General features: G+C 33.8%; 45 protein-coding genes and 6 long non-coding RNA genes across 75 annotated transcripts in view; 25 read left to right on the top strand and 26 right to left on the bottom strand.

The window, feature by feature from the left end:
* Positions 1-145, bottom strand: part of LOC8265226 (aspartyl protease family protein At5g10770) — a 3,079-nt gene extending 2,934 nt beyond the window's left edge. Inside the window, exon 1 of the mRNA XM_002515340.4 lies at positions 1-145. This exon is cut by the window's left edge and continues 56 nt beyond it. Coding sequence (XP_002515386.2) covers positions 1-101 — 101 coding nt within the window. The 5' untranslated portion in view covers positions 102-145.
* A 1,689-nt stretch (positions 146-1,834) lies between these two features.
* Positions 1,835-3,986, bottom strand: LOC8265227 (aspartyl protease family protein At5g10770). Its single transcript, XM_002515341.4, has 3 exons — positions 3,686-3,986; positions 2,842-3,243; positions 1,835-2,746 (listed from the first exon to the last, which is right to left on the bottom strand). Exons 1-3 carry the CDS (start codon positions 3,861-3,863, stop codon positions 1,935-1,937), a joined length of 1,392 nt encoding a protein of 463 aa, XP_002515387.1. The 5' UTR covers positions 3,864-3,986; the 3' UTR covers positions 1,835-1,934.
* A 1,873-nt stretch (positions 3,987-5,859) lies between these two features.
* Positions 5,860-8,900, bottom strand: LOC8265228 (aspartyl protease family protein At5g10770). The gene is made up of 3 exons (XM_015716991.3): positions 8,651-8,900; positions 7,022-7,459; positions 5,860-6,886 (listed from the first exon to the last, which is right to left on the bottom strand). Exons 1-3 carry the CDS (start codon positions 8,835-8,837, stop codon positions 6,066-6,068), a joined length of 1,446 nt encoding a protein of 481 aa, XP_015572477.2. The 5' UTR covers positions 8,838-8,900; the 3' UTR covers positions 5,860-6,065.
* Positions 8,901-13,336: 4,436 nt separating this feature from the next.
* Positions 13,337-18,459, bottom strand: LOC8274147 (eukaryotic translation initiation factor 3 subunit B). Its single transcript, XM_002515343.3, has 11 exons — positions 18,232-18,459; positions 17,746-17,983; positions 17,345-17,491; positions 16,411-16,539; positions 15,995-16,123; positions 15,827-15,910; positions 15,618-15,742; positions 15,303-15,501; positions 14,685-15,217; positions 14,359-14,470; positions 13,337-13,993 (listed from the first exon to the last, which is right to left on the bottom strand). The coding sequence occupies exons 1-11, from the start codon at positions 18,351-18,353 to the stop codon at positions 13,649-13,651; spliced, it is 2,163 nt and encodes a 720-aa protein (XP_002515389.2). The 5' UTR covers positions 18,354-18,459; the 3' UTR covers positions 13,337-13,648.
* Positions 18,460-20,935: 2,476 nt separating this feature from the next.
* LOC8274148 (lariat debranching enzyme) lies at positions 20,936-24,449 on the top strand. Its single transcript, XM_015716978.3, has 10 exons — positions 20,936-21,245; positions 21,324-21,481; positions 21,574-21,695; positions 21,802-21,995; positions 22,175-22,357; positions 22,457-22,575; positions 22,705-22,844; positions 23,051-23,170; positions 23,636-23,751; positions 23,906-24,449. The coding sequence occupies exons 1-9, from the start codon at positions 21,123-21,125 to the stop codon at positions 23,707-23,709; spliced, it is 1,233 nt and encodes a 410-aa protein (XP_015572464.2). The 5' UTR covers positions 20,936-21,122; the 3' UTR covers positions 23,710-23,751; positions 23,906-24,449.
* Positions 24,450-24,597: 148 nt separating this feature from the next.
* On the top strand, positions 24,598-27,453 carry LOC107260939 (peroxidase 46). The gene is made up of 4 exons (XM_015716983.3): positions 24,598-25,351; positions 25,907-26,086; positions 26,179-26,344; positions 26,703-27,453. The coding sequence occupies exons 1-4, from the start codon at positions 25,130-25,132 to the stop codon at positions 27,116-27,118; spliced, it is 984 nt and encodes a 327-aa protein (XP_015572469.1). The 5' UTR covers positions 24,598-25,129; the 3' UTR covers positions 27,119-27,453.
* Positions 27,454-28,006: 553 nt separating this feature from the next.
* LOC8274149 (protein TIC 55, chloroplastic) lies at positions 28,007-30,468 on the top strand. Its single transcript, XM_048371845.1, is given in 5 exon segments — positions 28,007-28,669; positions 29,083-29,185; positions 29,282-29,682; positions 29,804-30,370; positions 30,372-30,468. Coding segments are annotated over 5 exon segments (1,545 nt in total). The 5' UTR covers positions 28,007-28,232; the 3' UTR covers positions 30,409-30,468.
* A 771-nt stretch (positions 30,469-31,239) lies between these two features.
* Positions 31,240-40,237, bottom strand: LOC8274150 (dynamin-related protein 3A). 2 transcript variants are annotated; one of them, XR_003078428.2, is made up of 20 exons: positions 39,603-40,237; positions 39,232-39,514; positions 39,126-39,154; positions 38,906-39,007; positions 38,295-38,363; positions 38,140-38,199; positions 37,895-38,008; positions 37,240-37,288; positions 36,928-37,037; positions 36,632-36,724; positions 36,426-36,518; positions 36,186-36,323; positions 35,440-35,526; positions 35,050-35,148; positions 34,112-34,154; positions 32,439-32,581; positions 32,193-32,336; positions 32,040-32,092; positions 31,858-31,940; positions 31,240-31,306 (listed from the first exon to the last, which is right to left on the bottom strand). XR_003078428.2 is itself a non-coding variant. In XM_025156708.2 (19 exons), exons 1-19 carry the CDS (start codon positions 39,969-39,971, stop codon positions 31,849-31,851), a joined length of 2,187 nt encoding a protein of 728 aa, XP_025012476.1. In that variant the 5' UTR covers positions 39,972-40,237. The 2 variants fall into 2 exon arrangements, 1 of the variants encoding a protein (XP_025012476.1); XM_025156708.2 differs by lacking the exon at positions 31,240-31,306 and having other exon boundaries at positions 31,849-31,957.
* Positions 40,238-40,378: 141 nt separating this feature from the next.
* On the bottom strand, positions 40,379-43,541 carry LOC8274151 (zinc finger CCCH domain-containing protein 18). 2 transcript variants are annotated; one of them, XM_002515347.4, is made up of 4 exons: positions 43,319-43,541; positions 42,395-42,706; positions 42,017-42,077; positions 40,379-41,488 (listed from the first exon to the last, which is right to left on the bottom strand). In XM_002515347.4, exons 1-4 carry the CDS (start codon positions 43,445-43,447, stop codon positions 40,503-40,505), a joined length of 1,488 nt encoding a protein of 495 aa, XP_002515393.2. In that variant the 5' UTR covers positions 43,448-43,541; the 3' UTR covers positions 40,379-40,502. The 2 variants fall into 2 exon arrangements, with proteins under 2 accessions (XP_002515393.2, XP_048227625.1); XM_048371668.1 differs by lacking the exon at positions 42,017-42,077 and having other exon boundaries at positions 42,469-42,706.
* Positions 43,542-43,617: 76 nt separating this feature from the next.
* On the top strand, positions 43,618-45,225 carry LOC8274152. The gene is made up of 5 exons (XM_002515348.4): positions 43,618-43,813; positions 43,907-44,002; positions 44,110-44,235; positions 44,542-44,581; positions 44,965-45,225. The coding sequence occupies exons 1-5, from the start codon at positions 43,691-43,693 to the stop codon at positions 45,036-45,038; spliced, it is 459 nt and encodes a 152-aa protein (XP_002515394.1). The 5' UTR covers positions 43,618-43,690; the 3' UTR covers positions 45,039-45,225.
* Positions 45,226-46,186: 961 nt separating this feature from the next.
* Positions 46,187-46,815, bottom strand: LOC8274153. Its single transcript, XM_048372391.1, has 2 exons — positions 46,528-46,815; positions 46,187-46,394 (listed from the first exon to the last, which is right to left on the bottom strand). The coding sequence occupies exons 1-2, from the start codon at positions 46,813-46,815 to the stop codon at positions 46,236-46,238; spliced, it is 447 nt and encodes a 148-aa protein (XP_048228348.1). The 3' UTR covers positions 46,187-46,235.
* An 8,749-nt stretch (positions 46,816-55,564) lies between these two features.
* LOC8274155 (probable monogalactosyldiacylglycerol synthase, chloroplastic) lies at positions 55,565-59,719 on the top strand. Of its 2 annotated transcripts, none has more exons than XM_002515351.4 (8): positions 55,565-56,571; positions 56,830-57,002; positions 57,415-57,576; positions 57,656-57,797; positions 58,065-58,289; positions 58,666-58,728; positions 58,796-58,870; positions 59,220-59,719. In XM_002515351.4, exons 1-8 carry the CDS (start codon positions 56,041-56,043, stop codon positions 59,454-59,456), a joined length of 1,608 nt encoding a protein of 535 aa, XP_002515397.1. In that variant the 5' UTR covers positions 55,565-56,040; the 3' UTR covers positions 59,457-59,719. The 2 variants fall into 2 exon arrangements, with proteins under 2 accessions (XP_002515397.1, XP_048228053.1); XM_048372096.1 differs by having other exon boundaries at positions 56,396-56,571; positions 56,826-57,002.
* A 487-nt stretch (positions 59,720-60,206) lies between these two features.
* On the top strand, positions 60,207-64,614 carry LOC8274156 (thiamine-repressible mitochondrial transport protein THI74). The gene is made up of 8 exons (XM_015717075.3): positions 60,207-60,664; positions 60,882-61,268; positions 62,024-62,238; positions 62,841-62,911; positions 63,002-63,103; positions 63,660-63,777; positions 64,054-64,189; positions 64,333-64,614. The coding sequence occupies exons 1-8, from the start codon at positions 60,584-60,586 to the stop codon at positions 64,393-64,395; spliced, it is 1,173 nt and encodes a 390-aa protein (XP_015572561.2). The 5' UTR covers positions 60,207-60,583; the 3' UTR covers positions 64,396-64,614.
* Positions 64,615-65,094: 480 nt separating this feature from the next.
* LOC8274157 (ER membrane protein complex subunit 4) lies at positions 65,095-68,802 on the top strand. Its single transcript, XM_002515353.4, has 6 exons — positions 65,095-65,404; positions 65,554-65,610; positions 66,749-66,902; positions 67,672-67,769; positions 67,876-67,941; positions 68,412-68,802. The coding sequence occupies exons 1-6, from the start codon at positions 65,276-65,278 to the stop codon at positions 68,448-68,450; spliced, it is 543 nt and encodes a 180-aa protein (XP_002515399.1). The 5' UTR covers positions 65,095-65,275; the 3' UTR covers positions 68,451-68,802.
* A 543-nt stretch (positions 68,803-69,345) lies between these two features.
* Positions 69,346-69,909, top strand: LOC8274158 (probable steroid-binding protein 3). The gene has a single exon (XM_002515354.4). The coding sequence runs from the start codon at positions 69,431-69,433 to the stop codon at positions 69,734-69,736; it is 306 nt and encodes a 101-aa protein (XP_002515400.1). The 5' UTR covers positions 69,346-69,430; the 3' UTR covers positions 69,737-69,909.
* A 775-nt stretch (positions 69,910-70,684) lies between these two features.
* On the top strand, positions 70,685-71,038 carry LOC8274159 (receptor-like protein 18). Its single transcript, XM_002515355.1, has one exon. The coding sequence runs from the start codon at positions 70,685-70,687 to the stop codon at positions 71,036-71,038; it is 354 nt and encodes a 117-aa protein (XP_002515401.1).
* Positions 71,039-71,473: 435 nt separating this feature from the next.
* LOC112534121 lies at positions 71,474-72,536 on the bottom strand. Its single transcript, XR_003078433.2, has 2 exons — positions 72,252-72,536; positions 71,474-71,887 (listed from the first exon to the last, which is right to left on the bottom strand). It is a non-coding gene; the product is annotated as an uncharacterized LOC112534121 (long non-coding RNA).
* Positions 72,537-73,178: 642 nt separating this feature from the next.
* LOC125369603 lies at positions 73,179-73,815 on the top strand. The gene is made up of 2 exons (XR_007215279.1): positions 73,179-73,422; positions 73,537-73,815. It is a non-coding gene; the product is annotated as an uncharacterized LOC125369603 (long non-coding RNA).
* Positions 73,816-76,887: 3,072 nt separating this feature from the next.
* On the bottom strand, positions 76,888-77,648 carry LOC125369500. The gene is made up of 2 exons (XR_007215216.1): positions 77,360-77,648; positions 76,888-77,185 (listed from the first exon to the last, which is right to left on the bottom strand). It is a non-coding gene; the product is annotated as an uncharacterized LOC125369500 (long non-coding RNA).
* A 6,922-nt stretch (positions 77,649-84,570) lies between these two features.
* LOC8274161 (receptor-like protein 7) lies at positions 84,571-87,602 on the top strand. The gene is given in 3 exon segments (XM_025156719.2): positions 84,571-85,941; positions 85,944-86,803; positions 86,806-87,602. Coding segments are annotated over 3 exon segments (2,952 nt in total). The 5' UTR covers positions 84,571-84,578; the 3' UTR covers positions 87,535-87,602.
* A 1,042-nt stretch (positions 87,603-88,644) lies between these two features.
* On the bottom strand, positions 88,645-89,453 carry LOC112534122. Its single transcript, XR_003078434.2, has 2 exons — positions 89,332-89,453; positions 88,645-89,001 (listed from the first exon to the last, which is right to left on the bottom strand). It is a non-coding gene; the product is annotated as an uncharacterized LOC112534122 (long non-coding RNA).
* A 7,111-nt stretch (positions 89,454-96,564) lies between these two features.
* LOC112534120 lies at positions 96,565-97,479 on the bottom strand. Its single transcript, XR_003078432.2, has 2 exons — positions 97,376-97,479; positions 96,565-96,985 (listed from the first exon to the last, which is right to left on the bottom strand). It is a non-coding gene; the product is annotated as an uncharacterized LOC112534120 (long non-coding RNA).
* Positions 97,480-97,761: 282 nt separating this feature from the next.
* Positions 97,762-103,026, top strand: LOC8274164 (receptor-like protein 7). 2 transcript variants are annotated; one of them, XM_025156703.2, is made up of 2 exons: positions 97,762-101,196; positions 102,194-103,026. In XM_025156703.2, the coding sequence occupies exon 1, from the start codon at positions 98,148-98,150 to the stop codon at positions 101,079-101,081; it is 2,934 nt and encodes a 977-aa protein (XP_025012471.2). In that variant the 5' UTR covers positions 97,762-98,147; the 3' UTR covers positions 101,082-101,196; positions 102,194-103,026. The 2 variants fall into 2 exon arrangements, with proteins under 2 accessions (XP_025012471.2, XP_002515406.3); XM_002515360.4 differs by having other exon boundaries at positions 102,186-103,026.
* A 457-nt stretch (positions 103,027-103,483) lies between these two features.
* Positions 103,484-106,910, top strand: LOC8274166 (ubiquitin C-terminal hydrolase 22). 2 transcript variants are annotated; one of them, XM_015717109.3, is made up of 4 exons: positions 103,484-104,609; positions 105,080-105,198; positions 105,626-106,085; positions 106,172-106,385. In XM_015717109.3, the coding sequence occupies exons 1-4, from the start codon at positions 103,849-103,851 to the stop codon at positions 106,233-106,235; spliced, it is 1,404 nt and encodes a 467-aa protein (XP_015572595.1). In that variant the 5' UTR covers positions 103,484-103,848; the 3' UTR covers positions 106,236-106,385. The 2 variants fall into 2 exon arrangements, with proteins under 2 accessions (XP_015572595.1, XP_002515408.1); XM_002515362.4 differs by having other exon boundaries at positions 103,494-104,609; positions 105,626-106,910.
* A 689-nt stretch (positions 106,911-107,599) lies between these two features.
* Positions 107,600-111,331, top strand: LOC8274168 (probable folate-biopterin transporter 2). Its single transcript, XM_002515364.4, has 5 exons — positions 107,600-109,160; positions 109,371-109,630; positions 109,728-109,823; positions 109,906-110,076; positions 110,268-111,331. The coding sequence occupies exons 1-5, from the start codon at positions 108,791-108,793 to the stop codon at positions 110,865-110,867; spliced, it is 1,497 nt and encodes a 498-aa protein (XP_002515410.2). The 5' UTR covers positions 107,600-108,790; the 3' UTR covers positions 110,868-111,331.
* A 219-nt stretch (positions 111,332-111,550) lies between these two features.
* LOC8274169 lies at positions 111,551-117,124 on the top strand. Of its 4 annotated transcripts, none has more exons than XM_048371636.1 (9): positions 111,551-112,207; positions 112,948-113,282; positions 113,360-113,510; positions 114,019-114,359; positions 114,439-114,589; positions 114,997-115,337; positions 115,415-115,565; positions 115,904-116,223; positions 116,601-117,124. In XM_048371636.1, the coding sequence occupies exons 1-9, from the start codon at positions 112,201-112,203 to the stop codon at positions 117,009-117,011; spliced, it is 2,208 nt and encodes a 735-aa protein (XP_048227593.1). In that variant the 5' UTR covers positions 111,551-112,200; the 3' UTR covers positions 117,012-117,124. The 4 variants fall into 4 exon arrangements, with proteins under 4 accessions (XP_048227593.1, XP_048227592.1, XP_015572549.2 ...); XM_048371635.1 differs by having other exon boundaries at positions 111,613-112,207; positions 112,958-113,282; positions 116,502-117,124; XM_015717063.3 differs by having other exon boundaries at positions 111,616-112,207; positions 116,502-117,124.
* Positions 117,125-118,081: 957 nt separating this feature from the next.
* On the bottom strand, positions 118,082-126,908 carry LOC8274170 (protein RRC1). Its single transcript, XM_002515366.4, has 18 exons — positions 126,753-126,908; positions 126,397-126,485; positions 126,157-126,292; positions 125,929-125,974; positions 124,493-124,553; positions 124,240-124,392; positions 123,983-124,096; positions 123,717-123,882; positions 122,990-123,102; positions 122,682-122,753; positions 121,954-122,175; positions 121,660-121,718; positions 121,482-121,566; positions 121,263-121,400; positions 120,770-120,994; positions 119,883-120,679; positions 119,401-119,570; positions 118,082-118,771 (listed from the first exon to the last, which is right to left on the bottom strand). The coding sequence occupies exons 2-18, from the start codon at positions 126,469-126,471 to the stop codon at positions 118,470-118,472; spliced, it is 2,934 nt and encodes a 977-aa protein (XP_002515412.2). The 5' UTR covers positions 126,472-126,485; positions 126,753-126,908; the 3' UTR covers positions 118,082-118,469.
* Positions 126,909-127,722: 814 nt separating this feature from the next.
* LOC8274171 (enhancer of rudimentary homolog) lies at positions 127,723-130,671 on the bottom strand. Its single transcript, XM_015717041.3, has 4 exons — positions 130,528-130,671; positions 129,490-129,583; positions 128,479-128,599; positions 127,723-128,118 (listed from the first exon to the last, which is right to left on the bottom strand). The coding sequence occupies exons 1-4, from the start codon at positions 130,528-130,530 to the stop codon at positions 128,022-128,024; spliced, it is 315 nt and encodes a 104-aa protein (XP_015572527.1). The 5' UTR covers positions 130,531-130,671; the 3' UTR covers positions 127,723-128,021.
* A 3,183-nt stretch (positions 130,672-133,854) lies between these two features.
* LOC8274172 (phospholipid hydroperoxide glutathione peroxidase 1, chloroplastic) lies at positions 133,855-136,423 on the bottom strand. 3 transcript variants are annotated; one of them, XM_048371637.1, is made up of 6 exons: positions 136,013-136,416; positions 135,628-135,704; positions 135,444-135,505; positions 134,630-134,748; positions 134,367-134,534; positions 133,855-134,108 (listed from the first exon to the last, which is right to left on the bottom strand). In XM_048371637.1, the coding sequence occupies exons 1-6, from the start codon at positions 136,271-136,273 to the stop codon at positions 134,079-134,081; spliced, it is 717 nt and encodes a 238-aa protein (XP_048227594.1). In that variant the 5' UTR covers positions 136,274-136,416; the 3' UTR covers positions 133,855-134,078. The 3 variants fall into 3 exon arrangements, with proteins under 3 accessions (XP_048227594.1, XP_002515414.3, XP_015572526.2); XM_002515368.4 differs by having other exon boundaries at positions 134,013-134,266; positions 136,013-136,423; XM_015717040.3 differs by having other exon boundaries at positions 134,013-134,259; positions 136,013-136,423.
* A 551-nt stretch (positions 136,424-136,974) lies between these two features.
* On the top strand, positions 136,975-139,066 carry LOC8274173 (pentatricopeptide repeat-containing protein At2g45350, chloroplastic). Its single transcript, XM_002515369.4, has one exon. It carries the CDS (start codon positions 137,513-137,515, stop codon positions 139,034-139,036), a length of 1,524 nt encoding a protein of 507 aa, XP_002515415.1. The 5' UTR covers positions 136,975-137,512; the 3' UTR covers positions 139,037-139,066.
* Positions 139,067-141,700: 2,634 nt separating this feature from the next.
* On the top strand, positions 141,701-146,816 carry LOC8274174 (probable protein phosphatase 2C 11). 2 transcript variants are annotated; one of them, XM_015717057.3, is made up of 12 exons: positions 141,701-142,024; positions 142,138-142,198; positions 142,861-142,983; positions 143,140-143,203; positions 143,689-143,797; positions 144,240-144,393; positions 144,500-144,625; positions 144,858-144,981; positions 145,719-145,795; positions 146,015-146,067; positions 146,186-146,240; positions 146,416-146,816. In XM_015717057.3, the coding sequence occupies exons 3-12, from the start codon at positions 142,867-142,869 to the stop codon at positions 146,620-146,622; spliced, it is 1,086 nt and encodes a 361-aa protein (XP_015572543.1). In that variant the 5' UTR covers positions 141,701-142,024; positions 142,138-142,198; positions 142,861-142,866; the 3' UTR covers positions 146,623-146,816. The 2 variants fall into 2 exon arrangements, with proteins under 2 accessions (XP_015572543.1, XP_002515416.1); XM_002515370.4 differs by lacking the exon at positions 142,138-142,198 and having other exon boundaries at positions 141,702-142,024.
* Positions 146,817-147,917: 1,101 nt separating this feature from the next.
* Positions 147,918-149,801, bottom strand: LOC8274175. Its single transcript, XM_002515371.4, has 3 exons — positions 148,855-149,801; positions 148,470-148,540; positions 147,918-148,354 (listed from the first exon to the last, which is right to left on the bottom strand). The coding sequence occupies exons 1-3, from the start codon at positions 148,969-148,971 to the stop codon at positions 148,111-148,113; spliced, it is 432 nt and encodes a 143-aa protein (XP_002515417.1). The 5' UTR covers positions 148,972-149,801; the 3' UTR covers positions 147,918-148,110.
* Positions 149,802-152,025: 2,224 nt separating this feature from the next.
* Positions 152,026-156,324, bottom strand: LOC8274176 (pentatricopeptide repeat-containing protein At4g31850, chloroplastic). Of its 3 annotated transcripts, XM_002515372.4 has the most exons (3): positions 156,170-156,324; positions 152,579-155,877; positions 152,026-152,433 (listed from the first exon to the last, which is right to left on the bottom strand). In XM_002515372.4, the coding sequence occupies exon 2, from the start codon at positions 155,711-155,713 to the stop codon at positions 152,654-152,656; it is 3,060 nt and encodes a 1,019-aa protein (XP_002515418.3). In that variant the 5' UTR covers positions 155,714-155,877; positions 156,170-156,324; the 3' UTR covers positions 152,026-152,433; positions 152,579-152,653. The 3 variants fall into 3 exon arrangements, with proteins under 3 accessions (XP_002515418.3, XP_015572560.2, XP_015572559.2); XM_015717074.3 differs by lacking the exon at positions 156,170-156,324 and having other exon boundaries at positions 152,523-156,163; XM_015717073.3 differs by lacking the exon at positions 156,170-156,324 and having other exon boundaries at positions 152,579-156,163.
* A 566-nt stretch (positions 156,325-156,890) lies between these two features.
* On the top strand, positions 156,891-159,476 carry LOC8274177 (nuclear nucleic acid-binding protein C1D). The gene is made up of 6 exons (XM_002515373.4): positions 156,891-157,270; positions 157,380-157,435; positions 157,721-157,775; positions 157,945-158,025; positions 158,108-158,358; positions 159,060-159,476. The coding sequence occupies exons 1-5, from the start codon at positions 157,078-157,080 to the stop codon at positions 158,341-158,343; spliced, it is 621 nt and encodes a 206-aa protein (XP_002515419.1). The 5' UTR covers positions 156,891-157,077; the 3' UTR covers positions 158,344-158,358; positions 159,060-159,476.
* Positions 159,477-160,462: 986 nt separating this feature from the next.
* Positions 160,463-163,083, top strand: LOC8274178 (nucleoid-associated protein At4g30620, chloroplastic). The gene is made up of 7 exons (XM_002515374.4): positions 160,463-160,709; positions 161,473-161,621; positions 162,170-162,270; positions 162,362-162,401; positions 162,503-162,574; positions 162,688-162,744; positions 162,835-163,083. The coding sequence occupies exons 1-7, from the start codon at positions 160,613-160,615 to the stop codon at positions 162,907-162,909; spliced, it is 591 nt and encodes a 196-aa protein (XP_002515420.1). The 5' UTR covers positions 160,463-160,612; the 3' UTR covers positions 162,910-163,083.
* A 14-nt stretch (positions 163,084-163,097) lies between these two features.
* On the bottom strand, positions 163,098-164,009 carry LOC8274179 (early nodulin-like protein 1). Its single transcript, XM_002515375.4, has 2 exons — positions 163,726-164,009; positions 163,098-163,644 (listed from the first exon to the last, which is right to left on the bottom strand). Exons 1-2 carry the CDS (start codon positions 163,910-163,912, stop codon positions 163,286-163,288), a joined length of 546 nt encoding a protein of 181 aa, XP_002515421.1. The 5' UTR covers positions 163,913-164,009; the 3' UTR covers positions 163,098-163,285.
* An 874-nt stretch (positions 164,010-164,883) lies between these two features.
* On the top strand, positions 164,884-165,352 carry LOC8274180. Its single transcript, XM_015717018.3, has one exon. It carries the CDS (start codon positions 164,941-164,943, stop codon positions 165,241-165,243), a length of 303 nt encoding a protein of 100 aa, XP_015572504.1. The 5' UTR covers positions 164,884-164,940; the 3' UTR covers positions 165,244-165,352.
* Positions 165,353-166,028: 676 nt separating this feature from the next.
* LOC8274181 (transmembrane 9 superfamily member 8) lies at positions 166,029-169,680 on the bottom strand. The gene is made up of 7 exons (XM_002515377.4): positions 169,321-169,680; positions 168,631-168,795; positions 168,424-168,533; positions 168,216-168,324; positions 168,029-168,141; positions 167,767-167,920; positions 166,029-167,435 (listed from the first exon to the last, which is right to left on the bottom strand). Exons 1-7 carry the CDS (start codon positions 169,447-169,449, stop codon positions 166,278-166,280), a joined length of 1,938 nt encoding a protein of 645 aa, XP_002515423.1. The 5' UTR covers positions 169,450-169,680; the 3' UTR covers positions 166,029-166,277.
* A 5,093-nt stretch (positions 169,681-174,773) lies between these two features.
* Positions 174,774-180,199, top strand: LOC8274182 (BTB/POZ domain-containing protein NPY1). Of its 2 annotated transcripts, XM_002515378.4 has the most exons (4): positions 174,774-175,980; positions 177,020-177,089; positions 177,697-178,875; positions 179,371-180,199. In XM_002515378.4, the coding sequence occupies exons 1-4, from the start codon at positions 175,919-175,921 to the stop codon at positions 179,911-179,913; spliced, it is 1,854 nt and encodes a 617-aa protein (XP_002515424.1). In that variant the 5' UTR covers positions 174,774-175,918; the 3' UTR covers positions 179,914-180,199. The 2 variants fall into 2 exon arrangements, with proteins under 2 accessions (XP_002515424.1, XP_048228073.1); XM_048372116.1 differs by lacking the exon at positions 177,020-177,089 and having other exon boundaries at positions 174,779-175,980.
* Positions 180,200-180,343: 144 nt separating this feature from the next.
* Positions 180,344-184,102, top strand: LOC8274183 (phospholipase D Z). The gene is made up of 7 exons (XM_002515379.4): positions 180,344-180,629; positions 180,711-180,915; positions 181,001-181,202; positions 181,289-181,482; positions 182,234-182,390; positions 183,004-183,168; positions 183,445-184,102. The coding sequence occupies exons 1-7, from the start codon at positions 180,461-180,463 to the stop codon at positions 183,901-183,903; spliced, it is 1,551 nt and encodes a 516-aa protein (XP_002515425.3). The 5' UTR covers positions 180,344-180,460; the 3' UTR covers positions 183,904-184,102.
* Positions 184,103-184,848: 746 nt separating this feature from the next.
* On the top strand, positions 184,849-188,533 carry LOC8274184 (3-hydroxyisobutyryl-CoA hydrolase-like protein 2, mitochondrial). Its single transcript, XM_002515380.4, has 14 exons — positions 184,849-185,212; positions 185,412-185,492; positions 185,607-185,675; positions 185,892-185,955; positions 186,054-186,133; positions 186,318-186,401; positions 186,725-186,809; positions 186,919-187,004; positions 187,086-187,207; positions 187,430-187,490; positions 187,593-187,691; positions 187,774-187,875; positions 187,945-187,986; positions 188,078-188,533. Exons 1-14 carry the CDS (start codon positions 185,087-185,089, stop codon positions 188,195-188,197), a joined length of 1,221 nt encoding a protein of 406 aa, XP_002515426.1. The 5' UTR covers positions 184,849-185,086; the 3' UTR covers positions 188,198-188,533.
* A 245-nt stretch (positions 188,534-188,778) lies between these two features.
* On the bottom strand, positions 188,779-191,979 carry LOC8274185 (probable WRKY transcription factor 32). Its single transcript, XM_015717076.3, has 5 exons — positions 191,364-191,979; positions 190,089-190,738; positions 189,909-190,010; positions 189,668-189,820; positions 188,779-189,386 (listed from the first exon to the last, which is right to left on the bottom strand). Exons 1-5 carry the CDS (start codon positions 191,451-191,453, stop codon positions 189,026-189,028), a joined length of 1,356 nt encoding a protein of 451 aa, XP_015572562.1. The 5' UTR covers positions 191,454-191,979; the 3' UTR covers positions 188,779-189,025.
* A 543-nt stretch (positions 191,980-192,522) lies between these two features.
* On the bottom strand, positions 192,523-198,259 carry LOC8274186 (DNA-directed RNA polymerases IV and V subunit 2). Its single transcript, XM_002515382.4, has 8 exons — positions 198,132-198,259; positions 197,500-198,042; positions 197,118-197,330; positions 196,049-196,929; positions 195,027-195,318; positions 193,899-194,849; positions 193,439-193,710; positions 192,523-193,213 (listed from the first exon to the last, which is right to left on the bottom strand). Exons 2-8 carry the CDS (start codon positions 197,998-198,000, stop codon positions 192,712-192,714), a joined length of 3,612 nt encoding a protein of 1,203 aa, XP_002515428.2. The 5' UTR covers positions 198,001-198,042; positions 198,132-198,259; the 3' UTR covers positions 192,523-192,711.
* A 1,372-nt stretch (positions 198,260-199,631) lies between these two features.
* On the bottom strand, positions 199,632-202,307 carry LOC8274187 (chorismate mutase 2). 3 transcript variants are annotated; one of them, XM_015717014.3, is made up of 6 exons: positions 201,890-202,307; positions 201,315-201,531; positions 200,792-200,878; positions 200,563-200,706; positions 200,355-200,447; positions 199,632-200,038 (listed from the first exon to the last, which is right to left on the bottom strand). In XM_015717014.3, the coding sequence occupies exons 2-6, from the start codon at positions 201,519-201,521 to the stop codon at positions 199,808-199,810; spliced, it is 762 nt and encodes a 253-aa protein (XP_015572500.1). In that variant the 5' UTR covers positions 201,522-201,531; positions 201,890-202,307; the 3' UTR covers positions 199,632-199,807. The 3 variants fall into 3 exon arrangements, with proteins under 3 accessions (XP_015572500.1, XP_015572499.1, XP_015572498.1); XM_015717013.3 differs by having other exon boundaries at positions 201,315-201,528; positions 201,890-202,306; XM_015717012.3 differs by lacking the exon at positions 201,890-202,307 and having other exon boundaries at positions 201,315-201,787.
* A 1,173-nt stretch (positions 202,308-203,480) lies between these two features.
* On the bottom strand, positions 203,481-205,449 carry LOC8274188 (protein POLAR LOCALIZATION DURING ASYMMETRIC DIVISION AND REDISTRIBUTION). Of its 2 annotated transcripts, none has more exons than XM_015717015.3 (3): positions 204,903-205,449; positions 204,374-204,795; positions 203,481-203,972 (listed from the first exon to the last, which is right to left on the bottom strand). In XM_015717015.3, the coding sequence occupies exons 1-3, from the start codon at positions 205,252-205,254 to the stop codon at positions 203,604-203,606; spliced, it is 1,143 nt and encodes a 380-aa protein (XP_015572501.1). In that variant the 5' UTR covers positions 205,255-205,449; the 3' UTR covers positions 203,481-203,603. The 2 variants fall into 2 exon arrangements, with proteins under 2 accessions (XP_015572501.1, XP_002515430.1); XM_002515384.4 differs by having other exon boundaries at positions 203,481-203,963; positions 204,903-205,442.
* Positions 205,450-207,989: 2,540 nt separating this feature from the next.
* LOC8274189 (formin-like protein 18) lies at positions 207,990-218,438 on the top strand. Of its 7 annotated transcripts, none has more exons than XM_015717059.3 (17): positions 208,002-209,014; positions 209,737-210,437; positions 211,548-211,769; positions 211,865-213,504; positions 213,595-213,739; positions 213,901-213,945; positions 214,317-214,415; positions 214,629-214,670; positions 214,795-214,875; positions 214,958-215,008; positions 215,099-215,180; positions 215,778-215,872; positions 216,306-216,377; positions 216,468-216,584; positions 217,210-217,278; positions 217,397-217,463; positions 217,699-218,438. In XM_015717059.3, the coding sequence occupies exons 1-17, from the start codon at positions 208,942-208,944 to the stop codon at positions 217,884-217,886; spliced, it is 3,789 nt and encodes a 1,262-aa protein (XP_015572545.1). In that variant the 5' UTR covers positions 208,002-208,941; the 3' UTR covers positions 217,887-218,438. The 7 variants fall into 7 exon arrangements, 5 of the variants coding, with proteins under 5 accessions (XP_025012484.1, XP_015572545.1, XP_015572546.1 ...); XM_015717060.3 differs by having other exon boundaries at positions 213,901-213,972; positions 214,362-214,415; XM_015717058.3 differs by having other exon boundaries at positions 208,003-209,014; positions 213,901-213,972.
* A 376-nt stretch (positions 218,439-218,814) lies between these two features.
* On the bottom strand, positions 218,815-220,256 carry LOC8274190 (probable WRKY transcription factor 40). The gene is made up of 4 exons (XM_025156720.2): positions 220,072-220,256; positions 219,725-219,970; positions 219,516-219,632; positions 218,815-219,263 (listed from the first exon to the last, which is right to left on the bottom strand). Exons 1-4 carry the CDS (start codon positions 220,099-220,101, stop codon positions 218,898-218,900), a joined length of 759 nt encoding a protein of 252 aa, XP_025012488.2. The 5' UTR covers positions 220,102-220,256; the 3' UTR covers positions 218,815-218,897.
* A 13,349-nt stretch (positions 220,257-233,605) lies between these two features.
* Positions 233,606-235,235, bottom strand: LOC8274191 (probable WRKY transcription factor 40). The gene is made up of 4 exons (XM_048372275.1): positions 235,031-235,235; positions 234,501-234,932; positions 234,283-234,399; positions 233,606-234,121 (listed from the first exon to the last, which is right to left on the bottom strand). The coding sequence occupies exons 1-4, from the start codon at positions 235,106-235,108 to the stop codon at positions 233,756-233,758; spliced, it is 993 nt and encodes a 330-aa protein (XP_048228232.1). The 5' UTR covers positions 235,109-235,235; the 3' UTR covers positions 233,606-233,755.
* Positions 235,236-249,747: 14,512 nt separating this feature from the next.
* On the bottom strand, positions 249,748-251,658 carry LOC8274192 (CBL-interacting serine/threonine-protein kinase 25). Its single transcript, XM_002515388.4, has one exon. It carries the CDS (start codon positions 251,212-251,214, stop codon positions 249,889-249,891), a length of 1,326 nt encoding a protein of 441 aa, XP_002515434.1. The 5' UTR covers positions 251,215-251,658; the 3' UTR covers positions 249,748-249,888.
* A 3,743-nt stretch (positions 251,659-255,401) lies between these two features.
* Positions 255,402-261,942, top strand: LOC8274193 (transcription initiation factor TFIID subunit 5). 2 transcript variants are annotated; one of them, XM_002515389.4, is made up of 19 exons: positions 255,406-255,759; positions 256,318-256,399; positions 256,493-256,571; positions 256,685-256,782; positions 256,864-256,920; positions 257,161-257,248; positions 257,324-257,433; positions 258,172-258,279; positions 258,399-258,550; positions 259,040-259,150; positions 259,239-259,308; positions 259,389-259,428; positions 259,914-260,078; positions 260,210-260,286; positions 260,418-260,534; positions 260,936-261,201; positions 261,318-261,413; positions 261,513-261,588; positions 261,687-261,942. In XM_002515389.4, exons 1-19 carry the CDS (start codon positions 255,593-255,595, stop codon positions 261,738-261,740), a joined length of 2,013 nt encoding a protein of 670 aa, XP_002515435.1. In that variant the 5' UTR covers positions 255,406-255,592; the 3' UTR covers positions 261,741-261,942. The 2 variants fall into 2 exon arrangements, with proteins under 2 accessions (XP_048227970.1, XP_002515435.1); XM_048372013.1 differs by lacking the exon at positions 261,513-261,588 and having other exon boundaries at positions 255,402-255,759.
* Positions 261,943-262,200: 258 nt separating this feature from the next.
* LOC107260944 lies at positions 262,201-270,220 on the bottom strand. The gene is made up of 4 exons (XR_007215142.1): positions 267,796-270,220; positions 264,336-267,086; positions 262,726-264,220; positions 262,201-262,653 (listed from the first exon to the last, which is right to left on the bottom strand). It is a non-coding gene; the product is annotated as an uncharacterized LOC107260944 (long non-coding RNA).
* Positions 270,221-272,746: the final 2,526 nt, after the last annotated feature.

Genomic DNA, 272,746 nt, shown 5'->3' with positions numbered 1-272,746 from the left:
TGTGTTTCAAAAGTTTTTAGCGAACAACAACAAGGATGCAAAGTAAGAAGAAAAATTAAAATGGAACAAGAGAGTGAGATGGAAGACATGGAAGTGGCCATGGGAACTCTCTCTTATTGTTTGACTACATCTTTGTTAACTTGGCTAACCCTAATATATAATAAGCTAGGGATTCTAATGGCAATAATTTAATTGATTATTTGACTTTAAGAGATTAATAGCTTTATTTATTCTCAATTATGTGGGAATTAAGATATTCTTTTCTTCATTAAACGAATCTGAAGTCATGCACAATGATGATGATCATTACCAGCTTGACCAAACTTGGTATATTTGAGATTGAAAATAGATTTAATTAATCTAAACTAAATGGTATTTCATAAGAACCCATCATATACATATTATTTTTAAATTTTGAATAACTTTGAAATATATTAAAAATGGTATTCCTAGATATATATATAATTAATCTCTAGCCCCACTAATTAATTTAGTTAGTTTAACAGTAAAATCTTGAAATATAAATTTTTATTTTCGTTCTCAATTCAAATCAATTATAAATCAAATGATGTCTAAAAGGAAAAAGTATATCCACCATACTATTTTCTTAAAAGAAGAAAATCTAAGTGCTGCCGGGAGAAAAAAAGATATTTCAATTTCCAGGAAGCTTCATCAAATTCCATGGAGACCGAGTACCAAGACTCTGGTCAATCACTATGTAGTGAAGAAAGGAGATGAGGAGTCCATGTAGGAGCACATTAAATTAAGGTTATTGGAAGGGGAAACACTAATAGTGCCAACTCATTTTAAGTGGGAGAGAAAATGATTTGATTTGATTATATAAATATATCTTCACAATTGAGACATTCCATTGGCGATGCACTTGGATAGTGAGTTGGAAATGTGCAAAACGAACTAATTTCTCATGATTGTTCTTCGGTATTGGTAGTGCAATCAGATATGCAATGAAGTGGATATGGTTTAATGAACTAAAATGAACCCCAATTAAGAATTGAGTCTTCTTGCCAAAACTCATTGATGCTTGCCTCTGATGTCGAGATGCTTCAGTTTCATTACCTCAGCTGCAACCATAATAAATGAAAGTTTTTATCTAACATCATAACTAATAAAAGTATGACACATATGTATAATTATTTTACACTTTAGTATTAGATGATTAATACATATTTGATCATTTAATACTAATAAATATATGTCAATTATCTATTAATTTGATGTATAGGTGAATGCATACACCGAGTTTAGACAATAATTTTCTCCATAACAAATATCTATTTGATTTGTTCATAATTTTAGATTTTCTTTAATTACAATTGGAAATAGATGGGACTTAAAGTTATTGCTAAACTCAAATTGAAATATATATTTATTTTTAGACAAAATCTGAAATTATAATGCTCCGTAAGTCTTAGCTTAATAGTAAGAAATTATCTTAAAAAATAATGATATATAAGGTGTTTTGATAAATATAAAGGCTTATATAGTTTAAATCAGTTCAAAATTATGTAAATGTGTTAAATTTAGATTATTACGGATAGTATCAGAGTTATTATAAATGATAATTGTTTATGATGAATTTAGTTAAAATACAAGTTAAAATCAATCAATCAAACCAAACAAGTAATAGAAAGAAAACTTTAATACTTCAACAATCTTTTTTGTTTTAGTCAATTATTCTTCTTCTTTTCTTATAAAAAAGTAAATAAAAACAAATCCAAATAATAAAGATATATAAAAAGAAACACATTAAACGAACATCCAAAATATAGGAAGAGGTAAATAATTAGTAATTAGCTATAAAATGAGCATCATCTTTGGTCCTCAATTGGCTTATTTTCTTATCAATAACGGAAACACTTGAAGAAAAAGAAAAGAAACATACATAGTTAGGTTCCAAGCACACAACTCGACAATCAACTACAACTTGCAGGAGCAAACCCAACTTTTCCTCCACTAACATCGTAAACAACTTCAAAATTCCTTTGCTGTGTATTCCCAAAAATAGCCGTATCCCTCGCGCCTGTATTCCCAGCGAAAGCCAAACACACCTGCTTCAGTCCATTTGCCACAAAGATTCCCGCCTGATCAACATCCACATCAACTCCTCCACTAAAAGAAATCACTATCTTAGGCACTTTTATCGTTTTATACTTGCTAAAATCATAGCAAGTGTCCAGTATCGACAACGGTTTCCCCATTGGGTAACTTGCCATTGCCTTTCTGAACGCTGACCGCAAAGCAGAGTAAGCCGCTGGTGGCAACCGCGTGACGACAGTGCCCGAGTCAATGATCGTGCCTGCTGTTGAAAAGACTGATAATGGAATTGCCAGCTTCTGCCCTCCAACAGTGATTCCAGTAAGGTCAAGATTGTAAAAGCTGCTGGGTCCTGAAGAGAGAGGTGTGAATTTAGCGGACTTGGATTGTGAAGAGCCAAAAGAGAGGAACCCTGTTGAGCTAGAGGAAGGGAGGCAATAAGAGAAGAGTTGGTTGTATTTTGGAGCGGTTTGTGAGACGACAGAGAGTTTGTCTCTGCCGAGACCAAGTAATCCTGCGGCTTTTCCGAACAGGCCATCGACGTCTTGGCCACAACCGAAGTAGAAGTTGTTAAATATGTCTGTTGATCCTATGGTTAGTCTTTCTTTGCCTAGGAATCCGATGGAGTATGACCCGTCGCCGTATTGGATGCCGTAGACGCATGTTGAGGCAGCACATCTTGAAGGATTTCCTGCATTTGTGGCGACATAATTCACAAATTCATATTCTGTTCCGCTTGAGAACAAGAAGCAGCAAAAAGGAACAAAATGTGATTATAGTTTATACCCGTCGCGGAAATAACAGAGCTACACAGAGGAGTGGAGCAAGAAACGTTGGCATAGGAAGTGGACTTAGTTGGGTCGAATGTTTCAGCAGCGGAACATCGCGCCCAAGTGAGGTCGCTTCCAGTGTCGAAGATGAGCATAAGATCCTTTTTAGGTGAACCGAGTCCAATGCTGACAATATAATTTCCTGTGCCAAGTGACATACCGCTCTTCGTTGGAAGTTTCGCGGCATCAGTCTCCTTCACACCGCTGTGGTCGGAGAGCTTTGCGTGGATTGAATCCACTCTGGACTGATCTTCAAGTAGAATCTCCACGAGATTAGGAGCATTTCCATTTTGTTGATTCAATTGGGAGCATGGTCCATGCTTGTGGACTACTTTTAGTGATGCCTTATTTTGGGCCACTGAACAGTCGTATCAAATTATTGTAAGAGTTCAACTAAGAATATCGAATATCAATTTATTGCATGTAATAACTCATCAAGAAAACTAAATCCAAAACAAACAATTCAAGCGTGCATGAAACGAATTGTCTGAAGTAGTTGGATTGTCGTATTCATTCACAGGGGAAAAAGAAAGAAGAAAATAGTTAATCTTCCTTTTGTTACTAGAAAATAGAAACAAGACAAACATGTATTGATTGAAAAAGAAAATACCATCACATTTTGACATCCTATGTGCAAAGTTACACAATCAACTGATCATCATCAAGAACTTAGATATGAATGGTTGAAGATTTTCAAATCATTTTGATTTGGGTTTGGCAGATTAATATGCAAAGAAAACATACACATTAGGTAATTTCTCCAATGTTGAATATGATAAAGTAATTAGCATAAACAGAACCTTTGGTAGAGTGTTCGCAATCAGCTGATGGAAGGAGATTGCTGATTTCAATGGCATGGATAAGCTGAAGATGGTTTTCTTGAGCAATCTTTCTTCCTTCAAAACCAAAAGCATAAGTTGTTGACAAAGAGATGACAAGGCATAGACAAAGAAGATGGCTGAAGGAAATGAGAGCCATGGACCAATTTTCTCTATTAGCTATGCTCTTGTGTCTCTTGTTACTAATAATTCCTACCCTTTCTGTTACTATTTATAAGCCAGTGAACAAGCTCTAGAAAATTAGTCCTAATTACACTCTTTTCCTCTCCTTGATATCTCTGATCTATTCTAGTTTGCACCGTCAGACATCCTTTTCATATATTAGTATTGCATTGGTGGTCCCTCACATCTCTCCTCCTTTTTTTCCTTTCTTAAAAATGAGAAAGAAAGATATAAATTTATTATTAAAATGCATAACTCTTTAAATTTGGTGATAATTTATACTGTTTCGTATAAAGTATATACATAAATAAAAAATTATGTAAATAATCATTTTAGAATTAAAGACAAAAAGAAAATTTAAATTTTTATAGCTTATATATGCAAGAAATACAGCATGATTATCACCAAATTATTATTTAAAAATATTAAATAAAAAACAAAGACACATGTGCATACATGTTTTCTCTCGTGCTCGTAGATATACCCCTCTTACGGAGTTGTGTTCTAATATTTATGAATATACCCAATTTACGAGGTTGTTTTCTTATAATTACAGATATACCTCTCTCTTAAGGGTTTTTTGTAATATTTATAAATATGAGCCTTTTACGAAGTGTTTTCTCGCATTAAAAAATACACTCATTTTTTTGGACTGCTTTCTCATACTTACAAATATACCCCTCGTTCGGGGTTGTTTTCTCATACTCACAAATATAACACTTTTACAGGATTTTTTTCTCATATTTTCAAATATACCCTTTTTACGTGGTTATTTTCTCAAATTTAGAAATATATTCCTCTAACGGAGTTGATTTCTCATACTAATAAATATACCTTTTTTACGCATTTATTTTTTCATACTCACAAATATTCCCCACTTACAAAGTTATTTTCTTATACCATATATAACCCTTATTATTGACTTTATTATTTTTACCACGTCATTTATAATAAACACACATTACATTATTTTAGATAAATGATTTTATACTATAAAAGATGTAATAAAAGAAGAATATCTAGAATCGATTATTATGAATTGATATGATTAAATGTGTGTATGGATGTTATATGAGAAAGAGACGGATAGAATTGGATGATTGCATAAGAGGATGACATAACATAAGATGAAATTGGGGTTGTCTTGGAAATTTCCCCTCCGTGAGAGAAGCCGTGAATGGTTGCATTAAAGAAAGAGTGAAGTGGGAGCCGCCAGCGGAGTAAAGTTTTGCATTGACTTGTACTGTACTATGTTACCAACACACGACTGCTTGGTCACATGTACACATTCATTTGCGTGATTCATTCACGGAGACGTTGAATGTCTTGGTCCGCCGCATTTGTATGCTGCAACTTTCTTTCTTTAATTTATTACACTTCAATTCTGCCAAAACAAATTTTATAAGTGATAATAATATTATTTTATTATTATTTGAATTATCGTGCATTTTATTAAAAATATTTTAGTAAATAAATAGTTGAAAGAAATCAATTTTTTTTTAATTTTTATATAAATTAAAAATAGCTAATCAGAATTAAGACTTTCAAAGTCGACTAACTGTTTACTTATGAGGGGCTGAACTTCAATTCATAAAAAGGTGTCAGCATAGTTTTATAAATAAATATGTTAGTAAACGTTGAATGACGATGGAAAAAAATTAACAGACTATTGTGTGAAAACGTGAAAATATAAAGATGCCCCAATTTATGCGTAGAGAACTGAATTAAGTGGCGACTTCTTTTCACGATTTTATTATTTCAAAAAAAACTTGGTCCTCCTATTCATTAAAAATGTTTGAAAATGGCAACTGTATAAATATGAAATGCAGTCTCATTCCTTACCACCAAAATCTGTAGCTTCCACGAAAGCAATGGGGAGTGACTCCATGTAAAAGCATACAGTCTAAAGATTGAGGAGAAAGCATTAACTATCAATGTATTTCAATTTGAGTCATCACAAATGGAAAAAGAGATTAAGGAAAAACTTGCCCAACATTCAGAGGTATATATTAAGGAAAAGTTACTGCTAGTATACACAATTACTGCTATGACTTGTAATTCCATTTCTATTTCACAAATGAAACCCCAATTATTCATTAATCATAATCACAATGCATTGACACGGTCCCTTTCGTCCATGCCAATACCTTCGGATGCTACCTTATTACGTATGCCCGAATCAGCTACACCCTGCTGGTGCGAATCCAACCCTCCCAGCAGCACCATCATACACAACTTCTAGCGTCTTTTGCTGCACATTCCCGAATATGGCAACATCGCTCGCGTCACTATTCCCGGCGAAAGCCAAGCACACTTGCGTCAGGTCATTCACATAAAAGATACCCGTCTTATCAATATCTACGACGACTCCACCGCTGAAGAACAACCCAATCTTAGGCACACTGATGGTATCGTGGTTGCTAAAATCAAAGCAGGTGTCAAGTATTGACAGTGCAGGTGCTGCTGGGTACTGGGACATCAATTTCCTGAACGTTGAACTTAATGCGGAGTATGCTGCAGGGGGCAACCGTGTAATGACAGTACCCGAGTCGATTATTGTACCCGCAGTTGAAAACACTGACGGGGAAATTGCCAGTTTACGGCCTCCAACACTTATTCCAGTTAAGTCAAGCCCGTAAAACGAGGAGCCCCCTGATATTGTTGCTAGGGGAGTGAATGAAGCTGATTTGGAAGTGGAGCCGCCGAATGTGAGGAACCCGGTTGAGCTGGAAGAGGATGGAAGACAATAAGAGAAGATTTTGTTATATCTTTGGGCAGTTTGTGAGACTAGTGAGAGTTTGTCTCTTCCAAGACCGAGTAACCCTGCTGCCCCGCCGAATAAACCTTTGTTATTTTGCCCACAGCCGAAGTAAAAATCGTTGAAAACATCTGTTGCTGTCAGAGAGAGCTTTTCTTTACCGAAGAAGCCAATGGAGAATGATGAGTCGCCATATTGGATACCATAGACGCACGTTGAGGAAGCACAATTGAATATGTTACCTATAACATACATATATATATAGCACATGATTATGATTGTAATATTAGAACGTGCATTCTTTTCTGATAAATATAATAGCATAAGATAAGACTTATGCCACCTCCAGTTAGTAATTTTTTATGGAATTTAAGTACCTGTTGCAGAAGCGAGTGAATCGCAGAGGGTGGAGCCACAAGAGATGTTGGCATAGGACGTCGATTGGGAGGGATTAAAGATCGCTTCCTTTTGGTTATAGCAAGACTTGACACAGGGCTCGCATTGGGTCCAAGTGAGGTCGCTTCCAGTATCAAAGATGAGAGAGAAGTCCTTTTTTGGGGTGCCAAGTCCTACAGTGACAAAATAATTCCCAGAGCCAATGATGCTGCCGTCCTTCGCCGGAAGGGTAGTCGCAGCCGTCGCCTTGACGTCGCTAAGACCAGAGTCCTTGGACAATTTTGAGTGAATTGAATCCACTCTAGACTGGTCTTGTAAGAGGATATATTGAGCTTCTGCTTTGTGACCTTGTCTTAGATCGGAGCATGGCCCGTGCTTGTGGACCACCTTCAAGAATGCCTTGTTCTCGATTGATGGAACTGTTTACCAACATTACATTACATTACTTGTGTTAGAGATATCAAGTATTTTAAGAGTTCATCAATTTTCTTACTTTAATATTACATATAAAAGCGTGTTAGATCTATAAACTTTTTTTCCAAAACAAAATCACATTTACTGGTTTAAATTTTTTAATAAAATAATATTTTCTTTCATAAATTCAACATAATTAATTTTGTGATTATTGCTAACTAGCATAAATTAAAATTTATTAGTCTGTTCTTTCTTAGTAAAGAAACGACTTATATAATTATTACACACTTCTTTATTATCCCATATAAATATATAATTTAATTATAATTTTGTTTCCATAAAGCATAAGAGTCATAATTGCAATATTCCAAAAGGGTAAAAAGAAATACATAAATAGAAGTCATATAATTTATTTGTAATCAGAAAAAGGATTTATATAATTTGAGACAATAAAGAATGGGAAAATGAGATTAAAAAGGTGATATTAACATATATAATTTCAAAAACAAAATAATTACTAGATAGAAAAAGTTTTAGTTCCATGAGCTGTGGCTGACAATGAATCCACTACTTTACATGAATGTTACTTATAAACTCCAAACAAAACAAAACAAAACAAAACAAAAAATTATATTAAATAATAATGACAAATTCATAAACTTGACTCAAGGATTGGCCTAGGAGACCCCTCTATGTGTATTAATGTTCTTGTTAATTATAAGAAGAAACCAAACTCTATATGGTAATTAAATTATGGATAATATTATATGTATGTGAGGATGGATTTCATTATTTATTTTTATATCGAAACTTTTAACTAATTGCAAAACTTCATGCGCATGTTTTATTGGGTTTTTTCTAAATAGGATGAATAGATATCCCGTGAGATTTCGTTTGTCTGTGGCTAACATCAATGGGTGCATACAGTGCACAATTTCAGGGAGAAGGATAATACAGTTTAAGGATTATTCTTCTGGTCTTTTTTATTTAATTATAATATTTTGACAGAAACATGGCAAACAAAGGAAAGTGAGCATTGGAGGAGGAAAAGAAAGAAAGAAACTACTTGCATCACATAATGAATGGAAATTAAAGAATAAGAAAATTAACATGTGAAGAATCATATATACAGCTATGGAAATTTCAGAGTTAAAGCAATCCAGCAGGAAGGAGTAGAAAGAGAGTAATAAAAAAACCTTGAGTGGAAGGTTTGCAAGAAGCAGCAGGGAGGAGAGAGGTGAGGTGAATAGTAGTATGGGTATGTTGGCTCTCTGCGAATTTCCTTCCTTCAAAGGCATAGCAGTTGTTGAAAGAGAAGAGAAGCCATAGACTAAGAAAATGCTTGATGAAGGAGACGGCCATTGTCACTCCCTTCCTCTTCATTTCTATTTAATTCTGTTTTTGCATATACATATATAATATAGCTTTGGTATTGGAGATTCAATTGATAATCAATTCTTACACGTCACCCACTATAACAAACCTCTCTATTCACTGATATTAACATCAACTAATATTACTAATTTTTATGGTACCTCCAATCTTTCCCACATGATCAATCATTGCCTATTTTGTCTTAACAAGGGTTTCTCACTCGAATTATTCACTTTTTTTTTTTATTCTAATAATCATTCATTTTCTCATATCTTTTCTTTTAAAATATTTTGAATAACTTCTTTTTCTTGAATAATATTTTCTTTTTTCATTGTTATCTGAAATGTATTTTTTAAGAAAAAAAACCTTTTAATTAGTGATGAACGTCGCATCTTCTTTTTTATAATTATTTATACGCTTTCAAATAAATAAAACATTTCAGCATTTTGTTCATTTTAATATTTCTATTAATAATTTAATCCGATGAATTTATAATCTATTACACACTTTTAATTTATAATTTAATTTAATATATTTAAATTTTATTTTTTAATAATATTTAAATATAATACATAATATTTGTGTTAAATAAAAATAAACGTTAAAAGATATTTAATTTAAAAAAAAACAAGTTAAAATATTTATCAAAATTATATGAAACTAAGTATTGAAGTATAGGTAGAGCCTAATAAGATATAAATTAATAATGTTATTTTGTTCCATAATTTATTAGAACTGGAGAGCCGGTGACCACTTCCTTCATCGAATGATACAAAAATGATGTTTGGGTCGTCTTTATGTGTCTCTCTGTTCAGTTGCTGTTGTTGGCCAGTCAGATATATCAATCATGGAGCCAACAGTGTTTTTCAAGTGTAATTAATTAATTAATTAGAGTATTAATTCATAAACAATTATTTGATCCATAACAAACAGTTGAATTTCTGGATTATAATAGCAATTATATTTCTTTCTGTACAAAGTTTAATGAAATTAAAACTAGTTTGTTCTTTGTGTTTCTATATAGGAATTTCTCAACTCTTAACAAACCCAATTTTATTTGTACTCTTTTTTTTTTTAATCTTTAAAGAAAGCTATAATTTCCACATCTTGCACTTAATAATATTGCGTGATTAATCAAGGTCTTGGGTCCACAATCCATCAAATAATTGTTGCTAAAAGGATTGCCCAAAACCTGAATTATGTGTAAAAGCATCACCAACTATCATTTCATGGCTGAAACGGATTGGTAACAAATTGAAAGGGTTAATCCTGAAAGTATTAGATAACCTGTAATGTGTTCAGGGTTTAATGAAGGATGAGATTTCTTTTCATGCTTTAATGAGAAAGTACCTTTAATTATAGTGATTTCTAGATTAATTCATATGTATCTTTTTTTAGGAAGCAACTACATGCTTGAATAATTGCTTGCATATACAACCATGGACACCATCAGAAATGAAATTAAAAGTTGTAATTAAATGAGGCAAATTTCTTCTTTATTTTTTTATTATGAAACTTTTCTACATACACAGTTGCCCCTCTTGATAGTATAAGGTAATGGACAAAAAGAAGCAACATGTTTAAGAAGCTTCTATGAAGTTTATGTAAATGATTGTGTTTCCTGTCAGTCTAATTAATCTTTCATGCTAAGATTTGGGAATCATTAGCAACAGTGGTTACTTTATTAATTCATGTATTAAAATCTTTTGATGAAAACAATGAACCCTTTTTAAAAAAATTGTATATTTGATCCTCCCATGGGAGTTTTGATCTTTACTTAACTAAAGGCTGAAATTTAAGGTTGATGAGGTGCATAGTCTTGGTTTCATAATTAATGCATAGATTAGGAATACATCAAACAAGTTAATTAAAGAAGAATTTTAATACACATTGAATCCTAGAGGGAAGGCCATTGTCGCCACTGGACCATCTAGTTCTAAGTTGTAACATCTTACAAAATTGCTCTCTCAATGCCCACCCAGAATGCTACCACTGTACCATTCCTTTTCTTTAATGGTAGTGGAGAAAGGTCTTCAATCTTTTTTCATATACATTATACATATTGATTTTTTCACTGGGTAAAAACACACTTGTAGGAAATATTTCTTTTTCTTTCTTTCTAATGGCAAGTTAGAGGTCCACCTGGCAACACAAGCAAAATAATGAAACATCCGATGTAAATTTTTTAAATTTACTTCGATACTTAAGTCGGATGATTTGAAGAACAAGTAAATAAAATATAGAAGAATAAGTTGAATGTAAGATACCAAAGTTGTAAGCTAGACTTCCTCATATGGATATTCGACTGGTTCTATTTCTCTGAGAATAGGACTTGTCTCTTTACTTGTAAAATGTTACCCTTCTAGTTAAACTCCACTTCTTGGTGTTTGATTGGGTTTATTCTTATAATTTCAAGATATGTGATCTTTATCTAGGTTGTTCTAGGACTGAATGAGTTGTTATCTGCTTGAATTTTCTACTACTCAGGAGTCTATATTTATATTGGATTTTGTACGATGATCTGTTATATTTTCGAATTAGTTCGAAACTTCTCGTCTTATTTAAATACGTATATAATTCATTACGTAGTTATCACTTCTTTTAATATATATACATATATAAATATTGTGAGCAAAATATTTAATTTATATATATTTTAAATATTTTAAATTTTATAAGAATATAAAGCAAAAGAGAATTATCTTTTTGATTCGCTGTGATATATACAAAATTATCCAAATATAAATGAGTACTGAGTTGGTTAAGAATCAAATTATATAATTGACTAAATATCATTAACTTCTGAAAAAAGGAATAAGCAGGCTTAATATAATTAATTAGCACAGCTAGGACCTGAAGAAAACCGATTTTCTTTCTGCTTGTTCAGTATGGAAAAATAATTGTAAATTAGGAAGCAAGAATCTAGAAATAAAAAGTCCATGCATGCAACAAGCTACCTAATAATTGAGTCTAAGTGAAAGTGCGATTAACCAAACCAAACGTAATTAATCACAATTAAGTTATTATGGGAAGTGGTTTAGGCCTAACATCTCAAACACCATAGGTTTCCCAATTCAAAGAGATTTAGTTCCAGCGTCAACTGGAATGTCTGCCAATACCTACCGCATAGGCAGTGGAAGAAGGTCCACGAGTCATATTGCAGTATGGAAGGTTTCGTGTGGAAGGAATCGCCTAGTAAAACAATATTATGTCTGGCCAGCCAACCCTTCTCCTGCACAAGCAAAAGGCATGGTTTGGTGTGGGTCTTGATTATGAGTTTATGTAATTCCCATTAAGAATCTGGTTTAATTGTGGGGCAGACATATTATAGTTAGTGGGTAATAAGATAGATGGAATCTTTGAGAGAGGGCCATGAACAGAATCTTGGCCAGCAAACACCTGCAGTAAGTAGTGGAAGAAAGCTGGAATCTGTCCCCCCCATTGAAAGAGAGAGAGAGAGAGATTGACGGGCAAACAAACTATATTATACATAATATGTATCATGATGATATAATCCCCTTTTCACATTTAAGTTGGATAACTATTGAGCTATATTTTTATTTATTATATCACATCATATCTGCTAGCTAGTTTTGATAACCATGAATAAGTTGGTTAGGCAATAATTTGCGAGTCATCTGTGATTTCTTTAATTCCACTTCTCTTACCCACCATTAATCAAATCATTCACTTCTTAGCAATGACCCTATGCCTAATTTTATATAATTGTTTTGCAGATATCTTGTACTCGAATGCTTACATTATTGTTTTTGCAGATATCTTGGACTTATTGGGAATATATTAGGATATCAAACGGGTTTGATTGCTTCCCTTAGTTTTCAAACCAGACAAAGTTACGCAAGGCGGTCAAATTTTTAGATAGATTGGAATGGCAATTGAGATTAAATCCAATAAGCAATTTGAAAATTAAATTAGCAGGACTGATCCGAGTATAGATGACGAATTTACTCCTCACATCATCATTCATCATTCGATTTCTATTGTCGGCATCTGAGTCAGAAAGAAAGAAATAATTCCTAAATAAATAATATAGGACAATCATCGTGAATATGTTTAACTCATTTAGATGTGAATTGAGTCCTAGACATGGTTTGAAACAAGAAAAGCTCAACTCACATTTCTTAGACTTTTTCGAGCCAGTTTCTGTAGCTGCGTTAAGCAGTTGCGTACAAAATTAATTATGTTGGAAGCTTTCAAGTGATTAATATGGAATCGTAATGATATCATACGAAATGAGGTAAGCATGACCAAGAGATTCCCTTGTCAATTTCAGTATTTCCATCGCAGCAATGGAAGTCACATTATTATAAGAATCTGTTTCACTTGGCAAGGTTTCTACTGCCGTATGCATGAATCCACATCCAGACCCATTTGAAAGGCAAAAGTGAAACACGTCCATAGAACAAGGAGCTTCTGTCCCACAACACAACTAACAAAGGCCACCCCAAATAATTTAAAAGAGAAATTAAATCTGAGCGACCCAAGAATGAAATTCAAAAACTGAAATTTATCTGACAAAATTGAATAGGCCTCGCAGGTCAGTTCCAAAATAAGAATAAGCATCATAAAATAAATGATATCCTTATCAGGACTAACAAAATTTACGAAACTAATACAGATCCACTGGGATGTTAGATGAAAGAAAACACCAACCATTAAGTCGCTAACAGAAAAACTCAAACACTGAACTTACTTATGGTCCTAAAGCCAAGCTTTTCGTGTACCTCCACAACAACTTCAGTGCCAAGTTGATTTATAACCTGTATGAGCTCTGGGTATATCTCTAATACTGCTTAAGCTTACTCCTGTCCAAATTCAAAAGAAAGAACCTCCTCTGACACATCCAACAATTCCTCAACTTCTACTTCTTTAGCCTCGTACTCTTCTTCTTCATCACTGGCTTCTCCATCCCTTAATTTCTGCCTCTCCAATTTTTCTTCTTCATGCTGTAGTTTCCACTCATTGACCCACTTCTCCCAATCATCCTTCAACATTCTCCGTTTCTCACGATCTTGCTCACTCAATTGCAATGAAACATCCTGATCCTCTGCCTCATATTTCTTACTGTACTTCTTCAAATTGTTTGCTATCTCTTCCTCCTTTTCAGGACTCAAAAAGGATGGTGGCCTTGGGCGCCACAGGAACTGTCAAAAATTATTGAGAATCAAGATTAGAGCAATGATAGTTGTAAAATAAAGATACCCAGACCAAAAGATGGCAACAGAAGTTAATAAAAAGTAAGTAACAAGCCAATTATCCATCACAGTTTAATACGCAAGGAAACTTCATCCACTCAAAGGCCCAGTATAGCAGATGCCTTCACTTTTACTACTACACTTCCAAAATGATAAATTAACTGTTACTTGAAACTATCCAAGTTCAGGAGCAGAAGGTTACTTTACTTTTGATGGTGTAGTTAATGTATCAGCCAACAAAAGAAAAATAACAAAGCCATCACATTACACCATTACAAACAAATTGTGGCTTGCACAATAATGATAAAGCTTACCTGGAAGAAATGATCCTTGAGGATTCGATAAAGTAGCTTGCCATTGAACGACCAGATATTGAATCCATTTTCCATTTCATGGTGAACTGAAGTCACTGAAGTTGCAACATACCTGCAGACATCACAAGCATCACAGATTCACAACCATATTAGCAAACATGAACCTTTTGCTTGCGTCAAAGCTATTAGGATGATACAATTAGCAACCACTAAAATTGCGTATTCTGAAAAATAATAAAAAGACGCTGGTGATGCACTTTCACTCACTTCAAAATCATTCTAAAAATACATCCTACATTGGAACAAACTTTAATAGAATAAATTACCTTCCAGTAGGATCCCAATCAATATCTGTGGCCATAAAATGTTCAGTTGTTGCCATGGTCTCCAGCTCATCAACATTATAAAATTCTAACTGTCCATTGAAACCCTTAAGTCCAGCAAGTATTAAATAGTGGCCAGCAGGTGACCAGAAAAGAGCATTTGCTTGTTTGCCTTTGAGAGTAGTGAGCTTTGAAACTCGACCAGTATTATGGGCAGTCCTCATTGAGTAAAAACTTACATCAGGCCTTGGGCTATCCCCATGAATAACCGCAAACCTGTGACCCTTTGGCTCCCAAGCAAAGGCAATAATTTTATCATTTTTGTTATCAAGCTCCAATACCTCGATGGGTATATCTCGTTCTTTTATTCGGAAAAGCTCAAATCCTGTGTATGTGGTCCTCCTTGATTTGGTGTAGCGATCAACCTTTACAGCAAGATAGTCCCCATTGCTTTGCCAGTACATTTTGCAATCATTAACACTAAAAAGATTCTTCTGCCTCATTTCCTCTTTACTAGGAATTTGAACAAGGGAAACCTATGAATTTGATTATTGCAAGAAAAAAAAGGTTAATACACAGCAGCTAATTAATCCTCTAACCATACGAAAGACAAGTGCTCACCCTAGCAGGTTGGTTTCCTCCAGCAAGCTCAGGAACAAAGAGTGCAAGAATGGGATCAGTTGGTGACCAACTGAAATCCATAATGTTTTCAACCTTCATAGACTTCTTGTCAATAAGACTGAAGGTCTCAGTTTCATAGACAGATATCATATTTTTCCCAATTCTGGCAAAGTACTTGTCATCTTTTCCACCACCCCACCTGGACATGAAGTATTATTCCATCAGACATGATGATAACAAAGTTAACTTCAGCAGTCAGCATTTAAGGTGAACATTTCCATCAGGATAGTGTAGGTCATATCATAGAGAAATCACCTAAATATGGGCCAGGATACTCCTGCAACACCACCAGTTCCTCCAATGGCAAATTCATCAGCACTTCCCTTGAAATCTCTCATCACTTTGCCAGTTCTTACATCAAAAATATTTATTACAATCCTCTGAACAACAAGGATATGTTAGTGGTGCCACCACAACAAAAATCAAGTCTAACAAAATAAACAATGCAGAAATAGAAACCTCACATTTGCATCATGAGGATTGCTAGGTTCATGGCTGCTGTAGGTAACCAAATATTTCTCACCAGGTGAAAAGTCGATCAGTTTAACCTGTATCAAATATTATGAAAGCTTAATATCATGAAATCAAAATAAACCCAGATAGATTGTGAAAACAAAAACCAAAGGAAGAACCTGGGGATGAGCATAACGCATAAGCCTATTAAAGGCACTTGCACCACCCCAGACAGCAGCACCCTGCCTGTGAACTGTTGCCAAGTAAGTCCCAAGTGGGGACCACTGCACAAAACTCTCTGTCCAATACTGTAATACATACATAAAAGAACAGTCATCAAAACACATTTAGAAAAGGATTTAATGCAACAGAGTCCTTCATATATACAAGTAACAGTCTTGAAAAAACACAATGCAGCATTAAGATTGGATGTTGACCAATGCTGATGATAAATATACCGCAAGCTAAGCTTTAGTATCTCGCTCCACCCACCAAACTATCACAACACATCTGTGCCCTCGCACAAAGATAGATATCCAATAGCAGAGCATCTAATTATGCTCTAAGAGACAACATGAGATCTGATGATACTTACAGCACGCTTGTAAACAGGATCAGGCTTCAACTGTCTTGCGTCATTCCAGAAAACCTCGGTATCCGAGCCAGCCCGAATTACAAACTGGTCTCGTGCTTTTTCATCAGTAAGCCAATGCTGAAGATTTTCCTGTAAAAGTAAACAAGCATTAGCCCTATGAGTACATCTTACCCTTACATCTCAAACAATCATTTGCACAACAGAGAGAATACGGGGAACGCAAATGAAAATTCTCAAGCTGCATAAGCTTGTGGAAAACATTGCAACCTTGAAAATATACTTTGTTATCAAAAAAGTTTAACAATCATGACAGGGTTTTAGATAACAGTATTGGTAGCAAATTCTAATCAGTCTCTGTGTCAGAGCACATTACAACAATACTTAACTACATATGCAATAGTCTTAAAGAATTGAGAATTAAGAACAACAAGTTTTAAGTTTTCAGACGCCCCTTGTAATTGAGAATTGAGTGTTTTTAAGGTTAATTAGTTGTACATTGATGCTAAATGCAAAATCAGCAGGGCTGAAATCAAAGAGACAAGTTTTTTCAAAGAACAGTATGGGTGGAATGATGGGAAAGGAAAAGAAGTTGGTAGTTTTTTTTGTCTTTATACTGCAATATCTGGTATTTTGTTATGTAACCAGCAATACCTTATCCTTCCACACCTCCCAGATCTGTTTTACATTGGTGACTTACAATTCCACGCAAATAAAACTGTCCAATGTGTCCTTTGACAGTATAAAAACTAAAGAGTGCAACACCAACCAGAAAAGAATGTCTATTAAATATATAGGCTTTATAACATCCAACACGCCCCAGGACAACACCATGTCCAAGCACATGCACATGCATGTCAAATAAACAGATTTGAAAGAGGAAAACAGCAGATAAGACAAGCGAGAACAATATGAGAGAAAAGGTCAAACCAATTACCCCAGGAACATAAGGCCTGAATTCAGGAGGAGCCCACTCATCTGGAACTCTCATAAATCTATCAAAATCCTCGAACATATTGACAGCAAAAATATGTGCTCTGTCCAACTTGTAACCATTTGTCTTCTCCTTGGCTAACTCAGCCTCCTGTAGTTATGATCGATACCAATCAGAAAAACTGTCCTCCAATAAAAGAAAAGGAACTAAGATAAATTGTGACCAAGCCCTCGATAGCCAAAAGCATTAGTTCTTCAAGGCACAAACCAATTGGTCCTTAGTCAGCATACATTGCACATAAATAAGCAAACAAGTATGCCAAGAACATGCAGAAAATAGCAGTGGTCACTGACAGAGAGAATTCAATATAAAGTTACACACATAGAGAAAGTGTAAGTAATCACCTGAGGTGTGTTATACTCAATGAAGCAGTAACCTAATGTTTTTTGTGTTTCAGGATCAACAGGCATCCAAAGTCCATCCTCCTTAATTACACCAATCTGACTATAAATTTTTCGAATAACACCTTCAAGCTTCTCGAATTTTTCCTTGGGAACAACTGGAAGATTATCAACAACAATAATATTATTAAATCCAGCTTCAAAATCCAGCTGCTCTCGTTGGTGAACATCTTCATCATCACTGACATAGCATAAAATCAAAATTAAAAAAGCTGCAGAGCAACAAACAAATGTAATTTAAACTGTTTCTTCTATTATTTTGTTAATTCATTACGATAATAACCTATATTTTGCCATTATATTTAACACAAATGTAATGCTAAAACAGACCTAAAAAGTCAGCTACTTTACAGTATTACAGAAACAAAACAGAGACTTCAGCACAAAAATAACAATAACAAGTTAGGTTAAAATTGAAATATTCTGTACCTGATGATTCCGAAATTTTCACCAGGAGGAAGATGAATGGAGCTGAGATCGAGCTGCGAGAGATCGATTCCGGCTGCCGCAGCACGCTCATCTATGTCATTCATCATCATAACGTCCGCCATGATTTCCCTTATGTGATTTAAGGATTCTCTCTCTAGATTCTAGAGAGAGAGATGACAGTTTTTTATGGTCTGAATATAAATAGAAAAATGAGAGAGGGATGTGGATTCGAGTTGCAGAGACAGAGAGCTGAGGAGTGGGTGATTTTTAGGGTTTTGCCTATAGCTCAGCTAATTGGGTCGGTTCAGTTTGTATATTTACGAAACAACCATCAATTGATTTTTGGTTTATATTCTGTTTGGGCTCTACTTCGAGACTGAACGCGGCCCAATTCGCGTCGTTTCTTATTTAATTTAGGAACTGTTTGATTCCCGTTAAATATCACCTCTCTGGCCTACTTCGAGACAAATCAAAATGTTTCCGGTTAAAATTAAATATACAGTCAATATTGTTTACTAGAAAAATATTAATAATTAAGATAATTAATAATGTAACAATTTGTGAATATATTAAAGTATTTGACTCTTAAATATGGGATTAAAGCGGGAAAAGATTTAGCATAATATGTATAGCGTATGTAAATATTAGAATATAGTAATAATATGTATAGCATTCAAAAAAGATTTAGCATTTATAAGTTATATAAATCTGTTTATGTTTCAATTTTATTTCTTGAATCAAAAAGTTGTAAAATCTCTTGAGTCGATTACTAAAGTAATTTTATTTTTTATTAAATTTAGCATCTATTTATATATATATTTTTAATTTATATATATTAATTTCATAGATTTAGATTTTTTTGACTTGTGTGTTTAATTTTTGACACATAGAATTATTATCTTGACATATGTACTTATTTTAACACATGAGATTCGAGCTTATGTGAATTTTATAATTTTTATATTTATTTATTAATTAAAAAATTATATTTATAATTAAACACCGATTCTAATCGTAAGAAATAACATATTAATAATAAATTAATTTTCTAACTAGATAATAATTATTTTTCTAATTAGATAATGATTGTTCTAAGAAATAGCATATTAATTATATTTTAATATTATATATTAATTAATAATTTAATTAGTTAGATAATAATTCTAATTATAGAAAATAATATTTTTAAATATTATATTTACTAATAAATTAATTTTTTAATTATATTTTAGTTTTAGATAATAGTAATATTAATTATACTGATAGTATTAATTTATATAATATTAAAATTAATAAATAAATTTTTTATTATTGTATCAATAAAAAATATTTAAAATAGTTAGTTTATTATTATTTTTTAAAATATTATAAAATTTATTAAATTATATTATAATTAAAATAATAATAACGGTCAATGCAATACTAGTTTTAGTAATAAACTTTAATATACTAGTTTAATACTTGCCTAAATAAAATAGCCAAAAACATTGAGCTAGCACCCAAACTAGTGTTGAAAAAAGTCGATAAATAAAACAGTTATTGGATAATCTTACTAAGTCAGCTTATATTTTCAAAATAGATGTCTTAGCTAAAAAGAAAATTAAGTTGTCTTAGTAAATTATCAGTTAAAATCTATTAAAGTGATTATAATATTGATTATAGAAAAAAAATTAGTATTAGAGTTACTAATTCATTCCTAAATGTATTTCAAATAAATTTCTTTTGCTACTTTTATTTAAAATCTTAGAAATTTAACAATTACAACAAATGAAAGAAAAAAATGATTATAAATAAATTACAGATTAAATTATTAGAACTTATCTAATAAAGATGAATAAAATATATTTAATATTATGTCACGTATTTATTTACTTAAATAAAATCTTTAAGTTATGGATTAGTCAATAACTATAATGGACGTTTTATTTTCTATTATTGCTGAAATTATAATCCTATTAATAAGTTTGATTGATAATTTTATTAAATATAAAATTAAGATTAATTTAAAATATATTGCTAGAAGATTTATTAAATTTATTCAGTAATTGGAAGTTATTATTAAAAAGAAACATTTTGAGAGTACGACCCAATGAACAAGGTTATGAATGCTTAGTATTTTCTATTATTTTGTTTATTTTTTACTTTTATTATCAGCTTAATATTTTTTCTTTAATAGTTTAATTTGGCCAAATGTTAAATTAGAAAAACATGCCGTATTTTAATCGATAACAAATACACTGTTTAATGTTTATTTTTATAATTTAAATATATTTTTATACAATAATAAAAATTATAGTTTTAATTTAAACTAATTATAAATATTAATAAATTATAAAATTTTTAAATTTTATTTTAATTTTTTATTTATATATATATATATTATAACTTTAGAAATATATGTAATATCAAATGTTTGTCTTGTTGTAGCATTATTTTTTCTCATCAATTTTATTTATAATAGTTTTTATTATTTTATTAGTAAGACTAAGTATTAAATTTGAAAAGATTTTAATATTAAATTTTTTATTAAATTAAATTTTTTTCATAGTTATAATTCTTTTAACTTTAAATATATAACTGTAAATAGAATTGTACTGTATAAAAGTAATTTTATTTATTTTGAAAAAACAGCATAATGGAATAAAATATTTTGGAGTGCAGAAAATAGAATCAAAATGAATTTAAAGGCAAACGAAAATGAGAACACCGCAAACTACAATAATAATGGAAACAAACAATGCTTTAGTCACGTGTAGCGGGCAGCTATTTCCCTCGTTAACTGGGGATTGAAAAGGAAGAAGAAGAAGAAGAAGAAGAAGATTATTTTGGTTAAACCCTAGTCTACTATTTATTCTATCAGAAAATTTATCAAAAGATTAATTTACAAAATTATGAAGATAGCAGTAGAAGGATGTATGCATGGGGATCTAGACACAGTTTACGAAACAATCAAACACACTGAAACTTTACATAACATTAAAATCGACCTTCTTCTCTGTTGCGGCGATTTCCAGGTTACATCTCTCTCTCTCTCTCTCTCTCTCCTTTTAAATTTAATTAATTTCATTTTTCTCCCGTCACCAATACTTCAGGCCGTGAGAAATAAAAAAGACATGGATAGCTTAGCTGTACCGTCGAAATATCGGGAGATGAAGTCATTTTGGAAGTACTATTCAGGCCAAGAACTCGCTCCGGTACCTACTATTTTCATCGGCGGCAATCACGAAGCTTCTAATTATTTATGGGAGCTGTAAGCACTCTATTTTTTTCAGAAAGAAATTATTTGTAGCTTTAATTTTTACAACAAAATAATTTATTCTTTTTTTTTTTGTTTGGTTATAGATATTATGGAGGATGGGCAGCGCCTAATATTTACTTTCTAGGGTTTGCTGGAGTGGTAAAATTTGGAAATATTCGAATTGGTGGTCTTTCTGGGATTTATAACGCGCGAGATTATAATTTAGGTTTGGTTTATTACTTAATAGTTGTTATTTATACTTGGCTAGGTAATTATTTGAACTAGGTTTATTTTTATTTTTATTTTCATTTTCATGTGTACTGTGTGATCAGGACATCATGAAAGGCCTCCGTATAACCAGAACACTATAAAGTCAGTATATCATGTTCGCGAGTATGATGTACATAAACTTATGCAAGTTGAGGAACCAATTGATATCTTTCTTTCACATGATTGGCCTCTTGGTATTACTGATTGTGGGAATTGGAAGCAACTTGTTCGATATAAACCACATTTCGAGAATGAGGTGATTTTGATTCTTTATTATGAATGCTCGAGTAACTTAACTAGATTTCTTGATTTTTTTACCATTTATAAGCTTAAAAAACAAATAGTATTTCATCTGAAGCCTATTCTCAGCACCATTAAAATGTCTACTTGCTCAATCTCATTTTGCCCACTTAAGTTGTTTGGATATATTTTTAGATTCAGAAGAGAACTCTTGGGAGTAAAGCTGCTGCTCAACTGCTGGAAAAATTAAGACCTCCTTATTGGTTTTCTGCTCACCTGCACTGCAAATTTGCTGCTCTTGTTCAACATGGGGAAGATGGCCCAGTGACAAAGTTTCTTGCACTTGATAAGTGTCTTCCTGGAAAAAAATTTTTGCAGGTACGTAATGTCACATGTAAGTTAACTGTTGTCTATAGCAAACTGGTAGTCTTTGTTGGAAGCTTGTACCATTGATTCGGTTTGCCAATGATTTGACAGATCTTTGATATAGAATCAGAGCCTAGACCTTATGAAATTCAGTATGATGAAGAATGGCTGGCGATAACGAGGAAATTCAACTCTATCTTTCCATTAACGTTTAGAAGTGCAAATTTTAGGTACACTATTTATAGACATGAAAGTGTTATTTATGACTAATAACATGATTACATGTTCCTCTATTTTACTCAGAGAGCCAGACTTAGACTATTTTTATCTGCTGATGACTTTGTGTTTTGATATGATAGGGGTACACAGCTTCAAATGGAAGATTGTCGACAATGGGTTAGGAGTAGACTGCAAGAAAGAGGTGCCAAACCTTATGATTTTGCACGGACTGTTCCTCCTTTTGATCCCAGCCAACCTGACTTGAACAATTCTTTCTCTGGTAACAGCAATTTAGTGTTTTTTTTTTGGTAATTAGCATGTGTTTATTGGTATTTGTTACTGAATATATCATAATTCTGTAGGTTTAATTTTTACAATGTCCATGGTTTGTGATGCCATAGATTAGTTCAATGGACCAAGATTCAAGATGATGAATATGCTCATGATGTGGCTGTGACTAATTCCTTGGTTCTTCTTCTTTTGCAGATTGTCCTAGAAATCCTCAGACGGAGTCTTTGTTGCAGCTTTTGGAACTTCCTTATCTTCTTGATAGCACGTCAGAATCAAGAGAACCAACTCGTAGTCCCACCTCATTAGTTCTCGGAGGTAATTGTTTTGCTTTTCTGTGAGATAACTGTTGCAATGTGTTCTTCTTTTCTGTTAAAAAAAAATTGCAGCAAGTTTTGGATGGTCCAAATAATTCAATATGAATGTTTTTTCTTGAGTGATATCTATAACTCAGTCTCCGGCTTTTTCAGCCAAGTGTATATTAGATAGGTTTTGTCATGCCATATAGTGATCCAAAATGTGCCTTATTTAGATGCTTGGAAAGGAATTTAATGAGCTATAGAATTATAGGCATGGAGTTGGAATTGCTTCCAATTTGAAAACAATTGTCACCCTTCAGCCAAGAAAGTGATGTATTTTATCATGTACACGATTTTGTCAATTTTGGCACTAATGTACAAGTTTCCTGAGGTTCTTCATGTTTTACTGGAAGTTCTATTTACCAATCTGAAATTTTGGTTTCTCTAGTGATCTTGTGCAACTAAACGTTTGTGTCATATTTAGGTTCTTCTGCTGAGGATAGTGAAGACATTCCCATAGATGATGTGGATGATTCAGAAGAACTTGTAGAAAGTTGATGATGTGGAAACCTGAAATGAGCAGCTGGAAGCTCCTACAAGGTAATAATTGTATAATAGGTTTACAGATTGAATGTGACTCGCCTACCTATATCTGTGGGCATCTGCTGAAATAATGTCTCCTGAGAGCTAGTCAATTAAGAAATACTAGGGCTGGAGTACAACTAAGTTGTTTTGCATTAAATTATCATTGCAGCCAGGAGAAAGGGTGATAGCAGTGTTGTTGTATTCTATGATGGGAAAGGGACAAAGAAGAATGCAGCAGCTAGTTTCCAGATGCAAGAGGGAGACCAGAGATGGTTCACCAATTGCACCCACTGCAAGTAATGCCTGAAGGAAACTGCTCCTAGGTGAAGGCCTAATTCTTGTTGGAGGCATTGCCCTTGCTATCTGGTGCTGGATTGAGGACAATTTTGCGAATTGTGATGGACCCGAGAAGCAGAAACTGACTACAGTTTTTGTAGCCCAATAATCCGAGTAAAGTAGCTACTGGTCATGTTAGTTTTGCTCGGGTGTTTTGACTCTCAATGATCGCCTTTTCTTTTCCATTGTATAGAATATTTTTGTTTTTTGTTTTCTTGTTTTTTTGTTTTTTGTTTTTTGTTTTTTGTTTTTTGTTTTTTTTAAATTTTTGAGTTATAAATGAGGGAGGAGAACTTGAAGTTACAGATTTTGCTCTAAGTTACGATATAATATGAATCCACGGCCAGACTAAGTCTGCGGATACTATCTTTTAAGTATTGCCAAGTCTCTAAATTTATGCCGAGTCAAATGATTAATAAGGTGCGGTGGCCTCCTCTCCAGTAAATTCTAGCAGTGAAATCTGAAGTGAAAAATTAACTTTGAAAGATTAGCTGGCATTCACATGGGAATGAACGTAGAATTTATTACCATACGAGTCCATGCGCTCCATGGGTGCGGTTGTTTTGTTTCTGGACACAGTGCAATGCTTATTTGTAGGGTTTGAAGGAAAGAACCAAAATAATAGGTTGGGGAGCTGACAACACGACATTGCCATCTTAGACCTGCATTTAACTCGGTTCAACTTGATTATTTTAACAAACAGGTATGGCTCGTAGGTTGTATGGGCGTGTGGCAGGTTAAATTCCTGAACCAAAGAAGTGAATACTAAAAAAAAATATCAATGCCAAGTAACCAGTAAACTTCAAAGGAATGTGGATACATGTTGAGATAAGATGATAAACAAGTGGAGATTATCCTGAACTTCATGTTTGTCAATTACGCTGTGCCTGAAATCCATCTACCTTCTGACATTACCAAACCCATTTAAATGCAGCTTTAAATGAAGATATGTGTGGTGATCACTTTCTGTTTTGTCTCTTAAAAATGCATCACTCTGAAGTGAAGATTGAAAACAACTCTCTCTGGACTGTGTTTCAAACTACCCAAAATAATCCTCATGGATATAAAACCTATACTATTTTCTCTAAAACTAATTTTCTATTTTGTTCTCTTTAATCTTTTTGCTTCTTCTTCTGCTACCCTCTCTTTTAACTTTTATGCAGCTTCATGCCCATCTGTCGAATTCATGGTTGCAAATACAGTGAGATCAGCTTCCTCTGCTGATCCTACCATTCCAGGGAAGCTGCTTCGCTTGCTGTTCCATGACTGCTTCGTCGAGGTGAGTGCATTTCTTGTCTTTTGCAGCTTTTTTGTTCATTATGTAAAATGACCAGAACCATGGCCAAGAAAATTGCAAGATGAAATGATGGATTTCTTGAATCAAGATTTGCATCTGCTTGTTTGTAACTTGAATTCATTCTTGGTACAAAGTAGAAACAAATAGTTATGGATTTAAAGCGTATAGTTTTAAGAGAAGTATCTTTCTTGTTATCTTTCAAGAGAAAATTGGACTATTAAGTTTTAAGAATGCATGTAACCATGTAAATGCCCCCATCTTTTGTGCTAAATAAGCTCCGACTAGGGTTCAAACCCAAAACCTCACTGCCCAAGACATGAGTCTCACCATTCTCATTGCTTCTCCACATGACAGACTTTAGCCACTAGTCTGATGGATAGAGCAATTACTTGCCTACGGACATTTAGCTCTTAACTAGGATGACCATTTTCCATATCAAGCTAAAGTTGGATCCAATGAATTAACCTGTGTAGCATAACCGTAGATACCATAAGATTAGTGGCTTCTCTGCAATGCAAGTAGTTGTCTTGGTTGCAGGGTTGTGATGCATCTGTGCTGCTACGAGGAAATGGAACCGAGCGAAGTGATCCAGCAAACACGTCTCTTGGAGGATTTTCAGTTATTGATTCGGCTAAAAGACTGCTGGAAATTTTCTGTCCGGGGACTGTTTCTTGCGCTGATATTGTTGCTTTAGCTGCAAGAGATGCTGTTGCTATTGTAAGAATTACTCTGCTGTTTCTGTTTCTCTATACTTTATTTCTTGCATGCTTCTTTTAATTGATTGTCATTCATTAACAACATGAAAACAGACTGGAGGACCCTTGATCCAGATTCCAACAGGTAGGAGAGATGGGAGGGTTTCTTCATCTGCAAATGTCAGACCAAATATTGTAGATACAAGTTTTACTATGAATGAAATGATCAAAATTTTCTCCACTAAAGGGTTATCTCTGGATGACCTTGTTACTTTATCAGGTAAAATGCAACTTACATTTCTGCCCACCTTCAAATAGGTCAAATCATATTCAGTTTGAAGAACGGACAAAAGGTTTCTGGGTTTATAGTGTCCTAGCTGATAAGAACATTATCTTGCAAGGTTAATTGACATGTTTTGGTTGTTAAAACTTTAGAACAGCTTCAGACTACATATTGCAGTAATCTCTAATAGGACTTTTTGGAGAAACATTTTCAACCTCAATCCCAAAAAAGAAAAGCTTTTATGCACAGAAGACAGACCAATAAGAGTGTTTCTCGGGGCAGATAGAAGTTATCCCTACTAGAATTTGCATCCATCAATGGGTTGAAGCAATAACATGAAGATGTTCCCTTGCAGGTGCTCACACTATAGGAACAGCACACTGCAGTGCATTCAGCGACAGATTCCATGAAGACTCAAAAGGGAAGCTCAAACTCATCGACTCCACACTGGACAGTACTTATGCGAACGAGCTAATGAGAATATGTCCAGCAGAAGCAAGCTCATCGATATTAGTAAACAATGATCCTGAAACATCTTCTGCATTTGATAATCAGTATTACAGAAATCTCTTAGCCCACAAAGGGCTATTCCAATCAGATTCTGTTCTTTTAGATGATGCGAGAACAAGAAGACAAGTGCAGGATTTTGCAGATGATGAAGTCAGGTTTTTTGATAGTTGGAGTCGGTCTTTTCTGAAGCTAACTAGCATTGGAGTTAAGACAGGAGAAGAAGGCGAAATCCGACAAACTTGTTCATTGATTAATGGGTGAAAAAAATTGTATATGATACCACTCCTCTGTTCTTGTGAGAGCAACAGGAAATAAATCCCATTCCTCTTCTTTCTTTCAATTCATGAGAGGCCTTGTACAGTATACTAAGAGAGTACTAATAATGTTTTTTGGACAAACACATACAGAGATAATTACTGATATATATCTTTGGTTGTAACTTGTTTTGGTCATTTTAGAGGAGTGGAGAAAATAACTTCCACCATGAATAAAGTGGAAGTTTTATTCCAGTCAGTGATTTTGATCATGTAAGGATATAATTTACTGGAGAAATTTGTCAAAAATACATCAATGAGCATGTGTGTTTTATTGTTTTATTTATTTATTTATTTATTTTTTAAATTTCTTCATATCTGGTTGTCCCATGGCCATTGGTCACGGTAGATAACAATCTCAATTTATTGAATTTTATTACAACTAATAATTGACATCTCATTGTTGAGTACTTTCAAATATTTTTTCACAAAATATGAATATTTGATTTAAATTGAAACTGGAAATAGCAGAATATGTTTTGATATTTTCATTATTAATAGCGGAAAATTCCAAACTTTTTGCTAATTATTAACAATCCGTATTACTTTCAGCGTCGCTAAAATATTTTGGCAAAGGGTTTTTCTAGCGATGCAATATTACTCGCCGCTAAATCTTAGGTCTTCCAAGCCGAATTCGTCCCTTAAATTTCCACTACACTAGCCTCCGCTATAATCCCAGGCGACGACTTGTATCGCCCCTTTTATTCTGCGATAAAACGATATCCATCTGAAACTAGCTTTCCACGACGAAATCTGCTTACAGAAATTTAGTAGCGAGTGTAATAAGCTTTTAGTGACAAGGTCATAATGGATTACGCGAGTAAATGAGGACCAATGGTCTAGACAGTTGAACATTAAGTCAGCTACAGAACACTTCCATAATATTGTGTGGCTACAAAAACAGGAAGTTCCTCGCAAGCAATTCCCAATCATGTTCTTCAGAATTTGACACGCTTCCTTCTTTTTAACTCGACCAAACACTTCTTTCTCTGCTTAAAACCCCCATAAATCTCTGGATCAACTGCTTCTCTTCCTCTTCTTGCACCTCCAAAGAATCATTCATGGCATTACCATTTCACCTATTCCTCTCTCATACAACCGCCATAACTAAATCCTTTCCTTTATCTCCTCTCTCCTCTACTTCCAAACCAACAACACCAACAATCAAAACCCACCTCCTAAAACCGATACTGCACACCTTAAAAATACGCCACACAAAGTGTTATGCGGCTAGTAGTACTGTGCATGACGAGAGCAGATCAGGAGTAGTAGAAGCTGATGACCACATGGTGCTTGTGGGTCCATCTAGTGAGGAGGAAAGAAGAGGAGAGAGAGTAGTGGCTGATTATGATTGGACTGAAGAGTGGTACCCACTTTACCTTACTAAGGATGTACCTGATGATGCTCCTTTAGGGCTTACTGTTTTTGATAAACAGATTGTCTTGTATAAAGATGGAGAAGGCGAGCTTCGATGCTATGAAGATAGGTGCCCTCACAGGTAACTACCAACCTCACCTCTTTTTTTGAGTGTACTCGTCCTTTGGCATTTGCCTATTTCGCTCCATTGCTTTGTCCTTATGCTGCTAGCTATAGTGATCAACTGATCACCGACAACAGTTTAAAGCTTAGATAGATTTATTGTTCAGCTGCTTCACAATTAGACAATAATCTTAAATATCCTCCGGCAATTGGGTACTTGTTTCATTGATGAACAGTTAAAGTTTAAGCATTTTTTTCCTTAGTAATTTTGCCACAAGCAATTGGAATTAAGATGCTCTTTTAATAAGCATTAAATTAAGATGTTGGTACACTTTTTGTCTTGCTTAATCTTGTTGAATGATATATAGGCCATGATTTGTGAATTTGAGATAAATAAATGATAAGAGTCCAACTTTGATTTTCTTGATTTAGGTTAGCTAAACTATCAGAAGGTCAGTTGATAGATGGAAGACTTGAATGTCTGTATCATGGATGGCAATTTGAAGGAGAAGGTAAATGCGTCAAAATACCTCAGGTCAGTCTTGATTTTCCATAATATAACGTGCCTTCAGTTTTCTTGTGAATTATTCATTTCTGTGGTCCTCATTATTCATGAATTTCTTCATTACAGCTTCCTACGAATGCAAAAATTCCTCAATCAGCTTGTGTGAAAACATATGAGATTAGAGAATCACAAGGAGTTGTTTGGGTATGGATGTCTAGAAAGACTCCACCAAATCTTAATAAGCTACCATGGTTTGAGAACTTTGCTAGGCCAGGGTTTCAAGATACTTCAACAACCCATGAGCTTCCTTATGATCACTCTATCCTTCTTGAAAATCTCATGGATCCAGCACATATTCCAATCTCACATGACAGGACAGACTGGTCGGCAAAAGATGGAGCCCAAGTCACTGAGCGCACTGAGATCGGGGTAAGCAGGATGGTGGGGGAGGGATAAAGATCCTGCTTTATTACACAGGACTTCACAGGACTTTTCCTTTGTAGACCAACTGGACAAGGAAAAGCCATGTTCTTCATATTAGGTTTGGAGGAACAATGGAAAAGCCATATTGTCTCACATTGGCGAAAATCCTTTGTAGGACCAACTGGACCTTTGTAGACAAGCTCATTAGACAAGGAGGAAAGCCATGCTCATTGTTAGGTTTGGAGGAACTAAAAGATCTCACATTGCAAAATGGATACCTCAGTGGTACTTCCATCAGAATGCAAGTAAGGTCTTTGAGCAAGATATGGGATTCTTATCATCCCAAAATGAAGTTTTAATGAAAGAAAAAGTCCCCACAAAGAATCTGTATCTAAATTTAAAGTCATCTGATACTTGGGTGGCAGAATACAGGAAATGGATGGATAAGGTTGGACATGGAATGCCTTATCATTTTGGGCACAGCACAATCTCTCTACCTGAAGTACCTGCTGTTGTAGAACATGCGCCGGCTGGTCTTGTTGCCGGAGTTTCAGCTTCGTCACCAGCAAAGGGTGGGATTGGAACAATGCATGCACCAAACTTGAGTAACAGGTATTTCCGGCATGTAATTCATTGCAGGAAATGCAGTAGTGTTGTCAAAGGCTTTGAAGCTTGGAAAAATGCGCTTTCTGCTATAGCTCTTGTGTCGACTGCATTGGCTATTCTAGCATCTGGAAGGCAGTGGAAGCCCTTTCTATTGTTATCCTTTGGGTTTAGTATTGCAGCTACATTGCACAACAAATTTCATAAGAACGCACAGGAGACTGTAATTAGTAAGAGAGTTTCATAAGTTTCTAAAAGCTAATTCAAGCTGTGCGAAAATGCTAAGATCATTGCTTAGGTGAGCTTGGAGGAACTAAAAGATGCATCTACATATAGCTTATTATTCTTCTGCAGAAGTTAATTATACTGATCTAAGTTAAAGGGAAGTGTGCTATTTTCAAACAATATTTTCTCATAGGTGGGATGCACCCAGGGTGATTTTCAGGGTTAAGGTAATGGATGTGCGACTACTTTGCATTTACAGGTGTCTACGGTATCACAAAAGCTACAACATAAAAGCAATGATAACTATGTTCAAATATGGTGCACCAGGGTGCACGAGCAATGATACAACATAAAAGACGGTATCACAAAAGATGACACGATGATAACTATGAAATATGTTGCAAACATGAGTATATGTGATCATGAAGCTTAATTCCTCCCTTAGAACAACATAAAGACGAAAGCACACAGGTGACACCGAAAGAGCATTGAATTTTGCTGCAGAATTTGGAAGAAGCACTTTACAAGAGCAAAGTTTCCAACTCATTTACTACAAGGCTAGTTGAGCCTCAAGCCCCATGGAGATTGATTAAAAACTGGAATTTACCAATAGCCATCTTTAAATGCCACCATCCAAAACTTATAAGCAATGCATTGAACTCTTAGCTTCGACATGACAGCTACAACTTACAATCCATTTGAGTTCACAGGCAATGATTGCTCATCCGAGTAATATAATCTAGGGATTTTGGTGTTCACAGATGATAATATGTGAGATGACCTGTTTTACTCATCCAGATCTAGAGTGGATTTTGGTGTTCCACAGATGATAATAGAGCCGGTATCCACACTTGAATATGAACATCGAGATGATACATCAGATTCAACCTCATCAAGTGTCTGCACAGGTGGCATTGTGGTAGAGCCGGTATTCTTGAGGTATGCGGAGATGATACAAAGAACATCAGATTCTATCAGATGATATGGCCTCAACCTTTACCAGTGTCAGTGCAACATGAGATGATTCAACAAAAGGAACCCAAAAAGCGGAATAAAAAGTTTAACATCAGAGACAGAGAGAGAGAGAGAGAGAGAGAGAGAAAAGAAAGGCAATGCTAGAGATATGGCAACAAAAGGAACCCAAAAGTGGATACCAGTAACCCATAAACCAAAGAGAATATCCAGTCAAATGTATGGTGATTATAATTTTATTTGTCATCATATAATCTTCCTTGGGTTTCTGACACAAGAAGTTTTGATAATTCACTTAACAATCCCTCTATTAAAAAGAACGGAAACAAAAGATGTGGCTGGGTGCTGTGGTGTGGGGTGGAGGGCCACAGGGAAAAGCCAATGGAAGGTAAAGTGGTAGCAGGTCACCAACATGTCTCCAGCTTTCCTTCACAGATGAATTAAACTATAACAAGTAAATGGCTACAACTTCAACTAACCTGTACTGCTTGTTGCAAAACATGGAAAACTTCTCTTGCATGTTTTCTTTTTGCGATCACCTCATCCTGCTCCTGCAAAAGCTCTTCAAAAAGGCTTTCCCTGGTTTAACGGTAAATTCATGGACTTCAACATAACTTACCATGATAAAGTCAAACTATCTTGAAAAATGTAATAAGAGTACCTGTACAGTTTCTGTATGAAGGTGTTATGCAGTTCCCTCTTTGTATAATTGACCTAGAGCATGCAGAAGATTGATTACCAACGCTATAGAAAAAGTTATTAAATGACCCTCCCATAAAGCTGGATAAATTCAAAGAAAAGATGATAAAATTACCAAAAAGTGCATAATGGCTTTTGGAACTAGGTCTTGAATGTTCTTTCGGACAATATCGTAGTAAGACCGCAAAAGCAATTTGGTTACAATTATTTCCACTGCTCCTTGCTCTGTCAGTTCTGGTGGCCTCAGGATGGATGGAGGCTAAATTACCCCATCAACAAGAACAGCAGATTTCAAATGTTAAACAAAAGACAAATCACAAATGGATATAGAGACCGAGGTCTTTCCATAGCATACTATCACCTCTCTTAATTGGATTGTGGAGGATGAATGCTCTGTATCATGGAAAGTTTCATCAAGAGATCTGCTGATTGAATTCATTCCAGACGATGCCATGCTTCCAAATATCGATGAAATACCCCAGCCCCTTGTAGATGAATTACGGCCTAGATAAAAAACTGCTAAAATTAGCTTATTTGATAGGAAATCTAAGAACCCTTGCCAATCTATCGGATGGTCATGGTCATCCTATATTTCCTATTTGTATACATCTTAAGTAAATAAATATTCCACTTCCATCCAATTAAATATATTCCCTCTGTATAAATCACTACATATTGACACTAAAATTTCTATAAAGTCAGGATTTCCTAAATTGAACTCTGGTGAACCACAATGGAATAACAATCTTGGAAAGAACAGGCAAGATATTTTAAAAAATAGACAGAATGCATGATCAATACAAACAACAGTTTTAAGTCATGCAAGAACATCGCTTGTTGATCTAGGTGACACAAAATTAGCTCATGTACAACAGAAAAATTAATCCTTCTAATTAAAACTTCAATCTGTTTATATGGACAAAATACATCTCCTTAACTTGGTTGCCCCATCCATAAGTGAGCATGCGCTTCATTTGAGAAGAAAAATTATACATTGCAGTCATGCACAGGCAAACATGCATGTTACAATATAAGTTTCCTTAATTGTTTGTCTTTATGGCAAGTAGAATTTAAGGGTTAGAGGCTGGCTTACTCTCTCTTGTAACTATTTAAATATTATTCTCTTATGGAATTAAACAAGCAGAAATTTCTTCCAGGTCGTGAACTCCTAAAGTTCAAAGATCGTGGAGTTCTCTCTGAGCCCTCAAATGAAAAACAACATAGGTTAAAAAGATAGAAATTCCAGCAAACACTCTTCACCTTCTTTTGACCATGTGGTGAATCATAGACCCATAACCCGATCCCAAAAACAGGGCCATAAATACACATGCATGGAGTCTATGATCCTTGGCAAGATTTTGGTGGAATCCTAATTATGTTAGTGAAATCAGTTTAAGCTTGAATTGATGCATATGCATGGGAAGACAAACGAAGCTTCCGATGGTTGCATCTCAATAGCACATAACACCACTGTTGGAACATGTGAGCTTGTCTTGGAAACAAGCACATGGTTTCCAGCAGTTTTCCATAGCTTGTAAGTCCCCATGTAGTATTAATTTCTTGTTTGACTTTGTACAAGTTCCTATGTTAGTGGCATTGGGAACTACTAGCTTGTAAGTCCCCATGTAGTATTTAATTTCTTATTTGACTTTGTACAAGTTCCTATGTTAGTGGCATTGGGAACTACAACTTTTGTAATCTCCTTCTCTATTTAAATCAAATGTTAAAGGCTGAAAATATAAGGAAAAAAAAAAAAACATATTTTCCAACCATTTCCTCTCAATTTCTCTTCATCATTTCCATATTTCTTAAGAACTTGAGCTCAGATTTAGCTCAGTTTATAAGAACTTTAGCTCAAACCCAGCTAAGTTCTATTTCATTTCCGCATTTACAACCACCACTAACCCAACCAAGCAGCAGCCAAACAAAGAATAACACAGACAGACTGCAGAAAATCTTCAACTAATTGCTTATCTAACATACATGATGGTGCTTTAATTAGCAGGTGTAGCTGATTATCAACCAAGAAATTACCTGCTGGTGCTTTCTCGTTATTTGACTGGAGATGACTTCCCTGCTAAATATCAAGCATGAAGTTACAAAATGCAGTTGAAAACTTGAAAATCTACCTTGAAGCACTTTGATATCTGTTACAGATGTTGTATATCAAATAGGATTGTGTATAGCAATTAGAAGATTAGTTTAATTAGGAGTCCTTAAATAATTAGGATTTTATGCAGTGTATATATATATGGGCGTAACTTTATTGATTAATTAATCTTTTAAGAATCCATCAATCAAATTACATGGTATCAAAGCACAGAGCTATGGTCAAGTCTGTGTGTGAAATAATATGGATATATCAGCTTTTGTCTGAAGTAGGCCTTAAAACTTCAGTACCAGCAAAGTTGTATTGTGACAACCAAGCTGCTCTCCACATTTCGTCCAATCCTGTATTTCATAAACGAACTAAGCATATCGAGATTGATTGTCATTTCATTCGTGAAAAGATTCAGCAAGGTTTGATTTTTACGGGTTATGTGAAGACAAGAGAACAACTGAGAGATATCTTCACGAAGGCTCTTTATAGGACTCGAGTTGATTATCTCTGTAACAAGCTAGACAGCTTGAGGGGGAGTGTTATAGATGTTGTATATGATATGGAATTGTGTATAGCAATTAGAAGATTAGTTTAATTAGGAGTCCTTAAATAATTAGGATTGTATGTAGTGTGTGTGTGTGTGTGTGTGTGTGTGTGTGTATAGTGTGTGTATATATATATATATATATATATATATATATATGTATGGGTGTAACTTTATTGATTAATTAAACTTTTAAGAATCCTTCAATCAAATTACAATATCCTTCTCCTTTCAGAGTAAACATTCTCCACTTTGTTCATAAGGAACTTAATTCTCAACTGACAAATCATCTTTCTGAAAAAGCTTTAATCCCAAATAATTAATCACCTGATTATGTGTAACGCCATTAGCAACCGACCTAGCAAGAACAGCCCGGGATCCCTTTCCTTTCTCAGGGGTTGATAACTTTTCAACACCAATATTATCCTGAATCAAGAGGATGAAGAAATAAATGAGTATTAACATGGGCTCAAATAAGCCCAAATATGCAATGGTATTAACCTCTAGAATCCATAATGATCTAACATTGAAAAGAGAATCCTGGATGCACGTCCACTTATGTGTCTATTCTGTATTCTGAATATAGATGATCCTGATCTATAGTCACAATTGGATTTACAATTCAGTAACCAGACAAAGAATCCAAATGAACAGAAATCAAAGAATTCTACATCAGTTGAAATCAAAGGGATGATATCGATCCTAAATGGCTAATACCTGTATTGATTTCACTTGCTGCATGGCTAGTTCAACAGCTCTGTTCCCACCTATAAAATTTGGATGGGAAGAATTTATATAATCCATCTGAATCATGAGAAGGAAATGCAAATCAGCTCTTAATTCCAATATAATAATGCAAAGCAAATAGAAGTTCATGAATAATGAAAAAAATGCTAAGCCTACTGGATGATTAACCCAAGACATCTACCAGATGAAATAGTGGGTTAATAACTCATATCTGAGCCCACCTGTGAATTTGGTTGCATTAAAACCCATAAGAGTTCTAGGTGCATCAATACACTAACAATTATATATCCAACAGAAAGATGGCCTTCTATTATGAGAGCTACAAAAGCCATTCAGCTTTATGTACAACTAGACATACCGCACATAAAATTTGTTGTATCATATCTTAAGAGTCTTGTAAAGGGAGGTTGAAATTGAAACTAAGCATGGCTCCAGTTGAGAACTGGAACCGGACCGATCTCCTGTCCACCGGAACTTAACAATAGATAGATGGTTTGGTTCCAGTTCTGGTATCATCCAGTTCCAGATAGGATAAAGAAATTTCGATTTCATCTTCTGAATAAAATATTAAAAAAACTCATTTTGATTTCAGTAAGAAACAAGTAGAATATGGAGCTTGATAAAGAAAATTTCCCAATGATGTCTTTATGCTATTGCGCTATTCAGGATAAAGAAGTATGAAAGAGGAAAAAGTGGGGGAAGACAACAAGAAATACCTCCATCTCAATAATGTTTCTTATCATACTCTCAGCTGGTCTTTCACCACTGCGAAAAAACTTCCGCATCACTTCATCTAAGCGCCTTTTCAGATATGGATATCTCCGAAACTCAGTTGCTTGACAAGATTGGCTCATCTATGGTGAACATATTTATCTAAAATCATCCACTAACAAAAATCATAATGACAATAAAATCACGCTACAGCTTCTAAGCACCAAAGATGTCATATTTCTAACCTTCATTAGTTCATCATATACAAATATAAGACACTGGAGGCTAGGGTCTAACAATTGCGCTATTTGTCTTCTCACCAGAACTTCAAATGGAACCTAAAACATCAGTTTCAGAACTGGTCAATTCACATGCTGCATAACCAAGATATTAGGACCAGCACCAGGAAGATTCAAGATATACAGATCACCATACAACCATCAATGCTGACCTCTGGCACAAAAAGAGCATTTCTGGGACCAGTAGAATTCTGAATTGCCGTCCGAATATCATCATCAGTTAAACCTTCACAAGGATCCACTTCCTAACAAAACTCTAAACAGTTAAAAGGGAATGGAATTTTCAACAAACAAAAGAGCAAAAGATAGAATTATCCTTTCACATAAGAAGATGGCATGAAAGAAAGCAATAGGAAATGGGCATAAGGATTCCATCTGGCTCAAAATAAAAAAAAAATCAAAGATAGCAAATATAATATAGATTCTTTGCTGGAAATAAGTTTCACACCTCCAAGCTCTTTACAAAAATTGACTGAAAAATGTAGTGGATCCTGGCTCCCCCACACAGCTCTTTAGTTGACATCTCCTGACCTTTTCCATCCACCATTGCAGTAAAAGCTGTTGAATAATTAGCAAGAAACCATAAGGAGACATCATCAACATTAATAAACAAATGAAAATGGATGAAGAAACAGGTATTAGATTGAAAGAAACACCGATTGTGCACTTCAAATGAAAAAGAACATAACTTTTTTCCAGGTATAGAACATGCACCGTGTATATTAGTTAATTATCAGGGATTTACAAAATGAAATCCCACCTTCACAGTATCTTTTGAGGATGTTCAATAGAATCACTCCTTGGTCTGCCTAGATAATGACAATGTAAAAGGAAATATCATTAGAAAAATAAATTTTGAAATATATTTATGCAAATTCTCCTATATTATCCATAATGGTATAGACATGCACATCCCCGTAATCCCATGAACAATCATATTAATATGAGTGCATGACATACACATATATCAGGAGCAAGCTGTGAGTATCTATATACGTGTAGCAAGAAATGACTAAGCCTTTAGGCGATATAGAATTATATATTAGTTACTCAAGCAAGACAACCAAACTATAATTGATGAGTGAAACAATTAAATCGGTTATTTTAACTAATATTCCCCAGATATCATGAGAAAGTCAGAAAAAAGTTGCCAGCATACAGTTAAGACAATAACTGTGATTCAGACTTCCTCTTTCCACAATCCATTAAAAAGTTCAAATTATAGATATTGAGCACAGAAAGAAACTATACTTCTAATTTAAAATGATTCTTGCTGTAACACAGTTCGATGGCATTCCACCAAAATGCAAAGACACATCTGACTATCCAGGATGAATTATACCACTAAGAAATTGCTGATACTGCTGAAAAATATTAAAACTGACACAGATAATCATGCTAAATAATTCACATACTTTTGACTCCATGACTTCACCGTACGTGCTTAGCTCGTTAAACACAGTAGTCATACGTAAGTTCAGCTCAGCCTTCAAATGTGGAAGAACCATTCTAATATGCTGCTCCAGGATCTGATATATAAAAGCCAACAACCACCACATACATACATCAGATATAATATAAATAAGAAATGCAGATTTTCACTTGCATCTCAGATGTTCAAACAAAGAAGAAAATATGTACAAGATTACATGAGAACCACCTGATTCAGCTTCTTTGCTAACTGGGGTATTCCGCATCGATCAGAGAGAACATTATACACCTTCAGCAAGCGTGCCATCAAGCAAATTTAAAACTGTCAAAATCACCCGAGTATACATAACAATGTAACAAAAATTCTTTGGAGGAGAAAAGTACAGGATGGACACTGAAGAATCGCTCTTCCCGTGCAAGTGCATCTCGAATACTCCGGTTGTAGTTAATATCCTATAATGCATTGACATGCAAATAATCAAGCTACATAGCACTATGACTTGAATGCTAATTGACAGGAAGCAAGAAATCAATGGTTTTAGAGAAAATGATAAAAAAAAATGGTACATCATTTTCTTATCCAGCGATTTATTCAATTTCTAGTTCTATTTTCAAAGTTGAAAACAAAATTACAAGAATTGCACATTATCTATTGCCCAAACAAAGCATGGAAATGAAAATTAATAGACAAGAGAATTAAGTCCAAATTAGCGTGAAATGTGATCTTCCAACGAGAAAATTCTGTTTAATTATTAACCCACCTTAGCTATCTCATTCAATTAAAATCATTTGTACAAAAGATTCCAGCAAACACAATATATACTTAAAAGATCAACGGTCATGAGGCCATGTTTTCCTACTTTCCCGATTGTCAGTCGTGTATAAAGCCAATGTGAATTACTAGTTGAAATGAAAAAAAGAAAAGAAACCTTTATAACTGTAGAGATAATAGCATTTAGTAAAATTTACCAAAAAAAACTTTTTACAATTCAGACCTCTTGGCTGCGATTCACAACACCAATATAACCGAGACGTAGTGGGACAACTTTTCCAAGAAGAAAATTACATGCATCAGTTCCTCTGTCCATTATATCAAGCTACATAATAAAGAACAAACAATATATTGTTACTCATGCCAATGATCAAGATGCTGAGGGAAATAGGGTAAATAAAGCCAACTTCTTATAACCAATCAACAACAAGAACGCCAAACACCTTTGTGATTACTCCAATTGTCCGAGAACCTGCCAAAAATAAATAAAAATGAGTACCTAAAAATCAACATTCTAGTACAATGTATCATAAAGAAAAAGCCAAATACCATTAGGATCAGCTTCTCTAGCCATCTGAAGAGCATCAGAAGTAGCTAAATCTGAATTAGCCGGAGTAACTGCTAATATAATACAGTTTTCTTGACTAATATGAGCTGCTATCATCTTCCTAATTCTTGCTTCTATATCAGTAGGTTGATCTCCTACAGGAACCTTAGTAATTCCAGGTAAATCCACGAGTGTCATATTAAGTACATTTGGAGAATAAATCTTTAACCTGATTTGTTTATCCGAAACTCCTTTGTTATTTCCTGCTTCTCTTTCAGTCTCAGCCTACACTAACCCAAAAACAAAAAGTAAAATGAAATTATAATACAATCAATTTTTAGCAAAATCGATCAAATTATTTTTAATATATAACCTGAATCTCGTCACGGATTTTGGAGAAATCATAGAAACGTTTTCCAGGTAAATGACGAAACTCGCCGAACTCAGCGATGCTATCATCAGGAGTTTTTAAAGAGTTCTCAAGCATCAAAACAAGCGGTCTGCGAGTACAAATATCACAGCCACGTGGAAGGAAGTCGCGGCCGACAAGAGCTTCGAGTACACTAGACTTGCCGCTGCTTTGGCTGCCTATCACAGCCACCTTCGGCAGTGACAGTTTAGTTAATTCGTCGCTAATTGGTGATATAATGTCCTGAAGTTTGTGTATTATTGGAATTACTGATGAACCGATTGTCGAAACCGGCTTTCTATTGCCGTCTCCATTATCTGCGTCCTCTCCCATTGTTGTAGTGTAACAGAGGGAAAATAAGTTAGTGAATTGGTGATGAGAAGTAGGGTTTTAACTGTGAAAAAAATTATTAAAAAGCTAAATGCGTGAAGCAGAAGTTCAATTATTAATTTGAGAACTTATAGCCGAAGCTTGAAATAGAGAATTTAAGAGAGAATCACTCAGGTAGAAGTAAAACTTCTTGGGGAGGAAGAAAGACCAAATTAAGGTTGGACCATTGGAGAACTGTGGGACCCACTATTCCGACTTTAAGCGACAACGTAAAAGGCTTTATCCCTCACAAAAAGTTATCTTCCCGTCGCTTTTTTTTTTTTTTTTTGTTCTAATTATTCTCCTGAGATGGCGACCAAATAATGGATGTCAGATTCTTTACAAAAATTTTCTTTAAGGATACAGATATGTAATGAGGTCAATGGAGAAGTTTGTATTAGAACTCTATATTCGATTTTCCAAATGATCTCTGCAAAGATCACACGTTAAAATGCATTACATATTCATGAATAATATAATACTATAAAGGATAGCTCAAAACTTGAGCCATTTCTTCTCTTTTTCTTTGCTGACAACTGCATTTGACGCAGAAGCGTGAGCTGCCTCAGCTTCGGCTAAAGCTTTGCGAGTTTCATTCAACTTCCTCATTGCAGCTTCATAGACCACTTTCTCCTTTTTGTTTCTACTTGCCATCTCTTCGAGCTTTTCTGCCCGCAATCTTAACTCCTTCATCTCATCATCATAAGCTATGAGAACTCTTCTGTCAACTTTCTTTGAGACTTTGTTATGATGCTGCTTAGTTTTCGATCCACCATTCAGAGCTTCATTATGCTTAGCCAGTTGAATATTGATGAGACTAAAAACATCTGGATTCATTTCCTCCTCTTCTTTAGCTTCTTTAGCCAATGCAGCCAACTTCTTTTCACGTTTTCTCTTCCCACCTCTGCTTCGTTTCTTCCCATGATTTTCTCTGATTTCTTCTTCTTTTTGGGATTGTAAAGCATGATCAAGTGATTGCTTTGGTGGGAGGACCTTCACAGAAATGGGATCTACCATTCCCTGCCCAGATGCACCTAAACCCATCCCATCGCGATAACCCATGTTTGCCATCATCTTAGAAGCTATGCCCCGAGTGTGATTCTCCCACCTTGCAAATATGGCAGTTTCTGTTTGTATGCCTCTTTGTAGAGTGCTACTCTCAAGAAATCCTAAACCTTGTGCGCTCTCTTCTTCGTAATCGCTAGAATCAGATTGTTCTGAGCTTGAATGACTTTCTTCTTCATCGCTCCTTAAAGCATGCTCAGACAAATTCATTGAGTCACTCTCAAGTTCAGCAGAGCTTCCATCGTCACGAAAAACAACCTTCCCTACTCTGAGCTTATCATCCCAAGATTCAAGTTCAGCCTCCCTCCAAATGCCAGCATTACTATCCGATACTGCCCAAATACTGGATCCCACCATTGACTGATCCCACATTGTTGGAATATAAGTCCTCAGAGAAGATAATGGTACATCAACCCCTGCATGCACAAACCCATGTCAACTCTAGGATCCTGAGAATTTGAGCAAATGATGTATATACATATGAAACTGGTAGCATTACATACATTTTCAGGGAATATAACGGAAAAAAATGGGAAAGAAATGGAAGGTTTGTGCTGACACAGTGATGAACACAGAGGAAGAGGCTTAGAAGGAATAAGTATTCAGAATTAGCAGATTGATATGTTGAAAGCACATAGCAGTAGGAAACAATCTCAATTTACCTAATTTCTCCTGTCTTGTGAATACAAAATTAAAATCAAAGAGCAACTCAAGCACAAATGAAGAGATAAAATCAGTACCAAATACCCTTTTCCAGTTTGAAGAACCAAGAACTAAATAAAATGCCCTCCATTATTATTCTATAACAGTTGCTTTCCAGGATAATGCTGGCAATACCTTTATCAAACATCCCCAAATTGTGGAAAAACAGAAGTACGAAAATAAAATGTTCATGAAATATCTTGTGCTTACTGGTCCACAAAGTGGAAGTTATTGCAACATACCATGAGATAAGCGGCAATTAGTACCAAATCGACATCGTTGTTGCAGAAAAAACTTGCATGTCTGCACTTAGGTGATCTAACATTAGTACAATGACTATTATAAACCATCGGTTTGTACTTTATAAACTGGCTCAAAGAAATATCAAAACATTAACATTATTCAACCAAATAGTAACATTAAGTGGAGTATAGCAGAATTTTGCAATTAGTTTTTGCCTTTACGGCAAAGGCAAACAAACACTTGAGGTCTTCCATGCAAACGAGATATACGGGGAAGTAAAGGAAAAAAGAAACAGTAAAACCAAACAAGATCTTCCCCAAGAAAATAAGAAATCAACTTGATCTACAAATAGATAGAAAAGCAGAAAAGTGACCCACCAACATATTTTCTGATGTAGGGGTGAGGAAAGCAATCTTCGCATTAGTAGAACCTTCCAGCTCAATAATCTTACCATTATACCAACGTCCATCATTGTGGCGGAATCTACACTTTGATCCAACAGAGTGACTGTGCTCCTCCAGAGGTTCTGCTCCAACCTCATCTGAATCAAGAGGCTCTATTTTGACATCATTACCAGTATCCTTGGAATCATGTAGTGCAGAATCAACTTCTCGTAATAAACGTGCACGCTTTAGATGCAGGAGTCCATCCTCTGCATCTTTAATTGCCTGAACAAGCTCCTCTTGAACCTAAAAGAGACAAGTTCCTACCAATCAACTGATGGAACTACTGCAAAAAATCTTCACATAAACATAATACAAGACCATTTGAAATACAACTCTGACCCCAACTTATTAACTAAGGTAGATTTGGGGGCAATCAATGGAGAGAAATGCTTGTGCTCCTCTTTCCCTCAGTTTTCTCTCTGTTGTAGAATACTCATTTTGGCAAAGAACTAACTTGAGCATTAGATACCCCAGCAAGATTGCTTCCCCGCAGTTATTTTCTCTACTTTGCAGGAATCCAATACCAACCAGATAATGAGGACCCCCATTCCAACAGATAGAACTTCTTACACATCCATTGATAACAAATTTCCACATAAATTTATATATGTTCATGTTAGAAAGTTAACAATTTGATAGTAAAACCTGGTTAGCGTTTTGCAACCATGAAGCCTTTAACAGAAATATCACAGCATAATTCGTATAAAAAAGATTAACCTGAAGTTTTGAATCTTTTCAATTGGGCAACACATTCGCATATTTACCAAAATCAGATTGGATATTTTGATAACCCTAGCCTTCAATTAGGGAAGCAAACAAATCAAAAAATTAAAGAGATAAGAAGAGAAAATATACGGAGAGAAGCTCGTGATTAGAGGGGTCAGAGGCGAGAGCATCATTCAAGGCAGCAAGTGAGTCTTTCTGTTCCTCTAACTGTAGCTCTAGCTGTTTCTCTAGCGCTCTCTCTTCTTCTTCGCTCGCCATCTTCTTTGAGATCAATGTTTCTCCCACCTTCTCTCTGTCTTGTTAGTCTATTTTGCTTCGTCGTTTTGTAAACGCATTTTAAAGTAATAAATGCATGCCAATTTATATAAATTCACTAAAACGACCTGGCGTTTACTATATAACGCCCAAAAAATTCCAAAATAAAAAACAAGTATTTTTGGCGCGGCTTAAGCAAAACAAAGCATAAAAATCGAGTGCAGTGAAACCCTAGAAAGGGGGGAAATGGGGCATCACAGTCACCAAGCAGCAGATAATGTGGTGAATCTGTTAAAAAAGGCAAATCATGACCTTATTTTGGTTCAATTAAAGCTCGAGAAGGAGTTTCAACAAGTTTATCCCGATAATGTTTGCAAAATTTTCATCTCTCAATCAAAGTGCTGAATTTGATTTTAGTTTACTCGAGTGTCTTTAATTAGGGTTTGTTTTTTAAAACTGCAGGCAAATCCTATGAAGTTAGTCAATAGAATAAAGAAGATACAAGAGGATCTTTCTATATTGAAAGAACAGTGCGGCGAGCTTCTTGCTGCCAAACAGGTACTCTATTGAATTCAGACCTTTCCAAACATACTAAATAGAACAGAACTGAATTCTTGCATCTTGAGACACTATGTATTATGTGTATAGATCTTGTGTGTGTGTAGGATTTGATTGATAAAGCTCGCACAAGTCTTGTTGGGAATAGAAATCAAATACAGCGAATGCAGGCATCTGTGCGCATTCCTCTCACTACTGTTGATGAGGATCCTGCATTTGCTAATTTCAACCAGGTTTGTTGAGTTTTACACATATTTATTTTGTTGTTATACTACTGGTTGCATATTTTTCCAAATGATGCGCAAGCGTTTGCACCATTTGCCAGCAAGCAACCAAAAGAAATTGTAAGGCTTTGGATAATTAATACCCATCTTGGATGTGCTGGGTAGCTTTTCTTTAGCCATTATAAAGCCTACACAGCTAAATGTCAATACCTTCTTTGCTTCATCGCTATTCATTATTCACTAACCCGCTTAATCTTACACACAATTTTCTTGAAGTACCAATCTTACCTTTCTTTGTTTATTACTTTTTTTTAGATAATTGACGAGTGGACAGCTCAGGTCAGATCAAGAACAGGTAAGAATTAATTAGTGGTGGGAGGGCTTTTCTCTTTACTGCATATTCAAGGTGGAGGACCTGGAGGTTCATTATTAGTGCCGGAAAGCGTGTAGATGCTTCCTGCGAGATGACTTTATAAGTTTCGAATTTGATGTTATTATCTTATCAAAGGTTCTGATTATGTTGTGTAGCTGATGAAAGTAAGTATAGTGTGCGTCGGGTCTCTGTATGATTGGTGGATATGGAAATAGTTGTGGTACGGAATTGAAGCAGATGGATATTGGCAGGAAGAAGAAAAAAAAAAGAAGTTACAAACTAATAGTGTTTTCTGGAATGCTCATAGGATAAGTGTGTATGTTGCGCATATGTGAATTATAAGGAATCTTGTTTTACTGATGCAGGGGATGAAGGGCAGAATTCAGAATCAGAGGATATAAACAATTTACTCTTCTCAGCTATAGTTCACAGTAATTGAATAGCCTTGTTGACTATAAGATTCTTCAGTTATGCTCCTTTGAAACATTGTTGGAAGAGGACTCTGCATTCAGTTTAAAGTTCTAATTGTGCCTGTTTGGAGGTGTAATTTTCTGTATTGTGAGACAAAATTTGTACAGACTACTACAAATACTTCTTGATGTCATGCTAGTTTTCTGCATTTAATATGTAAAGTCGCAGAATTTTACCATTCTGTCATTCCATTGATGTCCTCCCTTTGGTATTCACATCCTGAACGTGGAAGACTTGGGCAATGATGTATTTTAACAGTAAACCAGCCCTTCATATAACTTCAAAGGCTATTCCGATGTTGTATTGAGATTGTTCCGGTGGGCCTCAAGAGTTTGAGTCAACTTACTTTATTTCAGAGGTTATAATCTGCCTTGAAGATGAACATTCTTATGCAATCCTATGACCTAAGCTCATTCACCTGTCCGTGTCTTTTGTGTCTCAAGTCGCACGTACAGGGGCTATCAGAAGCAATGACAGGGAATGAGCTTAGCCCGTGATTTCAATATTTTGAACATTACATCTTTCCCTTTTTAGCCCTCTCCATCAATCAAAATGGAGATATAGGGGTCATATGAATGTCACAAAAGCTAACCACATTTAGCTTGAAAAACACGTAAACTCATGCAATTCAAAGATTTACTGAAGAGAAATTTGAAGTTTTTGGGCAAGAAAAGAACACCCAACAACACTAAATTTGAGATTTAGGTAAAGTGGCCTGTGAGCATAGGTTTAGATTTAGGTGAAGTGCCCTGTAAGCACAGGTTTTCTTCAATGATGAAAGACTTTCAAAGTTAAAATTAATCAGTGTGGCGAAAACAGAGATCCAGAACAAATAAATTCAGTAAAAAGAATAATCTGGCTAATGATTGTGTTGACATGTATTGACTTGTTCAATAGACATTAAAGAATACACTAATAGACAGTATGATCTGTGGCTGTGCTATAAAGTAAATGACACAGTAATGTATTCCAAAAAGGATGCGAATGTCGTGACAGGAAGTAACGGTGTGGATATTATTATGAAAGCCTGTTTCTGGCAGCACGACCCCTGAAAAACAAAGACAGAGAACTATGTGTTATACTGAAATTTTAGCATGCCATTGGAGATTTGTATTATATCCAGAACTGGAAAGAACAATCAAACAATAATTAGCTCTTTCAGGTTTTAATATACCTTTCCAGCACATATGACACAGGTAGTGTTTCTGGAAGGGACTTGGCAAAGAATGTTATCACCAAGAATGAAAAAGCCAGTACCCGCACACCATTTACAGTCAACGTGCCCATTTGAGTTGCAGGAAGTGCACCCGACTGGTCTTGGTTGCTGTAAGCATCACAGAATTTGAAAAATTAATCATACCATAGACCCACATATCAGTTGCAGTTGATTTACTCTTATAATCCATCGTAAAACCAAAAACCAAGTAAATGAATGAAAAAATAAACTCAGCAATGACCTGTGATATTAGCCAAGCTTGTTCCATGCGCTTAATGAAATTAGAAGAGCTCTCGTACGAATCCACCACTGATGCCCTCACCCGACAAACCCTGGCGAAGGCGGTGGTTGTACCGCGAGGTACAACTCCCATATTGATCGGTGCTCTATTGGTTGATACATTGGCTACAATCGCAGGGCTGCCACATGTCAAGGGTTTAAGACAGTCTTCTTGTGGCGGAAACCCTTTACTGGACCGATATCCGATCCGGTGCAATTTAGAGGGCCCTCTATTTGTTTTCGGTTCCATTGGCAGTATATGGGAAGACGGGTTCCGTTGGGTTCTAAATCTAATACTAGAAAGCCGAAAGACCTAAAGCAAGTAAAACAAGTGCCGAACTACAGCTGACAATGGCTGTTATTAAGAAGCAGGAAACCATCGTCCAATCCATCGGAAGCCACCAGATACCCTTACACCATCAGACCTTAAGCTAGATTGTTCACTTGAACACATATCCACCAGTAGCTCGCGAAATCAGGAGGAAAATATACAAAACAATGTCAGAGTACATTTGGCGTTAAGTTCTGCAAGAGAACTAGATCAATTGGATCTCCCGTTTCCAGCGAACTCCATCGAGAACACCAGCAACTCTTCCTCTCTCTCGCCTACATTCATTTGGCGACAGAGGACAACGACAGGCTACACAGGTGGATGTCACCACAGCAACTGGCCAAGTAGAGACCAAAACTAAAAACTCTTGTACCAAAAAACCAAAATCAAAACAAGGCATAAACATAAAAAAAAAATATCTAAAGATATAAACACCTAAAATCTTGAGAAAGATCACAAACTAGGCCATGGAGCTGGCTGTTGGTGGCTCTTAAAACCCGCCCCTAAATGAAACCTAAACCCTAGGTATTGCAATAAAATAACTTAAAGAGAACAAGATGAAAAATGCTTTTCTAAACAGTCTCAATTAGATAATACCCTTTTTCTTTGATTTCTGTATGCCTCCTTAATCTCGATAACTATCCGGTAACATCTAATTAAAAGCTATTTCTGTAGTGTTTGATAATGCCTCGATACATCATCGATAACTATCACGGTATTGAACCAATAATCCAAGATGAGAAGAGTAACCTTTTCCCTATCAAAATAAGAATTTTTAGATGGATACGGTCCGGTTAGATGGATACCTGGCTAGTGGCTCAGATGATGAGAAGAGTAACCTTTCCCTATCAGTAAATAAAATTTTTAGATGGATACCAGTTTTTTGTACCGTCAAGTATGAAAAGGAAGGGTGCATTACTTCGTACAATTAAAGCTTCCTTTTTTCTTTTTTACATACAATAATGGAGAGTCAGTCATAGGAAATTATTGATTTGTTAACCACATTGGCAATCTAGCATCAAAGATTATGTTTGTAGTGGAAACTTGCAGGAAACAGTTGAAGGAAATTTTGTCCCAGTTCAATTAATTACAGCTCTGTAAGCATGTTATACAATAGATTTAAAAATTAAAATAAATCTTCAATTTAATTTAGTTCAGGTATAAAAAATTGATTTCTAGGTGATGTGTTATGAATTAATGATTTCAATCTCCGCAGAAACAGTTTTAGGAAATTTTGTTGAAGGAAATTTTGTCACATAAACCCTATTGTCATCATAATAGAACCCACTCCATAAACTACCATTTAAGGTTAGCAACCTGACTTCTCAATGTGCATAACCAAAACCCATATCAAGCAAGGAAAGTCTAACCCCTTTACTCTCCAAAATTGGCTTCTAAGCATAAAACAGTACCATTGCATTTTTCTCTTACAGGGCCCTTCTTCAAAATCTTTCAGAAAAAAAGAAGCAGCAAGAAAACAAAAAGAAGACTTGACACACACAGGTCAACCTTTGTTCAAGCAGATGCAAACACTTTCAGAGACCTTGTCCAGAAGCTTTTCATAACTCCACTCTCCAAGCTCTCCCAACCACAGGTCCTCGCCGGTCACTTTTCAAGCTCCAAGAACGCAGACACACCATCATCAGAAAACTTTCAGAAAAAAGAAGCAGCAAGAAAAAACAAAAAAGAAGACTTCACCATCTGAATCCCCTCTGTTTACTTCAATCTCCTTTCCCTAAAATGGAAAGAGTACACATGAACACCATGACATCTCCAACTTCATCCGTTCAAGCAGAGACTCCAGAAGCGAACCGGTAACTCTCTCGAGAAACTCCAGTCTCCTCAAAGCTCCCATCTTGAACGCAGACACACCATCAGAAAACTCGAAATCAAACTCGGGCTCACCTCCTCTCACAAACCACACCGAGTCAGCTCGACGATCCCCAGTCCAGTCACTCCACTCTCCTCTGAATCACTCTTTTTCAGAAGCCCCGGCACTGATCAGTCGTCATCGCCGTCGTCCCCAGCAGTTTCAGAGGAGGATAAAGCTATAGCAGAAAAAGGGTTCTACTTACATCCATCGCCGTTGACTACACCTAGAGGGGGTGAGCCACCGGAACTCTTGACTCTTTTTCCACTCAGCTCTCCGAGCCGGAGAAATCAAGATTAGGGTTTTCTTTCGGTTTTGTGGTTTTCTTGTTCTTTAAGTCCTGAAAAAAATGGTGCAGGAAGCACGTATGTTTATTATCTCTTGGATCGAGGCATGTATCATATCCCATCCCATATATACGTGATTCTTGCCATAATTAGACAGTCTCTTAAGACTATATTTTTCTTTAAATTTTTTTTTTCTCTTTTCAAGATTTAACAAGAAAAGTAATTAGCTATCATGCTTCAGATTTTTCATTTCAATTTTATTTTTTTTCTGGTGTGGTGCTGTTGGATCGGTGATGGGTGTAGAATAGCAGTGTGGCTGTGGGTTAATTATTTTTCAACGGGAATAACATTCATGGAGGTAATGGCAACCATTTCCCAAAACCGATAATGATTGACATTTATTATTTCTTCTTTTTCTTTCTTTTGATTATACCTTTCTTAACGTTATTCTATTTGTTTTTTTTTTATTTGTGACAGTGTATTAAAATGTTGACTTTTTAAATATGATGAATTTGTCTCTGCAACAATCATCACTCCAAATATCTTTCTTTCTTTTGTTTCGACTCCGCTGTACTTTTTAATCGTCTGATCCTATGTTTCTATGTTGTGGAGTGATCTTTTTAAATGGTTTTTTTTTTTTTTTTATTTTATAACTTTGCACTAGGTTTTCTTTTCCATTCCTTTTCTACTCAAAGCCTAATTTTACAAATCTATTGCTCTCTTCGCCTTTTCAAGTATAGAAACTAAAAAAGGCCACTTAGAACTATCCAGAGAAAAGAAATCAGAATCATTAATCTCATTGGCTTTTTCTTTTTCTTTCTTTTCTTTATCAGAATATTATTATCAAAATTATTAAATGCAGAAATGTTTATTCATATCATTTGTCTTATGAATTCCTTTTTTTCAGTGATGAGAGCATACAGATGCAACGAAATTTATACCATAAATTTCTCCTTATTATAAAAAGAAAAAATCTGCATTAATTAAAAATAATAATTTGATTAGTATTTTTATTTGAAAAGAAAAAAAATCAAAGAAATTTTAAATTTGCTGACGATTTATCTTTTTTACATGAAAAGAACTTTTAAGAAAAACCTGGATTTATGAGTTTAGAGATGAGCTCCAAACACTGCCCTAATCGAGAGAGAAGAAATGTTAGAGTACGTCAGCGTCCACATGAAATGTGTGTGGGACCATGGTTTGCACTGGACACTTCTTCAGTGGTCCCACAGACATATTTAATTGAACACTTGAAAGTAGTAATAAGTGTTTCTTGTAACATAGCGGTCGTTGGTTTGTCAAAACTCAACCATTAGATCAATAAATACAAGCGGCTGTGATTATACAAGGAAAGTTGCTTGCCAGGTGAGTAGACGGCACCAGAGACACAACAGACAAGCTCTTCGCTTATTAGGCTCATCGGCGCACAAGGGAAGTTGTGTTTGTCTAGTGGTCCCTACCTTATTGTTTTAGAATTACGTGGCTATCTCTGTCTGCATTGATTGGTCAATGAGAAATGTATTTTCTGTTTCAGCGTAACATGATAAGTCTTCTGTTCCCTAACGTATCACGAAACGCAAAGGTTTTGAGGTTTTTGACTCCTTGGTCATGCTCTGCTCACCCTCCAGCAAATCATCCTTTTTAAGTATTCTTCTTCCAACTTCAAGTGAATCTACGTTTTATTTTATTAATTAATGGATACCTGCCTAAACCCTTTATATAAGAAGCCACTTCGATGACCTAACTTGTCCATACATATAAAAATATATAGATAAACAATCCATTTTTTATCTAAATCATATTAGTAATTGTAATTCAATTTGGTTTTAAACTTGAGTTTAAAAAAATTTCTTATGGTTTTTGAACCGGGTCAAAGTTAAATTTAATTGGAGAACCATACATTTGATAGTAGCATTGTTTTAATTAATTCAAAAACAATTAAAAATGTAAAATTTCTACAAAAGAAAGAAAAATAGATGAAAAGTCAATATACCTCATTTCAACAGGTAAGTATCATTTTCTTTGATCTTTTCCGTTTTAGATGGAATAAGAATATACGTTCATGATACTTGAAGCCTAGTTCAAATAGTAAGAACGATTATTTTTTGAGAGATAGAAGCTTTAATTTTAAATCCCCACTTCTAGATTAGGTGAGATTTCACATTTTACAGCGAATGTACTCCTATTATATAAATCACAGTTTATTCAACCTCCTATAAATAAAGAAAAAAAGCATTTATGGAAAGATATATTGGAGTTAAACCAGTACTACTAAATTAGCCATCAAGGAAAAGGAATTTATTGTCAAGAAAAAAACAAAGTGTAAACCATGAGGAGGTGAAGAAGAACAAAGAGAATAGTAAAAGATAGGGCTCCATTTTTCCAATATTAAAACGCGTCTTTGAATTAAGGCTTTGTGTAGAGAGGGCTTTTCTTTTTCTTTCTTTTCTTGGCTTCAAATGGTCAATGACTCGTTATCCTATTTTTCTCTAACACAGTTAGGCCTCTATCTTAACCTTTAATTGAGTCAATGAGAAAATGATGTGCATGTCTGCCGAGATTGCTACGCTTGGTCTCATCTTTTCCACAATGACCACTATTTTCTACGTATTCCAATAATTATGAATAGAATATAATGGAGAAAATCATATTATATATATATATATATATATATATAAAGACAACATAATCATTATAATTAGTGCCAATTTAGCTAACTAAGCAATAAGCTTTCATATTAACAGAAATATGCATGTGGTGGCATGGGTCAATCACCATTGGATTATAAAAGTGCTATGAAATATAGTTCCCCCACTCAAATCACCAAAATAAGCACTATGCGTCTGGTGCATCTTTTAACCTAAACAATTATGCATATTAGTAAATCGTGTATTTGGGCCTACTATGCAATCAATTCGGCACCTTTTTTTTTTTTTTCCTTACATATATTTAGAATTAACTCAAAGTGTGTCGGATAAGACATATACGGGTGGTAAAGCACTTCCTTAATAGTTTTAACGCATGTATATATCTAATGTTCGAACTCGAGATCTTAATTATGCTAGAGTTTACTGAAACTGTCAAAATTAAAAAACTATACTAGATTTGCAAAAGTGCTATCTAAAATTTTGCTTCACAGATTTCTCATTCGTTTGATCCAGCCCTATAGCTTGAGGGTAATTACTAGTAATGGTCGTTCTGATTGCCTCTAGGACGGCATAAGCTTCAGCTATTGAAGCAAAGGGACAATTCCTAGCCAATCTGCTCGTATATTGTGGTTTCTTTCTGGTTTGTTCCTGAGGTGAATTACATTATAATTAGCTAAATCTTCATTCCTTACAATAATTACTTAATCGATCAGAAGCATATTAGCTGTCAATGAGACTATTTTTTAACAATTAAGTTCGATTTTCACTTACTTTATAATATATTTAAGCTGTGTCTGTATTAAAATATGATTAGGTATAAAGTATTTATTTAGTGAATGAAAAAGCATGTCAACTATATTAGAAGTGAGAGATGTATAATTTGCTTAGAATTAAAATCTTAGACCTAAATAATAAAATCTCTTATCAAATGAACCAACCTAGACAATATATGTCCATAAGTTGCACTAACTTCTGTGCCCAACAAAATTGATAATTGCTTCAAATTTTTCCCTAGATAAGATCAGGTGTATCCTAAAAGATAATGAGCTGTCCCCCTTAAGTCATGATCATTATTTGTAGGTAATAAGGCCTTTCTCCTCAAAATTCATAAGGTCAAGCATCTCTCAGGAATTGCACGCAGAAGGAGAAACATCTATGATTACCAACCCAACATCAATGCCTGGATATTCTTTGAAATATTTATTCAATATAGGAAAAAAGAAAGAAACAATTCCTTCTTGATATTAATTATAATTGCCTTTGAATTTTGTTAAAAGCTAATGGATTTTAGCATATATAGAGAATTAGGGTGATGGCAGCATCCTCTCCACACATGTAATTTCACTTTGGCAAAATGGAAAAAACCCTAAACACCCATGTGAAAGATTATGACCTTAAAATATATGTCATTTAGTAATGTCGGAATTACAGAATTGGACCCCATAAACATATTCATTTTAGGCCTTGTTTGCCTCACAAGGTTTGACAGTTGACACACCAAAACTATAGTGTGATTTCTTTTCTTTTTTCTTCTGGATGTTAACACTTAAGATCATGCCAATTGGGGGTAGAGATATAGAGCTGTTGTCTACCCGTAAGACATGTTTTGTGTCTAGAGTAGGCCTGGAATTCATGAAAGTGAATCAGTCGAATTTGCACAATGGCCTAACTTCTTTTTATTTTAATTGATTGAATGTATGAGAAGCTTGGAGTTTCTTACATCACTTTTGTAAAGCACAACAGTTTTCTGCCTACCTTTGCCTGTCATATTAATTCCTCAACTTACGTATTCTTGGTGCATGGAAAATTTGTTTAGAACTAGTAAGGTATTCGATCATCAAACAAATAATCCAGATAATATTGTTCCTCTTTTCTAATTAATGTTTCTTGTATTTTTCACTTGATAATTCTTGTATACCTACTCTGAGACAATTGAAGTGCAAGGAAATTTTTGCATCTTAATTGGATGCACAACTTTCTTTAAGAAATAGATAATTTGTTAAGATCTTCTAAGCTATTAGACATAGTAAAACTCGACATATTTGAACGAAGAATTCTCGCTTTGTTTATAGCAACAGAATAAGGATGCAATTGAGCCTCTCTAATTTTTAAATATGTATATATAATTATTTTAAAATATATGATTAAGTATTTATTTATTTTTTAGATATTAAACAATAATGTGTAAAACTTAACAAAAATACATTAAGTTTTTTTTAATGATATATAATTAATAAATTTTGAACTTCAATAAAATTATAAAAACAAACAGAAATTCTCATCCTCGCCTCACATTAATCTTGATCCTACGTGCGGCAGGAATGGGAATTTTAAAGTGAAAAAACCTGTCTCATTCTCCTTCATTACTCCTACAAGTTATCAGAGCACTTCGTTCAATAAGAGAAAGATAGGGAGAAATAGCAGAGATGGGATCAGAGTCAAAACAAAAAAATAAAAAGGGGTTCAAAGATATTTTTCTTTTTTAAGTTAAGGAAAATGTAAAATATGTAGAAAAAACTTGAAAATTTTGAAAAATTATAGGGGGTAAAATGGAAGATAAAATCATATATAAGAAAAAAAAAAAAAAGGAGATTTTTTATATTTGTGAGAGCCAAAATGAAAAGAAATTAAATTCTTTTTAAAAGATATGGGGAAAAGATTTAAAATCTTGAGATTTATGAATCTGGTTGGTCAAATTTCTTCATCTCATTTCCTTAGTTAAAATAAAGAGAGGACGAAGGGCTAATGGGCAAACACTTAAATGGGCTTAGACTTTTAGAATTGAAGAATCCTTGAGGCCGGCCAATATCATCTTTCATTTGGTGATCCAATCTATTTATGGGCTTCTGTATTAAAATGTATACTAATGTATTGATATATGAGATATATGACCCAATATTGTATGCCTAAACATTCAATTAACTATATCTATACAAAGTCAAATTCAATTGATAAAAATGTCTACTTTATGGGTGAAAGATCTCAGCTTCGACTCTTCTCATATGTGTTAAGATGACTACTCCTATTGTGCACTCTACAGTCTCTTGGTTCTCTTTTTTCTGGGTATTCTCCCTCTTTAATATATTAAAAAAATATATCTATATATGTATTGCATGTGAAAGGGTAAAAGAGCATTGAAAATGGGATAGTGAAGTTGGGAAACGCATAGGTGTGTGGGCAAAGGGTTTATTGGAAATCACATCCTGAAAGAAGACAGTGTTGAGAGATTCCTAAATGGGTGGCTTTAATGGATTGACATCTGCTTTGGGTGCGGAGTGTTGAGGTTACCACTTGGGCTGCTTCACCATGGGAATATCACTTTAGTTGATCTTACCATTTTGCATGGTTTCTATGTGTCTATGCTTCAAACCTATATATAGTCAACAACCCACTATTTAAAATTGTATATATAAAATTTATTAGAATCGTAAAATTATATAAACCGTAGAATTTTTCTAATAAATATGATTCTAATAATTTAAACGCATAATTTCTTTTGTAAATAATATCTTACAATCGAGCTAATATATTATTGGATTAACATTATAATTTAATTGAAAGACATTTATATCAACTCGTATTTTGCTGCTATAATTTAATATAGCCATGATAATCATTAATATCATTTTAAACACAGCCGTTAATGCCTATGGACAAAGATATAACAATTGGAAATCTTATAGCACATGATTCACCTTTTATGTATCAAAATTCTTAAGGTTGACTTCAATGAAACTTGAGGAGAAAAAAGATTCCTACTTTTTCTTTTCTTATAATTTATCCATTAAATAGAAATGCTGAATTATAATAAATTGGTGATATTGGCATGACATTATTAAGTGCGTCTGCGAACTCGATATTCCGTAGCCAGTGAGTGCACCAATCACCGATCATCACCAATCGCAATTCGCATGTTTTTGTTTTGCGGATTTTTGTGAAACGCAAAGCTCGTGTTGTGACAAACCAAAACTCCAATAAAAGACATTGCCTGTGGCCCCCTCTCAGTTTTTGGTCGGTTTTTCCAAAGAGAATCGTTTTATTTCAATTCCCAGAATCTACTCTTGCACTCTCTAAATCCTCTCTTTGTGGCTAAAAACAATCCTCAGGATTTCCTTTTTCTTTAATTTTCTCTCTCTCTCTAAAACCCTCTTCATTTTCTTTCAGCCACAATATCAAACACCTTACGATCACTTCTTCTGCTCTTTCTTCTCTGTCCAAGCTGTACTTTTTATCCAATTGTTTATATTAATACCCATTTGTTTTTTTCACATGATAAACCATCACAATGGATTGATTAGCAATCTCTAATTATTCTTTTTTTAATTTAATTACTCTCACCATGCATCACCCTTCAACTGTAACCCAAGAATCGAGTCCAAGTTTTGATTTTGTCGGCCAATTGGGTCGTTTTGCGTTTAACACAGCTTTTCAAAGCATAAATTCAAATGGGTACTCTTCTCTTAGGTCGAATTATTTATTTTTTGAGTGTCCAGTTGCGCAAACAAAGCGTAAAGTTGCTAACTTTGCTTCATTGAGTTTGGGTAGTGGAGGCAGTTCAAGTGTTAGAAAGATTTGGAGTGAGTTTAATAAGTTCATAAGAATTCACTGTGATAGAATTCCAATTGGGTTTGCTTCTGTTCAGGTTGGCTCTGGTAATAGTAATGGTGATAATTATAATGGTGATCATAGTAATGGGTTAAGAGACGAGAATTGTGATGTTTTGGTGGATGGGGACTTGCCTTTGAATGGTAAAGAGGCAGAGAGCCCTAGAAAAGTTCTAATTCTAATGAGTGATACTGGTGGTGGCCACAGAGCCTCTGCAGAGGCTATTAAGTCAGCTTTTAATGAGGAATTTGGGGATGATTATCAGGTCAGTTTTAAATTGTGGTGGAACATGAATTGATTTGTTTTACCATGTCTTGTTTTGATCGGCTGGTTTTTTTAACTTGCATTTTGCAACTATATCTTTTGGGTCATGCGAATCAATTATGCAAAAAAAGAAAAAAAAGAATTTGAATTTTAGCACTTCAGTTTATCAGCTATTTGTTGCATTTACATGAGTCGTCAGCTATTTGTTCAATTGGCAAAAGATATGTATGTGTTAATCATGCTATGTGTGTTAAGGCAGGTGTTTATTACTGATTTATGGTCGGAGCATACACCTTGGCCGTTTAATCAATTGCCCAGAAGTTACAATTTCTTGGTGAAACATGGGCCATTGTGGAAAATGACATATTATGGGACAGCACCTCGTCTGATTCATCAATCTAATTTCGCTGCCACTTCCACATTTATCGCTCGGTGAGACTTTTTTGTCCTCTTTAGATAAATATTTTGATATTTGTTCTTCTGGTGTACTGTTCTGTAATATTTTTTTTGCTCAGTTAGCTGCATACACATTTAAATTGTTCAAACTAGTCCATTTGGACCTGATATTTCTTGTTGCTCTGTTACCTTCTTCTCCGTGGATTGACTGTACCTTTATGGGTGCTTGGCCTATATGTTATCCATTTATATTTAAAGCACTCAACATTGAGTAAGAGCATAAACCATGAAGTTAAATAATTTAAGCCACCCAGGTAATTGAATTACTCGACTTCTCAGTAGGCTCAGCTGTGCTATTCCTCATCCTATGTTTAAACTGTTGAGCATGGTTTTAATGGTAGTTGGTTATAAGATCCATACTTGCTCCTTATTTTCTTTATTCTTGTAGGGAGGTTGCCAAAGGACTGATGAAATACCAGCCTGATGTTATTATCAGTGTACACCCACTTATGCAACATGTTCCTCTTCGTATACTGAGGGCAAAGGGTCTTTTGCAGAAGATAGCATTTACAACAGTAGTCACGGATTTAAGCACTTGCCATCCTACATGGTTCGTTTTGCATGTTTAATTTATGTTATAAATGCCTTATTCATGGTGTAATTTTGATGTTCTGTCTTTCTGTGTCTAGGTTTCATAAGCTTGTCACAAGGTGTTATTGCCCAACAACGGATGTAGCAAAGAGAGCGTTGAAAGCTGGGCTTCAACCTGCCCAAACTAAGGTTTATGGCCTTCCTGTCCGGCCGTCCTTTGTTAAGCCCGTCCGGCCAAAGGTTTGTTGTCATTCTAGCTTATTAGCTTTGAATTGTGATATGTTGATATTTCTTGTGGATGACCATATGGTCCCTGCAACTGCACAAGAAGTGAGTTCTTAGTTTTGTATGTTTTACCAGTGAAATCTGCAGTCTTAAAGTAGTGGCGTATAGGACAAAGTCTTCAATTTAATGGCTTTAATTACTTGAGTCTAAGCAGTGAATCTCGATATGATGCTGATAGATTTTTGTTTACTTACCTTAGCCTAATGCATTCTGTAATTGTAGGGTGAACTAAGGAAAGAACTAGGAATGGATGAGGATCTTCCAGCTGTGTTATTAATGGGAGGAGGGGAAGGGATGGGTCCCATTGAGGCAACTGCGAGAGCTCTTGGGGAGTCATTATATGATGAGAATCTTGGTGAGCCAATAGGTCAGATCCTGGTGATATGTGGTCGTAACAAAAAGTTGGCCAGCAAAATGCGTTCGATTAATTGGAAGATTCCTGTTCAGGTAAGAGTCTTCTATCATGGATTACCTGTTGAACTTCACATCCGACCATTTTCTTTTCTAGCAGTACTTGCTGGCCATTTGTAGTAGTGGCATCTGTGTCCCTTTTATAGTTGTATTTGTCTTGTCGAGACCTGATTGTGACCAAATCATCCACTTTGTCAAACGTTATGATCATGTGTAAAGTGTTATTTTCCTCATAAGTAATAAATTCCATTCATTTCATTTTAATATCAGTAAAGAAATTTAACATTATTGACTAGGATTGCTTTGGTTCTTTCAACTTTTGCCACATTACTGGTCCTTGTCCAGTCCCACACTTTTGCATTGGTAATAAACCTATAGGCTTATAAAGTACTGAGGAAGTTATATCACACAGGTGAAAGGGTTTGTCACTAAGATGGAGGAATGCATGGGTGCCTGTGACTGTATCATAACGAAGGTAAGTTCATATTTAATCCTTCTGATCCGTCATCAGCCATCTACTGACAATCTATTTGCTTCTGTAGGCTGGCCCAGGGACAATTGCAGAAGCAATGATACGAGGGCTTCCTATAATCTTGAATGGTTACATTGCTGGGCAAGTAAGCTACTTGTCTTTATTCCAGTGATCAAATTATATCTTTCAATCATCTAGAGTTTTCAGTGCTGTTCCAAATACTCTCTAGCATGGGAAATCCCCCTTCCGCTTAAATTTATTAAGGAAATTACTTGCATCTTTCAATTTTCTATTGCATCCTATAACCAGCGATCTGTTTCTAGATGTTGTAGCAAGTAAATTTTGTCTGTCCACAGTTGGGTGAGGAAATACAAGTGTATTTCTAACTAGTGGGATGGATCCTGCACATGCTCTCAATTGAAACCAGCATTCCATCAGCATCCACTCCCTACCTCAGACCTCCCCCGTCTAACCTTGTGCCTCTGATAATGCAGGAAGTAGGGAATGTGCCTTACGTGGTGGAAAACAAATGTGGGAAATTCTCAAAGTCGCCAAAAGAAATTGCAAACATAGTTGGGGAGTGGTTTGGTCCAAAGGCAGATGAGCTTAAAGCCATGTCTCAAAATGCACTGAAGCTAGCAAGACCAGATGCTGTTTTCAAGATTGTTCATGATCTTGACGAGCTTGTTAGACAGAGAAATTACTTGCCGCAGTATTCCTGTGCCGCTTAACATTTTTGCCCACCTATCAATTTTGGTGCGAGTCCAGTCCAGTCCTATTACAACAGATGTATAGTGGACTAATTAGTTGTAAACCTCTTAAACACTATTGATTGATTGTAGTTTTTGTTTAGAAAAATTGGTCGGTTGCATTGGGACGAACTTACTATTTGTCATCTCTATGTTTTCCTCCTATGTATTTTTATTTTTTTTGAGGGATCGCTCTATGTATAATCATGCCAGTGAGGTGCAATTTTATTGTATTTGTTTCTGTACCTGTATGGGCAAAAATAAATGGAAAGAACAATTAAGGTCATTAAACAATCCCCTCTTTATAAAAGGAAGTCAATTAACATCAAAACAGAAAGTGTATTTTTGATAATTAGATTTATCAAGAAAATAATGTTCCGAGTAAGCGTTGGCATGAGTCATTTAGATTATAGATTATCAAATTAACATGTGAATTTGTCAAAGGACATAATATGTCACATTGAAAATTTCTCATTTGATACATCTTTGGATTGTTAATTATTAAATTTAACTATTTAGTTTGATAAAATTGAGCCCCCCCCCCAAAAAAAAGAGTGTTATGCTAATTTAAAAATAAATAAATGAAATTTGCTCCTCTCTCAGTTTTGTCCAGATAATTAGAGTTTGAAGAAGCTTTGGCTGTGTACCAAACAGCCACATAATTAGGAGAGTAGCTGCCGAAGTACATGTTTCAAAAAATGACATGTCAACATCGAGAGGGCACTCAAGATTCATCACGGTACCCCTAACTCATCTTCTGCCACGTCATCTTCTAGGTGAGATATAGTCTTTGTCAAAACATCACCATTTGTCACGCTCTTCGTACCTGTTGCTGACGCCCAGAAACAACTGAGAAACCCATAACTTTATTGAATGCAAAGATTGTATCTTTGCCACTTTTCTTTTGAAACAAACCGTAACAGCATATGCTCCCACATCAGCCATGAATCTTGAGTCGATTCTACTTCTCAGAGCTTCTTCTTCCTCTCTAAAAATGAAGATTTTATAGCAAATTCAAGAATACACTGTTCAACTTTGGGGTTTTATTTTCATTCTTTTGACAAGTTAGGTGGCTTTTTTTTTTTTTTTTTCTTGGGGATTTATAGCAAATGGGTTGGAGATATCAAGCTGGGTTGGGTTTGATTGGCACAGTTGTACTCATATGGGTTGCTTCTGCAGAGGTCACTCAGGTAATTTGTGCTTTAATCGTATTTCTCACTGCAATCTTTTGACTTTTCATTTTTCTGTTTGATTGTCAAGATGAGTCAAGAATACGAGAAGGGCACTTCTTAAAAATCTTGTATTATTATTGGTGAAAACCTAAAATAATGAATAATTTTCTTTTGTTAGTAGCATATGTCAATGATTGTTATGCATCGAATTAAATTATATTTCTTTTTGCTTCAGAACATCTTTGAAAAGTATAAACAACCATTTGCACTCACATACTTTGGGGTGTCTCTGATGGTTGTTTATCTGCCCATAGCACTAGTAAAAGACTGGTTCTTTGGATTAGTCCGCACCTATTTGTTCAAGAACAAATATAGTGCCAGCTCAGATGGTACTGGGCTTGATATCCCACTCAGAATCAATGATATGCAACAGGCCCCAGAAAATGACATGAGGAGCAGCCTGGTAACTGACAAAGATCTAAGTGAAAGGGAGGAAGGGTGGCCTGTGATTGTCAAGGAGGAAGAAGACGTATCTTCTTTGCTGGAACACCACTGCGAACTTAGTTCATGGGAAGTTGCCAAGTGTAGTTTATATCTTGCTCCAGTCTGGTTCATAACAGAGGTAAGTCGATTCAATCATCACCTATTCTTTGGTGATCTTGCATTGGAGCTTATTTGGAGATTTTAGGATGAAGTATGCATAGCTATAAATAAACATAAAGAAAAGGATAAAAAAGGCATTACCATTTAAAGGCTAAGTAGATTCTCTTTCCAACTAAGTTCAAATGTTTTGTGCTTATCATTTATACGTTGGTATAAAAGTATATTATTTTTGCATTTCCTTGCGAATAGTTACCAGAAAATCTTAAATAAACTCCTTCATTTAGAAATGTTGGCATTACTGATTCTAAATCAGTATAGCAACAAATGGGGAAAGTTGTAATTCATTTAACTGGGGAAACCTGCCAATGATCTGCAATTGTCTTTCTGATTTAATAAGTTTTCCAGCGATTGGCAGTATCCGTTTTGATTTGCAAGTTTCCTGTGTTTTTATAGTAGTTCCACCATAAATCTGCTGATAGTGTTGCTGTCATGGCTGCTGATTTGTAGTATCTGATGTTAATTGGTAAAAATATGCCTGAACATGATAGTTCATAGTGTGGCCCACTTCCTGAGATAGCATATCCCAACTGTTACTTTAATTGTTTTCAGCAAGTCCGTTGTACTTTCTCCAAAACTTATTCTGCTTCTGCATTTGTTATTGAAGAACCAGGCAACCTGGTCTCACATGTAGCATAGGTGTTCTTGTTTAGTCAAGAGATGGCATGTACCTTATCGGACATTATGTATAACTTCTTAGTCACTTTAATAATGCAGTATCTATCAAACTCAGCTTTAGCAAATACGAGCGTTGCAAGCACAACTGTCTTAACTTCTACTTCGGCACTCTTTACTCTTTTCTTTGGAGCTCTTCTTGGCCAGGACTCTATAAATGCTGCCAAGTTGGCTGCTGTTTTCATCAGCATGGCAGGTGTTGCCATGACCACAGTTGGCAAAACTTGGGCAGCAGACGAAATGCTTAGCATCTCTGAGTAAGTGACCGTCAAATATGTGCAAAGAGCAATTTCTAGTATGCTCTTCATAGCTTGTCCCTTTCTTTTTCTAATTAGTCTTTGTTGATATATCATATGCACTTTCGAGCATCAGTTTATAAAAGGATATTTCATTGCTTTATTCTAGTTCTTAAAGGTTGGATGTACTGCATGATGAAGTGTTTTTATTTGGGAGAGGGATCTCAGATTCACCCTAAGAAGTATATCTTGAAAAGTAGAATTTACTTTGTTAAAAAGTTGGCTTGTTACCTAAATATTACTTTCTACTATGAGGAAATGTTTACTCACACCTAAATTATACTTGGATGATTTTTAATATGTACTTTAGAAAGAATGTGAGGGCCACATTTTAGGGTTATGTTGAGAATCTTGGGTTCACAACATGAGAGCTGGAAAAGACAATGTGGTCCCTGATTTCAACTTCAGTGGGACCATGTCTGGGTATGATAATCCACCTCCACTTTCCCCCTCCCCCCTTGTTTTTCCCTTGAACCTTTCATCTCTTTCCTTCTTTCTTTTTTCCTTTTGTTGTTATCCTTTTTTATTTTTTAAAATTATGTCCTAATATTTATATTTCCAAGGACAAGGAGGCATTCCATCACCGGGGACATATTCGGTCTTTTCTCAGCAATATCTTACGGGTTGTTTACAGGTTAGATAAGCATATAAAAAGCGACCATGTCAATTTATCTTTAGCAGGCTGTTTTTGATGTATTTTGCTTGACTGGTCAATGAAGTGCAGTGCTGCTGAAGAAATGTGCTGGATCAGAAGGAGAGAAAGCTGATGTGCAAAAATTCTTTGGTTACATTGGTCTCTTCACCCTTCTTGGGCTTTGGTGGCTTTGTGAGTAGTTTATCAATGTTTATGACTGTTGACACTCTTTGTTGTGAAATTGGAGCTAAGAAGAGAGAATTTGGATGCAATGTGCTCTTCTGGCTCCGTCGACTATTCTAGTATCCAGTAATTGATATTTTCATGTTAGGTGCCCTCTATTCGGGTTAAATCTTACTTCTGTATATACCTTAATTACTGTATTATAGTTGATTAGGAGCAATATAACTTTAGCACGACAGAACCGAACTACTGTGATGATAGCCATGCAGTCGTCTCTAATTGACATGGAACATTGAAGGTTAACATTGAAAACCTCGTGTTTGTTCCAATCTTATTTTATCAACCATCATTTGCTTCCTTTTTCCTTTCCCTGTAACGTACTCATCTTTCCAACCTTCGTCCTATTCCCTTTTCCTTTTCCTGTAATTTTGGTTCTTTTCGTGGGCAATCTTGATGGTTGTCGTTCCTATTCTAGGTCCCAGTTCTAATTCCTATAGTTCACTTCATGCATGTATATTTCCCTTTCCTAGAGTGGCACAATTCACAGCTACATTGTCTCTTGCAGTGTTTCCACTGCAGGCTGCAGGGATCGAACCACAGTTCACGTTTCCAGATTCCACTTTTGTTGGTGAAGAAGTTCTATTAAATAGCTTTGTGGGGAGTGTTCTATCGGATTACTTTTGGTACGTACCCCACTTATGTATAACTTCATGGCAAATTAGACACAGTGATGACTCGCCATACCTTGGTTTTTATGTTGCCACTCTAATGGAAGAAACTAACTCTGGAAATGTGCATGTTCTGATAAAATGACAAAGATACCTTCCTTAAAATTAGAGAAATCAACTCTTTTTATTAACCTCCATAAGGATTGGTTTAATTTCGATTACTATAAGAATTTCTTATTATAATTCCCATAGCAAATAAATTTGTGCACTAATATTGGTTATATGATGCAGGGCACTTTCTGTGGTTTGGACTACTCCATTGGTTGCAACATTAGGTATGTCCTTAACAATACCTCTCGCAATGGTAGCAGACATGGTTATACATGGCCGTCACTACTCGGCAATCTACATCTTAGGGTGCACTCAGGTACGTACATCTTTTTTTTCCTTTTCTGGGTACTTGTTAGAGCGTCGTGATATGGTCTACTTATCATGATACATCAAGTTTCATTGGACGTTGATTCGATTACATTGAAGTGGACTTCCATTAACCAGCTCTGTTGGGCTCAGGTTTTTGCAGGTTTTATTATAGCCAACATTTCAGACAAATTCTCAATGAAGAGGGAGTTATAGCACAGCCATGTACTCAAAGGACAACGCATATTCTTGTAAATAAGGAAAGGACAGGACAGTACACACGAAATGTTGAGGAATGTTGAAAGAGGAATAGTTGTATGCTTGTTATGATCTGCAGAATTTTCTAGACTATCCCTTGTAATTGCTTTGCTAATGCAATTTTTTTGTATGACAATCTTAATTGAACTTTTTAATCAGTGATGGTAGGTTTTCTCATGCTGTCTCAATAAAAAATTTCTCCAAAAAGCGATCATATCATCATTAACGAGTTGGAACGGCTGTACTATATCCGCCTCTTTTGTGGTTAAAGGTCGACATAAATAAAATTAGGGCTCTTACCACTAAGCTCTAATTATCTTTCTACAAGAAATAATTGATCATTTTTATTACAAAGAATAATATGTAATTTAAGTAAAACCCGAATCAGCGGACTAATACTTTTATTTCAGATTTTACAACTGTTCTTTTTTCCTGTTTTTCTCCGAAAGAACTAAAAATGAAAAATTTGTCGTGGCAGAGCGTTGCCATTGATTTTTTTTTTTTAACACTACTAGGGACGAAATTACGATATTATTTATCAGAATGTCGCCGTTATCCTTTTTTTTTTTTTTGCTTAAAAACACTTTTTAGCGACGAAATTAATTATTGTTGTTGATACTAATAAATAAATGGTTATAAAAATTGTACTGTACCAATCGATTTCGGATCCAACATAAAACACAAAAGAAGCCGTCTCTGGCTCGACCTCTTCTTGCTTATAGCTAAATTTATTACCTCTTCGTGAGCTTCTAACACAGTAGTGAACGGAAAGAGAGAATTGATTCCAAATATCTAAATCCAATAGAATCAGAATCAAAAGAAGAGGAAGAAGAAGAAGATGGAGAAAGGTAAAGGAGTGATGGGTTCGGGCCGTAGATGGGCTATAGACTTCACTGACAATTCTAACCTTCCTTCTTCTCGTGACGTCCCTGATCCTCCTGGGTTCTCTCGTGCCTCTCAAGATCAGGTTCATTATTCTTTTACTTTCATATTTTTCCCTCAAGATTTTATCTTTTTATTGACTGCTTTTACCTTTTGATTTAGTTAATTCCTAATTTTGCTTTTGTTTTTGTTAATCTTTTTTTTTTTTCTCTTTTGATTTGGGTTTTGTCACAGGACGATTCGACTGTAACAAAGCAGAAAAAAGATGCTGAAGCTAATTGGAAAGCTCAGGTTTTTTGCTTCTTTCTACTTTCACGAAAATTGAACTAGAAATTGAGTGATTTGAGTCATCTATTTCCTCTGATATATGGGATGGAAATTTGGTTAAAAAGGATTGCTTTTGAAAATAACTCTTTTATGAATCAGCTACTTTACGATGTCAAGACACAAGCTTTTAAAGATTGCTTTATGAGTATTTGAGAATTCAAGTATAGTGGTCACTGTCCTGATAAGTAATTGAGTGAGGTGTTAGGTGCTAGTATATTAGAAGGTCCGGCCTTTATTTCAGTGTGGGTGTGATTGTTTCTGAGTGTAATTCATCAAGAAGTTTGGTTTTACCAATTGTGAAAAGCATTAGCAAATTGTGCAGCTTTGTAGGTTTTATATGGTTATCTGACGGTACGGGTTTCCAGATTGAAGTTTGGATTTGGTAGTACTGGTCTTGAATCTAAAAGACTGTTACCATGTTTCTTGTTTGAGTGGTGCCACGTCAACTAAATTTTATCTTTGTTTAGTAGCAGACAGGTTAGTCTGCATGTATAGGTTTCATATTGACAACTTCAGTATGTTTTAAAAGCTTTCTTTAGGTTCTTCTCAGCTAAATTCAGTATGAGAAGGTCCTTGGTGTATTAAAGATATGAGTGGGTTTGGAGTGATGTTGAGCAGTTGATCACGCATTACATTTTCTCATAAAAGAAATTTTTTGCTAGTGCGCCTATTCCTGAGTTGTAGAATTTGCTGCAGAATTTCCATAGTTATTGGTTGCAGTAAATGACGGCATATAGCACCTAGGATAAGTGAGTCACGGTAAGAGCAAAATGGGTGAGGAGCGAGAAGGAGAGACGTAACAATCAGTCTCCATTGCAATTAGGGTGTTAAAAAATGACGTATCAGATCTTCAAGCAGATAAGAAAAGATTTTGCAAAAATTTGGCTGGTCATAGAAGAAAGACACTGATTATAGGACAAGTCTGCTGGTTTCATGCATATTTTTAGTGTTCTCTGATCTATGTGATTTTTCCTTGAATATTTATTGCCTAAGTTTTCATATTTCTGATGTTTATTTTAAGTTGTCAGATGTACTATGTGTTATCAAATTTCTTTTGCTGTACTGTTAACTAACACCTTTAGTCTTTATTATGTATGAGCAGAAAGCTTGGGAGGTGGCACAAGCCCCTTTCAAGAATTTGATGATGATGGGATTCATGATGTGGATGGCTGGAAACACAGTGCATCTGTTTAGCATTGGTATAACGTTTTCAGCTCTTTGGCAGCCCATCAGCGCTCTTCAAGGGGTTGGGAAAGGTAAGCTGACCATAAGTTACTATTTATTACTGCTTTGTTGTAAAGAGGGTTTGTTTGAGAGTAATCAATAGTCTATTATGATCTGATTTTACTTGTGGAGGTTGCTTCTGCTGATCCTTTTAAGGATTTAAACATGCATTGTACATATATTCTTATTACCTGATAGGGATATCCTACAATCGAGAAAAAAAAAAACCATATCATTCACTTTAATGCAATTACGGTGGTGGCTATAAGATCCACAGGTACTGCAAACCACAAGCCCCCTTCTTTCTTTTGCACCAGACAAGAGCCTCTCATAATTCCATTGTTTGCTCTTTCTAACTTTATCCTGCCTATAGTATTTTAGGGATGGATCATAATCACATCCATCAACTACTGGGTTTTCTATCTTAAATGTACATGGGAATCATGACTAGCATCGTCTTGAATAGAAATTCCTTTTCTAATACTGTGTGCACATGCACGATTTCTTGTGGTTCTGGTAATAAATTAATTCTATGCTTTCTTAATGATCAATAATTTCTTGCCTGTTCTCTTGATTTTACTGTATGTCTAATTATTTTATACTGTTCTTTTCTGGTAATAATTGGCCATTTCCTTGTTTTATTGGTGATAGCTGCGTATTACTTTTCTGATCACGATCACTGTCAGTGAATACCTTGCTCATATACTGTTCTAGGTTTATTGCATATAGTTGTTGTTCGAGTCTATAACGCTCTTAAAGTTTGCTCGTCGTTAAATGCTTATCTTTTGTTTCCTCATGCAGTTTTTGAACCGTACAAAGACAGCAGAGTAGATCTTAACGGGCCTAAGTTGCTCTTTATTGCCCTCAATTTGGGGGGTTTAGCACTGGGTATTTGGAAGGTAAGATGCATTATGCTTGCCCTTCCTGAAGAAGTTGTCCTTCAAAACGGGAAAGAAAAAACAGAAAAGGAGTATTTTGTCTCATATTGTTCTTTGATTTTGGCAGCTTAACTCATTGGGGCTTCTTCCAACACATGCATCAGATTGGGTGTCATCCTTGCCTCCTGCTCAGGTTTGTTTTGTGTTCTCATGATTTTCAAACTTGGAAACTAAGAAACTTTTGAAAAAAGGAAAAGATTTTCTCATCTATATTTGAAATCTATTTACTAGTACTTTATGTTGCAAAACCATGGTAAACATTGTGTTGTCGGATCATGAGGTTTTTAATAGATATATTGTTAGGTGAGTTTGGTTTCCTCCACATATCTGAGATTGTAACAGTCTTTAAAGCAATAAAAATGACTGATGTAAATGATCTCTTTCATAAAGAAAGTTATGCCTATAACTAATTGCACATCGTTTACAATGTTTATCAGCAATTAGAAGGTTTATCGCCTAAATTCTTTATTTATGAGCTTCATAACTTTTTTAGTTCTGGTTCTGTTGTGGTATAGTCTTCATGTCTGGGAAATCAATTATCTAGCAGAACTGCTACAGAGATCCTTCACTAACATCAAGTTATTTCCTTTGTTTGACTTTCAGGAGGTTGAATTTTCAGGCGGTGGCATTCCCCTGCATTAATTAGTTCTACAGAGTAGACGGCCGTCAATTTGATGGATGCACTCGAGCTCGTAGAGGATAACACTATTCTTGGTTTATAAGCCATGGGCTGCCGTCATGGAAAATATACGGCATGGAGAGAATTATTTGTGTAGGACACCCTTTAGCAGGCTTTGATTTGTTCTACTGCATATAATGTAGTTGACTATCAATGAATGCCATACTCATTATTTCTTTGCTTTAGTTCCCCATTTCCTTTTTAATGTACAACTAATGAACAACCATGTTCAAGATTCCAGCCTTTTGTGCGAGTTCTCTCTCAGATGATGTTGAGATATCATAAGTGGTTGTTAATGGAGTTGAAGTTACCAAAGTTTGAGGGGTAGTTATATTATGGATTAAAAAGAGACACATCTGACTAGTATGATTTTCTTTTTCTCGGTTGCAGGCATTTTTTATTTGTTCTACCAGATGAAATGGTATATTCAGAACGTGATAACCACAAGGAGAAAACATCATTATTCCACCTGTTTACCAGTGATGTTATAGTATTTGTGGCTGCCTAAAATTCTTTTACATGCCAAAGCACTAAAATTGAATTATGATAAGGAGCTCTCAGCTTAATATTGTTTGGGTTTGAATCACATTTGAAGCCAACACATTTTTTCTTTTTAGACAAATCTAAAACAATTTCTTTACCCTTTTTCTTTTCAACCTAAATCAATTTACTGCCACTGCATCAACTCTGGTAAATAACTAAAATCAGACTTTAAGATGAAACCTTTGATGTTTTTCTTTTGGCATTAATATAATCAAACATGCTAATATAATATTAGTCTTAACATAATATTTTTAAAAAATATTATATTTGATTTCCCGAAAAGTGATATTATTATATTGGATAGATTATCTCCAAAAAGAAAAAATTATATTGGATAAATAAAATAGCACAACTTCATCACTCTCATCTCGAACTCCTCTATCAGACCAAACCCTCTCTAATGGATTTCACAGCAGAGCAGCTGATCCAATTCAACGGCACAGACCCATCAAAGCCAATCTACTTAGCAATTAAGGGTCGTGTTTTTGATGTCACCGCAGGCAAATCTTTCTATGGACCAGGTGGATCCTACGCAATGTTCTCTGGCAAAGATGCAAGCAGAGCTCTTGCAAAGATGAGTAAGAACGATGAAGATATCTCTCCTTCTCTGGACGGCCTCACTGAAAAGGAAATGGGTGTTCTTAATGATTGGGAAAAGAAGTTTGAAGTTAAGTATCCCATTGTTGGCCGTGTTGTTGGTTCTTGAATAATATAATAGATTTAACGCTTCTTGTTTTGTGGTGTGTTGTATTTAACCTAAAGCGATTTGTTGTATTGGGTATATAAAGTTTATGAATTTGATAATATATGAGGATGATGAGAACTCTTTATGTATGGTTTATGTTTTGATGATTGAATAAATTTGGGTTGTGTTTATAACTTGGGTTTAGTTTATTGGGTTTTGATTTTTTCTTTTCATGATTCCGTTAGTATTATTGTTCTTTGATATGCTTTGTTGTGAATTGTTAATGGGTTAGAGAATAAGCTGGTCTTGGTCTTATGGAATCTACACAATCCTTTGTTATTCTAGTTGGTGTTGAGCTGATTGAATGAAATTTGTGTGTTTTGAATAGGAAAAGAATTTTAGGTGAATTTACCAGGAACTTCAAGAGCGTATATTATCTTGTTGCTGACTTCTGTTTTGTGCAGCCTGACTTTTGTTTTGACTCTTGACTTTTCAAATATCAACTTGAGTGTCACAGTTCCAAAATGTTTGGGACACTTGAGAAACTCTGTCATGGATCTGCACAACTTCTCCAGCAACATCACTTTGAGGGATTTACAAGTGGTTGTGCATTAAGAATGATGCATTTCAGTATAAACCAATTAGAAGGGAAGATGCCAAGATCATTAGTCAACTGTACCAAGCTAGAGTCAGACATCTTAGGAAGAATCAGATAAGTTATTTCTTCCCTTCTTGGTTGGGCATTCTTCTGGAGTTAAGGATGCTAATAATTTGCTTGGTGCAATAGTGAAACCTGAAATCTATAGTTCCCTCAGAAATCATTAAGCTTTCTGAGGTTGCCAGTGGAATACTTCAAGCATTGGGTAGCCATTAGAAGTTTGACCAAGGACGGAAAAATATATGGAAGCAAACACATTTTCCCAAATACAAGTTTATCCTTGGTCTAGCCTTTTTAGCTACTCAATTACAATGAGAAACAAAGGACAGGAGACTGCATATGCGGAAGTCCTGGAATTCTTTGTAGCTATTGATGACTCAAATAGCAAATGTGAAAGAGAAATCCCTGAAGAGATTGGAAATCTTACAGGACTACAATTGCTAAGCCTTTCCACTGACATTGTCACTAGTAAAATTCCTTCATCCTTGGGGAACTTGAAAGAGCTTGAAGCTCTGGACCATTCAATGAACAACTGTCGGGAGAAAGCAACGCAACTGATGGATATATTCTTTCTTTCTTTCTTCAGTGTGTCTCAGAATTACCTGACAGGACCAGTACCAAGAGGAAACAAACTAGCCAATAGCACCTCCAGAATCGGAATTTAATTGAATTTAATTGGAAGGTGGTGTTGATTTGGTTATGAAAGTGGATCATTGATAGGAATAGTTATTAGGTGCTGTATTAACGTGAGGAAGCATGAATGGCTCATCTAGAAGTTTTCGAGGCTGCCGCAGCACGAAATTAATGTGAGTGGAGCAACTTCTCTTGTTTACAATATATTGTACAAATTTGTAGCACTAGGATTTTCTAATACATACTGTATTTCTGTCTTTTATTCTGTCTTCTCTTGGTAGATCGCAGGCTTGCAGTATTTATCTCGTGTGAAACAGTAATGATCCAAAAATGCCTTACTCAGGAGATTATCTGTTCTTCGGTTTGTTATTTTTGTGACAACTTGAATTTATAAAGATTCATTTCAAGATTCCTTATCCATAACCATTTATTATGCATATAATATTTTGAAAGATTAATCGACATTCTTCATTTCAAATAAGAATTATACTAGGGAGTAAACTCTGAAACGAGCAAGCAGAAAACCTACCCTTTCAGCATATGCCAAAGATAACAATTTTGTAGTATTAACTATGTAACCTCCAGCAAAAGGATTACATGATACTGTTGCTGTAGACAAGGCTTGCAAATTAATCAATAACATGTTTATAAAAACTGAACAAACATCACATTAAGAACTTTCTTTCCATTGTATGATTGTTTTACTTTTACGGAGTAAGCATCAGGAGATTCTAATTTTCAAGTAGTGTTGCTCTAGCAACCCTTAACTGTACAAGGCGCGGGGACTTCAGTAGATTTCTCGCACGGACTACGCGATTGTTGTCCAATTTGCCCTGGATTTTCTGTTTGCCTGCAGTGATAGTCGTGGGGCTGGGATGTTCCTGTAATATTAATAATACCAGCTACATCAAAACGTGATGAAAAATAGAGAAAATCTCAATGACAAGTGCAGATCTCAGATTTTCATTTGGTAGATTTAGTGACGAAAGTTCTATAATTGAGAACGTAGCCAAAGCTACAGATCAGGCGTTCCTTACTTATAGTGGTGTGTCATGTATATATATGTCGGTCATTGAATTGAATTAAAATCGTCCCCTACTTACACATAGCGCAAAGATTTAGCGACGTTTACATTCGGCGGAAAGCCGGAGATCATTGGCAAAAGAACCAAAGTGAAAACCCCCTGATTCATAGGATATATGGTTTAAATGGAAGAGACATAACATGAAATCGTATCTTACTCACCAAGTAATCTTCGAGCATCAACAGTTGATGAGGAGGAGAGGACTACAATCGTAGCCAACACAAGGCATACCATGCTAAAGCCTTTCATTCTGCCAACCACAATTGACCTTATTACTTCTTCAGCTTCTCCTTGCTCTTATTTATAGACATAATTAGCATAGAATTCAAAGAATCAAACTAGATTTCTTCTAATTTATAATTTCATGGTAAACTTCAAATTAATTTTCAGGTTTTTAAAGTTTCAACACTCTCAAGCTTAGTCCCGACATAGGTGTATATTTTAACTTGAACAACCCCTCCCCTTTATAATAATAATAAGTCTTATACTTCTAATTACTTGTGGCATTACAAATATTTGAATGGATCATGACTTTCAGAATATGATATTCAGAAATATAATGACATGAATTGTTAAATGATTAATTTTTTGCTTCTAAAAAAAGGTTAGTTGCCTTTTTTTTTTTTGTAATTTATGCTATTAATTCAATTATTTTTGTTTATAAATATCTAATATGCATCTCTCTAATTGAATAAGTCAACGTAAATATTTAGCCAATAACACCTAACGTTGACATTAACATACGCATTTTGAGATGACTTTGAATTACTCCAACTCCCCATCGATTTCAAAGTTTTTACTTTTAATTTAATTTTACAGATATTATCGAATAAACAGTTAAAAGATCTTACATTCTTTTCGTACCGTTATTATAAATGTCTATTATTCATTTTATCTTTTGATTCGTTGGCATTCTTTACCTTGTATGCTATTCAAGAACCTATTACATCCATAATTTTATATTAAATTTTGAGTTTGAAGTTTGATCAGTAAACTATCTTCTTATAAGTAAACCTCTCAATTCGTATTATGCACCCAATATTTATACTTAATTAAGTATACCTGTCTATAAAACTTGCTTAAATTCATCCAAACATACTTTTATGTTCTCCCATGACAATGTCCAGCTATTTTAGCTACTCAATTCAATGAGAAACAAAGGCAGTGCGATGCCAATCCAACAAACATCAAGGGCTTCAGGTGAAATTTTTATTCTTGGTTCTTCATTCAACTACTCCAACTTTTCAAGCTTGCTTGTGGCGTTAATCGTCGACTTATGACTCACAATTCTTTTCTCCTTCCCCGAGTTTGGTGTCAATTCTTGTAACTCAGGTTCTTAATTCTTTATCATTAATGGGTCTGCATTTCTTTATAAATTTGAGTGTAGACTTTTTTTTGTGGTGTTTTATCAATTCCGCGTTGATGGGTCTTACTTTTCTTTGCAAGGTTGACGTCACAGTACGTCAAGAAGTCATGAAATCTTTTGCAGCTATCGATCTCTCGAATAGAGAAGTTGACAGGTGTTGCACAAATTTGTAAACCTATTATTATCCAGCATAAATTAGTCGGGTATACTGCAGACTTGCAAGATTTATCGCATGTGATACAGGATGGTTAGAAAGATGCCTTGCTGAGGAGAATGTTGAAAGAGCATATATATATTGATTCTCTGTTCTTTAATTTGGTATTTAGTTGATAACTTGAATTTAAAGATTGATTTCAATATTTCTGACCCATGTTCATTAATCATGGATATATACTTTGAAGACTAGTTTTGGTTCTTCATTTCAAGATTCCTGATGAGAATGACTGCAAAAAAGAACTATACTAGGAGTAAACTCTGAAATGAGCAAGCAGAAAACCTGACGGATTACATGATAATGTACACCACACAAGGCTGCAAACTAATCAACAACATGTTTACGTACACTGAACTAATTACAAGACTTTAAAAGCTGAATAAGCATTTAAAACAAATGTTTGCTTGAACAATAACTTTAGAATACAGTTGATATATCTACTTAGAAAGGGAAGTAATCTTAAATGCACATTCTAATTGATTGCTAAAAATGCCTTGCACAGGATGGTTAATAAAAGGCCTTGCTCAGGAGAATGCTGAAGGTGCATATATTAAATCTTTTTCATGTCTTATAAAGCCTAAACAAGTTTAGTGACTATGAATTAAAAATTAAATTATTTATTAGTTTATTACAAAAACTGAAAGACATTTAATGAGATTTGCACTTCATTCCGATAAATAAGTTTAATTTTTAGAGTGATTCTTACAAGTAATAAAAATATTAATTATAAATATTTAAAATTTAAAAGAAAGTTTTTAATTAAAGTAGAAAAGATTATTATTAGACAGCTTTCTTTTTCCGTTAAATTATTTATAGTGCATTCAGTAGTCCAAAGTGGAAAACTTTCATTTGTATCACATTCAGTAAAGTTGGAAACTATTTTCCTTGGCCGACACTGGAATTTCTTTTGCGTGAAGGAAAATACATAATCCAACTACTTTTTATAATGACATGACTTCGCACCAGACGGACTGGAGTTTGCAGGGATGTTCGCCACTCCTTTCTCTGCACTTTCGTGGCAACGGGTTTGGATTATGAACCTGTCAATTTATGTACCTGGATATTCATTAGCAAGTTTGGGTAGGTATTACACTGAAGGGCTTTTGGAAAACCCTTCTGTAACTCTTCTTGTTTTTTCTCTTACACCCATATTACTTTTATGCTATATTTAATTAAAATTTATTATAAAATAATTTTACTTGAAAAAATATATATATAAAAAATAAAAAATAAATTATAAAATTAAATGAGATATTTTAATATTACAAAATATATTAATAAATTTATATAAAATTCATTTAAAAATTTTACATATTTTATTAGAATTTAATTTACTCATAATCAATTCCATACAAATTCGAATATATAGAATTCTAAATTAACTTTCACTTCATTCAAAATACATAATTTTAAATTTATAAATAAATTTTAATCAAATACAACGTTAATCATATTTGGCTAATAAAAATTCTTGAGAGGGAAAGGAAATTGAAAAGGAACCCTTATAGATAAATTGGGGTGTGAAAATTTCCCTTCATAAAAAGAAATTAAGATCTAATTAAATATCATTTTTATTTCTATTATTACAATAAATAATTTAAAATTAATTAATTCTCCTCTCTTCCTTTAATTGATTATTTTTATATGACCAACACAATATAATAAATTCTTTTCTTCTCTTCTCTTTAACTCACTTCTTTTATATTACCTTCCTCTTCTCTTTTTTCTTTATTGTCATGCATAGTGTTAGGGATTTTAGAAGGTGGAAAATAGTTTTATTGCTTTCTTTCTTCTTTTTCTTTTCTTAAATTTTCTTTTACTAGAACGGAATATTACAAGAAATTAGAATAGGTTTTAAGTTTGATGCATATCTAATGTTTAAAATCAGAATCTTCGTTAAGCTAGAGATATTTACCATTTCATTTATATACTCTATTAATTTTATGTGTTTCAATATTTTTTGTTTCATTGAAAGTTTAATGGACCATAAATTTTTAAAGCAAAATAAGTTTAATATTTAATATATTTTTAATCAAATCCATATTTTCCATTATATATTACAAATTAGGTTATATCAACCATTTTCTTCGTGTAGTAATTAAATCATAGGTTTTATAGAAGTATAAAAAGTTGGGATTGAATATTATAATTTGAGAAATTCTTTTTGAATTATAGATAAGGGAAGGATATTCAAATTTTTAATACCTTGCTTAAAATTAAAATACATCTATTGTCAAGCTAAGCGGGTGGGTGTATTTGAGCGAAATTTTTATTCATCCTTTTTGTTCACATATATATCCTGCACAAAATTAAAAAGAAGAGAAATACTTACTCTAATTCCTCTTATATAACTCTTTCAAACTATATAGATTTTCTAACGTGTCTATGAAACTATGATTTATCATACTTTTAAGTAATATCTATAATTGTGAAACCATAATGGGGAGTTCATTGCAGTCTTCTCCTGCCCTATCAAACCTGCAGAATCTAATGAAGCCGAACTGAAGGCTGTCCTCAAAGCCCCAGAGCTGTCCAACTCCTTCAACATACTTGTTAATAGGGCGGTCCATATTGAGTCAGATTATAAAAATACTGTGAGGTGGACACATGCTTCGATTCCCTCCTGCCCTTTGATGTTCTGAAACACACCGCACAAAATACAAAGGCTCATCGCCTTGTGCTCAAGCTCTACCATCTCTCATGTCCTTAGAGAATCTAATGTTGTAGTGGATCAATTGGCAAAACCTGCTGTGTATAGGAGTAATGATTTCGTTGCTTTTCTCTGTATGATTCTCCTTCATTTTAGTTCTGAGTTGATTCAATTCTGAATGTAATCGAAATTTTGGAGTTTTTTCACATATAAATAAGTCAATAATAGGAGTCCTTTTCTTTCGGGGTGTAAAAGGGTAGTCTATTAGCTTTGGGTAGTTTGGCTTAAAAGCATTTAATTAATTAGTAAAATAATATCTCTTATTATTGAAAAAATAAAATCTGTTAGTCACTTCATAATAACGGTTGATATATTTATTAATATTTTATTTTAGAGTTTGATTATGACATTTCAATCGAGGATTGAAACTAATAGTCAAATTGTAGGTACTCGATAGATCATATTCAGTAAATATGACATATAAGAATAATGTTTACATTTTGAATACAACTGGAAAACAAGGCAATGGGTAGCATTTGTTTTGCATTAACGAAAATCTTACAAGCATTTATAAAATAATTACTTTTTATTTGCAAATATATGCATATTGCGTCTCAGAATATTGGACTGCTTACATGCATATACATATATATATGAAATAACAAGGCTGAGAACACCGGAAGGAAGGAGCTGCAGATAAACTAACATTTTTCTTTAAGAAAGTTGAACTTTGATGATTAGGGCTAGCATGAAATAATCCCTGGTGGACATGGCGGTGGTACGGGATCATCTCCATTGCATGGTGCTGGAGGAGTTCCACGTCTTTCAAGCGATTGAGTGGAAACCCCTGGACTTCCGCAAGACACTACAGAGATAATATAATATAATATATCAGCAGTGATTAATTAAAGGGCAATCAATCAAAAGAAAACTTATAAAGTTTTACATCACCATTTTGACGTTCTATAAGCACAGCAAGTGATTTGATATATAAAGAAAGAACGAGCTTTGCTTATGCGAACCAAGTAAGTGGTCTCACCAGTTAATTGTCGAGCGAAAGTGGAGGAGCTATGGAAAGCAAGATTTGTTGTGGCCAAGACCAAGAGCATACATACTATGCTAATTGCCTTCATTCTGGATTTAATATATTTCTGTTCCAGTATATGTTTGCAGTTATTTATAGGGAGGAAAACCTCTTCTTCTTCTTCTTCAGCAGAAAATATAATTAGAACACGTCAGTGATCACATAATCATGAATTAATAATGCTAATACCGTTTAGCTGTAAATTATAGATCTGCGGTGAGAGCTAACTATTGAGTTGAGAGCTACGTATAGTTTTTTTCTTCTTTTCTTTTGCAAGTTAGAGTGACTTATAGATATATTCTGCCACTATTTATTTTTAGCTAAATTCTATAGCTTACTTTGTTTACATTTTCTATGCACTAAACAACTAATAGTATTTTGACAAGTAATTTATTTTACATAACTAATAATTTATAATTATGTTCTGTAATTACATATTACTGAATACAATAAGGGTTATTAAAGTAATTAACATAGTTTCAAATTTTCATACATTTTGAAAATTTATAAGAAGTTATTATAATTTACGAGAGATATATGTTATTATTTTTTATAATTTAGCAATAAATTCTATAAAAACACTTCATAAATCATTAAAATTTTATAAAAGTAATTGTATTTTTGTCAAGTGGTGAGATTTATAAGAAATTATTATAATTTAGAAAAAGTATAAAGAAGATTGTTATTATTTATAATTTAACAATAAATTTTACGATTATGAGAAAAATTAATATTTTTTATAAATTTATTAACTTTTTTGTAAATCATTAAGTTTAACAAAAGTAATTATTCTTTTATAATGTCATTTATTTTTTTACAAATTGTAATACTTACAAAAAATTATTATATTTGAGAAAAATATGAAAAAATTGTTATTTTTCATAATTTAGTAATAAATTTTATGATTATGAAAAAAATAGTATGTTTTATAAATCATTAAATTTACAATAGTAAACATATTTTTATAATATAATTTTTTTTGTAAGTGTATAATAAAAACAAATTTATAGAAGAACTCACAAATTGAAAATCGCTTTAATATATAAATTTAAATAAATGGACTTTAATATAATTATAAATGTATGGTATTTAAACATAGAAGTAAAGTAGACCGGTATTAGAAAGAGAATGATGCATATAGTATGTCTCAATATCGAAATAATGATATAAATTATTATTAAATTTTATATTTAATATTATTTAATTGTAAAAATTTAATTTGTTTCATTTCAGCCATCCAATTTTAATTTTGATTACAATTTTTTTATCTTACCAATAGAAAATTATCATGTTATATTTTTTTAATTATAATTTTCTTGTTAGTTATTTTTATCATATTTTAATCTCTTACTTATGAAATAACTAAATTAAAAAAAAATTACAGTTAAAATAAAATAAATTAAAATTTTATAATTAAAATAAAATTAATTCTACCATTCATTTTATTACTATCCCAATATGCTATTAAAAATATCTCATCTCGTAGCTCAAAGGCCACGGCATTTTGATCACCAACCGAAGGACCACATTAATGACTAATTGAGTGAAAAAGTGAATATAATATTAAAATAATTTATTACATTGATATGAGAAAAAGAGATATTACCCCTCCATTAAGATATGGAAAAAAGAGATATGCTCCTCTGTTATTTCCACATTACACTGATATTATTACATTAATATCTTAATTGTCAATCTAACAAAGTATATCCTTTGTATTTTAGAATTAATATTAGTTTGTTTATATTAATATCTAATCTTAATTAATTTTGATCGATTTTATCAATTAGCTAAAATTATAAAAATATTTATATATCTTAAAATTAGAAATAAAAATTTATTATAATAGTCCTATTTTATATGTATATCAAATTTCCATATGTTAAAGGAACAAAGAGGGTTATTATTGTTTTGTTCATTGACACAGCATTAATGAATGTCACATATGGTCAATTAGCTCGACGTGGCTGATTTTCTCACTCTAATGTAAAGGCCACGAGAAATAAAGAAATTTCAAACTCAGAATTTTATTATTTATTTATAATAATTGAAATTTAAATTTACTTATAATAATTTTTTTAAGATAAATTAAAAGAATAATATTTTATATTTTTAAAATTATAATTAAAAAAAACTGATATTTAACTGTGAAAATCATTTTTTTAGACAAGCAACCTTAGCCTTCTCTTATCTATTATATGAGCCTTGTCCAAAGAGAAAATATCTAAAACAACACTTTTAAAAGTTTGAATGTTTAGAGTTAAAGTTTCAAAATTTGCAACTTGCAGTTTTCTCATATTGCTATCTTTTATCAAGATAAATCTATGCAAAAAAAAAAAAAATTACGTTAGCGATCACCAAATTTTATACTTTATAATAAAAAATACAAAATCTATAATTTATGATTAAATGGTTATTAAGCTTTAATTTTAATAACACCAGTGAATTTTTTCAGTATATTTAGAAGGTAAATTACATATTAAAAATAAAATTTAGTAACCATTTCGTTACAAATTGAAAATTTGATACTATTTTATTATAAAACGTAAAATTTAATGACTATAAATATAATTTACTGGAAAATTTTTTTTTTTATTAAAATCACTTGCTTATTTATCTTCGATTGTGGTTTGTTTATTTGTTTTTAGCATGGTACGGTAAATAAAGTGAAATATCTATATGATCTGTGCTTAATTTTAATTGCACGTAATAGATCTGATTTTTATATGGGTAGATTTATTATCAGGGATTAATTTTCTTTCTTTCATTTTATCTTCTTTTACTGTCTTTTTCTTTTTCCTGTTTGATGTATAATAATTAATAATTATATTAGAAGGGATATTTTTAGGGATTTTGAGAATTTGTGTTTGCTCCATTATACAGAAATTTCATGAATTAATGACAATTAAATAAAAAAGAAAGATTAAAACATAGAGATTTAATGAGGAAATGAATCCAAATTTGTGAAGAACTAAAAAGCACATGTAAAAATTAGTTAGTTGATTCTGAAATGTAACTGGTTTAGTTTAAGCAGTGGTGGCACTTGATTGAGAGATTATCTCACTGATTACTTAATTTACTGTTACATTTAGATAATAAAGACAAACATGTTATATTTTACTGTTATATGGTGTCCCACACAGATGCCAGGTCACTTTTAGTTTAGGGGCATGCTTGTGTCTCGGGTCAAATATTAAGGGCCAAAATAATTCTTTTTTTTTTAGTTGTATATTCTTATTTATATAAGATGAATATTAGTTTAAAATAATTAATGATGTGTTTGTTGTTTAGTATTAAAATATAAAATATTTATATATACGTATCACTTATTTATTAGTTATTATAAAAAAAATTTATAATTTATTTCAATATATATATATTCTTATTTATATACATAACTTTGCACGTGAATAATAATAATAATAATTAGACTCGTTAGATTTTATATAATAAATAATAAAATAATTTTATTAAATTTAGAATAAAAGAATACCTCACACTAACATTAGCATACATAAAAATATTGAGATGAGTTTGAATTACTGCAACTCCCCATGAATTTGGAAGCTTTTTAAAAAAAAAAAAAAAATTAAGAGATGTTTAAATCCACCTTCTAATGGGTCTTTGACATTTTATTTAGATAAAAGAACCCATTATATGATGTTTTCGAAATTTAAACTACATAATAAACTAATCACTTTTCACTTAATTTAAGAAAAATGGAGTAATGTTTAGCCTCTGAGAATCCAGTATGCTATCATTACAAGATTTTTAAAGTTGAATAAGCATTTAAAACGAAGCGATTTAACTATAATCATCAAGAATTTTTCTACCAAATTAAAAAAATAATAATAAATAAAAGAAGAAAAGACTCAGAAGTTAGGCATCCATCTCAACTTTTACAGATTGAAATCAATTATTGTTGAGCCAGCTGAGTGCCTTGCGAAGACTGAACACCTTGACTAACTTGGGGCACAGGTATTTATTTATTAATATTTTAATTTATGAGCTAATTCATGAATTTATATATAAGTTTTTAAATTATTTTCTAGCTTGAGCACTAAATAAACTTTATATCACATCAACTATTGAATATCGGACTTATAAAAGAAAGACATGTTGAAATAATTATAGAAAAACTGCTGTGGACAGCACTGATAAATAGGCCTTTGTCTTCATTTCTAGATAGACTCGGGCATCTGCTTTCAAAAATTTCTTAAAAAAAATTTATTTGAATTAAAAAAGAAAAATGAGACTATATTGCAAGAAAATAAGAGTGATATCTGCCTGTGACTAGTTTAGCATAGATTATTTTGAATTTTCCCTTCTCATTTCACATTCATCTTTAAAGTTTGTGTTAAATCGTCCAAGGTGCATTCTCTAGTCAAAACGTTAATATCGCTTCTCCTGATAATGACATGAAACACATGACTCGCAAGCGAGGGACTGGAGTTTGCTGGGATGTTCTCCACTCCTTTCTCTGTATTTTCGTGGCAATGGGTTGGATTATGCACCTGTCAATTTCCTGCATTGAAGGACTTTTTTGGGAAACCCTTTCGTGAGTATTTTTCCTTAAAGAGTTTTTAGAAGGGTGGAGAATGTTGTTTTTCTTTTTCAAAATAAATTATATAGTCTGAGCGGAATATTACAAGAAATCAGTGTAGATTTTTAGTTAATCAGTTTATATTTTTATTTCATATAGTGAAAACTAGTATATATGTTTTGATTTTATGTATTTCTAATTTTATTATTTTATTTCAGTAAAGGATCTAAAGCAAAACTTGATATTTACTATATTTAAAATTAAATTGATGTAATGTAATAAAATAAAAAATCCATCTTTTCCATTACATATTACAAATGATGTTATATCAACCATTTGTTTTCCCTGTAGGAACTTACCTAAATCGTGGGTTTATGGAAGTATAAGAATTTGAGATTGAATATTATAATTTGAGCAATTTTTTTTGAGTTATAAATGGAAATGGTAAATTCGAATTTAAGATTTTATTCAAATGGAGCAATGCATATATTATTAAACTAAGTTCATCCCCTTTGTTTACATATATATCCTGCACGAGGAGTAGTTACTACTCTAGATATTTAATTTATTTCCTAATCTGATCTTACACTTAGCTAACGCTTGTTCATATATATCCTCTATAAAGAAATTTCTAGAAAGTGGTAGGATTTGAACCCATCATCTTTAGATTATTGGTACCTCACCCTTAACCACTAGGCTAAGAATTCAATACTTACTCCAACGTCACTTGTATATTTCTTTCAACATATTTTAGATGTTCTCACATGATTATGAAAATATGATGATTATCATACTCTTAAGTACCATTTATTATTCACTTCATAACCATCGGTTTATATTTTATTAAAGTTTTACTTCAACAATCTTTTTTTTTTTTCTAAAAGAAAAAGTAGTAATTACATGTAGATTTGATTATAACATCTCAGTGGTGAATAGTGAAATTGTGGAAGCATGTTTAGTAAACATGATATATAGGAACCATGTTTAAGTTTTGAATACAACTGCAAAACAAGGCATTGGGTAGCGTTTATTTTGCATTAACGAAAGTCTTACAAGCATTTATAAGTAATTAATTACTTTTTATTTGCAAATATATGCTGATTGAGTCTCAGAATATTGGATTCATTACATGCATATATATTAAAAATAACAAGGCTGCAAACACCGGAAAAGAAGGAGCTGCAGATACGTTCTTGATTAACAAACATTTTTGTTGAAGAAAATTGAACTTTGATCGTCAGGGCTAGCATGAAAAGATCCCCGGCGGACATCGCGGTGGTACGTGATTATTTCCGTTGCATGTTGTTGGAGGAGTTTGAGGATTTGCACCGCAACTCTCACTAGTTAATTGTCGAGCGAAAATGGAGGAGCAGTGGAAAGTAAGAATTGCTGTGGCCAAGACCAACACAATACATACTATGCGAATTGCCTTCATTCTGGATATATTTAATTTCACTGAATGAGTTGCTTCATGCTCTTCCCACTTATTTATAGGGAGGAAAACCTCCTCTTCTTCAGCAGAAAATATCATTAAAAAACAATTGCCACGTCAGTGATCATAAATTCATGAATTTAGCTGTATATTATTAATACTATAATCTCAATATTACCAAAATATATTTAAAATCTTATTATCTCACAACCTTAAGACATAATTTTTTTTAGTTTAAATTAAATGGTCGATTAATATTATAATTTATTAAGCCTAAAATCATTCTTTCATCAAATAGATTAAAAAATAACAGAGAATTCTACGAAGAGTTCCTCCTTTAGTCCATTAAGTAAAGTTATTTAGTGTATAGGTTTAAATCATTTAAACTATTTTTTTTAACCATAATTAAAAATAAAAGTTTTAGTTATAAAAGTGAAAAATGAGGCGGAATTTATCTCTTGCATCTTAAAAAGTTAATATAAGTATGTGTCTTGTGTCATGTGGCATGTTAATCAATTTTGGTTGAAATTATTAATTAAGTGAAATTGTTAAAATTTTCAAAATATTTATACTTTTAGATAAAATTATTAGAATTAAAATAATTAATCGTTTATCCGTGCGTTGCATAATCGTTATTATTATTTTGATTATAAAATTAAGATGATAAATACAATTTAATAAAATTTTAATATTTACTATTAGTTTATAATATTTTAATAAATAATAGCAAACTAACTATTTTTACATATTTTTAATTTTTAAAATTTTAAAACTTTATCAGTATAATAATATAAAAATTATTTTAAAAATATTAATTAATTAATTTTAGTATTATATAACTTAATATTATAATTGATATTACTACTTTTAGGATTATTATTTATTTTTTTAATAAATTTTAAAAATACTTATTAGTTAATATATATAAAGTTAAAATATAATAAATGTATTATTTTTTAGAATTAATGTTAGTGATTAATTAGGAATGTAAATTATTAATTAATAAATTAATAGAAAAAATTATAAAATTATACATAAACTTAATTTCTATATGATAAGAATAATACACATGTTAAAATAAAAATTCTACCTGTCAAAAATTAAGCATATATGTCCAAATATATATATATATATATATATATATATGTCTAGTTTTAACTGCATATCTAAAAATCCAAGTAAAAGGTGAGTTAGAAAAAATGGCACCATCTTTGCATCTCTTATCCTTTTTGCTGTTATTGATTCATTCCATAGGTTGCTGCTACTCTTCTTCCATATGCCATGATGATGAGAGATCGGCCTTATGGCAGTTCAAGGAAAGCCTTGTCGTTGACAACTTTGCTTGTGATCCGTCTGCCAAGCTATCCTCCTGGAGTCTCCAAGGAGATATGAACAATTGCTGCTCATGGGGTGGTATCGAATGCAATAACAACACAGGTCACGTCATTGCTCTTGACCTTTCAAGCAGCTGCCTCTATGGTTCTATCAATTCTAGTAGCACCATTTTTCGCCTTATTTACCTTACAAGCCTTAACCTTGCCGATAACAACTTCAATGCTTCTACAATTCCTTCTGAGATTAGAACTCTGTCAAGTTTGACATACTTGAATCTCTCTCTCTCTAATTTTTCTAACCAAATTCCAATACAAGTCCTTGAGCTTTCCAAGTTGGTTTCTCTTGATCTTTCGGACAATCCGTTAAAGCTCCAAAATCCAAGTCTGAAAGATCTAGTTGAAAAATTAGCCCATTTGTCCCAGCTTCATCTAAATGGGGTCACCATTTCTTCTGAAGTACCTCAGAGCTTGGCAAACTTATCTTTTTTGTCTTCTCTCCTTCTTAGAGACTGTAAATTACAGGGTGAGTTTCCTGTCAAAATCTTCCAATTGCCCAACCTTCGCATTCTTATTGTGCGATTAAATCCAGATCTCACTGGGTATTTACCAGAATTTCAGGTGGGTAGCTCTCTTGAGGCGTTGTGGCTCGAAGGCACAAATTTCTCTGGTCAGCTACCACATTCAATTGGCAACCTTAAATTATTAAGTAGTTTTGTTGCCGGTTCATGCCGTTTTGGGGGACCAATACCACCTTCAATTGGTGATCTTGGTAACTTGAATTTTCTGGATCTTTCTTATAATAACTTCTCAGGCAAGATCCCTTCTTCCTTTGGAAACCTTCTCCAACTCACTTATCTGTCACTTTCCTTTAATAATTTCAGCCCTGGCACTTTGTATTGGCTTGGTAACTTGACCAATCTCTATTTTTTAAATTTGGCTCAGACCAATTCACACGGAAACATCCCTTCTTCTGTTGGAAACATGACCAAACTCATTTACTTGAGGCTTTATTCGAATAAATTGACTGGTCAAGTTCCATCTTGGCTAGGAAATCTTACCGCATTATTGGAGCTTCAGCTTGCAGCAAATGAATTACAGGGTCCAATTCCAGAGTCTATTTTTGAGCTTCCAAGTCTTCAGGTTCTTGAGCTACACTCCAATAACCTCAGTGGGACTTTGAAATTTGACTTATTTCTTAAATCAAAAAACCTGGTTAGTCTCCAACTATCAGAAACCATTTGTCTCTGATTAGCAGTCCTCCTATTAATATTACCGTCCACAGATTTAAAACGCTTGGATTGAATTCATGTAATCTAAGCGAGTTTCCATTCTTCTTGCGTGGCGAAAATGATGACCTGGAGCATCTAGACCTATCTCAGAACGAAATTCAGGGACTCATACCAGATTGGATAACAGATTTGGGTACCGAAAGCCTTATAATTCTGAATCTGGCTTCCAATTTTCTGACAGGTTTTGAGCGACCCTTTAATGTTCTTCCATGGAAAAATTTACATGTCCTAAATCTCTCGGCCAACAATCTTGAAGGGCCACTTCCAATCCCACCTCCTTCCATCTCCATCTATATAATCTCTCAGAACAGCCTGACCGGAGAAATCTCACCAATGTTTTGCAACCTGACTTCAGTTTTGACTCTTGATTTGTCAAGAAACAACTTGAGTGGCTCTCTTCCACGATGCTTAGGAAACTTCAGTAACTTCGTGTTAGTGATGGATCTTCGAAGCAACAACTTCTCTGGCACCATTCCTGATAGATTTGAGAGTGAATGTAAAGTGAGGATGATGGATTTCAGTCATAATAAATTAGAAGGGAAGCTACCGAGATCATTAGCCAATTGTACCAAGCTAGAGATGCTCAATCTTGGGAACAATCAGATATACGATGTCTTCCCTTCTTGGGCGGGTCTTCTTCCACAACTCAGGGTTCTGATTTTGAGATCCAATAGGTTGGTTGGTGTAGTAGGGAAACCTGAAACCAATTTCGACTTCCCTCAGTTGCAAATCATTGATCTCTCCGACAATACTTTTACAGGGGAGTTGCCATTTGAGTACTTTCAGAAATGGACTGCCATGAAAAAAGTATCGATCAAGATCAGTTAAAGTATATAGAAGTGGACATAAGTTTCCAAGTACTTGATTATTCATGGTCCAACCATTTCAGTTACTCAATTACAATCACAAACAAAGGCAGAGAGACAACATATGAAAGAATCCTGAAGTTCTTTGCAGTCATCAATTTCTCAAGTAATAGGTTTGAAGGAAGAATCCCTGAAGTGATAGGGAATCTACGAGAAGTTCAGTTGCTAAACCTATCAAACAACATTCTCACTGGTCAAATTCCCCCATCCTTGGGGAGCATGAAAGAGCTTGAAGCTTTGGATCTTTCGCGAAATCAACTGTCAGGAGAGATCCCAATGAAGCTGGCGCAGCTCAGCTTCCTTGCTTTCTTTAATGTTTCTGATAATAACCTCACAGGACCAGTACCGCGGGGAAACCAGTTCGATACATTTGAAAACAATTCATTTGATGCAAATCCAGGATTGTGTGGCAACCCTTTGTCAAAAAAATGTGGGTTTTCTGAGGCGTCAACATTAGCACCTTCAAACTTTGAACAAGATCAAGGCTCAGAATTTCCTTTGGAATTTGGGTGGAAGGTTGTGCTGTTTGGGTATGCAAGTGGATTGGTGATAGGAGTAGTCATTGGGTGCATTCTTGACACAGAAAAGAATGAATGGCTCGTCAATACTTTTGCAAACTGGCAACTTAAAGTTAGACGTACTTTATGTGAAATATGGAGAACTTGATTCTTCTTTTGCAAACTTGTAAACCTAGAATTTAGTATCATAAATTGTATTATATCTGTCTTTTTATTTTTTTATTTTTTATGCACTACTCTTCTCTTGTCTGAAACATGGAGTTCTAAAAGAGGATGGCTTTAAGGAGAATGCCTTCACAATTATTTTGCTGTCATTCTCATTAGGAATCCTGAAATGAAGAATGAGAATTAGTAATTAGAATATATATATATATATATATTTATATATATATATCAGTGCTATATCATCAGTATCAGTGATATGTCAGCTCCAATACCTTAAATTGCTAATGGTGCAAACTATATATTGTGATTTGTCACAAAATAAACCTAATCAAAACTAATCGACGCTAAATTAGTTCCGTTTAACGATGATATTCGTATGATACATAGAAGGCCTAGCAACCCGCGACTGGACATGGCGCCGGAACTAGCTATGTTTCTCGCAGGACAATTGAGCACAAGGCGCATTAGGTGGAGAAGGCGTCCATATGTCTGCGCTGGGTATCCTGTTAGCCTGCAGTTTTAGTTTTTGTGCCTCCCTATTAGGGATGTTCAAATGCACCTTCTAACAGATCTTTGTCATTTTACTTAGAAAAGAAAAAAAACACATACATCATATAATATTTTCGAAACCTGAACTACATATTCTTGTGATCGGATATGAATGAACCAATCATTTATTACTTATTTTGGAAATAGAGGGAGTGCCCACAATCCAATTTGCTATTAGTACAAGACTTTTAAGATTGAGTAAGCATTTAAAACAATGTGATTTATCAAATCTTTGCTTGAACAATAATTTTAGAATACATTTGGTATATCTACTTAAAAAGGGAAATTAATCGTAAATGCAACTGATTGCTAAATCTCTTGCTCAGGAGAATGTTGAAGGTGCATATATATTGATTATCTGTTCTTTAATATGGTAACGTGACAGCTTGAATTTAGATATTAATTTCAAGATTCCTGACAACTTCAATTTAGAGATTAATGGCCATTCTCCGTTTCAAGATTCCTGATGAGAATGACTGCAAAAAGAATTATGCTAGGACTAAACTCTTACATGAGAAAGCAGAAAAACTAACGTTTCATCACATGCCAGACATTAAGAACTTGTATTATTAATTGTCTAACCTCCAGCAAAGGGGTTACATGATAATCTACTACAGACGAGGTTGCAAGCTGATCAATAACATGTTTACCAACACTGAACACACATCATTGTAAAAATTTCTTTTTATCTGTCTAATTTTCTTGTGTAATTGTCTTATATAATTGGCAGGAGAGTAAGCATCAGGTGTTTCTAAATTTCGACTTGTGTTGGTCTAGCAACCCTTTGGACAAGGCGCTGGGACGTCACTACCTTTCTCGCAGGATAATGGTGGACTAGGCACACTAGGTGAATGGCGTCCACTGGATTGCGCTGGGTTTCCTGTCGGCCGGCAATGATATTCTGTAATATTAATAACAGCAGCCACATCAAATCCATTATAGAAAAGAATAATAATTAACGGGAAAATCTCAATAAATAAGTGAAGATGAAGGAAAAAGCATCGCCAAAGCTACACATCAGGCGTGCATACTTATAGTGACGTTAATTTATATGCCGGTCGTAGTGTATGTGCACATACTGCAGATTTAGCGACGCTTGCGTTTGGTGAAAGCGTCGCAAAAGAATTAAAGTGAAAAACCTGATTCTTGTAGTCCATAATTCATAAGATTACGGCTTACATGTAAGAGACATGATCATAAAATCCAAAATCTTTATATGGGTTTCACTCACCAAGTAATCGTCGAGCAACAGTTGAAGAGGAGGAGAGAACAAGAATTGTAGCCAAAACAAGGCATACCATGCTAAAGGCTTTCATTCTGGACAGGACAATTGGCCACATTACTTTTGGGTTCTTGTTGCTCATATTTATAGAAATAATCAGCAAGGAATTCAAAGAAATAAATTAGCTTTCATGTAATTCATAATTTTTTCTTAAATTCCTAATAATTTCTTTTTGTTTATTGAAAACGTGTTAGACTATGGCACTATATATGCATTTGAATGATTCAAAATATGAAGATATTGAGAAAAATATAATACTACTGCACTTATAGTTGAATATGTCAATGAAATATGCAGCGAAAAACACCTCACACTAACATTAGCATACATAAAAAATATTGAGATGACTTTGAATCACTGCAACTCCTCATGAATTTCAAAGCTTTTTTTTCTGATTTAATTATACAAACATATATGAGTGCTCTTGCAAAGATGAGTAAGAACAATAAAGATATCTCTCCTTCTCTGGACGGCCTCACTGAAAAGGAAATGGGTGCTCTTAATGATTGGGAAAAGAAGTTTGAAGCTAAGTATCTCATTGTTGGCCGTGTTGTTGGTTCTTGAATAATATAATAGATTTAATGCTTCTTGTTTTGTGGTGTGTTATATTTAACTGTTGAAGAAAGAAGAAAGTCAGAAGCAAAAGCTGAGGTCTCCGAGGCTGCACAAGCTAAGTTGCTTGTGCAGACCTATCATCACAGACCTCAGGATAAAAGGAGCAACCTTTCCTGCACAGCAGAAAATGTCACTTCAACCCATACCCTTAGTAGAAAGAGTCGTTAGGCAACTGTTAAAATAGATTTCTCAATCAAACAAATCATGTATATATACCTATCATCTTCTTGTAAAGAACTCAGAATTCACATATACAAAATACACATAGTAGTTCTTTTCACAACATTCTTCATTGTTCTTCTTTTCATATGGTATCAGAGCAGATTTAATTTGTGCTCATCACTTACCTAAAAATCCTTTCTCATCCAGCCATGTCTCAAAATAACAAACTAACCAACATCACACTCAAAGGAAATTCCAATTACTTCGAATGGTCAAAAACAGTATATTTTGCCCTTAGCGACAGAAAAAAAACTGGGATATATCACAGGGACAAAGCAAAAGTCGAGTCAAAATTAATTTGGAAAAAAATGCAGAGTCTTTACGGTCATCAACACAATTTCACTCACATTTTCAGACTAAAATAAGAGTTATCCTAAATCAATCAGGGAACAAAAAGTTCCTCTCAAAACGCAACAGATATACTTATAAAGTAGGAAGAGTTGTAGAATTATCTTTCGCCTTCAAACGATCCAGATGAAATACAAAAAAGATCAGAACAGGATCTTGTGTATACTTACCTTGGAGGTCTGGACTCAAGCTGTGAAAGCTTGAGATCGCAGATTCTCCTTGCGTCTGACCTTCCGAAAATCGACGAGGTATTGCTAGTGTTCAACGCGAAGAAACACGAAGAAACCCCATGAACCCCCCCTTCGAATCTCAATGACAACCACGCCTACAACTCCCGAAGAGACATGACCCAACAGCAAGGAGGACCAGGCACCATTGCTCATTGTGACCACTGCCAAAGGCAGGGTCACTCCCGCGATGGATGCTGGTTCCTTCACCCGCACATGAGGCCGTCTCGGGGGGGAGGGGAAGGCGCCGGTGTGAGGCGAGGGGGGAGAGAAGAAAATAGAGGTGTTGGCGGCCGAAAGGAGAGCCTACATGTCGAGAAAGAAGAGTTAGGGTTAGGGAAAGAATTAAGAGAAGTTTATAATGGGTTTGAATGGCTTTCGACCTGACCCACCATCCGACCCGAATTCCTGACCCGGCAATATGTTGACCTGACTCGGATTGAGACTAGCCTATTTGTATTTCAAGCCCACTCCACTGGGTCCAGTCCAACTTGTCCTTAGCCCGCTCAATTGGGCCAACAGGCCCATCCGACTCCATCGGCCGCAACCAGTCAGCTCAAGCCCCAGTCCCACATAACGGCCTAGGCCCAGCAGCTCAACCAGGCCCACATAACAGAAATTCTGGCCCAACTTCAGGCCTTGGTTCAACAACCCCATAGGTTCGGGTCTTCCCAGCTTGATGGGACAGGTTCGGTTCAAACCATTTTAAATTCAGTTCAAAAAATTACTAAATCCTGTCAACAAGCCTGGATTATTGACTCTGGAGCAACAGATCACATGACTTGGGATCCCACAAAATTACAAAATTAATTCTATAAGGGATCCCCAACATGTGATAGTTGCCAATGGAAACAAAGCCAAAATTCAAGGATATGGCACCACTAATCTATTTAATTCCAATCTTACAAATATTTTCTTCCTGCCTGATTTTAAATCTAACCTCTTATCTGTTGGCAAAATAACTCATGATTTAAACGGTAACGTTATTTTCTCACCATCTTCAGTTATATTTCAGGATCGAGTTTCCGAGAAGACGATTGGTGAAGGACACCTAGAAAATAGCCTTTATTATCTTCATAATCCTCCCAAGAAATGTTTTGTTTCGACCAATTCCACCCAAGACATGCTAATGCATCAAAGATTTGGGCATCCTTCCGACAATGTTTTAAATAAATTATTTTGTTATAATTGAACTCTAGTAATTGTGATGTGTGTAAATTTTATAAACACTCTCGATTACCTTTTTCATTATCATCTAGCATGTCTGAAAATATTTTTGATCTAATATATTCAGATGTTTGGGGACCTGCTCCTATAACTGCATATAATCATTTTAGATACTTTGTTACCTTTATCGACGATTACTCTCGCACCACCTGGATCTATTTATTAAAAGAAAAAAAATGAAGTTTTTTCACACTTCCAAGAATTTTTTAATTTCATCAAAACTCAGTATAATGCAAATTTAAAAATCTTTCGCTTTGACAATGGTACGGAATACATAAATCAAAATTTCTCCACCTTTTTTAAACAACATGGAATTTTACATCAAACCACATGTGTTAATACTCCTGAATAAAATGGTGTTTCTGAATATAAAAATAGACATCTTCTCAATGTCACTCGCACTTTTTTTTCTAAAATAACGTCCTTTCTATTTTTCGGTCGGATGCCCTCTTAACCGTTGGCTATCTCATCAATCGTTTATCCTCTGTCATTTTAAAAAATATGAGCCCCCTAGAGATCCTCAAGGGCCGAAAAATAAAATTTGGCCACCTTAGGGTGTTTGGCTGTACCTGCTATGTGCATGTCAAATGCCAATATAAACTCGATAAAAGTTTTGTCAAAACTCTCTTCCTAGGATATTCCTCCACTGAAAAAGGGTACAAATGTTATGATCTCTTGACTCACAAAACCTATGTTTCTCGTGACCTCACTTTTGTCGAGACTAACCCCTACTTCACCAATCCTATCAGTGGTGACTTCACTCACAAACCCTGTCAGTCATTATTTCCGCTTAACTCTGATTTACCTCTTAGCAGCTCTGATCAGGATCATCAGTTTCAGGTGGAATCACCTCCTGTCTCAAGGCCACTTCCTTTAGGAGGAGAAACTCAACATCAAGAAGAAGAAGAAATTACCTTGAGAAGATCCACTCGTCAATCCAGACCACCTGTAAAATTTAGAGACCATGTGTCTCATACGGTAACATATCCTATTCAGAAGTTCATCTCCTATAATGTCTTATCTAACCAATATTGTAACTATCTTTGCCAGATCTCAAATCACACTGAACCCACAAATTTCTACAAAGCCAACACCGACCCTAAATGGTGTAAGGCTATGGAAGAAGAACTTCTTGCCCTAGAAAAAAAAATGATACATGGAGTATTGTTCCTCTTCCTCAAAATAAAAAACCTATGGGATGCAAATGGATTTACAAGATCAAGTACAATAGTGATGGAACCATTAAGAGATACAAGGCCAGACTTGTAGCCCGAGGCTTCACTCAAACCTCTGGAGTTGACAATCAAGAGACATTTGCTCCAGTGGCCAAAATGAATACGGTCAGAATCCTTCTCTCAATAGCAATCAATCATGGCTGGAATCTATTCCAAATGGATGTCAAGAACGCCTTCCTACGAGACAATTTAAAAGAGGAAGTTTACATGAGTCTACCTCCTGGACATAAGTCAACCTCAGATACTTTCCGGATATGTAAGCTAAAGAAGGCTATCTATGGCTTAAAACAGTCCTCGAGAGCATGGTATGCCAAACTCAGCCATTTTTTATTAAGCATTAATTTCAGTAAGTATGAATCTGATTCATCTATGTTCGTTAAAAACACTCACAATCACACTATTGTTATTTTGGTGTATGTTGATGATATCATAATAACAAAGAATGATAATCAAGGGATAGAGAATGTTAAACAAAGTCTAAAAAGAGAGTTCGACATCAAAGATCTTGGTCAGCTGTCATATTTCCTAGGCATAGAAATGGCACAATCCAACAAGGGCTTATTCCTATCTCAAAGAAAATATACCCTTCATCTTTTAAAAGAAACTGGAAAAATAGGTGCTAAACCTGCCATCACTCCCATGGAAACCAAAATTAAACTTAACTTAGAAGATAGAGAACCCTTAACAAACATAGGGCATTATCAGCGCTTAGTAGGAAAACTGATTTATCTTACTGTCACTATGCCTGACATTTCATTTGCAGTTAGTATGGTGAGCCAGTTCATGCATGCTCCTCGCACCAGTCACCTAGAAGCTATAGACCAGATCCTTAGATATCTCAAAGGAACTCCCGGACAAGGAACCTTGATGAAGAAGAACAATACTTCTGATATAGTTGGTTTTTCTGATGCAGATTGGGCTGGAAGCTGTGACAGGAAGCCAACAACCGATTACTGTGTCTTTGTAGGAGGTAACTTGGTGACTTGAAAAAGTAAAAAACAAAGTGTAGTGGCCAGATCAAGCGCCGAAGCTGAATATCGTGCAATGGCATCTACTACAAGCGAACTCATTTGGATCAAACAAGTCCTCAAAGATATGAAAATTGAAAGTAAAGAACCAATGCAAATGTATTGCGATAACTAAGCTGCTCGACACATATCATCAAACCCGGTGTTTCACTAACGCACCAAACACATTGCAGTTGATTGTCACTTCATCAGGAAAAAGGTTCAAAAGGGAGAGATTGAGACTCCTTATATCAGAAGTCAAGACCAACTGGCAGACATATTCATAAAGGCCCTGGACAGGCAAAATCACCATTCGATCCTCGGTAAAATGGGTTCAATAAACTTATTCAAATCCACCTTGAGGGAGAGTGTTGAAGAAAGAAGAAAGTCAGAAGCAAAAACTGAGGTCTCAGAGGCTACACAAGCTAGGTTGCTTGTGCAGACCTCAGAGTAAAAGGAGCAACCTTTTCTGTACAGCAAGAAAGGTCAATTCAACCCATATCCTTAGCAAAAAGAGTCGTTAGGCAACCGTTAGAATAGATTTCTCAATCAAACAAATCATTTATATATACCTATCATCTTCTTGTAAAGAACTCAGAATTCACATATACAAAATGCACACAATTGTTCTTTTCACAACATTCTTCATTGTTCTTCTTTTCATATTAACCTAAAGCAATTTGTTGTATTGGGTATATAAAGTTTATGAATTTGATGTATGGTTTATGTTTTGATGATTGAATAAATTTGGATTGTGTTTATAACTAGGGTTTAGTTTATTGGGTTTTGATTTTTCTTTTCATGATTCCGTTAGTATTATTATTCTTTGATATGCTTTGTTGTGAATTGTTAATGGGTTAGAGAATAAGCTGGTCTTGGTCTTATGGAATCTACACAATCCTTTGTTGTTCTAGTTGTGTTGAGCTGATTGAATGAAATTTGTGTGTTTTGAATGGGAAAAGAATGTTTAGGTGAATTTACCAGGAACTTCAAGAACGTATATTATCTTGTTGCTGAATTCTGTTTTGTGCAGCCTGACTTCTGTTTTGACTCTTGATTTTTCAAATATCAACTTGAGTGTCACAGTTCCAAAATGTTTGGGACACTTGAGAAACTCTGTCTGTCATGGATCTGCAAAACTTCTCCGGCAACATCACTTTGAGGGATTTACAAGTGGTTGTGCATTAAGAATGATGCATTTCAGTTAAACCAATTAGAAGGGAAGATGCCAAGATCATTAGTCAACTGTACCAAGCTAGAGTCTGTTGATCTTAGGAAGAATCAGATAAGTTATTTCTTCCCTTCTTGGTTGGGGATTCTTCCAGAGTTAAGGATGCTAATAATTTGCTTGGTGCAATAGCGAAACCTGAAATCTATAGTTCCCTCAGAAATCATTAATCTTTCTGAGGTTGCCAGTGGAATACTTCAAGCATTGGGTAGGCATTAAAAGTTTGACCAAGGACAGACAAAATATATGGAAGCAAACACATTTTCCCAAATACAAGTTTATTCTTGGTCTAGCCTTTTTAGCTACTCAATTACAATGAGAAACAAAGGACAGGAGACTGCATATGCGGAAGTCCTGGAATTCTTTGTAGCTATTGATGACTCAAATAGCAAATGTGAAAGAGAAATCCCTGAAGAGATTGGAAATCTTACAGGACTACAATTCCTAAGCCTTTCCACTGACATTGTCACTAGTAAAATTCCTTCATCCTTAGGGAACTTGAAAGAGCTTGAAGCTCTGTACCATTCAATGAACAACTGTCGGGAGAAAGCAACGCAACTGATAGATATATACTTTCTTTCTTTCTTCAGTGTGTCTTAGAATTACCTGACAGGACCAGTACTAAGAGGAAACCGACAAACTAGCCAATAGCACCTCCAGAATCGGAATTAATTGAATTTAATTGGAAGGTGGTGTTGATTTGGTTATGGAAGTGGATCATTGATAGGAATAGTTATTAGGTGTTGTATTAACGTGAGGAAGCATGAATGGCTTGTCTAGAAGTTTTCGAGGCTGCTGCAGCACGAAATTAATGCGAGTGGAGAAACTTCTCTTGTTTACAAGATATTGTACAAATTTGTAGAACTCGGATTTTCTAATATAAACTGTATTTCTGTCTTCTCTTGGCTAGATCGCAGGCTTGCAGTATTTATCTCGTGTGAAACAGGAATGATCAGAAAATGCCTTACTCAGGAGATTATCTGTTCTTCGGTTTGTTATTTTTGTGACAACTTGAATTTATAAAGATTTATTTCAAGATTCCTGACCCATAACCATTTATTATGCATATAATATTTTGAAAGATTAAATCGTCATTCTTCATTTCAAATAAGAATTATACTAGGGAGTAAACTCTGAAACGAGCAAGCAGAAAACCTACTCTTTCAGCATATGCCAAAGATAACAATTTTGTAGTATTAACTATGTAACCTCCAGCAAAAGGATTACATGATACTGTTACTGTAGACAAGGCTGCAAATTATTTAATAACATGTTTACAAAAACTGAACAAACATCACATTAAAAACCTTCTTTCCATTGTATGATTGTTTTACTTTTACACAGAGTAAGCATCAGGAGATTCTAATTTTCAAGTAGTGTTGCTCTAGCAACCCTTAACTGTACAAGGCGGTATGATCTCTGGAAGTTTGTCGCATTCCGCTGTCGCTGGGTTGTCTCCTTTTGGGCAATGATAGTCATTGAGCTGGAAAGTTCCTGTAATATTAGTACAGCTACATTAAAAAGGGGTTTTCATTAATAATAATTAATAGAAAAAAACCCCAATTAAAAGTGCAGCTCTCAGAATTTCTTCGTTGATTTAGCGATGAAAGTTCTATGATTCAAGATGAAGGAAATTGCGTCGCCGAAGCTACACATCAGGCGTGCATACTTATAGCGACGTTAATTTATACGCCGGTCATTGAATTAAATTGTATCCTATGTGCACGTACTGCAGATTTAGCGACGCTTGCCTTTGGTGGAAAGCGTCGCTAAAAGAATTAAAGTGAAAACCCTGATTCCCGCAGTCCATAATTCATAAGATTATGGTTTAAATGTAAGAGATATAACTATAAAATCTAAAATCTTTATATAGGTTTCACTCACCAAGTAATCGTCCAGCAACAGTTGAAGAGGAGGAGAGAACAAGAATTGTAGCCAAAACAAGGCATACCATGCTAAAGGCTTTCATTTTGGGCCACATTACTTTTGGGTTATCTTTTCTCTTATTTATAGAAATAATTAGCAAGGAATTCAAAGAATTAAATTAGCTTTCACGTCTTTCATAATTTCTTATTCAATTTAAAACGAGTTAGTCTTCTAATTACTTATGGCACTATATATGCATTTGAATGTTTCAAATATGAGGATGGGTTTCAACATTTTTTTTTTGTTCATTATTTTATTGACCTTATCATCATTAAGTGATATTTGGAAAATATAATAAGCTTCTAATTGAATGTGTCAATGTAAAATATGCAGTGTATCAGAGTAGCACCTCACACTGACATGAGCATACATAAAATTATTGAGGTGACTTTGGATCAGTGCAACTCCCATGACTTTCGCAGTTTCTTTTTCACTAAATTCTAATTTTACAAACATTATCAGATGGCATTAATACTGTACCTCTATGCTGTTGAAGAAGTCTCACACTCCTGTCACATTTATATATTTATATCAAATTTTGACTTTGAAATTTCATCTGTAAACTAGCTCCTTTTGAGTTTTTTTTTTTTTAGTAATAAATAGAAGACAATCTCTGAAGTTATTATGCACTTTAACAATGGTGTTTCTCTCTATACAACTTGCTTAATTTCATCCAAGTATAAATGTTAGCCCTCAGAAATCTAAGATACCATCTTCGCACGTCTTTAATATGAAGATACAGTTAAAACTTCTGCTTTCTTTTGCTTGTCTGCTGGTCTGCAACTCTTCTTCCATACAGCAGCCATGGTGTCATGATGAAGAGAGATCTTTCTTGTTACAATTCAAGCAAAGCCAAGCCATAGACATGTCTTCTTGTGAACCTTCTGGTTATACTAAGGTCAACACCTGGAAACTTGGAAGCAATACTAGCGATTGCTGCTCATGGGATGGTGTTGAATGCGATAAGGACACAGGCTATGTAATTGGCCTTGACCTTACAAGTAGCTGTCTCTATGGTTCCATCAACTCTAGCAGTAGCCTCTTTCGCCTTGTTCATCTTACAAGTCTTAATCTTGCTTACAATAACTTCAATCGTTCAAAAATCCCTCCTGGAATTATGAATCTGCTTAGCTTGACATCTTTAAATCTCTCTTTCTCTAATTTTTCTGACCAGATTCCATCAGAAATATTAGAGCTGTCCAATTTGGTTTCGCTTGATCTTTCAGACAATCCGTTGATGCTTCGACAGCCTAGTTTAAAAGATCTAGTTGAAAGATTAATCCATTTGACCGAACTTCATCTGAGTGGTGTCATCATTTCTTCTGAAGTACCTCAAAGTTTGGCAAACTTATCTTCTCTGTCATCTCTCCTCCTTAGAGACTGTAAATTACAGGGACAGTTTCCTGTCACAATCTTCCAATTACCTAATCTTCGGTTTCTAAGCGTGCGATCTAATCCATTTCTCGCTGGATATTTACCAGAATTTAAGAACGGTAGCACACTTGAGATGTTGAGGCTTGAACGTACAAATTTCTCTGGTCAGCTTCCATATTCAATTAGAAACCTTAAATCCTTGAGTAATTTTGTTGCTAGTGGATGTAGATTTTGGGGGGCAATACCATCTTCAGTTGGTAACCTTAGTAACCTGAACTTTCTGGATCTGTCTGATAACAACTTCTCTGGACAGATCCCTTCTTCCTTTGGCAATCTTCTTCAACTCAGTTATCTGTCACTTTCCTTTAATAGTTTCAGCCCTGGCACCTTGTATTGGCTTGGTAACCTAACCAATCTTTACCTTCTGGGTTTGGTGGAGATGAATTCATATGGAGACATCCCATCTTCTGTTCAAAACCTTACCCAACTCAGTTACTTGTGGCTCCATTCCAATCAACTAACAGGCCAAATCCCATCTTGGATAGGAAATTTTACACACTTAGTTGAGCTTCAACTTGCAAAAAATAAATTGCAAGGTCCAATTCCTGAGTCTATTTTTGAGCTTCCAAATCTTGAAGTTCTTGAATTACATTCTAACATTCTTAGCGGTACTTTGAAATCTGATTTAATTCTTAAACCAAAATACCTTTATGATCTGCAGTTATCAGAAAACAATTTGTCTCTGGTTGGAAGCCCCAATTCCAATGCTACTCTGTCTAAATTAAGGGTCTTAGGATTGAGTTCGTGTAATCTAAGAGAATTCCCGGCTTTCTTGAGGTGGCAAAATGAACTAGAGTTCTTGGACCTTTCTCGGAATAAATTGGAGGGTCTTATACCAAACTGGATATTAAATTGGGGCATTGAAAACCTCACCTTTTTGAATCTAGCTTACAATTTCTTGACAGGTTTCGAGCAACCCCTTAATCTTCTTCCATGGACCAATTTACATGTCTTTAATCTTACTTCTAACGAGTTCCAAGGAACCCTTCCAGTTCCGCCGCCTTTCATCACCATTTACTCAGTTTCCAAAAACAAGTTTAATGGAGAAATCTCACCATTATTCTGCAATCTGACTTCCGTTTTGGCTGTTGATCTGTCTAGCAACAACTTAACCGGCGAGCTTCCTCCATGCTTGGGAAACCTAGGCAACTTTGTATCAGTTCTGGACTTAAGAAACAACAGTTTCTCTGGCAAGATTCCTGACGAATACACAATTGGCTGCAAATTGAGGATGATTGATTTGAGTCAAAATAAAATTGAAGGGAAGGTACCAAGATCACTAGCCAATTGTACAATGCTAGAGATTCTTAATTTTGGAAAAAATCAGATAAATGATATCTTTCCTTCCTGGTTGGGCATTCTTCCGGAGCTGAGAATTCTCACTTTGAGATCTAATAAGCTTCATGGTGCAATAGGGGAACCTTTGACCAGTTCAGAGTTTTCCAGATTGCAGATCATCGACCTTTCTGACAACAATTGTACAGGTAAGTTGCCAGTAGAATACATCAGAAATTGGGCTGCCATGAAAATTGTTGATAAAGACCACTTATTATACATGCAAGCAAATACAAGTTTCCAGATCCGTGACTTTTTATGGCATGGTGATCATATCTACTCTATTACAATGACAAACAAAGGTACAGAGACAGTATATCAAAAGATCCTAGAATTCTTTGTAGCTATTGATCTCTCGAATAACAGATTTGAAGGAGGGATTCCTGAAGTCATTGGAAGTCTGACAGAACTACAATTGCTTAACCTCTCCAACAACATTCTTACTGGTAGCATCCCTTCATCTTTAGGAAACCTGAAACAGCTTGAAGCTTTGGATTTTTCTACCAATAAACTTTCAGGAGAGATCCCAATGCAATTAGCACGACTCACCTTCCTTTCTTTCTTCAATGCGTCTCACAATCATCTGACAGGACCAATACCAAGAGGAAACCAATTTGATACATTCCAAAATAATTCTTTTGAAGCAAATTTAGGATTGTGCGGATACCCTTTGTCAGAAAAATGTGGTGATAAAAATGGGACCTCATCACTGGCACCTCCAGAAGATGAAGATGAAGATTCAGAGTCATCGTTTGAATTTAGTTGGAAAGTGGCGTTGATCGGATATGCCAGTGGATTGCTGATAGGAGTAATTATTGGGGGCACTATGAACATCAGGAAGTATGAGTGGCTTATCAAGAATCTTATGAGGTGGCAATCGCATCTATTCCCATGAATGATAGGAGTCAGAAAAGTCAGCATTTGATGTAATTCTTGTTTGGAAAGATGGCGCACATCTGCGAGGAAAAAGATAGCTAGGATGTCAGGAGATTTGAAGTTTATTTCCAATGGTAAGAGCACTTGTTTTTTGTTTTTTTAGGATAAAGGTCTTAAATTTGAAATTCTTTTCTCCATGCTACATTAGTCGCTTGGTAGCTGATGGCTTGGTCTTAATATATGGTCACTCGAGGACATAATTTTCTTGTCTGTAATTTTTGTTGAGTCCTTAAGTAGTTCTTTTTTTTTCTTTTTCTTTTTTTAAGAAAAAAAAAAATTTATTAATTAGCTCTTATGTATGCGCCCATTTTTTGTTATTATAAATCAGTGTTAATCGTTTATTATAAAATGCTTCTTAACTAATGCAATGTGGTGGAGTACTTATGATTGAGTTCACGCAATCTAAGTGAGTTTCCATTTCTCTTGCGTGGGCAAAATGATCTACAGTTTTTAGACCTATCTTACAACAAAATTGCAGGAATTTGCACCAAATAGGATATCAGACTTGGCTACTGAGCAGCCCCTCGTTTTCCTTCCTTGGACTGATTTGCATGTCTTGAATCTCACCTCTAACAAGTTGCACAGGATCATTTCCAATTCCACCACCTTTCCTCTTCATTTAGTCTGTCTCAGACAACAGATTTAGTGAAGAAATCTTACCAATGTTCTCAACCTAACTTCTGTTTTTCACTCTCGATTTCTCAAATAAGAACTTGGGTGGCTCAGTTCCACATTGTTTGGGAAACTTGAGTAACTTTGTTTACTCTGAATCTGCACAACAAGTTCTCCGGCAACATTCCTGACGGATTTATAAGTGATTGTGCATTAAAGATGATGCATTTCAGTCAAAACGAACTACAAAGTAAAATACCAAGATCATTAGCCAATTGTACCAAGCTAGAGTCTCAATCTTGGAACAGATGAATGATTTCTTCCCTTCTTGGCTGAGTATTCTTCCAGAGTTAAAAATGCTAATTTTAAGATTTTGCATGGTACGACAGGGAAACCTGAAACGAAGCTTTCTTTTCCCACATTTAAAAATCATTGATCTTTCTGACAACAGTTTTACAGGGACGTTTGCGGTGGAGTATTTTAAGAATTGGGCAGCCATGAAAAGTACTGATCAAGATCGCCTAAAGTATATGCAAGCAAACCCAGTTTCCAAATACAAGATTATTCATGGGTTGACTATTTTAGCTACTCGATTACAATAAGAAATAAAAGAACAGAGTCAGCTATTGATTTCTCGAACAATAGTTTTGAAGGAGGAATTCCTAATGATACTGGAAATCCAGGACAGGACTAAAGCGTGCTAAACCTTTACAACAACATTCTAACCGGTCAAATTCCATCATTTTTGGGGAGCTTGAGAGAGCTTGAAGCTTTGGATCATTTTATGAATAAAAGGTCCGGAGAATACCAGTGCAAGTGCAACTGACACAGTTAAGCTTTCTTGCTTTCTTCAATGTATCTCATAATCTCCTGACAGGACCAGTACCAAGATGACATCAATTCGGTACATTTCAAAATGATTCGTTCGGGGGGAATTCAGGGCCGTGTGGGTACCCTCTATCCAAAAACTGTGGAGATGATGGAGACTCGCCAATAGCACACCTCCAGAATATGAAAAATCAGGGTCTTCATTGGAACTGAATTGGAAGGTGGCCTTAATTGGTTATGGAAGTGGACTATATAGATTGGAATAGTATCGGGTGCTGTGTTAGCATTGAATATTGAATGGCTTATGAATAAGTTTTTAAGGTGGCAGCTCATGAATGGTAGTGGTAATTGGTAAGGAGTGAAAGATGTAACAGTGCCAACCAAGTTCTATCTTTGTTTGCCAAAGTGTATTAATGACTAAATATGAATAAATCATTTTATTTTCTTTTACAATATTAGATAAATTTTCAAGTGCAAATATTTTAAGATTGTGAGTATTGGAATTCGAACTTCAGTGTCAAATTAACTAAAAATTGAAATTTAATTTCAAATGCACATTCTATTATTTTTTTTGAGAATTTATTTCCATTAGAGTTGACACTCTTCGATTTTATTGATAAAAAACTGTGCTCTCTCATACATTTTCAGGTTACAGGTTGTTCGTGTTCTCCAGAAAACATGTTTCAGAGCATAGTGATGCCCATTAAGGGCCTGCCAGCACCTAAAAGGCTATCCATTACTTTCTTAGCCTTTGGGCTTAAAACAATCCAAACAAGTTCTGCTGTAACATACAAAGCCCTAACCATCAAGCTTAGCAGCTGGAAAATTTCTCGATCATTTGTCCCATGATCAAATATCTTTGATTGAACTGATCAACTGAATTAACGGTCCTGATTTTGTGGAAGGAATAAAAACCAAGAGAGAGAGAGAGTCGGTCTAATTCGTCCAAAAGACACCTTCTTCTCTTCTCTAGTAAGCATTCCTCAAACAGACCCATAAGCATAATAAAAAGCCTTTTGCTTTTTCCACCTTCTCTCTTTCTCTTTTCATCAAATCAATAAAAACCATCGAATTGTAATCCAAACCCATTTTGCTACGAATCTAGCTTTAGGTCCTTTACTTAATTTCTCTTCTTACTTTCATTAAAGATACAATCTTTTTCCATCAGATTTCACAATTAGTCTTTTTCTTTTTCTTTTCTTGTTAATATTGCCAATTTGCTCTAATTATTAGATTTTGTTTTAATTCGAATACAAATCAATACCTCTCTTTCAATCTCTATCAATATGGCTACAAGCAATCCTTTATACACAAACCCAAAACTTTGCAAGCATCTTGCTGATTACAAGCTTAGACATGGCTTGAGTGGCTATAAATTCCTCCAAAATTGCCTTAAAACCACTCCAAGTGGAATAACCAGCGTTTATAAGTCTGATACAAAGATACCCAGGTGCAGTTTTTGTAAGGGGTATCAAGGTAGATTCTTTATGTGTTTAATTTGCTCTTCAATCTCATGTTCAAGTCACACCCTTTTACATGCCCAATCAGAGAATAGTCATGATATAGCTGTTGACATTGAAAGATCAGAGCTTTATTGCTCTTTGTGCAGTGATCAGGTCTATGATCCTGATTTTGATAAAGTTGTGGTGTCCAAAGTCATGTTGGACATGCCAAATAATGCACATATTGTTGATGATGGCATAAGAAGATCAAGCAAGAGGAGGAAATTGAATTCATTGATGGAATTAGATTTAAAAAAGTCTAAACAGTTGGTTTTGATGAGAGATCGAAGGGAAAAGTCATGTTATCCATTGGGATTGAGAGGATTGAACAATTTGGGAAGTACTTGTTTCATGAATTCTGTGTTGCAAGCATTGCTTCATGCTCCTCCTTTCAGGAATTACTTCTTGAGTGATCGGCATGACCGTGATACTTGTAGGAAAAGATCATTGGATCGGTTATGTCTGGCTTGCAATATTGATGTTATTATCTCTGCTCTGTATTCTGGGGATCGGACACCATACAGCCCAGCTCAGTTTCTTTACAGGTCTGCTATTGATATGCATCCTTTAGTTTCTAATGATTTTGTCGATTGATTCATATCAAAAGATCTATGTTTACTTTAGGCCAGTTGAGAGTTCGGCTATCATTTTTTAAAATTCCTTTTATCAACTTTGATACAGATCAGATTGTTCGGTTACTAGATTCACTTTTGTTTTTCCGTAGAATTGTCAATTGGAGATAAGTTTGATAATAACATATTCAGCAGAATGCAAATGGATGCCTTTTAAGGATTTTCAAATGGGGTGTTCCATCTTTTTGGACAAGTGTTCTCGAAAGTAGCCTTAGATAGTTTTGGATTTGGCTGGTCGTATTGATGATAGTCATCAGAAGTCCTCTGCAACAGCGGACTTTGTGGGGATTCCTATCTCCTCATAGCTGGTCCATTTAATATTCTCATCAGATGTTTGGAGATGAACTTATGCTTTAGTAATTAAATTTTGTTTCTATATGAAGTTGGTGGCAGCATTCGGCAAATCTAGCTAGTTACGAGCAGCAGGATGCTCATGAATTCTTCATTGCACTGTTAGATGGGATCCATGAAAGTGAAGGAAATGGAAGAACCCCAAATAAAGGTAACGCTATAGATGTTGACATACAGAATTCTTTCTACTTTTGAACTTGATTTGTTATTTAATGTTATGAGTCATGATTATATGTTTCCTGACTCATGTTAGCGGCCATTCACAGACAAGGGAACCATTCTAATTGACTAGGTGCTGTGAAATAAACATTAGTTCTGATTTTAAGAGAAAATTTTGAGCTTTTGAAATCTATAGGCATTACATCCTCAAAACATTGGGAATTATACTTGGTTGTTGTAAGAGTTTTGAGTTTGGACATACATTCAAACATTTTTCAGCATCTAGGGTATCAAGAAAATATTTATAAAGTGGTGAATCTTGTATTATCAATAATCTTTACTCAAATTGAAAATGCGATAATACTTTCTGCTTTGTTAGGTAAATTTGTTGTACTAACAATAGATCTTCTCTTGCACAGATAATGGAGATTGCCAGTGTATTGCTCATAGGGTTTTCTCTGGGAGATTAAGGTCGGATGTCACTTGCATGACATGTGGATTTACTTCCACGACTTATGACCCTTGTGTTGATATTTCACTCGACATGGACACAAGTATGTCTTCTACAGATGTGCCTAACAAATCTGTTAGACCAAATGAGAACGCTGGCAAGTGTACTCTCTCAGCCTGTTTGGATTTGTTTACCAGGCCAGAGAAGTTGGGGTCAGACCAGAAACTTTACTGCCAAAATTGTGAAGAAAAACGTGACTCATTTAAGCAAATGTCTATCAAAAGGCTCCCATTGGTGTTATCCTTACATATCAAACGATTTGAGCATTCTCCAGTCAGGAAATTGTCAAGAAAAATCGATTGGCATTTGCAGTTTCCATTTTCCTTAGATATGACCTCATATCTGTCGTCTTCAATTCTCAGAAAGAGGTTTGGGAACAGAATTTTTGCTTTTGACAGCGACGAAGCAGATACTTCTGCTGAATTTGAGATTTTTGCTGTGATTACTCATTCAGGGATGCTAGAATCAGGACACTATGTGACTTATCTTCGCTTAAGAAACCAGTGGTACAAATGTGATGATGCTTGGATTACTGAGGTTGATGAAACGATTGTGAGAGCTTCACAATGTTACATGATATTCTACGTGCAAAAAACGCATTACTACAAAGCAAATGAGGACCTGAGTCGCACGTCAATGCCCCAGAGGAGGGATCCATTCATTCCAATTGCTGGTTGTTGCTGAGGGGAGTGCTTATCCGGGAGGGATGACTGTGAGCTGGCAATTATCAGGATAGAATGGCTGCTAAATACCTTCGAGTTAAGCTGCATGCCAAACTGAGACAAAAGACATGCCAAACTGAGACAAAAGAAACGGAGTGTGTGTCAATGGAGCATGCTTGCAGGATCAAATCACTCAGCCAAGAAAAAGAATCACATTCGACTGTTGCAATCAAGATCGAGTGGTGGAAGAAATCAGATTTGACTTGGGGGTTCATGAAGACCTGTTCATTTGAGATGAGATGCCAATTTCAGTTACTTCCAAATGACATTTCTACTGGGTTTATGGCTATCAGGCCTGAGAAACATTGCCAGAAAGAAGCAACTTTGTTGCATGGGTGTGTTCTAGCTCTCCCTCTGCCTGTTTTTTCCTTTTTCTTTCTGGGAATTCTTTGACTGCAAGTCAGTCATGTATTTAATAATATATCAATTCATTCAATAACTAATGAAAAATGTAAACTAATTAATTCTCTATTTTGTGATTACTTTCTTTTCATTGTCCATTGGCAATCACATGCCAAATGACTTTCCTGCCACACACATGCTGTAGATAACTCTTTGATTGAATTTATGTGAGAAATAATGATTCGTACTGAAGTTGCCATGATATTCTTTTTTCCGAATAATACCAAGTAAAGTCAAAATTCCAGAAAACTAAGGCATATTATATTCATAATATTAGTAATTAATTGATCGGATATCAAAACAATTTAATTTTAAATAGATATTTAACCATTTCCAATAATATTCTCTTATTATAGAATTGAGTTACATAATAAATAATAATTACTAGGTTTTCTTACATCTTTATTCAAAATGACAGAATATACAATTTTTTGAACTCAAAAGATCTTACAATTAAAAAAAAAATGTACAAAAAATACATTGGTATAATTATTTTCTAGAATCTTTTAATCTTTTGTCCTAATAAGATAAGAAACAATTTTAATTAAATTTTCTTAGACAACAATATTAGACAACAAGATTAAATTACTCTAAAATAAAAAATGTATTTTTTATTTTTATTTATCAATTAGATATTTTAACTAGATTAGCTAATACCAAAAATCAATGCAAGACAAAATAAGTAATGGAATCAAAACTCTAAAATATAGATATTCGATTTTCAAATAAGAAAGACAAAAGTAGTAAGATGTTCAAATTCCTTGGGGAAATGTAATCTTCTCCATATTAAATTAGCTTTCATTTGCATACAATCTCTTTATTAGTTTGTGTGTTCCATTGATAATAGCAACGTAGGAACCTTGAAATGCATAAACTACTAAAACTTAAATTGGATAGCATCTTCAGCCTCTCTCGTCTCATGCCTATCAAGGAAAAGGAAAAAATTACAGGACTCCCGAACAATCTTGAGCTTCCACTTCCATTATTTATTAAGGTACTAATTGACTAGGAGGACCTTATTAAATCTTAAAAAAAAAAAAAAAAAAAAAAAAGAATTGGAAGCAAAAGTCCAATGATACCTGCTACTGCTAGGTACCAATGGATTGTCTTTCATGAAACTTGCAAGATGGCCTGTGTGACTATCTTTTCTCCTTTCTTGTCACCTTGAAATTAACATCATGTTCAGACACAAGCAGGGAGGCGCAGAAGAGTGGTACTGGTGACTAGATCCATTGTCACCTGTCCCTACTTGCCTGGAGCCAACCCGATACAACCACGTGTCAACTTGTGCTGAGAATGATCACAAAATATCCTTTCTTTACAATCTCCTATGGTAAGCCCTAACTAAACATTTCAAATGTACAAATACCAATGAGTTGTAAGTAAAGTTAATTCTGTTCAACTAATGCATTCCCTTCTGAGTTCAGAACTAAGTAATACTTGATGAGCTTTACCGTATAGGATCAGAGCCTCTCTTTGTAGTTCCAAAGTCAGAATCCTGCCAAATCACAGCTTGTAAATAAAAACATCAATCCGGGTTTCTTTTGGTAATAAAGCGTTTTTCTTTGTCTAGCTGGTCAATTATGGTATTAAGAAGCAACCAAAAAAACATTTTCCTCCTACATTGGAACCCACCTCCTTTTAATGTTGATTTACATTCTGAAAAAATTGGAAGATTCGTGCGGAATGAATCTTTAAAAATGTGCCGGAGGTGATTTTTCTTGGTTGTTTTGGTTCTCAAGTAACCAATATTTTTGAGTTTTAACAACAACCCAGATCACAGAACACGGATTTGTGAAGTGGGATGATGTTGTTGCCTTCAAAATTTGGAAACTTTTAGTAATTTTTGGGGAATTAAAGTGATTTCAACGTGCATATTTAAGGAAAGATTGATTTTTTGTGTACTGGGTAGCTGTTATTTCTTGTTAATTTGTCTTAGATTGCTAGTTATGGTGGAAGATGAGAAGCTTGAAGCTTCTGGTGATGAGGTTATGGAGAAAGACGAATCCAGAGGAGGAGGTTTCGTTAACTTTCTTTGTACTCCATTTTATTGGTTCAAAATGCTTGCCAATGAGACACATTGGAGTTTAGTTTTTGGTGTTTTGGCTGTATATGGAATAAGCCAAGGATTAGGTGGAGCTTTTAGTCGTGTTGGCACAGATTATTACATGAAAGATGTTCAAAAGGTGCAGCCTTCTGAATCGCAGATTTATCAAGGAATCATCTCAATTCCCTGGCTTGTTAAGCCTATCTGGGGCCTGCTCACTGATGTTCTTCCTGTCTTGGGATACCGTAGGAGGCCTTATTTCATTTTTGCGGGTAAATTATGCACTTTATCTTATTAATGATCTGGATGATTCTGCTACATTGTTCACCCCTTCTTAGTTAGTATGCTATATATGATCTGAGTTTGTGAAATTGCAGATTCCCTTCTATGACCTAGTAAATAATGTCATATTTTTAATTCACAAAACAATATGAGTGTTCATATCTAATGAAACAATTTCTTTTCCTCCTTGCTAATTTCAGGATTGGTTGGCGTGGTCTCCATGCTTTTGTTGTCATTGCATGAGAATCTGCATCTTGTATTCGCTCTATTGTCATTGACAGCTGGAAGTGCTGGTGTAGCAATAGCAGACGTGACTATAGATGCCTGTGTGGCACAGAATAGTAATACTCATCCTTCTCTTGCACCCGACATGCAAAGCTTGTGTACTTTAAGTTCATCGGTTGGAGCTCTTTTGGGGTATTCTATCAGTGGTATTTTTATCCACTTCATTGGCTCTAAGGTTGGCTCATGTTTGATTCTATTGTCCATAACCCATTTCCATTATTCATTTATATCTTCTGATATGCTAGAAAATGTTCCTCCTACTTCCCTGATAGGGTGTGTTTGGTTTGCTGACAATCCCAGCTGGACTTGTCCTTTTAGTTGGGATTATGCTTGATGAGCCTATCATGCTCAATTTTAACTACAGACAGGTACTCCTCGTCACATTTTTGCTTACTCTTCATTTCCGCTACATCTATACTGTAAGTTCTTAACTTATCCTTGGTAACTCAGGTGAACCAGAAGTTTGTTGATGCTGGTAAAGCTATGTGGACAACATTGAAATTTCCTGATGTGTGGAGATCATGTTTATATATGTACTTATCCTTTGCATTGAGTGTGAATATCCATGAAGGGATGTTCTACTGGTACACGGATGCGACAGGGGGTCCATCCTTCTCCCAGGTACATGATTCTGCACTTTGTCTCTACAGTTATCTGGAGAAATGAGCAGTATATCAAAGTACCTAAACCACCTGGAACTTTATATTGGAAGGTCCCGAGCAGAAGCTGCTGATGGATGAACACTGCTTGATCATAAACATGTATTTTGTGTAATGAAGGTACAACTAATCATATATGAATGCCTTGTGCAGGAGATGGTCGGTTTCATATTTTCAGTTGGTTCGGTAGGATCTCTCTTAGCGGCAATAATATACCAAAATGTACTGAAGGATTACCCTTTTCGAGATGTGCTTTTCTGGAGTCAATTGTTGTTGGGGTTGTCTGGAATGTTAGATTTGATAGTGGTGCTGCGGCTAAACTTGAGAATTGGTATACCAGATTATGTCTTGATTGTGATCGATGAGTGCGTCTTCCGGATGGTTCTAAATCTCAAGTGGATGCCTCTACTTGTACTCAGTTCCAAGCTTTGTCCCCCTGGTATAGAAGGCACTTTCTTCGCTTTGCTCATGTCAATTGATAATCTTGGACTTCTCTCATCTTCATGGGGAGGAGGCCTGCTGCTCCATTTATTGGATGTGACTCGAACAAAGTTTGATAATCTTTGGCTGGCAATTATACTCCGAAGCATATTGAGAGTGAGTCCACTCTGTCTGATATTTTTGGTTGCAAGAGGTGATCCCAATGCCTCCTTACTTCCAAGCGAAATCTTAGGTACAGATGATAGAAATGAAGCTCCAGAAGATGAGAATATTGAACTGGTATCGCTTGTACGCAGTGTTGATAGTAAATAGCTTCAACACTGTTGACATTATATTCCTCGCGATCACCATTGGTGATATTGATATACAGCTTGAACAGGATCGTTGAACAGTAAATTCGTTCAAAGTGGTGCTGATATGAAGAGCACTGCCAAAGTCTGTTGATACTTACCAGCAAGGATTGCACCATGTATGATGGTTGTGCGCTCCATTCCATCTTACTGTTCTCTAGATCATCCTTGGCATGATACAACTGCGTTCGGCAAAAGTGTTGGAAAATGAAAAGAAGATACAATCAGATCAATGGTTTTCTATTCTTTCAATACAGAACATGTGATTTTAAGTGGTCAGGATTTTAAGAGGTCATGGAACTTTTGTTAGGGAACGATATTTTTTATACTCAGAAGAAAGAGACACAAAGTATGCAATATTGTAATGAAAAAACAGCAGGGAGGCAAATCCCTCAGTTTCAGGGGATATAAAACTACAATTCTTTTTGCAGCTTTTCTCTAATTTTATGCCATAAACTCATAAATTTGTTATTGAGGCTTCTGCTTGGATCTTATATAGACTAGTTGTATTCAGGACAGACTGATCGACCAAGAGCAAACTCTTATCTCTGAAATATAACATTGATAAATCACAGATGCTGACCCTGAATAAAACCTCTCAAGTGACTACAAACTTCAGACACTAATTTGATACTCTTCTACACTTTACTGGGAGTTGACGATGGCTGCTCAGTTTGTAGTTCTTAGTAAAAAGGGAAAGGGTTAAGGATTTACGTGGTGTGAGATATCACATTGTTGAGGGCCAAGGGCATGAAAGAAATCAAGTTAATTTTTCAATCCGAAATACTACAGGACATCTACCAGAAAATATTTCTACTGACATGCTCATTCGATCTTGAAGTTGATATTTTTAACATTTTAGTTAAAATTAATAGACAAATAGGCAATACCATATCAAACAATCACAAAAACTTAAACATTCAAATTTTACATATGAATGTAATGTAATTATGAGGTAATGCGTAGCTTTGAGCTTTCTTTGCTCCACAGTTGAACAGAAGGGATTGTTTGTTGCTCAGACTCAGATCTCGTGACCTTTTTTTGATCTTAGCTGAGGATTGGGATTGGTGAATGAGGTATCTTGTCTGGGGACGAGTGAGTTGGGCTTCATAAAACGGAGCCCTAGAAAAAGAAAAAAAGAAAAAAAAGAACGAAGGCATTTTGCCTCTGTAACCAAACAGGAAGTGCGGCTTGGTCCCTTATTCCGGATTAGGGTTATACTCTTCACCTGTCACCCCTCTCTCTGTTTCTTTAGGCGCCAAAATATTTGCAAAGCAAAATCCGCCTAACTGTCAATGATAGGTAAAATCCTTCTGTAACTCTCTTTCTAGAACTTCAAGGGAATGCTTTCCTGAATTCCATGCTTAATTTTCATATTGAGATTTTGTCTCTAATGCGGGGTTTTGTAGTACTATAACAATCAGATAAGAAAAAATCTCTAATTCTGCAAATTCTTTGAATTCCATGTGCTATATATTTGGAATCAACCTCAGTCTTGTGATTGTGAAGCGAAGATTTGAATTTTTATTCGAGTTCTGCTCTTTTAAATAGCAGCACAAAGAGTTAAAGGCTTTGATTTAGTAATATTCTGGTTCTTGCTCTTGGCTTATTTTTGAGAGATTATAATCATAAAAAATGAATGCAGTTTTCATGTGATGACGATGCCTGTAACTATCATTTGATAAAGAGATTTACAGTGACCAGATGTTTGTGCCTTCTCTATTTGTAGTGTTTGGAATAAATATGCTGTTTAAATCAATTCTTATATTTAGACAGCTAATAGTTGCTAGAACTCAGTTCTAAGAAATGAAATTATGCTACAAGTGACATGATTTTGCAAGGATTCAGTTGAATTGAATTCTTTCACATGATTTATACCAAAAAAGGTAATTAAGTTATAGTATTGTACATTCACTATTAGCTGCTTTACTTCTTTTTCTTGTTTTGCTTCTTGTCTTGTGTGTGGACATTAAACTGAGGAAATTTTTATATATGCTATAGTGGTAGTGTTTCCTTATTCTGCTTGCATTTTGTTATGGAAGGAATAAGCAGCCAAATGCCAACTAGCAGTGATCGCTCGAGGACATATTGGACACCAACAATGGAGCGCTTTTTTGTTGACCTTATGTTAGAGCATATGCATAGGGGGAACAGGATTGGACATACCTTCAACAAGCAGGCTTGGATGGATATGCTTGCAATGTTCAATGCCAAATTTGGATCTCAGTATGACAAAGATGTCTTAAAAAGTCGTTATACAAATCTATGGAAACAATTTAATGATGTAAAGACTCTTCTTGGTCAGAGTGGTTTTACTTGGGACGAAACTCGAGAAATGGTGGTAGCTGATGATTATGTATGGAATGCCTACTTAAAGGTGTATTTCTTTTCTACTCAATCATGTCAAAAGAAGTCTCCATGCCATAATTCCAAAATGACACTAGACTCATGCAGGTCCACCCAGATGCAAGATCATACAGGAGTAAATCGGTGTTGAATTTTAATGACTTATGCTTCATATATGGATACACCAGTGCAGATGGAAGATACAGCAGATCAAGCCATGATTTAGACTTTGATGATGAAATCCAAGCAGCAAAAAACGGTGCACATTGTTGTTTTGTGTTGTTAATGAGCTTTGATGCAGATTGGTTATTGTTATTGAAAGTATCTTTTAAATATCGAATATAATATAGGCTGCTTCAATATTCTTTTCTGTTGTTCTCTACTTGTATATGATGACAGAATTCAAAAATGTTGGTGGCTCTTTTTCTTTTTCTTTTTTTAATTTAAAGAACACTTCTCCAAAATAGCTTTATACCCGAATCTTAAAGTGTGAAGTGATCCCAACATCCCTTAAACATCCATATTGCATTAGTAGCTATTCTGCTGTCATACAATAGAATGAATACCTTTTACAAATGATTTCAGCTTTTACGGTTCATGTTCTTGCAGACAAGCAAGTATGAGACTGAGCCTAAGATTTTGAAGTTGTTATTCAGCAGTTGTTAATTATGGCTTGAATTCCAGATATGACTTGGTTAATGAATCAAACGGACTACACCAAAAATTAGAGATGCAAAATTTCACTTATCTGTTCGCTTCATTTATAGGTGATCCCACGGTAAGTTTTGCCCCAACAAATAATGAACGTCCAAGGACGGAGTGGACTGCTGCTATGGACCAGTATTTCCTTGAGCTTTTGCTGGACCACATAGTAAAAGGAAATAAAGCTGATAATGCATTTAACAAACAAGCTTGGACAGAGATGCTTGCCTCCTTCAATGCAAGGTTTGGTCCTCAACATGGCAAAAGAGTTTTAAGACATAGGTATAAAAAATTGTCAAAGTATTGCAGCGATATGAAGTATCTTCTTAAACAAAATGGATTTTCCTGGGATGAAATGGAACAAATGATTGTAGCTGATAATGATGTTTGGGATGCTTATATCAAGGTACAAGATCTACAGAATCTAATCTTCTTATGTTTCTTTCCATTTCTTCAATCTTTTACATCACCCGCTTTTGCTGTAGGCACATCCACATGCGAGGGCATATAGAATGAAAACCTTGCCAAATTACAATGACTTGGTCCTTGTTTTTGGGGATTCCACCGAAGATGGAGAAGATACTAGTATGCATCAGGAAAAAGATTATGAAGTTGATATTTATGGAACGAAAACTGGTGAGATTTGGCTATCTCCTATTGAGTTAGAGTTCTTTCTTTCCAAGTACTTGCACAAAGTTGTTCAGCAGTAAAGATAGAAACAAGGATTGTGGATTGCCATCAATTGGGAATTAATCCAATCAATAGTTTATGCCTCCTTACTGCTCTGTGTTGTCAGAGGAGTCAGTTTCCTTGTTCCATATGGGAAGTTAGCCACCTAGTTAAGAATTTCTTGAGTCCATCAACATGGACAATTTTTCTCATTACTATCTGTAGATTAAACATGATTATGAACTTAAAAAACTGGTAGGAGAATTTCTTTCACATAGGTCAATCATGTATTTATTGTTTTGATTCATGTTTGAAACCCAGAGAGCTTTTGATGAATGAAAATGTCCCTTACACATAGACTTTTGTGCCTGTAGGAGAAGGAAATGCGAGCCAAACTCTTTCCAATAATGATCGTACACGAACATATTGGACCCCACCGATGGATCGTTATCTTATTGATTTGTTATTGGAGCAGGTGCATAGAGGAAATAAACTTGGGCAGACATTCATAAGTCAAGCTTGGACTGACATGGTTGCATCATTTAATGTCAAATTTCAATCTCACCATGATAAAGATGTTCTGAAAAACCGGTACAAACATTTGAGGAGGATGTACAGTGATATTAAAAATCTTCTTGAAAATAGTGGGTTTTCATGGGACAGTACACGAGAAATGATAACGGCTGAAGATCATGTTTGGGATGCTTATACCAAAGTAATTTGCTTTCCTTCTCTCTTGTTTGATAAAGCATTTCTAGTAAATATTTCACTGCTCATATATTACGGATGCAGGCACACCCTGACGCTCGATCATACAGAGTCAAAACTGTGCCAGGCTATCAGAAATTGTGCGCCATATTTGGACAAGAAAATTCTGATGGAAGATATAGCCGTTTGTCTAAAATTGTGGACCCTGATGGCGAAACACCTGTGTTAGTGATTGGTATCTCCTGATATTTTTCATCATTTGATTGCATATTTATAGTAGATGAACAGAAATTATCATTTGGAGCATGACTAAGTTGCATATGTTAGAATTAAATTCTCTTGCCTCTTAAATTCAATTGGTATGGACCTCATAGAAACCTGCAGAGATGGAATTTTCCATGGTAAAGGAACTACTGTAAATTGTATCATGATTGCTGGGAAAACCATTAATGTCACATGCTCCGACAGAATGATGCTATAGATTTATGATATTTGAGATTCCTTTTGTTATGCTCTTTCCTTCCTGAAACACCTAGCTTGACTTTCATTTTCTTCACTTTATTTAATTTGTAGATGAGTCCAGTATGGATCCTTCGACAATAGATTGGCAACCACCAATGAGTCGATACCTTATCGACCTTATGCTAGAGCAGGTGCATGGAGGGAATAAGATTGATTACACATTCAATGAGCAAGCATGGACTCTCATAGTCGAATCATTTAATGAAAAATTTGGAGTTTTATTTAGCAGATATATTTTAGAAAATCGGTACATAACTCTGATGAAAGAATGTGACGACATTAACGGTCTTCTCAGTCATAGTGGTTTTGCATGGGATGTAACTCAACAAATAGTAACTGCTGATGATGCTGTCTGGGAAGCTTACATTCAGGTGCATTCATGACTTTTATAATCGTATTTATTTGACATTTATCAAACTATCCTCCAGTTCCAAGCTAGACAGTTCCACTGTAGGGTTGGGGTGACATCTGTATGTTGTATGTACACAAGCATTTCATTCATCCACTTGCACTTGCATGTGATGCTTTCTTCAACAAAATGGCTACCATTTCATTCTCTTCATTGGGACCTTTTATTGCCTGCAACTATGAGCTTACTATTCATGTTAGTCATGTCAGTTACAAGATCTGTCCTAATTAAATCTTGCAGGGACAGCCACATGCCATCGCATACAGAAATAAAGTCTTAGAAAATTATATTGACCTATGCCAAATACAAAGAAATGAAGTGTCATATATTGGGGATCAGGGTCTACAGGTGCAAACTGAGAATGATATCCAAGAAGTAGGGGTGGATGTACTACTTGGAGATGTAAACATTCCAGGTGAGGATATTCTATCATCTGATCAACAGAAGAAGCGATCTACTACAACAACAGGCAATGAGCATTCTAGCAAGATGCAGAAAATCAGCAAGGAGATGCAAAGAACTTTTTCAGGGATGGCGGATGCAGTTAAAACATCATTAAGTAAGAAAGAAAGCAAGAACAATGGAACAATTGAAAATGCGATCGATGCACTTCAAGCTCTACCAGGCATTGATGATGAACTTTTGCTGGATGCTTGTGATCTTCTGGAAGACGACAAGAAGGCAAAGACATTTTTGGCACTGGATGCCAAGCTGCGACAGAAGTGGTTACTAAGAAAACTTCGTACATAAGCTTGTTTTTTTTTTTTCACTCTTTAGAATCTTTTAAGGTTTATTACCAAAGTGTTGAATTTTTATAACTATTCTCACAAGTTAAAGAAAATGTATATCTTGATTACATCTTATTTAAGTTGGTGTTAGAAAGGAAGAAGCCATTGATGATTGAAAGCAATGATATGGCAACCGCCTGCAAGTTTTGTAGCAGGTCACCGGCTTATCCTGTAGATAGAAAGCTCTACTTGTTTATAGTGAAACAATCTTTTCTGCCTCCTTTTTTGTCTTTGTAATTTAACACTAGCATATCTAATGTCACATTAAATTATCTAGTTCCTTAAATCGAGGCCTAATGACCAATAAACTCAAAATCTTTTCAACTTCTATAATAAATTATGACCAAATATTTTAATTTTGTTAAGTTTCCTAATTTGAAGATTCATTTCAGTTAGATTTATTTCAGGATTAGTTCGTATCTCGCTGTCACTTGGGATATAGTTTATTAAATTTTAATGAGTTCCAGGTGACATGGAAAATATGAAAAAACTAATATAAAAACCCGACTATTCAAAAAGAAAAAGCCTTAAAATTCCTCATTCCTCTTTCCTTTCTCATTCTCAATTGAGAACCCTAAACTCCTAAAATTGAGAAAGGAAATGGAGGCGACTTCATAAAATTTAGGGACGATTGAATTCGAGATTGTCAATTTTGACTATAGCAAATACAGATTAGTGATTCAATTTCACGAAATTGGATATTGGTTGCAACAAAAAGTTAAAATTAGAGTAGGATTGTCAACTAAAAGACTTGTCAAAATTGAAAAAGATTTAGGTTTTCTTTGTGGGTCATTAGCCCTTAAATCAAAGATAATCGAACAAACCTAGCATAAGAAGCTTTCGCATCTAAGTAGAAAGTATACAACTCAAACTCAATTTTAATCTACACCGAGACCCACTGATTCTATGGAAAACACAAAACTAAACGAAGAATGTCTCTTGATTGTGAGAAATGAAGTTTGCTAAACCGCCAAATTTGACAACTTACCAGTCGCATCCTGAAACACTTATGGTTTACAGCTTACAGCCATCTAAGAGCACAAGAAGAGAAACCAATTAGAAGCAAAAAAATTATACATGTGATGGCAACATGAGAACACCTAATTTGCTGAAGCAATACATTGAATAGTTGAGCATTAAAACATGACCGAGCGTTTAAAAATTTTAGAGAGATCAAAATACATCTAACTACAACATTGTTGAGCAAGAAGCATTTCCTTCCATGGGTTTCCACCAGGAAGGTAGAAATCTTGTATTTTCAGTGGCAGACAGTTATAAGCCAGTTAATCTCTTCTTCTTAACATCTTGAATATGCAGACCAACCTTTCCAAAACAAAAATCCACCCATTGCAATTTTGCTAAGCATCAACCCTGTCTGCCCAAGAAATTCAATATCGTTGGGTGCCATGAACTGATCAACTTACTTAACTCTTCTCCTTCTATCCCTATCTCTATCTTTTTCTCTGCCTCTGTCTCTGTCGTGATCATCTCGCTCTCTACTCCCACTCTTCTCGTGATGATCTCTCTCCCACCTTTCATTTTCCAAATCATGAGCCCTGTGCCTTTCCCTGTCCCTATCTGAATCATTTTCCCTTTCCCTTTCCCTGTCCCTGGTTGATGTTTTCCGCTGTGGGCTCCGACTGCTACTCTCGCTGCGGTGTCGCTTTCTTGACGATTCGCGGCTGTCATCCCTTCGATCCCTCCTTTCTGAAGATGCTCTCTCTGCAGTTCCATAATGACGGAGATGAATTAACACAAAACAACATAAAATGACCGAGCCCGAGTAAATGTCACTACATGATACATTCTACCAGAACCAGAAGAGATTAGAAGCAAAATGGTACAAAAATGAAGAGCAAAATATGCAGCAATTCATGTCCAAGAATGAATTATTAATAAAGGTCGAAGTTTCCATAGAATTGATGAGACCAAGTTAAGGGAGCACAGATTACCAACATGGCAAGCTCGGCACATCTTACAAATAGATAAGACATTAACTTTAATTTTGAAGTGAATAATATTTAACCAAGTTCAGCACATAAGAGAAGGACAAATCAGCATCCTCAAAATTATCATACTTATTGCCTCAATGAAGCCTAGTGCAACACGCTAATGTAACCTTTTCAGAATTTTGAAGTCCATGAAACTATCGCCTTCCTTGCATGCATTGATAATCTAATAATTCTAAAACTTCACAAATTCAATTGTTTAACCATATAATAGCTCTTGCACTAACTGAAAAATTAAATAAGAAATCATGCCAATAAGAAAATAAACAGGAAGATAATACTGAAATACAATATATGAAGAGTGACATGTAAAATTCCGTAGGATTGCAAAAAATCACATACTACTGTTCCCAGGGGTATCTTGAGAAGAGTCCAATAAGCCATAATCAGATTGTAGCCGTTTTCGATGGCTTGCAACTTTCCTCTCAATTTCCTCTGCACTTTTCATTCCGCGCTCCTCAAGGGATTCACGATATTCTATCAAAGCAACCTCCAAACGTCTCAACTTTTGTCTGCAACGTCATAAGCAAAGTTGAGAGAAATATAAAAATGGATGTTAGGTTGTGGTATGGACTGTTAAAATGAGCCATAACAAAGAAAGAATGCCGGGTCTGGAAAAGTTGGAGCGGCCAAATAAGTGATGCTTTAAAAGATAAGAAAGAGAAAAGCAACAAAGTCACTCTACTTCTAATACAGACAAAACAAATCTGGGCCTTGTAAGTGAAGGGGAAAAACCCAGAAGAATACATACCAGCAACATAACGTAATCACATTTTAGTAAAAAGGAAAAACCAAGACATGCAATCAGACTTGCAGTACAATACCTCTGTTCTTCGTTCATGCCGCTGTCAGGTTGCACAGAAATGCTACCATCGGTAGCAAACTCCATTTCATCATCAGCCTTACCTAGGCCATCACCAGCATTCTCACTTCCAGAGGAGGAGTAGCTCAACCCCAAACCTCTAGAACTTCTCTTTTGCTCATCATCACTGTCGTCGTCATCTCGAGCCCATTTAGAGGCTGGCAAAACAGGGTCATTTTTCTCTTTCTTTGTGAAGGCTTTTAGTTCCGCTTGAGGAATGGGGAAGGTCGCTAAAGATGCAGATGCTCTGCTTTGAGACTGCACGTCATCCTCCCCATAAACATTCCATTCTGACACTGGCTCCAATTCAACATTTGTTTCCCTGCGGCCACTTGAAAATTTACTAGAACTCAAATGGCTCTGAGAAACTTTCAAGTTATCATCTAATTCATAGCCCCTCTGTTTTTCTGCCTCTTCCAAACTAAGCAATCGTGCAACCATCATTTCTCTACCACCAACAAGAGACAACCCATTATGTCTGCATCGTCTTTCCAGCTCAGCAAGGGGCAGACTCAATAGCTCCTTCATAGCTGCTCCTTTGCCCATTGCCAATGCAGCATCTTGGCTGGTCTTTCCGCCATCACCTGTGTCTTCTGAAGTAACCTTTTTCTCTATTGCTGGTGCATCTCCACATATGGAATGAAAAGGAATAACACCAGAGGTACTAGATCGAAGAAAAGTAGCCCGTAATCCATTCACATACGCATCAGAAAACAGAAACCAGTCCGACCAAACTTGCAACACTTTCATAACTCGTTCCTGTTGGTACCCATTAAGTGTGAACTAGAGTGAAAAACAAAAGAGAACTGATCATTAAAAACAAAATAATAATTAGAACTTACAGCTTACCTTGAGGGCCTCAGCAGTGATCCTTCCAGTTATACTACGATACAAGTCATTAAAACTCTCCATAATGTCAGGCAGCGTGGCTTCAAATTTTGTACGGTATGCAGAAGCATTTTTTACAGGAGCACTGCTATTATGAAGAATATCAGAGACAAGCATGATCCTTGCCACTTTAGTCGGAATTGGAGTTTCTTTAAGAGTCAGAGACTCCGTTAGAACTTCAACTATCTGCAATGCAAATGAAACATATGTGAAACAAACGCGACAGTAAAGAAATCTTCTTTCTTTTTATTATTTTAATTCTTTTGCTTCCTCATAGACGAAAAGTTGCTTCTGTGGCACAGCAAATTATGCATCTTCAATCTGTATGTCAGTAGATAGAGGCCTAGTCGACAGCATCGACTGGCATCAATTGCAACAAGTGTCACGCCTTGCAATCAATCAAGCAGAGTATTGAAAAAAGAAAGAAAATTTCTATGCTTGTATGAAGTAGCACCTCTCCTGCAGCATCAGCATTATCCAAAGCAAAACCCATAGCATCCTTTATCTGACTTCTTTCTAATGTTAATGCACGCAGCATATCCTCAAACTCATCCCTCTGTGGATCAGTCAGGGTTCGTTCTGGGTCAACACGCTGCAAAAATTCAAATCAGTAAGAAAAGTATGCATTATGGATGTCTATCATCACTGCCACCAATCATAATGGTATAAATACCCTGCTTTTTCCTGCAGCATATGTGTTACCAGACTCCTTTTCATGCTCTGGGCTCTTTGCTGTGGGTAGAGATGGTGGAATCCATCTGCAGAGAAGAGAAAAATAGACTTAGTAACATATCATCATTATTCCCCTTCCAAAATATTCTTTGAACAAAAACCATGGAAACATAGTATACCTTCCACTACCAGTTATCATGATAAAAGGTTCTGTTCGCCATCTTTGAAGAGTATCACCCTGCATTCGCACAAAAACGCAACACTCTCAATTCCCAAACTAACAGGCAAAAATAATATATTTTCAATTAGAGATGAGAAAACTAATAGTGTTAGCATAAAACAACTACCAAAGCAGATTAAAAAGTTACATTCAATCATACTTGTTGGGAGCAAAAATTTTGCTACTTTTAAGAACGAAAATTTGTTATTATAGTAAATTCAGAGTCATCATCCAGGCATGTAAGAGGATGGACCTGAGCAAAAGAATAGAGCCTCCAAACATAGTATGTATGTTCCTTCGATCCAAGCTCGAACAGAAAGTTGAAAAGAGAATTCCCACGGCCTCTTTCCATGATAGCTTGTTCAAAAGCGCATCCTCCATCCAAAACATACAGAGCCATTGTATCAATTACATGGCGGAGATGATCATCATCAGGTGGAACAACCATTATATCAGGAACATTTGGTGTTAGAACCTAGATAGGACATCAAGTCATCAACAAAATTAGGAACAAGAAAAACAAACATACATGATGGATGGAAAAGGAGCACAATAAAATCTGATTAGAATTGAATTCTGTCACTAAGAATATCAATGGTTGGAGGTATGAGAGAAAAAAAATTTAGATCTGGTTAGAATGGATTCATTCAGGTAGAACATGAATGAAAACACCAATAAGATGTTATAGTGCCCTATGTTAAGTATCAACTTCAACATTTGATTTTTAGAGAATAAAATGAATTAAACGATATCACAGTACAGCAATATAATGAAAATAAACAATAATAGCTGCCTATGTTCTGATCAGATTGGCATACCACAAAATGGGTATCCGCTCTCGGAAAATTTCATGTAGCAGGCGAGGTTGAAAGTTCCCCATTTACAACATTTTATTGTGTTTCATTTCATTATCGAGGCATAGAGTTGCAAATAATAAATATATTCTAGATAAAGCAAGCAGGATAAATTTGCTGAACATACCAGTTCAGAATTGTGATTTGGGACTGATGTGACTGGGGGGCCTGATGGGCCAGAGAGAATTACAGTGGCACCCTATCAAAGAGATGATAAATCATCTTAGAATCACAGCAAATAGAGACAGAAAACAATCTGAACTGCCAATTTATATTAAGCATTATTAATGTGGAAACATTACCAAATCCATTTTTCAAGAGAAGATTGATCTTATGACCTCATAATTATATATACATAAAGAGAAACAATTCATTCAAGATGCCCATAGGCCAATGATATATAAACCTCAGGAATTTACAGGTTAGGAGACAGACCTCTTTACTCCTGATGGCCATATGTCCCGGTGGCGGAGCAGGTAGAGCTTGTGATGGAAGAGCCACAGATTTACCCCACCCTATCTTCAACTCATATTCATAAACAACAACTCCTGTAGCATCAAGTATTTATCTTAATAACTTTGAGATATTGACTATATTTTAATGCCATCTAGCTAAATCATCTGTAACTTATACAAGGGTCCGTAAAATGTATAGACCTTCTAGTACTTAGTAATCTGTGAAAGTAAGACAGTCATGCCCATGGTAAAAAAATGTTTCTCTTTTATTTAATTAAATGACAATCAGATAACCCCTTTCTTGCATCGGCCAAAGGAATAATAAGTCCCACAAAAAACTGCATTTTTTACATATCTTTCTGATTTTAAGAGAAAGCAAGTAAATAATAAATCAATACAAAAAAAAATATCGTCCTTTCTCTATGACCACACTCTCCCTTCTCTGTCTGTCTTTCCCAAAAGAGCAAATAACTCTTTATCTTCTTTTTCCCATCCATCCTCAACACATTTTTTCCTTCCCTCTTCCTCTTTTTTTTTTTTTTTTTGTTTATTTAGGTCATGTAGACAACATCATCTCTGAAATAATAGGTTTGCATTGACCTTAGAACTCATACCCACAAATGACATAGCTATCTATGGGGAAAGTGCCCAAGCCCAGACAAAGACCTCAACAATGTAATTAAAAAATTAGTAACTAACTAATAAACCTTGCATTTCATCTTTAGCAGCCTGTCCATCAGCTCTATTCATAAATGCAACAAATCCACAATTTCTCTGCCTCCTTCGCTCTTCTTCTGTTCTAGGCCACATTATTTTCACACTAGCAATAGGCCCAAATCTACCAAAAGTCCGTAGAAGAAAATTTTCATCAACCTAGAATTGAAAAACAAAAATTAGCATTTTCTTAAATGCATAAATGATGAAGCATTAGTGTCTAATGACACAAGAAGCATCAAAGTAAAAACAATCACACCTGAGGAGATAGATTTCCAACATAAAGATTTGTAGTTTGTGGATCGCCATCATCAAATGATCCCTTTCCACTCGGATCAAAATCGTCAGGCAGTTCATCAAATCGACTAGATGGCTGGAACAGAAGCAGCTATGCTTTAAAGAGATGGTTAAAAAGAATAGTATAAAGCAAGATAACAGTAGGAAGCATGTCACATGTATCAAAATGCTAGGAATTGGTTTGGGAGGCGAGGGGATTTGGTGATTGGGCATATTTACAGCAGAAATTTCAACAGTACGCCCGTCACGCCAACGTTCACGTTCCAGATTACGCTTTTCCCTCATCTCATGTTCATGCTTCAGCTCCTCCATGAAGTGATCTATGTTCCGTGTCTTGCTTTTCTCCTTTTCCTTTGGCCTTTCCTCCTCCTTCTGTAAAATATGAAGTGTTCAGAACTATACAAGCAATGAAAGAATAAAAACTATAGATGGTAATAGCAAAAGATGCCATAATTTTCATCAAAATACGAACCTTCTTCTCAGATTCCTTTCCCTTGATTGCCATCGGAGGTGGCAAAAAAGATGGAACATACCTGCAGAAGCAATGTTTTTCCTTTGAAAGTTGCAGAAGTAATGTTAAAGATAAACATCTAAGTCATTTATGGTAGACATGTGACTTGGTGTTACATCGAACAGTTCACAACATCTTTTCGTTATGTGTTAACTTCATGCATGTTCTATTACCACATTTTCTAAAGAGCATGTCGACCCTATTAAAGTATAGTATTCGAGTCTAGCACTGGTACCATTTCAGTATATAATGATAAACAATATCTGTTACAAACTTACAATATTTTATATACAAATTATACAAAGAATAGAAAAGGCCATTCTGCGTCTCATTTACATATCACAACAATAATTTATAAGAACCGTTCTGCAAAAATATGTCACAAATTATAGCAATTCAAAGGCACACGCACACAAAAAGAAAAACCAACAGATGAAAACTAATGATTCCAAATTTAAGGAACAAGAATTAACATATTCTACAACTACAAGCATCCCATGACAGTACTTCGAACATTAGCTTAACAATTCTAAGTAAAATCAAGCAAGTTAAAGTTGAAATCATTTGTCAAACTTATGCATTTTGTAGGCAATGGAAAGGGAGATAATCATATAGCAAATATTTTTCTTAATCTCAAATATAAACCACATAGCACCCATCTGTCCATTTTCTACCATCACCAAATGAAAATTTCAAAGCAATTCTGGAAGCTAGAAACTATTTCATCCAGCAATCCACATTTTGCAATGTGAACCAGAAAATGCTATCTATACAGACGCAGACCAGGCACTTCAAAAAGGAGAAGTATTTCAGAATTTGATTATCAAAAGACAACGAAAGCAACATTATTAATATTCTTCCTCACTTTAATGCCAATAGTGAAGTAGTGTAAATCAATGACCTCAATATGGCAACAAAAAAAGCTCACTTCGATGATGACAAATTCGAAACTAACAAATCATGACCTTCTCGTGATCAAACGATATAATTGCATTAAAAGTCAGTTCATATACGTAGCATGTAGACCTCATATACTATTACGAGAGAGAGAGAGAGAGAGAGAGAGAGAGAGTTGACAACCTCCAAATGATAAATAGATCTTCCAGGTTCTCATAAAATGAAACTAAGAATTGGAAAACTCAAATATCTATTCAACCATTTTTCAGTTCATTTTGGATATAGAACAAGTTACCACCAAAATGCCTACAAGTATTAGAAAATTTAAAAAAAAAAAAAAAGACTAAACTCATCTCCTTATGTTGTTAATCTACTAGCCTAAGAAACATAAACTACAGGTACTGATATCAACACCATATAATAGTGTTTAACTCTGATGACTTGTGAAAGAGCAATGTAACATGGTTAATCAATCAATCAATCAAGAGCAATTTATTTACCTACTCCCCTTTTTTGGAACAGATACCCCATCTTTGGACTTTTCACCTGCCATTTGCGAATGAATAGAAAAGGTCCATACTTTTATTAATGTTTCCCAATAATAATATAAAACTGCTAATTAATTTATCCGCAGCATGAAACTAGTAAGAAAGAAACATAATTCGAAAAATGAAATTGTAAATCTAAAAAATAAATTGGAAACAGAAAGTTAAAACTCCCAGACTAACCTTCAGAATCAGTCTTTAATTTGTCATTGGGATTGATAGTTCCACCTCGAACAAAAGTTTTAGACCCTGGAGCATTGTCCCCTTGAAATGACTCTACAAACTCGGCGTACAAACGAGCTGTTTCATCATCCTCTCTCTTCAAATCAATGAGAAGAAAAAGTTTAAAGACAAATATACAACTGAAGCAACTCCAATGGGGAAACTTTTATCAAGAAAATTAAAAAGAATAGATAAAGATACCTTCTTTTTTGCTTCTTCCTCTTCTCTATGCTTCTGGAAAGGTGTTTTTTTGCGAGTAATTGAGAAAGAACTCATCTTTGCATGAATTTCTTAACAAACCAAAAAATCAAAAATTAAAAAAAAAAATCAAAATTCATCTAAGCATCAGAAAGAAAATTAGGATTTGACAATCTAAGTAGGTTAGTAATAATCGATTGCGATTAATACAGTGAACGCAGTAAACCAATTAATTTGATTGCAAGGGCTAAAATCAATGTAGGGAAGGTTACGTTTCGAGCTATTGAAGCAAAGCTATGAAACTTAATAAGCTAAATTTTTCGAATTGTATGTTAAAACGAGAGAGAGAAAGAACGAACCGAGTTGAGAGAGTTGAATCAGTGAAGCTGCTGTCCTATTACGCTTTTATCGAACTCGCATACGGTGTGAAATTTTGGGAGTATGGTCGCGATGTGAGAGAGAGAGAGAGAAGGGGTAAATGCGATAATATTTGTAATTACATGTTTGATAATCGATTATTATTTTTGTAATATATAATAACATAAGAAAGTCTATTCCTCCGATAATTTTCTTATTAATACCAGAAAATATTTAAGATTTGATCTTACATTTTAATCATTATTGTTACAATATTAGTAAATCCAATTGAGGCACCTCATAAATTGTCCAATTAAGATTAATCTAAATTTATAGAAAAATTAATAATAATACTAAATTATCACCCTTACTTAGACCCATTTAAGAACTTGGGTAGAACTTAGTTGGAATTAAATTTTTTTAAAATTATAGTTCAATTTATTTAAACAAGTCAGACGAACCAAAATTTATAAAGGGGACCTCTAAAAATGATCTAAAATTCAAGTTATTTATAATCTAGACTCTCACGAAGTTTAAGTAAAAAGTAGAAGTCCAGACTCAAAAAATATCAATAAACTTACACAGGCCAAACCCATGAAAAGGTCCACACCTACTAAAGAAAAGAAAAGAAAAAAAAAATGTTCTTCTTTTTTACCTTGCTAATATTGATAATAGTTTATTAGTTTTAGCTCATTGACCTCATCAACTGTTAAAAGAAATAGTTTCTTTTTTCACTTCAGTAATTTGAGTTTCTTTTTCTTTTTTTTTTTCTTTTTTTTTTTTTTCTAATGACGGGATACATTTGGAGCTTCAAGTTCAAGTGTTTATTGTTTAATTGAATACAGGGGATTGATGTGCAGTCTCAGCTAATAAAATCCGGAAGCTGACAATTGCAGGGTGGAACTTTTAAAGAGGATATACATGATATATTAGAATGGAATTTCCTGTTCTTTCTTCTTTGCTTACCAAAAATGAAAATGAACAAGCCCATAAAACTGCATTAAATAACAAGTATAACTGCAACATGGTACAATGCCAAAGGATACACTGACCACTTCTCATCAGTAAGCGAGGAACTGCCACTGTTAGTTTATTATATACGCCCATAGTGATAGAAGTGAAAAAGCAAAGTGACGGAGACTAGTATTGTCACAATAAACAACATTGGGAACCAATCCAATACCCGAATGAGTCTGCTGTTCATATCTATATCTTTTCCAAGGATTGAATTCTACATAACATTTTCGTAGGTCCTTTGATCAACATGGATTTCATTTACTGTGTGCCAATTTCTTAAGGTGTTGAAACATCCGTTGTTTAATCCACTGTCTATCATTCGGTAGATATGCCTGAATTGAGTGCTCGTAACTGTAAAAACAAATATCAAACATCAGTTACTCCACGAAGCCATTATCACACCCGAACACAACCAGGCTGGTTTAGGAACAGTTTAAACAACTCCTGTCCTTCATCTCCAAATTTTTAAAAATATATCATCCTATTGTAGCTCGCGGATAAAAAGATAAAAAAAGCACAGGATCCTTATATTTTCCCCCAAAGGAGTTAGATTCCACATTGCATTCAGATATGCTTCGTGCATTGGACACTGTCTCGTATCTTTTTCCTAAGCGGCATCAATAATCTTAACATATAGACATGATGTTTATTTGTTAGCTTCTAAAGTGCTTTGCAGCGCATGGCAGAAGAGAGAGAAAGGTAGAAGCATACACTAGAGCACTCATGTCCGCAAGGCCATCAATAAAATTATAGAGATCTGCAATGTCATAGGTGATATTCCTTATGGCTGGATTTAGGTCCTTGAGCTTCCGTTCATATAGTCCACATATGCCTGTAAAGGCCAAAAGATACAACCATGGATGAATAAGAATCAAGATATGCTAAAAATCATTATCACTTAAAAGAAACATGTACAATTTTTACTGCAAGTCATTTACCAAGACTAAATTCAAGTTCTAACAAAGTGGTGAGCATCTGAAAGAGCCTACTCACAGCTTATTAAGCAGAGGTTTAAGTACGGATATTTTAGAAAGTACCAACTTATCATCATAACTAGACAAAGCTTTTACTACCCATTGCTTCATATGAACCTAACTTTTCAAGTGGGTACACAAAACTAAAAATATATTACAACAATTGAACCTGCAGGACAGATTACAAAAATGCAATATAAGTGGAATAAAAGTGGCGGAGAGAGAGAATCGAACCAATCACATTGGTTGTATCTGGGCCGCCCTCTCTCTACCACAACACATCATGTACCATATCTAGCTAAATAAGGTTAAAAAGGTCCTCATATGGAAACTAGAAGAATGCAGGATAAAATAATAGCATTGGTCGTATAGAACTCTAGGAGCAGTATAACTAAGGCCCATATAAATTATCACTTGATCCTTTTCCAGAGAATGAGAGCTCCAGATGAAATAAAGCACATGCTAAGAAAGACCATGAACTCATAATCATTATGCTAAACTGCCTTGCTTTACTGCTCTTAATTTGACTCCACTGTTTTACCAAAAGGAAACGAGAATAAAAATGAAAACAATAAATAGCATCAGTCATATCAGATCATTATGGAAGTCATCAATTTGAACCAAATGGGCCTTTGCTACTCTCAAGCTTCATTAACAAATCAAATAATTCGGTTGAACAAAAAGTGAATGATGATGATGATGATGATGATGGTAACACAATAATCAAATAACAACTCCCTCAGTATACCATCCATAGCTTGATTTATTGAATCATAATCCATAAACGTTCTAGTTGCTCTATTGTGGGAGGTCTGCATCAGAATTATAGTGTGCCTATTAGCCTACATAAGAAAGGAGAAAACCACCAGTCAGACTACATGCATGAAAGACCAGATAAAAAGAAATTCAAGGGTTTGCATTCCAAAAATCGCAAACAAAGAAAAAATGCAAACAAACACTGCATGAACTAGCAAGCTGGTAGATACACATACAGTAAGAAATGCAAGCAAACAAAAAGACGCGGCAAAACCACTGATTTAAGACATATGCTTACTACAATTGGCTGGGTTATCAGCTACTTGATCAAGCTAAAACTATAGAAAAATACCATTCATCAAAATGACAATATGATCAACACTCCATGAACTAGCTAAGTGATATAATTGGTAAATTCTTTTCCGTCTACCTCATTTCGTTAATTCTGAAATTATTATAAAAGCCCATTATTTTTTATCACCTAGCTTCTTCTTACTAGGTATCCTCTACAAAATCTCATGCCTGTGAATCTTAAATTCCCAATTCAAACATCAGGAATCATAACTGATATGAGTTTAGTTTCAGATAGCATGAGAACCACTAGTTACCTCAAAAAAAAAAAAAAAGAAGAAAAGAACTACATAAACAGAGAAAAATAAACTCCTACTAAGAGCAGCGTTTTTGCTTCATTTCGCAATTACTGAAAGTTCCATTGCACCACAAAATAAAAAAATTTAAATAAAGAAATAAAGAAATACTAAGCAGACTCCAAACAAGCACCAGCCCTTAATATGATAAAAAGTGAAAGAAAAAAAAATTAATCAAATTAACCGATTACAGAAGCAGTTTCACTCAAACAACACTCATTCAATATAAACTCGTAATAATATTGAAGTACGTGAAGAAATAAAAGACGAAAATAAATAAACCCTAACTTTCCAGGCGCAAAGAAAAAGCCGTTAATTAAATTCATCAACGAGTAAAACTGGAACTGCAAAATAATAGAAAATAGAAGTTTAAAAAAAAATACCATGAAAGTGGATTCTTTGCTTAAGCTCTACACGCAGACGAAAAGAGAGAGAGAGAGGGAAATTGACTTTGTTGAAGACCTGAACTTGTTATATATTATTATTAATTATTATTATTATTATTATTTTGAGAAAAATTATTAGTATTTTTATTATAAGGTTAAGGAAATGAAATTTGTTGTTAAAACGCATCGTCTCGTTCCAGTACCCCACCCCAAAATCCCTAACGCATGACTAGTTTATAAAGCTGATTAAATATTCTTTTAGTATGATTAAATTTTATATTTATATTCAATGTTTAGATTTATAATATGAAAGATAATATTGTTTTATTCAATTAAGTTCTATGATTTTTAATTTTAACTCAATAATTAAATAGAGATATATATTAAATATATTTTTATTTATATTAGTTCGTATTTAAAATATAAATATTATAACTATTTTAGTATGTATACAAATAAACGATGTATTATAAATATTTATAAGATAAATAGATGGGTGCCTGTGGAATATCGTTTTATTTATATAAATATATTATATATTCATTAAAGCTTAAAAGATTAAATTATGCTATAAATTTTTTATTTTAAATGAGAAAATAATATAATTATAGTTATTATTTTTACATAATAATTTTAAAGTGTCGATTAAATATTGATATTAACTAATTCTAATAAAAAAACAGTTACAAATGAGTAGATATAATATAATTTGAAATAATAAAATATAATTATTAAGTGTTAATTTAATAAATTAAACTTGTTATAAAATAAATATATATAATATAATTTGAAGAGTGAAACTACAATAGAATATGATTATTAAGTATTAATTTAATAAAATAAACTTATAAGGAGTAATCCTATTATTTTGTAGAATTTATGTTATCACTTAATTGAAATAATTTTTTTATTGTACTAGGTGGAAATATAATACAACAGTAGTTGTACATCATGCAATTTCTAGCAATACCTACTAAATCACACATCAGAATCTTATACTGATTTATATATAAGTCACTCTCACTCTTAGGATGTGTATTTAATTAAAATTTTTAAATTTTTATAAACTTTTTTTAAATAAATTATTTTTAAAGAGTTATTGAGTTTAATGACTTTTACAGAGTTTATAATTTTGTGAACGACTTTCACATATTTTACTTTAAAATACTTTTATAGATATTGATAGATTTTTTTAAAATTTCACAAACTATTATTTATCTATTATTTAATTATTTAAAAATAAATTTAGTCATTTTACTTTTTTTATTTTTTTATTTTTTTTCTTACGTTTACTTTAATCATTATTTCACACAATGTTATATGCAAAGTGTCAAAGTTCATTTTATTATTGTATTAAATTCATACCAGTTTTAAATTTTTTCTCTCACAACATATGACACTATTTTTTTTTGTCAAGATAATAATTCTTTATAAAAAGAAACTATTATTTATTATAATTTTTCTCTAATTAAACCACTAAATTCATGTCATACTCGTTATATTTTGTTTATTACTTATTTGATAAATACTTAAATCAATAACAATCACGCTTACTAATTATTTGATAAATATTTAAACCGATAATTATGCTTACCAATAGAAAAAATTATCCAAACAATCTTCTTAATAAAATCTAGAAGTCTATATATTGTGAGTTGTTTGCTCAAAACAATTCACTAAATATTTCATTTAAATTTTATATTTTTACGAGGGTCATTCTAAAATTAAATAAAAATTTAATTAATTTTTGTATGTGTGAATAAATAACAAAATAAAATACATAAAATATGAACCTTTTGATATACAAGATTGAAGAACATCTATAATGGTGAATTTCATAGTTCTATAAAGAAAAAAAAAAGGAATAAATTATTACGAGTAAATTTTTATGAATATTTACATTAATTTACAATAGGATATATATAAATAAAATATTAACATGAAACGAATAAAATATGATGTATGAATTACGCTTCGTTAAAATCAATAACAATAAAGAATTTGTAAATTTTTTTATCGGAAGCTTATCTTGATAATATAATACTCGTCAATAATACTTACTATTTTTAATATCAGCATTAAGTATCTTAGACGAAAACAAAAAGTAAAATTGAGTATAAATCAGAGATGAATGGTTTAGAAGCTGCAAAAGAGAGTTCAAAATTTCCAATTATATATATATTAGCAAATCACATATATTGGAAAGGATCTGTCTTTATAATTTTAAATTTTTTGTTTTTGACTTTTCAACAAATTCAATTTTGTGTCCTTCTTTGCTAATTGATGTTTACGATGCTTCCTCTATCAATTAGATCCTTTATCCATAGAATAAAATGTCTAGGCATATTTTTTTCTTCATATTTTCACTATCATTATTGAGCAAACCAAAGGCAAATCACACATTTTTATTCATTGTTAAAGCAACTATAATGATATTTGTATTTATTTTTCTCTGTGTCAAAAAAAACTTTTTATAATCTATATGGTACAAATGATACCCTGTAAGGATGAAGGATTGTAATATATTATAGAATTAAATGCTAATTGGAGAGAATAAAAAATTTAAATGTATTTTAATTTATAGATTAAATTTTTTTCAATTTATTGATGGTGTTTTTTATAGAAATACTTGTTGCTTATTTTCTTACGGAAAATGCTTATACTTAATCCAGTTTTTCTTTTTTAAAAAAATTAAAAATCTAAAAATAATCTAATTTCACCATTATTGAAGCATTTAAAAGCTACATTGAATTGAAAGTGGATTAGGCTGTCTAACAATTAAAGTTTAAGCAAAATAACTACATACGTATAAGTTTCTGATTAGTATTACAAAGAAAATCATTGGCAGGTCACTAAGTTTTAATAATTTAAACTTCAGTAACTGTAATGCCAATTAGTAATTAATTAATTCATTGACTAACTAATTAAAATACTAATGGTGTCCATTTGCCCTGCTTTCACCACGCATTCACTCCACAAGCAGGAATTCTAAATAAATTTAGTTATCCAACGGTAAACTTTTTGCCCCAACTTTGTAATTTCATGTTCTATAAAGTTTGCATGCTATTTAACATTACTAATATCAATTGGTTGATATAATGTTTCCTTGATCAAGAAGAAAATGCCTCAATTGAGTGATACGTCTACCAAGATGCACAGTTCGGCTCAATCCGTAAGATAGAGTAAGCCATTTATGTTAACAGGAGGAACCGAATAACTTTGTTAGAATTCAGAAAGATATATAACGCAGGCCTGCTGACTTTCAGAATCTTGAATGCTTCTTTATCAGTATTACAATGATGTTACTATTTCCAGCGCCAAAAGAAGAAGAAGAAGAAATGATATAATGATGAACAAACAACACAAGCACAAATAGTTTCTCAATTCCTCTAGTTATTTAAGAAGGTTAAAAAAAAAAAGTTATGTAAGAACTCTATTACAGAAAGAAACTTGTAGACTGTGACGCCTAGCGCAGAGATTTACATACATCGAGTTATTTTATTATCCTCTTCAGCCAATCTAACAACAGCTTCAAGTCTCAACAGCATTTATGCCGCAACAAGCTTCTGAATGTCCTTCTGTAGAAGGGGAGAATTTGATTAATGATATCATAAAGTTTATTTTTTAGAAGCTGTTTCTTGCTTAACTTGCAAAAGACATTTTTTCTTGTAATGCATGGCAAGCTCATATGTAGATCTTGTGTTTCTATTCATCAGTGTCTGATTCTACCTGCATCCTGACCACAAAGGCATCACCCCTTCATACTGTTCATGGTAATTCAGAGGAACCAATGTGCCAAAGATGTCCAAATTTTTAAAGTAAAAAAAGAAATATACCTCTATTTGGAAAGGCGATGTTGTCGGTGGATATCTCTCCACGACCTTACCATTCTTGTCCACCAAGAACTTCTCAAAGTTCCATTTGATCAGGTCACCTAAAAATCCTCCAGCACTTGACTTGAGAAATTGATAAACTGGAGCTGTATTTGGTCCATTCACATCCACCTGTTATCCATAATCACCAGTATTTGACTAGTTCTTCTCTACAATACTTATATCAGAATTTAGAAAGAAAGGGAGTTCTACTACACAGTACATACCTTATCGAATATCGGAAATTCTGCTTTGTATCTGGTACAAGCAAAATTTTTTATCTCAGGATTTGACCCGGGCTCTTGCCCTCCAAATTGATTGCAAGGGAAAGCTAGAATTTCAAATCCTGAGGTGTAAATCACACAATTAATAAGAAAACGAATATTCTCTTAGAAGCCTTTAAGATGTTTCAAAAAAATTATGGAAACGTCAATAGCTTAAGTGAACTATACAAGATACCTGAATATCAATAATCTGGAGTCCTGTACTGCATAGTTTTATTAAATCATTACTTGTTTCTCAATGTGACAATGATGACAATTGCTGTAATTTTGAAAAGGCTAGAAGCCAGCCATATCTTGCATATTTTCACTATCTACAGTTTGGAGGATATCACATGCATATGCAAAGGATATACTAAAGTTGGGTGCAGATGTTAACATCAGATTGCCTATTTATTTTTTAAAATGTCAAGAGGAAATCACATAAATTGATTTTAAACATGAATGAGTAGAGAAAAACTTGTTTGTTTTTCTCAGTTTGAGTACCAAGCTCCCAATACACTAATAGAATCCTCTATTTCAATACTTTCATTTGAAGCTTTTGATTCAGATCTTATGAAAGTTACGAGATGCTAACCGTAAGGTGCTCAGATTGATAAGGGAAAGAAGCAGATGCCAAACTACAAAGCGACACTAATTCAAAGCATAAATAGTCCCCTTGCAAGGAACTTAACTGGGCAAAAAGAAAATCTCCAGAAAAAATACCAGTTACAATAATTACAACGACTTCTAGGTGTTCCCTTCTTAGAATTTCGCTTACCTTGAGTCTTGTACTTCTCATAAAGATGTGAGAGTTCTGTGTAATTTGAGGATGTCAAACCACTAAAGTGCCAAGCAAAATTTCCAATAAGATCTCAGGAGTCCAATATTGATTATAAAAGAAAAAAAAACTTGAAATGTACAATTATTTATTTCAGAGACAGAAGTATTCTTAAAATTATTACCATTTTGAAGCAACATTGACAATCAATAAAGCTTTCCCTTTAAATTTGCTGAGCGGTACGTCTTTCCCATCAATGTCCTGTATTGTGCAAGTGAAAAGTTATTCCTCATGCTGCAGTCCATTGCCAATTGCGTCTTACGAGAGCATGAAAATTTCATTTATTGTAAGCATAAAAAGACCATTTTGCAAATGGAAGAAAAACAAAGAATCAACAACAAATAAGATAGGACTTAAGATCCAATAGTAAACATTCTCTACCATACAATATATATAAAGAAATACAAAAAATTAAAAATAAGATACCTAATTTGTATAGATAACTACAAAAGAAAAAGGAAAAGAAAAAAAGGACAAAACAGATAGTAATTGAAGAATAAAAAGCATACCTTTACAGTGTACTCATGGATAGATTTCTCAGTAGCTGCTCTTGCAGAAACACAAAAAGATCGAGCCTTTGAGAAGAACCCAGAAGAAGTTGCCAATTGCAAAGAGAACCCATGTTGTAAAAAAGCTGATTTAGAGGACCCGAGTGAGGATTTGACTGATGGAACAAAGAAAGCCATGGAAGGAGAGGAATAAACAGAATTGGGATTAATTTTGAAGTGGGTTAAACTCTGAAAAGGCGAAGAGAGGGGGACAGAAGCCATGTTGTGAGTCTTGCTTGGAGTGATTTCTGGTTCTGGAGGTTCCAAAGTGCTTTCGAGAAGCTATTAGTAACTGGAAAAAGACTGCAACTTTGACTTAAATGAGATTTGTTTAGTGGACAGAAATATTCCACATGGTTTAGCGATAATGGTTACGAGAATCCAGAGTAATTATTTTCTGATACACACAGCGCAACGGCCATCAAAACACTAAGCCAACCAAAAAGCCACCTCAAAATTTCTTAATTAAAATAACTCAGCTTGAGAAATTTCAAATAATAATCGAATTTATTATAGATTTATCATTTTAAAAATATTAGAAAATTTAGCCTCTAAAATCTAAACTTATTATTTTAAATAAATTATTTACTTTAAGTATAAATTTTTAAAAAATTATATACACTTAAAACCTTAATGAAAGTGAGACTATCTATAAACTCAGCATTCATAAATCAAATTAAGTTTATAGATTTTGAAATTCTACAATCAAACAAAACTATAATAATAATATCAATCGGGTATTTTCTATTTGGCTAGAGACTATAAACTTTAAAATTAGCAATAAAGAAATATATAAGAATCAAAAATAAAATAGAATCTTAATTGATATTATTATTATTATTTTGAAAGGAGATATTATTATTTTGAAAGAATTGAAGAAATCGGGGTGAAATTGGTGCTAATCGAATCATTTAATTATTTCCTCCCGATGTATATGTGATATCCAAATAGAAACTTTGCTACTTCCTGTTTTGTGGGTTAAGAGTAAAAATGGATCATTTTTTGTGATTCTACAGAAAGTCTAATGTCACCCAACAATGTTTAGATGTTCGGTTTATTTTTATCATCCTAGCTCTGAACTGAAGGGAGGGTGACCAACACATCTAAATATTAAAAAGACAAGACAGGTTCTCAAACCACAGGTCGCAGATATACCTGTCATCTAGACAAACAAAGATGTGCCTCTGCTGTGGTTTTCCGGTTATTATATTAGATTGTAAATTGTGATGCAGGAAAGATGGAATTTTTGCCATCAGAGACCCAATTTTCTTATAGATGATGTCTTTTTTGTTCTTTAGCTTTCATCTTATCCTTAAAAGAATATTTTCTAGGCTTTTTCCATAATGACTTATTTTGCAAGTACAAAGCTACAAATCTCCTTTTCTTCTGCAACTGGATTCAGACACAGATATATAAGCTAGGAGAAGACAAGAAGGGGATTACTTTTTGGAAAGCATAGAAATGCCACTTTTAGCCTGCAACTACTTCTTGCCTTCCTCAGAAGTTAAGAAATGGAATGAGATTATCAGGAAGCAAATGCATATGGGTAATGGCGCACAAGCTATTTTGACTTATTTGAAAGTTCAAGAACTTGGCTTTCATGCTGATAACTATACATTTCCTATTTTACTCAAAGCAGCTGGGAGGATTTGTGCCTCTAAAATTGGGTTTGCTCTTCATGGCCAGACCATAAAGACTGGTTTTTGTGCCCATGCTTTTGTCCAAACTGCTCTGGTTAACATGTACGGAAATCTTCATTGCATTGGTGATGCTTTTAAAGTGTTTGAGATTATGCCTGTGAAAGACTTGATTGCTTGGAATTCTATGTTAGACGCATATGCTTCTAATGCCCAGATGGATTATGCTTCTAATTTGTTCAATTCGATGCCTTTAAAGGACATCTCATCTTTTAATATTATGATTTCTGGGTATTCAACCAGAGGAGAAGCAATGCTGGCTAGGAGTATCTTTGATTCAATGGAAGTGAGAGATTTTGTTTCTTGGAACTCAATGATATCAGCGTATATCAGAGCTGGAGATATGGAGAAGGGTCTTGCATTGTTTAGAGAAATGCCAGTAAAAAATACTGTTACTTGGAATACCATGATAACAGGATGTTTACAAAGTGAACATTTTGGTATGGTTCTTGATTTGTTCGAAGAAATGAAGACCGCAAATTACATACCTGATTATCTTACAGTGACTAGTGTTTTATCTACCTGTGGCCATTTGGGATCATTGGGAACAGGAATTAAAATCCATATATATGCTATTGATAATGGGCTTGTATCAAGTCCCCATGTCACAACAGCTTTAATTGATATGTATTCTAAATGTGGAAGCATAGAACAAGGTTTACATGTGTTTTGTAAATCCCAAGTTAAAGATATCTATTGCTGGAACGCCTTGATCTCTGCGCTTGCACTTCATGGTCATGGCTATGCTGCTCTCAAAGTATTTGGGAAGATGAGGAAAAACCATATACAACCTGATGATATTACCTTCATTGGTATAATTAATGCTTGCAGCCATTCAGGTTTGGTGCAAGAGGGCTGTCAATTGTTTGTATCCATGCAAGAGGACTTTGGAATATCCCCCAAGTTGGAGCACTATGGATGCATGGTTAACCTTCTTGGCAGGAGTGGGCATCTTGCTCTTGCACTTCAGGTAATTGAAACTATGCCATTTGAACCAGGAGAATCCATCCTAGGTGCTTTGCTTAGTGCCTGTATAATTTATCAGGATCTTGAGACTGGTGAAAGAGTGATAGAGCTAGTTTGTTCCAAAGCTCATTACCTTAGTGATGGTGAGCTGATGATGTTCTCAAACTTGTATGCATCGTGTGGTAATTGGGAAGAAGCAAACAGATGGAGGGAGATGATGAACAGCACAGGCATTGTTAAAACTGCTGGATACAGTGTAATTGAAGTGAGTGGAAGATTCCAAAAGTTCTTGGCTGGTGAAGTGGGCAAAAGTTTAACATAAATGCTGCTAATATATTTCCATTACATGACATGACACGACTCAGCCTACTGTAACATGCTCTGGTTTTCTTTATTTGTGTTTTTTTGAACACCTAAAAAGTAAGAGGACAATCTATGGAAACAATTCTCATAAAAAGTGATCATATAAATTTTTATCTCCTGTAAAACCAGAGCTAATTTGGATCGAGTCTGAATCCGTCACCAGAACATTGACCTCTGGACTGGAGATATGATTCAATCAAAGATTTAAATCTAAAATCTTTAATCCCTCGGTGAAACCCAACCCGGACCACTACGGTGGCATCCCCGAGGACCATACACTAGGCAAGCCTGCTCAGTGTACTTAAGAAGCCACTTCATGATGGGTGTGACATGATAAGACCAAAAGTAGCAATTCTTGTTAGAAGATACTTCATATGTGCAATAGCTCAACACTGTAGAGCCTCCACCACTTGGCAAATGCCAAGTCGCTACCAATGTTAGGCGGATCAATTATTATTATATACGGTTGATGATTGTTAGTGGCCATCATTGATTAATTTTTCTTAAAGTAATATGTTTACTGTAATTAGCCCACAGATATTTTTGTATACTGCTTTTTTTCTTTCAAATTCTTTAATTATCTTTGATAAAAGTGTTCAAACATTGAAATTATTGTTCATTATCAAACAAAACTTAATTGTGGCTGTAACTAAAGGGGGTCTTATCTTATCCTCTCTTTGAAAGCAAGTTTTAGGTGTGAAAATAATGGATTTAGATGTTTTTTTCTCCTAATTTAGTAGACTGATTTTTTTTTTATTTCTTTTAATTCCAACTTTATAATTTAGAATTTCTATTATTGAATTATAATTATTTTTCCTAATTTACTGATTTTTTTCTTTAAAAATATGTTTATAAAATTTAAAAGAAATTAATTTTCTTAAAAGATTTTACCAACCGTAATTTAAAACCGGGTTTAATAAAGCCAAGAAAGCGCCATGACTCCCTCAGGACCCATTAGTACTATCCTTTTCTTTATTTATTCACTTGCCTGACAAGAAATAACAGCAGAAACTAGTAGAAACCCTGTCCTACGTCTTCACAACGTGGCACAATGCATATGATAATTTCAATTTAATCTAATAAATATTTAATTTAATTTTTAAAATTATTTTAAACACTTTTAATTTTTTTATTTAATTTAATAAATAAATAAATATTTAAATTTTATTTTTTAGAAACATTTAAATATTTATAATAGTACATGTGAACATATTAAAAATATTTAAATATTCTAAAAAATATAAATTAATAAATAAATTTCAATATTAAAAAATTCATTTAGCCTTATATTATAAAATTAATACTCCATGGTAGCACATGACATGAATGAAATATAATAAAATTATTAATAATAATAATAACAGTTTATAATTTTATTCATTTCAAATAAAAACCCAGATTCATAATATAATTGGGCGTCTAACTTGTGCAATTTTATTTTCTTTCTTGTGAAATAATAGAATTAGAGAAAATATAACATAGGCGACTATTCAGCAATGAATAATGGAAACTAATTAACATTATTAGGAATATATTTAATCTTTTCAAAATCATATGGTTCTTAATTGTAATTTGTGAGTTAAATAACTTAATTTGCTAAAAGTGTCTTAATCGCCAATGTTCGTCTCAAAAGTCAAAATGGAAATTAAATGCCGGCCAAACTTATCATGAGATTAAATGGTCCCTCTGCTGTGAGAAATAAGATCAAAACTATTCAATTATTAAAAAAAAATCATAAACACATAATCTTGGCTATTACTCCATTAATGTATTACATATTGTGATTGACATTATAATTAAATAATAATAATCATGTTGCCAATTATATCATAATAATAATAATCATTATTATATTTTGTCCAGTAGGAAAAAACTAAATTATGAATATTAATATATAGATATTTATGTATAAATTATAAAAATAAATTCTCGATCTTAAGAGGGATCAGACGTCGTTTTCCTCATATTCTTATAAAGAAATTACAATATTAATTTTGCAGTGATGTTTGTTTAGGGAGATATTTTGGAGGTGGCCGACTGATATTTAAAGGAGTATTACTTTCACTTTCAAACATGGCCTACTGTCATTCAATGTAATTGCCTGTTACTTGAGTTTGGTGTGGATAAAATTGAGCCAGACATTGATAATTTTGCCAATTGAAATCATATAATATATAAAAAAAGAATATCCTAATTTTGTTCTAATTATTTTATTAGTGATTCATATATGTGGGAATGAGAGATTAGATTCCTAAAACTCACAGGATTGTTGAGAATTAAGTTCCAAAAAAGGTACTGCTGGACTAAATTAAATCAACAAGAATCAATTTAATATCATTAAACCTTAATTAATTCCCAAATCAAGACAGCTAATAGCCCTCAAATACAACCTTCTATTATCTGTTGGCTGTTGCTGACATGACACAGACAAAAGAAGCTTATCTATCGACAAATCTCTCCCCAAACTGTAAAACAGTTAAAAATCAAATGAAACGCCGCCTGATTTTTCCCGAATTAACCCCTGACGTCATAGTCATAGAGTGAGAAACAAAGGAAGCAAAGCAATCAAGACTTTCCACAGACAGACAGAGAAGCTGAGAAAAGTATTTATATATAAAAAAAACTGAAATAATAAAAAGGAAAAATTCAAAAGACTTCCCCTTTAGTCTACCAACAGTCACCAGAGCTCAAAAATATCACCTTTCTTCAAGAAAGTTTCAATTATATTTGTTTTATCACATACATTTATATCTGTGTCGTTTTCTTTTTTCTTGATTTCTTGCTCTTGTCGCCCAATTCTTGGTTTTTCTTATCCGATTTTCTGCTTGTTCTAATGGGTCTTACTTAGTCTAGTAAACAACTGCAGTTCCCAAGATTCTTAATCTTTTCAAGTTTTGCTTCTGAATTCTGATTCTAGCTTTCATTTTCTCAAGCCTCAGTTGAGCAGGTACAGAAAGCTTCAAGATCTATGGATATTAAATATCTTCTTAATTGTTTGTGTTATCGGATCATTTCATTTAAATTTGACTTGGTCATTGCTCTTTTTATTTCTTCTTTAAGGAAAAATTAGGTTTCTGTTCATGGGAAGTTTGTGTTTTTACGGTGGGGCTCAAATTAGCATGTGCGTTTCTTTTATTTTTCTAATATTTGACCGTCTTTAACTGCTTCTCTTTTGGATTTATATCTTGTTTTGTTTGACCCATGTTATCTGATCTGACTATATGTCTTATTTAATTTTTGCATTTCAAATCGTTATTTGGGGTCTCTTGTGATTATTTGATTTTTAGATGATGTTAGATCTTGATTGATAGTCATTATATGTATATAGGTGTCTGTTGGCGATTTGGGGAGCGATAAATTTTTTTAAATTTTTTTTATAACCATCTGCTCGTCTTAGGCTGCCCTGAATTCTGTCTCTATGCATATTAGCAATTGATTTAATTCTTGCTTGGTAGCTCAAAAACCTTGTTACATAAATGTTTTGCCTTTGAAAATACTCTAAAAAATGTGATTGGGGGGAGGGTTGTAATTCAGTTTACCTGAAACTTATGTTTAGATCTTATACAACAAGATAAACAAAAAATTATGTTACATGAGCTAAGTTCAGTTTTCCAGTAACCAAATAAATATTTGAGCAGAGTCTGAACTACTGGTAGGAGTTATTATTTGTGCTGTAGATTGTTATTTTTCATTTATTCTTGCTGAAGCTGTCGGATACATACATCATATTTTGGTCTTTTTATCGGTCTTGCTTTGTCAATCTAATCTTCTTTCACATTTCAGATAAAGATGGGTGTATATCTGAGCACTCCCAAAACAGAAAAATCCTCAGAGGATGGTGAGAGTGATAGGCTCAGATTTGGTTTGTCATCCATGCAAGGTTGGCGCGCAACGATGGAAGATGCTGTGAGTAATTAATACAACATGTTATCAGTCTGAATGTGAAGTGCCTTTCTGGCAATTCCAGTACATATCTGATTACTTGGTGCTTTACAGTTCATTTTCTTTGTCAATCTCATCATGATATTCTCTTAATTATTGTTATCATTTTTTTTGGCTTAGCATGCTGCATTACCTGATTTGGATGCTTCCACTTCGTTCTTTGGTGTTTATGATGGCCATGGAGGTACGAGTTGGAGGTTGAAGTATTTTTCTATGTACTCCACAGTCTTGCTCTATTAAATGTGTTTTTCTCTTGATTGTGAACCTTTACTAGTTTTTTTTGGTTGATTTCAAGATATGTTCATTACCTAATCAAATGATCTCATTGGTGTTTGCTCTTGAAATTAATGAATCTCTATTGTCATTTTTCACTTGCTTATGTTTCAAATGGTGCTTAAGTTCCTTGACACTCAGCCAAGCATGTGATGTGGTGAATGTGAAGTCAATCAATTTCTTAATTAAGATTTAGACTTTTGGTTAATTTACTGATGAGTCATGGAGGTCTTTTTTTCATCCTAGGACTCCTGCTTCTGTTTCTTCATATTGTCCGTATTATAGAGATAGCTTCTTAATTCGGAGAAACTTCAATATGCTTACTATTATGCCTACAGACTACCGCAGTGTGGTGGTAATATATATCGGTGGTAACCTTGTTCTGCTAACTTGCAGGTAAAGTAGTTGCAAAGTTCTGTGCCAAGTTTCTTCATCAGCAGGTTCTTAGGAGTGAAGCATATGCATCTGGAGATATTGGAATTTCTTTGCAAAAAGCATTTTTCAGGTTGCTTCATACAATTACTGGAGTTTCCTTTTTTTAGTCGTTTTTATTTATTTCTTTTTTTTTTCCTTGAATCTCCTTGCATCCTGTGTAAAGTGTCCAATAACATCATCTCTGTAATAACAGTGCCAAATGACTGGGTGTTTCTTTGTGAGCGTTATGTGGTTAAGTTTATAAATGATGCACAAATTTTCAATTTATTCATTTGCTGTAATATTATGTGCACATTTAACCAGCTTGTGAGTGAGAAAGAGCATTTTCTTGCATAATAATCACGGACTTTCTTGATATCAGTGATAAACCTTCATCTTAATGATATTTTTGTTAATTTGATTTCTGCTTTTTCTCCATTGTATAAGTCTTATATCTTGGAAACTTTGATCCTTTTTCGTCAATATCATGTTGTTATTCAGGGGCTTATACCGTTGTATTGTTTTTCTTTCAGAATGGATGACATGATGCGAGGACAAAGAGGATGGCGGGAATTGGCTGTTTTGGGCGACAAAATAAACAAGTTTACTGGCATGATAGAAGGGTTGATATGGTCTCCAAGGGGTGGTGACAGTACTGACCAACCTGACGATTGGGCTTTTGAAGAGGTATTTATAAAATTAAGGAATTAGCTGAGTCTTGCGGGTGCAGAGCTTGTATACTCTTTCTAGCATGGAATATTTATTTTTTACTTTCTCTGGTTTCAATTATCAGGGCCCACACTCTGATTTTGCGGGACCAACTTCTGGGTGCACAGCTTGTGTTGCTCTTATTAGGAACAGCCAACTAGTGGTTGCAAATGCTGGTGATTCTAGATGTGTCATATCTAGAAAGGGTCAGGTAATTTTCAATTTTCTGTAAGTAATTGGCTCTTTCTTCTAAGACTGTTAGAAAAATATTCTCCCTCCTGTTGCAATGTATTGTTAACCCTATACGCAGTTATTAAATTCATCCAGTTGCAAGATGCGGAACTGGCTATAGTTTTCAGATAAATGGACATAGAAATATATAGTATTATATATTTTCTCCAGAAATCTTTCTCTTGATTCTAATGCAGCTTCTTTTCTTTCAGGCCTATAATCTATCTAGGGATCATAAACCTGATCTTGAGGCTGAGAGAGACAGGATTCTGAAGGCTGGTGGTTTTATACATGCAGGACGAGTGAATGGCAGTTTAAATCTTGCAAGAGCTATAGGTGCTTTGGCTAATTTCTTGTAAAATCTTAGGATTACAATTCTCTGTTTTCTTGCTAGATTCTAGGAAATTAGGTTCCGGTTTCTTTCCCACAGAGCCTGCAGTCCTTTGTTTTGTGTTTAGGGGTTTTTGGACTCGGTCTCTGGGTTTTCTTAGGGAACTGGTCTATTACTGCTGAGCAAGTATTATACTTCCACTGCCAATTAAAAACAATGCGTGCAAAAAGAACTTAGAAGTATGGGTGACATTAACATCATAGTTTATGTTTTAGGAAGAAACTCATAAAACATGTTTGCTCGCAATGATCAGGTGCTCACATTCATATATTTCATGTCCATGGACATAGTTGTTAAAGGCGTAAGATGCACGACACACGAGCCCTATGCCTCGAACACTAAAATATGGGTGACATTAACAAGGCATGCGCCTAGGCACACCTCTATAACATTTTAGTTTACAGATGTGTTTTCTTTTACCATTTCCTTTAACTGTATCTGCGTCTATAGAGCTCCAGCATTGATCTGAGTATGTAAGCGACCTTACAAATATCTCATGCATGCCAAATCAGATAAAAAAATTTGATTCTCTTATTTTCTTCTCTTTGCGCTTCGCGTGTCTCAGGCGCATAACTGCTCCTTGCGCCTTTAGTAACCATGTCCATACAATATGCATATAGAGAGAAAAGAGAGGGTGGGAAGGTTTTGTCCTCTTTTCATTTTTTTTTTTTGTCTAATGCAGGTGACATGGAATTCAAGCAGAACAAATTTTTGCCTGCTGAAAAGCAAATTGTAACAGCCAATCCAGATATAAACATTGTACGTATATTTTCTTTTATGCAATATACAAAATTAAACACTTTTGGCAGATGGAAATGTGCATTATCCTTTCCTGCACTCTGTTGGTTTGAGTGCATTTCTTATCCCGTTAAATATGTTCTGGTATTGCTGTGACATAGCTTGTTATTAGTACTTGAAACATTTTGTTGTTTATTGATTATGTTCGTCTTTTTGTTCCTTTATTATTCTCTTAACTAGGTTGAGCTTTGCGATGATGATGAATTTATGGTGTTAGCATGTGATGGAATATGGTAATGCCTTAATTTCTGGGCGATGAACATATTTTGAGAACTCAATTGAACTGTTGCTACAAATTTTCTGAATACTTCAACGCTGATGATTTCAATATCTCAATGCTGATGATTTCAGGGACTGCTTGTCAAGCCAGCAACTAGTAGATTTTATTCATGAACAACTAAAGACGGTATGCACAATTAGGCCTTTCGTTAGGATCTCTGGTATTTGATCTTGTAATTAACTGCTAGCAATTAGCGAGAATAACAGTATGTCATTGGGTGTTATGGAAAGGAGAAGCTACTATATTTGCTAACTAAATCATCAATCTTAATAATGATCGTTACTAAACTGGAAAAATACAGGAAAGCAAGCTCTCTTTAGTGTGTGAGAGAGTACTTGATAGGTGTTTGGCACCATCAACAGCAAGCGGTGAAGGATGCGACAACATGACAATGATCTTGGTGCAGTTCAAGAAACCTATCCATCACACTGCTTCTGCAGACGAGCAATCCTCACACTCTGAATCTGCAGAAGCTGAATCTAGAGCAGAAGAAAATGAATTGAAGTAGCTGCTGTGCGCTGTTGATACCTCAGATACATTTGTGCAGCTCTTTGACTGAAGGAATGTACAATGAGGGTCCCCCTATTTTCTTGAAAAGTTGGGTCCTCGTATCTGTTTGTAGAAAAATTCCATAATGCTGGTGTGTGCTTTTATGTTTGAACCACATTATCACATTATATAACATGTATAGCTCTTTGTTTATAGCATTAGTCATGGCAATTCTGAGTGCATCACCTGTTAGGAGAATTCAGTAAATCACTCAGATCGGCAGCACGAGTATCTATTTTAGTCTTTTGATTATTCTAGGCCTTGCTTCATATGATAAGTTCGCAAAATTCTGGTGTTAAGAATATTTATAGTTTTCTTTCAAAAAATGTAATTTACAAGTGCCTCCTGGGCGACCCTTTACAGCTTCCTCAAAAGAAAAAAGAAAAACAGCTAGTGCTCTCTCGAGTTGCAATTTCAAACTGCATAGACACTCTGGCAAATGAGTGCTTAAGCGGCAATGAGGAGTTTTTATTTTTAAGTCAGAAGGTGGTGGCTTGCTAATGTTGGAAAGCGGCTCCTACTCTGCCCGACTCCTTATTTTATGGGCCAGGTTTATTTTTAAACCAAAATCCTTTTGTCTTGTAACTTCCTTGCATGGTTTTTATTCAATGAAATTTATTCCCATTGGGAAAAGGAGGACTAGTGTTCGAAGGATGACTCAGTAATTACACAAGGCGGAATAGGTATCCAACCACATGGGAACATTCATCTCAACTCTGGTGATTTCAGCCCGAAATTCTCATTACCCCAAAATGTTCAAGAAACTTGCCAGGAATGACTGTCTTGTAAATAATAGAGAACCGCTCTGCAGATTCAACTGTCTCCTTTAAAACGCTGCCATCTCCAATACCCTCTGAAGGTACCATGTATATATTCTTCCATCACCATAAATATTGGTAAAGCTCAGAGTAAATTGTTATCAACGCTATAGTTGATTTTCGAGGGTGGCATCATTGCTGTTTGGCGACGGCTTTGTTTCTCTGAATAGTCTCACTTCCCCTGTCCTTGAAATTATTTGTCGTCTTCTTTGAGCATAGAATACAAAGGAGTTCAAAGACATCCAAGATCTTTATAGTTTAATAGACAATAGAAGTCCAAATAAGAGCAATGCTTATAGAAAGGCACGTCTTCAATAACTTGGCCAAATATGTGCAACTGAAGAGACTAAGGTAGAAGAGGCGCCACCACTCAAGGACGCAATGAAGCAGAACTCGTGTGGCTGCTAAATACAAATTTAAGAATCAAAGGAGAAAAGAAGAAACTTATGGATAGGATTGCTGCAAAGTTAAATGGATAGCCATGTCAGACTGATAAAAGGGTACTTTGCTGTACAATTTCCACTGCTAAGATGAATGAAATGCTATATAAGCAATGAATTCAACTATTTAAAGGCAAATGCCTCTCCTGTGAAATGAGTTTCTTTATTTTTCAAAAAAGTATGAGACATCTAGACCTCCATTGAAGCAGACTGATCTTGCCATGAGATTTCCTTCTTCTCAACTCTTTTCTGCACAACTCTCTTGTCATTGGTCAAACCATTTGTGGGCTTCTTCTTCGGCTTTGGCGGCTTCCCCATATCCTGACTATCCTTATATTGCATAGCTGAATCTTGCAGTGGCACAGGATCTTGCTCCGGCTGAAGGTTGTCAGACTGTACATCCATTAAATATCTATGCCTTTGTCTTAAAAACCTAAAATTCAGAAAAAGAAAAAGGGGTTAGTCCATGAGTGAGTTATCTCAACATCTAAATACTTCAAATTGTAACTTGTAACAATCTAGGCAAATCATGAAAGCAAAGTACATACTGAACTTCTGCCATCAGAATATCTCTCTTCTGCTCTGTTGTCTGCAAGTTTTTCTTAATTGAAACAAATTCCTAAACAGAAAGAAAACAGCAGAAAGAGTCAATAGTTGGACCAAGACAAACCAATTATAGGCAATCCGACCCAAGTACCTAGAAGTGGAAAACATTCTTCAATTAATTGAAGTATGAATTCAAGTTGTTACTTGTGGTGAATTTTGCCTGACTACACACAATGCTCACTATCTATTATTTTTAAAAAGCATCAAAATTAGTGTGTTCATTTAACATACTTCACAACACAGAAACAGAAAGATAATCAACAAACACATGTCAATGAGAATATGCAAATTTCAAACAATAGAATAAACAAAAAAGAAAAGACTAACCTTTTGCAATATAAAGTAATCCTGAAGTAGGGTTTGGTATTTCCTAGCTTCCTCGTTAACGACAGATTGAGATTGGTAAGAATCTATCGCCAACCTTTTCAAATTCCTCTTCAACATTGTATTGCAGGAATTGGGTATCAACAGAAATTTGATAAGGCTTTTCTTTAAAGAAAAGAAAAACCCTTTTCAGCACTCAATTCAAAGATTGCATCTTTATTTAATCGAATAAACCGACACCGAATCCAATTCGGAAAAGGATATCAAAAAATTAAGAATTTTTCAGCAGAAAGTATAAAAAGCATGATGACAAACCCAATTCTTAAAAAACTGTTCATAAGAAACTTGAAAATTAAGCAAAGCTCAAACCCAAATCAATCCCAATAAGGAGATACAAAAAGAAACAAAATTGAGAGAAAAGAAAGATTAGGAAGAAAAGAAATAGGTCGATAACATTAATTGTAATTAACTTATACAAAGAAAGTCGTATTTGTATCGTATTTGTAATGTATTGTATTGGATCTTTGTCTTCTCTTTCTCTGAAACTTGTTGAAAAGTAGGAACCCGAAAAGGCCCATGGAGAAACAGAGAGAAAAGAATAATGAAGGGAGGATACAGAGAAGGGCATTTATGGCAACATGATCTATTAATATTAAGGTTTGTGTTTTGGAGATAGGAAGAGCTCTGCTGTGGTTGGAGGACAATTGAAGACATATCTAATATCTAAATGCTAATGCTTAATGTTATGTTATCTTTGTACTTCCAAATTTTCAATCTTTTCTTTTTTTATTTTTCTCTTTGATTTTTGTTTTTTCTCTTACAAAAACTTTGGACCAGATGGGCCATTTTTTTTTTTTATAGAGAAAGTAAGGAAAAAAGGGTTCAAAGGAAAGAGAAAGAGGGAAGGAGAGAAGGGTGTGTTCTGTTCTTATTATATGCCATGTAAGAGAAGTGGTGCAGAAAAACAAAAGGCAGAAGATAAATAGCTACTGTTTTTAGATGGCTTTGCTTGCAGTATTTTGTGGTGGCTTAAAATTACCAAATCACCCCTGTATGATAATTATTCTTTCCCAATGTATAAAACAATAATTATTCATATGAGGTAATTAATGATGCCTTAGAAGACAATTGAGTTTATTTATTTATTATTTACTCCAACGTTTTTGTGTCCAATACATTTGGAGCATCAAAATTTTTAAAATTTCTTCAAACTTTTTTTACAAATTTAGAAAAGAATCTTCAATTATTTATTTCCTAAAACTACTAAAACATTCCCATATAAAGATTTTGAAAACCTTAAAAATAATTTCAAGAAAGGTAAAATAAATAGTTATACATTAAAATGAGATTTGATATCAATTTTTTGGAGGAAATTACATTATATACTTTCTTTTTTGAAAATATATCATTTATACAATAATTTTATTTTTCTTTTATTTTTACTTTATTTTTATTTCCTTTTACTTTGTTTGATTTTTTTATTTCATTTATATGGTACATTTTCGTGATTATTATTTTTTATTCCCTTTCTTCTTCTTCTTCATTAAAGTTGTTACAATACCAGAAGAGAATATCAAAACTCTTTTTCTTTATCATTATTGGGTGTGTTGCGTGAAGCTTCAACTATTATTAAAAATCAAAAAAATATTTAAATTAGTATTAAGAAAAAAGACAATTTAACAACTTCAAGTCTCATGTTAAAGCTATATAATTATAAAGTAACAAACATTGGTGATGGAGAGTCATGAGTGTTTGGTTAGCAAAGGCTCTTACAATTTTTATGAGTCATATCTTATTTGAGATTAAATTATTGTTATCTAATTTGGTTTGATTTGAAAAAATAATTAAAAAATAGTTTAGGCTTAAAATTATTTGATCTTAATTTTCTGAATGGTTTTATTAATATTTGATTCAAATTTTATATTGTGGTATTGTTGAATAAAATGTGAATGTAGATATTGAAAAGCTGAATAGTTTTTTGGATGTCTTAAAATGAATAAAACGATAATTTATAACTTCAAATTCTCTTATCTTCCAGCTGTTTGTTAATATGTTTGAACCATAAAATAGCTTGTTATTAACTTTCTCTTCTTATTTTTTACCGAAATGTACATAAATTTTGAGTTTGATTTTTTAAAATTTTTAGCTTTTGAATGTTGTTTATGCACATTAATTTTTTTTTTTTGAGACACTATAATTGTTGAATTGGCTTAAAATGTATTTTATTATCCATGTTACCTATGTACGAAGAGACAATGAAATGACTACTTGAGTTGGTTAATAAATTGAATTACATGGAATTATGGTTTGCACTTATGATGTTTGATAATATGCTCTTTTAAAAAATTGGCAAAATTTTTTGAATAGTAGCCAAGCTTACAGATACATGGATACTAAATACTTTTTACCAAAATATATTATCATTAGCTTATAATAATTAATTTATTAATTATGTCAGATTATTAATAAAAATTGCAGAAATTAATAATTATGCTATATTTTATATCTGTAAATATAAAAATATATATTTTTATTACAATCTTTTTCAATCTAAAAAAGTTACATGAATCATATCATGTCATGTCATATTTCCGATTTCAAGCCTCCTAAGTTTCTTTAAAAAAAATAAAATCTGCCAGGTGATTAGAGGAATGAACTGGTAAGAGATGAGAACTCCCTCGTGTAATTTCTGTCTAACCAGGTGACAATCTATCTAATTTTATGTGTGCTCATGGAAAACAGTTTTCTGCAGTTTGAATAGCAGATTGGTTTCCTCGTAGTAATTAATTGCAGGCTATAAATGAGGAATGCCAAGGTCATGAACAAAGTATAAGAACCATTGAACTTCTCAAGTGACCGAGGCAAGAGCTTTCTACTCTGCCTTTTGAGGATGATATGCAAAGTGTTTCCTGCTTTGAAGGTTTCCAACCCTTCTGTTGCTTGGTTCAGCCCCTAATTCGCAGAGTTCTAAGCAACATTAAATCAATCCCAGAATGGGGCTTGATATGACAATTTCATATAGATTCACCCACTGTATAACCTGTTAATATGCAACTCTCGCCAGAAGAGTTTCTGCAGTTCCTACACAGGCAAAATTGTCCCAAAGTTTGTCTGTTGAAAACTAAATTTGCTCCAAAAAGGCATAAAATATTCAAAGGTTTGATCGCTCATGCATCCAGAAGTACCATAAAATAATTGGCGTATTAGATAATAAGAAAGTATTAAAGTATCTCAAATGTTACATGATGAGCCTGAACAGGTTGAACTAATACAGGGAGGACATGCCATTTACACATACAATCACTATACTACACCACAAAACTTTGTAAATAGTGTGCAGGGCTAAGATATTTACAGGTTTCCATGAACCAAGTCAGGATGACTTTGTGTATAATAGACTTGATCGCATTATACAAGAAAAAATGTTGGTGAATCAGCCATGGCAATTACAGCAAAGACGGAGATCTCTAAGTAATCAGATATCTACCACCACTCCACCACCATAAACAAAATCATTGCCATGATGATATTCAATGCACTGCAGTGAGACCAAAATGCTCCACTACAATTGGAGTATATATCCTGTAAAAAAGTATCGAACATGTGAGTGAGCTTATATCCACTGGCATTTCAACAACAAAAAACTGCATCAAAATTTTCGGAAGTCTTACAAAGAGCAAAACTCAACATCAGGATTCACAATCTTCAAAATAAAAGCTAAAATTACCGAGTGCATCACAAGCAGATGGATCAGCATATAACTATAATGACTGCCCATCTGAGTATCCCAAAAGTATCAGGATTAATTTGGAAGCTGAGCAAATGTACCCGTGTTAGGGCTGCAACCCCCAACCATCATCCTCTTGTAGACTGCATAGGCAGAATCAGAATTTCCCGACATGCTGTATCCACGGATTAGAGCATTATATGTGAACACATTAGGTTCAAGACCTATAAATTGTAATTCTTCATATAGCTTTCCTGCTTGTTCTACCATTCCAGCCACTCCAAGATTGAGTATCAAGGAATTGTAAGTGAAAAGATCAGGATTGATCCCTCTGCTCTGCATTTCATCGTAAAGAGTGAGAGCTTCTTCTATCCTATGTGATCTTCCGAGGCCATCAATCATGAGGTTGTAAGCAATTGAATCGAGATATAGCCCAGTCTGCTTTAGTTTCTCAAAGTAATGTAAAGCATCGTCTACTCTCCCAGCCTCACATAGGCAACCAACAAGACTAGTGTAAGACTTCAAATCTGGTCTTATTCCTTCTCTAACCATCCTTTTAAACAACTCGCAAGCAGTGTTGACATCACCAGTTTTCCCAAATCCATTAATAAGAATGTTGTAAATAGCATTGTTAGGTCTGCATCCATAGTCCACCATTTCCTCAAATAACTCTTTTGCTTCCTCCAGTCTACCAGACTTCAGAAGTCCATCTAAAAGGGGACCATAAGTACAGGGAGTGGGAGAGAAATCACCACTTACAAGATCATAAAATAAATCTAAAGCCTTGTCCAAACTATTAGATTTAACAAGATTAGCAATAATTATGTTGTGAGTTATGGTGTTTGGCTTGCATGAACTACAAATCATCTGTTCATATAGTTCAAAAAGTTCATTGATCTTCCCAGACTTCCCATGAGCATCAAGTAACAAGTTGTAGGTGAAAACATCTGGAGCACAACCAGCATTCTTCATCTCCGTGAAAAGATTCCAAGCCATTTCATCATTGTGGACCCCAAGAAACCCCTCAATTAAAAAGTTGTATGATTCGAGTGTTGGCTTAACTCCCAGTTCCTTAGTAAACCTTATAAACACACTTTGAGCAACAAGAGCTTGTTTATGCTTGCATAAAACCTTAATTATAGGCATCAATACTGATCCATCCTTGCATACCCTACCACATACCAACCTGTCACCAAATAAAATAGTCTTTTCTGTTCCAGCTTGAGTCAAGATTCCACCCATCAAATCTTCCCAAAATCTTCTGTCTACATAAACTCCAAGCCGATGAACAAAGTCCTCAGCAATCTTAAAGGCGTCCTCCATCAGCCCATTCTTTACAACACCAGGAAGGAGGGTGCACAAAGTTACACAATCAGGGGTAAGCATCTTCTTCATCTGATGGAAGAGCCAGATTGCATCACTAACTCGTTTTTCTATGACTAAGCCATGGATGATGGTGTTGAAAGTCAGAACATCAGGCATGCAATTCATTGTTGTCATTTTGTAAAGCATCTTCAGGGCCAAATCAACCTCATCATTCTTGCAAAGGCAATCTAGGATTGTATTAAAAGTTATTGTGTTTGGAGGACAACCATTTCCAGTCATACTGGCAAATAATTCCATGGCTCTCTGGACTTGACCCTCTTTGCCTAATCCAGCTATTAACGTGTTGTATGTCACAACCGTAGGAGCAAGCTTCATGTCCTTCAATCTGCAAAACATTTTCCATGCCTCATCTACTCGGCCAGCCTTGTAAAGTGTGTTAATCAAAGAATTGATTACTATTATATCGGGTTCACACTGATTTTCTGACATGTCTGATAGTAACTCAATGGCTTCATCCACTTGCCCTGCCTTGCTGTAGCACTTCATCATCATGTTATAGGTCACTGAATCCGGAGCAAGCCCATTGCTTTTAAGCCTGTTAAAAATAACTTTTGCTTCTCTGAGTCTACCCATTTCCGCAAGACTATACAAGGATGCATTACAAGCAACAATATTAGGAGCTATGCCTCTAATTTTCATCTTCTCAAAGGTCTCAAGAGCTTTATCAGATCGACCAGACTTTCCATAGAAGTCAATAAAAAGGATGTATGTATAGGCTGTAGGTACAACACCCAGAGTTTCCATATTATTGAAAAGGTCAAGAGCATCATCCAACCTATTTACCCTCAGAAGTCCAGAAATCAATGTGTTGTAAGTATGAAGGTTTGGCAAAACCCCTTGCTTTCTCATGACATCCAGCAGATGGAATGCTTCATCAATGTTCCCAGCTTTGCATAAAGCATTAACAAGTATAGTAAAAGTAATCACATCAGGGGCATAACCATCAGCTTCCATTTCACTCCAAAATTCTTTCACCCTTCCCAAGTCACCACAATCACTGAACTTGTCCAACATGGTAATGTAGGTTACCCTATCAGGTTTATGACTACTAGCTTTCATCTTTACAAACAATTCCATGGCATCATCAAGTTTTCCTGCAGTGCAAAGAGCATCAATGAGAACGGTATAAGTAACGACATCAGGGCCGCATCCATCATCTTCCATCCTCTTCATAATCCTACACGCCTCATCAATTCTCCCTGCTCTGCCAAGTACCCTAATGCATATGGTGTATGTATAGATATTTGGCTTCAATCCCAAACTCTCCATCTCTTCCAACAAAGACTTAACAGTTTCAGTATCTCTTCTCTTTCCTGTTGCTACCATAAGGGCAGAGAAAGTCTTAAGACTAGGCTTAAGGCCTTCTAAGACCATTCTTCTGTACATCTCCAACGCCTCCCTACATAAGCCAGACTGAAGTAGCAAATGGATCAACCCGTTATACGAATAAGCATTCAAATGAAAGCCAGCCTCCCTCATCTTTCCAAGTGCAAATGGTGTTTGCCTAAGGCCACCCCTAATAAAAAGCCCCTTAAATATAATTAAATAAGTGTTCAAGTCCCTCTTTATAATTTGGTTTTGCATCAAGTTAAATACAACAACCATATCACCCACCCTCCTATGAATCCTCAAGATTTCAAGCATGTGATTACATGTTTCAGTTGTGTGAACAACAAAGGGCATTTCAGCAACTGAATTAAAGTAAGAAAAGGCATCAGTTGGATCCAAAATCGAGTTAAGAACCGCCATAACTTCCTTAGAGGATAAGGCATTTTTTGGCTTCCTCTTCGCTACCACCAATCCATGACTGCTTTTCACTGCAACCCCACCGAAACCCACTTGCCTTTCCTTGTGTTTCTCCCAAATTGACAGAGATCCACATGTCAAAAAGTTCAAATTTCTAACCCTCCGACCTTTTGATATGCCATTATTATGGATGAAAGCAGGAAAGGTGTTAACTTTAGTGAAAGTATAGCCATAATTAACACTAGCATAGTATATATTTGAAGAGCAAATAATTAACACAGCCATGGAATGATTATCAGAACATAAAGAACAAGCAATACTGATAACAATCTCAAGAAATCAGAGAGGGGTTGGTTTATGCATGATGGTAGTTTGTTGAATTGTCTATGAAACTTGACAAGCTTCAAAGGAGAAAGAGAGAGAGAGAGAGAGAGAGAGACAGAGAGAGATTTCACGCACCTTAAAGTAATTTTCATAAAGCAGTAGCGAATTGCTGCTACTCTGGTACGAGAAGGTAACGTCTGTCGATGATTTGAATTTAGAAGTCATGGGTTAAAATGGCGATGACATGGCTGGAGGGTGTGGTTGCTTTGCTGATATTTTTCCCGTAGATATTTTAGTGTAAAACTAAATTAATTTAGAAAAATAACTTATCCATTAATACATTATATTATAATTCATAAGGCATTATACTTCTATGTTAAAAATATATATATAAAATATTATACTTATATATCAAAATTTCTGAATCTTTTTTATGTATATTAATTTCTTTTGCTCACTCATTAAGTGACTTGTTGATATGTTTTCTTATTACTGTTGATATGGTTTTTATTATAATTGTAATTAGTAAAATCTAAATCTTTTATTAGAAAAAATAACTAAATTATATAGTAATATAAATTAGATATATAATTAGATATATAATAAATATCACAACAGTATTATCATATAATATAAGAAAATTGTGTTAAATTATCAATTAATATAAATACATAAAAAAATATGATTGATGCATAAATATAGATTTATTTAGTCTTCAAATATAATAATTTTTGATAATATTGGACAAAATTGCTTTTTATTCATTTAATTTCTAAATATAATAATAATGACCTCATAATCCATTATTAGGAAAAGAAAAAAAAGGAGGCGTTAGCCATATATATCATCTGAGCCACCAGAAATTTAACTACCAAAAACAACATAAACCTCTCTGTATCCCCCTGAAAAGCCCTAGCTCCCTACCCACAAGAAGAACAATAGCCAAACACAGCAGCCTCAAAAAATTCTGTCTCTTCCTTACTGCAAAACAATCGATTTTCACATAAAGATTGCATCTTTTTGTCCTTTTAAGTGATACAAAAATGGACAACTCACTTGTACCTGAAGCAGTTCTTGATTCTGCTAAGACAACCTTAGCAAATCTTGAGAAAGTAGAGACCCAACTGCTTAACTTCCTTTCTCTCTTTAACCCTGAAATTCTCGCTGATATGCCCCCCCTTGAACGCGCTCGATCTCTATTTTTGTTTGCCAAGGCCACTACTTTACTTTTTGCATGTACATTGTTTGCTTCTCTTTTGTCAAGTAACTTGTGTTTAGTTTCAGATTTTTGTTATGATGGCTTTCTTGCTTGATATGATTTGGTTAAATTTTGTGGATTTTTCAGTGAGACTAAGGTGCAATGGAATTGACCCAGATGAGCATCCCGTCAAGACAGAGCTTGTATGTTCTCTTATACCATTAATTCGTATATTTTGGCATTTGAATTTTGATGTAAAACTTCCATTAATTTTTAGATTTGAGCCTTTGGGTTTTGATGTTGAGGTTGATATTGTATATTTCAGTTTGTTTTTTTATTAGTCCTAGCGTTCTTTTGATTGCCACCTGAGTAGGTATTTCATTCTGTGTTGCTTTGTGTGTCTGGGTGAGAAGGAGCTTTTGATTTAGAAATATTATTTCTTTTAGTCTTACCTAAAGTCTTTACTTTGGTGGTTAAAATATTTGCAGGAAAGGTTGAAGTTGTATCAAGACAAACTAGACCGGTTTGTAGATTTAAGTGAAGGTATTTCTTTTCCTCCATCCCAAATTTATGATTGTCATCTGCATTGTCTGAGCAAAAACTCTTTCCAAATAAGTTGAAAAGCGAGTAAGGTTCTTTTAATTCATGAGGAGCTTTTTCATTTTATTTAATATTGCTTACTAATTAAATGACTTTGAATTTGTTTGTGAAGCACCATTGCGACCTTCTACCACATTAAATTACCAGGCTGCAACCCGTTTCATTGAGCATTCTTTGCCTGACCTTACTGCTGGTATGTAGTAGTCAATTCCTTGCTATTAGCATGATCTTCTCTTAGTGAAGATCTCATTTAAAAACTTCTTTTCCACAAGCAGAACAGAAGACAAGTATGCGGGCTATTAGTAGAGGAGAAGGAGCCAAGATGAAATATTTGGAGAGAAGGGCCCAAAGGAAGAGGAAATATCAATCACCGGGAAAAGATACAGTCCAAGCTGCTGCCTCCAAATTTCTTCAGAAAGCAGCTCGTGAGCTTCTAGGTGATAATACAAGTGGTTTTAAGGGTCCTCTACGAGTCGACATGTTAGATAAAGATGACCTGCACGCGGGCTAACTTTCTACTGTCTCGGTATATCTTAATTCCATATTTGCAACTATTAGAGTTTCATTGCTCATGGTTTTTTCAGCTGTTTCATGATCATTTTATTATTTAAATCTCATTTAAGACTGTTATCAGCTTTGAGAAGCTGTACTAGGTTTTGATAGTGGTAAACTGAAAGATCCATAATGATGTCTGGATTCTTCCCTTGTCAAGTCTTGGTGCTGTGAGTTTTTAGTTTAACATGGTCTAGATCAGCTCATACATTAATACTTGTGGTAATCTTGCCAATGTTACCTACCATGCAGAATGAAAAATGGGAACGTAAAACATCACTTGCCCTGTTTGTGGTACGATGGGGGATATGCTTCTTCTTTTGGATCACTTAGGTGCAAATAATACGTTTATGGCAAGTTATTTTCATATATTTCCTCCTTAAAAGGAGCATATAACGATCCTAGGTTTTTCCTTTCCGAGTTAAATATAAACGTGGTAAGAAGTTGTTTTTGTTATTTCTTGGCTAGAAAAGGAAAGATGTTGAGACTGCATTTTTAATGTTCCAGTATGTTGCCGATCCATGTTTAGGACGGTACCCAGATCACAATTTGTTACTCTATTAACTTTTTCTGGTAACCCTGAATTGCTACAGAAATTGTGCTTGACAGATTAAATGGAATTAATGTTCACTTTACCATTCTTGACATCTTTCTTTTCCTTTTCTATTATCACAGGACTGCACAGACCAGAACTACCAGTTTTTGCCATATGCTTGAGTGGTACTGGTATTACTGTGGCCTAGCTGTGAAAGATCACCTGTTCTTGTTCCGCAATATGAGGCCTTTGATAGTTTCTGTTACCCACTACAGCGTTCTGGGTTTATGATGAGAGGTACATTAAGCCACTGTTGGAGCTCTCATGGAGGGAGTCGAGGGCACTCTAAAGTAATTAGTTTTGTTCTCTTATCCTTCTCCGGCCTCGGCGCGAATCATTTCGAATAGCAATAGTCTTCTCAGCTTTGTTTCTGGGCATAGAGAAGACATAATTTTGATTGTTTTGTTTATTGTTATGTGATCTCTAGTAGAATTTTTCCCATACTATATATTGTGGATGCTTATGTGAATTAATGAAGTTAATGATGCAATTCTGTATATTGTGCAGTGAAAACTCAGATCAGTTCAAATTCCTAATCCCATGCATTGGCAGCAAAACTTGAATGTAAGATCTTTTGATGGGGACTAATGCATGCTGCTAAATTCCTTATTGAATTTGCCCAATTTCAAACTCCTAGCGTCCCATATCACCAAAGTTACAACCTCTAGAAATTTTTTAGCATCCTCAAAACACAAACAATAAGTAAATATTACCATTTAAAACTCTTAGTCTGATTTTCGATTATTGGCATATGCTAATATACGCTCTCTCTGATTTTTTTTTTCTTTTTAACATTATTTGATTTCTTTTTATATGGGAATTATGTAGATAAGCCTTCCATTTCAGGCACAACTATGGATAATCCTTTGACATTTAAACCAGAGTACAGTTAACTATTCAACGTTTATTTTTTCTCACTAAACCTTGAGTTAAATAATTCAACTGAATTTAAATTTGGGTTCATTTTGAGTTGAATCAAGAATTTAAATTATAATTTAATATACTGAATAAAATACAAAAAGATATGAAAACTCAGATTTGAGTATTAAGATATTACCTTTACTCTCGACTTGTAACAAGGTGGATTTACGCATCATTGATTCGTTTCATTTAAAGCTAATTAATGATACCCTCATTTTTCCTCCTCAAGTGCCTCCTTAATTTCTGAAATCAAAGTTTTAAATTCATTTTTTTCTTTTGTTTACGTCGTTTAATAGTGATTTAGCATGCACTGATACCAATATGTGAATCAATAATAATCAAAATTATAAGTTTAAGATCGAGTTTCAGTTTAACTGAACTATTTAAGAAAACGTTTAGAGTTTAGATGAAACATAATAATATAAGATAATTAATTACACTTTGTGATGAAGGTTAAGAATTGTGTTTTGCCTTTTCTCTATATATATATTTTTTTGCCGGGAAGAGCAACTTTAGGATCGGGTAATCGGGTCAAGTAGACCACTGAAATTCGAAGCTTAGAGTTTTTGAGAGTTGAAAAATTGAGAGGGATACTGTTTTTCTTTTTTCTTTTTTCTTTTTTTCTTTTTCGGTTCCAGTACTTAAAAGAGTACGAACTAAAAGCAGTCTCTTTTTTGTGTATCATCTCTCTCTGCAATCAATTATCGTCAAAATGGCGTCTATGGCCACTTATGCTTCAACTCCAAAGCTTGGAAACTGCTGCTCTCTCACTTTCCACAAAAACCCTACTTTTTCTTCTATCTCTTTCTGTAAGCTCTCTCTGCCCTTTTAAATTCTTTACTAAGTCCTTTATGTACTTGAAGTTTCTTTGTTTATGGGTTTATTTGTTTGTGTGCTTACTTTTCACCCATTGCTGGTGGGAATTGATTTCTTTTGAAAAAGAAAAAACTCCAATTTGCAATTTCTATGCAAACTATTTGCAGAGAAACAAATCGTGAGTAAAGTTGGAAGCTTCCTTTTTTCAGTTTAATTATTTTAATGGTTGCTGAGTAAATACTAGTAATGATAAGAATCCATATGTGTATTGATGTTCCAGTGAATGTGTATGTGACCTGTAGTTGTCATTTATCTTTGTTCGTAGCTTCATTATTGTAGTATTCATCTTGTCCGGGTTAATAATACATTCTTCGGCATAGCTACCTATTCTAATTCCTAAGTGTTACATTTTCCATTTGTTAAAATTTGGAGAACCTATAAGTTGTCAAAACTTTTATATCTTTGATTCAGTCTTATGTCTAATTATGCTGCCTTGTTTAAGCCCCATGTATAATAAGAAATGATGTGGACCATTTGGGTTTCAAGAACTTTTTTTGTCTCTCCTGTGCATTTGTTGATTATGGTCGTAAAAGAATCTGACAACTTTCTGAACTTGTATGAAGACAGCATAATTACAAGCCTACTCAGTGTGCTGAATGGTGTATTATTAGCAATCATCTTTTTCAGTATTTTTCCTGTGCACGGATTTTGTGATCTCTCAGGACAATGAATTTAATATTCTTTCTCTTTACTCAGGTAAAATAAACTCATTTGCAAATCACATTGGACCTCTGATTGTGTCACGGCCTGATAGGACTGGGAAAGTGTCGTTGTCTCTACGTCTGACTGGTCTATTTGGGGGTAAAAAGGAGAATAATGATAAGAGCGAGGAGAAACAGTCAAAGGTTCAGTTAATTCTCTCTCAATTTGATTTTAGTACTAGCTCAATTTTGTGTGATAGAACTAAGTTTCACGCAGGTAGAGCATCTGCATTTGCTTCTGCGACTAATACAGTTGTCTACCTCCCAATGGAATGTTACTTTCTGAAAATTAATTAGTATATTCCCAAGTAGTTTACTGTTTCTCTTCCAAGTATTTTGTATTTTAGTTTTTATAGCTTCTTCATTTAAATGCCATAAAGAAAAGATACATTAGACAATCAGGGTGGACCAAGCAAATCATAGTCAATTTATATTTTGATTACCTGAAGGCAAAGTTTCTGTACCAATTTGATAAGTGCTGTTGTTGCCTATCGTGTGTAAAAATAAAAAATAGTAAAATAATTATAACCAAAAAAAAAAGGACTTGTAAGTTCCGTGACGTTGCTATGCATATGTTTTTATATCCGAGCTATTTAATCTGGATACGTTATTATTGTCTTCATAATTCGATTATTTCTAGCTATTAGGTTGATATTGTAATTGTTGCCATAACCTTGAATACTAAAATTCAGGCAGGATTAATGGGTAATATGCAAAATCTGTATGAAACTGTGAAGAAAGCACAAATGGTAGTCCAAGTTGAGGCTGTACGTGTGCAGAAAGAACTTGCTGTGTATGTGGAATATCTCTTCCATTTCTATATTTAATATTTTTGTTTAAGTTTTAAATTATTCCACTCCATTATCCGTAATGTTCTGTTGCAGAGCTGAGTTCGATGGCTATTGCCAAGATGAACTAATTAAGGTATCTGTTGCTTTGCCTCCCGACTCTTGTGGTAATTTTTGCAAATTGTTTTGTTTTATTTATAAGAGGCTGTTACACATTTTCAATTACTGGGATTCTAGGCAACACTTTCAGGTAACCAGCAACCTGTGAGAATTGAGATAACTGAGGCTGCAATTGAACTAGGAGCTGAAGTGAGTATTTTAATAGTTAGTTAAACTATTTTGCATGCGATCGATCTTTATTTATTCTATCACTTTCCACTAGTTCTCCTAAAATTTTATCTTTTTTTTTTCCTTCTATGCAGAAACTGTCTCTTCTGGTTACGGAGGCCTACAAGGATGCACACCAGAAGAGTGTCAAGGTGAAACACCACCATCCCACCCCACCCCCGGGAACATATTTTACTTTTCATTCAGCAGCACCATCTTAATTTGTTGTTCTTCTCTTGCAGGCTATGAAGGAAAGAATGAGCAATCTTGCCCAAAGTCTGGGACTGCCACCAAATCTCAACGAGGAATTGAAGTGACGTTTGACAGTGTAGTGGATTTCTTCAATTTTGAATTTGGACATTGCAGAAAATATCCATTCATAACCGTGCAGGGCCATAGTTACTTAGTAAACTTTTCTGTTGAAATGTTGAAGGATACTGTTTATAAGGATACATTTTTTAAATATGGGAAGATAATCTTTTGTTTCAGAAGAGGAGGCATTGTATAAATAAATAAATAATAAAATGAATTTCATATCAATATCCTGAAAGTCTCTACATAAGGCTCAAAAAAATATCAAGAATGAATAAAGAAAATGAGCTGGAAAGGAAAATCCAAAATTCTTTCCCATAATTCAAGATCTAAAGCAGGCAATACCCTCATTACTAGAGTTAAATGGAATGATCCATCTCATCAAAACAAAGCCCAGAGCAAAATCCCCAAAGGAGCCACCAAGAAGCTGCCTTTGAATTTCAAGCTGGTAGCAGTGCTTGTTGGAGCAATAGCAGGGCCTTCAAACTCAGCTGGAGAAGGAGCTGGAGAAATGCCAATGAACCTGTTATGTCTTGGGGACAGAACCACCACAATCATCTTTTGCCCTTTCTCACAGTGACCCTCTGCTCCACTGATGAAATAGTATGGCCCTGCTCTTTCAAGCTTCACCTTAGTGTTCCCATCCTTGTACTCTTCAACTGGATTTGAGACGTTGCAGCTTAGATAAGCTGCTCTTGTCACTTCCAACACTGAGTCTTTCTGGCTGTCATATTTCCACACTGCAAAATCAGATACTATAATTAGAGAAAGAGAGAAATAGAGCCGAAGTAAATTTGAAATGGGGATTTATACAAACATACCAAGAGAGTCACCAATGCGAAAACGAGAACTTTCAGCCCATTTATTGAGAGAATCGGATTGAGAAGATGGGACTTTCCATGCATCTGTTTTGCCCCCAATGAGTATATCTTTAGCATCAGATAAGCTAAAGAGCTGTAGAGTGATCATGAGCAACAAAGAAGATCTTTGAAAGCGAGACATGGCCATACTGATGAGAGTTTTGATGCAAAGAGATAACACAACTGCTTGAAAACTTGAAATCAGCGGAGATGTATTGGAAATGAGAGTGAGAAGGCAATAAGAGGTATTGTTTGCCTTTATAGTGAGAAGGAAGGGAAAACTAGCCGTTGGAGAAGATGATAGAGTGGACCCACTTGGCGGTCTTGTTTGTGGACCATTGTCTGTTACATTTTGCAGTAACGATAAAAAAAAGAAATACATGAAAAGGTGGTAAAGGAATCTAAACGGACAAAAAAGACAGAGAAAGAAAGGTTTTCTGCACACATTTTCATGGAGTTGTGTTGTTTTTGCTGAGAAGGAAATTCCTCTTGCTAATGTTGTGTGCTGTTTTAGGATCCTTTTGCTAATTGCCAGAATCTTTTTAACTTTGTTTTTCGTTTAAAATGTTTAAATGCTTTAGACTATTATTAAATTCTTTTGAATAAAATTATATTCTTTCGAATTTAATAAATAAAATTATTCAAATATAATTTATAATTTCATTTTTTAAAATGCCTTTTCACATATCAAATACCTTTATTTTTAGGAGTCAATGTTCAAAATTAAACCTCGTCAAGCTTAAAAACAAATAAAATCAAGTATAATTTGAATTCATGCCCTCGAGTTACGAGTCTAGATGATATAAACTCCAATTCAAATTCAAATATTCCTTTTTGCATTTTGATGGGTTATTTCTAGGCCTTGATGTAGTCCATTATCATTTGATGCCCTAGCCATGATTCAGTTCATGGATCCAAACTGAACTATAATCAAGGTGGGTCCGCACCCATCTTGAACCTACCCTTATTCGAGAAACTCCATTTCTGTTATACCCACCCAACAAATAGTTAAAACCAGCACCTGGTCCTCCACTTGTCCTGATGGTATGACTTCATACCATGCAAAAGCTACGTGTTCTATAACTAAACTCCTCACCCAACGTTACTCAAACGTGGCAGAAACTGCTCATTATTGTTTTAGGCTAGAAGGTGGGGAATAAATTTTGAGAGACGAAAATGGCAGGTGATGAAGATTGGAGGAAACAAGCAGACACCCACAAGATGAGTCCTGAAGAAGTGAAAGCAGCAGGTATAGAAGGATCAAAGAGGCCACCGGGACATAACCCAGGAGGGGTTTTGCACCAGAGGCGAAAGTTGCCTTTCAGCACAACCACAATGACAGTTGGTGGTTTCCTCATTGTAGCTACTATTGGATATATGGTGCTGTATGCCAAGAAAAAGCCTGAAGCAAGTGCTCATGATGTGGCTAGGGTGGCTACTAATACTGCTGACCCAAGGGATACTCATCCCAGGAAGTAGGATTTAGACGGTTGTAAATTGAGTTTGTGTTTTTTATGATGCTGGTTGTCTATTATGGATGGAATATTTTGTACTCGAAAGAATAAGATTGGTTACTACTTTCTTCTAATACATTTGTTTAGGTGCTATCATAAAGGGATACAAGGAGCAGGAAGATTTATAATGAAATAACAAATTGATTCAGGTTTAACAGATTCAAGTTTGTGTTTGTGTCACATTTTGCAAGATCAAGTAACATGGGCAATGGATCCGGCATTTTTTTTTGCTTAGCTACTGCTCCTGCTGTTACAAATTTTGTCCAAACAGGAAAAAGTGAAATCGCACAGGATAATAGAATTTATGTTTTACTTTTTCTGGTTTGTTTTGTTGTTCTTATTTTGGTAAGTGTCATTCTAGCAGAACCATCACCCAGCCCAATGTTATCTCCAGGAATATAGTAAGCCATGCTCATGTTTGTCCGATTTTCAAAGCATTGTTGCCGCAAGAAAATGAAAGCGACTTCCTGAACCAGACGAAGTCCTACTGCCTAAGATACTATATACTAAATACAATCTGACAATAATACAAAAATTCAGACTTGAGGGTATCAGATACAACATAAAATCTAATGTTCGTCATTGCTTAGTGATATGACAGGAAAATGAATCGCAAACCCACTACAGAGAATTCAATTCATTGTGCGCCTGTGAGCAAATCTTCTTTTTTAACAGATAAAAAAAAGTACACCATGGCCATTGTCCTAAATGACGGAATGTTTCACTAATGAAATGCCCAATAAGAAAATATGGATGAAATGGAAGCATTAAGAGCTTCCCAACACTCTATATATATATTTAAGAAAAAAAGGTCATGCTTCAACAGTAAGTAAAATAAAGGGACTATCACATCATAATCATCTTGCATCCGTTCAAATATAGGCAAAAATGTTTACATCTAAAAAACATAATTATCTACTATCTTTGGACCTTACTCCATTTTGATGAAGAGAAAGGAGCAGGCAGACTTTCACTGATGAAGAGATGATTCGGGCAGAATCAATCAATTTTCACTGATGAGTAGATAAGCCTTGTGAACCAAAAGCAGGCATAAAATCCGATAGTGCCAGTTAGCACAAAGAATGCATATGATGCAATTAGCATGTATCCAAAATATAGAACCCCAGACACCAGCTTTGTTATCTCAAGCTTTGTGAAGAAGTAAAATGTGGCGTAAAGGAAGAGATATAATGCAGAGGAGCCTGATGTAAGGTATGACCTCCACCACCACAGATAGTCTTCACTGCACAACTGGAAGTAGCAGAGCACTACGGTTATTTCCGCACAGGTGACAAGCAGGATTATGAACACTAGGAAAAGGAAACCAAAGATGTAGTAAAACTGATTCAGCCAGATCGAGGTGAGAATGAAGAAGAGCTCAATGAAAACAGCTCCAAAAGGAAGTATTCCTCCAATTAGAATTGAGAAGGCTGGGTTCATGTACCAAGCCTGCTCTGGGATCTGCCTTGGAATTTTATTTGTTTTCACAGGATCCTCAATTGCTGGCTTCTTGAACCCAATATAACTTCCCACAAACACGAGTGGGAATGAAATCCCAAACCATAAGAAGACTAGAGCAAACATTGTCCCAAACGGCACAGCTCCAGATGATTTCTGGCCCCAGATGAGAGCATTTAACACAAAGAAAATGGCAGAGACGATCCCTGGGAACATAATTGCAGTTCTGAGAGCAATTCTCTTCCATTCTGTTCCTTTAAACATTTTATACAAGCGAGCAGCTGCATAACCGGCAAAAAGACCCATGAAAACATAAAGTAAGAGCATGGCTGTCATTAGACCACCTCGGTTTGAAGGAGATAAGAACCCCAGAATCGCAAACATCATGGTAACAAGGGTCATCCCAAGAAACTGAACTCCTGTTCCAACATAAACACAAAGTAAATCTGAGTTTGATGGGGGCCTAAAAACATCTCCATGAACAAGCTTCCATCCAGTCTCTTCTTGGGCCTCTTCCTGGGTCTCAAGTTCATTGTACTTGGATATGTCACGGTAAAGTGTACGTAGCATAATCATCGCCACCATGCCCGAAAGAAACAGAACAATCATCAATGAATTGACAATTGAGAACCAGTGAATTTGGTCATCACTCATTAACAGATAAGTATCCCATCTAGATGCCCACTTCACATCACTCTCCTGAAGAGCAGATAAATAGTAAGAGAGAAACATAATATTAGCACCTTAAATACAAGCAAGCAAATCGTTTCACAGCTATTCCCATAGATATAATGCTGGAGACTTGAAAACAAGAAAATACAAGAGAAGGGAGAGAAGAGGAGGAAAATGAAGAAGAAAGGTGAATAATATGTCTTGGTGCTTATTTTATCAATATGCTACAATTAAACTATGGGTTAAAACCTCCAATTGTTGTTCATCACTATTTCCTGTCCATACAAATGATGCTCAAGAAATTAAAATGAAAACCACTAACAATGAACGCAAGTGCCAGTTCTGCACAAAATCTCACCTGGAATTCTACATCATATGTGAAAATAACTTCTTTTTTCTCTTCAACTTCTTGAGGAGTGTTGGAATTGACAACTATGTGCTTTGCATTGGCATCACATGTTATTAGACGTGTCTTTTCTTCATTCCATTTTCCTTCGTACTCATGCTTAACACTGTATGATTCAAACACTTAAATGAGTCAGCAACAAATAACATGGAAACAGAAAAACTCAGGAAGAAGCAACGCTTTTATACAATAAGCACGACCCAGAGTTTCTAACCTCAATGGTTTAACTTCAAATCCAACAATTCTTGCAGAGTCAGTTTGCAAATCTCTATGATACTTGACAGTGAATGCCAAATGATTGTTAATAAAATACCTCTCCTCCTTGCTCTGCGTATAATAGGCATTAGGAAAAAATCCAGACCATCAAGAAGAAATTATTTGAAGTGCAATGATGTATATACCCCACTGTATTGGCCTTTGAGACCAACATGATAGCCAAGCTGATAGATAGTAGGAGATTCCTGATCCAACCTCTGTCTTGGAACCACAAGAGGAAGGTTATCAAGGATCCTGCAGCATGCATGCCAGAGCAATTAGAACATGAAGTTGAACAATACGCCACAAGAATTGGTTCATATCGTTATTGATTATATAAAAAATATTTCATACATGTTGACCCGATACTCGTCATCGATCTTCTCTTTAAACTCCTTTACAGTTTTGGCATCAAATTTTACACGGCAAAGAACATTACACATCTTTGGCTCCCGCATTTTAAACTGCAAAAATTTGACATAGCATAGCAGAGAAAGTAAACAAATAACCAGAAACCCAATAAAACATTGATATCAACTCATCCAGGATAGCACAACTTACCACATAGGGGGAATTTTCAATGCGATCACCGCGTAGCACTTCCCCAAGATTCTCTGCACTGTCTACAATCTTGGATGGGTGACAATAAGGAAGAGAATAATACGAGTAAGGAAGTTGCGTCTTTGTAGAGGTCAACTTGTTCACTTTGACCTTCAACTCATCTCCCTGCAATTTATGGCAAAAAGAATATATAAACAGAATGATTCTGCTTTCCCAAAAAAAAAAAAAAAATCTCACAAACTGCACATCAAATTCATAATGCACTAGAATCGAGAAATTACTAGCTACATTCAACTCAAATCTATTCATTTTACATTCAGGTAACCGAACATAACGCACATTTTTTGTCAACAACATTAGAATAACCCAAAAAGAAAATTATAATACAAGCTAACCGACTTCTAATTAGTTGGATCTTATACATTAAGGTCCGATTCTACTACATAACAAACAATGTAAAACCACAACGTCACTCTAATAAATATTTAAACAAGGACATTACTACATAAATTAACCGCGCATTCAGTAAGAGAATGCAAAATGCACATAGTAATTTTACATTCAGGCAAATAAAAAAGTAATAACAATCCTTTCAAATGTCCTCTTTATTCCCTTCAATTCACAACAGGCAAACAGAACCTGAGAAAATAAACGAAAACCAGATCTAAAAAAATTCAAAAACTTTCTCACCTTGACGAAATCCTCAGGAGCAACACCAGGAAGGTAAAAGCAGTGAGCGCTGTGAATTAGAAACAGAAACGAAAGTACCGTACAGATCTTTGATAAAGATCTGCCTCTTCCTCGAGGCTCCATTGCCATCCTTCTCTTCTTTTCCTTTCCTCTGCGATTTAGATCTAAAATAAAGAGTAGTGGTGGTTTTGTCCGTAGTGTGATTGCAAAGATTTATAGTAATATGCGTGTGCGTACAAATAGAAAAAAAAAAAAAAAAAAAAAAGAGCGTGTGGGTCAACAAGGTGGTGAAGAAAATAAAACTTGAGCAATAGCTTTGGGAGACGGGGACTAGATCCAGTTTTTGTTTTCCTCTGTCCGGTGATTTTTAAGTGCGGTGACTCACGGTTATTTATCTTATATCTCGACACGTATGCGTTTCACAGTTCGCCGTGCAGTCACTTTAAAAACATACTATATTTATTTATTTATATTAGCTTGGATCTTCTTGGATGGTGCCACAAATATTTTCCCATCTTTGGCATGGAGAAACACTAGGGTAGAGCCAAGAATAAAGAAAGTCCATATGCTATTATCATAAAGATCTATGTTGGACTAAATATTTGAGGCCCAATTAGCCCAATGAGTTATTGACTAGGCTTTGGTAATTATTGGGCTCCTCGGGCTGTATGTATATAATAGCCCTCGCCGAATAAAAGAACTATGAATAATAACAATTAAAAACAAAAAGAAAAAGAAAATCTGTGAAAAGAACCAATTGGTTAAGTGAGCCTCACTTTTCAGTTCGATTTTATTGTTTTGAGATTTTTGTTTGATAAAAATAGACAAAAATATTACGGGTACAATTGCGCTGATATTTGATGTAATTATTATTAGCTGTTATTGATAATATATTAATTAATTAATATTTATTATTATTTTAAATAAATTAATAATAATTACAATGATAACAATAACTTTTGTTTATATGTACATGTAACGAAGTATTCATTTGTTTCCTTACTGTAGAAAAAAAGAAAAAAAAGAGTTGTTACATATTGATACTTTGAAAGTGGTAAATTAGGTGAATATTTTTAGTTTGTTTACTGTATTAATATTTTTAAATAATGTTATTGATTTATTTAAGAAAAATAATTAACTCATTACCTATAAAACATAGCTGTTAGCTTATTTAAAATAAAAATAGTAAATAGCTATTAGTTAAAAAAACTCCAAATAAATAAATTTAAGTCTTTCATTGGACTATATATATGTGGAACTATTACTGTTAAAATATTAGCTGGAGAGAGATCTACATATTATTTCTAATGTAATTTAGATGATTGAACAATTGAATATCCATTCAGATTTGCAAACATTTTCGCCATTTAAGTGACATCTGTTTTAAATATGTCTGTTGATGTGGATGCTTTAACGGCGGCCACTTTTCTAATGGAAGCTATCAACAAAATTGAGTAAAGTGGAGAAAAGCATGGGTGGTGTGGTGGTGGTGGTGGCGGTGACGGAGGAGACGGGGGAAGCGATGGACACATCCAACCTGTTTTAATTTCCAAGCCGAGAGCTCCATACCAACTGTAATAAAAGTAACATCCTCGTGCATACATATGCCTACATTTGTAGTTCGCACTTCACATCTTGTCGGTATATGTCGCCACCATTGGATCCATTTTCGATTTTGTTCAGATTGGCAATTTTGAAATCCTGAAAGGCTGGAAGAATGTTTAAGAGATTAGAGTGCCATTTCCTGTTGGCATTTTAATTAGGCTATCAACAGTATGATGGAGTTTATCAGATTCAATTCAATATATGCCAAGTCCGGTCCAATCATCTATCAACCAATCATACTCTATCAAAACAGTAATGTTACTAAAACGAATAAAGAATATTAGTTAGTGAAGAAACGTAAAATGCATGTAATTATTTGAAATCATTTATCATATTTGTCCATGTGAAATTGAAATTCGATCACTTGTGGCCGCTAAATGAAAGTTGAAAAAAAAAAATCAAGAGAATTAGATTTTTATTGAAAATTAATAAATAACAGTCAAATTAATTGAAAATAATTTATTATTTTGAAATGTTCAATTATAAAATAATTTTTTTTTCTAAAAGAATAGAATGATAAATGAATATTTATTTTTATGTGTGGCAGAACCCCATTATAAAAAAAAAAAAAAAAAAAAAAAAAAAAAAAACACAATTCAAAATATTAATCTAATTATTTATAATTAGGATATTTCACTTGATTACAAAATGAGAAATCTCCCCAATACAACAGCACTTCACACAAGTCTACTATAAAAGAAAGGAATGAAACTAATGTCATTCACAAACCATTACACAATAAAGGAATTAAACTCGTCAAATTTGTGCCATTAAGTTTTCATCTCGTGCTTTAATCACCTAAACTATCCATGGCAACACAAGTTTCATTGAATCATTGCAAAACATACAATTAAAGAAGAAAAGCAGGAAACTGAAAGAGAAGAATTTAGAGAAGGGTGGGAGGCAAAGGTAAATGTGAGGGTAAGTAGCCAGTACAATCATGTCGAGCTTTAAGAGCATAAAACCTGGAGAGAATCTGCAAGTGGTAACCCCAAACAGGATTCATCACTGGAATAATAAATGTATATATATATGGACATAATCTAAAAGAAAAATCATAAAAAGAGAGAAATGGGCATAAAGGAAGGAAGGAAAGGAAAGGAAGCTACGTCTACATTGGTCCCCCTATATTGGCCCTTTTTGCCAAGGTAAAGCCCATCCCACACTATACCCATTATAAGATTTTGGGTCCCTCATCATCATTTATTTATGATGGTTTATGCTCACGCCTGGTTTTCTTTTCTTTTTGTTTTTGTTTTGCCCCCCTCCTTAATAAGAAGTCACACATGGGGATCATTCAACTTGGGACTTGCTTTTTCACAAAAGAATGCACCATGTGCACCTTGGTTGTTATAACAGGATTTTATGCCCCTATGGTTCTGCCTCTCTCTTTTCTCTTTCTGTCTTTCTATTTCATAATAGATAAATAGTGCAACAAATTAGCTGCCATTATCACCCCCTTATTGCTCCTAATAGAGGAGTATCATTATCCGCTTTAACACACCAACTAATTGAAGGATTAGCATTCCTGCAAATTTCTCGAATTCATGAACTTTATGCATCAAAAGTCACCTAAAATACTACATTTTTATAACGATTAGAAGCTCCAATCTGTAAAATGCAATAAAAATAAATAAACTACTATTCTCAATTTTGATGGTAATTTTTTTTTTTTTGCGATAAACACTCAAAAAATCACATAAAACTTCGTTCATATATTTTTTACTTAGACTTGCAACCAAATTTATTTTATATTCTAATGACATAATTATTTTTACTGTATAACTCACGGTTTATTAAACATTTCGTGTGTATACATATATATTGAAGAAAAAGAAAAACAATTGGGTATTAAAATAAAATAGTGAAAGCTACTGGAAGGTGAATTGAATTATACCAACTCCGCCCCATTATTGGGGTAAAAACAAAAAGAAGATGAAAAAAGTACACAAGCAGTTGAACTGGACAATTAAGAGGCAAGCTGTAAAGGATGAGGACTGTGGAGGTAGTGTGAAAGAGGAATTGGTCCAATTTTAATTAATTGAGCAATTAAAAAGGTCCCTCAACCTCAACACCCCGTCACAGCAGTCACATGTAGCTGGAGCAGCAGGTGCTGGCCTGGTAGCTAGTTAGGGACCAAACCAAGTGTTAAAAGAACGATTTTCACCAAGCCGAAACTAGCTTCTCGCATGACCAAAAATTGCCTCAAATTTGTGTGTATGACTGCAACGTACACCATATTGAAAGAGAGGTATTTTTGTTCGGTGGTCCTACGGGCCACCTTATATAACCATCACACACATCTATCCCCTATACATGATGTTAAATCCATAGCCAGAATATTAGGATAAGATCACATCCAATAGCCTTCATAATTAATATGGCCGACCTCTCCCTTTCTTTTCTCTCTTTCTATTTATTTTAAGATTTTTCTTTTGTTATTTTTCGCAGTTTTAACTCAATATTAAATAATTTTTTTTATTTTAAAATAATTTGAAATTGAGTATTAATTCTGTCAATAAATTTGAACGAATAAAGAAAAATCACATGATGTTTAAATGGTTCGCATTGACATTTACACGTGGCCTCTGTTGACAAACTATTTCAGTCTCACTTTTATCTAAATTAATTATAAGGACATAAGCTTTACGGTTTCTTTTACCCTAGGATTCCTTCTTTTACTTTTTGCTTTTATTATTATTGTTTCTTTTAAAATTCATTTGCTAGTAGAAACGTTCTAAGCCAAAGAAGTCAATTGGAAATAGATTTCCCACGTCCAATCACATCATTACTTGCATTAAAAAAATCTCATGTGCTAATTATTTTAATTTGATTAACACTATATAATAATAATAATAATAATATGCTATACGTATTTTCTTTTCAAAATTTTTTAAAATGAAAAACACCATGTTCAAATCTCATAATTACCCTCTCTAATGCTAAAAGGGGAAAGAAAAATTCATCAAAAAAACAAATCAATGTGATTTATTATTTAATTATTGCTTTTCATGTGTTAACAAAATTTTGTTCATTAAGAAATGAAAGATATCACATGCACCAAAAAAAGGAGGTTTGTGTAGTAATAAATGTGAATGGTTGTTTGTGGGCGCAGTTTGATTTCGTAATCACAATTTGGAATTTAAATAACAAAGCAGACGATGATCACGATGATAAATTATTTATACTTTTTGTTATTTTTTGTTATTTTTGATTTTTTTTAACTATGTATTACTTTTTATTTAATTATATAATTATATAATAATCAGACTCTTATTATTTTTTAATTTTAGTCTTTTTAGCGAAAATTCAATCGATTTTTATGATCTTATTAAACATTTAAATTAAATGCTAAAAGGATTTTATTTAAAAAAATTGTGACGGGTGATTACATGTATGTATTAGTGTGTTACTAATTAAATTTTATGAATTTAAAGATAATAAGAGTGATTTGATGTAGTCTTTATTTATTTAATTTTTTTTTTTTGTGTACTCGTTTTCCGACATTAGTAATATTCGTGTCAAAAGGATTTTATGAGTTTGATAGAAAATTGGAAAATTTGCAGTTGGACAGCGTGGGCCTATTGATATAATCGCAGAAAAAAGGATTGAATCATTTTGTTTGGCGGAATCGGCCACGCCTGTTTAGCGACAGAATAAGGCAGCAAAAGGCGACGCCAAACGAGAAATAAATAACTCAAAGTCAAAAGCAAGATTATAAACTACACGTCAAACAAGCAAAGACAAAATTAAAAAAAAAAAAAAAACCGAAGTGGCATTTTAATGTTAATAGAAAGAAACAGGAGGGGCAAAAAGGGAAACAAAAAGGTGGCGTGCTTTAACGGCATAATAAAAACTCTCTTCAAGCTCGCTCTCTGTCTCTCTCTTTCCTTTTTCTCTTTCAAACTCAAAGCCATCCTGTAACTAGTAAACACACAGTTAACTACACAATATGTATATGTAGATGTGTGTGCGTGTGTATATATATAACCCCCATTAACATATATAGATTAGAAAGAACCCACCATTAAGCTTTTATAAATAAGCACACATTAGCCTTGGTGTTATTGGGTTCTTGAAAAATCTTGGAAAATAGGAGGCCTAGGAAGGGAGACAAATGCGTCAGAGGTGAAAGAAACTCGATCACACCATTGGGATACAGAGAGAGAAAAAAAGAAAGAGAAAGAAAAAGTCATTGAGATTTGCGCTGATAAGAGAGCAAGAGAAGATCTTGAGCAGATCAGGGTGATTTAAAGCAAAGGCGGCGAGAATTTATTGACATGAGAACTGAGAAAACATTTTCTTTATTATTATTTTTACTTTCTTTTTCTCTCTAACGCCACGTCTTCTCTTCTTTTATCACCTCACTATCTCTCTGTTTCTTTGTTTATGACGCCATTTTACTGCCCCATGTAATTATTATCATTTGTTATCTCTACTATTATTTCTACTCTAAAATTTTAAATCTTTACTTGAATTTTTCCTCTTTGGCCACTCTTTCTCTACCTGTGTTTTGGTTAAGGGTTCCCATCATTCTTTTCTGGTTCCCTAGCTGTAAGAGTGTAATCAGAATTATTATTATTATTGTTATTAAGGGGATTGAAATCAATGGGGACAGCTCGAGGTTCGAGGTTTTTATTGTAGTAAAGGCAGAGAGAGAGGTTGGTTGTGCTTGTCTCAGTCCAATGTATATTATGGTCTGCTGCTGGTGGTAGTTTGTTTCATTCCAGAGAGACAGATATACAAAATTATCCTCTTCTTCTTCTTATTCTGAAGAACCCGCCATTTCTGGTCTGGGATTTTAGTCCTAAACTGAAAAGTCTCAATCTTGGTAGAGAAATTGGTGTTCTTTCTTGTGGTTATGGGCAGTTTCAGATATTACTATTACCCAGGCCTGGTGGCTCGTGTACTACTTATGTGAAGGTTGTTCTCCTCTGTCTCTGTTTGTGTTTTTTCTTTCGGCTATCTGTAAGGGGTAATTTCGGGACGCAACATGAAGTTTATGAAATTGGGTTCCAAGCCTGATGTCTTTCAAGCTGAAGGCAAATCCATCAGGTAAGAAGTCTTTTTTTTTTTTTGTTTATTTATTTATTTATTTATTTATTTATTTTTTGCATTTTCTGCTTCTGTTTATAAAGTGACAAACCCAAGCTTTGTTCTTTAATTAGTCTATTCCTTGTTCTCATTTTGATTTGGTTACTGCTTGTTAATTGTTTGTTTCTGGTATGTTTTTTGGTTAAATATATTCACCTCTGCTGTTCATTTTACACGTATTGCAAAATGAAGTTATTTAACCCTCTAATGCGTCCAAATGATACACACTTGTCTAAAGAAATAAAGAAACTTCACTTCACTACATCTTGTTTTTACTTGCTATGAAGTTTTAGGCACAAAAAAGGGCGCCTTCTCTTAGTATTCTTCTGTAGCCATAACTGCAACCCCTGCTACTTGAGATGGAGGGTGAAGGGAAAGAGAGTGGGGCGGGGAAAGGCGGCATACGAAGTGTGGGTGGTCCTGAAATTGAAATGTCCCTTTTATTCATGAGTGAATTAGTGGTCCAAATGTGGTACAAAGTCGTGTAGTGTGTGCAAGGATTTTAATCATCACACTTGGTTGTTTCTTGCTGTAATATACTCTCATCTTCAACTATCTTCAAACAAGTTTGATTGGGGGCGTTACTTTTTTTTTTTTTTTATCTTTTGGTCTGTAGTGGGGCGCGAAGTCTGGGGGTCATTAGATTTCCGTGTTAAGAAACAAAGATGGATGTTTGGAAATAATAGGGAAAGAATTGCATTATGTCTTGCATAAGTGCTACTCTATGAATTTAATAAGATGCTAAGCTAAAACACCCATGTTGATAGATTTAGTACTTAAAATTATACTAGTTTCCAGGAGGTTTCATAAAATGTATTTAATTAGATGGTTGATTGTTACACCAAAAATTAGATGGTTGATTGAACCAGAAAACTACGTTCTTATTATTTTGTTCCTTTCTCCTTGTGGTCATCGTATTTTGATGCATTTATTGCTTGCGCATCAAAGATGGCTGTTGTTTCCTCTAAGTGAATTTATCATGATCAATGTGCTCATGCAGGTATGTTTCATCCGAGCTGGCTACAGATGTCACCATAAATGTTGGTGAAGTTAAGTTTTACCTCCACAAGGTATAGTTTTTGTACATCTTGGTAAAGGGATAGTTTTAGTGTTATGTAACTTTTTATCTGTACAAAACATGTAATGTTGCTATGACACTGAACACTCTATTATTCTGAAGTAAGTCTTGTATTATCCCCAAGTACAAATATGGGAATTTTTGTATTATGGAAACATACAGAATTTTCTATATGTGGCTGCCTTTGACACCTTTGCTCATTCTTAAATACTATAAATGATATTCAAAATAAACTTGTTGTGAATTGCATGATTTGAAGGAGCACATTCAACAAGTCTGTTAGTTTTTGTTTTTGGTAATATCAAGTAGGGAAACTTATGTTATTTTCTGGATTATTCCCTATTGAAATTAGTGTTCATTGCAAACTTTGCAAAACAATTTACTGAAAGACATTTTGAAGTAAGAACAGAGATGTAAGAACAGGGATGTTTATTGTTTTTGAGAACTGTTTTCTTTCTTTTAAATTATTTCTCCCTTGAGCACAAATTGAATGCTTGGCTAGTGAAGTGATGTTACCCAGCTTGAGCTATAACCTTTGCTTTTACAAATAATTTGTTTCATAACCTGGTCATGATCTGTGCTGTAATATACCTTTTCAGTTCCCTCTTTTGTCGAAGTGTAATCGCTTGCATAAGCTAGTGTCAAAAGCCAGTGAGGAGAATCCCGATGAGATTAATATGGTTGATTTTCCTGGTGGACCAAAGGCCTTTGAGATTTGTGCAAAGTTCTGCTATGGAATGACTGTTACCCTCAATGCTTACAGTGTTGTAGCTGCTCGTTGTGCAGCTGAGTACCTTGAGATGACTGAGGATGTTGATAAAGGGAACCTTATTTTCAAAATCGAGGTATTTCTCAACTCCAGTATCTTCCGAAGCTGGAAGGATTCAATTATTGTTCTTCAAACCACTAAATCTCTCCTGCCCTGGTCTGAAGATCTGAAGATTGTAGGAAGGTGCATAGACTCTATTGCATCTAAAACCTCTGTCGATCCTGCAAATATTACTTGGTCATACACATATAACAGAAAGTTGTCAGTGCCTGATAAAATAGTTGAGGATGGAATGAAGTTTCATGAGAAAATTGAATCTGTTCCAAAGGATTGGTGGGTTGAAGATATCTGTGAACTGGATATTGAACTCTACAAGCGAGTTATTATTGCTGTCAGATCAAAGGGAAGAATGGATGGTGCAGTTATTGGGGAGGCTTTGAAAACTTACGCAGTCAGATGGTTGCCAGACACATTTGATGATTTGGTTTCTGATGGTCGTACATGGAGGTACAAGTATCTGGTAGAAACACTGGTTTGTTTATTACCCTCTGGCAAGGGTGTGGGTTGTCCATGTGGTTTCTTGTTGAAATTGTTGAAAGTTGCCATTTTTGTTGGAGCGGATGATTCACCAAGGGAGGATTTGGTAAAGAGGATCAGTTTGAAGTTGCATGAGGCTTCTGTCAAGGATTTACTGATACCAGCACGATCGCCACAAACCACATTGTATGATGTGGAATTGGTACAGTGCCTTCTGAATCGTTATATGACACATGAAAAGTACAGTCAAGATTTGACTGTTGAAAAGAATGACGAGACTGATGATTTTGTCTTGCGGCATGGACATGGAAACATGTTGAGCGTTGGAAAGTTAATTGATGGATATCTTTCAGAAATTGCATGCGACACAAGTCTCACCCTTGCCAATTTCATTGACTTAGCCCAGTTGATTCCCGAGTCTGCTAGACCAACTCACGATGGACTGTACAAAGCGATTGATGCCTACCTGAAGGTAGCCTTCTATTATACTTTGAGTACTAATGGCATTTGCGTCTTCCATTTTAGCATATTCAGGGTGGATGAATTCTTCCACCATGTTTTCAGGATGTTACTGATTCTCAATATTATTCTGATGCTTGTAACATCCAGAAAGCACACTTGGGAAGCTTAACTTTAGATTGGTTTAGTATAAAAAGCAGCATCTCTAACTTAAGTTTGGGAAAATCTAAGATCCATCTGTAAAATGCTTCAACTGCTTTACTTGTGGTAGAGAGCTTGCGGATGGACTAAGGGATGGATTGATAGGGTACTGGCAAAAATATTTTTAGATTCAGCAAATTCATCATCCTTCTAGCATGAAGGATCTTGAATCCTTACATATATTTAATTGTTCCTAATCGGTTCATATCTGATCTCTGTTGCCTTTTAACCTATGTCACATGTACATTTTTTTCAATCTGAACATACCAATTAAAATGATGTTACTAATGCATTAATATGGTTTCAGGAGCATCCCAATTTGACAAAGGCTGAAAGGAAGAAAATAAGTGGGCTGATGGATGTCAAAAAACTAACAATGGATGCATCCATGCATGCTGCGCAGAATGAGCGACTGCCACTCCGTGTTGTAGTCCAAGTTCTCTTTTTTGAGCAGGTTAGAGCAAGTGCTGGTGTTCAAGCTCTCCACAGCAATCCCCGCTATGCTTCAAATTCCATGACGAACACTGATGAAGAATGTGAGAAGACGGCAGCGGAAGACAACAAGTCCATGAAGAAACAGGTGAGTCAACTGAAGGTAAAAGATGAAGAACTCCATAAAAATGAACAACTAACAAAGAAAAACAGCAAGAACAGCAAAAGCGGCATCCAATTGCTGCCATCTCGGTCGAGGAGGATATTTGACAAGTTGTGGGTTGTAGGAGGCAAAGGGAATGTAGAAAATAGAAGTTCAGAGACATCAGGAAGTTCACAAAGCCCAACTTCAATTGTTCCAGGAGACACCAAATCCTCAGGCTCATCTTCAAGACACAGGAGACACTCCATCTCCTAAGAAATGAAATCAAGTAGTCATCAGAAATAGACTAATATCTGCTCAAATGTAAAAAAAAAAAAAAATATGGCAGGATTTTGTTGTAGTATAGTAGTTGATCATCGTAGTCATGGGTTTATTTTCTGTTTTTATCTTATCCAAGAAAAAATGTAATCATTTTTTTTTCTCTCTCTTTTTCGGGGGTGGCTTTTGAGTTCCTAACATGTTAGTTCCCGCTTTCAGGATTATGCATGCATGTTCATATATTAATGAAATGGAAGTAAGTTCACCTACATTATTAAAGGAAGATCGTTCATTTCTTTTTTAACCTTTTTATTTATAAAGTTTCAATTAAATATGTATATATATATATATATTTGGATTTGTACAGTCATCGAATTCTGACCGTTTACGCAAAACAAAATAAAATACAAAACAAATTAAAACATTGTTTGACTTTCTGGTTTCTATCTATGACTCTGATTAGTTTAGATATATACACCTTCACTGTGGATACGTACGGTTCGATTAGGTTCTTGACAAAAGCAACAAGCTTTATGTCAAAAAAATGAAACTCGATTACAAGATTAGCATTTCAATTGCTCTGTTTTTGTTTCTTTTAACCTATCAATGGCCAAAAACTGTAATAGCAGACTCACAATGCAAAGCATGGCTGGTCCAATCAATTCCTACCGACATGCCTCACCTCCATCAAGTTTCCGGTGTTCTTTCCACCGGTAATTACTCTCTTTTCCTTTCTTGATTATTTTTCCTATTTGGTCCCCGAGAAAATCAAGGAAACGTCTTTTACTTTTTAGGGGACGTGCTTCGTTGGTTAGCCGGTAACGCAACTAAGGGATTAGATGTTATAGCACAATACTGGCAGCTAATTGCAAATCCTGAAGACCCAAGTTCCGGAGAATACGGATACTCCGAACAGAACATGACAAACTTTGGTGCTTTTGAAGGGTCTTCTGTTTATAAATCCATAGAAGATGCTGCAGATCGCAATGTCAGTATCAGGTTAGTGTGTTATATATATATTGTTGCTTGTGTTGCATTTTATTAAGTGGGAAAAAAGAAAAAAGGGGATTTGGTTTTGTTTCAGATTTTTACAGCATTCAGGTGTGTCTCCTGATTACACTAAAGAGCCGGATGATATTGCTTCAGGAAGGGAAAATGTGGAAAATGTGACTTTATTACTTGGAGAATGGTGGGGCTCAGGTATAGTTCATGCCAAGGTTTGGATATCTGATAATAAACAAGTGTACATTGGATCTGCTAACAACGATTGGAAATCTCTTACTCAGGTATCTTTGCTTATTTATTTTTAAAGCTTTAATCTTTCATAAATTTTGTAATATGGTTTTCTGTTTAATCGTTTAAATGGTTACAGGTTAAGGAGGTTGGGATTTATCTTGTTGGATGTAAAAAGATTGTGAGAAAGGTGGAGAACTACTTTGAAAACTTATGGACACTTGCCCATCTTGATTCATCAGCTTACACTAGTACCGTATGGGATCAGCAGTGGCAGATTAGTAGAACAGTTCCTTGCTGGTCTCATTTCCTTCATTCTAAGGAAAGGTGCAGGTATGTAGTCTCATGGTTTGTTCTGTTAACTTAATGCAGTTGGTTGGACTTGTTTGGAAGGTGTTATGATACATTTTGATGAATGTTTGATTTATCCCTGAAGTGTCTAGATACTGTATAGCCCAATTGCTGCCTTTTGTGCGTTTGCATGTTTGCAAAATGAAACTTTTTGGGGAATTTTGAAGTGCTCTCTTGCAAAATTGAATTATGAGTCTAACCAGGGGCTTGCAATTAGTGTTTTTAAAGAGAAGTATCTCTAGTTGGTCGTTTACTGCATACTGAAAACAAGTTATGCGAAATGTAACTTTTTTGGGGGGATTTTGAAGTGCTCTCTTGCAAAATTGAATTCTCAGTCTAGCTAGGGGATTGCAATTAGTGTTTTTAAAGAGAATTATCTCTAGTTGGTCGTTTACTGCATATTGAAAACAAGATCTGGGAAGACTGCAGATTTGTAATTGCTAACAATATCTTGGTAATGAGATATCATGTGAAGCGAGATTAGATAGCATATATATGTTATATATGCTGGCCAACAAGAAGTCATGCATTCCATTTTGGTTAAATTATCAAGTCTCATGCCTGAGCTGCATCTACAGGAAGCATTATCATCTGTTGTATAGCCCATGAGAACTTTCTTGTAATTTTATTCTCTCCTCGCCTTTTTTCCTCTTGGCAAACCAAAAAGAAAATGTAAGGAAAACATTTGCCAAGTTCATAACGAATCCAACTAGATACAACATTGTCACTGCAGGTCTCCTCTTCCCCATCGGTTTGTGGAGGTTTCCCATGTCGCCGGCTATCCTGTGCTATCAGACCCACATATGTTTGAAGTTCCAATTATAACTCCTGGAAACGATGATTCAACTTTAGAGCCTGAATTGAGCTATTTATCTTTTGCTCCTCCTGAGGTAATTGACCAATATTTTCTCTTTTATGTGCTAGTTCTGATCTTTATTACTGTAAGAGACGTCATAGATAAATTTACTATAAGAAACGGCATATGTAAATTAGGTGCTAATGGTATTTCTTTCTTGGTATAACCTCATCAAATAGAATAGAGAAGTGATGATATCGAAAAGCGGAAATTATCAGTAAAAACACCTAGTCCATAGAGATTTATCAGAGCTTATTTCGATCATGAAGCAGAATGTTAGTTCCTTTTTTCTTTCTTCCTCTCTCTCTCTCTCCTTTTTTTTTTTTTATAAATGATTGCTCTCTAAACTGAAAAATTTATGTAAATGCACTGAGATTTCTAGGTCTAGGAAACTGGATCGAGATTTATTGAAGTTTGATTAAATTTTGCATCTATGCTCCTTTCCATTTCTCATTATTATTTCTGCCCAAGTTTATTTAGGAAATTTTGTTTTCTCTTTTGAAGAATCATTGTTTCTTTACTGAGTGAAGTTTCCATGTGGTTTCATAATTTTTTCAAACTAGAGGAATCTCCCGAAGTGATTGAATCCATATCCCTATTATTTTTCATCCCTCACACCCTATTTTTATGCCATATTTGGTTAGCAGCTATCATTCGGCAAGTTTCAGACTGATGAACAGGCATGGGTTGATACAATAAAGTCTGTTGGAAGTGGAGCAACGGTTAGGATTAATACTATGGATTGGCTTGGCCAGTCACAATATACAAAGCAAAAGGTTTACTGGTCCTTGCTATCCTCTGCAATATCAGAGGTAACTAGTTTCTAATGTAGTTCGCTTTTTATGCTCTTCAATATTGTTGCACATATGCACTTCAGCACTGGCTTATGACAACTTTAACTACTTTGCATACTACCACGCTAGGAGAGGCTCAGGGATGCATCCTTAACCGATAGTACATTCTTTTTCATGCGCATACAAGCAAGGCCTGTGGCATTTTTATGATGTTTGTTTGCATGGGTATATGAATGTGCATACACTGAGAATGTTCTTAATTACATTTCAATGACTGGTGAATGATATTAATAGGTCGTCTTCTCCAAGCATGCGACAGTAAAGATACTGGTAGCATACTGGGCACACTTCATCAACAACACAGAACAGTATCTGAATTCGCTACTCTATTCCAATGTCCTATGCTCTTCTTCAAAGTACAACAACTGTTCTGGCAAAGTGGAGATCAAATACTATGTGGTTCCGGGTTACAATCAGACAGGACCTGCAATCAGCAATGGGACCAGAACAGGAAATATCTATCCAGCTTTTTCCAGGGTGAATCATGGAAAATATGCAGTTAGTGATGTGCGAGCACACATTGGAACAAGCAACCTTGTATGGGACTATTTCTATACAACAGCTGGTATCAGCTTTGGAACATACAACCCTACTATTGTTTTACAACTTCAAGAGATCTTTGATGCCGACTGGAATTCACCATATGCTATTCCAGTTGAAGGGCAGGGGTCAGGCCATTCTTTCTCTAGCTGACTACGTTGGCGTGATGAAGGACATGAATTTTTCGAAAAGGCTTTGCAATGTACGTGAAGGTGTGAACAAACGTTCATCTCTAACTGATCTTGCACAATTCCCATCCTGCATATGAAAGAGTATTTTGGCTAATGCCTTGTTGCGACTGAACTTGGCCAATGAACTGAACTTGACAAGCTTAATAAGCTTTTCTCCTGCACCCTTTTCTCTCTTCTTCTCTCCTGACCTGACTCGCTTATGTCTGTGCTCCGAGCCACTTAAAAAATTTGGAAATATGCCAACATATGACTGTTGCATTTCTTGGTATCTCATTCTCAGGTTATCGTAATGGAACATGAGAAGGCAACCCGGTTGGCTTTAATTTCAATGCCAAACGATTCCTTATTCTTTCCCACCCAACCTGTGGCGGAGCCAATTAAATTTAAGGGGAGGCCAAACCTTCGTAACAAATCAAATCTTAAAATATATAAACATACATTAATATATCCATCTTTAAAATCCCATTTAGAGGGGCCATGGCCACCTTCAGTCCTTCCTAGTTCCACCTGTGCACCCAACAATATATCATGATGCTGATAAAACGTGATTATTTTAACTTCATAGATAGAATTTTACATTAAGATTTTTGTGAATAATTAGTTTCAGCAATTCATACTTCTTTCTTAAATAAAAAAAAAAAAAGCAATATACCAATTGAACTTTATTTTAATGAATTTTTCAGTTTAATGCATTGTACGTCCAGATTTATATTAAGATAAAATCGATGCATGATTAAATACATAAAATTTACTACCGCTCAGAGTTGGCACTCATAAAAAAGACTATATTTTGATTTTATAAATAAAATAATAATAATTCAAACTCAAAAATTTATTTAAATCAAAATATATAACTAAATTCTTAAGTATCATTAAAAGTTAGAAAGTCTCATAACCAGACAGAATAGTGCAGAATTGGGCTTTAATGGCAACAGTTCAGTGCGGCCCATTTATGGCCGCAGTCAGCACCCGGAACTCCAACAGAGAGTCGAGTCACAGCGTACACTCTCCTCAGTATCCGCTTTCTTCTCCGCTTGAAAGTTGAAGGAAACGCATTTTTTACAGAACACAATACCAAGGCGGCCTTCTTTATTTTCAGTTCTTAAAAAACATCCAGAGAAGCAAGCAAAGATAAATATAGAGAGATGCAGAGAGTAAACCAATTGGTAAAAGTAAGACATTTAGTCAATTCAAGAATTGGGTTCCTTTCCACACCAAGAGAATTTTCTGCTCTACCAAACTACGCTCAAAATGATGATCTTCAAGACCAGGTCAATCCCTCTCTTTCTCTCTTCATTTTTCTATCTTTATAAGTAATATATGAATAGTGTATGCAATAAATTGTAGAAGAAGGAACAGTTTTAACAGGGAGCTTGATTAGTCCTTTTATTTGATAAAAGAGTTGTCTTTGCGTATGATTCGATTTAACCCACTCGGTTAGAAGAGCTTTATTCAGACTGTAATTTACAGGTTTTGGTTGAAGGAAGAGCTAAATCAAGAGCAGCCATTCTTAATAGGCCTTCTTCTCTCAACTCTCTCACTGAGCCTATGGTTTCTTTTCTCTCTCGCTTTCTTTTCATTTTTCTTCTTCATACTTGATTACTATGGGGCAAGTATATATGTATATATATTTAAAAATTGAATCTTTTTCCTTTTTCTTTGTAGCTAGCAAGGCTCAAGAGATTGTATGAATCATGGGAAGAAAATCCAGATATTGGATTTGTCTTAATGAAGGTATAACATTGGCTATTTAGAATTTCATGTCGATATATAGAGCTTATCAAATGGTATCAATATTGGCTATTCAAAGGGAACTGTAAAACTTTATTCTGTTTCAACTTGCATTTTGAAAAAAGTGATTGAGAATAGTTTTTAACAAATGCTCCTCGTTCTTTAATTTAGTCGGCTTTGCCTTTGGTGTCTAACCTACTTCCTTCAAATCTTTTGAAGGGTAGCGGCAGGGCATTCTGTTCTGGTGCTGACGTTGTATCCCTCAGTGAGTTAGTTAATGAAGGTAGATGTCCTTAAGCTTAATTACGCTGCCATTTTCACCTTTTATTGGAAGTTATTGGTATTGCTCGCATTCTTCTCAATTAGTTTTACTATATGCAGGTAGAGTTGATGAGTGCAAAAGCTTTTTTCAGATATTATATAAGTTTGCCTACCTACAAGGAACATACTTGAAGCCACATGTGAGAATACAACACTTTATGCGATTTTTATAATTAGATAAGATTAGTTTAGAGCTTGAGTTTTTTTGTCTGACATATTCTAGTATTTAAAATTTATTGTCTGTGTGCCAGAAAAACTTTTTAGCTTCTGTACATATCTGGTCTATGGAATTTGTTTCGTTGAACATAATCGATATTTTTACAGGTGGCTATCTTGGACGGTATCACAATGGGATGTGGAGCTGGAATTTCACTCCCAGGAATGTTTAGTATTGTAACTGATAAAACTGTATGTTACTGTTGCTACACCCTAATAGAGGCAGTTTTACTGAATTGCAGCAATTTCATACTTGTCTTAGTTATCTGAATCATTCTCCTTTGAATTAGTAGGGACAACTGTGTCAATTATTGATATGGTGGTTATATGTCAGTTTTTTTTTAGAGTTAAGTTCACTGAAATGATTTTTTTGATAGTTAAGTTCACTGAAATGATTGATTTGCTCGCATTTAAATCTAGTTTCTGCTGTATCGTAATTGTGGAATCTGCCGTGTTTTTATTTAAGGTAATAATGTACTCAAGGAAACTACTTCCTGTTTTTACACAAAATTCAGGTTTTTGCGCATCCTGAGGCTCAAATGGGTTTCCATCCCGATGCAGGGGCTTCCTATTATCTTTCTCGCCTCCCTGGTTACTTGGGTAATATGCATATCTTGCAATCCGAAATATGTAAATCATATTGTACATATAGCTGTGTTTTGCCTGTGAATTCAAAGGTATCCAATGGATGTTGCTTTTCTTTTGTCAGGGGAATACTTAGCTCTAACAGGAGATAAGCTTAATGGTGCAGAAATGATTGCTTGTGGGCTTGCTACCCATTACACATTAAACGCGGTTTGTTCTAGCTGCAATCTATGGCTATAATTTTATCTTTTATTACTTACAGTTTCTTATAGTAACGAGCTTACTGGGCAGAGACTGGCTTTGATCGAGGAACGCCTTGGAAGATTGGTCACAGATGATCGTACTGTCATTGAGACTTCTCTTGCACAATATGGTGATCTTGTCTATCCAGATAAGACAAGTGTCCTTCACAAGTAATGCTTTATTCTCTGCTTCTTACTTTGGCCATCTGCTTATTGCATCTAAAATTCTGCAATTTGTATCTAAAATGCGGGTTATATTTATAATTGGTCAAGGACTAAGGTATTCCAGCAATATACGTGCTTGTCATTTCCATGTGGTGTGGCATGCTTGATGCGAGTTCATTTAGCATATAGACCCAACTGATCTTTTTTTTTTTCCTTTTCTTTTTTCAGGATTGAGACCATTGATAAATGTTTCAGCCATGATACAGTAGAGGAAATAATTGATGCATTGGTAAGCCTCACATTCTATGTAAAGAAAATGCATTCCATCTATCAGTTCTAAGCTGGTCCTCTATTACTTATTGTATTTATTCTTATTTATTGATATTCTCAGGAAAATGAAGCAGCTAGCTCTTATGATGCATGGTTGAAAGCAGCACTTACAAAAATAAAAGAAGCCTCCCCGCTAAGCTTAAAAGTTGTCTTACAATCTGTAAGTCATCACTACCTTAAATCTATGTTGGTCTCCGTTGTGATTGTTGGAGTCTTGGCATAAGTTTGCATATGGCATTTAGATACGAGAAGGTAGATTTCAATCTCTGGATAAGTGCCTAGCTCGTGAATATCGAATTTCCCTCACTGGTGTCTCCAAAAGGGTCTCCAATGACTTCTGTGAGGTATAGCTTTCTTCTTATCTTTGATATTGAGAACGGTGGGACGACTTAACCTTATGTTCCTGCTTACAGGGAGTCCGAGCTCGATTAGTGGATAAGGATTTTGCTCCAAAGGTGACTAACTATAATTGTTTACATAGTCCCATCAAATATATTTTTTTGCAACTTGTCTTAACTCGATTGGTAATATGCTTCCAATATGCAGTGGGATCCTCCTAGTTTAAGAGAAGTAAGTGAAGACATGGTGGACTGCCATTTCTCTCCGCTAAGCGAGCTTGAATCTGAGCTAGAGCTGCCCACAGCAATACGAGAATCTTATATGTGAGAAGGATCAATTAAGAGTCTAAAATAGGGAGAGTGCTGCTAGCTCACATTCTATGGCTAGGTGGCAATTGAGCCATTCAAATTTTCTGTAATCACTTCCCAACGCAATATGCTGTAATAGCTAAAATGCTGTTTTTCTCATTCATTGGCATATTTTTGACACGAGGATGTGCTTGTATAAGATTTTGCTAGACTTAGATGTGGTAGCAGGCCAGCAGTAAATGTAAATGTTGGTTTTCCTGTCACCTAGAAACGAAGGGAAAAGCCCTTGTTGGATGCAACTTTAGGTTAATGCATCACGCTCGAATGACATGGCAACTGATGAAATTTCAATGTCTCCATGGAAGTTATGATGGCGCCATTTTGTGGAAAACGAAAAGCCCCAAGTTACTGCATTTTATGACCTGCCCCTCTTTAAATGAAAAAATATCAAGCGGATCATCGTAAATTGCTGCTTCTGACGACAGTGCGTCATTGACATTAGCATGTCATTAGATGCCAGTCAGTTTTTTCTTGGATAATATGAAGCTGGGACGTTGAAGTTTTAAAATAGGCTAAATAGAATTCTCTTGTATGATTCAATGAATCAATCTTGACCTTCCAAGCTGAATGGAATTGCTGATTAGAAAACCTCTATTACAAGAATTGAGGAAGCTACAAATCAATGATCTATAGATACTAAGATGCTGTACAGAAACCTTGTAAGGAAATCACCATGGAAAAACTGTCAACTTCGTTGAAACTTCAGTTGGGGAGGGTGCAAAATCTCCATCGAAGATGGAGCTCATTCAGATAAGTTTCTGCCTCAGTTTAAATTACAATTCGTTTCTCAACATGGCCTAAGTTCAGTTCCAATGCTGAGAAGAGTTTGAGCCGACTCCAATGCCATCTCACCTCCAAGCTCCAAGACCTTTTCGTCCATCATATTTTCTTCCCTGTCCACTGCCCATTCAGTTGAACTTGAAAACCTTTGACTGGATAAATTGCTAGTTTTCTTGCAGTGAGCAGCATTCGCATTGGCAGGAGGGGAATTATGAACAAGACTTTTTGAACCTTTTTGTTTCCTAGGTACTGGCATGTCATGGTCATGTTTCCCTTCATATTTAATTGTCGTGGTTCTTGCATCATCTATGGCCATCTCAACATGCTTACGGGAAGGGCATCCTGCTGATGTGCATCTATAGTAACTCCTAATATTTGATCAAGATGACAGGGGAAAGTAAGAACGATAAGTTCAGATAAAATATTTAGCCTGAACTAAATTGAGCATGAAAAACAGCAATAAACTCAAAATATTACGGCCTGCACAGAAATGGGTGACAACGCATGCCATAGAACATTGTATATGCTGTCTAATACCATGTCTAAAGCATACGAGTGTCAACATCCTTGGCTAATCTAATACCCACAGCAGAAGAAATGTGTTATAACTTATCCACCAATAAATGCATAGATTAATATACAACTATACCTCAAATAAGAATTCGCCTTCACCATTTTCTGACCATACTTCCGCCATCGAAAGCCATCGCTCGACATGGCCCCATCAGCAGCATGCACGACAATGTTGGTATCCTTAGTAGCTTTTAAGACAGGAGCTAAATATACACTGCTTTCTTTCTTCCTGTTTGTAGACCAATTATTGCATTTAAAATACCAAAAGGAAGCAGCTTTTCATTAGCAAGAGAACCAAATTCTACAGAAGAGCATACCTTTTTCTGGGCCATGGTTCAGCACCATGCTTCTCCGGAACCTCAGCCTTTGCAATTCCACAAGAGTTCTTTGTTTCATGTCCTATCTCACTTGTACAATAACTGTAAACCAAAACAATGAGTATGTTGAAGAGAAGCTTAACTTAAAACTGATACAAGAGGATCCTGCAAACGACTCACAATTTGCTTGACTCTAGCTCAGTACCATTCTGCTCCTCACCCTTAATCCCAAAGTTGCCATTAGAACTACTTGAACTTTGTTGTTCTGATTCAGTCATGTGTAGTGATGATTGCCTTCCATCCTCCCAACAGATAGACACATCTGCATTATCTACCTTATTATCTGAATCAACAATATGACTGCTTGCAGTAAGCTTAGCAGATGATGCAGACCCTCTTGAGATGTTGCATTTATTTTGCGAGAGATCATGATTATGTTGACCTATATAAACAGTATCGATAACCTGACCAGATTGATCACAGCGTTGAACCTTCTTCTTCGCATGGCAATTAGAATGTGAGCACCTATAGTAGCTTCTAAAACTTCTAGAACTCTTCACCTGCTTCTGGCCATACTTCCTCCAGCTATACCCATCAGTGGCAGGTGACTCCATAACAATACGGGGATGGCTAGTAATGCGGTCAATGTTTTCCGTCAACAAATGTTTTTGTATTACAGGTGCTGAATGGGAGATTGATATTGTAGCTGGAGCAAGAGATGATATATTGGTAGAAGGGTTCGTACATTCAGCCGGAAGTTCGAACTGTGCCTCAGACACTCTAGGCTTTGTTGACACCATAATTTCTTGTTGGGATGTATTGTATTGCCCCTACATCATAGATATCACATAATTCTCATAAAACAACTCTAAAGAAGTTCAAGGCAGAAGGATACCTTGCCAACCAAGAAGAATAATCTATATCAGGCCATTTGATTATTCATGAAAGCAGCATGTTTTCAGTTTCTTGCGAATTCCTATACTTTGAAATTCTTTTCCAAAATAATTAACTAAAACAAATCGTGGCTGCATACTCATAAAGCAAATTATAACGTCAAATTAAATGATCCATTATAAAATTTTAAAAGTATTTGAAATTTTATGAAAACTGATTACCTGATCTTCCAAAAAATGAGTAATTTAGACAAAAACGGTACAGGACATAGTATAAAAAACTAAGCTCATTCATTTCCTAACGATAGTGGGAAAGAAAGAAAAAAAAAAGATCCCAGTGAACTTGTTGTGATTCAGTGGCTAAAGTGTACCAAATAGCAAAGAAAAAAACTCGAACTGCATAAGTAACAAATTCAGAAAAGATCAACTCAAGAAACCAAATTGAGAAAGAGAAAATTCATGAGACAACAACAAAGCGAAAGCGAAGTAAAGTCCCATTCAAATAAGATAAATTAAAAAAAATATATACAAAACAAGCATAAAAACAAAAGCAGAAAGGAACCTGGAATCTAACAGTTGAAGAGTTGTTAGTCAAAACGCTTTTGAGTAGGCTGGAGAAGGAAGCTGAATCGGCCATTGATGAGTCACACATGACCCCTTCAAGCCTTAACAGAGAGAAAAGAGAGAGGGTACAAAAGAGTGTTATTGCGAGTATTTAGTGCAAAAAGCTGTTGGGTTTGTTTGAATTGGAGAGTCCTGTCCTCTGTTCGGTTATGGAGAGAAGAGAAGAGAAGATTTGAGAAACAAAGAAAGGTGATTAAGAGACACCGAAACAGAGAGGGAATGGTATATTATGGGACCCTTTTGCTGTCTTTTTGACTTATTATTGACCGGGCAGTTTTTGTTGCCTTTGACCATCTAACATCATCATCATCATCAAACTATTTAATTCTTTCGAGGGTTTTTTCTTCTTTTTTTTCAATGGTTTAGGGCTTTTGTTAATTTTTATGCCTTTGCCCTAACTGACCCTTTTCGGCGTTATAGCAATTTTGGGGGCTGGGTTTTGGGAATTTTAATAGAATTTAAACAAGGGTTGCCAGTTGCCAGTTGCCAGTTGCCATACTTACAGTTCTAGCCCATGTAATGCAGCCATATTACCTAACTGATGATGCTAATTGTATTTATATTTTAATATAAATTTTACATATTTTTATAATAAGTTTTATTGTATATTTTATAATTTCTATAATTTATATTATCTTCTTCTAATGGATTAATCAATACTTTAATTTTAATCTATAGCCATTAAATTGAAATTAAAAATTTAATTGAACATATTATAATTTTCAAACTACATCTTTTATTCTTTCAATGAATAAATTATTTATATTTTATAAGCATTAAATTCATTTAGATAAGATTACATTCACTTAAGCTTATTCGAGATTAACTCAATACAAAACAATTCAAGCAAGGCTCAATTCGATGCATTTCATCCTAGCTTGAGATCAAAAGAAAGAGAGAAGGAAAGAAAAACTTTGTGAGGCTCCACCGGATGGCGTCCCTGTTGGAACTCGCCTATAATTCACAGCCCATCAACAGAAACATGAGAGACCATTTTCAGATCCTGTCTCACAGGACTATGAAAGTTACCCTGCAATGGATTCTCCGTTAAAAGATCTACAATTTGCCACAACCCAAATGACATTAAGCATGCAAAGTGGCAAAATCATATACTTCACATTACATTAGAGGTCAAAGAACACTGCTACATAAATGCTACTTAAACTAAGCCAAGGTAACCCTGTACACTACAGGTTTGCAGTTATGGGAAATATACCAAATAGCACATACGCCAAGGTTGAATATGCAAAAGCCTGACAACAACAAGCAAATAACTCATTACAAGCTCAACAAAGCCGGGTTTCAAACTTCAAACTTATGCCCATGCTGAAAAGTTCCTGACACAATAACTTGGCCCCATAAGGTACATTTACCTTAACAATTTCATCAACAGACTCACAAACCCGGCAATATGGACCCCTAATCTTGCGACCACCAGGCACCGCCCGTTGAATCACATTTGCCACGTTCTTGCATTTCTGGCAAATATGCATCTGTGAAGAGTCGCTGAGAGTAAAAAGGCGCTCATGCAGATTTGCAGATGCACCATGAGCTATAAGGCAGTCGCGCTCCATCTCTCCAAACTTGATACCACCAAAACGCTTGCGATCTGCAACTGGCTGTCTGGTGAGTGGGTGAACAGGCCCAGTGTTGCGGAACTTTACTTTGTCTTCAGCCATGTGGATCAATCGCTGGTAGAATGTGGGACCCATAAATATGAGAGATCGAACCATTTCACCAGTTCGCCCATTGTAAACTCTTTCGTTTCCCCATCTTGAAAATCCAGCCCTGCATGCATATTCAATATAAAAAATTCATTTATGCAATCTATAGAAAACACAAATAGCAATCAAATATGGATTCAATCTGCACAAGGGAAGCCGGCCAGATAAAACACAATTTTAAGAAAGCAACGAATTAATAACTTTTGCATGGTGACAAAGCAGTGCAAATGATAACATAACTAATGGGCATAGCAGTGCAAATGACAACATAATTACTGGGCATAGTCACCTGTGCAGCTGGTTTGTGATTGCTTCAACAGACAGAGTGGAGAAAGGAGTGGCATATTTCATTGAACCACCACAGGCAATCCCCTTTCCCAAAGCAGCCTCTAAGAGTTGACCGGGAGTTTGTCGTGAAGGAAATGAATGCGGATTTATAACAATATCAGGGACTATTCCCTGTCTTGTGAAAGGGAAGTTCTCTTGAGACTCCAAAAATCCTAGAACACCCTTTTGTCCATGCATGCTTGAGAACTTGTCTCCAAGACATGGAGAACGAACCTGCACCGTTGAATTAGAAGCACAATCAATGAGCAAGTAACTTGATCTAGAATGGAATATAATAAAGCAGAAAAAGGGCCAGAATACTAGAATATAACTAGCACTACCATGCATGTAAACGGTAGTGCATACAGAGCTACATATGTGATCAATGCATGTGCTAAAAGTGTAACCTTTCACAAATATACCTGTCTCAGAGACACAACAGCAAAATTCTTCCCCTCGTCATTTGAAGACAATACAACTTTCTGGACCATGCCCCTTTCAGTGTGCTTCAGTTTTATACTGTGATCAGGCCCAGATTCAGCACACCTCCCAATAACAATATCACCACTTTGAAGATTAGCACCAATAAAAGGAAAGCCATCATCATCAAGGCTGTCAACACGTCCAATTTTACTTGGTATCTTCCCAAAATTTACATTGTCATCATACTTCCTCCTCTTGTCTAATAATTCCTTGTTATCAACATCAGCCTTATAACTTCTGATATGTTCCGACCGAAACATGCCGCGCTCCAAAGAAGCACGATTCATGACCAAGGAGTCCTCTTGGTTGTATCCTAGATGGACGTTGACTGCCACAATAGCATTTTGACCATTATACAACTCGGGCTTTGGTACAATTCCATTATGACCTCGTGTGTCTCCAGGTTTTCCAAGGCAATCAGAAGTCACTGTCCGAAAAAGTGGCCTTTGGGGATAGTACAATTGATGAGATAGCGTGTCCACTCTGATGTTTGGATTTGTTGTGGGAAAACCAATAGCTTGCTGAGAATGTTTCTGAGCCTGGTATAGAACTCTTCTTGCATGATCATGATTGGCGAAGGGAATGATTCCACAACTCAATCCTAATAAAAAGGACATGTCAAGTTCACAGTGTGTGTACTTCAGCGATTGCTTCCCATCAACTCCTGATAAAAGAAATTTGATACCCCATGCAGTGCTGCAGTCCTCTTCTTCTTCAGTTCCGACAAACTCAATAATTCCCTTGTCCAGAAGTGATTGGAAGGTACAATTTCCCCCTTTAAATGCTTCTATCTTATGTAAATTCTGAACAACCAAAAGGGGGCGTAAAATCCTTCCAGCATCAGAAAATATGCGTACTTCTTGTTGCTGTTCATCTCTTTTGATTTCCACCTTCCAAAGAAGGATGCAAACAATGTTAGGTAAGCAACAAAATCAAGTACATATAACAAAGCCAATACATGTTGCGTCAAACTGTTTGCAGGTTCAATAGTAGGGCAACAACATATATATCAAGCGGTCAAATACCAAACTACAAATTAAAAGTTGTCTATGGATTAAGAAGAGAACCTGCTGAGGCAACTTCTTCCTCCGTCGCAGGCGTCTAAGCTCGGCAACAAACAAGCGAGAATCTTCACAAACTCCAACCCATTCCCCATTGAGAAACACTTTATCCTTCTCGTCCAGGTCAGAATGGGAATCTTCAGGAACTTTCTCCATTCCACGAGCAATCAATTTGTCGATTAGAGGTTCTAATATGTTTACACTAACAAGTCCAGTAGTGGCCAAATTCTTTACAAGTCCACAGTTTTCACCATCAGGAGTAGAAAGAAAGCAAACCCTGCCCCAGTGAGAAGGGTGCCTGTGAGAAGTAATTTATATCAGGAAAAAGAAACAGCAATTGCCAAACATCTCATCTGACCAAACAAACTGCAATCTTCTTGATGATCTGACACAAGTTATTATAGCATTTATATGCAAAACCAAGAATTGTTTCAATTAACTTTTTTCAAAAACAAAAAAATAGAAAACTCTTTTCACCATCAACTGTTTGAGACTTGGCTTATACAGTTTATAACATAATATCAGCACACAGTCAATTATTGAGATCATCACCCATCCGTATCCAGTTGTGTCTGTCTGATTGCAAACCTTATATAAGTTTCCATTTTAGTTAGCACCCTGCCTTACATTTTTAAAGCATACCAAAAGAAAGAAAGAGAATCCATGCATCTCAAGTTCAGCCCACAAAGAACTCAAAAAGCATTTCATCACAATTAATCAATACTTTTCCACTCAGATAGTGACCAGATAAAGTGCAAAGAGAACTAATGACAAGAGGATCTAGGCTACTTCCTGCTCACTCTTAATGCTCCATGATTTCAAAATTCTCTCAGGTATTATGACAATATTCAGCGTTAAGAGTAAATTTCCAAAGTAAAAGCTGTAGTGAATAGCAATCCCTGATCTACCAGAATGGCCCTGTTCACAAACAGGTGAACATTAACCTGACCATCATTAATCATGACATATATGTGCTTAATTAACCAATCAAACAGCTAGAGTTTGTTTTTCAAAATTTGAAAACTTACGGGAATCTCGCATCTCCAACTTTCCCCGTGTATTGGACATGGTATCTTGTTTTCCGCAAATCAACCATAGTTTGCAATGGATTTGCACGGCCCAAATTTGCTACAACACCAGAAATCCTTTCCATTCTCTTGTACGGATGTGACCATGCTCCAGTTGAGAATGCTCTTGACAAACCGTTGGTGACTATAGAAGCATCCAAATAATGCTCAATCGGGCGCACATCCCGATCTCCATACAGGTCCTTCTGTAGAGCTTTGGCCATGCGCCTACGGGCATGTGCAATATGTACTTTTAGCTCCCGCTCTAGCAACTCTTTAGCCAACTCGAACCTTTTATTTCGAAAACTATCCCAGTTATTGCATTTTCTTTGGCCATTATATGCTTGTAAAAGGCACTTCACCATATAGCCTAGAAACCGGGCTTTTTGCCTTAGACTATGAAGAGTTGGAAACAGATACAATTCAAAGAAATCTTCATTTTCCCCTGGTGGAAATCTGGTTCCCCGTATCTGTCTTACAACATACTCGAGAGCCTCCTTCCCCCTGCGAAACCCCTCAGTTTTCTCATCAGCATCATGAATGGAGGCAAAGAAGATATTCACAATCCTAGCATCATTGGAGCCATAACCAATCAAATCAATCACTTCTTTGTCTGAGGTGACACCAAGGGCAAAAAACAAAATCCATAGAGGGATCTCTGTTGACAAGAAATACACAGTCAGACATTTCTTTTCTGCTTTAACGTCTTCAAGTGCAGAAAGCCCCACTAACCTAACAATCAATCTATTCCTCTTAATTTCAGACTTGTATGAGACTGTCCACCCCTGTATATTTGAAATCCAGAGTCTCTTCAAACAGATTTGCTCTTGTGCTATGAAAACCTGCAGTGTTGCAGAAGCAACACAAGATTGATTTTGACTTTTTTCTTTGAGAATCAAACCAAACACATACATTCCACAAATACACCTATAATTATTTCATTTCAAGAACCATGAGCTTAATCTTATTGTCAGGAACCAAAATACAGAAAACAGAAAAAGAAAACTTGAAGAACTAAGATTAGACTTACCTTCTCAGCACCCTTGATCAAAAAGTAACCTCCATGATCAAAGTCACAATCGCCTTTTTCAGCAGTTTTCATCCAACAAAGGTCAGACTTCACCATCACAGGCAAACTCCCAATTGTGATATTCCTATTATCTGTATTTAGAACCTCCTTGTCAACATATTGATCTTTGCCAGTTTTAAACTTGTCACTTCTAACAACTTTTCGAGTGTAGACCTGATAAATTTGCAGGAAATATCAGATTGGTGAAAAACTGCTAATTTGAAGAAAAAGCTAACTCTGTTATTATTCATTATTCATAATTTCTAAATCAACATATGAAGCAACAACACAAACCATAAAAAGTCAAAAATTAATTGAAATTGAAATAGATTAAATTACTTACCTCAACGCTAACATTGACTTTCATCTTGGAGGAATATGTCATATTCTGAAGCCTAGCATGTCTAGGAAGCATCTTATGTTCATCAGCACCAGACCAAAAAGTTGGCTTTTCTAAGGCAACCTTACCAAACTTAACAGAAGCGTATCTCCATTCATTCTCACCCTTCTTAGATGGATCATATCCAGGCTCCACAACCAACTCACCAAATGAATCAAAAGCCTTTTGTATCCCATTGTTAATAAAATCATTGTATGAGTTAATTTGATGACTAATTAAACCATACTCGTTAAAAAACAAAGTTGCTGCCTTGTTACAAAAATCTTTCAGTTTTGCTTCCCCTATATCGGTTAAACTTGTAGATGAGTCCATAAAATCACAATCGGAGCCAGAATCGGAGTCAAAATCAATGTCCATGTCGGTGGATGCTTTAAAAAGCTTCTCGGTTTTACTACTTGTGCCGATATCATTATCTTGTTCCATGGCATCATCATACTCTACCATTTTTTATTTCCTTCCCTTTTTTTTTTTGTAAGGTTCAAAAATCTGTTAAACAAACAAACGGCATCGTTTAAAACCCTTAAGCCCTAACAAATCTATAAAACAAAATCACATTGCTTGTAACAAAAACTTACAGTGACTTTGCAGAGTGCTTCCAGAACAAACCCGTTGTTTTTTATTTTGAATTTTAACAAAAAAAAAAAAATCAGCATAGAAAGGAAGTGTGAGCTTACTATGCTGGGAAAATGGCGAAGACGAGGAAATGCAGAGTCCTTGACAACAAGGCCATGGTGGGTCCCATTCGTCAGCACTTTTGAGTTAGGAAATGACGAATATATCCTTGTACTTAATAGTAAAAATAAACTTATTTTATTTAAAATAATAATAAAAAATGATAAAATTTCTACAAAAAAAGATGAAAAGAAACTTTGAATTACTACTTCATTCCTATAATAATACATTAATTGTGAAACAGGGAAGAGTTTGTAAATTTTATTTATTCTTTTTTAATAAATAAAATGATATTGACTTTAAAAATGTGGATATAAAATAGTATTAGCATATATTTTACATGATTTTTTTTTTGTTATTGTTATCATATATTCTTATATTTTTATTTTATTAAAAAATTATAAGTTAAATATGATGATTAAAGCAAGTTTTATTTACCATTTTAAAAAAAATTAAACTTTAAAATAATGATCACTTAATATAATAAATTTTAATAATATTATGTTTGGTTGAAAATTAAAAACTGTATAAAATTTATTTATAAATTCAAAATTTTTATGATTTGAATAAAATAAAAATTAATTTAGAATTTTACATATTTAAATTTGTGAGGAATTAGTTATAGCTAAATTATATTCTAACAAAATAAGTAGAATTTTTAAATGAATTCTATATTAGTTTGTCAATATTTATAATAACTCTAAAATATTTCTTTTAATTTAATTTTATTTCTTTTTTATATATTTTTCTTAAATGAAATAAATTTTGTAATAAATTTCAACTAAAAATAAATATATTTTGACACGAAACAATTTATAATCTAACCGTTAGTTATTTAAATGGCCACTCTAGAAGTCAATTACGAATTATGCATTTAAGGATATTTTCTTGAATATTTTTCAAAGATTTCTATACCTTAAATGGTACCTAACAAGAAGAAGTATAATTAATGATTAAGATCCATGACATTTTGAATGTAACGTAAAAGAAAAGAAAAAAGAAACTAATAACGGTAAAAGTTCATGTAGCTTTACATAAATTTTGAAATCTAATGAAACTTATCCAAGGATAAAATTAAGTACAAAATCAAAAAATATTAATATTTAAATTTTTATTAAATTATAAATTTTTTATAATTATAAATTTTATTCAATACTAAATATATAATTATAGAGAGATTTTAAATTCAAAAGCATTCAGTCAGGGGTGTGAGAAGGTATCCAAGCCTGCGAATAGGTTTATTGTATTCAATTCAAATTGGAGTGAAATTGTTTTATCACATGTTCCTGTAAATGAATATTACCATTTTAATGATGAAAATCTAAGTACCATAATAGCAAATATTACCGAAATGATATATGTCTTCACGAGGTATGTTAAATTGTCATAAGAAAGAAAGAAAGAAAGACAAAGGCTGCAATGATGACTTTATTTCTCAATCTGACAAGAATAATAAGGCATACATCCATGTACGCATGGACAATAAAAACATACATACTTCTCCATATATATGTTTGCCCCCTTACCTACGTTCACTAGAATCCATGAAGAATTTTCAGTAATGAAGAACGTGAGGATTTCAATCCAATCGGCGGAGGAGATACTCAACTTCAACGAGCTTGGTGAGTGGCATTACCCATTCGTCATAGAGATGCGATAGTATAGAAGGATCAACCTTGTATTTTTCAGCGCTGGTATTGTTTCCATGACTCACGTCTTGTCCAAACACCGTTGCCTTCTTTGCAACCCTTTTCTTCACTGTCTCTTCTACATTCTTAAATGTCAACATGTTCATCAGAGCATCTCTGTCCTGAAATAACACTGAAATTAGCCCACTGATATTTTTTATTTATTTTTAGAAACACTCTTTTTCTTAATCATCACAAGTACAAATCTGAGAATTATCAGTGATTTCATTAAGGTTTGACCATTTTTAGCCTTACTAAGTTCCATATTTGATTATACATTTGCAAATAATTGGCATGCCCGAGGCCATATTTCTGTGGAGCTACTGTGCGTGACCATAAGAATTTAAGTAATTAACATGCCTGCTGTTAGTGTACCATGATCATAAAAACAGCAACTATTCTGAAAACCGTTATAACCAATATCCTTAGCAGTGATACCTGAGAACGAATTGCAGGTTCATATTCTTGAGGAGCTTCCCTAAATTTGACTTCAGCCACAAATTTTCCATAATGGATTCTTCTAGACAGGGCCTGCAGAAGTGGTTTAGCAAAACCAAAAGAGAACCAAAAGAAAAGTGGTTTAGCAAAACCAAAAGAAAAGCAAAAATGTCACTACATCATAGCATGTAATATACAAAATCATCACCTGTAAACAGTTAAGATCATTAGCAGCTGTTGAAGCATAGTTACCATCATCCCCCTTAGTAACAAACAATGGGAGAAGCTTATTGAAATACATATCCCATATTTGTTTATTAACGTCAACAGAAGCAGCTGGAGGATGCAAGAACTACAAAAGAAGATTAGAATTCTTTAGCTGTTCATTTGAATCTAGTAAAATACGAAACAAAGATATTATAGGAGAAAACAATTACCTTTGGATATTTATGAGATGGCACTACTGAGTGTGGTAAATCATCTGGAAAGAAGGGATTTTCTTCTGGATTTTCATATCTCCCTGCCTGTAATATAGCCAGAATCAAACAGGTCTTTAATGGTTCATTGCCATGATCTCCGCACTCTAATTGGTCTTCGGCAAAATGCCAAAAGAATATAATCTAAATTCATCATGTGGAACCATATGATATTTTATTCCAATTCACCAGATTCGATTTTCCATTTTCAAAAAAACACAGCTTGGAAATTTTAGATAAGAAAGGAACAAATGGAAGGCAGCATCCAAGGGCCAAATAATGAAAATAGTTAAGAAAGACCGTTGACCCAACAAGGACTCGACAAAAACAAAAACTAACAATTCTTCTTTTTTCTTTTTTCTTTTTTCTTTTTTTTTTATCAAAAAGAGAACAAGAAAAACAGAATACAAACAAACAAGCTACCCAAAAACCAAGAAACCAAATACTTGAAAGAATAATATACAAATAAAAATTAGAGACTTGCCTTGGATTGAATTGCCTCAGTTTCCTTAACAATGAAGTGAACTAAAGAACCAGAAAACCCAGGAACCAAGTCTAAATTTTGACTATACAGAGGAGAGTTGCTAGGAAATCTTGATCTCTCTATCAAACAAAAGACAATTGTATCCTCTTGTCTCTCCAAAGATTGTCTCACCAGGTCAAGATTAAATGCAGTTCCAGAGTCAGCCATATTATATCTGCTAAAGCACATGAAAGCAAGGATCAGAGGCAATAGCAAATCCATTTGAATAAGTACCACCTGGGTGTAATAACAATGATGGTTGCAGAGAACACCAAAGAACAGATAAAACGAATGACCCAAGAACGAGAGACATTTGACCACAGCCACAAATTAAGGTCTTTTTATTTTATTTTTTATTTATGTATATAAATGGAAAGAATGAGAAATGGTATGTTTTGTTACATGTAAGGATAAAAAATGAATGGTTATTAGAAAAAAAAAAAAAAAAGGAAACGAAGAAAGCTTGAATGTATAAAAATTGAAGGTCGTTGGTGCATAAAAGAAAAAAGAAGGGAAAAAAATCAGGAGAGAAAAACCTGTTATGAAAAGTCAATCAGTATCTTTATTATTCTTCTTTCTTCTGCGTGCCTGTCTGTATGGTTGAGTTTCTCAAAGTCAAGAAATCCGGAGGGAAAAAATATCTTCAAAAAACTTCTAAATCTCAAGAAACATAAGTGTCAATGTTTATGTGGATTAGAATAAAATGGAGAGTTTTAATAGAATAGAAAAAGGAGAGGTGGAGGTGGAGGTGGAGGTGGAGGTGGGCGCGGAGTGACCGCGTAGCGCAGCGTCTTGTTGTATAAGGAAAGAGGTTTTGGCTTTTTGGATTGGCGTAGAGTGGGTTGCTTCAACGTGATTCTTGCGTGGAAGGACAGTGTCAGGTTAGTGGTGGAAGAAGTGAAGGGACATTATATTTAGAAAATGCTTCCCTTCTGTGTCCAAGATAGAATAAATGATTGATATACTTATATATATCAATTATTTTTTTATTAATTATAATATATATATCAAATCTGAATAAAATCTTTTTATTTATTTATACCGTTAGATGTTTTATTAGCCTCAAATCAAATGGGAATTATTAGAGCTTCCTTTCCTTCACTCTAAACGTGAAATAAATAAATAAAATAATGATCCCTATCTGCTAGCTATTTGAATATTAATTTTTTTTGTTCAATAATAAATGTACATTAAAGTTTACTCTTGGTCAGGCCGACATCTCACTTTTTTTTTATTTTAAAGTTACTATAGAATAAAAAATATTTTTTGAATCTCAGTAAATATATAAAATAATATGATTATATAATTAATATCAGTCCAACCAACATGTAACAACGCTAATTTAAAAATTACATCATGAAATAGGTAATAATACATTGATATTTATTTTCAATTCTTCTACCAAATAGTTTTAGAATGCAATCATCATCTTTGGGATTTGGTTCTTGAAAAAATTAGAGAGAGAATCAAAATTAATGATTCTGACTATCTAGTTTTTAATTCGCTAAAAACTAATTTAACATTGAATTATAATTTTTATCAATGAGAATTACTTGTTCCTTTCTCTTGAAAAATGCACTTCTTATTTATGTGAAAATCAAGTAAAGTTAATTAAAGTTAATCAAATAAGTAATAATAATAATGTTTTAGACTGAAACATTTATATAAAATAAGTTAAAAATAATCTATTAAAATTTATTTCGATTTTAATAATCTATTGTGGATTCTCTTCAATATTGATTCCTATCTTAGAATTTAAACCAAATGAGGCTTACAGCCTGACTTGTTTGTTCCGTTGAAGAACTATCGATGCCCCAAGAAGTCAACTATGAAACCGAAAAGGATGGACTGGTTCAATTATTAACAAATACTGATTGGTCTGGCATTTCAGTTTGGATTCCAGGAATCAAAACTCGGGGGACACAGAATAAATGTTTGGTAGTGTGCAATTAACAAAAAATTAACCAGGTTTAAAGTGCCCAGCTCCAAAAGTATAAAAAATGCAATGATCATGTTTTTTTTTGTTAAAAAAAAAGTAAAGAGGGACGACCAGTGGTTGCAACTCCCGCTGGACATGACCACATAGGCTCTCATCCGCCACGGAGTGTTCGTAGAGTCTACTCAATCTGAGCATTAACTTACTACTCATTTGCCATTGAGCGGTTCATATCAGGTACTATGCAATTTACAATTTCGGAGCAAAAGCAATTCATATTCAAACACCAATTACAGTTACACACACATGGTTATCTAATTAGCATCTTTCTCTTTGTCACAAATTTTATGTTCACCTTGAAGAGTGATAAGTCTTGGATCATGCGGGGAAGTGAACCCTGAAGGTTCCATGGCATGCCGTGAAATGAACCTTGCCGTGCCTTTCCACCAAGAAGCTTCCAATTCTTTCTCATAAAGCTTGTCTTTAAGAGATTCTATGACGGCTTCCAGCTCTCTTATTTGTTCTTGCTGTCTTGCTTCCAATAATTCATGCAATCTTCGCTCCAATTCATTTGGAGAAACTCCGCAGTCTGTGTCTGTCTCTTGCGGTTGAGGGTCAAACACTTCTGAACTTATAGTCTGGCTCTTAGAGGAGGCAGTGTGCTCATCAGTGACCTGCCATTTCTAACGTCCAACATTCAGAAGGCACCACTAGGAATATGCGGCGAGAAGATCATAAAAACATAAATCTCCCAAAGTAGGACAAAAAGTGAATCCTAGCTGTTTTTAAAATATCTATGAATCAATGGAGGACTCAGGACAGATCCCAATCCAAGGCAAACCAATGAGATTATTCGCCACTCTAAATCAGTTGGCTTTCTAAATTTAAGTCACTGTCTAGCATGCGAGTGTAATTAATTCATAATTCGCAGGCACATTCCAAGCAAATACCCTTAGCACGGGAGCAATGAAACTGTAACCATCTGCTGTGACTCCATAAAAACTTGTTTCTTATATCATAGAAAATTATATATTTATATTAAAAGAATACTAAAGCACACCAATAAACAAGCAATTCATGTTACCTTTATATTTAACTGCTCTGGATGTTTCAGCAACTTCTCCCTATCCAAGTGAAATTGCAAACGTTCTAATTCAGCTTCAAGCTCCGCCTCGAGTTGACCCATTCCCTCTTCTTTTTCAGGTGTTTCCCACTTCGAAGACTGATCACAAACTGTAACCCTTGAAGACTCGGCTAAAACCAGAATTTCTACATCAGGAGTTTCCGCACCCTTAATAGCAGAATAGGCAAATACATCATTGGATTCAGCAGCCTTACAAAGTTCCTCTTTCTTAAGCAGTTCCTGTCTGGTACTTTGGAGAAGTGCTTCCATTTGCATCCTCATATCAATCATCTTAGTAAGTTCAGTTTTACTCACGGCGATTAGATATAGAAGACCGCACCCAACTCCTAAGTTGAAGGAACTATCATTCCTGCTACTTTGCCCTAGAAAAACAAACAAACAGAAAACCCATTAACATCAGAATACCATATTAAAAAGTAATCCAATTCTCAAACAAATAAGAGACTTGGTTACATAAAAACTAACTAACCAGTTTCTGATTCATTGAGACAATTCACCGAACGACTTTCCTGCGTAGTCAAATTACTCAATTCACTTTCATCCTTCACTCTCTTCACTCTACACCGTCTCAATCCAGCGATCCACCTAGATACAATCCGGCGGGGAGAGGAACAGTCTATGCTATTAGGGCAATCTTTAGAACCACCCATTGGAGGTTTCTCCTTAAAGATGCAAACTTGCACCTCCTCCTCGTCGTCGTCGTCCGAATGTAAAATATCCGCTATGCGTAAAGGAGGGTTTTGATTTTGAACTGGGGGAGGAGAAGAAGAAGAAGAAGAAGAAAAAAAAGAGGGTTTTTTAAGATTGAAAATTGGGTTCATGAGATTATCGTGAAAACAATTAAATGCGATGAATCAGTGACAGAGTGTTTTCCGGGGAAGGAGAAGAGAATTTGGGAATTGGGAGGGAAAGTTTTAAATGATTTGCATATTTTTGGGCTTTACTGTCTGTATGATTGGTGTCTTTTTTTTTTAGAACTCATGTATGATTGGTGTCTCAATATATGCTATCTGTATTGTTATTATTACTATTATTATTATTATTATTAAGAATAATGATTGGCATTGAAAATAAATAAATAAAAACAATAAAAATTGGTATTAGTGTGACAATGCCAAAACATGTAAATTTGCCATCAATTTTAAGAATGGTGGTGCAGGCAATAATTAAATTCAATGGCGCGCCTGGTGACATAAGCTTCTTTAATCTTAGCATTGTCTTCTCTTTACATAAATTTTTATAAAGTTTGAAATAATTATTATATAAAAATTTAATAATTAAGTTATTTTTTATTATTTTTTATTTATTTGAGGCGAATAGACCATATAGACTACACAACATAAAATAGTTAATCTTTTTTACTCGCTATAAAGGCGAAAACTCACTTAGTTATGAGAAAATGTCTCAAAACTTCTAAAAACATACGCTCTTACCACTTAAGGTAGGTCTCAATGTTCAATCTATTATGATAACATAAACTATAGAGTATTATGTTTTTCTCTACTTATATCATAAATAAATACTCTATCCATATGAAAATATATTATTTGAATAATTAATTATATCATTATATCTTATAGTTTTTTTCATAATTAATATATCCTATATATATCCAAATAAAAACTAAAAATAATATAATATGTGAGATCTAACAAAAATATTCTTAAATATAATATTTTTAAAAATCTAAATTCTCGTCTCTATACAAAATGAATTACTGTCTGCATAGTAAATGTAAAGGGATAGCAAAAATCTCCTATTATTTAATTAATAAAAAATTGGAACTCTTCTGACTTTTTTTTTAAAAAAAGATAGAAATAGTAAAACATAAAAACGAAAAACTCATTTTTCTTGTCACACTTCTAAATAGTTTTTTAAGAGACTAATATTATTAAAGATGAAATATATGGCATTGAGTTTTATTCTTCCAATATGGTTAAAGTGAATATCTACTTTCATACATTTTACCAACATTGTCATAGATTGATTGATTTATAGCATCAAAAGATCAATAATAAAAAAAAATTATTTTTTAAAAAATAATATGGATATTTCATACATCTCGTATAAAAAATAAAAATAAAAATCAAATAATAAACACAAATAAAAAATATATATTTATAACAATCATTAATCGTGTTGATAAAGCAGTAAACTGTAATTCTGCAAAAAGAATGCTCCACTCGGTGGCACTAAGCCACACATCAACTTTATATATGTCTTTTGACGAGCCCAATTGTTTGAATATCAGATTTTTTTTTCTTTTTGCTATCCCTATAAAGGGAGAACTTAACACCTCTAATAAAACTCTTATATAATGAAAACTCAAAATTCACATAAATTGAAGACCATACAACTCATCCAGAAACACTAAAACTTATTTATTGAAATTAATTAATAATAAGAAAAAAAAATAGATCACCACTAATCTAAATATGTCAATCAGGGGGCAAAAGATAAAATATTAATGAATAAAAAAAAGAGAAATAACTAGATTGATATTCTTTGTTATTTGTGCGAGAATATAATATAAAAATTTATTAATTTAATATATAAATGATAATTAAATGAAATGTGAAACATACTCAAAAATTAATCTAAAATTTGATTTAAGTAGTTTATATTGGAAACGAATTAACAGTAGAAGCAATGAAAATAACAATTTGATCCTTCAAACATTTGGTAAGATTGGAAGGAAGGAAGGAAGGAGATGTGAATTGCAAGAAGTTCCTTACTACCAACATTTGCACGTTCTCCAACCACAATCACAAGTCACACTCACCAAGCAATTTAATATGCATCCACTTCAACTTCTTCTTTTCTTCCCATTTAACCTTCTCATTTTAATTTTTGACTGCTTTATAAAATCACAACCCTTAAACACCTGGCTGCTTTTCTAATATATATTGTTTTTATATTTATAAGTATAGTTTTTGTGAGATTATTATTGTTGCAAATTTGGCTGTTCAAGTAATGAAAAAAAAAATCAATTTTGTAAAAAAAAAGGAAAAAAGGAAAAAAGTAAAAAAGACAAGCTCAAGGTGACAGTATGGGAAAAGAGGAAGATTCAGGTAGGGCACATGATTAGGGCAAACAGAAGTTGTAGTGGAATGACCCAATTGAGGGGTCTCTTTGGCTCTTTTTGAATATTTAGCTTACAAGCATCCATCATCTATTATTCCATGCAACTCTTACAAAAACAAAAAAGGAAGAAAAATGACAACTCTCTAGTGCTTATCCTCCCCCAATTATTAGATGGGCCTACTTGAAATTATGGTTTATCTATTTGGTCCATACAGAATAATGTAGTTTTAATTAGTCAAGAAGGTGAAATTAGCATACCATATAAAGCAAAAAGTAAACCTTTTTGTGTCACCTAAAATTAAAATCACAAGTAAGATTTCATGATTTAAAGTTTGAGCCTGTCTTTTCTACAATTTATTCTAATCATTTTTATTATAAAAAATTACTAAACAAGTGCAAAAGTCATATAGAGGAGACCACTTATAGATTTCCAAAGTGCAAGCATAAAGGCCAGGATTAAAGGCTTAATTATACACTTTACATGCAACTAATTATGTTTAACTCAATTGATATTTTAGCTATTTTTAGGGTTATGAAATTTTGAATTTAAATTCAAGTAAAAGCTAATTACTTAGGGTGGACCAATGAGCATATATTTGAATTGCAATTTTTTTTAAAATTTATCTTTTTAAATTTTGTTAAATATATAAATTTAAGATATAAATATATAAAAATATACCCAAAATTTAGTTGGAAATTAGTTGATATCATTAAACTCCTTCACGATTAAACCAAAAAGACATAAAGGCCCCACGATTAATGGGAAGACAAACGTGCTAGTAACCAAGTACAAAAATCAAGTCTAATCAAACCGTCTTTTCAGTTACATAAATGTATAGTTAGAGAAAAAGAAAATAACTTTGGACATTATCGTTAATTAGTTATCATAATCATGCATTAGCTCCCTAACGACCCAAAAGAAAGAAAAGGACAGCAAGAAAACAAAAAGAAAAAAAGAAAAAAAAAAAGAATAGAAAAAGAAGAACGACATTAAACATATAAAAAAAGAAAACATAGACAGAGACACAGACAAAACCCAGATCCTTGGATTGGATCCTCTAACAAACCTTAACACTAACAAACAACCTTCACCAAACATCAAATCTCTGTCCATTTCTTTGTCATATTTTTGTTTTTGTACGTGTGTATGTGTGTGTGTGTGTGTGTGACCATCAACCCGTGTTGATTGAAAGCTAAGTTTCTGTGGTACAGAGGAACAAAGTGTGCATACGAAGACAATGACAATGACAATTCCCATAATGGGTATCTTAAGAACCCAGCAAAATTCGTGCTTTTCTTGTCTTTCTTGAACCCCGCATTTCTCTATATGAGCTGATTTTTTTGAGAAAGATGGTGCAATGTGGGTTCAATTGGTGCATTTCTAGGGTATAATTGTCTGGAGTCTTGTTTGGATCTCCTTCAAGATGGCTCTCTTTAGGAAGTTCTTCTACCGAAAACCACCTGATGGGCTGCTGGAAATTTCTGAAAGGGTTTATGGTATGTTTTCTGTTTCATATATTTGCTTACTTTAGGGTTAATGATTACTGGGTTTTGGTTTATGTTTTGTTTCCTTCTTTTATGTAAAGTTTTTAAATGCACCTTTTATCTAATTTATTTATTTTGTCTATTTTACTGTATTGTGTTTTGAGTATTACTTTGCATTGTTATTGACGGGTAAGTGGCTTTTAAAGTTTTAACCTTTTAGGATAAGGGGATGTTGTATATAATGTAGTAAGTGGTTAACATACCATTTGCAAAAGGAATATCTTAATGCGATTAGTTTGAGATAGTAAGGTTAAAAAACCCAGTTGATTTAGTCGCGATTAAATGACTTTGCTCTTATGATAGTACTTCTGTTGCTATTGTATCTCCAGCTTTTGGACTGTAGTACTTTTGTAGTGGTTTCATTTTGAAACTCAACGAGTTCATAAAATTTCTGTGGAAGTGAAATCCTTTTCAAGTAAGTCTTTGGAACTTATGTCATTTATGCATTTTGTAAATTTTGACATGCATATATGTTTTACTTAGTCTAATGCTCATAAGGGTTATAGCATGAAAACTGTAGTCAATTATGATTAAATTACTTTTTTTGTTGCTATTGAACCTTGAAAAGTCTGGGTGAGCAGGGGATTTTCATTTTTAAACGATGATAAAGATTGTTTCTCTATTAATGTGATAGTTATGGTTTATTTATGTCATTATTCTATATGGTTTTGCAGTCTTTGATTGCTGCTTTACTACGGAGATTTTGGATGACGATGAATATAAAATCTACATTGGAGGCATAGTGAGTCAACTTCGTGATCAATTCCCAGATTCTTCATTCATGGTGTTTAACTTTCGGGAGGGAGAGCACCAAAGCCTGATTGGCAGCATATTATCTGAGTATGATATGACTGTAATGGACTATCCTCGCCACTATGAAGGTTGCCCTTTGCTCACAATGGAGATGATCCACCACTTTCTCAGATCAAGTGAGAGCTGGCTGTCACTTCTGAAACAAAATGTACTCTTGATGCATTGTGAACGAGGTGGATGGCCAGTTTTGGCATTCATGCTTGCTTCTCTCTTGATATATAGGAAGCAGTTCAGTGGGGAGCAGAAAACATTAGACATGATTTACAAACAAGCACCACGAGAGCTTTTGCAGCTGATGTCACCCCTCAATCCGTTGCCTTCTCAATTGAGGTACTTGCAGTATGTATCAAGAAGGAATGTGGGCTCACAGTGGCCTCCACTGGATAGGGCACTTACACTGGACTGTGTTATTCTTAGAGTTATTCCCAATATGGATGGAGAGGGAGGTTGCCGTCCAATATTTAGGATTTATGGTCAGGACCCCTTAATGGCTGCTGATCGGACTCCCAAAGTTCTTTTCTCAACACCAAAAAGGAGCAAACTTGTTCGACATTACAAGCAGGTAACTCGAGTCTGTGTATTCATTTCTAACTTTTCTTTAAAATATTTGTTCAACTGATTTATCTTTGATTCAAAATTTTGGCTTGTCCTAATTCCTGGATGAAAATTTATCTTCTTTTGTTGTTAATTACTTAATGCATGATTTTATTTCCGGCATTTGTCTAACATAAAGGCAGTTATAGCATAACTAGATCTCTTGATAAGAATGGTATGCACTCATATTTCTATCTCATTGACCTTTTTAGTTGACACTGCTACATCTGTTCTTTAAGTCCGGCGCTTATTAGCCAAGGGAATTTTTCCATTAATTCTAAAGCTGAAATGATGACGCATATGGATTTTGATTTTCAAAAATTTTGATGCCAGGTTGTGCACACTTCCTGAAAGATAATATTTCTATTGCATTTTGTCGATCTTGCTCTAGTTTGATGTGATGTATGATATTTTGACATGTACAACCATGTACTTAATATTAATAATTATATTCAGTCTATGCTAGCAAATGGATTTTCTTGTAGCCAGTAGCCATATGTTTTCTTCTATAGGGAGGTGACATGAGTATATATATTATTTTTTACCATATTCTTTTCCCATATGCAGAATGAGTGAGTCTTGCTTGAAACCTTCCAAGCAAATGCTCATGAAAATGTGTCATCATATAGACAACAATTCTCAGTTGATGGTTTACCATTATTCTCAGAATAAGCATTGTCTTTGATTTCATGTACATTTCATTTATGCTTTGCAGAATGAGAGTGATGATGTCACTTAGTCGAAGTGGCAACCACCTCGAAATGGGGCCATTCAAAATTATCTTACAGATCTGGAATAGGAGAGTAAGGTTGTGGGGATGGGCATATTTCATTATTTGCAATACTGAAGTTATTATGATTAAGTAACCTAGCTGTAACAACAAGAAGTATCACATGTTTTTATTTTACAAAATGCGTATATATTGCTTTTTAGCAGGAATTTATTGGCTTTAGTTATTAACTACTGGTAGATAACAATCCAAGTCCTTTTGGAGTTTTCCTTTTCTTTTCTACTATCTATTATAACTCTCCTTAGAGTTTGCTGTTATGTGTTTCAAATTCTTCATTTGTTACTGCAGGCAGTTAGCGATTTAATTAAACTAGACATCCATTGTCATGTTCAAGGTGATGTTGTGATGGAGTGTATTCATGTGGAGAGTGATTTGGAAAGGGAACAGATGATCTTCCGTGTCATGTTCAATACAGCCTTTATTAGATCAAATATCTTGATGCTTAACAGTGAGGAAATCGACATGCTATGGAATGTTAAAGATCAATTTCCAAAGGACTTCAGAGCAGAGGTATCGAGTTATCTTTCAGCTTGTTAAATGTGTTCAAATGCTATGTCAGATTTGATCTGTTCAGGGGGCATTTATTTTTTTGTCTATGGGTGAAGGTTCTGTTTTCAGAGATGCATTCTACTTCATCTCTTGCTACAGTTGATTTGCTCGGTTTGGAGGAGAAAGGCGGTCTTCCTGAGGATGCATTTGCTAAAGTTCAAGAGTTTTTCAGCAACGTGGACTTGCTAGAACCAGAATCTGATCTGACACTAAATCTTCTCCAACAATTCAGTAGACTTCAAGAAAATTTGGAAATTGATTCTTCTCAGAGAGTAGAAATAGACCGTGTTATGCCAGAGTCAACTATTGAAAAAGTTCAAGGAAAATCAAATCAGAAGGAGTCAAAATATAATTTTATTCTCTCTATTAAATCACCTTCTGATGCAAGTTCAACTAGGGAGAAGTCTGAATCCCAGGAACTGATGATTGCTTCCCAATCAATGCCTTCCCCTAAACCATCTCCAGATGTAAATATCATCCAGAAGAGGGTTGAGTCCTCTCAAGAACTACATGTTTCTCTCCAACGGTCAGCTCAATCTAAGATCATATCCCCAAGAGTGCAAAAGACTTTGCGATCCTCACCATATAGCACATCCTCAGCCATTGGCATCTCAGCTTTGTTGCATGATGATGGTGCATCTAATGGTGAGGAAATCACCCGTCAAGTGACAATAACATCCTCAGCAATTTCATCTCCTGTCACAAATGTACATAAACCCATGCAGCTTAGTCATGTGTCTAATGTAAGACTGCCACCGTCACCACCCCCGCTGCCCCCATCACCATCTTCTACCTCATTACAATGTCTAAAAGAAGCTCTTACAACTTCGGTACAGTTTTGTGCTACTAATTCTCCTCCTCAACGAACTTCAAAAGCAACATATTCTTCAGCTAATGATTCTCCTGAGGAATTGTCAGAGACAGGTCTGTCATTACTGAGGAGTGCGCGTCCACCTAGACTAACTTCTTCTCCTGGGTCATCTTCTTCTCTTGCAAGTGGCAGTTCTTCAACTCTCCCTCCTCCTCCTCCACCTCCTTCCTTCTCAGGGGAATCCTCATTACCAGCTGTTGAAAAATCAATCTCAACTCCTCTTCTTCCACCCCTTTCTTTTCCCAGAACATCTCCATCCTTCGCTATCAAGCCGCCACCGGCACCTCCTCTACCAGGGGTTCTCTCAATAGCACCCTCCTCAGTTTCTTCTCAGCAGCATATAAATAACTCGGAAGTTATTTCTAAACCTTCTCCACCACCTCCTCCTCCTTTGTGTTCTCAATCTCTATTGGGGCCTGCTGGTGTCACTTTAGTGCCATCACCACCCCCTCCTCCTACTTCTACAGTTAGTGTTGCTTCAGTGTCACCACCCCCTCCTCTTCCTAGTTCTGCTCCAACGGATTCCTCTGCACATATTCCTCCTGTGCCACCGCCACCTGCTCCTTGTGCCAAAGGATTATCAAAACCCGGTGGTACCTCTTCACCATCACATAATGGAGTTGTCAATGGAAATGTGCCTCCAGTTCCTGGACCACCTTCTGGTGCTCTGTTCAGTGCAAAGGGACGAGGCTTATCACGTTCAAGTCCAAGAAATCAGGCTCAACCTAGAAAAGCCAACTTGAAGCCCTACCATTGGTTAAAAATAACTAGAGCCATGCAGGGAAGTCTATGGGCTGAGGCACAGAAATCTGATGAAGCTTCCAAGTACGTCATTCATTTGTTACCCTGGTTGATAAGGAAATGTCTTCAGCTAATATTATTCTTTAGGCATTCTTTTATTTTATTCTTACTCAGGTTTGTCTGTGCTAGGACTCCAGAATTTGACATGTCAGAACTCGAGAGTCTTTTCTCAGCTGCTGCTCCAAATACTGGTCATGGAAGCACTGGAGAAAAGTCATCTCGCCGCACCTTGGGATCTAAATCTGATAAAGTGCAACTGGTAATCAATGTTTTAAAAAAAATAATGAAGCCTATTATCAATTATAGTCATTGCATAAATTGCAGCTGTCCATCACTTATAAAGTGTTGCATACTTGATAATGTTTAAAACATCTAATTAATGTTTATTTCCTTTTCACGAGTTATTTACTGATTCTGCAGATTGAGCTTAGACGAGCATATAACTGTGAGATCATGCTTTCGAAGGTTAAAATTCCTCTGTCTGATCTAATGGTATGCTGAAACTTATTGCAGTTTTTCAAGTAAATGCTTCTAGAATATGATACAAGTTAACATTGAGATTGAAAAAAAATGTAATTTATAAACCATCGTTGATAATGAAAATAAAATCTCATAATTCCTTCATGCTTCTAAAATATGATACAAGTTAAAATTGAGGTTGAGTCTGCATACAAGAATTTGTTGGATGTTTGAGATGGTGACGTCTTCCCTTTTTTTGGAGCTAATGACTGAAGAGTTTAAAGTCCTGTAGCATTTTTCTGGTTTAAGGATTCTTGTCTGTTGAACAGTTTTTAGTTGGTTCTTTTACATTCTTCCTTCAATATTAATGTTTACAGAGTGCAATCCTTGCCATGGATGATTCAGTTCTAGATGTTGATCAGGTTGATAATCTTATAAAGTTCTGTCCAACTAAAGAAGAGATGGAATTGCTCAAGGTATCACCATGTTTTCCCCTAATTTAACATATATTTTCACATGAAATACTTCACCTCTCCATTGACATGGTAAAACTTTTTAATATGTTAAAACCAGTTATTTTATCTCTTTCTAGCTAATAATGGAAATGTAAATTTATTAGTTCCATATAAAATCTCATTCTTCTTTATGTTGAGTAACAGCTAGGTCTCCTTTCTTTGGTTAATGTTCAGGGTTATAGCGGAGATAAGGATAACCTAGGGAAGTGTGAACAGGTGTGAAGAGTAGTTAACTTTATCTTTCACATGTATTTATATATCTTCTTCTTTGTTTCTTTTGTTATTTTAATGAATTAGTATAAGTACTACTCCAACTAAACGCCTGATGTTTACATGGCAGTTTTTCTTAGAATTGATGAAAGTACCACGAGTAGAGTCGAAGCTAAGGGTTTTCTCATTCAAACTACAATTCCATCCCCAGGTTGGAGGATAATTTACTTTATTATGATGATTTTCTGATGTATTTTGTGGATTTTATTTTATCCCTTGCCTTTTGCCTTCAGGTTTCTGACCTAAGAAGGAACTTAAATGTTGTAAATTCAGCTGCTGAAGAGGTACGTCCAATCTTCTTCTTACTCCAAGAAAAGATTTTTTTTTTCTGTAATTTTCATCTCTTGCTCCATATTCAATAGCGTATTTATCAGGTCAGGAGTTCACGCAAGTTGAAAAGGATCATGCAAACTATTCTTTCCCTGGGTAATGCTTTGAACCATGGAACTGCAAGAGGTGAGTTGCAATTCAATGTGAAAAAGGCTTTACTGTAATTGGCTCTGCTCAATATAAGAACGTGGATTGGTCAACATGTGTTTCTAACATACAAACCGGAATGATATGCCAGTTTTCCATTTTCACAATTATACTTCTTTGTATCTGCTTTAATTGGTGGTAAAATCATTGTTCTTTTCATTAATCTGATGCTGCGAGATGCACTTGAAGCTTGGTTGTTGTATGTCATTCAACTAACCCTCACTTTTTCTACCTGCTGAGAAACTAGCTTATGTATGTAGTATGCTTTGATATTTGTTGCCAGGCTGCAGCCAGTGTTTGGTCATTAAGTAGATGCTGCAATTGTGTCCTTGAACCTTGATTTGCATGTAGTATGTAAACTGTTTAACTCTCGGCTTTTCTGCCTCTTGATGGGAAAGTAACATGAGCAGTGATTGATCTCTTTGAAATTGGATTTGTCTTATATGATGAGATAAAATTCAAGATTTTGTTACTCTTTATTGCGTCTTTCCAGTTTTATTCCTCTGAATCTTTCCCACCGATTAATGTGCTCTCCCGGGATATTGGGATTAACTATTCATGGTTACATCGTTTTAGGTTCTGCAGTTGGATTTCGATTGGATAGTCTCCTCAAACTCACAGATACACGAGCTATAAATAACAAGATGACTCTCATGCATTATCTCTGTAAGGTAGAATATTAAACCTATCTTGCTGAGCTACATGGAAAGCATTTACTGATTTAAAATCTTGTATGCAACTCCCAGAATTTTTTGCAGAAGCTTGCTGCATTTTGTGCATATTGAGAATTAGATGAAAAAGTATGAAACAATAATATTCAATATGTTATGATCCTAGTTGGCTGGATATGGAACTTGGATCCCGCATTAGAAGTATGAGATTTGGTTGGGGTTAATATGAATTTGGGCTTTCCCATCTGAATAGCTAGTTTATGGGTGTGTCACTCTCCCAAGGTCCTTAACAGAATAACCAGAGAAGACCTGTTGTTTTTTTCGGTCACACATTCTTTTATTAAAGTATTACAGAATATAGAAATCTAAGCTTCATTTATTAGATCTATTTATTAAGGATTTCGGGTATTTTTGCTGGTTTTTTGAGTTTTAGGTACTTGCTGAAAAGCTTCCAGAACTGCTGGATTTTCAGAAGGACCTCATGAGTTTGGAGGCTGCGACAAAAGTACTGTTCATCTTCATGCATACATTTGCAAAAAAATCCACCGTTTGTAGCATATAATAATATTTAACCAAATGTCTAATGCCTATGCAGATACAATTGAAATATTTGGCAGAAGAAATGCAAGCCATTAGCAAAGGGCTGGAGAAAGTTTTGCAGGAATTAACTGCCTCAGAGAATGATGGCCATGTGTCTGAATACTTTTGCAAGGTATGTCTGCAATAACAACTGCTGTATTTTCATCCGAGAATGAGGTCTCAGAATATATTTGCGAGAATCCCACGAGAAATAGATGCTTGAAGGCCCAACATACCTTCTCTTTTAATCCTTTTGCATTAGAGTTGGTGTGATATCAGAAAAACATCTGTATTCTTGGATATCTAGTCTCTTTTTAGTGTGATTAGATGTTTGGCATGTCCTTTACTGACAGAAAGCATTTGCTGTCAATGTAAATGCCAAAATGTTAGTAGAAGAACCTATATGGGTGTTCACCTAAAAGTTTAAGCTTTAAAATTTAGTGGTTCTAGAAGCATGTTGTAGGCTATATTGACTAGTAGTCTGAATAAGAATTTGCAGCCCTGTTCTTAAGTTCAAATTGCACAAATGATGGAAGTGTGGACTTTTTATAGTAATGCACTCAAGCCCAATGGCCTTTTGGTTAAAGGTGCATGCTAGATCTTAACATTTATAATGCTTTAATGCTAACAATTGTTTCAAATCTTTTTTCTTTTTTTATTTTTATATCGACCATACAGTTCAGTGTTTGAAAAACTAACACGTGCATAATTAACATGATTACTGATGTATTTCTATTTTTTGGCTTGGAAAAAATCAGAGCCTAAAGGTATTCCTTAGTTCCGCAGAAAGTGAAGTAAGGTCATTGGCTTCCCTCTATTCCACTGTGGTATGTATGGCCTCCTCCTTCCCCCTGCCTCTTTTGATTTCTTAAAGGAGCTGATTTGGAACATTTATAAGATGCTTCAGCCAACGTTAGACTTATTTCTGAATTTGAATGTTTTCAGGGCAGAAATGCAGATGCATTGGCCCTTTATTTTGGAGAAGATCCTGCACGTTGCCCATTTGAGCAAGGTACATTACATTTTTGAGATCTCTGTGGCTCTCAATACAAAGCAAAGTTTAAACGTGAAAAATTACAAAAAGAAATTGTTTATTCTCCATATCACCATCGTTCATAGACTTCTTCTATTCGAATGAACCATGCTTCTTTAAGGACTTAAAATCCTGTTACTCTATTGATCGATTGCAAAACCTGTTAATCTTCTGCTTCTTTCAAGATGGCTCATTCTGTGCCTTCGTTTTACAGTTGTGTCTACTCTGCTAAATTTTGTGAAGATGTTTATCCGAGCACATGATGAAAATTGCAAGCAGCTTGAACTTGTAAGGAAAAGAGCGGAGAAGGAAGCAGAAAATGAAAAGTTGAAGATGGATGCTTCCAAGAAGGAGTCTGTAAACTTGATACAGACTCCTATCAAGAGTGGGATTATCAAATGATCAAGCTGTACTATCTATATAAGCCATAGTCTACCAATCAAAACAGAAGTGGTACTCATGTAGATAATCTTTGTTGTATTAATGGATCAAAATGCATTGCAAGGAGCAAAGACAGTTTATAGAGGCAATGCTACGGAAAAAAAAAAAAAAAGCATTTACCTTGCAGGAGCAATAAGCAGTGAAGGAAACAAAAATGGGTACTGCAAGGACAAATGCTCATCTTGAGCAGTAAGACAAATGCTACTGTTTGTAATATATAATTTACCGATGCCATAGTTTACATCTGTCTATTGCTTTTGGTGCAGAGATGGCTGCACCAAGCAGTCCAGTTCTGCTATACTTGGTTCCTCGTAACTTATACAGTAGTAGCCACATTTTTTGTTAACATTATCAGTTCTGTATATTTTGAGTTGTTAGTGATGTAAATGTTGTTTACATGTAGTATATTTGTACGAATATGAGCAACTTAATTTCCTTGTAACAAAATGGAGAGTGATTCAATGGATTCATTGCTTAGAAGCTATGAACATTCATATAATCTGCTTCTTTTAATTTAAGTGGCTCCATGGCTAGCTCATATTTTCTATCTGTCTTGTGTCTTCTTTTTATTGCATTGATCATCCATCAAATGTTGTTGGCAAACATTAATCAAACCATTTTCCAGCAATTACTGGGAGTTCATCCACACATGACATGACATGAGCAACTGAGGAATCGCAGTACGTAGCAGCAATGTGTAATCACATCTACTGTGGTTAATGGGTTTTAGGATAAGATATTATCAATCAAGTCAATCCTTTTGTAATTCTTCTTCTGCAATGGTTTTTCAATCATTTTTTTCATCGAGGAATAATGGATTTATGACTCATATTCAGTAGCTCGAAGCATAAGCAAAGTTACATGCAACACTAAGTGGCCAGGCGAAGAATAGCTAAAAAGCTAATTGATCTTGTTCATCAATTCCCTTTACATCTAAAGTGAAATACATGATAACATAAGGTACCGAGATCTTCACAGTAGTCTTGGACTATATAGCTGGCCACTCATAGACCTTGCAACAGCAGCAGCCACAGCAACAGTAAAGTTGGGATCTTTGGTGAGAGATGCCACATATTCTTCAACCTTACCACTATTGAAGTTGCTGCATTTGTTGTCTTCCTTGAGACTCTGAGAAAGTTTCTCCTTATCATGAATGGAACTTGAGAGAGTAAGATCAAGGCCAACAGCAGCTGGTTGAAAAGAAATAGTAGTCCTTGAGCTTCTTGATGAACTATCAGGAGAATATACAGACTGTGCAGGTGAATCATTGGGTTCATGGTTGTGTTCTCCTTCATAAGTTGCAACTAGTATTGACTTGTCTTCTGCACACCTTTGCACCTAATTAAAACCCAAGAAACAAGACTTTTACACTCGGTCTTAATTAGTCATGCATGTTTCATAAAATAATAGTCGGAGAATTTTGATTTTACTTCCTTGAAAGAAACATTGTGAATAACGATGAGTTTGACTCAGTGGTACTAAGTCATCTCTAGACTATGAAATTCAAGCCCTAGCATAATTGAACCCTAATTAAACAGAGAGAGAGAGAGAGAGAGAGAGAGAGAGAAATAAAGCTTGTGAATGGCATACCTTCTTCTTGACAGGGCAACCAGGGGCCATGGAACACCTGAAGTAAGCTCTAGGTGATGGATTATCTTTAGTAACCTTCTGGCCGTACTTTCTCCATTGATAACCATCTCTCACAATCTGCAACAAATCCAAAAAGAGAACTAAAATGAAAACCTGAATCAAGGCTTAAACATGCATTTTTTTTTCAAAGTAAAAGAACGTAAGCTTACAAGGCTCTTGTCTTTTGAGGCAGTTCTAACAAAGATTTGTGAAGGCTTGGACAAAGGAATCTCAATTCTTGGTCTCTTATTGGATTCATACACCTCATAGCATGAACTACTCGGTGTTTCTTGTACCTTCTTTTCTTGAAAGTTAGCTTGAAGGGTGCTGAATTTCCTGCTCATAACTTCAAGCATAAATCTAAGAGTTTCGTTCTCTTTCTGGGTACGTTCCAGCTCATCTTGTAGAGACTCCATCTGATCAGAAGAAACATAAGATTTAAAAAAGAAAAAACTCAGACATGCAGACTAGAGAGAGCAGTGAGTGAGAGAAAAGGGAAGTAAGTAAGAAAGTTTACCTTGTGTTTGGTATATGAATGAGAATCCATATGATTTTACTTAATAAGACTTGAGTATTAGAGAAAAGGAGAGGGTGTTCTTAGAAAAAGCAATATGAGAGGGAAAAGCAGTTATTTATAGATGAAATCTTTTGCTCTTCTCTCTCGTGCAAAACTGTAAGAATTGTATGTATGGTCGTTTTGTTCACGCAGCAGCCACACACCCAATCTTCTATTTATCGATTAATTACTTTATACAAATACTCGTGGCTGCTTTTGTTTTGCAAAGAGTTATTACTTAGTTTATTCAGACCATACTAAATTAATAAAAAATTATATATATTTATTAATTTTAAATAATAAAATATATGTTAAAAAATTTAATTTTTTTATTTTATATCCTACCAATCAACAATCGTGCTTTTGACTTGAAAATATGAGTACAGTGCTTGTGAGAATTGGGTTGAAGGCCATAAAATCTCCAATTATAATCTTACTTAAAATATAATTAATAAAAAAAATAGACTCATTTACACCTTAAACCCCAGCTCAAACTATATTGTTTCAGTTAATGGCCTGTTAAGGAGCTTGATGTCCCCACTCCCCTCTCTCAAAACCCAAAAGGAAAGGAAGAAAGCAAGAAAAGTAAGGCTTTAGTCATGGATGGGAAATTATAATTAAAGTCGTTAGAAATCAAAGCCAACAAAGTGTTTTACAAAATGGAGTCATGTCTTTTAACTAATAACATTTTCAAATTTGTGTTCTCACATGACATAATCCATATCAAACATTACTTACCTCATCGGCATGACATCATACCTGTGACGTAATGATTTTTAATGTAGAGATTTTTAGTCCTGATGTTGGAATAATAATAAGCTAATAACGTATGTGAGGGTGCAACAATTAATTACAACTTGTGATCAAATCCTCTAGTCTCTCTCTCTCTCTCTCTCTCTCTCTATATATATATATATATATATATATATATAAAGACTTCAGTCTCTGTGTCTTTTTTTAACCCATATTAAGTTTCCATTAAACTTCAAAGAGAAAGAAAAAAAATAAAATATATATATATATATATATATATATATATATATATATATATTAATAAATGTAATAATTAATTAATGTAGGGATTTTGTTCCACATGAAATTGTATTTTATATTATGAATTGTAAATTTCCTTGGTATGTTTGTTTTATTGAATTTCTACCTAATGTTTGTTGCCTACTCCTAATACATTTTTTCTAAATTCCAACTGAACTGTCACATTTTATTTTAATTTTTGTTTATATGTAACAATTTTATCTTTTGTTCATACCATGACGAGTCACCACCTAACATTGTTAAATTAGTCCTGTAACTCATTTGGAGATAACTAGTGCACCATTGCCTCGTAAAAATGTGACAAATTCAATTATTTATACTTCTATGTTTGGTGTTTAGAGAGTATTGCAGAAATAATAATTTAAACTAAATTAGTATGCATGGATATTAAATATTGGAAAGTTATGGACGACCCTCCCTTGAGAAAGGCCGATTAGTATATATGCTATAACACAAAAATCACACGTGCATATGGCATATCGGGTTGTCATCTGATTGGATAAAATTTGCATGTTCACATCAATGGACTGCAACTTAGGGGCAAAATCCAGTAGCATCATATTATAAACAGTTTAACATGTAACATAATCTCTTTTAATCTATCTATATTTTAATATATGTTTATTTATTTTTTTTGACACATTAATTCAAATTTATTTATAATTTTATAATTTTTCTATTAATTTATTAATTAATAAATTTCTAATTAAATACTGACTCTAATCTTCATAAATAGCATATTAATTATATTTTAATATAATATTAACTAATTAATTAATAAATTATATTTCTAATTAAACATTAACTCTAATTCTAAGAGATAATATAATTATTATATTAATTAATAAATAATTTTATAATCACATAATGATACTAATTCTATCATAAGAAATAACATATTAATTATATTTTAATTTTATATTAATTAATAAATTAATTTTATAATGAGATCATAATTTTAACTCTAAAATATAGCATTTTAAATTATATTTTTAATATTACATTAAATATAATTAACTTTAATTATATAATAAACTTTTAATTCTAAAAAATAGTAATATCAATTATATTGATATATTAATTTTAATAATATTAGAATTAATTAACTAATTAATAAGTTTTATATTATTGCATTAATAAAATTTTAGAATTTTAAAAAATTAAAAATATGTAAAAATAGTTAGTTTGCTATTATTTTTTTATATATAATATTAAATATTGAAAATCTTATTAAATTGTATCTATTAATGTGATTTTATAATTAGTATGTATGTTTAATTTTTAACACATACAATTTTTGTTTGACATATATACTTATTTTTTATATATGAGATTCAAGATTATGTGTAATTTTATAATTTTTTTAATTAATTTATTAATTAACAAGTTACATTTCTAACTAAATATTGACTCTAATCCTAGAAAATAACAATATTAATTAAATTTAATATTATGTTAACTAATAAAATAATTTTCTAATCAGATTATGATATTATTTTTATACTACAAATAGCATATTGATTATATTTTAATATTATATTAATTAATAAACAGTCTTCTAATTAGATAATAATTCTAATTCAAAAAAATTACATCTTAAGTTATATTCTTAATATTATATTCAATAATAAATAAAATTCTTAACTCTATAATAAATTTTAAAAGATTGTAATATCAATTATATTGATAATATTAATTTATATAATACTAAAACTAATTAATAGATAGTATTAAAATAATTTTTATATTATTACACTAATAAAAATTTAAAATTTTAAAAAAATTAACAAAGACATTTTAAAATAGTTAGTTTATTATTTTTTGAATATTATAAATTAATATTAAATGTAAAAATATTTATTAAATTGTATCTATAAACTTGATTTTATAATCAAAATAATAATAACTGTCATTCAGTGCACGAAATTTCTAGAACCTAATTTTTTTTGATATATGTGCTTAATCTTGTATATATAGAATTTTTGTTTTGACATATTTACTTATTTTTGACACATGATATTTAAATATATGCATAATTTTATAGCTTTCTATTAATTTATTAATTAATAAGTTATATTTTAATCAAGTACCAATTCTAATTTTAAGAAATGAACATTAATTATGTTTTAATATTATATTAATTGATAAATAGTTTTCTAATTAGATAATGATATTAATTTTATTCTAAAAAATAGCATAGTAATTATATCTTAATATTATATTAACTTACAATAATTTATTAATTAGATAGTAAATATAATTCTAGAAAATGACATCTTAAATTATAATTTTTAGTATTATATTTAATAATAAGTTAATTTTTAATTATATAATAAAATTTTAATTCTAAAATATAGTAATATTAATTATATTGATAGTATTAGTTTATATAATACTAAAATCAATTAATAAATATTTTTAAGATAATTTTATATAATTACATTAATAAAATTTAAAATTTAAAAATAAAAAATATTTAAAATAATTATTTTACTATATTTTTAAAATATCAAAAATTAAAAATTTATCAAATTATTTGTATCAACTTGATTTTATAATTAAAATAATAATAACGGATATAACTAAAATTTTAAATTGAATCTTATTTTAAAATAATATTTTACGATCTTTAAGATTCATGTTTAGCTTGCTCTAAATTAATGAATTGGTATAAAAGTTTGATTGTTCCAATCGAATTATGTTAGTTTTTTTAAAAAAAAATTAATAAAAATAAAAAATAGAATTTTGTATTTACTTGTACTATTTTTCTCAAATAAAAACAAAAAACAGTTTATATGTTTTAAAATTATAACTAAGTTTTTAAAAAAATTAAAAATAAATTTAATATATTTTCTACGATTCTTTTACATAAGAAGTAATTTATTTTAATATAAAAAGATAAATTTTATTTTATTTATTCAAGTCTATCATTTATTTTAAAATATTATCTAAATAGAAAATAAATTATTAATAAATTAAATATATATTTTATAAATTCTATAAATTTTTATAAAGATAAAAACTTTTATTTTATAAAAATAAAAACATTCTCCACAAAGGGTCTAAAAGAGCTGTCAATGGAAATGGAATAAATCAAACACTGATTTGTAGTTATATGCATAGTGTCACGGGCTTGGTGTTTTCTACCAAGCTTTCTCATGGAAATAAGTAAGCTAGTCAGCCTTACTCTTCAAATGCTAGGCAAAAATGCTAGCCAAGATGACAAGAAGAACAAAAGAGAGCTTAAGAAAGCTTAGAGAGAGAATTTCTAGAGAGAGAAACTACTTGCTCTTCTATTAAGCTTGAATAGCTTGATTACAACTTGATTTTCTTGATCCTTACAAATGAATTCTCTAAGCTATATATAGGCCTCCACCTCCTCAATGGACGGTGATGATACATTCGATCTAATGGCTAAGATTAAGTATCTAGAATGTTCTACACACTTCCATACTTATCTACACATTATACATGCATTCTAGATTATTCTAAAATGTTCCAGATGTTTCCAGAGAATTCTAGAATGTTCTAGAATCCTCCCTTGCTTTGTAGCGAACTCTGGAGGCTTCTTGGGCCATTGAACCTTCGCGCGAGAAGGGGAAATATACGGGCTGTGACATAGGGATGTAGAGATATATGCATAGGGATTTGTAGTTATATGCATAGGGATGTAGAGATAAAAGAATAGTCTAACACGTGAGAAGCATTGATGGAATCTAGGGTTAATTTTCAACGTCGCTAAACATTAATTCCACTTTTGACGGCTCAAGGCTAAGAATGAGATTCAATGCGGTCCGAATTATTTGTAACTCTATCAGAATCCTGGACCCAACACTTCCTAATTTTACTAAAGTGTGCAAGGATTAACCCATGTATCTAAATCTTTTTTATTATACTTTGTATTTATTTTTTGAATTTACTTTATCCATACGAGTAATGTATTTTAATATTGATTTTAACTTTATTTTAATAAAATTTATTATATAACTATACAGCAATAAGAAAAAAGAGATTGATTCAATATTAAAATTGCTAATTCAGCTATGAATCTTTTAGAAAAAAGATTTTATCAGATCTATTTAAAATCTTAGAATTCGAAGACATATAATTATTCAATTAACAATAGAGAGAAAAAGTCAAAAAGAGCTAGAGATGAATAAAAGGTTAGATTATTTTATTTGAAATGATTTTTTAATCGTTGTTATCGAAATTATCGCCAAGTAAATAAATTTTAAGGAATAAATATTTTTAAAAACTAAAATTAAAATTAATGATAGGATGTATTACTAAAATTGAAATATTTAAAACTACATACTTTTTACAAATTAAGTATAAATTATAGAATTCGTTTGATAATTAAGTCATTTTCTCATTTAAACATATTTCATGTTACGTATTAATAAAATTAGTCTAGAGGTGTAAATCTTTTATTTAAATAATATATAAACACTCATTATGTTTGTTGCCTTCTATCACACATCAATTTGCAAATCCTTAGTACGTTGACAACATAAATATTGTAGTATATACCATGTCTTATAAATACATTTAAAGATAATATAAGACTCGAAAGGCAAAAAGTATAATTGGGTCTCTAAATTTATACGTTTTTTTATATCTAGATCTCTAATATTCAATTTAGTAAAATTAGACCTCAGTAATTTCTGCACAATTAAAACATAAATTATCTTTCGAAGCTTTTCTCCTTTCATTAGCCTTCACCTCAGTAATTCTCCTAATGATTTTCATTAACACATAATTAGACACTCTTGGCATGAAATCTATTAATCAAAAATTCTCCTATTGCTATACACTCTCATTGAGCACTAATCAGAATTTGTATTTTTAAAAAGTGATATCAAACAATTTAAAAATACATACACGGTTTAAATTTGTTCCATTATTAATTAATATAAACAAAAAATTTATTATTTTATGATGAAAATAAAAGAATTGCTATATTTATTGTGTAATTGATAGCCATCGAGCTCCAATAAATTTTAGAAAAAAATTAATAAAACAATTATTCTAGAGATGGGGAGGGCAATAACGTGCTTAGGTGGGGATTTAAATTAAAAAAAGAGAGAAAAAGAAAAGACAAAAGAGGAGGATGCAATGAGTACGGCAGCCAACAAAGTCTTTGTTTAAGAAAATTGGTAGTCAGTCAATGGCGAGTCAAAGTCAACCACTACACTAAATCACCCCAAAAAATAATTAAATAATCAGAAATCAAATCCAATCCATGCACGAAACCTGTCTATTCTTCTCTTTCTCTTTTCTTATTTTATTTCCTTAACCAATAATAAATGGTACATACTATCTGTGGACCAGTTTCGTTATTTTTTAATAAAAATTATTTTCTAGATTTAATACATATTTTTATTTATATACTCAATTAATATAATTTATTAATTTAAAATAATTAAATATATATCAATTAATTAATATTAATATATATTTTTAAAATATTATATAATATTTTCCTTTCCCTAAATGTAAACCTGATGGATGCCATTTTGTTTTGGACTTGTATTCATTTATTTTATTTATTTGTTTTCTTCTTTAACCATCTTAAATTCGTATCTCCCGTGATCTCTGTTTTGAATATTTTCTACAAAACATTTCCCGCAATTCATAAATTTGGTTTAATAAAAAGTAATAAAATTATTTATATTTTTATCATCAAATTTATGATATTAAATACTTTACATTAATTATATCAACTAATAAATTTTTTAATATTAATTTTATCTTAAGAAATAGTAATATTAATTGTATTTTAATATTATATTAACTAATAATTTTTTAATATTAATTTTATCTTAAGAAATAGTAATATTAATTGTATTTTAATATTATATTAACTAATAATTAGATAATAATTTTAATTTAAAAAATAAAATTTTAAATTATATTTTTAATAATAAATTAAATTTCTAATTATATAATAAATTTTAATCCTAAAAAATAGTAATGTCAATTGTATTGATAATGTTAATTTATATAATATTAAAATTAATAAATAATTTTAATTTTTATGTTATTATATTAATAAAATTTTAATATTTTATAAAATTTAAGAACATTAAAAATAATTAGTTTGCTATTACTTTTTAAAATTTTATAAATTAATATTAAATATTTAAAATTTTATTAAATTATATATGTAAATTTGATTTCATAATAACAATAAGTTGGACAATTCGCGAATAAACTACTAGTTTGGTATAAATTGGATTCACCATTATATATTTTTTGAATAAGTTTTTAATAAATGGAATTAATTTTTAAATAATATTTAATTATTTTACAGATGGACGATCATTTTAAAGGAGAGAAATTGATATTTGAATAGTGAATCCTTATTGTAGATTTTTTTAAATTACTTGGTATTGTAAAGAAACAAATTATATATAGAACCCATAGTATGAATTCTATGAAAAGGATAAATATATTGAAGGTTATAAATTAACTTCTTTCGTATTTATTATTATTTAACAAGTATATAAATATATTGAAAAGTTACTATAGTTATAAATATATAAATTTAATATAGCTACAATATTATAGAATTCACTTAAATGTTGATTATATTTCTAAAGTTATTATATTATTTTTATAAATAAATAAATAAATAAATAAAAAAAACTTATACTTCAATTTCTTTTTTTTGAAAATACTAACTAAAACATTCCTGGACTGGCATATAAAATTGGTTAACTTCATTTATCTTCTAGATCGTAACAATCTTTAATAACTGAAAAATAAAAAAGAAAGCCAAAAATATCAGAGAGATTGAAAGGGACATTGCAGAAGAAGAATGGCGTCGTGCTGGAGAGACTGTTTCCGAAGAAAGTAGGCAAAGAAAAAGAGAAGAAGGAAAGACTTTCTTTGCAATTAAAAAATTGAACCAGTCGGCCGTGCGTGCCCACAACTTGGCTCTTTCTTCCAGTCAAGATATACGGCTATTACGCGTCGATGGTAATAACATTACAATATATGATCAGGCCACAAATATTGAATATATCTGAAACAAATCCCATCAATAATTATCAACCTTAACTCATACTCTTCCACTTGCTGGCTAATCCGCCACCTATTCATAGTTGCACCTTCTATTTTTCTTTTCTTTTCTTTTTCAGTTGAATATGTTCACATAGCTCTGATTTCTGTTCAGTCTAATTTGAATAAGTTTTTTTCTTTTTTTTTTCTTTTTTTTTTTAACTTTTAATTGATCTGTTTTTGCATGGTAATTAATATGTAGTCCCAAGAGACATGCAATTACTTTCTGGGCTTCCTTAATGCCCCAAATGTCAATATCACATTGAATTGGAGTTTGAAAAATTGGGAACTTGGGTTTACTGGATTAATTCTTCTGTCATTGGCAGTATTTCAACTAGAAGCTGTGAATCCCGGGTGGAGTTGGGTGTTTTTGTTGGAGAATGATAGCATTTAATTGTCACTCTTTGTGCAGTTTCATTCCCAGTTTTGTTTTTAACCAAAGTTGAATTCTTAATTTAGATGAAAGTAGTTGTTTAGAGTATCTTTTATATGATTAAGATTTTGAAAGAAAAGCTTGATTTAATTACTAAAACAATGCATATATCTTATCTAAAACTCTAATGCATATTGAAGTCAATTGCATATAAATATGACTTGGGATAGAGAAAACCTCACTTCATATCTTCTCCATATCCATAATAAGCAACATTGGTCAAATTGGAGTCTTTTACGAGCTTCATTTACTTTAGGCATCAAAGTTCACTTCTTCTGTATGTTCATCCACAATAGAGCAATACGGCCGCACTTCATTACATTTTTCATTGAATATCTTCACTGAAATTTTAATTTAATAATATGAAGATATTAAATAATCGAACTTTTCAATCATATAGACTCTTTAGTAACGTATCATTTGTACTTAAGATAATTAAAATATTTCTCTTGTTAATTTATATTTTTTTATTTATATTTATATTCTATTGACTTGGATATTTTCACACTGCCCTTTATGAATTATCCTTTCTTTTTCTTATTTTTTATATTTTGTGTGTGGAGGAGTTAGGAGTGATTTTAATGTGGTTGTTTTCACTATACTCTCCGGTATTGTTGTTGTTGTCGTTGGTGTAAATTATACTATGGCCACTGATATGATGTGGCTCTTAAAGCAACCGATGCCTCGTTGTCGTTGCTGAAGCTACCATCGGATCTGCTAGCATTTGTCTCGCCGTTGAAAATACTGTCAATATTGATACTAGCCGATAATGCCAGGATGTCACTACCAACATTTTGGTTTCCTTGTTTGCGATTGTATCCACTGTGTTGTTTTTATTGTTGTATTCAGTTGTTGTCTCGATTGGTGCTTCTTCAAATTGCTTGGAATTCAGGATCATAATGATCTTGGTTCGGTCTATCCGAATATTAAGCCATTTCTTTCCCTGCAATTCTTGAATTAGCCACTACACTAGTTTCTAGAGGATTTCGATTATTTGGTCCGGCCTATCCAGTAATCAAACACCTGAATCAGTCAACTAATTCCTTTAAGAATGCTAATACTCGGTGCTGTTATTACCGCCTAGATTTCAGATGGCTTGCAGTATCATCAAAATTTTACTTTTAAATTAATTTTTTTCTTAAAATTTATATAATCGTATAATAATTTTAAATCATTGTATAATAAAATATTTATCTATGTTGTCTGTAACCAGTAAAAAGAGCAATGTATTATCATATTAATAATTTTTTCATCTAATAATTATAAATAAATTTAATGATTTAAAATATCCAAAACACCATGATAAGTGATGCCAAATCAATTGCCTATAAAGATTGATTAATTACTCTCAAGTTTTTATATCTTAATTAAAAATACTGACTAATTTGTTAATAATCTCAACCGCGATTAGTCTTAATTATAATGCCTACAATAATTTCCCCAGTTCTTTAAAAAAAATTAAAAGGCTTGATCATGATTTCTTAATTAATTAATTTTTTTTTCTACGAAGATATATTAATTGCTTTTCTCCTCCACCATTGCAACTTGATTGTTCTTTATGAACTTTAGAATCAGTGTCCATCTTCTATATACATCACTTCGTACTCTCTAAGTAACTTTAAAAAAAAAAAAATTCAAAGACAAAAGTAAAACTCTTAATTTTACTATTAATTTCACCATTTCTGGATCGGGGCTTGCTGTAGAAATACAGTTAAATATTAATCTGTGATGATTTATTGATATGAATTCTGAGATTATTTGAGTATATGTGTTCTGTTATATACATGTATACTTGCAACGGTTCTTTTGCTATCTGTGATCCTATTCTAACGTTCCTTTCTAGCTTGGGAAAGGTGAAAGTGACCTTTCTTCCTTAGATAAGAAATGTTGCTCCTTTTCCCTGTTTTGGTGCCTGTGATGATCCAGTCTGAGGCCATAACCAACAGTCTTTGTCTGTTGGTTCTTCCTGGAGGTCCTGGACTGTTGGTCCTTGCTAGTTGTGCTCTGGGCTTGTTCCTCAACACTCCCCCTCAAGGTGGGTTCAAATAAGTTAATGGAACCCATATTGGTGAAAAGGCTATGATGATGAGATTTGTCTAGAGCCTTAGTAAAGATATCTGCCAATTGTTCATTGCTCCTGATGAATGGGGTCTCAATTTCTCCAGATTGAACCTTTTCCCTTATAAAGTGACAATCTACTTCGATGTGTTTAGTGCGCTCGTGAAAGACGGGGTTTGAGGCAATATGTCTTGCTGCTTGATTGTCACAGTACATCTTTATTGGTTCTTTGATCTTAATCCCCATATCTGTAAGGACTTGCTTGATCCATATTAATTCGCTGGTTGTTGATGTCATTGCTCTATATTCTACCTCTGCATTGGATCTAGCAGTTACAGTTTGTTTCTTGCTTTTCCAAGTTACTAGGTTGCCACCCACAAATGTACAGAAGCCAGAGGTTGATTTCCTGTCACAGCTTCCGGCCCAATCTGCATCAGAAAAATCAATAATATCATTTGAACTATTATTTTTCATCCAAATCTCTTGACCAGGAGTACCCTTGAGATACCTAAAGATCCTATTGATGGCATCTAAATGACTAGTGTGAGGTGCATGCATGAACTGACTTACCACACCTACAGCGTAGGTGATGTCAGGTCTGGTTACCGTGAGATAGATTAGTTTCCCTACTAATCATTGATAGTGCTCTATATTGTCTAAAGGATTGCCGTCTTCAAGATTAAGTTTAACTTTAGTCTCCATTGGTGAATCTACAGGTTTTACTCCTAGTTTTCCTGTTTCTTTTAATAGATCAAGGACGTACTTTCTTTGGGATAGAAATAGACCTTTATGGGATTTGGCTATTTCTATTCCAAGAAAGTGGGACAGTTGTCTGAGATCTTTGATGTCAAATTCCTCCTTTAATTTTCGTTTTACTTTCTCAATTTCTTCATTATTGGTGCCTGTTATGATAATATCGTCAACATAAATAAGAATAATGATGGTGCAGAAATGAGTATGTTTAAGAAACATAGAAGAATCGGATGCACATTTAATGAAATTGAGTTTTAAAAGAAAAAGGCTTAGCTTGGCATACCATGCTCTTGGAGATTGTTTCAATCCATAGATGGCCTTTTTCAGTTTACATACCATGGATTGGTTGGTAGTGGCCTCATAACCTGGGGGTAGAGTCATGTATACCTCTTCTTCGAGAGTCCCTTGGAGAAAAGTGTTTTTTACGTCCATTTGATATAAGCTCCATCCTGAGTTGGTAGTAACAGACAATAAAATGCGAACGGTGCTCATTTTTGCTACAGGTGCAAAGGTTTCCTGATAGTCTACCCCATATGTTTGAGTAAACCCCTTTGCTACCAATCTAGCCTTGTATCGCTCAATTGTTCCATCATATTTATATTTAATTTTATATATCCATTTGCACCCAACAGGTTTTTTATCTTGTGGTAGAGGAACTAATGTCCAGGTGTCATTTTTTTTCAAGGGCCTAAAGCTCCTCCTTCATGGCCTGACACCATTTAGGATCGGTGTTAGCCTCGTAGAAGGAAGATGGCTCAGTATGGGATGTGAGTTTATCTAGGTAGTTCCTATATGAGTTGGATATACTATGGTAGCTAGTGAAGCTTTGAATAGGATACATCACCTTGTGGGACACATAGTCCCTTAGTCTGACTGGTGGTCTAGAAGGTCTGGATGATCTGCGTAGGGCGACTTCTTTAACTAGTGATCTATCTCCCCCTGAAGAAGTGGCCTCGGGAATGGTACTGACTCCCCCTGAAGGGTTGGCCTCGGGATTTGCTGCGGAAGCTGTCTCCTCGCGTGGCGAAGGTGGAAGGACTGAGCTGTCAAAGGACAAAGAATTATTCGGAAATAACAATGAGGACCCATGAGAGGGGTGAGGGTTAGTAAAATAAGGTGTACATTCATCAAAGGACACATCCCTAGAGATATAGGTCTTGTGGGTGCACGGGTCATAGCACTTATATCCCTTTTTTGTTGAAGAATAACCTAAGAATACTGTTTTGACAGAACTAGGTTCCAGTTTATGAGAACGTTTAACATGAACAAAGGCGGTGCAGCCAAAAACTCTAATATGCCCTTGTTCAATTTTTCTACCCTTGAGAATTTCAAGAGGACTAAAATTGTTGAGTTTTGGACTAGGGAGGCGGTTAATAAGGTAGGCAGTAGTTTGGAAAGCATCAGACCAAAAAATTGTAGGAACATTATTTTGAAAAAGTAAGGATCCAGTAACTCCAAGAATCATAATGATCTTGGTTCGGTCTATCCGAATATTAAGCCATTTCTTTCCCTGCAATTCTTGAATTAGCCACTACACTAGTTTCTAGAGGATTTCGATTATTTGGTCCGGCCTATCCAGTAATCAAACACCTGAATCAGTCAACTAATTCCTTTAAGAATACTAATACTCGGTGCCGTTATTACCGCCTAAATTTCAGATGGCTTGCAGTATCATCAAAATTTTACTTTTAAATTAATTTTTTTCTTAAAATTTATATAATCGTATAATAATTTTAAATAATTGTATAATAAAATATTTATCTATGTTGTTTGTAACCAGTAAAAAGAGCAATGTATTATCATATTAATAATTTTTTCATCTAATAATTATAAATAAATTTAATGATTTAAAATATCCACAACACTAAGTGATGACAAATCAATTGCCTATAAAGATTGATTAATTACTCTCAAGTTTATGGAAGATATCATGGTTTTGTTGTTGCTAATAATCTCAAGTTTTTATATCTTAATTAAAAAAACTGACTAATTTGTTAGTAATCTCAACCGCGATTAATCTTAATTATAATGCCTACTATAATTTCTTTAAAAAAATTAAAAGGCTTCATCATAATTTCTTAATTAATTAATTAATTTTTTCTACCAGGATATATTAATTGCTTTTCTCCTCCACCATTGCAACTTGTAAATATAAAACTACTATATTGTTCTTTCTGAAATTTAGAATCAGTGTCCATCTTCTATATACATCACTTCGTACTCTCTAAGTAACTTCAAAAAAAAAATTCAAAGACAAAAGTAAAACTCTTAATTCTACTATTAATTTCACCATTTCTGGATCGGAGTCTTGCTGAATCTGCTTGAAATAGCAGCTGCAAGTGCTGCCGTGAAATTTGGATCTCTTGTCAATGAGGAAGCCATTTGTTGCACCAGAATCTGTTGGATTGGAGCTGGAGATTCAGATTCTTGGATTGCCTTTCTAGCATTACTGTCTTGCATCAAGTCAAGAGTTACAGAAGCTGGAGGAACTTTCATCATAGGTGTTGATGAAGTACTGTTGGGAACTGGAACTGAATTTGAATTGCATCGGTTTGGGCCTAAAGAAAATTCGGGTTGTGAAAGGCGCGCGTGGTTGTGCTCTCCTTCATAAGTTGCTACTAAGATTGATGGATCTTCAGCGCTTCTTTGCACCTAAATATCAAAAGAAACAAAAAAAGAAGTTAAATTATGATCATTCTTAAGAACGTAAAATCCTCCTCAGTTAATTTTAAAGGGGAGCGATGGCTAGGAGATAGGAGATGAACCCCTGAATGACTACAAGCAATAATTAAGAGGGATATTGTTGCTGTTACCTTCTTTCTGACAGGGCAGCTTGGGGCAAATGAGCACTTATAGTAAGCCCTAGGAGAAGGGTTGTCTCTAGTAACTTTTTGGCCATACTTCCTCCATTGATATCCATCCTTCACAACCTAATACGATATATGCACCAGTTGGTCTGTTAATACTACTTCTAACAAAAATAAGACTTAATCGCAAGAAAGAAAAGATATGGGTAAATGAGGGAACTTACCAGGCTTGTGTCTGATGGATCGGTCCGAAGATAAGCGCTTGAAATCTTTGTTTTGATTTCCTTAGTCCTTTTAGTACCTGATTCTAACTCATCGCTAGAGGTGCTTTCTGTAGTTCCATTATTAATGTTATTGGCTCCACTGATGATATTACTATAATCCTCGCTCTCAGCAGCCTTTCTCTTCCTTGATGATGATGGGGCGATGATTTCTTTATCAGAATTCTTGGACATCAAATCAGCCAAATGGTTTTGCAAAACATTGTAATTTTCACATAGAACAGTTAGCATTTGAGTGAGCTTCTTGTTCTCGGTGCTTATTCTGGTAAGCTCTTCAACCAAAACGCTAGTCTGTGGATCAAGAAAAGGTTTCTCTTCCTTAATTGGTACTTTCGGATCAAGCCCAGAAAAGTCTACTGCCAACAATTCTCTCTTCTGAACATGTGCAAGAAATTCAGGAGTGAGACAATTCAGATCAAAAAGAAAAGAAAATTTGAAACATTCAATAGAAAGATTAAGATTAATCAACTTACCGGAACTGAATCAATATGCTTGAAAGTACTATTGACGTTGAGATCGAGAGAAGTATTAACCCAGGAAGCAGAATCCATGAACTGAAACTCTTCCGAGAATTGGGAAAGAAGGAGAGAGATATAACAGTATAGCTTAGCTTCTCACGTAATAGCTTTAGATTAGATTACAAGTCTTTGAAAGAAGATGGTCAAGAGAATGAAAGAAAACATATCAAGAAAAGTTGAATATATAGAAGAGGGAAAGATAGCAATTGGCAATTGGCAATTGGATGAGAAGGAAAGTCACAAGAAGTAGCCGATGATAAAGTAGTCATTAGCTGTGAGTTAGAGACATCATCTTGGAATCGTCGGCCCCAAAGATTTAAAAAAAGAAATAAAATTACCAACAGTGAGTTGTGTGTCATGTTACTTTTACACCCACTTCAATTAATTGCGTCTGAATATTATTTTGACTTTAAAAAAATAATAAGAATAATTAATTTTCCAATTTAAAAATATCAACATTTCTTTAAAATACCCTTATTAAACAATCTATAAATTTCTTAGAATTAAATTAATAATTAAAAGAAGTGAAATGGATAGACATTAGAGACATGATAAAGTCTTGGGTGCATTAGGCAAAGAGTATTGAATTCTTGAGGGTTGTCAAGGTCAAGGGAAAAGAAAGAAAGTAGCAATACGCACTAGTTGAAGAAAAGGAAACATAAATTTGCTTAATTGGATGAGAAAGAAAACAAAGTACTTTTCAACTTACAAGACAAAAGTTGTTTCTTGTTGACCTTTATGTTATCTCGTAGACTTTCGTGTTCCTTCTTCTTTCCACGTTGCTTCCTTTTGCTATTACATTAACGATCATCAATTATATGAATCATCTTCATGCCCGACATTTCTTAATTTTATATAATTTACCTTCTTTAAATTAACTGAAACTCACTGCCAAGCTTCATCTATAAAATATTCTGTTTAAGATTATGAATTATATTTTGCATTTAATTATATTCCCTCAACATGAAATAAGGGAATTATAGATCATTTATATTTTCTTCAAAACTATAAATAAATAAATGAAAGAATTTGGATACTTAATCATTCTCATGCGACCAAGCAGTCCTTGAAAAGTTGGAAATTAATTAGTCAAATTATCAATATGATTTCTTCTTGGGTACTTTCTTTTTTGAAACTTTCTTGGTATTTATTTAATTAGTCTGTTTTTAGTTAAGTTGTTTTTCTGCAAAGTTTTAATTAAGTTATAAATAGTATTAAATTTATTGGACCCAAACTATATCATATCTAGAAAAATTGGGATTCCAACTCTCAACTAATTCCGTTATAACTGTCACTTTTTTAGTAATTCATTCGGATTAAGAAAGTATTTAATAGAATTAATTATAAAAAAAACTAACTAAAGTGATATTTAATTATAATTTTGAATAGAATGGATGAAATATTATTAACGATTCTTATTCCATACTTAATAAAAAAACATATAAAATATAAGCATTCTTATTCAAAATCCTCTTCATCTGCATTTGCATTTCGGACGTTGAATCAAACGAATACTTACTGTAATATATTAGAACAGTAGCCGTTGTGCGAAAATTCTGATTTGAAGTTAGAAAATTGAAAATTTAGTATTCGCATCAGCCGAAGAACAAGACAGTATGAGGCTTGGGTAAGTATGAGGAAATTCTATTGAATAATAAATATATAGCAGAGTTGCTTGTAGGTTATGGCAATTTATAAAAAAACATGGAGTCAACCTAATATAATTAATAAATAAATTGAATAAATGAACAAAATTCTACAATTTCTGAATAGAAACCTTCCGGCCAACTCCATTCATAAAATCAACTCATTTTTACAGATCAATTTAAAGTTTTTTTGGCCTCATTTTAAAATTATTCTTTCATAGATAATTGATAAAATATAATAATAAAAATAAAATTTAGTGCATGTATCTTATATCTAATAATTTATATGCTTGGATTTCTTATTTATAAGATTTTTTTTTTTTTTAATTTATGAGATTTGGATTTTATCATTTATTTTTTAAATGGTTGAATCTTATCAGTAAATTAAAATGCCAGTTATTTTTTTTAGAAGAATTTGCATTGTGAACAGAATATGCAAATATTAAAAATTGGCAAGTAATGCGAATCACCGTGAGCTCTGGATGAAATATAATAAATAATCATGGATATTTGCCCTAATCCAAATTGATACCTTGACTTTCTTGCTCGAGACCAAGAAAGTTGACTTCATGTCATGTCGGTTAATTACATCCAATAGCTTGTTGCCACATAGCCAGAAACACGAACAACATAGACAATTTGAATATAAAGTACGTTACAGGTTAGTCAGGTTATGCCTTAGTAAAGTATCTTTCTACTTAAAATATTATTATAATAATTACAGAAAAATCTTGCCTTATATGTTATGATATATATATATATAGCTATTAATATTAAATTAATAAAATATATATTAATCATTCAATATTAATAATATATTAACGTATTTATTTTTTTAAAATAAAATTAATTTATTTAAAAAATTTAAATTGATTCGAATCAACCGAACATAGCATAGCATCGAATTCATAATTGTGAAAATTTAAAAGTTGGCAAGATAAAACTTTGTAGCAATTTTTATGGGTAATATAAACATACACATTAATTATTGAAAGGGCTAAAAATTAAAATTGACTTCTACTCTGATATCCTGACCTTAAAATATAAAAAGAAAATAAAGTGCAATGTGAACTTTGGATAATGGCCGAAGAAGAATTGGGTCCAAATTAACCGCAAAAATTAAATATTTGCTTTCGTCGACATCTTTATGTCTATTGGTTATCGTTGTGTCCATTAATTGTTTTCTTACGAAATATAAAAGCATTAAAGCCGCACTAAAGTTTCTCATTATTCTTTGTGAACACATTAATTAATGTTGGATTCAATGATATATAAAAATAATTGAAATGAGAAATAATATATCATAGGATAAAGAGATGAATCGTAAAGTGCAATTTATATATATGTATATATTAATTTAAATTTTTAATATGTGTAGTTATATTTTAATATATAAAAATTATATTTTGATATGTGTATTTATTTTTATATATAAATTAAAATTTATATATAATATTAAAATATTTTTATTAATTTATTGATTAATGAATTTTATTTTTAATTAAATAATAATTTTAATTATAAAAATAGTATATTAATTATATTTTAATATTATTAATTTATTAGTAATTAATTTTTAATTATATAATATATTTAGTTTTAAATTATATTGATGGTATTTATTTATATAATACTAAAATAAATTAATAAATATCTTGAAATAATATTTTATATTATTATATTAATAAAAATTTAAATATTAAATAAACTAAGAAAGACATTTAGAAATATCTAATTTTTATTTTTAAAATACTATATATAAATACTAAAAATAAAATAATTTTACTAAATTTTATTTATAAATTTAATTTTATAATCAAGATAATGATGATAAATATGCAATGCATAAATAAACGACTAGTTTTAATAATTTTAAAACAATAATTTAAATTATTTTATTTAATTTATTTTATTTAAAAAATAATTGATAATAGAAAAAAATACTAATTCATGTAATTAAAAGATTGATTGATTAATTGAAATATATATATATAAGAGAACACAAGTACTGTTCATTAACTGAAACTGGCAATTTCTGTAATTTAAATCTGAATAAGATTGATTAATTGAAAATTGGTGATTTTTCTAATCTAGATGGGAATTTTTTTGAAAAAAATAAAAATAAAACTAATTAATTCAATTAATCAATGTTCAATTCAATTTTTAGGATCGGTTCAGTTTCACCATTTTTTTCTTTTTTTTGCTGCCAATAAGAATTGGATTTTATAAATCTTTATCACCGGAATTATCAAAAGTAGCTATTTATGATTTAAATTTTTACCGGTAAATTGCCGCTCACGGCCAGGTGACGTCCCAATTCAACCCACAGACCAGCACCTACATATATAGAGTCTAATTATTGATCGTACATCCTACATATTCTTTTATTGCAATGAAGTCAAATTATAGAATTCTTCCAATCATATTGGATTCATGTTTCTCCTTTTTCTTTGTTTTCCAATTACAGTCAAATTTAAAAATTAGGAATCAGATTATGTTTTGATAATAATTCCTTTTTATTTGATTTTGAGATTAGTATTATAATGAGAAATATATACTCTATTTCTAATTAGCTAAGATCTATGAATATTCTGTACGAAAGACACTATATAATTATAGTCAGTAAGAATTGCTTATATTAATAGTCATGAGGCACAATAATTATGTTGTTCGTATAGGAAATGAAAGGACAATAGATGTTCTTTGCTTTTTGTAAAATTTCTTTTGGTCAAAACATAAATCCCAATATCAGCAGTTAAAATAGTTGAGACATGATTCATGAAAAGTACTAAAGTTTCTTTTGATGACTTGAGTAGTTGGTTTATGTAGATTTGCTAGTTTTTTTTCACCTATTAATCTGTTTGATAGATCTAAAAATTAGTAGTTAATAGTTGATTTAGTTTCAAACAGTTATTAATTATATTTATTTTAAAATTTTTTATTATAAACTGATAGCTGATTTAACTTTTTATAATTTATTTAGAATTTAATTGTAAATTAATTATAAATTTTAATTATTATAAATTATTTATATTATTAAAAATAATAAAATAAAAAAAATATATATTATTAATAATTATTTAATGTACTAAAAACAATCGTTAATAAAATCTTACTAAATTGTTTAATTTATTTACTAGCCACATCAATAAACTGAACTAAATAGAGCTTTAATTTAATCACAAGTTTGATCGAAAGCAAATATAATTATCATAATGAGAATATGTAAGTCCAACCCAAGAATATAGAGAGCAACTCTAAGTGTTGAATCCATTTAAAGGTATGACGAAGTTGTAGGTCTGAAGTATAAACTCAGTGTCGAAGCCTAATTAATTACACATTTCAATCTTTTAGTTCATGTTTTATAGAGATACATCTTCTATTCTAAAACAACTTCATAATAATATAGATAATGGTCACTTATATTACTCATTTCTTTCTTTCTTTTTCTGTTGTTTTTTCTTTCTCTTTTTTATTCTCTATTGTTATTGACCTAATTGTTAAAGTCTAAATCAGACTCAGCCAAAACAATAAATCTATATCAGACTCAGTCAAAACCATAAATTAGCAAATACATTTACAAATGATATTATAGTCATTAGGATTTTATCACTGGAGCCAATGTCATCTCCTTTGGAATAGTTTCTAATTCATGTGTGGATAATATAATGTTGTTATAGATGGAAATAAAAATAAAATAAAATAGATTTTATATAATAGATAAAAGGTTTAATAGTCTAAGCAATTTAAAGCTATAATTAAATATGAAAAAGAACAAAATGAAATAATATTTTTTGAGAGGTCTTTTATCGAGTGTATCTTTGCTCGACAGGCACCCACTTGAAAACTAGCATCCAATAGTTTCTATTTTAATAATTTGTTTTGGCCTATTCTCGGTATATATAGTATATTCTATCCTTCCATGATGTCATATTTATAAAATAATTTTGAAATCATAAATATGTATTACTTACTGTAAATTATTTAAAATATATATTATTTATTTAATAATTTAATTATAATATATAAAAATAGTTAAAGTTTTTATTTAAAATAGAAATATTAATTAATTTTATTAAAAGAATTTCATGTATTATTATCATCATTTATCAAAAAAATAATTACTAAAAATACATAATTTATAATGAAATATAGCGATTTTAATAAATATTACACATTATTATAAGAATTTGAAAAAAATTTACGAATTTCAATGGTGTTGCCACGTTTGAGGGTTCTACCTTAATTTAAGATCATACAACTTAAGACAAGTCCTTGCTAACTCAATTAAAAATTCTTTTGACAAAAATAAAATAAAAATATCATATAAATGTTACTCACAATCATTACTTAGTAATTGATTTTAAATATTATATAATATGAATCGATTTGATACCTACCCAATTAGAAAATGATAATTTCGTGATGATGATGTGAGCATAACTGTATCACTCGCTTTGTCATTAATCACTCGTCATCATCTAAAGAGCTGTTAATAACTATTTCAACTTGGGCAAAGTTGCATTTTTTCCCCTAATATCTAGTGCTATGAGTGAATTAGCCCTTCAATTATTTTTAGGCTCAAATATATCTTTAAACTATTAAAAGTCTGTAATATCTGCCTGTTCTCTTAATGGTATTTAAACTACTGTTACATCCGACTAATGTGGCAATTGTTTTTATTAAAATGAAAAAATGGACCCACTATAGTTGATATGTCAATAAACAATTGAAAACATATTAAAATGATAAAGCTAATATTGTTATTAATTTCTTTTAAAAAAATTACAATTTCATTTTTCTAATAATATCAAGGTCGCGTACCATCTCCTTCTTCATCATTTTAAATTCTCCAAATTCTAAATCCACTCAAATCTCTAACTTGATCTCTTCAATTTTCTACTCTCTAATTCTCTCTTCTCACCTATTTGTCATCTTAAATTATGTTTCTCTCACTCTTTTTTCCTTTCAAACATTCTCTCCCCCTTCTTCCTTCTCCAATGTTATTTCCTCCTGCTCTTTCTGCTCAGATGGCTCCTTTATTATCGCCTTCGATCTTTTTAGGCTCGTTCAGGTCTTGATTCATGTTGCTAGTGAAAGCGTATGAATGTAATAATCATGATCTTGCTCTTCTAGCTGAGTCTTTTTGTGGGTTTAAAGAGCATGTGCTTGTTTATAGTGATGGCTTCGGTACTAGTGGACTTGTTATTGTTGCTAAAAATAAATTTGTATTGGTCTAACTAAGGTGAGCTTTCATACTATTGTATCACCTGAAGAAGTTTCACTTCTAGTTTTATACCAGCAGTCAGAGGTTACATCTTCATTACAAGAGGGTGAAAAAAAGAAGGCTATTGCACTTCTATTATGTAGCTATTAAGTGCATGAACTGTAATATTGAAGAAGATTTTCATGATTTAGGCTTTGAAGAAGGTATGTTGCTTGCCCATACATTTGCATGAAGTTTTCTTCATCTGAGTGTTAGAGCTCTAAGTGACAATGGAGCAACAATACTATTACACAAAGGCTTGTCCATGGCTAAAACAATTAAAATTATTTGGAAAGTCTTAGAAATGAAGGTGATGAGGATTATTGAAAAAAAATGGTGAAAAAAAGTAATTATAATTAACACTTTAAATATAAAAATTTTAAATAATAAAATAAGTCATCAATATCTATTTTATTCAATTGGTAGGACTCATCTATGATATATCAGCAGTTATTAATATCGTTCAAACTTTTCTGTTAGAAGAGAGTTTAACTATCAAGTTTTTACTACTTTAAGAGTTTATTTGTGCTTAAGAATACTTTAAGGACAAATTCGTTCCTGGCGCCAAACGTTAGGGGCAAAAATGCACCTTTCCCCATTTCAACTTTTCCATGAAGGGATCTGTCTGTCCTTCTTCCCTTTAATTTCTTGAGGACTTTGCGAGTCTTTCTGTCCATGTCAATATCAATTCTTTTCCACTTTCTGAGATAAAGAAAAAAAGAAAAGGTAAATGTTCTTGCACCACAAATCGGGATGTCCAAAGGCAATGCCAAAGCCAAAAGATATATACTGCAAAATGCTTTCCTCGTAATTGGGAAAAGAGAATCATGGGGCACGAGAATTAGAAAAGGGGTCAAGTAACAAGTTGCCTCTCTCAACTTGTTTTAAATATTGAATTGTTCTAATTTCAATGATCTAATAAAAAAATTATTTTTATTCTAAAATCAAATAAATCTTAATTTAGAAAAATAATAAACTACACACTTTTCTTTTGATTAATGTCTTCAATCCAAATTCAAATATATGTTTGTTAAATAAATGACATTGTTGAAATCATGCTTGATCACATCCCTTTTTCCCATCAAAGTTATGAGTTACAAGTGAGTTTTTTTTATGTCGGAATGTAAAATTATTTAGTGATTTGGTCATAATTATAAGAAGAGAGAAAAAAATGAGAAAAAAAAGAAAAAGCTATTTTTAAAATAAAAAATAAAAAAAATGAAATGGTGGTGACTTGTCATTAAAATGAAGATTGGTTTGGCAATAGATAGAGATAAAAATATAAAATTATTTTCTTATGAAGAAATAAAAATTAGAAGATTTTGTATTTATAATTTTTATTTAATTTAATTTTTTTAATACATTTGAGACTTATTTCAAATGGTAAGAAAATACTTTTGAAAGATAGAAATCTTGAAAATTCAAGATTTTATCTTCTTACTAAGTAAAATTTCACTTTTATAGCGAATATAAAGAAATAGCTATTTCTATTGTGCAGTTTATAGTCTATTGATTTAATTTAATTTTTAATACTATAATATATCCATCTTCTAATAATAGCAATTGACAGCCACGTACAGTGAGAAAAGGCTCAAATGAGGGTAGTTAGACTACAAAAATAGAAATTATAAATCTATTTTCTGAAAAAAGTATTGAGTTGGGCTCATTAGTTCGGAGGCACGGGTTCAAGAGGGAATATGGCCATAATTTCCTAAGAAAATTGGTGTGTATGGTAGGTAGGTTAATTGCTTAATATACTGTATTAATACAAGTAAGAGCTGCCTAAAGGTTAGTGTTTTCTCACATTGCATACACATTCATCTTTCTTTCATCCTTCTTTCATTCTTATTTCACTTGTTTTCTCTCACCTTCTATTTCCCATTACACTCACTTTTACCACTTACCTCACATTTTTTTTTTCACTATTTCTTGCTCTCTCTTCTGATTTTTCTCATATGAAAATTCAAGCTCTTCATATTGTTGTTTAATTCTCACTTAGATCATCAAAAATGGCATTGGGAGGTAATGGTCCAAGATTGAACGTTTGTCCATCAATAGTCAAGGAATATCGATTCTTGAATCCATTATAAATCACACGCCTATCATATTGCCAAGGTCTTCCCAATAAAATATGTCCGGCATATATGAGAACCACATCACAAAGCACCTCATCCTTATATCTCCTAATAGGAAAAGAAATTAGCACTTGCTTATTTACCTTCACAACACCACTATCATTCAACAATTGCAACTTGTAAGGTCTTAGATGTTTAATAGTTGATAATTTCAATTTCTCCACAAGCAAAGTACTAGCAATATTAGTACACAATCATGTTACACAACTTATTAGCAATTAAAATTTGACAAAGAAAATACATATGAAAATTAGGGAGAAAGAACGAGGGGACCTTTTGAATGTAATTACAGAGTCTTTTTCCTATAAGATAAAAATCAACATGAAAAGACTCCAAAAAAAGAAACATCAGAGTCAACTCATGATTTGTATTTCTTCTCATAATGCAAAAGTCATGGAAGCTACTTTTTAAATCAGGAAGACAATGTGGATTTTGTCATGATGAGGTAATGCATGAGGTCAGAACTCATTACGTAGTTGTGGTGATGCATGAAATGCTCAACTCAACCCCAATGGAAACACCATTATTACTGATTCTTCTCTTCTCTTCTCGCACTGGGTTATTCCACTAAAGAATCAAGACGACCCACTGCCCGCATTTTAGTGTTTAAGTCAATTTAGTTTATTTGGGCATCCACCCATTTGTCTTGTGCAAGTGGCGTAGGTAGGAACAATTTAATTTGCTTTGTCTTTTCTCTTTCTCTTTTATTTTTATGTTTTGCTGGGCAATCCCAACATGCATGCATATGTAATAACACTAACTAACCAGTAACACCTCCCAATCATGATTTAAAATAGCATAAAACAATTTTAATGAACCCACCACGGTAAGTGAGTTGTTAAAGCATAAAATAGAACAAAAAATCAAGCAACTCAAGTTTGATTTGCTTTTTTCTTCTTATACGAAAGACTAAGGCTTACCAAAATCGGCGATACATATACTTAGATTACTATTCATATTCAGGTAGAAGTTCTTCATAATGGATCATTACGCTAGTGTCTCTTAAGTTCTACTGATTTTGTGGTTGGTCTCCGCCAAATGAACTTCTCCGTTTATAAGAAGGAAAACAACAAAATCAAATCAATGAAAACATGCTATTTTCTTATATTTACGTACCATCTGAGAAATTTCTTGAGATCACTGGACTAGCAGCAGCTACTGTTCTATTTTTCTATTGAAAACTAAGCTATAATCTCATTAAGAAGAAGACATAGAAGACTACAGAGGCCAGCCAGAATAGGCAATTATCAGACCGACAAAGTCTACCTACACTAATTACTTGAACGGAAGCAGAAGATTGTCCCATAAAATTACAGCAGTCACTAATCGTAGTTCCTAAAGAAAATATAGCAAATATTGAATCACAAATCATTAACATTAACAGTCTGAGTAGGCAGAAATTTGAAAAGTCCAGTGAGCTTTCCGAGAACAGTCCTCGTTGAATAGTAAATGCTTCTCAATGATCCACTGGTAGACCCAACAGCAAAGGAGAAGCCACCCCTCTAACAAAGGGACCACTTGGATCAAAATTGACGATGCCAATTCCATGCTTACCTGGTGAAGGAACAAAAGCAGCATCCACAAAGAAACGATGAACTGAAACTGAAGGCAAGGGGGCACTTGACTGAGTTGATTTTCGAGAAGTAGAATTTGCAGATTTGAAGTTTCTCAACATTTCTCTAGCCCAATGAACTTGCACTTCAGTCTTTTTTTAACTCCATTACACTCTAAAGCTGACTTAAGCGCCACCATATTTGCCCACAACAGCATATTGAAGTCCTCACAATTAACCATCTCATCAGATTGCTTAGCCACATGTAAAAGATCCCACAACGAAGCAACATTATAATGAGAGGACAAGATTCAATTTTTGTCCGCCGTCTGTTAGTTTTATTAAGTTATATGTTTTTAGCAATTTGTAATCTCTTTCTTTGTACTGTTCGGCCAATCTTTTCAGTGCATTCATCTCAAAAATTGGCGTATGCTGGCAGAGAAAGTTTCTAGCCCGTTACTGGATTATAGAACTAAGCCCATATCTGTTGGTCCCCAAAAAGCACAAGCTTTTGTAGAATGGGGTTTTGGGTCACTTGTTGGTCCCCAAAAAGCACAAGCTGACTGGATTTAGTGTTGTGATGGTAGAGAATTTGGGTAAAGAGGAAAGGGTTTGAGAACATTATGGATCCTCTCATTTAGGCTTCCACTCAAATTTAAACTTATCAACAATAGCATTTAGATTTGGGATCCAATTTTCGGAGCCAATTACTTCTGGTAAGAACTATTATGAGCTCAGTGAGAACAATAGAAATTTTGAAAGTAGAGCTACTCTTACAAGGCTGGTCATAAAATCATGTCATATACCTAAAAGATTCCCTCTTATGCTTGTAGCCACAAATTTGTTTCCAGTGAGCCTCCCATTTTCCTTCCTTTTACAGGCCAACTTTGAGGCATAAACATGAAATTGAGTATTGTAAAAGCACAAATTTTAGGGTGTTTAACACTTAAATAAAGCATAAGACAACTTTTATTTTGACACGTAGTTTAATAATATCTCAAGCTAGAGAAATGGGGAGCTGCAAAATTGTAATAACCAAAGATAATATGTGAGGATCACTTAGCCTTACTATGTCAAACATTCAGAATAGATGGCCCTACCAAAAATGAACTCGATAGACCACCTGATTAATATTTGTCTTTTACATGGAATTTAATTACATCTCTATGGTCATTAAGCCCACTTGTTTATCATTCATTAGCTCAGGTTCTAATACTAGCCAATCACAATTAGAACATTTACAAAAATTAGAAATCAAGATTGTGGTTTAATTCTTTGAATTGATGTGAAAGAAAAATAAAAAAGAAGATAAATCCAAGAGTAAAAAAGATGGAGCTAGGTGTAGCTCCTTATCTTAATCCAAGTGTAAAAAGATGTTAAATTCTTGTTTATATGTCCACTCGAAATTGACAGCTTTGTTTTGCCTGCTACTTATCACAGTGCACACCCATTAAGTTGCTCTCTAAATAGACCATTGTTAGAAATCTTACCCCTTCAAAAAAATAAATAATACAAATAATTTATAAAAATAAATATTCAACCAATAAAATAATCAGTTCTAATCATATTCAGTATTAACTAAATTCAAATATTAAGGCAATCAATTTAAATACGTGTATGTATATAGATATCATTTTTATTTTTTCTAAAAAAGATTATCATTTTATAAAATTATTGACACCGTAAAAAGAGATATTCTTATGATATTTTTTATATTCAAATTATTATTTTTTTATCAAATGGTATGAGTGATGATTGGATAAATTAATCACTTTTTTTATCTTATTCGTTAAGAGATTTAAAGCCAGTTCAATTAATTTAAAAATTATTTAGAAAATAACACCAAAATTCAATCTTCAAATGCGTCGGGATAGAGTTGAATGTGAATTTGTGTTCACAATTGCCACATTCGAGGATACAAGAAAAACTCATTATAAAATGGAAGTCCGAGTCTTCAAAAAGAAGAGGGTGGTGGCATGTCGTTTTCTTTTGGTGCTTTGTTTTCGTTTTATTTTTGTTTTGTTTGCTTAAGGTAAGTCAAATATTGAATTGAACTAATTTTGACTTGTATCTACCCATATGCCAATTATGACCAATAAACTCTCTATGCTTCACTCTCTAAAGGACACCTCATAGGCCTGTTAATCAGGGGATATTTTATATAAACTATTCATATCATATATTATTAAAATCATGTTTTCATCTTCATCAAATATTTAATGTGGAAACTATGCTTACCTTCTTTCATATTAACCGACTTAATTATGCCACCTCTATAGTATTCTTTCATATTCATCATTATCAACGATAAAAGGAAAACATTATAATATTAAATATGCTTACAGAAAGAAGACAGCCAAACATAAAACTGAACCAATTAAAAAAAAAAAAAAATCAAACTGAAATTAAAGGAGATTTCCCATCTCTATGTCCATGGGTGAAGGAGATTACCTCAGCAAACCTAGAAAGATAATCCATGTCACTATCTAAATATTTAAGAATAATGCTAAAAGCCATTAATTTTAATGCCTTTATACTAATTTATTATACTGCCTAATCCAACATTTCTGTACTATAGTATTATTAATACTATAAAAGATAATTATATAAGACACTTTAAAAGGAGATTATGACAAATAAAATAATATCATATTTTTTGGTATAATATGTTAGTGAAAGAATATTGTATTAAATAGTATTTTCATAAAATAATGTCATGTCGACTGATACAATAAATTGATAAAAAATGTTTGATTAAATAACTTTTCTTTAAAATCATCTTTGTTGATGAAACGTTTATAAATAAATTAGAATGTGAAAAAAGATGATACAATGATCAGTGATGTTCAAAATTTACACTTAATTATTTACTTTATAAAAGGAAAAAAGAAAAAAAAGAAGAAGGAAACCCTTGTTGATTCAGTACTGTAATGATGGATTAGCTAAGTGATCAGAAGTGAGAATGGACCCATAAATTAATTCCTCTATTTTAGGATCTCACATCCCATAATAACATTTCGTGATCCCCTAATTGTAAACCACATACACAAATACTCTTTTAATTCTTTCCTCGTGGCTCTTATCAATCGGTCGAAAGGATCCAGTGTGTGTTGGACACGATGAGGTAATTGGGGCCATCAAAGATGGATAGAAATCAGCAGAAGAATTACAAAAATTGAAAGCATCAGTTTTGTGTTCGGCAGAATTTCATTGGTTAGGAGTCTCAACTACTAGTAAGCTACTGATTTGTTTGATTGGATTTCTCAACTCCTTTCCCAACCACCAGCCCTCTCCATGTTAAACGAATGACATCGACTGGAGAACCGGGTTTTGCGTACAAGCGTCAGGAATATTTAACAGCTTTCATGCATATTTTCAGGCAGCCTACCCTCTCCCTCGTGCCTCTTTTCAGGCCCGCTTCATCTCATCTCATGGGAGATTCATTTATATACGTATTATGCATCCAATTTTAAAATTCCAATTCAATTAAAAAGTATTTAAATTGGTAAGTCAAGTTAATTAACTTAAAAATGTTAAGTTATTAAAATTTTCTATATTTTTTTAATGGAGTGACTTTATACTCTTAGAATATTATTAAATAATTAGTAACAAATTTAAAACTACTTAGTTAACTTTTTTGTCCTTAATATATTCTTAAGTTATTATTGTTGATTTTATTGTCTATCAAAATAATTATTTTCGTTGATATGATTGTTGTTTCTAAATGTTTAAAATAATTTTAAATATATGTTTTTAGCTAAACTTTAAAAATTAATATTATAATATTAAATACGTCCAATAAAGAGTTTAAGTGGTTACTAAGCAAATTAACTAAAATTAGTACCTAAAAAGAACTCTCAGTATTATTATATCACGGTTTAAAATTCAGAATTTAATTTTCAGTTTTACTAACCGCCACCTTAGGGTTTAGCTTTTAACAATCTTTTCAATTTGTAGTCATTGAAAGCCAATACTGAGTGGCTGGCATGCGGTCTCTATTTGTCCTTTACAAGCGTAAACATGCTATTTCTTGCAAGAAATAAAGATTTGATTTACATGGATTTAAGTAAGGATTCACTTAACTTTTTACTGTTTTATTGTCTTCAGATTCTTGCATTAACTCGCTAGTCACAAATAATTTACAGATCACATATCAAAAACCCGAAAAAGAAAAAACGTAAAAAGTTCCTAATTAGCTATTCGATAGCTAGCGACTATTGTTTTTCACAATCTTCGCCACCATTAACAGTGTCACCTTGCCATGTCCAGACAATATCTTTCAGTGCAGGCCTAACATCTTCTTCGCAAAACTTAGCATACTCCAAAGTATCACCCGATGATTTGGAGAACTCCACGAGGGCCAACTCCGGAGCTACCTCGAACACCTCTGCCGTCACCGAAAGCTGCCCTTTACGTCCCTCCAACGGACCTTGTAGTTTCACTTTGAAATCCTTAACTTTAGCTATCTTAAAATTTAAACCTTTTGCAACACCTTCAATCTTATTGATGATAGCACCGGCGGAGAATTTCGAAGTGAAGACTGACCCTGTTTTCCTCTTGTTCTCGAATAAACTTGATAAATCAAACCCAGAAGACATGGATGAAATAAACTCGAAAGCGTTAAAGAATTTAGGAGAAGAAACTTTAGTGACGACTGATAAAGATTCATCTTCCTCCGCGGCTGCTGTTTTTCCCAAGTTCGAATCTTGGACTGAGAAAGTTACAGGCCTCGTAAGCCCTTTCTGAAACCAAGGAACTCGCATTATTGCTGGAATTGTAATTCTTCTTTGTGGGTCAGCAACCAAAAGTCGAGAAATTAACCTTTTAGCATCTGTTGAAAACCACGCTGGACATTCAAATTCTGCTTTGAAAACTTTCCTGTACATTTTCATAATATTCTCATCTTGAAATGGCAAGAAACCAGCAAGCAGAACATAAAGAATCACTCCACATGACCATATATCAGCTTTGGAACCATCGTATCCTTTCTTTCTGAGAACTTCAGGAGCCACATATGCAGGCGTGCCACACTGCGTGTGGAGTAGCCCATCGTTGAGTAATTGTTCAGGCAAAGCTGAAAGTCCAAAATCAGAAACCTTGAGATCTTCGTTTTCATCTAATAACAGATTCTCTGGCTTTAAGTCTCTATGAGAAACGCCTCTGCTATGGCAGAAATCGACTGCGCTGATTAGTTGTTGAAAGTATTTACGAGCAACATCTTCTTTAAGTTTACCTTTGGCGACTTTAGCAAAGAGTTCGCCGCCGCGAACATACTCCATGATAAAAAAGATCTTGGTTTTTGTCGCCAGTACTTCTTTCAGCTCGACTACGTTCGGATGACGAACTAATCTCATAATGGATATTTCTCTCTTGATCTGCTCCATCATCCCTTCTTTCTTGACTTGATCTTTGCTGATTACTTTGATTGCTACACTTTCTCCAGTCTCCACGTTTTTCCCATAGTAAACTTTAGCAAAAGTCCCTTTACCTAATAATCTCCCTATCTCGTATTTCTCAAACAGGACATGCCTCTCTTCCATGACTCAAAACTAACACTCTGTTTTTTTTTTTTTTCTTTTGTTTTCTTTTCTTTGGGTTTCTTTCAGCTCAAAACTGAAAAGGAAGAAGCAAGAATAATCAGATCCACTAGGAGTACTGCGAAGGAATCCAAGAAAGAACAGCTGATATACTGATCATCTGAACGGATTCCATGAAAGTGGGCAGCTCTTAGTAGTTGAGGTTTTCGGAGTAAAATTATTAAAAGAAAGCGAGGGATATAGAAGAGAAAGATTGTCCCGTAGCCATTGAAGCACCTAGTATTGTTTTTGTTTTTGCTTTTTTTTTTTTTCCAGGAGGCTCTGGGACAGCCGCAAGGAGCACACAGAATGAAAAATATCTACACAGGTTTTCTATTAAATTTATAGGTGAAAGCCACTAATTAGGAAAAGACACGATAATTAGGGTTCTATAATTACGAGGTCTTCTTATCCTTTTTCTTTTCTTTTAAGTATTTACTATTTATTGGTCATAGCATAACGTACGCGTTTCAGGCTCTGTTTCTTTTGCGGACTTGGGTTAGAGAGAACGTATGCAAGTTACGAAGGGATTCCAGTTTGTTTCTTTCTTGTGGAGCAGTTAGTGGTCAGCTCAGCCATGTGTATAGGTTTTGAAAAGTTACCGGCTAAACTTTGTATGTTTTCTGATTTGTATACTAAATTAAAAGAAACTTGATAAATATATTTTATTAATTCAAATAATAAAATAATAATATTAATTATAATATGTTAGTTTTTATTAATTACTTAATGTTTTCATGTGATTCTGAGTTCCAAGGAAATTCCTGCAAAATTGAATCTGTCCCGTTTCTTAAATTCGTTCTAACATTGACAACTAACCTTATTTATTATAGAATGTTCTGCGGTTTGGTCCATTCATTTATAAGAAATAAGTAGATTTTAAGTTCAGAATTTCCTTATTAATATTTATTTAATTTTATTATATTTATATAGAAAAATAAATATTTTAATTATAGCTCATATGATAATAACAGATATATTAAATACATATTATATCAATGTAATGTGAACAGTATGTTTCTTTCATTAAAATTAACATGTACAAACTGAAAAAAGAAGAATTGAAAAACTACTTTGAGTAAGTCCTTTTCTTTTATGTCACTTAAATAATCTTGTATTCTTCTGTTTGATGGTATTTATTTGTCTGGCTGGTAGTTGGGCGTTAAGATATTTTCCTATCATGCAATATTCAAATTGGGGACAAATTTACTTATTGTCATTTACTTTAACCATATTTCTGATATTGTCCTTGAATATACTTCGTCCTTATGCTTCCAGAAGTTTCAGTTAAATTACTTTCTGAGTTTGATTCGTTTACTAAATTTATATTTAAGTGAAATCTATAGAATAATTTTATTATTTAAAAAAATTTATTATGAAAATTTATTTAAATTTATTTTATCAAAATTTAATTTGATTATATAATAAATTTCATATAAAATTAATTATTTTTGTGTATCGATGCCGCCCATGGAAGACATTTCTGTGAGTGCTGTGGCCCATAGAAATAGGATGGAGCAGTATACATGAACACTTCACCTTTTCCTGGGAGAAAGCAACGTCAACATAACCCAAAATGTTTCTTTTTTTTTTTTTTTCTAAAAAAAAGAAAATAAATAAATAAAAACTGAAACATCACTGAAAAGCGAAAATAATTCAATTTTTTTTAAAAAGAACGGGCCTACCATCAATACCTGCATTTTGTTTTTTATTTATTTTATATTTGTTGCTGCTGATAATGACAAATTAATAATTTAAAACAAAAAAAAAAAGAAAATCTAATGAGAAAATAGTAATGGTTGTCTGTGTGGTTATTATATGAGGTTCAGCCATGGCAACTTGCTTCTGGTCAGAAGTCATACAGCTTGACTTTTAAATTTCATTTAATAAAAATAATTTTTTTAATTGCAGTTTTTGTTTGCTAATATTATTATCTAAAATCATTCTAATTATAAACTTTACATGCTTGAATTAAAATATATATTTTAAAAGAAATTAAACAATTTTTATAACAGTACAATTAAGAGTATTATAAAAAAAAAAAAAAAATACTGAAAGGAGCGGTGTATATCTCGAGCCAAACAATAACCAGTCCACCGGCGGACCATAAGCGTGAATTTCTTCCTTCATGCTAATATTTTATTTTATTTCTGGTGAGTGGAATTGTCGCTTTAAAGGGAAAAGAAAAACAGAAGAATATGGGCGCTCCAATGAATGAAATAATTGAGCATCGGGTCCCATAAAATAAGGTGGAGGTGGGCAATAATCATTTTTTGATATGAAGATCATCAAGTAACACTTTGCACTTTAAATCAATATTCTAATTTAAAGGCCTACTCTCTTATTGCTTTTTGAAGTTATCCCTTATCGTAAATGTTTTCCTTTGCTTCCTTATATCCTCATCTTAAATCTTAAATTATTACTAATTCAGTAATTAACACTAAACACAACTATCAAAAACCAACTGTCCATATTTTGCCAAATAAACTGGCATGTTACATTTGGATGCGTTTCTCGTAGTTGTAATTATGGAAATTAGTTAGCCCGTAGTGATCAAATATGTTTTCAGTTGATATTCATAATTCATTTCATACAAAAATACTTCAAGTGGACAATAATTGAAAAGAAATGTTTTATGTGCAATGCATTGTATATGAAAATTCACAATGACTCCTGTAGAAAAATAATATAATATAATTTAAATTTAATGTCTTAATTTAATCGAAGATTTAAATTTAATTAAAAAATAATATTAATCTAAAAATAAATATTAACATTTAAAAGTAGATAATGTTTTTTTATTATTGACACTTGAAATAACCTTTTGTTATTATTGAAGTTGAAGCGGCACTCTCCTCACCTGCCGCGTCTCTCAGCAATAATACCTCCCCTGGTCGCCTTGTGCGTTGCAGTTAAATTGCTATTATCCGGACACTGTTATTACTTTAGACACTTGGCAAATCCCACAGCTCAATACCGTGGAGATTAGAAAAATTGAAATGTGGTAAATAAATAAACATATAATATATATTGAGTGGGCCGGTGCTGTCCAAGTTCCATGTACATAAGATATTTCGATTTCTGATTTCCTTTATTTAATTGCAAAATTTATTCCTCATATGTGATTTTTCTCCAATAATTCATTTCCCATGATGCAAAACTTCGATCCCCCCAGTCGTATTCTAAAGAGTCAATACCATTCAACCATTCCCACGCTGGGCTGCTGACAGTATTTTGATAGCAATTAGTTACCGAAAGTACTATTTCACCTTCTACATTATTTGATGTATATTATATACTTTTTTTGCTCTATGGATTTTTGTTATTTGGTTATTTCACTCGAGACTGGGTCTCTCTGTCTGGTGTTCAGCTTGTAGCTTCAGGGGTATTCACATTTGGCAGATGCCTGCTCCGACAGAAATTTTTAAAGATGATTCCGTACTACAACTCGGTGGAGGAACTTTAGGACACCCTTAGAAAAATGCACTCGGTACCGTTAAATTATATATATATTATTAATATAAAATATCTCATTTCATTTGATTACTAAACTAAAACGATCTAAATAAATAAACGTACAATTATGAATTAAATAAACGTGCATCTAACTAAAATGATTATCATGTCTTTTATTTTGAAAAAAAAAAAGAATTTTGTGCAACTTATAAATTTTGGTTGGTGGTGGACATGGGTCCCCATTTTCTTGGAATAGTTAGCATGTGACTTGCTTTTAACCAAATATTTAGTTAGCTATTGGAAATATCATAACCTAACAAAGTCTTTGATAAGGCCATAAGCTCTTGTCAATTAATTAAATATGGTATTATTAGACTGCCAATTTAAGTTGTCCCTTCAAAATCTTAAGGCCTAATTTGAACTCATAATTTTATTATCTTGGAATTGTATTATGAAGTAACTACTTAATCATTAATATGATAGCTTAAACATGAGCCAGTTTTCTATTCATCATCTTCCTTTATTATTATTATTATTATTATTACTATTACCATTATTTATATTATTTGTTCCTTCTTCTTTTTTTTTTCTAAAACAAATTTTCAATTATTTGTTTATTTTTATTGATGATTAATTTAGGCATATGTAGCGTAGTTTAATGAAGGAATGATTGGACCTTAGGCTCAATATACTAACTCCTATTATGCTCAGGTCTAAGTTATATTGGGCCAGATCGCAGGTTCTTAAGAACAAAGAATCGGGCCGAACCGAAGCCCTAAGTGGAAAGAGAGAGCTTCGGTTTCAGTTTGGGAACAGAGAATCGAAGAAGAAGAAGAAGAAGAAGTGGAAGAGTTAGTACAGTTATCAGCAGTAGAAGAAGAAGAGAATGGACGAAGAGCAAGTAGTAAAATTTGTGGAGACTTATTTGAAAAAGAAAGGATTTAAACAAGCAGAGCTCGCTTTTCACGATGAAGTTCAACGCAATTCCCGTGCTAACTCCGTCGATGTCCACTCCGATCCTGATCTCTCCACTCTCCTTCTTTCTCTCTCACAGTATCTTTCTCCCACCTTATTTTGCTCATTTTGATATGTTTATTTGTTTTAGGAGTATTATAGGTGCATAGAAAATGTAGTGCTGCTTCTTCTTTTTTTCAACGGTCAAAATTCTAAAACCTAAAAACATAAAAAGTTATAGCCAATGCTAATTGTTATATAAGAAAGTTAAAAATGGTTATATGTGCAGTGCAAGTTACTGACAGTACTGTGGAACTTTATTAGACATGGTAATAGAGAATGCTAATTGATTCAAGCAATTTTTTATGGCATTGTTTGGATTAAATCGTATGTAAGAATTGGAAAATGATATCCGTTTCCAAACATGAGAATGGACAAAATAGAATTCAAATGTAAGGCGTATATGTGGATAAGTTTCTGAATAAGGCCCTGAATTATTTTATTGAACTGTTAAAGAGTGATGTAAACGTGAGTGTCAGTTGTGATGTGCAAATGTTAAAATAGGAGATTTATATCTCCTTTTGGTTATTCATGTGATATTCATGTTAGTTTTGCTCTTGAATTGACGATTCTTTTTTTTTTTTTAATTTGTTTCAGATCAGAGGATACTCCAGCAAGGTACCATGATGAATATGGTAAATTAAGGTCATGGACACATAGTTCACTTGATTTGTACAAGGTGCCTATTTGCTCTGTTATTTGTGGATCCTCATTTTGTCATTGCATAGGTTTTTGTTTTTGTGAGTGCATGAGTTTTCTTTGAACCGTGCAGCCAGAGTTGCTTCGTGTGCTTTATCCAGTGTTTGTCCATTGTTATATGGATCTTGTAGCAAAAGCGCATATCCAAGAGGGTAATATATTGGAACTTGTTTTCTTTTGTCTTTCTTGTGTCTTAATTGCTAGCCGTCATTACCATAACAATTCTGACCTTATTTTGTCCTATCAATTTGCTTTATATTCCCAGCTAGAACTTTCTTCAACAATTTTCGCGAAGACCATGAAACAATGCACTCACGGGATCTCCAAAAGTTGGAAGGAGTTCTTTCTCCCTCTCATCTGGAGGTTGATATTTTCCTAACTTGCTGTATCATGTTTACATTTTTGATGTGATTTAAAACAAAATCTTGTGATTGTATTCTTCAGGAGATGGAATTTGCTCATACTCTTAGGCAGAGTAAAGTTAACATAAAGATATGTCAGGTAAATATATTGTTCTTTTGTCCTCCAATTATGTCGTAATGCATGAGTTAATGACCCGCATATCTAATATTCTGGGTTTGTAATACATGATAATGTTTTCATTATTTTAATTTGGCTGAGGCGAGTACCCTATGAAAGTCTGAATATCCATATGAGCTCCTTTTCTGCTGTAGCTTAGTTTTGTTTACTGGAACATGTTTCTCTCCATTTCTCTCTCACCTTCTCCCAATCAATTTCCAGTACTCGAATGAGCTCCTGATGCAGTACCTACGCAACACAAAATCTACTATGATGCTTGGGATTGTTAATGAGCATATTAACTTCCAAGGTACATCCGTTTACTTTTAGTTTTTCTACATAGAATTCCTGCTCACTTTTATTTGTGTGTTGCATTTATGGGCAGTTTCTCCTGGACAGCCCAGCTCAATATCTGATGATGATGAGGTTGTAACACTAATTGGAAGCAGCCAAGATGCAGCTAATCAGATAAATAAGAAAGAAATACATTGGGGGGTAAATGAGGCTGTTGAGGCTCTCGTAACTCTTTTGTTTAATTTCTACATAAATTGTTGGATATCCAATATGTTGTTGTTTGCTTGGAACTTCTAAAAGTCATCTGTTTTAAAAGCTAAGAATTCTCTGATTTTGTCATCCAAAAAGAATGAAAGATCATCTCTTATCTGCATGTCAAAAAGCTCTAGCATTCAATTTATTAACCTTTATAGACCTCAAACCTGCAGTTGAAGCCGGTTTTGATATCATATATGGTCCTTCTCTCAAGAATGTGATGCTTGTATAAGCTAGATTGGGTTTAATTTTCAATTTCTCTTGAACAAAGATGTGTTACTTGGAAAATGTTATATCTGTTATTGGATGGAGCATAAAGAGTTGCCAGATTTTCTCTATGGGTCACATGCTTTAAAAGATTCATCTTTTTTACCTTATTATGCCGTTAACATTGGGGGAATTGATGATTTAAAATTGGTTTTTGAGGTGTTGTAGCATGTAGTTATTGTATGCAAACTTGATTTATGTGCCCTTTTTATGTTGCTTGTTCAGTGGATACTACAAGCATGTGTCCTCTAATTCTGATAACAAGGGATTCTTACTGGTAGGAACCTGATTTCATTTATTGTTACCTGGAAATATCTCTTAATAGTATATAAGGGAGTTGTTTGCTGCATCTTATTTTTCTTATTTCCTCCACAATCCAGATAGTTGTTAATTTTACACTTTACATGTTTGTTGTAGCTGCTTGAAGATTCTATGGAGGAACACTTAGAGAAGGCAGGGGGTTTACACTCGGATTCTGAAAAGACAGAAGGAGAAGCCAAAGAGGGGGACATGGATGAAAGCAAGGTACATGTGCTCATATATTATGCCTAGTTTCCTTGGTGTTTATATTACCGCATAGTGCATATACTTATTTTTAATGATTTGCAATTTCATAGTTTCTATGCTATCTGTTTACTGTTCAGAAAAGATCAATAGAGGGTGGAAAGCAAGGCACTTCTGTCAAAAAGATGAAGAAAGATAAAGCTACCAGTGCAACAGCTAAAGTTGTGCGTCCTGAGACTAATAGTGCACCTACGGCACCGCGCGTCAAACCAGAGCTTCCTCTGCCCGTAATGTATTTTCTAGAATCCCATTTCACTTTCCACATTAATTCTGGTATGGCTAGCAAAGGCTAGGGTTTCATGTGAAATAAGATGCATGTAAACTTGTTCATGGGCTTGGGGATCCACCCATTCCAAGTGAGAAATCAGGCCTGGGCTGGACTTTTTTATGCTGTGTAGCCTACATATTTTTCTACGTATAAATTTTAACGGGGTTTGGTTGAGCATGGTAGGGTGGTTTGAAGGCCGAGCCAATTTGACTTGGCCCAACCTACCTGGTCAACAGGTCTAGATGTATGCTTTTAGTTTAGGGTCCAGTCAAAAGACCGATATATATATGCTGCTTTTATCAAAAACAGGAAATACGAAATACATTGTGAGCAATAGGCTGTTTCTGCAATAAGGCTCTTGCAAGATGTTCTAGTCTAGGAACACCATATGAAGCTCTTGATGCAAAAGTCAGTGCTGCATTCTATTAACTAGCATCTTCATGATTGCTTCAGCCCAACAGAGGTGGAACAGTCTATTCTTGAGGACTTGAGAAATCGTGTACAGCTGAGTAGTGCGGCACTCCCATCCGTTAGCTTTTATACATTTATCAATACACATAATGGGTAATGCTTGTAACTTATTGTTCAAGGACCTTTTTGTTTCCCTTTTCTAAGATCAATTTGCATATTATTTTTTCTGGAATTTCTTCAGTTTGAACTGTTCTTCAATATCCCATGATGGATCTTTGGTTGCTGGTGGATTCTCAGATTCCTCACTGAAGGTTTTGTCTCATCATATTACATTCTAAATTTCGAGCATCATAACCATTCTGATTTCCATTTTTGAACTTTGCATCCACAGGTTTGGGATATGGCTAAACTGGGGCAACAAGGTAGCAATTGTAAGTGTTTAGAAGTAGGAGATGATTTCTATCCGATTTGCTATTTCTTTCCTTGAAATATACTGTTCTCAGTATAAACATGCAATTTTTATATCACAGAAAATTGTGTTTATTGAAAGAGTATATGCCTGCAGTTAGTGAAAGTGTAAAATCAGATAACAAGTTTTAGATTACTGCCATGTTTAGGAAAGAGTATAATTTTAGGAGATGCACTCATACGCAGATGTATTACTGTAAGAATTATAGCAGGTTGCAGTTGAAGATCTGTGGTTGTAAAAACTATTGATGTCTTTGCTTATTTCCAATTAGTTAATTTTATAACTTCTCCTATTGTACTGTTTTGGAAAAGATATATATATATATATATTCCTCTCTTTCGATATGATTGTGCACATTTTGGGGTACTTACATGTTAGTTTATCTCGTGCAATGGTCAGGCACTTTGGACTAAGAGGAGATTCGTTTTGAAAGAGTTCTGTTGTCAGCTGTTTTGCAGGGTGCAAATGATACTGCTGCAAGTGAACATTTCCTAGGGGCAAATGGTGCCAAAAGATCCTACACATTATTTCAGGGTCATTCAGGGCCTGTTTATTCAGCAACCTTCAGTCCTCTTGGGGATTTTATACTTTCCTCTTCAGCAGACACAACAAGTATGCTATCCTACTTTGCAACCTTCTATCTGTGCAGCATTCGCATGCTTGTTTATTTGTATCTTGTTATATTGTATGGTCTTCTCCAACATTTTCCTTTGTGTATGCAAAACATTACCTCTCTGCTGCAGTTCGATTATGGAGCACAAAACTAAATGCAAATCTCGTTTGCTACAAGGGTCATAATTACCCTGTATGGGATGTTCAGGTATGCATCTCATATTTATTTTCGAGTTATTGTTTAATATAGCCCTTTTGTTTAATAGTTGAGATGTGAAGAGTTTAATCTGGTGGCCAAAGTCATGCTTCTCATGCATTATAGTTTTCTCACTGGTGCAGTTTAGTCCTGTAGGACATTATTTTGCCAGTGCTTCACATGATCGAACAGCAAGAATTTGGTCCATGGATAGACTACAGCCTTTAAGAATATTGGCAGGTCACCTGTCTGATGTTGATGTGAGTTTCTCTCTGTCTCCAATTGGTTGTATAAAACTGTTATCTTCAGATATAAACATTTACATCTAGGACAAAAAATACGAGTCATTGATGTGAAAGCTAGTTACACTTGCTGCCCTGTCAATTTAGTCATCTGATGGTGTGATGGTAATTACCTTTTCCATCCTATCAATTACTCGCCCACCCCTTGATGTCCTCCTGTCTGCAGGAACATCTGCTGCCATTATAAAGTTATCATTAATGCAAAATGATTTTCTCAGTTCTAATTATATTTAATCTAAGGAAAAAGAATTCTCTCATGTATGAAGTTTGACTTTGTTAAATGAGCATTTGATTATTACTTCCGTGTGTTTCCTAATTCTGCAAAATCATTGACATTGACTTTGGATGATTTATTTCAGTGTGTACAATGGCATGCCAACTGCAACTATATTGCAACTGGCTCCAGTGACAAAACAGTTAGACTTTGGGATGTCCAAAGTGGGGAATGTGTCCGGATTTTTATTGGTCACAGGAGTATGATTTTATCATTGGCAATGTCACCAGATGGCAGATTTATGGCTTCTGCTGATGAAGATGGCACAATTATGATGTGGGACCTTTCCAGTGGCCGCTGTGTTTCACCTTTGATGGGTCACAATTCATGTGTATGGACGCTAGCTTTCAGGTGCGAATCCTTTGTTGCTCGTGGACATTTGGAAGCCTTTTTGTTAACAGAAGTTTCAATTGATCATGACTGGATTAGTGGTATAGTTTATAACGAGTTTAACTTCTATCCATCAGTTGTGAAGGTTCACTGCTTGCATCCGGTTCCGCTGATTGTACTGTGAAATTATGGGACGTGACCTCAAGCACAAAGGTGACAAAGGCTGAAGAAAGGTGAGATTTTGCTTAGCAAAGCAGCTGATGACATGGTTATTTCTGATTATGAACCATGTTTTTCTTTGGGTATTTATTGGATTTATTTCATTGAATCAGCAAAAGTGGAAGTGCAAACAGGTTGAGATCATTGAAAACGCTGCCGACAAAATCTACTCCAGTCTATTCCTTAAGAGTATAATTTCCCAGATGCAAAAATTCTCTGCCTGTGCTTCCCCAATGCTTTTTTGATACGTTTGGTTGTGTATAACATTTTTTTCTCTCTGGTGGCAGTTTTCTCGGAGGAATCTTCTGTTTGCTGCTGGAGTCCTTTCTAAAAGTGGATAGGACCTGTATTATTAAAGCATGATGTGACCGAAGACATGGATCAACCAAAGAAGTGACAAGTTAGAGTTAGGACAAAGAGCAAGGCCACCTAACATATTTGTATCAAGTTAAGAAAATTAATGGTTTGATAAACCTGTCTGGTACCGATTTAGCCCATTTTTGCAGAATCAAATGTTTGTTATATAATCATCATTAGACAGAATCCCCCGGTCATCGCTCCTGGCAGGCATATAAAACGACTATTTATAAAAGATAAAATCCCTGTGTTTAATTTTTCATGCTTACGTTAAAATTGCAGATAGCAAGCTTGCAGAGTTTAGAAAATAAATAAATAATCACCCATCAAAATGTGCATCGCGGGGTGATCCATGGGTAGTATTTAACAACTCAAGTTCCTAATGAGCTGCCACGTAGCAGGATCCGCGCACCAGACTCAAAAAAAAAAAAAAAAGAATTAAAAAAAGAAAAAGAAAAGAAGAATCATTCTTGGGGCAAAATTCATGTACTGTCACCTAGCAGCAATCAAACGCATACTAATCTAATGAAATTCCAAAAATGCTCTGGTGTTGGGTACACGAAAAGGTTTTAGTACTTTGTACGAACAGTAAATAACGGTATCAAAGGCTAATTAAGAAATTCCCGTTTATCTTTATCATCCTCTCCGTCTTTCCCGCCATACCATTCTCTCTTACAAAATCAGCTGACACAATTAGATAGCCACGAAGCTTTCAAGTCAGACGCCGAGCCTCTGGCAGATGGTTGATTATCTAGTTGAATTAATACAGCAACTTCAGGTACGCAATGATTCTTCTCCGTCTACATAATCACATGACGCCATGGTTTCTTCTGCTGTATAATATGTATGTATCACACCACTTTAATGCCGAGGTCAACGCAACCGCAGACCAATCTCCTGTCAAAAGGTAAAAAATTTACTGCTTCATCAGTTTGTAACAGTAGCTTAATGGTAAAATTAGATGTTTACCTATTTGTAGTTTCCAATTTGTTCTGCACTTTTTTCTTCTTGGTCTATGCTTTTCACCTCTGATGAACCCTAACTACTTTACTTTATGTGGAAATATACATGAACGCTTCACTAAAATGTCAACATAAAACAATCAAAGCTATAAACAAGACGCTTTTTGTAGTCACCGTACTCCCTCGATTAGGAATTCAAATCCTCAACGAGTACTATGCTTCTAAATATAAGTTTTTAGGGCTCATCAGATATCTGTGTTTGATTCCAAATCTAAATTTGAAACAAAAACACATTGATTGATTAACACTGCGAAATCTAAGCCCTAGACATAAGACTGCAGAGTGGATTCGCTTCAAGAATATGATTACCCTGAAATCCAGCTTCTTCACTTGTTGAGATGCTGACATATCCAATTCCTAGTCGATCCACCAAACAATATTTAGCATATGACAACTCAAGACTTAGTCAACCTACATATTTGCAGACACAGTCCACATACAAATTGATATTACAGGAATGTTCTAAATTTTGTCCTAGACACGATTGGATTGGACTCCTTTTTAACTAGCTAGGCGTTCGGTGTAAATTTTTATATTTTATTGCATAGAAACTGCAATTGATAGTGCGACAAAACTATAGATGCAATGAACTGGATAGTCGTTCATTGGTGCCTATGGTGTAGGATTTACAGTCTAGGAACAAGGTCCCAGATTCTACTTGATAGATCAGACCTATAGATATATGTAGATGAGTAAATACAGACAGTGAGATCAAATACCACTTCAAAATTAGCTCAACGAGTGCCTGTTTTCTGGACTTAATCCCTGCTTCTCTCTCTGACTTTCCTTGAATTTAGAGAAAATAAAAGACATATAGACTCTAAGATTTTAGTTTTGCATATAAAAGAGGCTCTATTTAAGTTTTTATGGACCGGTACTTTGTACTAAAACAAAGTTGTGAGCCCAAATAGAACGATGAATTTTACTTTAGATCAATACTACAAGTGAATGTAATAGTTTCTGCCACAGTACATGTAATTGTTCTTAGCACCTATGCTGTTGCATCATCTCAAATTCTAGATACAGAAGAATTCTTAATTTCATGACTATGCTACTTGGCTAACTTCTAACTCATATCTTCTCCAGGCTAGAGCATGCTGCATATAATTGGCAATCCTCCTAACTTAAAAAGCAGGTTAACTTTTACTATCCCATTTTATTTGAATGAAGATTCTGACAGCCTGTGTTTCAGGCTCATCTTTAGCCACCCTACAAAAGCTCCAATATATATCCTCTTAGATGCTGGGAAAATACTACCTTCACGATAGCCCTAATACCATAAGGTCTTTTTAAAAGTCAGTTAATCTCTTCTTGTTCTCCATCTCCCACCACCCACTTTCCAACTCTAAACCACTCACCTCCCAACAGCTTGACCAGCGAAAAAAATTGTTTGTCCGAAGCCAAAAGGAGGTTGACTCACTTCATTCTAGTAATATAAATTGCTGTTTCAACGTTGCAATTCAACAAAACATAAACACTATCAATATTTTACATAAGTCATTGCTTTGGTTTATAAAACATCAATATAATAATAATAATAATAATAATAAATGATACCTTCTATTTACATGTCTCCTTGATTTCGCCAAGAAGGGATGATTTAGAAGTCCTAAACCTGTAGGAAAAGCAACCTAATAACCAGACTCAGAAGAAAACGTTGAGTGGCACCACAGAGGTTGCTGAAGGAAACAAAGACTAAAAAAGGCCATGATATAAATAACATGTGCTCCACCTCAGTCCATACATCTACTGATTCAAAGCACTCTATCTTATATTTTCATCTCACCTAACAATTATTTGAATCATTCACTTCCGGAACTCGATTGAATCTCCATGCAAGAAAACATCACATTATATCCTGGCCAATTAGTCAAAAGTGAAAATTGAGTTTAATACTATTTTTTTCAATTTCAAGAAAAGATGAAAACACCACAATTCAGATTTTGTGGATTAGATCAATATTGGCCTATTCCCACACAACTCATGCAAATATAAAACTTATTTGTGTCCTATTGCTTGCCTTAATTAATATTTATCCAACACTAAATATAGCCATGCTTCCACTTAGGCTCCTCTAGAATACTCAGGGAAGATTCATCAATAGAAAAAAGGACCTTAGTCAAAGGAAAATATACCATTTGAAAAGAAGACTTTCTAGAATTGTAAAGTCATTTTCAAGACTTTTACTCCCAAAGGACTTAAATTATGACAAAAATACATTCATGTATAGATTAGGAGGAAAAACATCAGATAGTCCTTAAACTGTTCTTAAGCAGCTAACTGCCTTACTCCTATGACATCCTAATTCATACAAATGCTGTATAGTGAAAGGTAAAAAGGGGATAAAACAACCTTCCAATTTGTTGGATGATAAAATGATTAAGACCTGTCATAGTTTCACCAGAAAAATGTATTTAGGGAAAATACAACAGAACTACATATTAATTTAAAAATATAGTGAATAATTCTATATAAAGACAAAAGGATGATTAAAGAGGAGTAAGGGAAATGGGATAGTATGAAAAAAGACCACGAATGTTTAAGATATTGTTACCACAACCCTCTATGATGGTAGGAACCATTTTTCATCCAAGAAATTGGACAGACTTCTTGGATGAGCTTTCTAGAAGCATTGGGTACCAACAAAATTGGGCAACAAACTCCAATTTGTTACCCAATGATGCAACTTCAACAACTCCTCTTCTTCCCTCATCTATCCTTACTGCCATTCTTTCAAAAGTCAAGCACCCTAGGTGCCCTCTCCACAGCTAAGATCATAGAGTGAAATAGTTGCACTACTACTTAGCAAGTGCTCAAAGAAAACAGACCTGTATTTGGTGTTATATTCAATGCACATCACTACAAATAGGAGTCTAGACATTAAGGGGTGTTCATAGATGTTTTTCTCTCCTCTATGTAAGACCAAAAAGCAACCATGGGTATCAACCACCTATTATTTACTTGAAGCACGCTAGCAACTTAGGTGAAAATAGAATAAAATAATAGAAGCACAAAAGTATAGAACCACATTTCGAAAATGCAAAGCTATCAAGAACATATTTAAGGAGGATTCTTTAGCTGTTAACCATATGCAATGATCTTGTGATAGGCCTTCAGCAGCCTAGTAATTCACTATAGATTAGTATTTTTATCCATGAAAAGATAAGTTATGACTCAATTGAATTTTCTTAATTTTCTTTTTATGGATTTCCCCTTTTGCCTTACGTTGACCTGGTTAGGGGGTTTAATCAATAATTAAATGGAAATTAATTAAATTGGTAAAATATTTTAGTGAATTAATTTACTTTTTTAAGTTCATATACCAAAGAAGAATAGCATCTTAAATGAGTTTAAATCTAATATTTAGATGATAATTGCTTTTAGAACACGTCTAGATCTTAACCTCTTAATATGTATTACCTACCAGGTTATTTTCAATTGATGTCACGAGTTCCTCCTTAAACCCTTGTAAATATGTACAAGTAGAAAACACATAGTATAAAAATCTTAGTATTTTATACATTTAATTCATGTTCCTAGTTACTAGTTTTTGACTTTGTTTCAAATAACCAAATGTGATACAAAGTCATTGCCTTAATTAATTGAACATAGGCTGGAGATTATGGAAGTCATACCACTTTCTAGCTTCTCCTATGATTTTATCTTTTTTCTTTTCACGCTTTTAAGTATTTTTCATTAACATGTAACTTTTACAAGTATATTGACAAAGAAACTGAAGCTTTAACAAACTTTATATTGACAATTAATTACATGTCTCATCAACTTCTTTCATATTTATAGGCAAAGCCTATTAGATAGATCAATATTTACCTGAATTGGATTTACTAAGATAAAATAAAAACACAAAATACCTACCTGAAGTTGGCTACATTTGTCAACACCAAAAAGACCCTTTTAAAACCAAATTGAGAAATTAGCATGGGACCAAATCATCATAAGCCTTAATTACCTATTAGGATATTCAAAGAGAGAGATTGAATTATAAATTATGCATAAATGCAAATTGCAACAATGAGTATAATGTACAAATTTCACTCTTCCACACGACAGCCTTTGCCACAAAATTCACATTTATCATGAATTCAAGCTATTTCAATCCCTTTCTATTCCCCTTTAAAGAAACTTTACCAAAAAAGGAAATAAAAATGCAAAATTTGCCACCCTAAAGAAGAAAAATATAAATGCTATAGTAAAAATCCTTGTACCTTGTCAAATGATGAATTACCGTGCACGCCGCGGAACATTTCTATTTTCTCTGTAAACTAATTGACATGCCCGAATCAGAATCTGCAATGAGATTTTAGAAATCTATAGGTTACTTTGATTCTCCCCATAAAATATATGTTTGGTTAAACTGTAGAAGATCATACTATATGGTCAATAGATGATTAATGAACTTTGCGCTTAGCTTTATTTACTTTAGTTATATTTCAATTTAATCATATTTACAAATGAAAATTAATATGTAGCAGAAATAGCCAATGCAAAAAAAAAAAAAAAAAGAACGACCTAATATGATTAGAGTATCAAATTAAAATAGAATAATTGAAATAAAACAATTTAAAGTTTTGCGATCAAAATGGAATTAAATGTAAAGTTTAATGACTATTTGTATCATTATTCCTCACTTTCTCATAGGAAACATAATGATCAAAGCTTTCCACAAGCTGCCTAAACCAAGTACCTATGCCCAAATTAGAGGAGGATGCAATGATGTCATCGTTCAATGGTGTAAGTTCTTCAAAATCAACATTGGATATTAATTAATTTCTTTGTGTAACCATACATGTGAAATGAAGATCTTTTAAGATGAGAAAATAACAAAATAAGATTCGAATTGACATGTATACCGAGAAAGGAAGCAAACCAGTAATAGGATAACAAACTGCAGAATACAATTAAAGTACGTAATAGAAGAGAGAAAACATAAGTGAGATCAATCAAGTGCTACATGTGCATGCAATACAGAATCTGATTTTTTAGAGTACTTTCTGACCTGCGTGATAAGGTTTCTTTTTTTAAAATACCCTTCGTTCCGTGAGTTGACGATTCCTTATAAGGATCTATCATCCATGCGTATCTGCAAAAACTAGAAGCACACAAGCAAAGAGAAAGCAGACGCAGAGATTTCCCTTCCATGGAAACTACCGTACCCAATCTAGAGCCCCTCCTGCCTACTATGCACCCAAAATATCACACCAAATAAAATATCCTGATGCATACGACTAATATGTTGCACGAAATAAAGAGAAAAAGAAAAAGGATATCTTATCAAAACCCACATCAGATCAGTAAGAGTATGTGCAAATGACAATATAAATTAGAACAAAAACAAAACAAATCGGTGCACTAGTAATACAAGCAACCCTATTCTAGGTAGAATAGGGTTTTTTGAAATCCATAAAGAAAAAGAAAACCCACTAGAGATTCTTGATAGATTCAGGTGAAAACAAAGTCCAATGAGAAACAAATCTCGAGCGATACATAATCACATGCGCAGGTGCATATTAAAAAATGGGGGAATGCAAGTGCAAAGATGACAATGATAAAGATCGAGAAACCAAAACTGAAGAAAGGGTTTTTGCAAGTAAGGACCATACTAGAAGACTTAGATAACGTGAATCAAAAATCTCATAATACTATATTTATGCTGTTTTGCCGCTAAATCTGCATAGTAATCACGCCTAACTGTTAAGCAGACACCAGCAAAAGCCACGCTTTAAATATAATTTGATGGCATAAACCAATCAAATTCAAACATATCACATCCTTCTGTTGGCACCCTCAACGTGTAGCCTTCTTCCCCTAGCTGTTGGTACCTCAACGTCTGTAATCTTCTTCCTTTTGCGAAGCAAGTAGAGAGCTGTTGAGAATAGATAGAATAAAGGGAAGAAGTGGTATCAATCTGGAACAGAAACAGGCCAGGAAATAAGTGACCATAGAGATCATATTCCGGCGCTGGAAGCTTGACAGAAAGAGAAGTGAGCACGCAAAAGCAAGGGTATAGATTTATACAAATGCCTCTGTGTGCTCACTCTCTTCTGTCAATTTCTATGTCTCCCAGAAGATCATTGGAAGATGAACGAAAAAAGAATAAAAAAGAAAGAATCTAAAGAGAACCTATATGTACAACCAGAAATGGAAAAATAAAACAAAATAAGCATAAAATGTACAAAAGAATGGAGTCAGATCTGAGAACACAGTGACACCCATTTTGGGTAAGTTACCAAAAATCTGATTCACGCTCTTTTTTCTGCAAGAATGAAAGGCTTTAATGAGGATTTTTAGGGTTTTATTGGGACCAAAAAAGAATTCAGTCCACCAGAAAGTAAGTCAAGAAAACCCCTCTCTCTCTCTCTCTCTCTCTCTCTTTCTCTTTCCGTTTCTTTCTTTCGTTCTTTACAAATTAAACACCATATATATTCAATCACTCCATCTCTATCTCTTTTTTTTCCCCCTTTCCTTACACTCTCTATCTATGTATCTATCTCTCTCTGTCATGCAAGACGTACAGGTGTCGGTGACGCGAACAAGTGTCCTTTATAATCTGAACAAATCTAACAGTGAGAACGCGCAACCACTCATGAATAAGGAACGGACGATAATTGCTCCAGAATCATTTCTTTTTTGTTTTGTTTTGTTTTTTTCCTCCCTCGAGAAAAGAAAACATAATCAAGAAATCAAGAAAGAAGATGAAAAGATTCAAAGAAAAAGAATCGTAAAAATGGTTGATTTCTATATTTTCTCGTTGTTCTGGTTTAGTTTCTCTATACACAAGTTGAGGTGAGTGGTCATTTTCGTGGTAAGACAGACTGCACGAAAGAGAGCTTTTTCAAGAAACAAAAGAAGAGAGAGAGAGAGAGAGAAGCATATGGAGTCATAGAGAGTGTCTGTGTTATGTACTCCTGTATGGATGTGATTGGTTGGTTGAGATTGTTTGAAGTACGTTTTGCTTTCATGAGCCTGTCATATAGGATTGACGTTTGGCCGTCTGATTCTTGGTCCTATTCCCTGCCGTTGGATTGTACTGGGTGACGGTGGGGAGATGCAAATTCGTTTTTTTCCTTTTACTGCTTCAAGTCCTAGCAACAACATTGACATTTCGCAGCAATTATGAAGCTTCAGATATGTGTAATTTTTCCTTGTCCAAATGATAAAAAGACTTGGGAGTATCCCATTATTCATTCGCCAATTTACATGGAGACTACCCAAAAACAATTTCTCTATTTTTCTATTTCTTTTCTTTAACATTAAACAAGCAAAACTTTCGTCCCCAAGTGGGGGTTTGGATAGTCTTGGGAATTGAGCCTTGATGCCGATGCTGATGCGACTGCGTCACTAAGGGAAACAAGTCTAATCTCTGGCCGTTTGAGTCTTCTCTCTGCATCCCTTCTCTTTTCCACTTGCTGCTTGGCGCATAATAAAATATTTTTCAAGACAAACTCAAAACTTCATGATAAATTAGCAAATCATTTCTTCTTTAATAGGTTATGGCTTCTATTTCTATAGTTTTGTATCAAAATTCTAACCCTATTCAATTAACTTTCACTGTCTGACACTAGCACATTCAAACACTTTTACTAGATGATGAACAAAATATGAAGGAATTCTTAACACCTGATAGTATAGATGCAAAATAACACCAAACTAAATCTTCTTAAGAGAAAGAAAAAAAAGGGGTAAAACAACTAAGATTTTAAAGTTAATTGGAGCATTGAAGTGGTCAGAATATATTTACTTTCAAAATAAGAGGTTTTGATTAATATTTTCCTCCATTTTAACCGGTAAATGTCTTTTTATTTTAACTAAATTCTTGAATTTGATCTTAAATATATAATTCTTTTAAATTTTTGAGATAATACTTTGTCATAAGAAGCTATCATATCCCAACTGGGCCAGACTTTTTTTGGGATTCCACCGTAAATTTTTTATCCTGGATTAACTTTGTATATGTATATTACAAAAAAATATAATATTACTTTATTAATTTGTGGTAAATGTAGATGGCTATTTATTATTATGTAGTGTACAGGTTCCATGAATTAAAACAAAAAACAAAGCTAATGGAAAATGTGGTCGAAAGGGTAATGTTGGGAGGTGTAGAAAATGGGAAGAAGAAGAGGGACAGATCAAGAAAAGAAGACTGATGTTTAAACTTTAAAGTATAGAGCCTTTGCCCATTAATGGAGCACAGGGAAAGGGTCACCTTTAAACCTGTCCAAGGTGCATCTATTTATTTTCTTATACAGTATAGTGGGCGGGGACCGACCGTACACTATTAATAAAAATATAATACTGATTTCTTTTTTTCTTTTCTCTTGTTTTCTTCTTCTTCTTTTTTTTTTTATTTTTTTTATTTTTCATTTTTCAAATTTAAGCCTGCATGGCATTGTAAATTTTTATCATTAGAAATTTTGAAGCATTGACATTATGTCTTTATTTTTATTTTTTTAAAAAAGAACAGTGACTGTTGTTAGTCATTTGTATTTCAATGAAATCTCTCTCTCTATATATATATATATTAATTTATGAAATGTACATTTTTTTTATCATGTATGTTTAATTTTTGATATATAAAATTTCTGTTTTGACATGTGTACTTACTTTTGATACATGAGATTCAAATTTATGTTAATTTTATAATTTTTTTCTATTAATTTATTGATTAATAACTTACATTCTAATTAAATACAAACTCTAATTCTAAAAATAGCACATTAATTATATTTTAATATTATAATACCTAATAAAATAATTTTTTAATAAGATAATGATATAAATTTTATTTTAAAAAATAAAATATTAATTATATTTTAATATCATATTAATTAACAAATTAGTTTAATAATTAGATAATAATTCTAATCTAGAAAACAACATTTTAAATTATATTTTAAATTATATTCAATAATAAATACAATTCTTACTCTCAAAAAATAGTAATTTCAATTATATTGATATATTAATCTATATAATATTAATTAATTTCTAAAATAATTTTTATATTATTATATTAATAAAATCTTAAAATTTTAAAAAAATGAAGAATATTTGAAAATAGTTAGTTTGTTATTATTTTTTAAAAAAATTTATTACATTACATCTATCAATTTAATTTTATAATCAAAATAATAATAATAACCGTGCAACGAGTTACCTATTAAATTTCTTGCATTATAACATATTGATATACTTTGCTTTATAATTTTGTTATGTACCAAGCCGTATTTCATGGCAAATTAAAATGAAAGTTAAGTTTAGTGACATAAATGAAATGAATTTCATCTTTAAATAATTAATTTAATATGCCAACAACTAATCTATAAAATGGCATCCTTAGGGGTTTACAGTTTCTGATTCTATACTTGTAATGAGTTTAATAATGTGTCTCTAAATAACTATGCAAAATGATAAAAAAATAATAATAATACAAAGAAACTGGAAAAAGAAATGAATTTATGGGGAGCAGAGACCACGCCCTTAAAGCTCCAAATGACCCACACATCTAACTTCCCTTGCCTCATTTAAATACAACTTCAGGGTATAGAGATGCATGGACCACACTCCTTCTATTTTCAACCTTACGTACCTCAATCTCATGTTCAAGAGACAAAGGGCCATTTTAGTTAACCCTACCTCTTTTTTTTTTTTTTTCAGTTTTAATGCATAAAATCAAGTTGTCAGTATTTATTAATTAATGTTTTCTATAGATTGGCGGTCCATTATGAAACTAAATTGTTTTAGGAATATCATACAAGTTTTAAGTTATTTTTATCTAAATGTGGGTATATGCCTCTCTCCTTTCTTATTGTATGACCTATTATTTTTAATAGATTCAAATACTGATGGATTAACAAATGCAATCAACTTGTTGAAACATTGAGAGGAAATTGTAATTACTTTTGTTAAAAAACCATAATTAAAGATCGAGTGGTTAATAAAGTATA

Source organism: Ricinus communis, chromosome 3 (genome assembly GCF_019578655.1).
Source record: "Ricinus communis isolate WT05 ecotype wild-type chromosome 3, ASM1957865v1, whole genome shotgun sequence".
NCBI lineage: Eukaryota > Viridiplantae > Streptophyta > Magnoliopsida > Malpighiales > Euphorbiaceae > Ricinus > Ricinus communis.
Note: the sequence above shows the minus strand (reverse complement) of the source record. Positions and strands in the feature narration are given on the sequence as shown.

What these genes read in the sequence shown, in the direction of transcription:
- LOC8265227 (XM_002515341.4), bottom strand. Translation starts at nt 3,863, where the DNA reads ATGGCTCTCATTTCCTTCAGCCATCTTCTTTGTCTATGCCTTGTCATC. An exon ending in TTGCGAACACTCTACCAAAG is followed by an intron (nt 3,244 to 3,685) that starts GTTCTGTTTATG and finishes ACGACTGTTCAG; the next exon opens with TGGCCCAAAATAAGGCATCA. An exon ending in CTCTGTTATTTCCGCGACGG is followed by an intron (nt 2,747 to 2,841) that starts GTATAAACTATA and finishes CCACAAATGCAG; the next exon opens with GAAATCCTTCAAGATGTGCT.
- LOC8265228 (XM_015716991.3), bottom strand. Translation starts at nt 8,837, where the DNA reads ATGAAGAGGAAGGGAGTGACAATGGCCGTCTCCTTCATCAAGCATTTT. An exon ending in TTGCAAACCTTCCACTCAAG is followed by an intron (nt 7,460 to 8,650) that starts GTTTTTTTATTA and finishes GTTGGTAAACAG; the next exon opens with TTCCATCAATCGAGAACAAG. An exon ending in TTCACTCGCTTCTGCAACAG is followed by an intron (nt 6,887 to 7,021) that starts GTACTTAAATTC and finishes TGTATGTTATAG; the next exon opens with GTAACATATTCAATTGTGCT.
- LOC8274147 (XM_002515343.3), bottom strand. Translation starts at nt 18,353, where the DNA reads ATGGCGGACGTTATGATGATGAATGACATAGATGAGCGTGCTGCGGCA. An exon ending in TGCGTTATGCTCATCCCCAG is followed by an intron (nt 15,911 to 15,994) that starts GTTCTTCCTTTG and finishes TATTTGATACAG; the next exon opens with GTTAAACTGATCGACTTTTC. An exon ending in GTATCCTGGCCCATATTTAG is followed by an intron (nt 15,502 to 15,617) that starts GTGATTTCTCTA and finishes CTTCATGTCCAG; the next exon opens with GTGGGGTGGTGGAAAAGATG.
- LOC8274148 (XM_015716978.3), top strand. Translation starts at nt 21,123, where the DNA reads ATGAAGATAGCAGTAGAAGGATGTATGCATGGGGATCTAGACACAGTT. An exon ending in TCTAATTATTTATGGGAGCT is followed by an intron (nt 21,482 to 21,573) that starts GTAAGCACTCTA and finishes GTTTGGTTATAG; the next exon opens with ATATTATGGAGGATGGGCAG. An exon ending in AACCACATTTCGAGAATGAG is followed by an intron (nt 21,996 to 22,174) that starts GTGATTTTGATT and finishes ATATATTTTTAG; the next exon opens with ATTCAGAAGAGAACTCTTGG.
- LOC107260939 (XM_015716983.3), top strand. Translation starts at nt 25,130, where the DNA reads ATGGATATAAAACCTATACTATTTTCTCTAAAACTAATTTTCTATTTT. An exon ending in TCCATGACTGCTTCGTCGAG is followed by an intron (nt 25,352 to 25,906) that starts GTGAGTGCATTT and finishes TCTTGGTTGCAG; the next exon opens with GGTTGTGATGCATCTGTGCT. An exon ending in CAAGAGATGCTGTTGCTATT is followed by an intron (nt 26,087 to 26,178) that starts GTAAGAATTACT and finishes ACATGAAAACAG; the next exon opens with ACTGGAGGACCCTTGATCCA.
- LOC8274150 (XM_025156708.2), bottom strand. Translation starts at nt 39,971, where the DNA reads ATGGGAGAGGACGCAGATAATGGAGACGGCAATAGAAAGCCGGTTTCG. An exon ending in CCTCAAAAGATACTGTGAAG is followed by an intron (nt 37,038 to 37,239) that starts GTGGGATTTCAT and finishes ATTATTCAACAG; the next exon opens with CTTTTACTGCAATGGTGGAT. An exon ending in TTTTTGTAAAGAGCTTGGAG is followed by an intron (nt 36,725 to 36,927) that starts GTGTGAAACTTA and finishes GAGTTTTGTTAG; the next exon opens with GAAGTGGATCCTTGTGAAGG.
- LOC8274151 (XM_002515347.4), bottom strand. Translation starts at nt 43,447, where the DNA reads ATGGCGAGCGAAGAAGAAGAGAGAGCGCTAGAGAAACAGCTAGAGCTA. An exon ending in CTAATCACGAGCTTCTCTCC is followed by an intron (nt 42,707 to 43,318) that starts GTATATTTTCTC and finishes TGTCTCTTTTAG; the next exon opens with GTTCAAGAGGAGCTTGTTCA. An exon ending in TAATTGCCGCTTATCTCATG is followed by an intron (nt 41,489 to 42,016) that starts GTATGTTGCAAT and finishes TTGTGCATGCAG; the next exon opens with GGGTTGATGTACCATTATCT.
- LOC8274152 (XM_002515348.4), top strand. Translation starts at nt 43,691, where the DNA reads ATGGGGCATCACAGTCACCAAGCAGCAGATAATGTGGTGAATCTGTTA. An exon ending in AGCTTCTTGCTGCCAAACAG is followed by an intron (nt 44,003 to 44,109) that starts GTACTCTATTGA and finishes GTGTGTGTGTAG; the next exon opens with GATTTGATTGATAAAGCTCG. An exon ending in TCAGGTCAGATCAAGAACAG is followed by an intron (nt 44,582 to 44,964) that starts GTAAGAATTAAT and finishes TTACTGATGCAG; the next exon opens with GGGATGAAGGGCAGAATTCA.
- LOC8274153 (XM_048372391.1), bottom strand. Translation starts at nt 46,815, where the DNA reads ATGGAACCGAAAACAAATAGAGGGCCCTCTAAATTGCACCGGATCGGA. An exon ending in AAGCTTGGCTAATATCACAG is followed by an intron (nt 46,395 to 46,527) that starts GTCATTGCTGAG and finishes TGATGCTTACAG; the next exon opens with CAACCAAGACCAGTCGGGTG.
- LOC8274155 (XM_002515351.4), top strand. Translation starts at nt 56,041, where the DNA reads ATGCATCACCCTTCAACTGTAACCCAAGAATCGAGTCCAAGTTTTGAT. An exon ending in GTGACTGTATCATAACGAAG is followed by an intron (nt 58,729 to 58,795) that starts GTAAGTTCATAT and finishes TTGCTTCTGTAG; the next exon opens with GCTGGCCCAGGGACAATTGC. An exon ending in ATGGTTACATTGCTGGGCAA is followed by an intron (nt 58,871 to 59,219) that starts GTAAGCTACTTG and finishes CTGATAATGCAG; the next exon opens with GAAGTAGGGAATGTGCCTTA.
- LOC8274156 (XM_015717075.3), top strand. Translation starts at nt 60,584, where the DNA reads ATGGGTTGGAGATATCAAGCTGGGTTGGGTTTGATTGGCACAGTTGTA. An exon ending in ATCTTACGGGTTGTTTACAG is followed by an intron (nt 62,912 to 63,001) that starts GTTAGATAAGCA and finishes AATGAAGTGCAG; the next exon opens with TGCTGCTGAAGAAATGTGCT. An exon ending in ACATCTTAGGGTGCACTCAG is followed by an intron (nt 64,190 to 64,332) that starts GTACGTACATCT and finishes TGTTGGGCTCAG; the next exon opens with GTTTTTGCAGGTTTTATTAT.
- LOC8274157 (XM_002515353.4), top strand. Translation starts at nt 65,276, where the DNA reads ATGGAGAAAGGTAAAGGAGTGATGGGTTCGGGCCGTAGATGGGCTATA. An exon ending in CTCGTGCCTCTCAAGATCAG is followed by an intron (nt 65,405 to 65,553) that starts GTTCATTATTCT and finishes GTTTTGTCACAG; the next exon opens with GACGATTCGACTGTAACAAA. An exon ending in AAGCTAATTGGAAAGCTCAG is followed by an intron (nt 65,611 to 66,748) that starts GTTTTTTGCTTC and finishes ATGTATGAGCAG; the next exon opens with AAAGCTTGGGAGGTGGCACA.
- LOC8274158 (XM_002515354.4), top strand. Translation starts at nt 69,431, where the DNA reads ATGGATTTCACAGCAGAGCAGCTGATCCAATTCAACGGCACAGACCCA.
- LOC8274159 (XM_002515355.1), top strand. Translation starts at nt 70,685, where the DNA reads ATGAGAAACAAAGGACAGGAGACTGCATATGCGGAAGTCCTGGAATTC.
- LOC8274164 (XM_025156703.2), top strand. Translation starts at nt 98,148, where the DNA reads ATGAAGATACAGTTAAAACTTCTGCTTTCTTTTGCTTGTCTGCTGGTC.
- LOC8274166 (XM_002515362.4), top strand. Translation starts at nt 103,849, where the DNA reads ATGGCTACAAGCAATCCTTTATACACAAACCCAAAACTTTGCAAGCAT. An exon ending in CCAGCTCAGTTTCTTTACAG is followed by an intron (nt 104,610 to 105,079) that starts GTCTGCTATTGA and finishes TTCTATATGAAG; the next exon opens with TTGGTGGCAGCATTCGGCAA. An exon ending in TGGAAGAACCCCAAATAAAG is followed by an intron (nt 105,199 to 105,625) that starts GTAACGCTATAG and finishes TCTCTTGCACAG; the next exon opens with ATAATGGAGATTGCCAGTGT.
- LOC8274168 (XM_002515364.4), top strand. Translation starts at nt 108,791, where the DNA reads ATGGTGGAAGATGAGAAGCTTGAAGCTTCTGGTGATGAGGTTATGGAG. An exon ending in GCCTTATTTCATTTTTGCGG is followed by an intron (nt 109,161 to 109,370) that starts GTAAATTATGCA and finishes TGCTAATTTCAG; the next exon opens with GATTGGTTGGCGTGGTCTCC. An exon ending in TCCACTTCATTGGCTCTAAG is followed by an intron (nt 109,631 to 109,727) that starts GTTGGCTCATGT and finishes CTTCCCTGATAG; the next exon opens with GGTGTGTTTGGTTTGCTGAC.
- LOC8274169 (XM_015717063.3), top strand. An exon ending in TATGGAATGCCTACTTAAAG is followed by an intron (nt 113,283 to 113,359) that starts GTGTATTTCTTT and finishes AGACTCATGCAG; the next exon opens with GTCCACCCAGATGCAAGATC. An exon ending in AACACCTGTGTTAGTGATTG is followed by an intron (nt 115,566 to 115,903) that starts GTATCTCCTGAT and finishes TTTAATTTGTAG; the next exon opens with ATGAGTCCAGTATGGATCCT.
- LOC8274170 (XM_002515366.4), bottom strand. Translation starts at nt 126,471, where the DNA reads ATGAGTTCTTTCTCAATTACTCGCAAAAAAACACCTTTCCAGAAGCAT. An exon ending in ATTAAAGACTGATTCTGAAG is followed by an intron (nt 125,975 to 126,156) that starts GTTAGTCTGGGA and finishes CGCAAATGGCAG; the next exon opens with GTGAAAAGTCCAAAGATGGG. An exon ending in GGCTCTATTCTTTTGCTCAG is followed by an intron (nt 121,719 to 121,953) that starts GTCCATCCTCTT and finishes GTGCGAATGCAG; the next exon opens with GGTGATACTCTTCAAAGATG.
- LOC8274171 (XM_015717041.3), bottom strand. An exon ending in AATAAATCAAGCTATGGATG is followed by an intron (nt 128,600 to 129,489) that starts GTATACTGAGGG and finishes TGGCCTTTACAG; the next exon opens with GCATATGTGGACTATATGAA. An exon ending in GCGGACATGAGTGCTCTAGT is followed by an intron (nt 128,119 to 128,478) that starts GTATGCTTCTAC and finishes TTGTTTTTACAG; the next exon opens with TTACGAGCACTCAATTCAGG.
- LOC8274172 (XM_048371637.1), bottom strand. Translation starts at nt 136,273, where the DNA reads ATGGCTTCTGTCCCCCTCTCTTCGCCTTTTCAGAGTTTAACCCACTTC. An exon ending in TCCATGAGTACACTGTAAAG is followed by an intron (nt 135,705 to 136,012) that starts GTATGCTTTTTA and finishes TGCACAATACAG; the next exon opens with GACATTGATGGGAAAGACGT. An exon ending in GTCAATGTTGCTTCAAAATG is followed by an intron (nt 135,506 to 135,627) that starts GTAATAATTTTA and finishes TTGGCACTTTAG; the next exon opens with TGGTTTGACATCCTCAAATT.
- LOC8274173 (XM_002515369.4), top strand. Translation starts at nt 137,513, where the DNA reads ATGCCACTTTTAGCCTGCAACTACTTCTTGCCTTCCTCAGAAGTTAAG.
- LOC8274174 (XM_015717057.3), top strand. Translation starts at nt 142,867, where the DNA reads ATGGGTGTATATCTGAGCACTCCCAAAACAGAAAAATCCTCAGAGGAT. An exon ending in AAATCTTGCAAGAGCTATAG is followed by an intron (nt 144,982 to 145,718) that starts GTGCTTTGGCTA and finishes TGTCTAATGCAG; the next exon opens with GTGACATGGAATTCAAGCAG. An exon ending in CCAATCCAGATATAAACATT is followed by an intron (nt 145,796 to 146,014) that starts GTACGTATATTT and finishes TCTCTTAACTAG; the next exon opens with GTTGAGCTTTGCGATGATGA.
- LOC8274175 (XM_002515371.4), bottom strand. Translation starts at nt 148,971, where the DNA reads ATGTTGAAGAGGAATTTGAAAAGGTTGGCGATAGATTCTTACCAATCT. An exon ending in ATTACTTTATATTGCAAAAG is followed by an intron (nt 148,541 to 148,854) that starts GTTAGTCTTTTC and finishes CTTTCTGTTTAG; the next exon opens with GAATTTGTTTCAATTAAGAA. An exon ending in ATTCTGATGGCAGAAGTTCA is followed by an intron (nt 148,355 to 148,469) that starts GTATGTACTTTG and finishes TCTGAATTTTAG; the next exon opens with GTTTTTAAGACAAAGGCATA.
- LOC8274176 (XM_015717074.3), bottom strand. Translation starts at nt 155,995, where the DNA reads ATGGCTGTGTTAATTATTTGCTCTTCAAATATATACTATGCTAGTGTT.
- LOC8274177 (XM_002515373.4), top strand. Translation starts at nt 157,078, where the DNA reads ATGGACAACTCACTTGTACCTGAAGCAGTTCTTGATTCTGCTAAGACA. An exon ending in CACTACTTTACTTTTTGCAT is followed by an intron (nt 157,271 to 157,379) that starts GTACATTGTTTG and finishes TGGATTTTTCAG; the next exon opens with TGAGACTAAGGTGCAATGGA. An exon ending in ATCCCGTCAAGACAGAGCTT is followed by an intron (nt 157,436 to 157,720) that starts GTATGTTCTCTT and finishes AAATATTTGCAG; the next exon opens with GAAAGGTTGAAGTTGTATCA.
- LOC8274178 (XM_002515374.4), top strand. Translation starts at nt 160,613, where the DNA reads ATGGCGTCTATGGCCACTTATGCTTCAACTCCAAAGCTTGGAAACTGC. An exon ending in GCGAGGAGAAACAGTCAAAG is followed by an intron (nt 161,622 to 162,169) that starts GTTCAGTTAATT and finishes ACTAAAATTCAG; the next exon opens with GCAGGATTAATGGGTAATAT. An exon ending in GCCAAGATGAACTAATTAAG is followed by an intron (nt 162,402 to 162,502) that starts GTATCTGTTGCT and finishes CTGGGATTCTAG; the next exon opens with GCAACACTTTCAGGTAACCA.
- LOC8274179 (XM_002515375.4), bottom strand. Translation starts at nt 163,912, where the DNA reads ATGGCCATGTCTCGCTTTCAAAGATCTTCTTTGTTGCTCATGATCACT. An exon ending in TCGCATTGGTGACTCTCTTG is followed by an intron (nt 163,645 to 163,725) that starts GTATGTTTGTAT and finishes CTGATTTTGCAG; the next exon opens with TGTGGAAATATGACAGCCAG.
- LOC8274180 (XM_015717018.3), top strand. Translation starts at nt 164,941, where the DNA reads ATGGCAGGTGATGAAGATTGGAGGAAACAAGCAGACACCCACAAGATG.
- LOC8274181 (XM_002515377.4), bottom strand. Translation starts at nt 169,449, where the DNA reads ATGGCAATGGAGCCTCGAGGAAGAGGCAGATCTTTATCAAAGATCTGT. An exon ending in GACGAGTATCGGGTCAACAT is followed by an intron (nt 168,325 to 168,423) that starts GTATGAAATATT and finishes TGCATGCTGCAG; the next exon opens with GATCCTTGATAACCTTCCTC. An exon ending in TCAAAGGCCAATACAGTGGG is followed by an intron (nt 168,142 to 168,215) that starts GTATATACATCA and finishes TATTATACGCAG; the next exon opens with AGCAAGGAGGAGAGGTATTT.
- LOC8274182 (XM_002515378.4), top strand. Translation starts at nt 175,919, where the DNA reads ATGAAGTTTATGAAATTGGGTTCCAAGCCTGATGTCTTTCAAGCTGAA. An exon ending in GCTGAAGGCAAATCCATCAG is followed by an intron (nt 175,981 to 177,019) that starts GTAAGAAGTCTT and finishes GTGCTCATGCAG; the next exon opens with GTATGTTTCATCCGAGCTGG. An exon ending in TTAAGTTTTACCTCCACAAG is followed by an intron (nt 177,090 to 177,696) that starts GTATAGTTTTTG and finishes ATACCTTTTCAG; the next exon opens with TTCCCTCTTTTGTCGAAGTG.
- LOC8274183 (XM_002515379.4), top strand. Translation starts at nt 180,461, where the DNA reads ATGAAACTCGATTACAAGATTAGCATTTCAATTGCTCTGTTTTTGTTT. An exon ending in GATCGCAATGTCAGTATCAG is followed by an intron (nt 180,916 to 181,000) that starts GTTAGTGTGTTA and finishes GTTTTGTTTCAG; the next exon opens with ATTTTTACAGCATTCAGGTG. An exon ending in ATTGGAAATCTCTTACTCAG is followed by an intron (nt 181,203 to 181,288) that starts GTATCTTTGCTT and finishes AAATGGTTACAG; the next exon opens with GTTAAGGAGGTTGGGATTTA.
- LOC8274184 (XM_002515380.4), top strand. Translation starts at nt 185,087, where the DNA reads ATGCAGAGAGTAAACCAATTGGTAAAAGTAAGACATTTAGTCAATTCA. An exon ending in CAGTGAGTTAGTTAATGAAG is followed by an intron (nt 185,956 to 186,053) that starts GTAGATGTCCTT and finishes TACTATATGCAG; the next exon opens with GTAGAGTTGATGAGTGCAAA. An exon ending in GAACATACTTGAAGCCACAT is followed by an intron (nt 186,134 to 186,317) that starts GTGAGAATACAA and finishes ATATTTTTACAG; the next exon opens with GTGGCTATCTTGGACGGTAT.
- LOC8274185 (XM_015717076.3), bottom strand. Translation starts at nt 191,453, where the DNA reads ATGTGTGACTCATCAATGGCCGATTCAGCTTCCTTCTCCAGCCTACTC. An exon ending in GAGCTAGAGTCAAGCAAATT is followed by an intron (nt 190,011 to 190,088) that starts GTGAGTCGTTTG and finishes TTTGGTTTACAG; the next exon opens with TTATTGTACAAGTGAGATAG. An exon ending in GAACCATGGCCCAGAAAAAG is followed by an intron (nt 189,821 to 189,908) that starts GTATGCTCTTCT and finishes GTCTACAAACAG; the next exon opens with GAAGAAAGAAAGCAGTGTAT.
- LOC8274186 (XM_002515382.4), bottom strand. Translation starts at nt 198,000, where the DNA reads ATGGTAGAGTATGATGATGCCATGGAACAAGATAATGATATCGGCACA. An exon ending in GGAAGAAGTTGCCTCAGCAG is followed by an intron (nt 194,850 to 195,026) that starts GTTCTCTTCTTA and finishes CTTCTTTGGAAG; the next exon opens with GTGGAAATCAAAAGAGATGA. An exon ending in CTGTTGTGTCTCTGAGACAG is followed by an intron (nt 193,711 to 193,898) that starts GTATATTTGTGA and finishes TCAACGGTGCAG; the next exon opens with GTTCGTTCTCCATGTCTTGG.
- LOC8274187 (XM_015717012.3), bottom strand. Translation starts at nt 201,575, where the DNA reads ATGGATTTGCTATTGCCTCTGATCCTTGCTTTCATGTGCTTTAGCAGA. An exon ending in CTGAGGCAATTCAATCCAAG is followed by an intron (nt 200,879 to 201,314) that starts GCAAGTCTCTAA and finishes GCTATATTACAG; the next exon opens with GCAGGGAGATATGAAAATCC. An exon ending in AACCTGCAATTCGTTCTCAG is followed by an intron (nt 200,039 to 200,354) that starts GTATCACTGCTA and finishes GTGTTATTTCAG; the next exon opens with GACAGAGATGCTCTGATGAA.
- LOC8274188 (XM_015717015.3), bottom strand. Translation starts at nt 205,254, where the DNA reads ATGAACCCAATTTTCAATCTTAAAAAACCCTCTTTTTTTTCTTCTTCT. An exon ending in TCTCAATGAATCAGAAACTG is followed by an intron (nt 204,796 to 204,902) that starts GTTAGTTAGTTT and finishes TTGTTTTTCTAG; the next exon opens with GGCAAAGTAGCAGGAATGAT. An exon ending in CAGAGCAGTTAAATATAAAG is followed by an intron (nt 203,973 to 204,373) that starts GTAACATGAATT and finishes GTTGGACGTTAG; the next exon opens with AAATGGCAGGTCACTGATGA.
- LOC8274189 (XM_015717058.3), top strand. Translation starts at nt 208,942, where the DNA reads ATGGCTCTCTTTAGGAAGTTCTTCTACCGAAAACCACCTGATGGGCTG. An exon ending in AAGAGATGGAATTGCTCAAG is followed by an intron (nt 214,416 to 214,628) that starts GTATCACCATGT and finishes GTTAATGTTCAG; the next exon opens with GGTTATAGCGGAGATAAGGA. An exon ending in TAAATTCAGCTGCTGAAGAG is followed by an intron (nt 215,009 to 215,098) that starts GTACGTCCAATC and finishes CGTATTTATCAG; the next exon opens with GTCAGGAGTTCACGCAAGTT.
- LOC8274190 (XM_025156720.2), bottom strand. Translation starts at nt 220,101, where the DNA reads ATGGATTCTCATTCATATACCAAACACAAG. An exon ending in CCTCAAAAGACAAGAGCCTT is followed by an intron (nt 219,633 to 219,724) that starts GTAAGCTTACGT and finishes GATTTGTTGCAG; the next exon opens with ATTGTGAGAGATGGTTATCA. An exon ending in GTTGCCCTGTCAAGAAGAAG is followed by an intron (nt 219,264 to 219,515) that starts GTATGCCATTCA and finishes GGTTTTAATTAG; the next exon opens with GTGCAAAGGTGTGCAGAAGA.
- LOC8274191 (XM_048372275.1), bottom strand. Translation starts at nt 235,108, where the DNA reads ATGGATTCTGCTTCCTGGGTTAATACTTCTCTCGATCTCAACGTCAAT. An exon ending in ATCCATCAGACACAAGCCTG is followed by an intron (nt 234,400 to 234,500) that starts GTAAGTTCCCTC and finishes ATATCGTATTAG; the next exon opens with GTTGTGAAGGATGGATATCA. An exon ending in GCTGCCCTGTCAGAAAGAAG is followed by an intron (nt 234,122 to 234,282) that starts GTAACAGCAACA and finishes TTTGATATTTAG; the next exon opens with GTGCAAAGAAGCGCTGAAGA.
- LOC8274192 (XM_002515388.4), bottom strand. Translation starts at nt 251,214, where the DNA reads ATGGAAGAGAGGCATGTCCTGTTTGAGAAATACGAGATAGGGAGATTA.
- LOC8274193 (XM_002515389.4), top strand. Translation starts at nt 255,593, where the DNA reads ATGGACGAAGAGCAAGTAGTAAAATTTGTGGAGACTTATTTGAAAAAG. An exon ending in AGAAAGAAATACATTGGGGG is followed by an intron (nt 257,434 to 258,171) that starts GTAAATGAGGCT and finishes TGTTTGTTGTAG; the next exon opens with CTGCTTGAAGATTCTATGGA. An exon ending in GGGGCAACAAGGTAGCAATT is followed by an intron (nt 259,429 to 259,913) that starts GTAAGTGTTTAG and finishes TTCTGTTGTCAG; the next exon opens with CTGTTTTGCAGGGTGCAAAT.